Here is a 244,512-nt window from a genome sequence, read left to right as displayed (position 1 = left end):
GCCCTGTGGCGCAAGGGGCCCAAGAATGAGAGCTGCTCTGTCATTGGAGAAGCACATGGCGATTGCACTGTGGAAGCTGGCTACTTCAGACTGCTACCAATTGGCTGCTAATCAGTTTGGAGTGGGAAAGTTGACTGTTGGAGTTGTGTTGATGGAAGTGAGCAGGGCTATTAATCGCATCCTGCTCTGAAAGACCGTGACTCTGGGCAACATGCATGACACTATGGATGGCTTTGCACAAATGTGCTTCCCTAACTGCAGAGGGGTGATAGACAGCATGCATATTCCAATTCTGGCACCATACCACCTAGCCACTCAGTACATAAATCAGAAGGACTATTTCTCAATGGTTCTCCAGCCACTTGTGGATCACAGTAGCTGTTTCATGGACATTAACGTAGGCTGGTCTGGAAAGGTGCATGACGTATGCATCTTTCAGAACACTGGCCTGTTCAGGAAGCTGCAAGCAAGGACTTTCTTCCCGGACCAGAAGATCACCATGGGGAAGTCGAAATGCCCATTGTGATCCTGGGAGACCCTGCCTACCCCTTAATGCTGTGGCTTATGAAGCCATACACAGGGCAACTTGACAGCAGCAAGGAGCGGTTCAACAACAGGCTGAGAAAGTGCAAAATGACTGTTGAGTGTGCTTTTAGCTGTTTAAAGGCCCGCTGGCGCTGCCTCTATAGGAGGCTATACCTGGCCGATGACAATATTCCTATGTTTATAGCCACGTGCTGTTCGCTCCATAATATTTGTGAAGGGAAGGGTGAAAGCTTCACTCAGGGCTGAACCACTGAGGCTCAGTGCTTGGAGGCTGAATTTGAACAGCCAGAGACCAAGGCTCTTAGAGGGGCACAGTGCAGGCCATAAGGATCAGGAATGCCTTGAGGCAGCAATTTGAAGCTGAAATCCACTAATATTTGTTGCTATGCTTGGGAGTGTAGTGCTTGTAATGCTAGGAGGTGATTGCGATTGGTGCAGACGATGCACTATGAAGGTTTAAGAAAATTGCCTGTTGCTTTGCAGGGCTCTGTTTGCTTTCAGTTAATGGAATCAAGATTTGTTTTGTTCTGAAAGCATTTTTATTAAAAAACAGCTGGAGGAGAGAGACAAACAAAAAAACATATCAGCATTGTGGAGGATGGGGAAAGGGTGGGTCCCAGAAGGAAGTGGGATCCCAGGATGGTTAAAGATTTGTGTATGTCCGGGTATCCTATGCAACCTTGTTCTTTGGAATACAGTTCTAGTGAGTACTGTACTTGAGGAGGGCTAAACTGCAGAGGGACGAGTGTTGAGTGCAGTTGGTATTAGGAGTCCGCAGGGCTGGACTGTGACGGGGCAGGAGTGGAATGCAGGGGGTACAGACTGGAGCCAGGAGGTTGATAAGAGTGTGTTGGTGGTGTCTGGAGGCAGCATGGGAAAGAGTTTTGCGACAGCGGCTGCAGGGGAGGGCGGGCGCAGAGCTGCTCGGTTTGTAGTGCTAGTAGCGCCTGGAGCGCGTTTGCTTGGCGCTCCATAACTTTTAAGAGCCACTCCCTGGCTTTGTTTTGGCGTGCCGCATTCTCCTTTCGGTCCCTCTTCTTGCTATCCCGCCACTCCTTCAATTCTTGTTTTTTGGCCGTGGAGTGCATCATGACATCATGCAGAAAATCCTCTTCAGTTCTTCGTGGCTGCTTTCTAATTCTGTGCAGCCATTCAGCTGGTGATAACAGAAGGAGGCTGGGCTCCCAAGGTCATATCTGTGAAGCTAAAATGCAACATTTTACAGAAGCAGTATTGTTTGCAACACACAGACCACTGATTCAGTGATTTAAAACACAGCCACTATTCACATACTTGTCACTAACTGGCTGACCCCAGGCAAGCACACATGAGCCACAAAGCCCCCAAAATGGTGAGTAACCACAAGGGCCGGGGACATCAGTGTTCCAGGACCATAGTGTACAGTGGGCACATGGCTCCTGGGGAGAGCCAGCACTGTAGGGAGGGGCCTTATAATCATTACTGTCCCCATATTTTCTACAGGCTGGGTTCATTATGGAAGATATCTCGCTGCTGAGGGTGAGCAGGGAATCAAGGGAGGGTCTTCTCCAAGACTGCGCCTTCTGCCCTGGCCCTTATGCAGCTCGCCTGTGTGCAGCAATGGTCTCCCACCCGCCCCCCGAAGTGACATCAGGAAAGTTACCCTTAATGGGGCAAGGAACAAAGCAGCTCTGCCAAAGAGCCTGCGGCAGCAGATTAGGCAGTATCTCAAAGAGAGTTTCGTGGTGATTTCTGAGGCAGATTCCAGTGAAGTGAGGGAGTCAATCAACACCCTGTTCTGCCATTCAGACTAGGCATGTGGTGGTACATGCATCATGCAGACACAAGCCTTCTTTCTGCAACCCTCCTGCCCCCAACAACTTGCTTCAGGGATTTCCAAAATCAAAGCCACTTACCAGATTCCTCCTCTCCTCTTTGTGCTTCACCAAGCTCTCACAGCTGTGACTGCCCAGTCTCCTCCCAGGTAGAGAAGAGCTCCTGGCTGCATGCATCTCTGACCTCTGAGTCATCCTCTGCCACTGGATCCCCCTCCAAGAGTTCCTCCTCCTGGCTCGGTCCACTCTGAAGTATCCACAGTGGCCTTCACAGTGAAGGTGGGGTCGCCACTGAGTATCGTGTCCAGCTCTTTGTAGAATTGGCAGCTCATAGGCACAGCACTGGAGTGGCAGTTTGACTCCCGCGCCTTGTGGTAGGTGTTCTGCAGCTCCTTTGCTTTGACCCTGCACTGCAGGGTGTCCCGGTCATGGCCCCTTTTTGTCATGCACTGTGAAATCTGTCCGTAAGTATTTATAATTCCTATGGCTGGAGCGCAGCTGGGACTGGACAGCCTCCTCTCCCCAAAAGCTGATGAGGTCCAGCAGCTCGGCATTGTTCCAAGTGGAGGATCACCTGGTGCGTGGAGCAGGCATCGTCACCTGGAAAGATGCGCTGAGACCACTGCACGCGTCACCGAGCAAACAGGAAGGGGACTTTCAAAATTCCCAAAGAATTTAAGGGGTGGGGCTCACAGTTGGTGACCTGAGGGCAAGGCAGTAGAGTTCAAACCGATGACTAGAGAGGCGAGAACAGGTATTGTGGGACACCTCCCGGAGGCCAACTGCAGCGCTGTAATTGACCAGGATGTCTATACTGGCACCATGGTGCTGTAACGCAGAAAGCTGTATGCCTCTCGTTGGGGTGTTGTTTTTTTTGTTTTTTACAGTGCTGCAACTGCGCAGTTTCTGTGCACTAAGTGGCTTGGCAGTGTGTACCCGGGGGAGTTGCAGCGCAGAAAGCTGCTTTACTGCACAGAAACTTGCCAGTGTAGACAAGACCGAAATATTTTTCAGAATTGGAGCCTAGGGTGAAAGGAAAAGGAGTGCTTGCGGCACCTTAGAGACTAACAAATTTATTAGAGCATAAGCTTTCGTGAGCTACAGCTCACTTCATCGGATGCATCCTAATAAATCTGTTAGTCTCTAAGGTGCCACAAGTACTCCTTTTCTTTCTGGAGTAGTTTTAAAGACTTACCTTATAATTAGAGATGGGCCCAAGCCAACAAACTGGACCGAAGGAATTGCTAATGTTGGGACCAGAGCTGGTCAATGCTTTTTTTTTTTTTTTTTTTTTGAATGAAAATATATATTATTTCAACATTTTTTTTTTCCCCTTCACAAAACTCTGTAATTTTTTTTCCAAATTGTTTTGTGTGATACTTCTCATCACTCTTTTAATCAACATTCATATTGCTAATCTTGTTGCAACTGCTGTAGAAATTTTTTGTTTACCACAAACCTGATTTGGGGGAAATCCAAAAGTTCGGCTAACCATTTAGAACACTTTGTTCATTTTAAAAATATATATGAGCAAAACAAATGGGGGGGGAGGGGGGGTTAGTGTCAAAAATGGGTCTGTTTTGAGCCCTGCAAAATGAAAACGTCAACTTTTCAATGCCTCCCCCGAAATCGTTTCCCCTTCCAGCTCGGTTTAGGCCCCATCTCTGCTTCAACTCAATCCAGTGAGCGAGCCTCTCCTCTGCCGGGCAGCGCTGGGGCGGGCCACCCCGCAGGAGGTGCCTAGGCCGCTCCAGCACAGAAGGTCCCTGGAGGAGAGGGCGAGCTGGGGTTTGTCCCCGCCAGCACAGACACTACCAGGCCGGCAGCCAGGGAGCGGCACGCACCCAGCAGATGCCCCCGCCGTGCAGCTCTTGCTCGCGTGTGACCGGCAGCCCAGGACGGTCCCTGCTGCGCCGGCTTTGCGCTTCGTCCGAGTGGCCCGGGGCGGGCTCCTGTTGCTTTCGGATCGCTCCGTAAGTCCCGGCTTCTCCCCGCCCCCGGCGCAGAGTCACAGGCGCGGGCGGGCGGGAAAAGGAGGCGGCCGCTGCGCCCCGCAGGCGGGAGGGGGTCCCTCTCTCGGGCCCTGTCGCGGCTCCCCCTCCCCGGCCCGGGCAGCCTCCTGCTGCTGGGAAAGAGAGCAGCAGGCGGGCGGTGGCGGGCAGCCGCGGCGGGGCCCTCCGGCGCCTACAGCGACCCCCGCGCAGGCCGGCAGCGGGCTCGGGCACCAGCAGGTACATGCAGCGCGCTGCATGCTGCTCCCGAGGCAACATACAGCCGCCGCTGTCCCCAGCCCGCTCCGCTTTGGGTTCTGCCCTTCCCCGCCCTAAATACCGTGTGGGGGTCGGACTCCTTCTCGCTTCCTCGCGCGCCCGCCCATCCTGCCTCAGGGTGAGTCGTTTGAGCGTCTGCAACCCTCCCTGTAGACCGGCTTGAGACGGGCCGAAGTAGACCCCGAACTTGGGGGGCAGTGCTACCCAGAGGGGGCTGGGGTGCTTGGGGGGCGGGCTTTAACAGGGAGGTGTGGGTATAAATCGTGCAGTGCACACTGTCCATTGTAATACACCTGCCCCCCCCCCCCCCCAGCACGGTAAGTACGAAAGTTTTTAATATTTTAAAATCGGGGGCAATTTTATAGCTTTTGTGAAGTAAAATAATTGAAACGAGTTTAGGGACATGCCAAAATGAAATGATGTTTGGCCGTTCCGATGACATCTGCCTGTTCCGCTTCCTCCTTGCTTGGGTTGATGGTGGTGTGGATTAAATCCTCAGATTAGATCTGCGCTCACTGAGGCTCAAAAGCTCTGCCAAAATGACTTTACAGGGTCTGGTTTAAATTGATGCAAGCAGGGAGATACAGAGATGCCCTCTCTGCTCTGAACACCCTGAACCTGTATGTTGTTTATGACAGGTTTCAGAGTAGCAGCCGTGTTAGTCTGTATTCGCAAAAAGAAAAGGAGGACTTGTGGCACCTTAGAGACTAACAAATTTATTAGAGCATAAGCTTTCGTGAGCTACAGCTCACTTTGAGCTGTAGCTCACGAAAGCTTATGCTCTAATAAATTTGTTAGTCTCTAAGGTGCCACAAGTCCTCCTTTTCTTTATGTTGTTTATGTAAGAGCATCTTATATTTTGAAATCTTTTGGTAGAGGATGATATTATTTACAGCACTGAGGCACAACAGAATGAGTTCAGGGCAGTTTTACATACTACCTTTGTTCTGGGGTTTTTACACACCAAACAGTTTTGTATCCATTTCCTAGAAAGAGTGAAACTGTACGAGAGCTAACAACAGTGTAAGCAGGCATTTGTACCAATGTGCAATTTTCATTGCAGAGTGGTCAAAACACCTGAGCTGGCAGGATATAGCTGCACCAGTGCTGGAAAATGGATATTTCATTGCCTGCTGTGGGTGCACCCAGAATATTCTGGTGGTTGTTAGTATAAACTAAACCAACCATGCCATTTTAAAAAAGTTTGCTTAATTTTTGTGTAGGGTGTATGTTGCATGGAGTCTGAGCACTTCAAGAGTCCACAATTTCCTTCTCTTTACTCTTCCCTGTAAAGGGTCCATATCATTATCTCTACAATCTTTTAGCTCAGGAGCACAAGATGTAATTCCCTCCAGAACCTGTCAACATTGCTCCACATGTCAGAAAGAAAAAGAGTGATCTTTTGAGAGGAACAGAACACGGTGCTCTTCTCATAGGGGTGAAGCCAGCCTCTGGTAGTCCAGGGGTCTCAGAATGCGAATTTAGATCTCTTAAACACAATTAACAGGACTACAATCCCTTTAACATTAACATTCATTTAAAAGAAGAGAGTGTGCAGGAGAGGTATGATGTGCAACTATTTTTAGTGCAGTTCTAAAAGATTGAGACCTTGTGTGTTGCATTTTATTTAGAAAAGAAGCTAATACTGCAGCGCTACAGTAGAAAACTGCTGCAGTACAGATGGAGGGATTTGTGACCCCAGTTAAATCCACAGATTGAGTGGAACATTACTGTACACAGTGAATAAAATGTACTTTTGCCATGTATTAAAGCACAAATGGCTCTGAGCTGTGACAATGATAATAATGGTATAAGAATGCTCATGAGCTACTTTATAAGTAATGAAATATAAAATGGTCAAACTATGGAACTTTTTGTAAGCACTGTACAAAAATACTATTGGCTGAATTACTATGCGAGGAGGAAAAATGACAAGTCAAAAGGGAAATGGATGCATTCCATGATGTGGCTACTTCAAATGGGAATTCACATAATTTAGTCAAATGAAAAATTGGTGCCTCTAGGTGTACATTTTTGTGACATTCTGCACATGTCATTGAATAGATGAAGTGAAATGAAGTTGAGGTTGTAACATGATTGGCAGTTGCATACTTTTTTCATGATTCAACATTATAACTTGTCTAGCAAGCCAGCTTGTGTCTATATCCTTTGCAAACAGCAGGTTTTTTCTGACTTTTAGGGTGCTGATTTGTTAATGGATCTATTAATTCTTTTTAGTTTAGATAATATTGAACTGTTTCAGAAGCTTCAATACCCAAAATGTCAGGCAGCAGAGTATTCATTTCTATTGTCAGCAGTAGCACATAGCAACAGATGTCAAGAGCAGGAACAGTAAACTATTTATAATTTGCTGATGATTTCCAGATTTGTTTATTACACAGTTCATTTTGTAATTCATAGCATAATCAAGAGTCTGTTGCCACTTTCCTGAAAGTAAGCTTAATTGTTTCTTTACACTCTATTTAACTGTTTTTAATTCATCTGAGGCCATAGAGCAAAGTGCTAGTTAAAATAGCTGTGACAGTAATTATTTTAGGTGTGGTTATTATCAAGGCAAAGGACTTACCCAGGTTTTAAAACTGAGCGAAATGTGTGGTCTGATCCAAAGCCCACTGAAGTCAATGGAAAGACTCCTTGAAGAGCCAGGATTTTATGAAAGTACATGATAGCTGAGAAATTACTGGGGAATTTAGTGAGAAGCATTGATTTCCGGAATTGGCCCTGACATTATGCATATATACCAATTAGGGTTGTAGAAGAAGTGAAGGAATAGATAATAAATTGCTGTGAATCTGCCAAGGACTGGTTAGTGCAGCGGCAGGATAGATGGTGTAAAAGCACCCTTAAGATGTTACTTATGTGTTTATTTTTTTTCTTTGTTGTCTAGCTGATCAAATTAAAACTATTTGAAAATTAAAAGCATCCTTTGACATGATATGACACAGTGTGTCCCTGGGACCAACACAGATACAATAGTAGTGCTTACGTGATATGATCTACTCAGTTCTGAGTACTTATTTCAATCCTATAACAATAAAACAGATTGAAAACCTAAAATGAAGCTGAAAACAAAAAGGCAGAAATTATAAATTTATAACCACCTGCCCCAGAGAAAAATATAGTAGGTTTTATGTGATGCGCTACAAGAGAGGGGAGAATTGAGTGTGTAATCTTTACCAAAAGGTTGAAAACTTTTACTTAATAATGGTAACACCTCCTGCACCTGTCATTCACATATCTCAAGCATATTCTTGTCATTTATACTTGTATGTGCTGTAAGGCTGATGTGTTTTAAATGAATCTATCAGCATGGGTGCAGACAACCTGTATCTCGGGGATCAGATTGAGAGGCAAAGTGGTGTTACTTAACTGTTGTCCACATTCCAGAATTCTGCCCACAGGCCAAAACTCTACCCAGAATTCCAGAGTAGTTTGATGTTTCTGCTAAAAAGATCAGCAGTGAAGTATTTTACAATGTTGATGTTTGAATTGTCATTAGGCTTCACAGCCAACATTTTGTAGAGACAAATGAGGTAAATTTTTACCTCTTTTAAGAGCAACTGTGCCTCCTTCAGGGTAGTTCAGAGGATACAGGAAAAAAAAGGAATCCTTTCTCCAACTCAGTAGTCTGGTGTGGAGTGGTTGCATGGCTGTTCTGCAATTAACCTCCATGGGCTGACGTGACAGCTGGGGCCTTTGTTCATCCCCTACCTAGGGAGCTAGGCCTGGGGATTTATGTAGTGGTGGAGTCCTGACCACTTACTTGTACGGCCACCCCACACTGCCAAGTCATGCTAATTCTTCTGTGAGGTCTGTTTTCCTCTGTAGCAAGGAGCTGTTGTGTGTTTGGCACTTATCTGAGCTAAGATCAAGTGTAGTTTCTGTTCTTATCAGTTTAATTACTTGTCTGCAGGTTCAGCCCTGCATATTCAGAATGTTATTTTTGCAGCCATAAGAGTCAAAGATTTTGGCCCCAACTCTGGGTTGAAGCTGGGTTGAACTTGTTGTAGATGCAGCCCAGGAGAGAGAGTGGGAAACTGCTGTTGCCCCTCCTGGACTCTTGGGCTGCTAGGATCCCATTTGACCCCGGGCATAAGCTAGTGCATTGACACTGGCTGCTCTGATATATGCCTTAGCTGCTGTGATTTCCAATGGACTGTCTGGCAGCCCAGAATGGCTGAAGCATAGAGATTTCCTGCTACATCTTTCATCCCTTCACATTTCCTTCTTTGCCCAGGACGTGCTCCTAGCCTGGTCCTGCAGCATTGACTGTGATGAAGTGTGGCATTGGTCTGTTACTTTGGCCATCCATTCTCAGTGAATCCCCTTACAATAAGGGTAATCTGTGGTGCGCAGATCCGTCTGGTTAATTGTGGAATGCCGCTACCAGGCTGGCAAGGTTTGTACTTTCCAGATCTGAGTCTAGACTCAAAGGTTTCAGAGTAGCAGCCGTGTTAGTCTGTATTCGCAAAAAGAAAAGGAGTACTTGGGGCACCTTAGAGACTAACAAATTTATTTGAGCATAAGCTTTTGTGAGCTACAGATCACTTCATTGGATGCATTGAAGTGAGCTGTAGCTCACGAAAGCTTATGCTCTAATAAATTTGTTAGTCTCTAAGGTGCCACAAGTACTCCTTTTCTTTAGACTCAAAGGAGACATTAAAGCCTTAAATGCCACTTGCCTGGTCAGGATGAGGCTGAATGAGTTGCTGGGAGCTGCCCAAGGAGTGTGAGTGAGTGCTGACAGGGTGAAAGGAGATCCAGAAAGCATGCTGCAGCAGGGCAGTCTGCTTGTCTCAACCCAAAGATGGTGGTAAAGTTATAAGCCGTGAGCTCGATTTTCATGGTCTTTGCGCTGTGTGCCTGCTGAGTCCTGAACGAATCAAAACCAAAGCCTTGAAGGAAAGATTAAGATTTAGGTAAGGGAAAACCTGTATAGGCCTTTATTGTTTTATCCTTTTGCGCTGCGTGGTGTGTCCCTTTGGGTAAATCAATAAATAGTGCTTTATGTTGAAGAAACTGTTTTTGGGTCACTTTATTCAGCCACTGTCTCAGACTCCAGAGGAAAAGGGCATACAAATACCATTGAGTCTGGCGAGTTAACACAGTTGGTAAATAGGGGTGCTGCAGCCTAAAGATCCAATCTAGATTCATAGATTCCAAGGCCAGATCATCTATTGTGATCCATTGTGATCATCTAGTCTGGTCTCCTATATAACAAACAAAACTCCCCAAAATAATTCCTAGAGTAGATCTTTTAGAAAAACATTCAATCTTGATTTAAAAATTGTTAATGATGGAGCACCCACCACAACTGTTGAAAGAGGGGTAGATCTGTGTAGTTCCACCTTGCGGGGGTTGAAGATAGCACAACCTGTTCCCTGGGAGGGCACTCAAGAGGGACTGTTAGGGGATGAAAACATAGCTCACTTTGTAACTGTGACACATGCTTAACTTTATGCTTCTGAGTAGTCCCATTCAAGTTAATAGGACTACCCATAGGCATAAAGTTAGGCATGTACATACATGTTCGCAGGATCAGTTCCTAAAGCAGAATTTAGCCCTTAGTTTACATTAAATAGACCCCATTGAATTCAGTGGCATTAAATTGGTGTAATTTAGGGTACAATCTGTCCCTAAGTTAGGAAAAAAACAACAGAAGGAAGTGAAACAGAAAGAATGCATATGAGGAAGAGAAGACAAGGCTGACTACAGGGAGATTCTGAGGCTAGTTAGATTAATGAGATGAATGTTTTAAGGGTTGAAATGAAATTCCTTTGCCTCTTGGACACAACTAAAATTGAACCCTGAGAATCTGATTTTTCTATTACTGTTCATAATTTTAGTTCCAAAAAGTTAGGTTTTGGTGGGTTTTTTTTTTAAAGAAGGTCCATTTGAAAATAGTATAAGTGTGGACATGGAAAGTGATTCAAGTATTTATTTTTTAAAAAAGCAAGTTGATGTCAAGAAACTCTGAGTTTATATTAAATACACTCCAGCGGGTCAGTACTTATTGAAGTATGACAAAACAGCTCACTGTTTAATATAGTTTAATCCTTACACTTAGCATTGAAAATAACATGGTACTCTCTGATGTAACGTTAGATGTCTCTAGTTAGTAACATTTTGTAGTACGGGAATAAAAGAGAACTGGAGGTTATGATTAGAGCTGGGCACAATTTTATGAATACAACCTTTTTATTTTTTTTAATAAAAAATGACCTTTTTTTAAATTGGAAAATTTTCATGAAAATGTTTGATTAAAATTTTTAAAAAATCCTTTTTTGAAGGAAACTGGGAAAAAGAAAACTGGGAAATGTGGTCTAGATGAAATTACTAAAAGGTGGGTGCACAACTGGTTGAAAGAAGAGTTATCAATGTGTCATTGTCAAACTGGTTATCTAGTGGGGGCCCACAGGGGTCAGTCATGGTTCTGGATCTATTCAGTGTTTTCATTAATTACTTGGATAATGGCGTGAAGGGTATGTTTATAAAATTTGCAGATGTTACTAAGCTGGGAGGGGTTGCAACCACTTTAGAGGACAGGATTAGAATTCAAAACAACCTTGACAAATTGTCAAATTGGTCTGAATTCAACAAGATGAAATTCAATAAAGACAAGTGCATAGTACTTGATATAGGAAGGAAATATAAAATACACAACTACAAAATGATAGTCCAGCCCCGACCCAGCGCCTCGGCCGGAGCGGGGCTGAGCCGTATGGTCCGGCCCCCAACCCAGAACCCCAACTGGAGCACTGGAACGTGGGCCGGGCCGGATGCAGCCTGCGGGCCGTAGTTTGCCCACCCCTGAGCTAATGTCATAAATAGAGAAGAAGGATAGTCCAGTGGTTAGGGTGCTAACCTGGGAGTGGGAAGACCTTGATTCAAGTCCCTGCTCTGCCACAGCTTTCTTATATGACCTTGGCCAAGTCACTTTAGGCTTGTCTTCACTAAGGCACTACATCAGTTCCATTGATGCAGCGGCACTGATGTAGCACGTCTGGTGCTATATTGATGGGAGAGTGCTTTCCCATTGATGCATTTACTCCCCCTCCCTCAACGAGAGGCAGAAGATATGTTGGTGGGAGATGGAGGCGGAGCTTAGAGTCGATGTAACTTGTTTACAGTAAGTTATATCGACTTAAGCGGTCGTGTAGACAAGTCCTTAGTCTCTCTTTTTTCCTCAGTTTTCCATCAGTTAAATGGGATAACAATACTTCCCTACCTCATGGGGGTGGTGTGAGAGGGGAAAAATACACTAAAGATGTGAGGTGCTCAGATACTGTGGCAATGGGAGCATATAAGTACCTAAATTAAAGAGATTAGCTGTTGTTCGATATTTTTGATTAGAAGCAGCAGTGCTATTCATTTATATGTGATTTATTGTGTATTTTAGCCTCAGCATAGAGAAAGAGATTATGGATGGAGTGTGGTATCACATACAGAGCCCGGAGTTTGTTTGAGTCACAGATGAAATGAGTTTGCTGGTTTTAGTGCATGACACAAAGATAGTCCCCAACTGGTCATAATCTGTGATCAGTCTATGTTCTTGAGACCCACATTTACAGTTGCAGGTCAGGGTAAAATACTTTTTGTAAAGAAGTTTGCATAGCACCTGCCTATCACTGTGTCTGGTTCTAGGAAGTGGTGTCTGCCTCTCACTTTCCTGGGCAAAAAGGATCACTACATTCACTCAAAAAAATTGAAAATGGAAAGCAAAGTTTTGAATTTCAGTCCTGCTGCATGTTGATTTCATTCAACCATATTGATTTCAACTGAGAACAGACTTTGCTTAGCCTTGTTATACTGAGACTATTATGCTCGCCCTTAAGTAACAACAAAGTTATAAGCAGAGAGCTCGATTTTCATGGTCTTTGCGCTGTGTGCCTGCTGAACCCTGAACGAATTAAAACCACTGGGAGAGTTGCTGAATTGTTTTCCATTTTCACTGTTAACAAAAAAAGTTTCACAATTGCGGCTCAAACAGGGAAGAGAGAGCTTCATTTCCCTATTGGGAGTTTGCATCCCTGACAGAAGCCTTTGCAAGAGCACAGCAGAGCATTTTGTTGGTTAGACAAATATAGAAGTGCTTTGTTAAGCTGAGGTCAACTTCTGTGACAGTGTGTTTATAAACGAAGAGATTTCTGGACTGTTCCCCTTGCTTTCTGTATATGAAATGAGCTGTACCTAGAAGATGTTTAATATCATTGAAATGAGGCCTACAAATATATATTTCATATTTCTTATAGTATTTACATCTGTTGGGGGCCTTCTTAAATACTTCATGCATCTAGATTGTTAGCACATTCAGAGTTCTGGCTCATGGATTGTCTTTGCAGACCTACACTGGAGGATTCTCTTGCTAAGCTCACCAGCCCTGGAATCATTAATAATAAAGCCATAAAAGGCCATTCATCCACAGTTGGATCCAAAAGTTCCAGAAGAGAAGGCTATAAAAAGGCCCAGCATCTGTATCCATCTTTAAATCTTGTTTTTTTTCCTCCCTGCAAAGTAGTTACAGAACCATGTTTTCCTTTTTGGTTATTTTTGTAAAGTGGTCCGTTTTTTTTAAAAATGTTTTTGAAAATGTTATGTTTTATATGCAATGTAACATTTCTAATAATATTATATTCCCACCCCCACCCCCAGCCCCTTGAAAAATGAATCTCATTTTTGCAATACCCACACAGCTGATATAAACTTTTCAAATTTTGAAAATTTTTGATGGGTAAAACAGACTAATTTTTCATGAAAATTTTTGCAAATTTTTTCTCCATTGTTTTGGCCAACTCTATAAATGAAGAAAGACAAACAAATGTACGGTAGCCATAATAAAGAAATAAGTATGTGATTTAGTATAACAGATTTGCTAAAATAAACTTACAATAAAGATGATTGTTTAACGTGTTGTTATAGCTGTCTCTTTAAAAAGAAAATTCATATTAAAGAGTTTTAAAAGAGCTGGTCAAGTTTCTATCTGGATCATTAACATTTCTTTTTAATAAGTCCTGGAATGCTGGGGAAGTTCCAGAAGACTGGAACTAAGCTAATGTTGTGTCAATATTTAAAAACGGGATAATCTGGGTAATTATAGGCCTGTCAGCCTGACATTAACCTTTGGCCAAAAAAAAAAGGAAATAGCTGATACAGGACTAGATAAGTCTTCACTGCAGAGGATGTGAAGGAGAGTCTCAAACCTGAGTCATTCTTTTTGGTTCAGAAATTTGCAGAACTGTCCTAAACTGAGGAGTCAGTAGAGGAGTTTTGGAACAAATTGATAACTTAAATAGTAATAAGTTACCATTTATGGATGGTATTCATCCAAGAGTTCTGAAAGAACTCAGATATGTGAAATTGCAGAAACACTAATGGTAATCAGTAATCAATTTTAATCAAAAATTACTGTGGTATGTAACCTATCGCTGAAATCAACCTCTGTACCAGATGACTGGAAGATCACTAATGAAAGGCTAATTTTTTAAAAAAAGGATCCAGAGACAATACTGGCAATTAGAGGCCAGTTCAAACTTAAGTTGAAACTATGGCAAAGGACAGAATTATTAGAAATGCAGATGAACGTGATGTGTTGGAGAAGAGTCAACATGGCTTTTGTAAAGGGAAATCATGCCTCACCAGCCTACTAGAATTCTTTGAGGGTATCAACAAGAATGTAGACAAGGGTAAATCCAGTCGATATAGCGTACATGGACTTTCAGAAAGCCTTTGACAAGGGCCCACACCAAAGGCTCTGAAGCAAAGTAAGCAGTCATGGGATAAGAGAGAAGGTCCTTTCATAGATCAGTAACTGACAAAAAGATAGGAAGCAAAGGATAGGAATAAGTGGTCATTTTTCACAATGGAGAGAGATAATTGACAGCATCCACTAAGGATCTGTACTGGGACCAGTGCTTTCAACATGTTCATAAATGATCTGGAAAATGGGGTAAATAGTGAGGTAGCAAATTTTGCAAATAATACTAAATTACTAAAAAAAAAAAAAAAAAAAAAAGAGTACTTGTGGCACCTTAGAGACTAACAAATTTATTTGAGCATAAGCTTTCGTGAGCTACAGCTCACTTCATCGGATGCATTCAGTGGAAAATACAGTGGGGAGATTTTATATACACGGAGAACATGAAACAATGGGTGTTACCATACACACTGTAACAAGAGTGATCAGGTAGGGTGAGCTATTACCAGCAGGAGAGAAAAAAACCCTTTTGTAGTGATAATCAAGGTGGGCCATTTCCAGCAGTTGACAAGAACGTGTGAGGAACAGTGGGTGGGGAGGGGGGAATAAACATGGGGAAATAGTTTTACTTTATGTAATGACACATTCACTCCCAGTCTTTATTCAAGCCTAATTTAACGGTGTCCAGTTCGCAAATTAATTCCAATTCAGCAGTCTCTCGTTGGAGTCTGTTTTTGAAGTTTTGTTGTTTTAATATTGTGACTTTTAGGTCTGTAATCGAGTGACCAGAAAGATTGAAGTGTTCTTCGGCTGGTTTTTGAATGTTATAATTCTTGATGTCTGATTTGTGTCCATTTATTCTTTTACGTAGAGACTGTCCAGTTTGGCCAGTGTACAGGGCAGAGGGGCGTTGCTGGCACATGATGGCGTATATCACATTGGTAGATGTGCAGGTGAACGAGCCTCTGATAGTGTGGCTGATGTGATTAGGCCCTATGATGGTGTCCCCTGAATAGATACATGGACACAGTTGGCAATGGGTTTTGTTGCAAGGATAGGTTCCTGGGTTAGTGTTTTTGGTGTGTGGTTGCTGGTGAGTATTTGCTTCAGGTTGGGGGGCTGTCTGTAAGCAAGGACTGGCCTGTCTCCCAAGATCTGTGAGAGTGATGGGTCATCCTTCAGGATAGGTTGTAGATCCTTGATGATGCGTTGGAGAGGTTTTAGTTGGGGACTGAAGGTGATGGCTAGTGGCATTCTTTATTTTCTTTGTTGGGCCTGTCCTGTAGTAGATAACTTCTGGGTACTCTTCTGGCTCTGTCAATCTGTTTCTTCACTTCAGCAGGTGGGTATTGTAGTTGTAAGAACGCTTGATAGAGATCTTGTAGGTGTTTGTCTCTATCTGAGGGGTTGGAGCAAATGCAATTGTATCGTAGAGCTTGGCCGTAGACAATTGATCGTGTCGGTTGGTCTGGATGAAAGCTGGAGGCATGTAGGTAAGTATAGCAGTCAATAGGTTTCCAGTATAGAATGGTGTTTATGTGACCATCGCTTACTAGCACCGTAGTGTCCAGGAAGTGGATCTCTTGTGTGGACTGGTCCAAGCTGAGGTTGATGGTGGGATGGAAATTGTTGAAATCATGTTGGAATTCCTCAAGGGCTTCTTTTTCATGGGTCCAAATGATGAAGCCGTCATCAATGTAGCGCAAGTAGGATAGGGGCATTAGGGGACGAGAGCTGAGGAAGCGTTGTTCTAAGTCAGCCATAAAAACGTTGACATACAAAAAGTGTGGGACTGTTTAGTTTAGAAAATAGATGACTAAGGGTGATATGACAGAGATCTATAAAATGAATGGTATGGAGAAAGTGAATAGGCAGGTGTTATTTACTGTATCATATAACACAAGACCCAGGGATCACCAATGAAATTCATAGGCAGTAAGTTTAAAATACACATAAAGTACTTCTTCACACAACACAATCCATTTGTGGAACTTGTTGCTGGGAGATGATGTGAAGGCCAAAAGTATAACTGTTCAAAAAAGAATTAGATAAGTTAATGGAGGATTGGCCCATCAATGGCTATTAGCCTGATAGTCAGGGACGCAACCTCATGCTCTGGGAGTTCCTAGCCTCTGACTTCCAGAAACTGGGAGTAGACGACAGGGGATGGACCACTCAAAAATTGCCTCTTTCTGTTCATTCCCTTTAAAGTGTCTGGCACTGGCCCTTGACGGAAGACAGGATACTGGGCTAGATGGACTGTTGGTGTGACCCAGTATGGCCGTTCTTATGTTCTCTAGATTAAATAATAATTAAAGGAGGATTGTATAAATAACATGGTTTTATCGAAAATAATTCTTGTCAAACTAACCTGTTATAATTTTTTGATGAGATCGTAAGCTTTATTGAAAAAGGTAATAGTGTTGTTGTTACATAGTTAGTTAGATTTCTGTGAAGTATTTGAGTTGATATCGCACAGCACTTGGATTTGGAAATTAGAAGGATGCATAATTATCACAACACACATTAAATGGGTTAAAAACTGGCTAGCTAATAAGTCTAAAAATGGTAGATTTCAGAGTAGCAGCCATGTTAGTCTGTATCCGCAAAAAGAACAGGAGTACTTGTGGCACCTTAGAGAATAACATATTTATTAGAGCATAAGCTTTCATGGGCTACAGCCCACTTCATCGGATGCATAGAATGGAACATATAGTAAGAAAACACACACACACACACAGAAGGTTGAAGTTGCCATACAAACTGTAAGACGCTAATTAATTAAGATGAGCTATTATCAGCAGGAGAAAAAAACTTTTGTAGTGATAATCAAGATGGCCCATTTAGACAATTGACAAGAAGGTGTGAGGATACTTAACTTAGGGAAATAAATTCAATATGTGTAATGACCCAGCCACTCCCAGTCTCTATTTAAACCCAAGTTAATGATATCTAGTTTGCATATTAATTCAAGCTCAGCAGTTTCTTGTTGGAGTCTGGTTTTGAAGCTTTTCTGTTGCAAAATTGCCATCCTTAAATCTTTTACTGAGTGGCCAGAGAGGTTGAAGTGTTCTCCTACCGGTTTTTGAATGTTATGATTCCTGATGTCAGATTTGTGTCCATTTATTCTTTTGTGTAGAGACTGTGCGGTTTGGCCAATGTATATGGCAGAGGGGCATTGCATGCACATGATGGCATATATCACATTGGTAGATGTGCAGGTGAACGAGCCCCTGATGGTGCAGGTAATGTGATTAGGTCCTATGATGGTGTCACTTGAATAAATATGTGGACAGAGTTGGCATCGGGCTTTGTTGCAAGGATAGATTCCTGGGTTTGTTATTTGTTGAAGCAAATACTCCCCAGCAACCACACAACATGTAGGGCTTGAACACTGGGTCCCAGCTTGACTCAGGCTCAAACCCTTGAGTACCATGGGGTCGAAGCCCTGGGTTAGCGTGATTTGTATGTAGATAGAAGGAGGATTAGGCTTGAACCTGAATTTGAACCCTGGGTTTACATTGCAGTGTAGAAATGGCCTATGAATATTTCCATTATTGGTGATTATTTTTAAATAGAAAATTCTCAATGACTGTTACTCTAACTGTATAAATATTTCTTTCCTTTCAGAATTCCACTACTGTGCAATGAAAGGAATCTTCATTCCTGGGAACTGAAACTGGTGGATTATTCCTGGCTCCTTGATGATTATAAAATGGAGCCCCTATCATTCAAAGTTAAAAAACTTCAAGCACCCACTGATATCTCAGTGGATTTTAGTCTCCAGCTTGTTGGTTCTCTGCCAGTGCATTCTCTAACCACCATGCCAGTGCTGCCTTGGATTGTGGCAGAGATTCGGCGGCTCAGTATGCCGTCTTCCATGGAAGAACCTAGCACCAGCCAAATCCGGCTTTATGTTTCACCAGCAAGCCTGCGATGTGAACTAGACACAGGAAAAAGCCAACAGTGGGATCCTTTGATTTGTTCCAGCCTGTTTGAGTATAAGCCACAACATGTCCACAAACTGATTCACAATAGCCACGATCCAAGCTACTTTGCTTGTCTGATAAAGGATGGAGCAGTAAATCAGCAAAGTATCTGTTATGTATTTAGAGCTGCTGATCAAACAAAAGTAAGTAAAAAAGCAATTCTCAGAGCTTGCTTCGCTCCATGAGATATTAGAAGCTGATTTATAGGGCATGATGTAAATGCACAAGAGAAGTTAATACTGTGTATTTCAAAATGAGGTAGCTTTTCTGATCTTTGAATCTTTTCATTACAGTCTGAGTTCTTTTAGAGTAGCAGCCGTGTTAGTCTGTATTCGCAAAAAGAAAAGGAGTACTTGTGGCACCTTAGAGACTAACAAATTTATTTGAGCATAAGCTTTCGTGAGCTACAGCTCACTTCATCGGATGCATTTGGTGGAAAAAACAGAGGGGAGATTGATATACACACACACAGAGAACATGAAACAATGGGTTTATCATACACACTGTAAGGAGAGTGATCACTTAAGATAAGCCATTACCAGCAGCAGGGGCGGGAAAGGAGGAAAACCTTTCATGGTGACAAGCAAAGTAGGCTATTTCCAGCAGTTAACAAGAATATCTGAGGAACAGTGGGGGGTGGGGTGGGGGGAGAAATAACATGGGGAAATAGTTTTACTTTGTGTAATGACTCATCCATTCCCAGTCTCTATTCAAGCCTAAGTTAATTGTATCCAGTTTGCAAATTAATTCCAATTCAGCAGTCTCTCGTTGGAGTCTGTTTTTGAAGCTTTTTTGCTGAAGGATAGCCACTCTTAGGTCTGTAATCGAGTGACCAGAGAGATTGAAGTGTTCTCCAACTGGTTTTTGAATGTTATAATTCTTGACGTCTGATTTGTGTCCATTCATTCTTTTACGTAGCGACTGTCCAGTTTGACCAATGTACATGGCAGAGGGGCATTGCTAGCACATGATGGCATATATCACATTGGTAGATGTGCAGGTGAACGAGCCTCTGATAGTGTGGCTGATGTGATTAGGCCCTATGATGGTGTCCCCGAATAGATATGTGGACAGAGTTGGCAACGGGCTTTGTTGCAAGGATAGGTTCCTGTGTTAGTGGTTCTGTTGTGTGGTGTGTGGTTGCTGGTGAGTATTTGCTTCAGATTGGGGGGCTGTCTGTAAGCAAGGACTGGCCTGTCTCCCAAGATCTGTGAGAGTGAGTTCTTGAAACTCTTTTTTCCAAGTAAGGCCTCAGTCTTGCAAAGACTTAACACATGGGCTGAACTTTACACTCTCTCAGTTTTACTGTGTGAAGTTAGGCACATGTAAATCTTTGCAGGATCAGGGCTTAGTTTACAGTAAGCTAGTGATACGGGCTGAAATCCTGGCCCCATTGAAGTCAGTGGGAGTTTTTCTATTGAAGTCAGCGGGGCTAGGATTTCACCCATAAACTGCCCTGGACCTTCTCTAATTCTACATTATATGAGTAGCTTGTGTTCCCTCTGAGAAGGCTGTAGTGCTAAAAATAGGCATCCAATTCTGCTCTCCTGATTCAAATGAGTAATCTGCTAAAGCCACATCCTCACATGAGTAAGGTGAGTAAAACTGGACATTAGATTTCTGCAGGGGACCAGTAATGTTTAGTGGGCAAAGCAGCGGCACCATTGAAGTATAAGTTGTAGTTATTAATATTGGAGGCGGAACTCACATTGGGCCAAATCCTTTATGCCTTACTCATGAGAGTAGCCCCACTGAAGCACCTCACAGGGACTGTTTGCATGTGTACAGCTTATCGGATTGATTTATTTACTTACAGCTACCTGCTCTGGAGCAAGTCAGCGTATAACACCAAACTCATGATGCCTGGACACAGCTTTAATTAAATTCCCCCAAGATAAAAAGGCAGCTAAGTAAACTAACAGCCAAATAGGACTTAAATCACAAGCACTTAAGTGAGAAAATACTGTCAAATTAAAAATGGGCCTCTCGATGAGATGAATTTCAGTACAGGATGGGGAGTAGATGTTTTAGGACAGGGGTCTCAAACTCAAATGACCATGAGGGCCACATGAGTACTAATACATTGGCTCAAGAGCTGAACCACTGACCACCCCACCCCGCACTGCCCTGGCCCCGCCCCCACTCCACCCTTCCGTGAAGCCCCGCGCCTGCCCAGCCTCTTCCCACCCCTTCTCTGCCCCCATTCCAACCCCTTCCTTGAAGTCCCCACCCCAACTCTGCCCCCTCCCTGCCCCCAGGAGGTGCAGGGTGCGGCAGGGGGCTCAGGGCAGGAGGTCGGGGTGCAGGGTGGAGCAGGAGGTCAGGGTGTGGCAGGCAGCTCAGGGCAGGGGGTTGGGGTGTAGGAGGGTGCAGGGTGCAGCACGTGGCTCAGAACAGGGGGTTGGGGTGTAGGAGGTGTGTGGGGTGCGGCAGGGGCTCAGGGCAGGGGGTTGGGGTGCAGGGTGGGGCAGGGGGTCAGGGTGTGGCAGGCAGTTCAGGGCAGGGGGTTGGGGTGCAGGGTGCCGCAGGGGGCTTAGGGCAGGGGGTCGGGGTGCAGGAGTGGTGTCGGCTGCAGCAAGGGGCCCAGGGCAGGGGGTTTGGCTGCAGGAGGGGTTTGGGGGGCGGGTCCGGCCTGGTGCGCACTGGGGGCAGGGCAGGCTCCCTGCCTGCCTGCCCTGCCCCACACCACTCCAGGAAGCAGCTGTGACCTGGGGCGGGGCCCAGGGGTCTGTGTGTTGCCCTGACTGCGCCTCCAGGTACTTTCCCTGAAGCTCCCATTGGCCGGGAATGGAGAACCGCGGCCAATGGGAGCTTCGGGTGAGGTACCTGGAGGAGCTTCCAGGGCAACACACAGATCCCTGTAGCTCCCCTCCCCCGGAGCGGCGTGGGGGTGGGGCAAGGAGGGAGCCTGCCCTGCCCCCCCAGTGCGCGCCAGGCCAGAGCCATTCTAGGTAAATGCTGGGGGGGCTGCCGGGAGCTGGAGGGCCGCAGAAAATAACCCCTGCAGGCTGTGTGTTTGAGACCCCTGTTTTAGGACTTGGCACAGAGTAAAAAGAAGCTGTTAAATATGTATGGGTTGCGGTTTTGTTAAGATCATGGTTAATAAGCAACTTTGATCACCTCCAGTACAATTTCTTCTGCAACAACAGAGTGAAAAGCAAAGTACTATTTCCACTTGCTTGATCAGACTCTGGAGCTATTTGAAATAAGAGAGAGGGGGAAATATAAAGATTTGGGTTTACAGTTTCAACTGTGTCCATAAATTTTGGATGCCAGTGTCTATGATCATTGTTGTTTTAATTTGGAATTGCCTTATCTCCGTTTGTTCTCCTTTACAGCATCCATTTATTCTGTCTGTGATGCATGCATGTAACTCCCATTAACATTATTGAAAGTTGTGTATGCTTATCAAGCTGAGAGAGAGATCTATGTATTGAGACAGCAGGGTACCCAGATTGGGAGCACAGCATTGTCTAGGATCATTATTGTTTTAATTTGGAATTGCCTCATCTCGATTTTGTTTTCTTATAGAAGAAACAAATATTAGAAGTCTAACTTCTGTGGACTGAGTGACTCAGCAGTCTCTTGCTCCAGTCCATTAGATATTTTGTCCCAGAGGACTCCTTTCAGTGCCTGCAACATTTGCTCTGAGGAATCAAACAGCAGTTTTCCAGATTTAGATTGTGTTGGCACGGTCAGCTTCCTTTCTGTTGCTCCTAGGATGGACAAAAAATGTTCTGCATATTTTTTTCTATTTGTGCTTGTTATTCAGAAAGACAGACAACAGTCCAAATTAGCTTGGTGACAGAGCTGAGGTATTTAAAACCTTGTTGTATACGAACCCCCCACAGAGCAGGTCTTGAATTCACATTGGATTTAATATACTTATTTACCAGTCCAGTCTTACTGAATAAAAGTTTAGAAGTTATGATCTCACCTTTGTGAAAAACTAAGGCAGACTTTGGCTACGTTGGACAAATTAAATCTCTCTATTGGGTCAAATATAACTTCTTAATACAGTGGTTGCAGCTACCGTAAATTTCATTACTTATTCTTAGTGTTACTTTTCATTACCCACACCCCTCAGACTCTCTCCAAAATGTTGTAATAATTAGATAGAGACATCTGATCTATTTTGATTAAAGTGTTATAAGATACAAGGTCCACAACCACTTTCATCTCTGTGGATGAATCTGGAAAAAACTATGGTTGATGTAGATGGAATTCACATTAAGACAGGGCTCCTGCCCAAATTAGATTGAAAAACCAGTCTTGAATTACAACAAAAATATACGGTTATGAGTTCACAAGTGCGATCAAATAGGGTTGCCAGCTGTCTGGATTTTACCCAGACGGTCCAGTTTTTGGCTTCTGAGTCCAGGTGTTACTTAGGGTTGCCAGGTGCCTGGTTTTCGACTGGAAAGTCCAGTTGAAAAGGGGACCTGGCAATGCTAAATGACATTTGAACCAAAAATCTGGTTACCGCAGGTTGGGGGAGATGCTGGGTCATTTGAAAAAGATAAATATAGTGCCCATCTTTAAAAAAGGAACGAAGGAGAACCCAGGGAACTACAGACTGGTCAGCCTCACCTCAGTCCCTGGAATGTCATGGAGCAGGTCCTCAAGGAAACCATTTTGAAGCACTTGGAGGAGAGGAAGGTGATCAGGAACAGTCAACATGGATTCACCAAGTGCAAGTCATGCCTGACCAACCTGATTGCCTTCTATGATGAGATAACTGGCTCTGTGGATAGGGGAAAGCAGTGGACATGATATAAGTTGACTTTAGCAAAGCTTTTGATACGGTCTCCCACAGTATTCTTGCCAGCAAGTTTAAAAAAGTATGGATTGGATGAATGGACTATAAGGTGGATAGAAAGCTGAGATTGTCAGGCTCAACCAGTAGTGATCAATGGCTCGATGTCTAGTTGGCAGCCAGTATCAAGTGGAGTGCCCCAGGGATCGGTCCAGGGGCTGGTTTTGTTCAACCTCTTTATTAATGATCTGGATGATGGGATAGATTGCACCCTCAGCAAGTTTGCGTATGACACTAAGCTGGGAGAAGAGGTAGATATGCTGGGGGATAGGGATAGAATTCAGAGTGACCTAGACAAACTGGAGGATTGGGCCAAAAGAAATCTGAGGTTCAACAAGGACAAGTGCAGAGTCCTCACTTAGCACAGAAGAATCTTATGCATCGCTAAAGGCTGGGAACTGACTGGCTGGCTAAGCAGCAGTTCTGCAGAAAAGGACCTAGGTATTACAGTGGATGAAAAGCTGGATATGAGTCAGCAGTGTGCACTTGTTGCCAAGAAGGCCAACGGCATATTGGGCTGCATTAGTAGGAGCAAATGGAGGGAAGTGATTATTTCCCTCTGTTCGGCACTGGTGAGGCCACAGCTGGAGGATTGGGTCCAGTTTTGGGCTCCCCACTACAGAAAGGATGTGGACAAATTGGAGAGAGTCCAGCAGAGGGCAATGAAAATTATCAGGGGGATTGGGCACATGACTTACGAGGAGAGGCTGAAGGAACTGGGCTTGTTTAGTCTGCAGAAGAGAAGAGTGAGGGGGGATTTGATAGTGGCATTCAACTACCTGAAGGGGAGTTCCAAAGAGGGTGGAGCTCGGATGTTCTCAGTGGTGGCAGATGACAGAACAAGGAACAATGGTCTCAAGTTGCAATTGGGGAGGTCTAGGTTGGATATCAGGAAAAACTATTTCACTAAGAGGGTGGTGAAGCACTGGAATGGGTTACCTACGGAGGTAGTGGAATCTCCATCCTTAGAGGTTTTTAAGGCCCAGCTTTACAAAGCCCAGGCTGGGATGATTTAGCTGGTGTTGGTCCTGCTTTGAGCAGGGGTTGGACTAGATGACCTCCTGAGGTCTCTTCCAACCCTAATCTTCTATGATTCTGTTAATCTGTGCCAGCCCTTGCTCAGCCAGGGCCACCTCCTACCTACAGGCAGACTCCTTGAGATGATCTAGCGAGTGACGATGTGGGGAGAGGACTGAGCAATGGGGGCAGGGCCTGGAGGGAAGGGATGGGGCTTTGGGTGAAGAGGTGGGGTGGAGGGGCCTGGGGAAGAGGCGGACTAGGGGCGGGGCCTTGGGGGTCCAGTTGCCAGCAATTAGAAAGGTGGCAATCCTACTACCAAACCATTCCTGAAACCACGTCACTCTCTTCTTTATGTAGGATAATTTAAAAAATTGAATGTAAGGCTGTTGCTGGGCAGTAAATTAAGTATTTTTTTTAAAAAAATCACGTAAATGAACAAATACATGTCGACTATATATACCTCACTACCTCTTGCTTTATCCATAATTAATTGGCCAGTTGCTTGTGGACATCAGGGAAGAAGCAAGTCCAAAGGTGGAATTTGAAGGCAGAGAGGGCAGTGGCCTTACAGATAAATTCAGGGAGCATGTCCCACATATTGGGGCAGCCTGGACAGAAGAAGGCAGGAAGATGGCTGTGGGAGAAGCAAATAAGAAAGACTAGTATAATTGACAGGGTGTGTGTGGGGGACAATGTGGTAAGAGACAGGAGCAGAATTGTGAAGGGCCTTGAAAGTGGTGATAGAAAGCTTGAACTTAATGCATGGAAATGAGACAGCCAGCGGAGGGTGTTGAAGGGAGAGGGTAACATAGTCATAACAACAGAGAGTGAGAAAGTATCTCCGCAACAGTGTTCTGAATGGACCAGATTTTATTAGCTGAACACTTTTTTTTTTTTTATATGCATACTGAACCAGAATGTAGGCTTGATCACTTGTGAAAGAATGTTGTTCCTATTCTGGGGTAAAATATTTTGGTAATGGGATGCAGAGCCTTTTGCTTTTGGAGCATTGACTCAAATCCAGACCAATGGGCAAGGGTGCCTTTGTATTTTGCCTGGATTTAAACCAGAGATTTAGAGGGTAAAAGGCTCTGTATCCTACTCTCCCAAGTAATGAACTCTACATAATTCCAAATAATGCCATGATTCTGTGTTAAGATTTTGTAGCCACACTTTCCTTCTTCAGAAATGTCCTACCCAAGATGGAAGCAATGACCCATTGTGGAGTTCCATCACTCCCTAGGCACTTAAAGAATCACTTCTGTTGCAGCACCATGACGGTAGGGCTTAGCTGCTCTGGATGAAGTATGGGGTAAATGGAGGAGAGTATCAGGGAGTAGCTACTGTATGTGGCAAACTCCCTTGGGGACCTGACTCAGAATCATGCAAATGTCTGCACGCACAGTCTTTCTGCCCTGCGCCGTATTATGTTCTGTTTGCATTTAATCATGCCTTAAGAGGGTCTTTTTGCACAGATATGGGCAGCAGAGCCAAGAGCATCTTTACGGAGGGACAGGGTCAAAGGGCCTAGAACTCCCCATTCCATGCAAATCGCTGAACTCTGTAGGATTTGGAGGCTGCACCACGTAATTCGTCTATCACTCTGAGAGGACCATTAGCTGAAAATTCTACAGGGAGGCACTATTGTAGTTTCCTAAACTCTTTGTCCTCAGACGGCAAGTTAACCATGGGAGAGTACAATGTGACTCCCAAGCTGCTAGACTAAAAGTCACCTCTGGTTGATGACGTACATATCGGTCTGATTTCTAATGGGCAGGGTTCTACAACACACAGTTCATCATCACATGTTGTAACCTTGATGGCAGTCTCAGCAGAGTGATTGGGTACTGAGTGGGCTTTGTAATTCCTGGAGATATTCCCTCTAGGACACAATGTAGATTTGTATGTTGGTACAGTGCCCAGATTCCCTCGTTTTGATGGATCATTCGTTTTGGTCCCAAGGTGGCTTATGTTCCACGCAAATGTGATACTTCCTCACCTTTATTGCTGAAAATTATTTACATCAGAAATGCAGAATTTCTATCCCCCCCCCCCTTTTTTTTTAATATGGTTCCCTCCCTTCCCCAGTTGGGATTTTATGGATGGAGAGGTATGGTGGACTGAAGTGAAGGTGGGGAAACCTGTACTGCTGTTCTCCATGGGTAAATGGAGTACTTTAGTGGTTGCTGTTTCTAGTCTGTCACCATTTTTGAACATTTAAATCCACTTTGGATATAACTGAATGAGAGACAGATGATGACATGCTAATAGAGCATTGTTACAGGATATTGGTCTCCTATTGCTACGTAACTGGCAAGATTTTCATAGAAAATAAATGTAGTGGTAAAGCTTCTCATTTATTTTCAGTTTAGGAGACATTGATTTTGTACCCCGTTACAATGATTTTTCTTTGGTGTATCAAAATCATTCATTTTATCTGATGGATGTTATGTGTAGCAAATGGAAATATAGTCACTTTACTGTCATTGATCTAATGATGTATTAAGGATGGCTTAGATGTAGGATAAATTGGGCACAATTATACTTTTACTTAAACAAATTTTAGACTTCTGTAAAGCCATTAAGTTCTATGATGATATTCTTGATTTACATAAGTGTGAGAGAAGCATCAGGCACAATCTGTGCAATACAATACATCAGAGACCAACTTATCCAGAAATGTGTTCTTCAGAGCAGAGTTGTGTTTATTTTAAGTGATCAGTGAACGATATAGTCAGCAAAAAGAAAAGGAGGACTTGTGGGACCTTAGAGACTAACAAATTTATTTGAGCATAAGCTTTTGTGAGCTACAGCTCACTTCGTTGGATGCATTCAGTGGATGCAAGTCCTCCTTTTCTTTTTGCGGATAGTCAGGCATCCAACAATCTGATTGGCAGTCAGAAATTCCACTTGGCAATGCAGTGACGAAAAATCCTTCTCACCACTCTCTGGGGTTAGTGAAACAGAATGTTTGAAGGTTCATTTCTGATAAGAACTGAAGTTTGGCTGTTCATTCAAACTCTCCAAATTTTTTCAGTCTGAAAATCTAGGCTGGACATCTTATGAGAAAAGCATTTCTGTGAGATTTCCAGTGGTTCCTGCAGAACCAGGAAAAGCAGAAGTATGCACAAATGAAAGATGCACAAAAGTTCAGCTTTGGGAAAAGGTTAATTTCAGTTCTTATTTTTCTCCCTAATCAGTTTGCCATTCTTAGAAGGAGCACAAGTTAAGGAAACCCACAAACCATAACAAACTATAATTCTAACACCATAGGCAATAGAAAGGCATGCTTGTGTTTATCAGGGCTGTTAATCCTTTAATGAAAAACATTGGATAGAATCATTCACTTTTATTGTGGAGAGAAATGTTACAACTGATTCAAGCAGGATTCTGATGGGCATCTTTGAATAAGGCAGAGATGTGCACCCTCAGTCTTCATTCTGCAGAGACTGAAAGTGTGCCTGCGAGGTGGTGTCCCAGTTGTTCCTCTGATGTATCTGTCTGGGATAATGTTAGTTTTCTAGCTACTCTACAGGAGCAGCTCTCAACCAGGGATCTGAAGCCTGCCGGGGGGCCGCAAGCAGGTTTCAGGAGGTTTACCAAGCAGGGCTGGCATTAGACTCAGTGGGGCCCAGGGCAGAAAGCTGAAGCCCCACCACCTGGGGCTGAAGCCAAAGCCTGAGCAATTTAGTGTTGCAGGGTTGCCCTGCTTGCTGGTCCTGGCTTTTATGTGCAGAAAAACAGTTGTTGTGGCACAGGTGGGCCGTGGATATTTTATTGGGGGGGAGCGGCTCAGAAAGAAAAAGACTGAGAATTCCTGCTCTACAGCAAGAAGATTTGACTCGTAATGGGTGCAGTTCAGTCTTTGAGAGGACCCCCACACAATGCCTTCCACACAGCAGAATCCCTGCAGTACTTCTATGTGGGGGAGCCACGGTCAGAGCAACTGTACAGGCTGACCTTTGACTGCCTGAGGGTCTGGTTGGTATGCTCCATGTTGGTTGCAGATATGTTGGAGTGGAAGGGAGAACTGAAGGTGGGTCAGGGAAGAAAAAATATCTTGAATGTTTATGAATCTGTGTCCTAACAGACAAAGCATAAGATGGTGTATTAGTTGGTGTCTGCTATAGACCTACCAATCAGAAGGATGACCGCCTTCTTATGCACCTATCTATAATGTATAGGGAAGAAGCACCATGATCATGGATGACTGCAATTGGAGTGACACAAGCTGGAGGTTTCATGCTACGAGTCTTAAAACATCCTTGGAAGTTCTAAATATTATAGATGACCATTTCTTAACTCCAAAAGTGTTGTAGCCAACGAGGGGGAATTCTATATTAGCCCTGGTCTACACTGGTTGGGGAGTGGAGTGTGTTGGCCTAAGATATGCAACTTCAGCTACGCGAATAGCTCTCGCGAGCTGGAGTTCCGGAGTCGACAGGAGCATGTTCGGGGATCGATTTATCGCGTCTAGACGAAACGAGTCTGATTCACCACTCTGTTACACCTGCTTTACACAAGTATAACTCTGGGACCTTCACAGGGTCTTAGAGCTTGGGCTCCAGCCCAAATCTGAACATTTACACTGCAATTTTACAGCCCCACAGCTTGAGCCCTGCGAGCCTGAGTCATCTGACATAAGCCAACCACAGGTGTTTAATTACTGTGTAGACATACTCTAAGGGGCCACTGAATCCATGCTTGTGAAAAGCCAGTGGATGGTAACTCCAGCATAGGGCCTGATTCTACTCATACTGAAGTTAATGGCAAAATTCCTGTTGGTTCACTTCTGCTGGATCTGCCCCATGGTGGATACAGATGGGGAGCAACTAAATTTATTGTGTGTATTTTAAAAATGGAACACTTATTTCTGAGAGACATGGTAGGTGAGGTAATATCTTTTATTGGACCAGGTTCTATTGGTGGAAGGGACAAGCTTTCAAGTAACACAGAGCTCTTCCTCGGGTGAGCTGACCTCGAAAGCTTGTCTCTGCCACCAACAGAACTTGTTCTGATAAAAGATATTACCTCAGCTACCCTGTCTGTCTAAGATCCCAGGACCAACATGGCTATGACAACATTGCAAACACTTATTCCTGTTATTTTAGTCATCTTTGGTGCACAGAAATTTTATCCTTTTTGGCAGGTTTATTGACTTTTTAATCTTAAAGATTGCCTAAGCGGTTACTCTGGCAAATGGCTTTGTAGGAACCCTGTGTTCTAAATGTGCTATGGTACGTGACATTCACACTACACACGTAATGTTGCATCAAATTAAGTACAGCACACTGTGTTGTGAGTTGTAGGTGATCTGATTTGAGTGGGATTATAGGCTGACATACGCTGGTTTCGGGTAATCAACACTTAGCTCTCTGCCAGGCTGCACAGAGAGTCTGGGTGAGAGTTGGTGAGAGCTACATTATTTAGCTATAAAAAGGATAGCAAAGACCCAATAACTTTAAAGTATTTGTTGTAGGTTTAGCCTCATGATTGAAGATTATTATGCAATTTAATTTTGACGTTAGACACCAAGTCAGCAGTATCCCTAAGCATCTCTCTGTTAAAAGAACTTAAGCAAGGTATTTGTTGGAATAATTTTTAAAGCAATTTGTTTTATATACTATTGTTTCTGATAACCCTACGGGGATTTAACCTTTGAGTCTGACTGCACTCTTGGTTACATCAGTGTAAAACCAGCAAAACTCTGTTGGCTTCAGTAGAGTTACTCCATATTCACTTCAGAGTAACCCACAGCTGAATCTGGCCCTATTCCTTTTCTTGCTAAATCATGAGCACATACTGGTTTATTCTTGCAGGATTGCTCATAAATTGCAAGATGTTGATACTGATTTTTGGGTGGGAGGGGCAAAATTCTGAGGCATTTGTTTAAAAAAAAACACAGAAAAGAAAGAAAAACAAACTAAGAACAATGTGGACTTGTAGGTCAATTTTTTAGGCCTACAATTCTTAATGAGTGACCCTGGGTTTTAGAGCATAGACTCCAAACATGGCGCTATGTAATGTGACTGCCAGGGTTCAGTTATCAGTTGCCACAGAATAAACAGGATCCATGCTGGGCCAGCTTTTCCTGAGGCTACTCTGTGCTTGGGAGCTGTTCAAAGGAAAGAGTGGGGGATTCATGCATGAGTCCCCGCTTTTTCTCAGGGAATTCTCTGCACCTTATGACCCTTTCTCTGACATTACTCAGCTTCCATAACCTTTGTAGGGCTCTTGCAGAAGGAGAATAGATTAGAATAGGTTGTTGGGGTTCCTGGGTGAAATCCTGGCAAAGTCTGAAAGTGTGCATGAGAGGTGGTGCGTTTCATGACCCCCTTATGACAACAAAAGTTACTTCACGACCCCCAGAGGGGGAACAGAAGCCTGAGCCCTCCCGAGCCCCACTGCCCTGGATGAAGGGAGGGCCAAAGCCTGAGCCTCACCACTTTGGGTAGGGGGGCCAAAGCAGAAGCTCAAGGGCTTCAGCCCCAAACAGGGGGCCTGCAACCTGAGCCCTGCCACTTGGCTTTGGCTTCTGCCCTGGGCAGTGGGGCTTGGGCTTCAGCCCCAGGGCCCAGCAAGTCTAAGCCAGCCCTGGCGACCCCATTCAAGGGGGGTCGCAACCCATTTTGGGGTTCTGACCCGCAGTTTGAGAACTTCTGCTAGTTTTCTAGCTATTCTATGGCAAGAGGATTTGATGGTGCAGTTCATATGTTGAGAGGACCCCTACACGGTGCCCTGCACATAGCAGTATCCCTGGAGTACTTCTATCTGAGGGGAGATACAGGCAGAGCAGCTGTGCAGGTAGTCAGTGGGAGTTTTGCATGGGCTTCAATGGGGCCAGGATTTAATCGCCTATGATTTTGGGGATGGGGGAAGAAATTGTGTTGTGTAACCTTCCGTCAACAACCCCTGATTGCTACATGGCGGAAATCTTCAGCCCAATTCTGTCTTCATTCCCTGGCTTAGCGCCAAGGAGAATGTGTTAAGCTATGTGGCTCATTCAGCATTCGTAGTTGTCAGCTGCAGAGAAACCTGCTCCCACTAGGACACTGGGGAAGCCCTGCTCCTCCTGAAGTCCTCCGTCCCAGCTCTCTGGCAGATGTATGGTATATGAGGAGGTCATTGTGTTGGGTGGCTATTTAGGCGTTATGCGACTGAGAGAGAAGGGTCAACAACATTCAGAATCAGTGGGTGGCCTGGTGGTGACATGGAGAAATTCTGGGCCTAAGATTTTGACCCTTAAAAATAAGCACTATTCAGATATCTGAAATATCACAGTGTGTTTCCATATTGCTACAATGACCCTCATCTCAGAGCCAAGTTGCCTACATTCATCATAACTTTGGTGTTCTCTTACTCTTATTGTTGAGAATTGAGAAATATAAATGAGAAATGCAGAATAGTGGAACTGAGGTTACAAAAAGTGCTTACAGACTTGCTGCTGATTTAACCACTGACATTTTCCATTGCTGAGTATCAGAGTTTTGATGCTGCTGGCTTATCAAGACCTATACATGTCCTGAGACAGGTTAAACAGGCCTATGATTAATATAGTATCTGAACATCTCACAGTCTATAGTGTAGCTATCCTCATAAATGCTGCTGTTAGAGAGGGAAGAACTGTTCTCCATTTTACAGATGAGGAACTGACGTACAGAGAAATTAGTGGTTTCAGAGTAGCAGCCGTGTTAGTCTGTATTCGCAAAAAGAAAAGGAGTACTTGTGGCACCTTAGAGACTAACAAATTTATTAGAGCATAAGCTTTCGTGAGCTACAGCTCACTTCATCGGATGCATTTGGTGGAAAAAAAAAAAAAAAAAAAGGTTTTTTTTTTCCACCAAATGCATCCGATGAAGTGAGCTGTAGCTCACGAAAGCTTATGCTCTAATAAATTTGTTAGTCTCTAAGGTGCCACAAGTACTCCTTTTTCTTTTTAGAGAAATTAGTGCTTTGCCTAAGGCTATTCAGGAAGCATCTGTCAGAACAGGGGATCGAATTTAGATCTTCCAGATCCAAGGGTAGTGCCTTAACTACTTGAACGTTATTCCTCTCTAGAAGGCAATATTTATCTACCACAACACCAGCCACATTCCCAACAGTTTGTATTTGGTTTCTTTCTCTCACAATGTCAGAAGTTGTCTGAGGGCTCAAGAGCTCCTTCAGACAAGTTTTTCCTCTCTTGGGTGTTGCAAATCTCTATGTGCTTTTGCTTTTTTCATTCCCCTGACCTTTGGGCATGGAAACCTCGGCATCTTGTTCCAAAACTTTCTCTGAGACTTCCCACATACGGGTTGTTACAAGTTCAATATACTTGTGCAGTGGTATTTAGAGCATACTGACTCTAAAACCACCATTGGCTTGTTTCAGGAACTTTGTTGCATAAGAAGTTATTTATAAATTTTTAATGCTGAAAATGATAATTGCGCCACTGTGCAATGAAATGCAGTTTCCCAATCATATATGGTACTGGGGCAGGGGAGGATGGGTGAAGGAAAAATATGAGCACACATTCCACAGCCTTTTTTCCATTGCACTATTATGCACGGCTGTGTTCTAAGATTCCATATGCTTGAAGTTCAATAAGCATCAGTATGTGATTACAAAAAAAAGAAAAGAAGGGGTCTTGTGTTTCTCTGTTTCTATAAATAGGTGATTGATAGGCATTTTACACAACAGAGTCTGTTGAGTTGATAACAGTCTGACCCAGTGTGAGACAGTTTCCAAGTGGTTAAAACCATATAACCAGCTCTGTGCCCCCCATTCACTAGCTCCAGCATTGTGGGGTAGGGGACTGGATACAGAGAGTAAGTCCATAGTGCCTCTGTGGGCCAGTGATCCCCAGTTGGCAGAATGGTGCCTGTGGAGAGCTGGGTGTAATTTAAAGCAGTTCTGTGGTATAAATCCACTTTTGCCTCTCCTGGATCTTGTGCGGAGCACAGCTTGACCAGGCCTGAGAACTGGGCTATAAGTGTCTCCAAGACAGGCTTTCACGCTAAGGCAAACTTGAGGAGAAAAAAAGAGAGTATAGAGTAATTTAATTTGGGACAGATTTTTCCTGCCACCTGTATATAGAGAGGATATGAAAACGGGGGTGGAGGGAGAGAATGCTGTTCTAGGGATGCTCCATCGGGGCTGTGCTCCACAGCTGGGAGCAATTCCTGTCTCCCAAAGGGGTTTGAGAAATAAATTAACAATGACAGGGACAGTATTAACTTGTACTGCAAAAAATACCCTCAGATGGAATAGCACAGGAGGTCCTGCAAAAGTAAATGGCACAGAACCGCATAGATAATGGGAGAGTCACAGGCTTTGGAGTCAGAACCTCCTGCTCTTTGGGTGGGAGGCAAACCTTGGAGACCTGGCAAATAAATACCAAGGAAACCGTGATGTCCACGTAATGGAGTTTCCTTAACTTTGCCTGGGGAGAATCTGACCCCTAGTCATTTTTCACTCTTGTCTCTACTTCTTTTGGAGATTTGAGGATCTAAATAAATCTCTTACTCAAGTTTCATAATCTGTTTGTAAAAGATCACAATCAGTTCGTACTATGCCTTAGAGATGGTGGTGGACCCACATCTAGAGAACTGAATATGTTGCAATAGAATGGGGTGTGGCAATCTCTTCTTTACTTTTGTGGTTTTAACCTTATTCCCAAACTTTTTGGTGCTTATTTAAATGCACTATTCTGTTTTTCCTTATTGCATTGTCTCACCTGCACAGGTGTCAGCCATGTTCTTGCTTTACTGATAATATTCTGATCAAAAGAAGTTATCCCTTTGCGACCTATTTTTAAAACTTTAGTCTCTTAGAAGAAAGTTTTGGTGGAGCTGTAGTTTAAGGGTAACTTAATTCGGAAATAAATTTGAAAATTTGGCAGTCCCTTTAAAGACCAAGTTCCTTCTGTTAATACTAACATTGCATTTAGTCATAAAGTAGACTGTAAGGTCCTCAGGTGAGAGACTGTATTTGTTCATCACCTAGCACAACAGGGCCCCAACCAAGAGTGAGCCTTCTGGGCACTACAGCAATACAAATAACAAAATAGCTGAACAAGGAAATATAAAATTAACATTACAAAGAATGCTGATTTATTCTTTTCAACATCAGATATGGCTTACGTGTACACAGGCAATTTGAGCTGAATGTATGAGACTGCAAAGGGCCAGGTTTGATGAGAAAGGAAGTTTCTTGCATTTCCTGAAGTTTACCTTTGATGTGGTTTATTAAAGCTAATTGAAGACTGAAAGACATTTAGAAGAACAAATGTGTATTTGGAATACAATTATGCATTAAGAAGTCAGAAAATCTGAATTCATCAGCATGTGTTTTGTAATTAAAGTGATCTTAAGAAATCAAAGCATGTAAGGTCCAGATTTTTATTATTTTTTTAAACATACACCTGATCAGTTTTAGAGCCTTCAGATGCTGTACTGTGACATTTTGAGAGAAGAGAAGAAACTGGCCTGATAAAGAGCATAAAATATTCAGTCTTGACTCGTACTGTTCAATGTCAGCTTTTATACATAACAAAACACTATGAAAAATGTGATTTTAGCTAACAGAAAATAGTGTTTAAAAGCAGACATCATAATATTTTTAAAAATAGTTTAAAAGACCAATGTTGGCCAAACACAATAACAAACCACGTGCCCTATCCTATGGGAAGATCTGTGTAGGCAATCCCTTGTTTCTACACAGATTCAAGGGTCTTCTGGCTTGGATCAGATTGCAGGAGTGGGGCCTGGAACAATTATTTTTTCTAGCGTCCGATACGACCCAATACAAATAAAATACTTTTCATTTTCTCTTTGATGCTTTACAAGTTTATCTGGAACTTTGTCATTTTAACTATCTCTGACACAGTTTGATATATGGAGTTAATGTTCATAACTGTGGGATCACAAGACAGTATGAAGCTATTACAGGCATTTTTATTTGTTTTAAAAATGGATTAGTAGGAAAAGCTCTAAGCATGTATTTAAAAAAAAAATAAAAAGAAAAAAATCCTAATAATTTCAAACTGAATGGACTACCTTCCTGAAATTGCTCCAAATCCTCTCTACAATCAGCCCCACTCAAGCAAAAGCCTGAGTGAACAGCCAGACCTTAATCTGTACCCTCAAGGTCAGCAGATTTGGGTTCAACACAAAACCAAAGCTGAAGAGAAATTTTATAAGTGCAGAAATCATTTATTGTGAAAATACTTCAGCAGCACGACTTCTCCTGTTCTACGTCAAAGTGAAAAAGAGTAATAAACCACATCATAAGAATCAATACTTTCCTTTGCCTGGTGAAGGTCTGAGAGTTCTGTGTTGCTGTTTCTTTGCACTCCATTAATTTCACTCTGCAGATGGGTCTTCAGGAAATATTTTCCAAGAGAATTACTTCTGTGGGCTATATTTGTCCAGCCACAGGCCAGCAACTGGATCTGCACAGGTGGAGCTCCAGAGTCCAGCCACGTGGATCTGATATTGGGACCATAATGCCTATTTGGACTTTACTGTCCTGGAGCTCGTCATGTCCCTTTGTCCCACCCATGACCTTCATGCCCACTGGAGGACCCTCACCCCTGCCATACAGTGTATTAAGCTAATCCCTCTATATAGCTGGTTCAATTGGCTATCAGTTTCTAGGGATGTTATGCTATCATTTTTCAAGAGCACTAACTTCACACACAGATAATAAGCAAAACATTATTAAATATTGCAGTTACTCTTAGTAATGCTATCTTGTTTAATCTGTTGAGTTGTGCTGTAAAGCCTGTTATCCAGTACTGTGTGATCATGTAATGAAAGACCTTCCTCTATTGTGCTTTCACAAGGAGGCAGAGTTAAAGGTAAAGTTCATAATTCAGTCAGTCCTGGATTTCTCTGTTGAATGTCCCACTCTTTGTACGGATTGAGCACAAAAATAAGTGTTAAAGTTGGAGGTTAGTATTAGTGGAGCATTCAACACGTGAACCTGGGATTAATTAAATGGTGGTGTTTCTTTGCAGTTTACCTTTTAGGCTACTCTGTAAACCTTAACCCTAAGATTTTGCTTCTGCAAATACTTAACACACATACTTAATGTTATGTGTGTGTGAATAGTTCCATTAAAGTAGACAGAACTACTTGCATGTATAAATGTCTACAGGACTGGAGGTCTCAAAACTCAAACTTAACATTGCAGTCACAGTTTTTGTCTTCTAATTGGCTTTTTCCAATGACAGTTGAGATGCTTTCATATGAGTTGGATCATAGAGAATTATCCTAATGTATGTAATTGATTTTTAATGTAATTTCATTACATAATAGGATTTTTTTAACCAAAGAGGCAGAATTGCTTTAAAGATGGAATGGAAAATTTAAAATAGAATGCAATAGAGTATTCAGGAGAATTTTACTGATTAATTAACATAGTTTAGCTTTACTAGTAGAAAATACAGTCCAGGTTTATGCCTTTAATTAAAAATGCAAATGTCAGTGTAGCATCTGACTCAGAAGTTATAAAACACTAGGGTCTAAAGAAGAGCTTAGCATCATTTGTCATTTTTATCTCTCTGCCGACTACTAAAAACTGCCATAGTGTACCTCTGCCAGTACAAACATCAGCAGCCTTTACAGAGACCTCTAATTGAAATCTAACTCTGAGGCATTTATAAAAGTCGTGTCAAGAACTCAGAGCCTCTTAAATTTGCCCTTCACCAAAATAGCTTCAACCCAATTTTGTATGAGATGACTGTTTGGTGTTCCCAGCTGGGGTGGGGTGTACATCAAAATGACATGACTGTGGATGAAGATTTATTGAAATTAGGCCCTCTGATTTCCTCAGCAGGATTGGAATTTAGAAAAAAAATAGTTTGTTTCATGAGGCACAGCACAAAATCTTTTCCAGAAACATTTTGTCATGTAGTCAAGGTTTAGAGAGCTTCTATAATAGCAGAATGTAAATTTCATTCTTCACATAAGATTAGACATCTAGGGGATGGCTGATTATTTTTCCCGCCTTCACCACAACAGTTTGCAACATCTTATGATTAAGTGTTCAAGTGCCCCTTAGTGGCTATGCAAAGCAAATGTAAGATACTGTGATATTTGCAACACAATTTTCATGAAGGAGGATTGCTTAGTTCACTTTCTTACCACCACCAACTTCTTGCCTTGAAGTTTAGAGCCTCATCCAAAGCTCTTTGAAGTCAGTGGCAAAATGCAGAATTCAGGTAAAGTGTTGCCTCTGGGTTTGAAATACTAGCTTTCTAAGGAACAGCATTTTTTTAGGAGAATTGAGTTTATTTTTATCTGTTGAATAGATAAAACAAGGCATATGCTCAACAGTGATTGGTATCTGGCATCAGTTAATGTTCTGGAATGTCTCTGTTAGTTCCTTCTGCAGGATATCTAGTAGGCGCAAAAATATGTTTAACTGTCAGAAATACTATAGGCTTGATGTAATACGTCCTATCCAGATACTAGGCCCTGAAAAAAAAAAAGGTTTTTGTCTTTTGGTAATCTGCAGGAGTAACTCAGATTTCAGCATGTAAAGGGGTTGATTCTTTCATTGATATTTTTGTGTTACTCCCTCCCAGGAGTGAGAATGAGAGTTACACATACACATCAAGAGGAGAACAGACTTTCAGCTCCATACCGTACTCTCTCTAACATGAATAACTTCAGTTACTACCAATAGGATGCCATCAGTGGGAGTTCTGCATGTGATTTAAGGGCTGAAAAAGTTGGGGGTATTTCAATGACTCTTCTCTTAAGATGGGCCCTTTTTTGGGGGGGGGGTCTGTATAGAAAGAGCTTAGTTCAGTGTGCATTTTAATAGAGTATCCCAATATGATGTAGCTGGGCTAGGTTCTGAGGGCCTGAAGTTCACAGGTAAACAAAACCAATTTTTGTTTACCCTTCAGAACACAAACTGACAAAGTCTCTAGCCACAGTCCCTTCATACAGCTTACCGCTCTCTAAACTCTTTAAAAGAAACAAGCGGTATAAAAAACACAAATAGAGCAACTCTTATGCTTCCAGAGGTCCTTTCTTGCTTCTACCTGTGTAGACAAAACCTAAGTCTTTGTCACACTCAAGTCTCTTTTTAAGGCCTGAAGCATAACTAAAATAAAGCAAGCTCAGCTGCATCTGAGCTCCAGAAGGCAGTCCCACACTGAAGCCCCTGCTGAGAGTTAGCCCAAAACATCTACAGAGGAAGTAGCACTGGGACCGTGTAGGGAGGGAATGGCCCATGTGTTATCCACTTCTTATGTATTACTGTTTGACTGTATATATCCTGATGTAGCTTTTCAAATGCTGAAAACAAAATCAGAAAATGAATTAGAGGTTGTCACGGTTCCTTCCCCACTCTGAACTCTAGGGTACAGATGAGGGGACCTGCATGAAACACCCCCTAAACTTATTCTTACCAGCTTAGGTTAAAAATTTCCCCAAGGTACAAACTTTGCCTTGTCTTTGAATTGTATGCTGCCACCACCAAGTGTGTTAACAAAGAACAGCGAAAGAGCCCACTTGGAGACATCTTCCCCCAAAATATCCCCCCCAAGCCCTACACCCCCTTTCCTGGGGAAGGCTTGATTAAAAATCCTCACCAATTTGTACAGGAGAACACAGACCCAAACCCTTGGATCTTAAGAACAATGAAAAATCAATCAGGTTCTTAAAAGAAGAATTTTAAATAAAGAAAAGGTAAAAGAATCGCCTCTGTAAAATCAGGATGGTAAATACCTTACAGGGTAATCAGATTCAAAACATAGAGAATCCCTGAAGGCAAAGTCTTAAGTTACAAAAAGACACAAAAACAGGAATATACATTCCATTCAGCACAGCGTATTTTACCAGTCATTAAACAAAAGGAAATCTAACACATTTCTAGCTAGTTTACTTACTAACAGAAGTTCTGAGACTGCATTCCTGATCTGTTCCTAGGAAAAGCATCACCCAGACAGACAGACTGAACCTTTGTTCCCCTCCTCCCGATTTGAAAGTATCTTGTCTCCTCATTGGTAATTTTGGTCAGGTGCCAGCCAGGTTATCTTAACTTCTTAACCCTTTACAGGTGAAAGGGTTTTGCCTCTGGTCAGGATGGATTTTATAGCACTGTACACATAAGGTGGTTACCTTCCCTTTATTTTTATGACAAAAGTATTGTATGTTTTGCTCAGGGAAAAAAGGGAAAGTCCTCTGAATTACCAACCTAAACCTAACAAAAAAGCAAGCTCAAAAAAGTTAAAGCTAACATTGTAAGGACTACAAAAACAGCGAAGAGTCCGGTGGCACCTTAAAGACTAACAGATTTGTCTTTACTGTGCCACCAAACTCCTTGTTGTTTTTGTGGATACAGACTAACACGACGACCCCTCTGATAATTGTAAGGACTGAAGGCCATATTGAATAAGTAAGCACCACTGAAGTTTATGGAACCGTGCCTTCTTCCAACAGGGCCAGATTTGTCTCCAGAGCTGTAACAGTGTGTGGTAACATGTCTATAATTAGAGTGGGTTAAAGTTTTTCCACACTTTTTTGTAAAACAAAAACAAACAAAAAAACTAACAGAAAACCTTTGTTCAAACAGGAAGCTTCCAGTGAAATATTATCAGCATCAGAATGTTCTATAAAATTTTCCCTAGTAGTTTTTAATCAAAAGTGTTACCCACAATTTTTTATCAAAATTATTTTCAGAATGTCTGTAGAAATTTTTTGTAAGTAATTTGTGGTTTTTAATTTTTTGTTTGATCAGAAATTCTATTTTAGGTCAGTGAAAATCTTCAAAAACTATTTTGAAAATTATTTCAATAAAAGTTTAAGTGTAAATATCTGGGAAAATTTCAAACGGCAAAATGGAAACACCTTCAGATTTTTTTGTTACATCTTTTACCCATTTTTCATCTAGATCTCTTTGTAACACAGTTTGGTACTATCCAAACAGGCCAAACCAAAAGCACGTTCCCTGACCTCAGCATGGTATTTACTAGGTTAAAATAGTCCGAAGGACCTGTTTACTGTACACTAGAATTCAAAATGTGTTAGCTAGACTATTCTGGCTAACATGGTTTGAACTTTAACGTGGATAGCAAAAAGAAGTATTTCACCAAAGATTAAAAATATTGAATAGAACAAAGGGAGAGAGATGGTTATAATTTGTTTTATCAGAAAGAAATAACTTTTGACTTGAAATATATATATAACTGGTTCCTAAGCTTTGAATGAACTGAACTAAACTAAAGCTAAAATGAAGAAGATAGTCTCTCTGCACCTGCAGAAGAAGCTACCACTGTCAAAAGCAGTTCAACAAACTGAGTCCTGGAGCTTAGCAATGACTTTCACCAGCTTAGTGACTTCTTTAAAACTTGGCAGCATATATACTGCTTAATTTCTTTTTGTAAGTAATTTGTGGTTTTTAATAGATTATAATAAATTTAGGACATGGCATAGGTTATCAATTTCATGTTTATTTCAAAATGGGTTTATTTAAATCAAAACAATTTATATTGTTAAAAATTGCTTTACATTTAAAAAACTTTTATTTAAAAACACAATTTTTATCCATCCTGATAGCTATTGCTTAAATATTGCTGCCAAAATTATCTTTGTTTCTTATTGACCTGAGTGTGTCATTTCCCTCTTTTGATTCCTACACCGGGTCCTCCATAAATGCTATACAAGACATTAAGAAAATACAAAGGAATGCCAGTTCATACTTTTAGAAATGATAAACTATAGAGAGATTAAGAAAATTTTTAGACATTAAATGGGTTTCTGTATTCAGTGGCCTATCACATCATTTAAAATCAGAACTAAACCAATACCCCATCCTGGTGATAAGTGGCACCATGGTACCAAACTTGCATTTTTTGGGGTGAGACATAAAATCGAAGTATTGTCCATAATATGGGTAATTGTATTATGCTTGCAATTACAGTGAGATCTAGCATTTCTCTGTGTTCCAGCCTAAATTGCCATATAGTATTCTGCTTCAGAGGTGGCTGCATTTCCATGGTAGGTTGGCTAGTTCTTATTTTTTAATGCACTTTAGGATTGTTTGAGATGAAAGGCACTGTAATCTCAGCCCTGCAGCTGGCTTTGCACAGGTTGATCCCTGCCCATGCCCTAAGCCCTGAGGAGTCACGGCAGTCTGCATGAACACAGGGGGGCTACTTGCACAAAGCCAGAGGCAGGATCAGTGCTCAAATTATTATTAAGAAAAGGATATAACTATTTGATTTTATTTGTATTTAACTAAACAATCTGCCACATTTGAAATAATATTTTAGGCCCTGATCCTGAAAACACTTACACATGTGCTTAACTGTGGTATCCACACACATACCACTCACATGTTTGAAGTCATACACATGCATCAGTGTTTGCAGAATTGGGGCATTAGTTATTAAGTGTAAGGGATGATCTGTTATGTAAAACAGTTAGAGGACCCATACGGAATGAATCAGTAGAAATGTATGCTTGGATTCATAATTATAGGACAACAGATCAAACTAGTTAAGGAGTCCATTGTTCTAACAGGAAAATGGAAGTACAGTCAGGACATGTGACAGAAGTATGCAGTTGTGTCTTACAGTAAAATATGCTAAGGTCTTTGAAGTGTTTAAGCTTGATCAAAAACATGGAAGATCACTGGGGTCAAATCTCATTGCAACATTTTAAGTCAGTTTTGTGTTTTATATTTAACAATTATTTTGCAATGTACTTTTAAGGAAATGTTTCTTCTAGAAAGAATTTGCTGAGAGTGAGAAGGTAAAGCATAATTGATGAAATTCTGGAATGTGAACTTTTTAATTAATAACATGTATTAGTTGGAATGAAGAAAGGGGATATTGAGGGATGATAGGCATTGCTTGAATCTCATTACTGAGTTTAAACCAAATGTTTGTTGCTCTTGCTCTTAGCCAAAGACAGCATTTTATATACAGCATAAGAGTATAGAGTCCACACTATCTAGGTACATTGCAGGGGTTAATAAACTGGAGAAGGAAAAATAAGAAACAGGAGATGAAACATACACACAAACAAACATTGCTTATTTAATTTCCTATTCCCAGTGTTTTTGAAATAGAATACAATAAGTAGCACCACAGTGCAACATAAAAATCGTGGATAATTCTATCAAAAGACAAAATTATGTCTCATGCAAAATTATTGCACATATTGCAAGTTACCAGTAATGATTTGAATACAACATTACACAGGAAATGGGTATGCTGCAGCTTCTAATATGAGGAAGGCTGGCAGTGAAAAAGAATCACTAAGACTGAGGTTTGATTGGTCAGTATTGCTGAAGGTGCTTTTTAATTGGTTAAAATGCAGTAATTAGTCTATACAAGCTGGTCTGGAAAGAATTAGTTCTATCCTGCTGAAGTTCTAGTGCTTGTTTTGTGAGAGGACAGTAGCAGTGAGGTCTGTGATATGAGGGCAACATTACAGAAATTAAGATTTCTGCAGCTGGATTCTGGAAAACAACAGGAAAACATGGTATTAATTTTTTCTTGCGTTACCTTTGCTTGCTTTGGTGAAGATAGCATTCATAAATGATGCAGTGGGAAATGAGCTATTGATTTTAGTGGGAGCAGGATGGAGCCCTTTCTGGTTTTAAAAAAAAAGTTTTACATCCTTCGGGCCAGTTTCTCAGCAGATATAAATTGCCAGTGCTTCATTGATTTTAGTAACTCCATGGTGATTTACATCCACTGAGCTCTAGCCCTAACTATGAGTTTTTACTGTTAGCTTCTTTTCCAGTGGAACTGCTACTTTAACTAAAACCAAAGAAGTTAATGGCTATGTTTTTATTAGAAAATTAGTGTGTTTTGCTATGCTATGGTTTGGTTTGTTCTGTTTAACAGTCTCATTTTCTTCAATTTATTAGACAATGACTATTGACTTAGAACACACAAAATAAAGAAAAGGAGTACTACCTCAACCAAAATAAAGAGAAATTTCAATAGAACATGTGGACTTTTTTTTAAGATTGTGACTCTTTACTCATCGGCTATAATGAGGAAATTAAGGACCAATTCAAAATCAGACATTTAGAAATACCTGCCAAGACGACATGTCTTGTAATTTATGATTATATTATATGTTTCTGGTACCAAATTAGTTGATTTCAGTTTTATGTGTTTGTAAGTGTTTAAAAGAAGAATCAATGATCTACTGGAAAACAAACATTAAATTGATATTTATTCAATCAATTAGTAAAACATGTTTTTTAATGATAAAAAACTGTGATTATGGCAAATATACCATGCATGCTATCATAAGTAGATTTAAAAAGATGCCACATTGTGCAGTATTGGTAGCATAATCTACTTTTAATAGGTTTCAGAGTAGCAGCTGTGTTAGTCTATATTTGCAAAAAAGAAAAGGAAAGTACTCCTTTTCTTTTCTACTTTTAATAGTCATCTAGAGTATTAAGATGTAGCCTCTTGGGCCCCTGTTTCTGCAATTACTTACTCATGTGCTTAAATCAATGGGACTACTCCCATGCTTAAAATTAATCACATGCATGAGTCTTTAAAGGATCAAGGCCTTTGGCTGTAAAAGTATATGTACCATCTATGATTTATCTAATGTGATGCTCCATTTTATGTAAGTAGCTAGTCGTGGTTATGGATTATCTATAGCACATTGGAAAGGTACCATTGTATAAAGAAAAGGAGTACTTGTGGTACTTTAGAGACTAACAAATTTATTAGAGCATAAGCTTTCGTGAGCTACAGCTCACTTCATCAGATGCATGCAGTGGAAAATATAGTGGGGAGATTTTATATACGGAGAGAACACGAAACAATGGGTGTTACCATACAGACTGTAAGACGAGTGATCAAGAAAGGTGAGCTATTACCAGCAGGAGAGTGGCAGGGGGCGGGGAGGGGAAAAATCAAGGTGGGCCATTTCCAGCACTTTACAAGAACAGTAGGAGGGGAAATAAACAAGGGGAAATAGTTTTACTTTGTGTAATGACCCATCCAATCCCAGTCTTTATTCAAGCCTAAGTTAATTGTATCCAGTTTGCAAATTAATTCCAATTCAGCAGTCTCTTCTTGGAGTCTGTTTTTGAAGCTTTTTTGTTGAAGAATTGCCACTTTTCGCTCTGTAATCAAGTGACCAAAGAGATTGAATTGTTCTCCGACTGGTTTTTGAATGTTATAATTCTTGACGTCTGATTTGTGTCCAATTATTCTTTTACGTAGAAACTGTCCAGTTTGGCCAATGTACATGGCAGAGGGGCATTGCAGGCACATGATGGCATATATCACATTGGTAGATGCACAGGTAAACGAGCCTCTGATAGTGTGGCTGATGTGATTAGGCCCTATGATGGTGTCCCCTGAATAGATACATGGACACAGTTGGCAATGGGTTTTGTTGCAAGGATAGGTTCCTGGGTTAGTGTTTTTGGTGTGTGGTTGCTGGTGAGTATTTGCTTCAGGTTGTTGGGCTGTCTGTAAGCAAGATCTGTGAGAGTGGTGGGTCATCCTTCAGGACAGGTTGTAAATCCTTGATGATGCATTGGAGAGGTTTTAGTTGGGGGCTGAAGGTGATGGCTAGTGGCGTTCTGTTATTTTCTTTGTTGGGCCTGTCCTGTAGTAGGTGACTTCTGGGTACTCTTCTGGCTCTGTCAATCTGTTTCTTCACTTCAGCAGGTGGGTACTGTAGTTGTAAGAATGCTTGATAGAGATCTTGTAGGTGTTTGTCTCTGAGGGGTTGGAGCAAATGCAGTTGTATCATAGAGCTTGGCTGTAGACAATGGATCGTGTGAGGTGGTCTGGATGAAAGCTGGAAGCATGTAGGTAAGCATAGTAGTCAGTAGGTTTCCGGTATAGGGTGGTGTTTATGTGACCATCGCTTATTAGCACCGTAGTGTCCTGGAAGTGGATCTCTTGTGTGGACTGGTCCAGGCTGAGGTTGATGGTGGGATGGAAATTGTTGAAATCATGGTGAAATTCCTCAAGGGCTTCTTTTTCATGGGTCCAGATGATGAAGATGTCCTCAATGTAGCGCAAGTAGAGTAGGGGCATTGGGGACAAGAGCTGAGGAAGCGTTGTTCTAAGTCAGCCATAAAAGTGTGCGGCCATGCGGGTACCCAGAGCAGTGCCGCTGATTTGAAGGTATACATTGTCCCCAAATGTGAAATAGTTATGGGTGAGGACAAAGTCACAAAGTTCAGCCACCAGGTTTGCCGTGACATTATCGGGGATACTGTTCCTGACGGCTTGTAGTCCATCTTTGTGTGGAATGTTGGTGTAGAGGGCTTCCACATCCATAGTGGCTAGGATGGTGTTTTCAGGAAGATCACTGATGGATTGTAGTTTCCTCGGGAAGTCAATGGTGTCTCGAAAATAGCTGGGAGTGCTAATGGTGTAGGGCCTGAGGAGGGAGTCTACATAGCCAGCCAATCCTCCTGTCAGGGTTTCAAAAACCAGTCGGAGAACACTTCAGTCTCTTTCTTCACTCAATTACAGACCTAAAAGTGACAATTCTTCAACAAAAAAACTTCAAAAACAGACTCCAAGAAGAGACTGCTGAATTGGAATTAATTTGCAAACTGGATACAATTAACTTAGGCTTGAATAAAGACTGGGAGTGGATGTGTCATTACACAAAGTAAAACTATTTCCCCATGTTTATTTCCCCTCCTACTGTTCTTGTAAAGTGCTGGAAATGGCCCTCCTTGATATTACTACAAAAGGTTCCCCCCCACCCCAGCTCTTCTGCTGGTAATAGCTCACTTTTCTTGATCACTCTTGTTACAGTTTGTATGGTAACACCCATTGTTTCATGTACTCTGTGTATATAAAATCTCCCCACTATATTTTCCACTGCATGCATCTGATGAAGTGAGCTGTAGCTCACGAAAGCTTATGCTCTAATAAATTTGTTAGTCTCTAAGGTGCCACAAGTACTCCTTTTCTTTTTACGGATACAGACTAACAAGGCTGCTACTCTGAAACCTAGCATAGTATAGTTAGAGTTTTGATTTAATCAATCAAATGGGATCTCATGACCACTCCCTGTGTCCTTTGCCTCAACATTACTGGAAAAAATATTTTCTTATAGTTTTATGACTACACAAGCTGAAATCCTTATTTAGTACTTAAAATACGTACTATTTTATATAAAATATTTAGTTTTCCAGTGTTCAGGAATACCCCTCTATAAAGGAATGAGATGTCTTCCCAAATCAAGCTAAATAATTTTCTTTAACAACATATTTCAAAATGAAGGGAAATTTTATTTTAATCCTTAAGAACTGTGATTCAAAATGAAAGTTGCTCCAATCACATCTGTTGTTTCAGTGGTTTGCAGTCTTTCCTCTTGAGAATTATTTTTGCTCCCTTCCTTAAATGTCTGAAAGCTTTTTTTGCCAAACTGTTCTTTCTTGATGACTAACTAGAGTAATCGCCAGGGAACAGTTGAAGACTCCAAGAGAAAGGAAATATAATACTTGGGAGGAGGAGGGGGAAAGGAAGGGGAGAGAAAAGAACAGGAACTCGGATGATGTGAATGAAGCTCTTTCATTGTAAGTTTAGTGTTAGACAAGGTTAATCTGTATTTAATTGTTTTATTCCTAATATTTTATCATCCAAGGGATTCAACCAATAAACACCATTACATCAATTATATTCCACTGCCACTGATGTGTCTATTTGATTGTTATGCTCTGCTTGAATTAGATGCTGTGAGTGAACATGAACTACAAACATTGAAATTAAATCTTCAGCCTTATTGGAAGTTTCTAAGTTTAAATAATCATGGGAATTCACTGCTCCAGGAGGCTTGGACCTGCTGTGTTCTTTGCTTTTTCCAAGCCTGGAAGGCTGGTTACTGGTTTTGAATCCCAGTACAATTGCTGGTCAGCACCCTTTACGGGCAGGCCTCCAGAACTGCATTGGTGTTGCTCCCAAGGCTTCTAGCTTCTGTACTCAGAGGCAAAAGTTTCCTCAGCAGCTGAGATCTCCTTTCCTCAGGATTTTTTTTGCTGCCTCCTTCTCGGTCTACGGTAGGTATTTTAAGGAAGGCTGGAGATTGCCAGATGACAGCATCTAAGGACTCTTGCTGCATGTTTCGCTCTGCATGCGACCAGCTTCCCCACCCCACTCCACTCCTCAGTTTCTACAGTACTGTTTTGGGGGCTTCTCCTTAGCTGTTTGCCAGTGTCCCTAAGAGTCTTGCAACAAGGACCATAAATCCACCCCTCAAAACGAGCAAAAAGACCCGTTATGAGGATTCCTCGGCACAGAGTATTCACCCTTGTCCTTGGCTGATGGAGGAAGTTTTCCTCCCTCTCTGAGGATACCTGTTCCCTAGCAAAGAGGGGGAGGCTTTTGTTGAATTCATTCACTGTATTTGAACCTGCAACCCCACCTTCCCCTTCACCTAGAACACATTCAGAATGAGGCTGAGGAAAGGCAGATCTGTTCAGTGCGGTGCGGGCAACCCTGACAAAAAAAAGTCCATCTTAGGAAAATTCTTATGACCAGTATGGCTAATCTTCCTTGTTGTTGTTGCTATTGAAACTTTTAATTTTATAGTTTTCTTTTTTTTTCTTGACCCAACCATTGTTTTTCTAACATCTACTGCCTCATTGAGTACTGTATGCTTATCAGCATTGTTCTATTATGCAGCAAATTCTAAGGGAAGCGGACTATTTGAATTCCATCTTACAGAAATTTTATGTTTTGTGTAACTCATTTTAAGGTACAGTAGTAGCCATGGAGGCTACCCTATCCACCATTAGCACTTGACTAATGTATTTTCCCCTTAGACAAAGGGCTAACTGGATGACAGTATTTTTGGTCCTTCACTCTAGTAGGTGAAGGCAAATCTTATGTAGCTGGATCATTTAGGTTAGGAAGCTATCTTTGTCTTTGTGTTTGGTCATTTTCTTTTTCTTGACAACAAGTTAGCCAAAATTAAAAAAAAAAAAAAGAAAAAAAAAAGGTCTTTTCTCATATATTTTTTTGAAGAGCTGGCCCGCAGTTCTAGTTTGACCCAGGTCCTTGGAGGCTGGGCTACAGAGTAGAGGAAAGCCTATCTTTTTCTCTGCTTGCAGAAGATCCATGTGAATGGTTTTGCTAGTCCCAGTTGGTTTTCTCAAATCCATATACACACCTTTTACCTTGCTGGCTTCATACAGGTGAAGTCTCAGATCTGCAAAATACAAGTGGTGATAACAGATCCACTTAGAGCATTCCCTTCCCCTGAGGAAGCAGTCACTTAGGTCTGTGTTGGAGCCAGCATGAGAATTCTGTTAGCTGTGTGTATACAAGAAGGAAGAAGTGCCATGGTTGAAAAGAAGACATTCATACCAGGTCTGTATGTGGGGAAGCCCTCTGCAAGCCAGCATCACAAGTTCACTTTGGCTGTCTTATGCAGTGTGTGTGAATGCTCCTCTACCAGTAAGAGTTCCAAAAAAGTAAAAGGGCCACTTAGGAGACAATGGATGGTGGTAACATTTATTTTTTTCCTTATTGCTGAGACAATCCCAAACTAAGTCTGGTGAGCCAGCCAGTATTTTTTAAAATTAATTTTAATTGATTTTCTTTTTAAAGAAATGAACAATAACAAGTACAAAAATGAAAATGACTTACAGCAGCTTGTGAATGTTCCCAATACCTTCTCCTCATGAGATCTCAGAATTATGCAATTTTGCAGCTTGTCAAATACTATACAGAACACACACATGGGGGGAGGGGGGTTACAGTAATAAAATGGGAGAAGAGAGATGAGGGGGGGAAAGGAGGGTGTAGGTTAGGTGGAATGGAGGTCTGGCATTCTTCAAGCTGTCTCAACATTTTTTTATTCAAACGTGTCAAGAAGTGGGGTGCAATTATCAATCAGTGAATTCAGGTAAGAAATCTCTGTCAGCCAGCCTTCTTAAAGGAAAGTGACACCATAAGAACTTTTCTTCATTTCCTTTCCCCGTCTCTCTCTGCTGGGGAAAAAAAAGTTATACCTGCTTGGGTCAAAGAGGAAACCTATTGAAACTTCAAGAAACCTATTGAACCCATAATAAAGGTGAAAGTGGGGGTGCTCAGAAAAGGAGGCGTGAATAAATGAATGCACCACCGGGGGAAAAATTCCAAAAAGAAATGGATTGAACTAGGCCCTCCTGCTATAAAGGCACCACTGAGCAAACATCTAGTCTTGGCACCATGACAGCAGCTGAGAGTCTACCTCTGTAATGCATTCAGAATTATAATTTGGAAAGTGAGGTGCAAATGCTCAGAGACTAAGTGTTGGAGCTAGTAACCTAGCCAGTGCTCTGCGTGGTCTGAATTCTTATGAGCCCGTCATTGTTAGCCTCCAATGAAGTCTCAAAGATAATTCAGTCTTTAAAATTAGACTATAACAGGGAATGGTCTTTGCATTGGCCAGAAGACAAACTAGATGACTTAAAAGATCTTTGAACTTTAAATTCTTCTTACAAATTTACAAATGCTTTTTTGAAAGTAGACCACAATCATTAAGGAGAAGTAAGTTGTTTGGTTTGTTTTTTGTAAGTTAACGGTGGACTTCTGCAGAACTGAACAAGCCATTTTCTGATTATGTACAGTTAAAAATATGGTTTTAAAGTATTCTTGCATGTAAATTGCTACTACTAGTGACTGAACTTTTTGAAATAGTAGCAATTATCTGCTAATATTTTCCATTATAATATCCAGTATACTGTTTTGGTGTAAAGATCTTTAATTTAGACAAGGTGTTTCAAATGCTCCTTTTTAGTGCTTATATTTAGAAATGTGTTTCTTACTTTCGTAATTTTTCCACTTGCCCAAAATGGATGTACAATACTTTTTGGGAAAGAAGTTATTTGCTTAAACTTTGCAAAGCTAGGCTTTAAAAATAGAAAAATACAGAGGTTCTATTTTTAGAATGTCTGATGTCTTAGAAGATGAATACAATTACTATTCCTATTAAATAGCTGAAACTATTTTTTTGGAGGATGGGGGAAATTTTGAAATTGTTTCCATTTATGTTAAAATATTTCAGATATTATTAAATATTTCTCTATGCAGTCAAACTCTCCATCAATATAGTATCTGCGTATCTCACATTATTAATTAATCCATGCTCCCCTTGCCCTTGCAAGGCTAGGAAGTACAAAGTATAAGCAATTTGCCCAAAATCAAATCTGTGGCACAACTTGGACTTCAATGCCTAATTTTCTGAATCCGAATGCAAAGGATCCTCAAAGCCCTTTACAAAGCCATGTAAACTTTGCTATTACGATTCACAGATTTGAAAGCTGATGTAGAGAGTGAGGTAAAGTGGATGGCCCAGGATCACTCACTGTGTCAGTTTGAGTCAGGTCTCCTGACCTACATTATCATCTAATGGAAACTGGGAGGATATGTGTATTGTTTGTTTAAAACTGTAACTGTAGCAGGAACCCAGCCAGGAAGGGACAGTTGGGAAAGCTTCTGTGTAGATAGAAGATCTACAGTGAAGCAGGGAGAGAAAGAGTAGCTTTAGAGACATATTTATGATCAGTGTTGGAAGAATATGACTTCAACACTCTCACATAACAGATGACAGGTCCCACTATTATGAGCACTAAATAAGGACATCCTCCTTTCCTCATGCCCCCAATTGCTTTATTTAAAAAAAGTGGACTAAGGCCCAGATTTTTAAAGATATTTAGGTATTGCAGCACTCAGCAATTTTTGAAAATGAAATTTAAGCTCCTATATCAGTTACGTCTTGCAATGCTCAGTGCCGCAACACCAAAATACCTTTAGAAATCTGGGCCTAACTAACAAATACACTTAGATTTAAAAGTGCATCTAGTGCTCATGAAATGTGCCAGATTTGAAGCCCTGAAAAGAGATGCTTTTTATTCATCTACGGAATACCTGCATTATGACCAGCGGCAGTCAAAACTTCTCCCTGCTCCCTTGCCAAAATGCCTCTGGAGAGACCACCTTCAGAGAATAAACATAGTGCACGCTGTATGCATAATTTTATTCTCAGGCTCTTTGCTGTGAGAGCCAATTAGTTCAAGTTGGGATAGTGGCATTGAATGTGGATGCCTGAAGAACAGACTGAGGCCATCAACCCATTCAGTGTTATTACCAGAAGCTTAAAATTCCAAATTGTTTTTAAAAATATACCCCTCTTTTCCATTCACCTTTATGAAACTTTGGAATGACTTGCATTTTTATTGTTATAGGGCCAGAACCTGCAACCTAAACTTTGGACCTGATCCAAAGCCCGTTGAAGCCAGTAGAAAGATTCCTATTGATTTCAGTGGGCTTTGGATCAGGCCCTCTGTGAGTAAAGTTGCATGATAGAGCCCTTCCTGCATTTTATTTACTAAAATAAAACACATCTGGGATAAAGAATAATGTAAAAGTCAATTTTGCCTGTCAATGAATCTCTCCTTATTAGCTGAAATTCGACAACTTACTCTGGCTTCATGGACAAACACTGCAGTCTAGTGTTTAGCACAGTGGTTCTCAACCTATTTACCATTGTGGGGCACATCCAATACTACCTGTATTGCGCTGAGGATGTCATATGGGCTGCAGCTCTGCGCTGATTGGGCCTCAAGCAGCCTATGGGCCATAGGTTGAGAACCAGTGGTTTAAAGCAAAGGACTTTGAATCAGGACTCAGCAGTTCTTTATATGGCTCTTTCACTGACTGAATGTATGACCTTGAGCAAGTCACTTAACCTTTCAGTAGCTTAACTTACCCATCTGTAAAATGAATATAATATTTATGTCAAAGGACTTTAAGATCCTCAGATAAAAGGTGCAAAAGGTTTAAGTATATTATATTGGTAAATAGTTTTTTTCCCCCTTGATGAAGTTAAAAACATAAGAATGGCCATACTGGGTGAGACCAAAGGTCCATCCAGCCCAGTATCCTGTCTACCGACAGTGGCCAATGCCAGGTGCCCCAGAGGAGTGAACCTAATGGGTAATGATCTAGTGATCTCTCTCCTGCCATCCACCTCCACCCTCTGACAAACAGAGGCTAGGGACACCATTCCTTATCCATCCTGGCTAATAGCCATTAATGGACATAACCTCCATGAATTTATCCAGTTCTCTCTTAAACTCTGTTATAGTCCTAGCCTTCACAACCACCTCAGGCAAGGAGTTCCACAGGTTGACTGTGTGCTGAGTGAAGAAGAACTTCCTTTTATTTATTTTAAACCTGCTACCCATTAATTTCATTTGGTGGCCCTATGTTCTTCTATTATGGGAACAAGTAAATAACTTTTCCTTATTCACTTTCTCCACACCACTCATGATTTTATATACCTCTATTATATCCCCCCAGTCTCCTCTTTTCCAAGCTGAAAAATCCTAGTCTCTTTAATCTCTCCTCATATGGGACCTGTTCCAAACCCCTAATCATTTTAATTGCCCTTTTCTGAACCTTTTCTAATGCCAGTATATCTTTTTTGAGATGAGGGGACCACATCTGTACACAGTATTCAAGATGTGGGCATACCATGGATTTATATAAGGGCAATAAGATATTCTCCATCTTTATTCTCTATCCCTTTTTTAATGATTCCTAACATCCCATTTGCTTTTTTGACTGCCGCTGCACACTGCATGGACGTCTTCAGAGAGCTATCCATGATGACTCCTTGATGTTAAAGTTGATGACTACTGTCCATGAGAGTGAGAAATCCTGTCTAGACTGAGGCATAGTCCAAGCAGTGCTTTGTAAGCTCCCTCCTGCATTATCACTGACTAGCATTCTGGGCATTCAACATCCATGATTGTTATCTCAGTTATGAGTGGGTCACCAAAAGGTGAAAGGCTAGTGACCACTTCTTATTACAATAATCATAATTGCCTCACTGTTACTTTGTATTTCCTCTTGTTTGTTTGTTGTATCCTTCTGTTGTCTCTAATCGTATACTTGGATTGTAAGTTCTTTGGTTCAGAGATAGTCTTTTCACCCTGTGTGAAGTGACCTGATCCCTGATTATGGCCTCTAGGTGCTGCTGCAATACAAATAATAATAATAATAATAATAATAGTGCAATAATGTACTGTGTTCCGTAGTCTAGATTGGGACAGGTTTCTTACATGAGACATTGTCAAAGAATATCCTAGAAGAATTTAAAACTTAAGTCAGACTTTCTGCCAGAGTTGCTTGCTGTTTAGTGATGTGGAGATTGATTGAAATGTTGTAGGTACTGTACTAAGTGGTGCAGGACCTATGTCTTGCTTGCGGCCCTCTCTTTCCATTGCTGCTCCACAGAACAATACTATGCTTTCTTTTACAAGCAAGGCTTGGATATACAGGATGGAGAGTTGTGACACACTGACACATAGTAAACGAACACATGTATTTTTGCATGTTACAGGCCTTTACACTTTGTTTCTAAAGTTGAGTGCAACCATTCCTTGATGAATTCAAATTCAGCATAGCCTTTTGATGTCAAATAAGAGACTTAATGCCATATTCTATTCCGAGCTGAGTAGTGACTCGAGAGGAGAGTCTGCTTAATGTCAGTTGTTGTAGGTATGTGTATATTGATGTAAACGTGTGTATATGTTTACAGAGACAGGTGGGTGAGGTAATATCTTTTTCATCAACAGAAGTTGGTCCAATAGGAGACAAGCATTCAAGCTGTACTGAGCTCTTCTTCAGGTATGTTTACAGACACTCCTAGCATTTTTAACAGAAGGAGCAGTGGTATGGTAGTTGAAACACATCCGGTTTGGATGGCAAATAACATATCTTGACCTGCCTGAAATTCACTTTACATTGGTTCAAAGGTTATTTTTGTTCTGTTCTCTGTTAATGTCAGTTTATTTTTTAAACTAGAGATACTAGTATTTTGGGTTTAATGTCAATAACTTGCTTAGAAATAACTAAGATTATTTAGGAAACTTGCGTTTTTGCCAGTTTAAAAGAGAAGCTTGGTTTTGCTTTCAATTTGTATATAAAACATTTATTTGACACTGGCATTTTTCTAGAAAGCTACATTAACTGTTTTGGTTTTTTTAAACATCGGCTATGAATACTGTCTTTATGCTGAGTTGAGCTACTTAAAAGTTCAGCGCTGGTTGGCAGTATAGTTTGTATTTTTTTCCCTTTAAATCATTGATATGTTATTACAGTGCTGTTAAGCGCGAGCTACCACATTTCACAACTTCCTGAATAATCCACACAGCAGCACTCTGTTAGTACTTTTCTGTCTCTCTCTTTTCCTCCGAGTAGGTGGAGTCTCTTCTCAAAGCTGCCTGTGGCATATTCCCCTCCTCCCCTTACCCACCCAGCCCTTTCCTTTCTTGAACGGAGTCTCTGAGATAGACTGTGTGGAACTGCGAAGTCTCAAAGACCAGTGACCTCATAGTTACTGTAGAGTCTGGGAAGTGAACATGCTTCTTTGCAGCATGAGATGGGCTGCCTAAAAAATTGTTTCTAAAGACAGCTTTTTCTCTTTTCACAATAAATTAGGCTACTGCTTGATGCAGATGTGAGAGAGTTGTTTATCAGACAAAAGCAGGCAAGAAGTGGAAAAAAGAGGCTGTGAAAGCGGCTAAAGTTACAACAGCGGGTGGTGATCTTGTAGGATGTCACCATTGTTCAGCTGGGTGGCTAAGGTAGGAGGAGTTTTCACTCACTTTCTTATGTATTCTTTTTTTAAAAAGTGTAAGAACTACCAGATTTTTTTTTTACACTGTTAAATCACAGAAATGAGGCATAGGTGAAGAGCCATATTGCACTTTTTAACTGTGTCAGGTAAAATTAGAAGAACTTTTTCTAATATATAGGTATATAAAATTGTGTTGAGAGAAACTGACGTTATGATTGTTGTTGGATGTTGGATCTTACAGCTGATTTTGTGAAATCAGGAAAAGTATCATTAAAACTGTATTGTAAGTCTGGTCTTATAGCTTATTTGAGTGTAGTAGGTTTTGTTTGCTTTGAAAAAGATGAAATGGCACTCGCACTGTTCTTGTTCAGAATTTTAGCCAGAGCTTCACAGTGAATATTAAACCAATTTTGGATGTAGGAAAATAATGGGCAAGTCACCTAATTTCCCTGTGCCTCAGTTTCCCCAAATGCGAAATTGATGCGACGCCTTCCTCATGAAAGTGTTATGAGGATACGTTCATGAATGTCTATATAATACTTGACTGCCTTTGTTAATTTTGTTGAGCTTCTCAGATAAAAGGTTTTGTTTTCTATTCCATATTGCAAAATATCTTGAAAAAAGAGTCTCTTTAAATTTAAACTCTAGTTATTTTGCAGGGCAGTGTTGCTCCTTTATTTGCCAGCCTAGCCTTTATTCTCTGCTTAAGTGGTTATTGCACAAGTGGCATGCTGAAAATTACAGTCCCCTCTACTGTCTCTGGTCCTGTCTCTCCCTCACAGCAATATGTCCCCCCCGCCTCGCCCCCTGCTTACATATTCTCTGTCTGTTGCATGAACACTCATTTGTTGTGGTTGCCCTGGAAATGACATTCTCTGACTTCTATGCGAGCTGTCACAAACATACACAGTCTTATGGATGATTGTTGCCAAAAAATGATGATTCTGTTGTGTAAGTATTTAAAGAATTATCAGACTGGGCTAATTGGGATAACTTGTCAGCTGGACAAAGCAGTAGATCAAAAAGAAGCTAAGGTTGGAACTTTACAGGGCGGGGCTTGTAGTATATAGGCTTGGCTAGTTCTCTGTAGTAGGTAACACTCCTGACAACACTCCTAACTCTGTTTATAAGAATATCTCATGGCTTTAAACAAATCTCTTATATTTTTAAGCTGTTTTGTGTTTAATTTTATTCTACTTTTTATGGAAGTTAATCAATATTACTAATTCGGATAGAAAGTGAAACAAGCCGGGTGTATAGAAATTTCTACTCAGGCTGTTAACACAGAAAAGTGTCCTGGCTGCCAAAACCAGATCAGTAAAGGCCGATTAGGGGGAGTTTACCTACTGGTAAATACTTATTTACTTTTTTAAAACAAACATAAGGTCCTGCCAATCTTTCAGAGTAGCAGCCGTGTTAGTCTGTATTCGCAAAAAGAAAAGGAGTACTTGTGGCACCTTAGAGACTAACAAATTTATTAGAGCATAAGCTTTCGTGAGCTACAGCTCACTTCATCCAGTAGAGCAGGTACTTAGTAGCATCTGTTAAGTACTCAATCCTGTAAACACCTATACATAACAGTAACTTTACTCACAGACCAATTCCTTTGAAGTAACATGTGTTCACAGAATTAGGCCCCAATTGGGCATTGACACTGCCTCTGGGTACATCTTCGCTACAGATTTAACCCAGGCTCTTATTCGGGTGTTGCCCTTAACCTGGCTCCCATCCCTAGGCAGTGCGTGACTCTTGCATTTGGGGAGGCTGTGCGCAAGTGCCAGAAGCTCCCTAGAAGTGTGGGGGCCCACTGGTGCCCAGACTGTGACCCCACCCTCACTCTGCTTCCTCCCCTGAAGCCCTGCCTATGCTCCACCCCCCCACTGTGCCCCAAGGCCCCACTCCTGCTCGGCCTCTTCTCCTGATACCCCCGCCTGCTGCTTGCTCCTTTCTGCCTGCTTCCCTGAGGCTCAACTCACTACTTGCTCCTTTCCATCTCCTCCCCTGAACTCTCTGCTGCTTGCTCCTTTCTACCCTCTCCTGTCTTAAGGGCAAGCGACGGGGGAAAAGGGTGCAGAGAGGGGCAAGTGGCAGGTGGGGAGGACCTAGGGGGAAGATGTGGAGTGAGGTTGGGTAGAGTGAAGCGAGGGCAGGGCCTTGGGGGGAAGAGGCACAGCGCGGGCAGGGTCATGGGGGAAGAGACAGAGTGGGAGTGGGGTCTTGGGTGGAGTGCGGCCAAGGCCATGGTCCGGTTGCTGGTGGCCACCACATTTCTCGGGAGTGTCTGGCAATGGTTTTCCACAGGCAGCAGGCCAGTGTACCTCCAGAGGAAGGTGCACCGCATCTGGAATTTCTTGCCCCGTTCGGAGAGGCTTAGCCTCTCCAAGCTTCTTATATCCACCACTCATGCTCACATCAACACACTATGTTGTGTTGCCCAAGTTTAGTGGTGCTTTGAACCTGAACTAGTTGGCCTGCCCTGGGGTATGGCTAAAGTCTGAGAGAGGCTTTCACTTGGGCTGGTAACTCACCCACTTTGTAATGAGTAGCAGGCTAAAGCACTTGATTGCTGATAGTCCTCTAGTGCCTTTCCACAATTCTGTCTGTGCACAGAACAACAGACAAGTTCTCCCACAATTCACAGGGAAAGAATCATAGATCAGATCAGTTTACTGCAGCACAAAGAACCATGGGATATGCCACCAGTAGCCCATGTGACACAGATCTGAGTGCAGCACCAGTTCTGACACAGTAACTTGGGTGTGGCTTTGCAGTGCTGGCACCTCTGCTCGCATCTGGGATAGGCTAATCCAGGAGTTCAGACCTGCGTGCCAATCACCTAGGCTACCTATGCAGTGAAGGCATATCCTTTGTATGTGTGCTGTGCACCCTTACACTTGCTGTAGCCCACAGTAACTAAATAAAATTCCTGAATTTTTAAGAGTGATCTCTGCCTATGAAATGTTTCTTGTTATTCTAATACAATTCCCCTTGCTAAAGTTCTGCCATGATTTCTATTATAAAACTATATTTGGATGTTTCTTATAATACCTGTCTCTGAGACAAAATATAGTGATCAGGTTCTTGGTCTAGGCATGAAACTACAAATGAAACTGATCTGCCTTAGAGGCAAAGGGTTTATGTTCAGGAAGTCTGGAGGGCAAAGCTGCTATTGTTGTTTGTTTTTAAATATGGGTTTTAAAATAATTTTTCCCCTTTTTTACTATGTCTTTTTAAATACAAATCACTACAGTGTCTATTGCCCACTTTCTTAATGTTTTGTTATACTAGCACTTAATTCACTACAAACACAAACTGCAGTCACCTACGGTTGGCTCCACCTCTCCTTCTCTTGACCCTCAATGAGTGACTTGCATTGCAAATATTTTTACTAGGGCTGTCGATTAATCACAGTTAACTCACGCGATTAACTCAAAAAAATTAATAGTGATTAATCGCACTGTTAAACAATAGAATACAAGTTGAATTTTTTTAATAATTTTGGGATGCTTTTCTACATTTTCAAATATATCGATTTCAATTACAATACAGAATACAAAGTGTAAAGTACTCACTTTATATTATTTTTATTGCAAATATTTGCACTGTAAAATGATAAACAAAAGCAATATTATTTTTCCATTCACCTCATACAAGTACTATAATGCAATCTCTTTATCATAAAAGAGCAACTTACAAATGTAGTTTTTTGTTATGTAACTGCACTCAAAAACAAAACCAATGTAAAACTTTAGAGTCTACAGGTCCACTCAGTCCTACTTCTTGTTCAGCCAATTGCTAAGAGAAACAAGTTTGTTTACATTTAGCGAAGATAATGCTGCCCACTTCTTAATTACAATGTCACCTGAAAGTGAGAACAGGCATTCACATGGCAGTGTTGTAGCTGGCATTGCAAGATATTTACGTGCCAGATGTGCTAAAGATTCATATGCCTCTTCATGCTTCGGCCGTCATTCCAGATGCTTCCATGCTGATGATGCTCGTTAAAAAAAATGTTAATTAAATTTGTGACTGAACTCCTTGCAGGAGAATTGTATGTCTCCTGTTCTGTTTTACCCACATTCTGCCATATATTTCATGTTATTGCAGTCTCGGTTGTTGACCCAGCACATGTTCATTTTAAGAACACTTTCACTGCAAATTTGAGGAGATACCAATGTGAAATTTCTAAAGATAGCTGTCTTTAGAATCTGAAGTGCCTTTCAACATCTCAGAGGGATGAGGTGTGGAGCCTGCTTTCAGAAGTCTTAAAAGAGCAACACTCCAATGTAGAAACTACGGAACCCAAACCACCAAAAAAGAAAATCAACCTTCTGCTGGTGGCATCTGACTAAGATGATGAAAATGAACGTCTGTTGGTCCGTACTGCTTTGGATCGTTATCGAGCATCAGCATGGAATAGTGTTTGAAGCATGAAGGGACATATGAATCTTTAGCACATCTGGCATTTAAATATCTTGCCGACTACAACAGTGCCACGCAAAATCCTGTTCTCAGTTTCGGCGACATTGTAAACAAGAAGCAGGCAGCATTATGTTATACCAATAAAATAAAAACCAGAAGGATCTTATTAGAGGGGAAAAGGCAAAATGCCTCATTTATTGTGAATACAGAAAGAATCATAGTAAGCAGTTAGTTATAGCTATAACATTCCATTCAGTTTCATATTTATTCACACATTCATTCATACACACACACAGGTTCTGCAAGGTTGTTATCATAGTTACCAGCCTTAGAGTTGCCCATGCCAAGCCACTGGCCAGGTGGCCTGGACATGAGGAGGGAGCAGGGCCTTGTCAGATGCTCATCTGATGCTCTTGGAAGTTGGTTTGCAGAATCAGACCCCAAAGTTCTCACTTTCTAGAGACCATTTTTATAGGAATTTCTTCCTATGCCAGTCTATGGGAATTGCTTCATCATGTTGTTGCTGAATCAGTCAGCAGATGGCACATTCCTGATGGCTCTGTGCTGCCAGATGTCATCTTGTTCTTTGGTTCTCCCATTTTTGAGGCTGTTGGGTGGATTCCAGTCTGCCCTCCGGGGATCCTCTGGTTATTTCCACTTGATGCCTTCTTCAGGCAACGGACACTGGATTCTTAGGCTGGCACCTCCCTGATCATTCAGTTATTATCCACACCAAGCATCCATCCACATACATCCTCTATCTCTATTTTAATTACAATTGTTAACAAAGCAAGATGAATACAACAAAAGGGTGGGGAGTCTCTGGGTGCTGTTTCTGTTGTTACAGAGTATTGCTTTGAGTCTCTCTCTGTGTGAGTAGTTGTTTACAAAGAATTGCTTTGAGAACAGATTCTGTCTTAGAATGTACTAACACAATTAGCAGCTTGCAAGTTTCACACATAGAGGGAGAGAAACAGTATCAAAAACCAAGAGACCTTTTAATTAGTAATACCCTGGAATTTAAACTATGGGGAATCAAACTCATTTGTGATTTTAATACAAAACTTCTTTAATATGATCCAACAATTATCTTCTGCAAATGTAAACAAACTTGTTTGTCTGAGCGATTGGCTGAACAAGAGGTAGGATTGATTGGACTTGTAGGCTCTAAAGTTTTACATTGTTTTATTTTTGAATGCAGGCATTTTTTTTGTACATAGTTCTACATTTGTTAGTTGCACTTTCATGATAAAGAGATTGCACTACAGTACTTGTATTTGGTGAATTCAAAATACTATTTCTTTTGTTTTTTACAGTGCAAATATTTCTTGTAAAAATATATGTAAATTGAGCACTGTACACTTTATATTCTGTGTTGTAATTGAAATCAATATATTTGAAAATGTAGAAAACATCAAAAATATTTAAATAAATGATATTCTATTATTGTTTAACAGTGCGATTAATTGTGATTCATTTTTTAATCATTTGACAGCCCTCATTTTTACCCATAGGGATGAGGGATTTAGCCTTTGTTAAGAAGGCTCCATTCAGGATCTTCCTTTTAGATTATAAACTGTGTGGGGCAGGCGTTATGTTGTTTGTCTGTAAAGTACAATGCATGCTCAGGCTGCTGTATTAATTCCAATATAACTTTCACTAAATCTGAACAGTGAACAGTGGGTGACAGAGTAATGTAAAAAGAACGGCAACTATGATATTCTGGATAAGTGTTTGTAAGAGCGGAATTTAGGGAAGGATAGTGGGTAGTTAGGGGAGAAAATACCCCAATTCTCCAACCCTGCTTATGTGCTCGGGCTTGTTTAAGGCTGTGGGACTACTTGTGTAAGACTTGAAGGATTGGGCACCTATTGCTCTTCAAAACAGAATGGCAACAGTATGTGATAGAGCAAAATAACAATGGACTGGTCAGATGAAGAAAAACATAGGACCTGTGTTGAAATCCTGGCCTTGTTGAAGTCAATGGGAATTTTGTCATTGTCTTCAGTGGACCAGATTTCATACCCCTGTACAAACCATCAGTGTCTCAGAATTTACCAAGACATTTTTCAACCATTTATCTGATAATCTAGTCTCATTTGTTTCTTTGGGCAAAAAAAAGTCCATTACCGTTTGCTTGCAAATATTTCAAATGGAAATGTTCAGTTTAATGGGGCTGTTCCCTGGGGTTCTTAAGGTCTGTATATTTCTTTCATGCTGTGAACATTGGGCCTGGTTCATGTCCTCTTTGCTCAGATGTGAATGAATATACAACATGCAAGGCAAGGTAAAATTGGGCTTGTGTTCTTGTGTCTGGCTCTTCGTTTTGGGATTGACCAATTTGTTCTGAAAAATTCCCGGGTTTTGAAGAAGCTGGTATTTGGGTTTTACCAGTTTTTTTCACCCAAATTTCACCCCAAACCAGCAGTTTTTCACAGAGGAAATGGATGTGGCCATGCTGAAGAATGGGGTCAGAAGGGGAGCAGAAGGCTGCACCTTGTGAGTACTGACCCCTCCCTCCCCCGCTGAAGAGAACCTCATCTGCTTCTGCTGCACCTCTACCCTCCTCATCCCTCTGCCTGCTGCTCTTCAATTTTATTGTTTACAATTTTCACACTTTTTAAAATTTTAGAATGAACACTGATAAACTCCTGGGATTTTTTAAAAAAGCTATTACTGAAAATGAAGGGCCTTACCCTTACTGTACAGCCATAATATATCAAAGTATTCATAAAACAGCTAATTGATTTAGTTACCATAGTGCCCACAGGCCCCGTTAGGATTGTAACTTCACTGTGTTGTACTGTGCCAAGCACATATATAGCAATGGTCCCTACAGCTGAATTTGTGTTCTGCAATAAGTTTATGATGTTGTTTATTTCCCCACAGCTTCAGAGAAGTCGTATTAAAAAAAACAAGTGTAATATGTTATTTACAGTAGTCCAGGATATGTCAAATGCTGAACACTTCAGTCACTTCATATCCACTTGTGTTGCCAATTTAACAATAATATAACTACTTCGGTATCTTTTTAAGATTATAAATTCTTCAGTGTAAAACCTATCTGTGTTTGTGAAATACCCCATACATTTATGGTGCTAAATGAATAATAGTTCTTTCTAAAAGTGGCAAAGAGTCCTGTGGCACCTTATAGACTAATAGACATATTGGAGCATGAGCTTTCGTGGGTGAATACCCACTTCGTGGGATGCATGTAGTGGAAATTTCCAGACACAGGTATAAATATGCAAGCAAGAATCAGACTAGGGATAACGAGGTTAGTTCAATCAGGGAGGATGAGGCCCTCTTCTAGCAGTTGAGGTGTGAAACCAAGGGAGGAGAAACTGCTTTTGTAGTTGGCTAGCCATTCACAGTCCTTGTTTTATCCTAAGCCGATAGTGTCAAATTTTCAAATGAACTGAAGCTCAGCAGTTTCTCTTTGAAGTCCGATCCTGAAGTTTTTTTGCTGCAGGATGGCTACCTTTAAATCTGCTATTTCTAAAGTGAAGTTCCTGGCTGTGTAAGTTTCAACTTGCAAAGGCTTTCTGCTGAATCACTGAAGCCTTTTGGAGTGAAGTTCTTATAAACATCTGCTTTCAGATCCCTGTCGACCTCCAAATCTAATAACAAACTGATCTCTAGCCAGACTGAATGACTAGCTGAACTTGCTACTTTATAACTCTTATCAGGGTCCTATTAAAGTCAGTAGTGGGTATACCAAATTCAACTGATTCTATTTTTTAACGGCAATAGTCTCCCCAAGGGGAGGTGCACCGTTCCTGGAGGTACTGCAATACCAGGTTGATGCGTGGAGTGGATGGAGCAAGCTCCTATTCCATCTCCCTGTTCCAAAAATCCATTTAATATATAGTCCTCAGATAGAGGACGTATCAGATATTAAACTGATAAGAACAGATTAATAATTTTATTAAGATAATGTTGAAGTAAAAAGAAAACGGTACAGAGTTTAGGCATAGAAGTTTCTGGTTATCAGGGAATAAGGTACAGATTATCAAGGGGTGCGACGTTCAGTTTAGGAGCGGGTGGCGTAGGGAATATATAATCTGCAATCTCCCCGGTTGGGGGTAAAAGTTTAACGGGTCAAAGTACAGACATTGAGATATGGGGGTATGTTGTCCATATAATGGCTATGTTCAGGTGTGGAGTATAATGAGCGGGTATGATGATGAGGATGGATCTACCCTCATTTGGTGGGATTTAATGTTCAGTGAGTTTATGGTTCCAGTTCATATGGTCCAATGAAGAAAAGTCTCTCAGTCCCTTTCCCATGGTTGATGCACGATGTTGTACCGGCTCACACCTCCTGGTACTGTCGATGGTCAGTGATGTGTTCGATGTAGATGTCCCTGGACCATCGGATTGTGTCCGAGACCATGAGGCGCCGCATGAGCCATGCGTACCATCGACCGATCCCGCAGGTCCGCAGCACACGCTCGTTGCAGGGGTCCCAAGCGCCTAGGGCTCCAACAATCAGGGCATCCATCTGCACCTCGTAGCCCTTCGCTCTCAGGGTATTGGCCACGGGGGCGTATTTTTCCATCTTACGAGCTCAGGATTTGCGGAAGGCCAGGGTCCTGTTCTCAAAGGAGACCGTGATGTCGATGAGGACGATATTTTCTGGTCCTCGTTGGTGACTACCACGTCAGGTCTCAACTGGCTGTCCGTCCCGGGGATGGTGGAGTTCATGGCGACTTCCCCCAGGCATGGTGCGATGGCTTTCACCAGGCGATTCTGGATGGCGTTGTGGCGCAGCTGCCAGGCTCTGGAGTGGGGCTTGCAGCTGCACAGGACGTGGGGCAGGGTCTTGTTGGAGTAGCCGCACTTCCTGCAATGCTTGTCTCAGTTCCCGTGGCAGACGGCTCCGTTGAGCGGGACGCAGTTGAGCCGGGCGCAGTGGATGAACCGCCAGTTGGCGAAACAGGTGAAGCTGCCCCCGGCGAGGAAGTGGTTGCTGGCGTCCCACTTGCTGGTAAGTTTGAAGACTTTACCCTGGTCTGGTTTACGCTTCAGGGTTTCCATGTACAATGAGTGGATGGCCGCCTTCAGGGTCCTCTCCAGCATGCCCCTGGCGCTCGGGGTGACGATGGTGTTGTCGTCGGACCTGATCTGCGGCACCAGAACTCCCAGTTCCTGGCGCTCCTCGCACCACTCCCAGCGGCAGCTGATGCACTTCCCCAGGCGACGCGTGGCATTGCGAGTGCGGGACCACAGCGAAGCGATGTCACCACCATCCCATCCAAATTCGCCATCCAGAGAACCACTCAGGAATCTGGCGGTGTCTTGGTTGGAGGGGACTCTGCTGATCCGCTTCTTTGTTGCGTCATGGAGGGCGTTTGCTGCGATGTTCCTTACCATGGCGTTGGGACATGTCAGCAGGCGGAAGGTGTAGGTGATCACCGCGATGTCACACAGGTCACCCATGCGGGGGACATTGGCACCGCCATGCCTGTGGGCGATATAGACCAAACTATAGCCTGAAGTAAACTTATTTTACCAAGCCAGACGCCCTTAAAACTAGCAAGTTAGAGCTGGAATACTGATGGACCCATACATGGCAGAGGTATATTATCAAGACAAAAAAAGCTGAGTTATTTTGCTTTCTTGGCATACAGAGATATGCAAAACTTGTGAGGGGACATGCCATAAACAGATCTTATCAATTAACTCAGACACACAGGATAGTAATTCAGGGGAGAGAAGCTGTGAAGACTTAGGCTTTGTCTACACTGTACTTTCATCGTTAAAACTTTTATCGCTCGGGTGTGAAAAACACCCCAAGCCTACACCACCTAGAACGACAGGAACCGCTCTCCTGTCGAAGCTACTGCTCCTCATTGGGGGTGGTTTTATTTTGTCGCCAGGAAGAAAGGATTTGCAGCAAGATCTTTCAAAAGCCATGAAGTTGCTTCTCTAAGAAGAGGGAAGAGGTTAATAGGTATCTTTATCTGGTAAGGTTTTTGTAAGACATTCTGCCTCAGTTTCTACCACCTCCTTTTCGGTGTCATGATACTGAAAGGCTGAGCCAATATTCTTGGATCAGTTGGCTAGGTGCTCAGATACTAGGGGAATGAGCATGGCCTAAAACCCTCTATAGACTAGAATAGAACCCACTCAATGGAGTTAGAACAAGATCATACACATACCTAGTAAGCATTGATTAGAGTAAATGGAGTTCCTTCAAGGGAGACTTGCAAAGGAGTTTGTTTAAATTGGGTTTCTGTCCTCTCTGTTATTGGTTTGAAGGTTTTTTAAGGCCTGAAGAGTTTATTTTTAAATTTGGGGTGGGGGGTGGTAGACATTATTTATTTTATAACTATTGGGAATGTGAAGTCTGGTCTTGTGGAGGAAATCTTGGGGATGTTGTAAACTGTGACCAGAATAGAAGGGATAGAGATTTTGAATCTTTAATAGAGACATCCTCCAAGTGTATGTTAGGTATTACAGCTAAATAAATTATATCAAAACCAAACCTGTCTGAATAAGTCTGAATAAAAATTCTTTACCCAGAGTCTATGGTGACTGGAAAACCAAGGTAAGTCTAGGTATACTCTATGCTCCCCTATAGCCTTTAATTTGATGTGCTAACTCATGTAAAAACAACAAACTGTCCTGTCTTCACTGGGATTTTACCTTGTTATAGTTAACTTGAGTTAAGAACATACCTTTTTCCTCGTGAAGACAAGGTCTTTCTCACTTCCCTGGTCCCACTGCCAGGTCCCAAGGAATGCCAGATTTGGCAGGTTTCAACCAAACAGGATTCTAGACTGCAGATGCTCCCCAAAATTCCAGGGGGTAGGTAAAGAAAGTGTACACACACATTCAGTAAATGTACCACAGAATAGGCAACACTGAACTAAGTGAACTACCCGTTTCTATCAAATTGATTTTGACTTCGAGGAGCTTTGGCACTGAGAAGTGTTACATTTTGTTAGATTTTAGGAGCTGCCTCTGCATGTTTGTTGGATCATTGGTTTGCTGTTATAGCACCAATCAGGTAAGCTCACTGAAGCTGTTGTCATGGAAATGTGGATGGTTCCAACTTCTCTTTGTTTCTTTGACAGGTTTCAGAGTAGCAGCCATGTTAGTCTGTATTCGCAAAAAGAAAAGGAGTACTTGTGGCACCTTAGAGACTAACAAATTTATTAGAGCATAAGCTTTCGTGAGCTACAGCTACAGCTCACTTCATCGGATGCATTTGGTGGAAAAAACCAAAGGCATCCGATGAAGTGAGCTGTAGCTCACGAAAGCTTCTGCTCTAATAAATTTGTTAGTCTCTAAGGTGCCACAAGTACTCCTTTTCTTTTTGTTTCTTTGGGCCTTTTTAAAGCCCAAACCTCCTAAAATGCAACCAGAGATACATAGAAGAAAAAATATCCTGCATTTTTAAAAGTACTATGTGTACAAGCTCTCTTTTTAGAGACATATTGGTAGTTACCAGAGTTTTGACTTGAAAAAAAGACAGGAATTGCACATTTCAATTAACATCTCAGTGGGAATGTATCCTATCAGCGTTTCTCAATTGCAGCTACCACGGCTGCATTGTGCAGCCACAGCCTGCCTGGGTGGTGATTGGGAGAGCGGGGCAAAGCATCATCCCCTCCCCCTCTCTTCCTGTTGCTCCTGGTTGCATCACCCTGCACTGCTTGTGGAGACAGGTGGGGCACAACACTGAAGGAGCAAGGTGAGTTCTCAACCTATGGGGGGAGCGCAGTGGGGGTCAGGCTTTAGTCCTGGGGTGGTTGGGCGGCAGGCTCAGGTGGCAGGACTTAGGGAGCCTGGCTGTGCGGACCAGGTCACTAGCTAGAGAGCTTTGGGTGCCAACACCCAGCTCCAGCCATGATGTTTCCGGCACTGACCCCTACCTCTGGCCATGTGGCTCTAGCCTGCAGCCAGGCCCACAGGACTTCAGGCTCCAACCCCGGGCGCACAGCTGCAGGCTCTGATCCCTGGCTCTGGCTGAATGGCGCCAACCCCAGGCTGCATGTTCTGACCCTGAGTCCTGGCCACTGACCCCGGGTGCTAGCCCTGGCTGCCAACCCCTAGCTCCAGTCCTGGATGCCATCCTCTAGCCCTGGCTATGCGGCAGCGGGCACCGACCCTGGGCTCTCGTGGGTGCTGGTCCTGGGTGTCAATCCCCAGCAGTGGTCGCCAACCCCCAGCACCAGCACCAGCCACGGATCCCCAGCCCTGGCTGCTGACCCTTGGTTCTGGCCTTGTGGCAGCGGCCACTAGTCCCAGGTGCCAGCCCCCCAGCTGCCACCGTGAGTGTCTACCCAAGCTCTGGCAGGTGCCCACCTGAGGCGCCAATCTCCAGCCCTGACCACACAGCAGCAGGTGCCGACTCGGGCTCTGGCACATGCTGGCCCTGGATGCTGAGCCACAGCTCCGGGCACATGGCAGCAGGCTCTGATCTCAGTTCCAGCTGTGCAGCTCCTGCCCCTGGGCTCTGGCTGCAGGCACTGACCCCTAGTTGCGTGGCCGCCAACCTCCGGCTCTGGTCACAGGGCTCACCACCCACCCCCATTGCCCTTGGTTCCTGCTGCCTTCCTGGCCCTGCATCCATCACCCCTGGCCCCTGCTGATTCTCCCTCCAACCCATCCATCCAGGGCTTAATTTGTCCTGAGGCTTGCTGTGAAAAGTGATATTAAGAAACATACAAATATCACTTTCACAGCATTATTTTTATTATTGAGTCTGTAAAAAACAAAAAAACCCTACATAAGTACATTGCAATGATTTCAATCTCTATATGTGCATATTTATTTATTTTTCCTAAAGTTAATAAAGTATTTTAGGAAAAAGTGTTGGTGTGGCCACCAGCAAGAGTTGGTGACCACACTCTGAGGCCACCAAAAAATTTGTCGTGAGAACCCTTGCTGTAGGGTATAGCTAGATGGGGAAGTACTTGACTTTTTCATTTGATATGTATTCATAAAACAGAGGTGGTAGAATGCACTGTAACAGAATTCAGAAGTGCATTTTTTTATGAGAGAACCTATTTTTAAAGAGCTATTGCTGTCTTTTATTCATGGAGTATAGTGCAGTATGTGAAGGTATGTATTGTGTTTTTATTTGTATTCTTATAGTACCTAGAACCCTATTGTGCTAAAGGCTATTCAAAGACAGAACAGAAAGGCAGTCCTTTCCCCAAATAGTTTACAATCTAAGACTCTGTTTAAAGATGGCGGAATTACAATAGGATTATCTGTCACAAGTTTGGTATTTTAATAGTGGAGTTACTATCTCCCATGTGCAATTAAAAAAAAATTCACATCCATTGGCTTGATAGTTGTGGCTTCAAAACTTGACACTGCTTACCATTATGACATCATTCTTTGGGGTGGAAGACATGTTCTCTCCTGATCACTCTGGCTGCTGTAGACATTCAGGGAGTCTTTCCACTGGCTTGTTTGGGCATTGGATCAGTCCATTGGTGCATTTTCGGGGGATTCTATTTCAGCATCAAAGGTCCTATACCACTTTATCACTGCCAGATGGGAGCTTTAATACCAGGTCGTCACTTTCAAAAGTGGTTTTTGGATACCTTTCTTTTCTTGCATCCGATGAAGTGAGCTGTAGTTCATGAAAACTTATGCTCAAATAAATTTGTTAGTCTCTAAGGTGCCACAAGTCTTCCTTTTCTTTTTGCAAATACAGACTAACACGGCTGCTACTCTGAAACCTTTCTTTTCTGAGTGCTCGAATTGAGGCACTTGGAACCTGATTTTTGAAGACGCTAAGCATTCAAAACTGCATTTGAATTCCATGGGATATGCACTTTTTAAGTACAGTAGTCTTAGGAAAAACTGGGAAGGTCAGAATTTAGGGTGACATAATTACAGGAAGTTTCCTCACACAATGAAGAATAAAACTAGCAGCTAGATAGTTTTAAGAAGAAGGAGACAAATCTTATTTGTCTATCAATATTTAAATTCCCCTGTGGGTGAGGAAGTGTTTACTTTTTGGTCACTTATGTGGCACATTTGAACTTCCTCAGGTCTATGCAGAGACTCCTAAAAGGACTGGTTAATCATGCAATGACTGAGGAACAGATTATTTCACAAGGGCTAAACCGTTTTGAAAAGTAGGCTTCCCTACTCCTACAAACCCATTTATATATTTTACTTTTTAAAGTCAGTTTGTGTCCTTAGGGCCTTAATTCTATAATATTTGCTTATAATTTTTAGGGAAGTAATGTGACTTAGGGTATGTCTTCACTGCAATGGTTCACTTGAATTACTAGTTAGGTCTGGGCTTATACTACAGAATTACATTGGTATAACTCACTTCTTTTGATAGATTTCCACTCCATACAGTTAAATTCAGTGCCTTGCATATGACAGGTTTCAGAGTAGCAGCCATGTTAGTCTGTATCCGCAAAAAGAAATAGAGTACTTGTGGCACCTTAGAGACTAACACATTTGTTTGAGCATAAGCTTTTGTGAGCATTCAAATTTCATTTTTTGCTACTACTGAATATCAGACTCTGATTTGTTTCTGTCCTCATCCAGAATAAACACTAACAAACGGTTAATGCGCATCATCAGGCCCACACAGAGAGTTCCTGTGTGACAGGCTAGTGCGGGGTCGATTCACACTCAGGCTTGCCACAAACTGAATGTTCACGGAGACAGGCCTGTGGTGGGGTAAAAAGGAGGAATACAATTCTATCTTTTAAGAAACAGGTTTCTGTAACAAGTGTTACAGAAACATCATCTGGAGAGATAAAAATAATTCAGCAATTAACACCTTGTTTAGCTCCTGCAAATGTGCTCAGGGAGATAGAGGACCAAATAAGGCATGGTCCCTGATCCAAGGAATGCATAAAATCCAAGTATGTGATCATGTAAGCTCTCTATATGTGGTCTATTGGGATGTTTCATAAGAAAAGAGTTTGCAGGATGGTCCCCCAGAAAAGCAGATCGGATGCTCAAAGCACTTTGAACCTGATCCAAAACCCACTGAAGTCAAAGGTTTCAGAGTAGCAGCCGTGTTAGTCTGTATTCGCAAAAAGAAAAGGAGTACTTGTGGCACCTTAGAGACTAACAAATTTATTAGAGCATAAGCTTTTTGACATCATAATCAAAAAGGCTGACAAAGGAGGTGCTGTCGTCATCATGAATAGGTCAGAGTATGAACAAGAGGCTACTAGGCAGCTCTCCAACACCACTTTCTACAAGCCATTACCCTCTGATCCCACTGAGAGTTACCAAAAGAAACTACAGCATTTGCTCAAGAAACTCCCTGAAAAAGCACAAGAACAAATCCGCACAGACACACCCCTGGAGCCAGGACCTGGGGTATTCTATCTGCTACCCAAGATCCATAAACCTGGAAATCCTGGACGCCCCATCATCTCAGGCATTGGCACCCTGACAGCAGGATTGTCTGGCTATGTAGACTCCCTCCTCAGGCCCTTCGTTACCAGCACTCCCAGCTATCTTCGAGACACCACCGATTTCCTGAGGAAACTACAGTCCATTGGTGATCTTCCTAAAAACACCATCCTAGCCACTATGGATGTAGAAGCCCTCTACACCAACATTCCACACAAAGATGGACTACAAGCCGTCAGGAACAGTATCCCCGATACTGTCACGGCTAACCTGGTGGCAGAACTTTGTGACTTTGTCCTGACCCATAACTATTTCACATTTGGTGACAATGTATACCTTCAAATCAGCGGCACTGCGATGGGTACCCGCATGGCCCCACAGTATGCCAACATTTTTATGGCTGACTTAGAACAACGCTTCCTCAGCTCTCGTTCCCTAATGCCCCTACTCTACTTGCGCTACATTGATGACATCTTCATCATCTGGACCCATGGAAAAGAAGCTCTTGAGGAATTCCACCATGATTTCAACAATTTCCATCCCACCATCAACCTCAGCCTGGACCAGTCCACACAAGAGATCCACTTCCTGGACACTACGGTGCTAATAAGCGATGGTCACATAAACACCATCCTATATCGGAAACCTACTGACCGCTATTCCTACCTACATGCCTCTAGCTTTCATCCAGATCATACCACTCGATCCATTGTCTACAGCCAAGCGCTACGATATAACCGCATTTGCTCCAACCCCTCAGACAGAGACAAACACCTACAAGATCTCTATCATGCATTCCTACAACTACAGTACCCACCTGCTGAAGTGAAGAAACAGATTGACAGAGCCAGAAGAGTACCCAGAAGTCACCTACTACAGGACAGGCCCAACAAAGAAAACAACAGAACGCCACTAGCCATCACCTTCAGCCCCCAACTAAAACCCCTCCAACGCATCATCAAGGATCTACAACCTATCCTGAAGGACGAGCCATCGCTCTCTCAGATCTTGGGAGACAGACCAGTCCTTGCTTACAGACAGCCCCCCAATCTGAAGCAAATACTCACCAGCAACCACACACCACACAACAGAACCACTAACCCAGGAACCTATCCTTGCAACAAAGCCCGTTGCCAACTCTGTCCACATATCTATTCAGGGGATACCATCATAGGGCCTAATCACATCAGCCACACTCTCAGAGGCTCCTTCACCTGCGCATCTACCAATGTGATATATGCCATCATGTGCCAGCAATGCCCCTCTGCCATGTACATTGGCCAAACTGGACAGTCTCTACGTAAAAGAATGAATGGACACAAATCAGACGTCAAGAATTATAACATTCAAAAACCAGTTGGAGAACACTTCAATCTCTTGGTCACTCGATCACAGACCTAAGAGTGGCTATACTTCAACAAAAAAGCTTCAAAAACAGACTCCAACGAGAGACTGCTGAATTGGAATTAATTTGCAAACTGGATACAATTAACTTAGGCTTGAATAGAGACTGGGAATGGATGAGTCATTACACAAAGTAAAACTATTTCCCCATGGTATTTCTCCCTCCCACCCCACCCCCCACTGTTCCTCTGATATTCTTGTTAACTGCTGGAATTAGCCTACCTGCTTGTCACCATGAAAGGTTTTCCTCCTTCCCCCCCCTGCTGTTGGTGATGGCTTATCTTAAGTGATCACTCTCCTTACAGTGTGTATGATAAAGCCATTGTTTCATGTTCTCTGTGTGTGTGTATATAAATCTCTACTCTGTTTTTTCCACCAAATGCATCCGATGAAGTGAGCTGTAGCTCACGAAAGCTTATGCTCTAATAAATTTGTTAGTCTCTAAGGTGCCACAAGTACTCCTTTTCTTTTTGGGTTTATCATACACAGTGTAAGGAGAGTGATCACTTAAGATAAGCCATCACCAGCAGCAGGGGGTGGAAAGGAGGAAAACCTTTCATGGTGACAAGCAAGGTAGGCTAATTCCAGCAGTTAACAAGAATATCAGAGGAACAGTGGGGGGTGGGGTGGGAGGGAGAAATACCATGGGGAAATAGTTTTACTTTGTGTAATGACTCATCCATTCCCAGTCTCTATTCAAGCCTAAGATAATTGTATCCAGTTTGCAAATTAATTCCAATTCAGCAGTCTCTCGTTGGAGTCTGTTTTTGAAACCTACTGACCGCTATTCCTACTTACATGCCTCTAGCTTTCATCCAGATCATACCACTCGATCCATTGTCTACAGCCAAGCGCTACGATATAACCGCATTTGCTCCAACCCGTCAGACAGAGAAAAAACACCTACAAGATCTCTATCATGCATTCCTACAACTACAATACCCACCTGCTGAAGTGAAGAAACAGATTGACAGAGCCAGAAGAGTACCCAGAAGTCACCTACTACAGGACAGGCCCAACAAAGAAAACAACAGAACGCCACTAGCCATCACCTTCAGCCCCCAACTAAAACCTCTCCAACGCATCATCAAGGATCTACAACCTATCCTGAAGGACGAGCCATCACTCTCACAGATCTTGGGAGACAGACCAGTCCTTGTTTACAGACAGCCCCCCAATCTGAAGCAAATACTCACCAGCAACCACACACCACACAACAGAACCACTAACCCAGGAACCTATCCTTGCAACAAAGCCCGTTGCCAACTCTGTCCACATATCTATTCAGGGGATACCATCATAGGGCCTAATCACATCAGCCACACTATCAGAGGCTCGTTCACCTGCGCATCTACCAATGTGATATATGCCATCATGTGCCAGCAATGCCCCTCTGCCATGTACATTGGCCAAACTGGACAGTCTCTACGTAAAAGAATGAATGGACACAAATCAGACGTCAAGAATTATAACATTCAAAAACCAGTTGGAGAACACTTCAATCTCTCTGGTCACTCGATCACAGACCTAAGAGTGGCTATACTTCAACAAAAAAGCTTCAAAAACAGACTCCAACGAGAGACTGCTGAATTGGAATTAATTTGCAAACTGGATACAATTAACTTAGGCTTGAATAGAGACTGGGAATGGATGAGTCATTACACAAAGTAAAACTATTTCCCCATGGTATTTCTCCCTCCCACCCCACCCCCCACTGTTCCTCTGATATTCTTGTTAACTGCTGGAATTAGCCTACCTTGCTTGTCACCATGAAAGGTTTTCCTCCTTTCCACCCCCTGCTGCTGGTGATGGCTTATCTTAAGTGATCACTCTCCTTACAGTGTGTATGATAAACCCATTGTTTCATGTTCTCTGTGTGTGTGTGTATATAAATCTCTCCTCTGTTTTTTCCACCAAATGCATCCGATGAAGTGAGCTGTAGCTCACGAAAGCTTATGCTCTAATAAATTTGTTAGTCTCTAAGGTGCCACTGGTACTCCTTTTCTTTTTGAAGTCAAAGGGAATCTTTCCATTGACGTCTATAGGTTTTGGATCAGGCTCTATGTGACTAGGAGATGGCCGGAAGTGTGCAGCAATTTTGGGCATGCATTGTATTTATATTTAAAATGTTTAGTAGAGTGGTAGGTCTGGTACTTCAGGCTACATGAAAAAAGTGTATTTTGAGGGGAACCTACAAAGGTGAAAGTTGGATCACATCAGTAATGTTATCTATCAATCAAAACCAACAAAAACCCCACCAGTCTTCCCTATTTTAGTATAACCCAGAGTACAGTTTTGTTCTATTTCTGGTCTTGTTTATAATGACCAGTAAACACTTAAGATTTTTTTTAGAAAGGAAAGGAAACCTTTTGGGTCAGTTTAAGTTTCATGGAGTATTCTCTGCTCACATGACCATGTAAAAAGGGTAGTCTTTGGAATGTAGTTCTCATCAGTTATATGGAAAATTCTCAAGCCCAAGTCACCAGTAGCATTAAAAGGATTGTGATCTGAGAAAGCATGTACTATATCGGTCTAGTTTATTTAGCAATTTTATTAAGCCATCATTTATAACAGACTGAAAATGTACAGTTTCCATTATGACTTTATATGGTAACCAAATAAAACAGGAGTATTTTTTGGGTACACGGTACTTATTGAATAGTGGAGTTTATGCTATTGCTGCCTTAGAGCTATTTACATTGCTATTTGTGCTATGACAGGCTAAAGTATTCCTTGATCTGTGGTGATGTACTGTCTTTGGCCTTGTCCACAGAAAGCTTATTTTTCTAAAATAGTATTTAAATAGATACAAATACAGAGCACTCTCTTTACCATGGGAACTCTAGTGTAGGCAATGCATCAGCAGTTGTTGGCATCTTAATCACATATACCAGTGTAATTAGTTAATTATAAACTTCCCTGCTTTGAAAAGTTCTAGCCACCCACTCCACTTCTCTCTTTCCATCTTGTAAAGACAGTATTACGGATCTATATGTTGGATCTGAGGCTAAGTCAGAATCTTGGAGGGAAGATCAAATTGTGTGAGTAGTTTCCTGAGGACTCATGACAACCACCATCCCTGGAAAACAAAGGATTTCTGCAACAGCAGAGCCCAATGGTAAAAGCCCCTATTTATTGGTTACTGATGAAAATTCAAAAAAAGAAAAGGAGTACTTGTGGCACCTTAGAGACTAACAAATTTATTAGAGCATAAGCTTTCGTGAGCTACAGCTCACTTCATCGGATGCATTTGGTGAAAAAAACAGAGGAGAGATTTATATACACACACAGAGAACATGAAACAATGGGTTTATCATACACACTGTAAGGAGAGTGATCACTTAAGATAAGCCATCACCAGCAGGGGAAAGCTGGGGGGGGGAAAGGAGGAAAACCTTTCATGGTGACAAGCAAGGTAGGCTAATTCCAGCAGTTAACAAGAATATCAGAGGAACAGTGGGGGGTGGGGTGCGGGGGAGAAATACCATGGGGAAATAATCACAGGTTTCAGAGTAGCAGCCGTGTTAGTCTGTATTCGCAAAAAGAAAAGGAGTACTTGTGGCACCTTAGAGACTAACAAATTTATTAGAGCATAAGCTTTCGTGAGCTACAGCTCACTTCATCGGATGCAGTGAGCTGTAGCTCACGAAAGCTTATGCTCTAATACATTTGTTAGTCTCTAAGGTGCCACAAGTACTCCTTTTCTTCATGGGGAATAGTTTTACTTTGTGTAATGACTCATCCATTCCCAGTCTCTATTCAAGCCTAAGTTAATTGTATCCAGTTTGCAAATTAATTCCAATTCAGCAGTCTCTCGTTGGAGTCTGTTTTTGAAGCTTTTTTGTTGAAGGATAGCCACTCTTAGGTCTGTGATCAAGTGACCAGAGAGATTGAAGTGTTCTCCAACTGGTTTTTGAATGTTATAATTCTTGACGTCTGATTTGTGTCCATTCATTCTTTTACGTAGAGACTATCCAGTTTGGCCAATGTACATGGCAGAGGGGCATTGCTGGCACATGATGGCATATATCACATGGACGACCCATCACTCTCACAGATCTTGGGAGACAGGCCAGTCCTTGCTTACAGACAGCCCCCCAATCTGAAGCAAATACTCACCAGCAACCACACACCACACAACAGAACCACTAACCCAGGAACCTATCCTTGCAACAAAGCCCGTTGCCAACTCTGTCCACATATCTGTTCAGGGGATACCATCATAGGGCCTAATCACATCAGCCACACTATCAGAGGCTCGTTCACCTGTGCATCTACCAATGTGATATATGCCATCATGTTTCTTCTCTGTTTCTTCACTTCAGCAGGTGGGTATTGTAGTTGTAGGAATGCATGATAGAGATCTTGTAGGTGTTTGTCTCTGTCTGAGGGGTTGGAGCAAATGCGGTTATATCGTAGCGCTTGGCTGTAGACAATGGATCGAGTGGTATGATCTGGATGAAAGCTAGAGGCATGTAGGTAGGAATAGCGGTCAGTAGGTTTCCGATATAGGGTGGTGTTTATGTGACCATCGCTTATTAGCTCCTTACAGTGTGTATGATAAACCCATGGTTTCATGTTCTCTGTGTGTGTATATAAATCTCTCCTCTGTTTTTTCCACCAAATGCATCCGATGAAGCTGTAGCTCACGAAAGCTTATGCTCTAATAAATTTGTTAGTCTCTAAGGTGCCACAGGTACTCCTTTTCTTTTTGCGAATACAGACTAACACGGCTGCTACTCTGAAACCTGATGAAAATTCAGTTTACATTAGCTTATTCCCATTTTCTTTGTTTTTCCCATACCCCTGCCATCCTTCCTTTGCCCTCTAATGCCTGCTGGACATGTACACCTTAGGCCGAACTACAGAGTTAGGTCAACGTAAGACAGATTACATAAACCTAACTATGGAAGTGTTCACACTTAAGTTTTGCTCCCGCTAATGTAATTGCCCTGCCATGCCAACTTAACTCCACCCCCATGAGTGGCATAGAGTCACGGTCAATGTACTTAGGTCAATGTAGTGCAACTGTAGACATTGTGTTGTGTACGCTGACTGTTACTGGTTTTCTGGAGCTGTCCCACAATACTCCACAGTGACAGTGCAATCAGTACAAGCGTTCCTGGTGAGGATGTGCACCGCCAAAGGAGCAAAGCATAGACATGCACAAACAATATCATTACTGTGACAGCTGTATGCTGATGTAAGTTAGGTCAACTTAATTTTGTAGTGTAGACGTAACCTTTGTCTTGTGTAAAAACGGAATGTAAACTCATTGAGGCATGCACAATGTTTATTTGTTGTGTGATGCTCCTAGTGCACTTCAGGTGCTGTAGAGATAAATGGTTCTGCCAGTAATATTTATTATTAGGAAACTTTAGTGTTTGATGTACATTCCATGAATTTGGAGCTTCAGCTTTGGGGGTGGGAGAACATGCAACCTAAGGCTTAGGGGAGGGAATGATTAGAGAGAGAATCCAAAGCCCAGTCATTGAGAGAGACACCTTGACACTAGGGATGCTGAAAGAGACATGGGTGATAGTTGTCAGTAAATTAGACATGAACTTGCAGTGCGATATGGCAGCAAAAAAAGTTAGTGCAGTTACTGGGCTGTATACACTGTCCTTGGATCATGGAGCAGGGAGGGAACAACCGGTCATCTCTTGCCTACTCCGCTTTTGTTAAGTGCCTTGAAAACCTCTAATAAAATGTTACTGTGGATTTGATTGCACTATTCCAAGTACAGGACATGCACCTGTGTGTAGAAAAATTGGTCAGACTGGAGGGGGCTCATAAAAGAACAAATAAAATCATTCAGGAGATGGACAGATTGATTTATGAAGCAAGACTGAAAGTTGCCTCAAGGATGATTAACAGGGGAGGGGACATGAGTCAGCAATATAGAGAGAGGAGAATAATTCATGGTATTATAAGGGGGAATAATTAGGAGTCAAAGGATGAAATTAACAAAAAGAGATTTTCCTCTAAATGTCAGGAAAATGGCAGAGACACCTTTTAGGCTGAGGAATAAAAAAGAAGTAGTAGAAAGGAAGGAGTTCTGTTGTTAAAGACACTTAAAATTAGGTTGGAATGTAAAATAGTGTCCTGCATTGAAAGTGAAATGGGCTAGGCGAGGTGACCTAGTTATTTTCTTCTACCTTGATTCTCTGCAAATATCAAATTATAGGGAATTTCTACTTTTTGTATTTTTGGCCTTGGTAGGAGACTAAAGTGTTGTGGTTTTGAGTAGAATGTTTGCAGTTCATTCTCCAGTTAATCTTGTAGGCATGTGCACTGCTTATATCTGTGAAAGAAATCTTCATTATCTTCATTTTAGAATTTTACTTTTTCAAAAAGTATGTTTCCTATTAAGCATGAAGGTGACAGTGCAGAGATTTAAACCCAGTCTCTGGATAATACTATTTCACTTTCTTTGGAGAAATTAACAATAAAAAATTAAAAAACTGCCAATATCACAGTTTAAATCAGGCAAGCAGAACAAGGCTGTTCAAAATACAGTTACTATTGAATGCTGATATTGTTCAGGGGAAGTGGGAAATACAGTTTGATTTATCATGCTACATGGTTGTTTGGTATGATTGTATACTGTGAGGGCTATTGTTTGCTTTGATGTGATTTATTGTGTTTTTCAATCATTGTCAGACTTAGAAAGTCTAAGATAAGTGCCTCTTTGTCATTTCCCAAATTTAAATAAATAAAATACAGCACAACATCTTCTAGCAATAAATTCCGTGTGTCTCATAAAAGATCCCATGTCTTGGTAAAGATTTAATAGCTGTGTAGTGAGGGCTCAGTGATAAAATTCATTACTTTTGCAAAATATACTAAAGGATGCTTACTGTATTAGTAACTAAAATATTGCAATACTTGACTTAGGCCATGTCTACACTTACAAGCTTACAGCTTTGCTGCTGTAAGACCACTTATGTAGCCATGTTTTGCTGACGAGAGAGTGCTCTCCCATCGACATCATAAAACCAGCTCAATGAACAGTGATAGCTATGTCGGTGGACGAGCACATGAGTACTTATGCTGGCAAAACTTACGTTGCTCAGGGTTTTTTTTTTTTTTCAGTCCCCTGAGTGACAAGTTTTGCTGACATAAGTGCTACTGTAGACATGGCCTACATCAGAGTATAGCTTCTACAGAGCTCCTAAACTACAAGAGCTCCTCTGCAGCTACACTCTTGTAGAGCTTACATTCAGCCCTATGGAGCTTTGCTGGGAGAAGGGAGAAAGAAAGGAGCTTGCAGCGAATTAGACTTCCTGCTAAATATCAAATGACAAATCCCTTGTATTTTATTTAGCCCTTTGTTAACTGAATAATGAGGAAGTAAACACCCTTTTAAAAGTAAAAAAAATAGTCTGTCATATATAATAGTCAGCTGTTGACTAGTCAAACTGCAATTAATCAAAATGCTTTTTTGTCCAATGGTCTAATAATGTTTCAGCTTCAAGTCTGGTCTACATTACAGAGAGAGGAATGAGCTTACGTGGACCTAACTATGGAAGTTAAATTTTGCTCTTGCTGACATTACAGCCCCGTAATGCCAACTTAATAACTCCACCTCCACAAGCAGTGTAGAATCAAGGCTGATGTAGTTAGTTTGACACAGTGTCAGTGTAGACACTGTGATATTTAGGTTGACTGTTACTGGCTTTCGGGAGCTGTCGCACAATGCCACACACTGACAGTACAATAGATACAAGCGCTCCTGGTGAGGACATGCACTGCCAACACAAGGAGTAAAGTGTAGACTCACACAAGCCATGTCATTACTGCAGTAGCTCTATGCCAACATATATTAGGTCGACTTAATTTTGTAGTGTAGACTAAGGATCTAAAAGATTAACCAGTTAACTGGTAAACATAGTCTTACCGGTTAACTGCCTTAACATTAACCCCCATGTTGGCCGGAGTGGGCATAGCCGCTGCACGCAGCCAGAGCACCTGGCCGGAGCGGTTCCAGCACTGGTGCCTGGCTGGAGCGGGCCCAGCCACGCCGGCCAGATGGGCCCCAGCAGCTTAAACAGTTAACCATTTAAGTGACATATTTTTTAATCGTTTAAACGGTTAACTTTTTAAACAATATTTACATCCCTAGTGTAGACATGGCCTTAGTCTCCAGGAGTTCAGAAGTGCTGCATTACAAGATCTGCACCTTGCGATGCTTTAGTATTCTAAGTGAAGTCTTATAGCCACATAGGCCCTAATTATTTCAGCAAAATAATTAAATCATCTGCTTCACTTTTAACTACAAGTAGCTCCAGGACTACACATGTTCATAAAGTGAAGCACATGCTGAAGTGCTTTTCTGAATTAGTGCCATAAGGAGGGACTGTTACCACTCTACTCAGGCTTGGTCTGCACTAGGAATTTATGTTGGTGTAGCTACGTCACTTAGGGGTATGCAAAATTCATATCCCTGAGTGACGTAATTATGCCGACTTAACCCCCCGGTGTGAACAGCACTATGTTGGTGGGAGGGCTTCTCTTGTCAACATAGCTACTGCCTCTTGGGGAGATGGAGTTACTATGTCGACAGGAGAAGCTCTCCCCTCAGCGTAGGTAGCATCTTCACGAAGCACTACAGTGGTGCTGTAAGTGTAGACAAGTCGTCAATGTTGTGACGCCTGTATCTGCCATTGAAAATCATATTGGCATTTTTGCGGTCGTGTGACATTAAAGATTTTATGTATTACACAGTTCATCTTCAGCGGAATACATTACCTTGCTACCAGGGCTGGCTCTAGGCACCAGCAAACCAAGCAGGTGCTTGGGGCGGCACATTTCTAGGGGTGGCATTCTGACGCCGGCCATGCTGCCCCTAGAAATGTGCCCCCGCTTCCCCAGCTTGCCTTCACTCCGCCTCTGCCTGCTCCCCTGAGCACGCGGCAAGCCTGAGAGGGAGGGAAGAGAAGCCAAGCAGCGGCACGCTCGGGGGAGGCGGCGATGGTGGAGCAGAGGTGAGCGGTTCTTCTAACCCCTCCCACCGTTACTTCCTGCACTCCACCCCCCCCTTGCTCACCTCCGCTCTGCCTGCTCCCCTGAACGTGCTACCTCTCTCTCACCTGAGAGGGATGGGGGAGAAGTGGAGCGGCGGTGTGTTCAAGGGAGCAGGTGGAGCGGAGGTGAGCTGGGGGGCCCCACAGGAAGCAATGCGGTGGGAATGCGGCACGCCCAGAGGAGGAGGCAGGGCAGGGCCGGGGAGGGGAAGGGTTGGGAAGGGGCGGGGTTGGGGCGGGGAGTATGAAAAAAAAGCGGGGGTGGCCAAACATTTTTTTTTGTTTGGGGTGGTAAAAATCCTAGAACCGGCCCTGCCTGCCGCTTATGTCTTGTTATATAAATAATCTTTTTTTTTTAGTCCGGATATGTTTACCAAAAGGCAGCTGTTGCATTCAGCTGTTACGGCTCGTTCTTAATTAAAATAGTTTATTACTCTTTTTCTTGGACCCACTGAAGGCTGAAGATATGGGACTTTTTAATGTGTGTCTTTGCATAGTTACCCCCAGGGGGGTAACTTTTGGTGGGAAAAAATGAAAGTGTTGATTTCTTGTCCCTCGAGGAGAAAGTCAGCTCTGGAAGGAGCAGCTTCTTGCTTTTCAAAATACAATAAATTATGGAATAAAACAAACTTTAACAGCTATAAAATGACTCATTTTTCTCATGATTCAGTTCAGGATGTAGAAATTCTAATTGTGTTAATCTAGTAAACTAATAAAAACAAATATTAAGAAGCTGTAGGTGCTGGTTTGTCTCTCACTAGATTAACCAACAATATAAAGACAAGAGGTTGCTTACAATTTCTTAATTTTATAGTTTGCATGTATATGTCATCTTTCTATATGTGCTTCCATTTGATGTCTATTTAATCATAACAGAAATAATCCAGCCAGCATACTTAAATAAATGTACAGTTTGTCTTGGACTCTTGCGTTAGTGAATTCATGAATCCTCTAAGCATACGATTTTTAGATACCATATTCACAGCATCTGAAATGTAAACATTAGTTCTCCTGCTTTAGTTATATCTTCTGTTTCAGAGGACAGTCCTCCACAGTGTGTGTGTGGGGGGGGGGGGAGAGTCGGAGGAGGGAGGGGAGAGGGAGCTTGCTTGATAAAGCACTGCCCCTATTTGGTGAAGTTACATCTTTATTTGCACCGTTGCTCAATACTTTGTCTTTTGGATTTGGGAACCAGTTTTTTTATCTTCAGTAGCTGTTTATCTGATCTACAAAAAGAATCTGTATCCACTAATTATATATTTAAATAGAGAAAGTGAACCAGAGAAAATTTAAGAATACAAGTATTCCGGGAGCCAAAAATTATGCATGTGAAGTTATATATGTATATAACAGACTTCCCTTATTTGTGTTTACAAATTGTTGTGTGTTTCATTTTGTGGACACAGTGGTTATGTGCACAGATAAAGGATGCTGGCATCTAACTTTCTAATTATACCTGTAAATCAGGTAAGCCTGTGTCCTCATTTGCACCCACGGTTATTTGCAAGCAGCATATTGAGAATGCAAGAAGAGACAGAAGCTCTTTTTAACAATCAGGCCCTTTAAATGTGATTTGATTTAGATAAGATATTGATGAGAAGGGCTGTGGGACTCAAAAGAAACTGTCACTCCATTGCCTTGCATAATGACAGGTTTCAGAGCAGCAGCCTTGTTAGTCTGTATCTGCAAAAAGAAAAGGAGTACTTGTGGCACCTTAGAGACTAACAAATTTATTAGAGCATAAGCTTTCGTGAGCTACAGCTCCTATGAAGTGAGCTGTAGCTCACGAAAGCTTATGCTCTAATAAATTTGTTAGTCTCTAAGGTGCCACAAGTACTCCTTTTCTTGTCACTCCATTGTGAATATTCTAATTTATACAGAACAATATGAGCATGGTATAACGCAGGCAATTAAAAGACATGGTCCAAAGTTATTTACAAACTAGATGACATACACCATGATATAGGTTGAAATGATGACAGGCAAGGCAGGTGGAATAGAGGAAATATTTATGGTGCAAAGTCCATGCAATTACTAGTTCCTGTACAGTATGTGTCATCGTAAACATGACTGTAAAAACAGCACTTTCTTATTTAACATTCATTATCTCATCATCATGATAGCTTTTTGCTCCAAAACTGCAGCAAAGACCTGGTGGTGTCACTGTTGAATAGTTGAATAGTTCCTCAGGGATACAGGATTTTGACATGGGGCACTGCATCAGGCAGTGTTCAAGTCTTTGTCTACTCTAAGCTCTACACATTGACATCTGGAATCATTCCTCAGCTTACACTTAGTCATATTGTCACCCGACATTACCATTCCAGGTCATGCCTGATATTAGTATTTTTGTTTAAGGTCAGTGCCTGGGAGAAGGAGTTCTGAAAGAGCCAGGTTTTCCAGGATCATGGGCATTTCCTGCCATTTCATTCCATACCACTGGGAAAGTCTACAGAGTAAGGGATTTTCACAGTCAAAGATGTCTCTAGACTTAACCTCTTGGATGGTGGAATTCAAGAGTGGATGTCTTTAATCCTGCACTTGTTTTTGTGCCTTCTTTCTACTGAAGGTATCTTGCCTCCCTGGTGGTGGTGCAATCCCTATAAGACAATACAGTGACAGTGTCAAAGTCTGTTTCAAAGTCCCTGTGAATTTTGTGTGCCTGCCTCAAGTGACCATACCGGGGGACAGTACTCTGCAACTGAGAAACACAGAGAGACATTGGTTTTGGGGTTTGCCATTTTGTAATGGCCAATTTCTGGAGTTCACAGTTCCTGGAGTTCACTTGCTTTTTCAGCTTCTTGATGTGCTCTTTGAATGTCTGGATTCAGCCTAGCATGACCCCAAGATGTCTGGATTCAGCCTAACATGACTTCATATGCTTAAGGATTGTACCATCCCACAATATCTGGAGCTTTTCCTTGGCCTTCAGGTGGAAGGTGTCTTGCTAGGGTTGGCAGTCAGAAAGTATGTGTAATAGTTTTCTCCAAGAATGCTCAAGGAGCCAGTTAGAATGTGCTCAGTGTCATCAAATCTTTCCTGTTTGGTGGTAATGTAGTAATCATCTACATAAATGAATCTTTGCATGTTGGGAAATTCCAGCTGGGCATTTGTGTAGATGGTTAAGTAATAAGGGTGCTAGCACTGAGTCTTGGGGCAAGCTAGTCTGATGAGTTCGCCATCAACTTTTCTGACCATTTATCTCAACAAAGAAACGTTGATTAGCAAGCAGGGAAGAGATGACTTGGACCATCTTCCTATTTCTCAAAATTCTTGCCAGTTACAGTAGAAGTGCACAATAGTTCATGGAGTCATAACCAGCTGACAGATCAACAAATGCAATCCCTGTAATTTTGAAGGTTATGAAGCCATCTTTGACGTACTGAGTTAGGTTTGCAACTTGGCCACAGCATGAATGTCCTGGAGGGAAACCAGCTTGGTCATCAGTCAGCTGCCCTTCCACTATTAGCGTTATTTCATCCACTATCATCTGCTCATATAGCTTGTAGGTTCAGCAGAGTAAGGATATTGGATTGTAGGTCTTTGCAGAATTGGGCCACTCCTCTTTGCAGTGAAGCCACTTGGGCCTGTCTTTGCAGCCTGGCTACCTGTCTTGTCTCCAGGAGAGAGCTGAGGAAGTCAAGTAGTCACTTCTATGCTCTTATCCCAAAATGTAGTAATAGTTCATTAGGTATATCATTAAGTCCAGCTGCCTTTCCACAGTTCAGGGTTTCCATAACTATTGTCAGTTTCTCAATATTGACCTGCTGACTGGGGACTTTTACTGTCTCTGAGCAGTGAAAAAAACTTGATTTGTTTTGTTTTGCGCTTTGGTTTGTGGTCTGTTTACCGTTTAAGATGATGGGAGAGATTGCAAGGATGTGCTTTGGTTGTTGTCCATCAGGATTCAGCCTCTGAATAGTGACCCCCTCCCCCCCCCCTTTTTTTTTTTTTTTTGCTCTTGTGGTTGAGGTTTATTGTTTCAATCAGCTCCCTCCAGCAGTCGCACTGCTCCTGTCGGATCTCTCTCATAAACATTTTCACAAGCCCAATGGTTTTTTCACCAAATGGACTGAGTCAAACAGTTCTGAATATTGTTGGTTTGTTTGTTCTGAAAGCCTAGGTATATACAGTGTACATACGGGGTATGTCTACACAACAACAACAAAAACCCCAAACAAAACCATTGCAGCATTTCAGAGCCCTGGGTCTATGGACTCAGACTTGGGCTGTGGTGCTAAAAATAGCATTGTAGACATTCGGGCTTGGCTCTGAAACCCTCTCCCCTCCCTGGGCTTCAGAGGCCACGTGTGCTAGCCTGAACCCAAACATTTACATAGCTATTTTTAGCATTGTAGCACAACCTCTGTCAACCCAAGTCTGTAGACCCGGGCTCTGAGACTCACTGCTGCGGGGTGGGGTTTTGTTTTTGTTGTTTGGCTATGTAGACGTACCCATAGTGTTCATATATATATTATTTGCTCCCTGTCTGTATGTTCAAGTCATCTGTTTATTTTACTAGCAAACAGCTTTAACAATTGTATTCCACTATCATAACTCCAAAAAGATTAAGGAAGGAAAATGTCAAAAGATGGAGTTATTGGGTGAAGATCACTTGAAAAATAACTCAAAAAGCACAGTACTGTTTGAAAATGTCGTACCTATGTGGTGGTGGTGGCTTGTTTATTTTATTTATTATTACAACTACAGAGTTAGAGTGGAGGTCTCCAAAATGTAAAATCAGTTGTGACCAGCGCAGCTACTCTACCTCCCTATTTGTCCCTTTGCTCATGGTGAACTGCATAACAGAGGTGACTGTCAAGGTTGGAAAAGCAACATCACCTGGCTAGTCTCAGTAACATTCAAAATCAGGTGCTTCATCAACAATTAGATCATTGATGGCCAAAATGGTTATTGGCTACTGATCTTGAATTAAGTAGCATGAACTGTAGAATAGAGTCCCTCCTTCTTGCTTTTAAGATAGCATACTACACAATGCCAATGGCTCTGATACTAAATGGTCTATATCTGGGAAATATTCTCCTCCATGGTTTTCTCCCTGCCCACCTCTTCAGGGATTAAGGGACCAGATCCACCAGTACCAGTCTTTTATCCTTAGTCCTCAGAGTCCTCTGACTGTGGCAGTACCACACATCCCTCTTGTCCACCACATTGTATCATTGGCATAGTTGCCAGAGCTGTGTACTTGTCTAGCACAGACTGTGAATGCCATCAATAGAGACAATGAATTCAGATAAATAAAAATGACAAACTAGGATTAAAATAACCTGGAATCCCTGACCCAAAATGGGCTCCCTTCCCATCATACAGCTCCAACTACAGCTAAACTAGGGTGTTGCTTCGCATCTCTAGTTGTGTATTGCAGAGAGGGGGGAGAGCTAGGCAACAATAAGCTACCTTCTGCATGTAGCTAGACCTCTTGTCTCACCACTGCAGAAAGAATGATACACCAGACCCCCAAGAAGGGACACCAAGGAACAAGTCCCCAGGAGAATATCCCACCCCATGTGGAAACTTTTTCAGCAGCATATCATCCCACCAAACATTATTACTTGATTTCCAAATCCTGTCATAACAATTAAACATCAATTCAGTTATCAACAAAGCTTTATTATTCCCACTCCTGCCACCATCATATAGCCCCTACTTAGTCTGTTTCTAAATCCCATAATTACACCAATTTAATTCAGAAGTAATCTCCATCTTGTAATTTGTCACGCTACAAGAGAGCTTTCATCACAGTGCTGAAGAAGCCAGGGAACTTGACACAGAATTTACTTCCACCTTGCTAGAGGTTTGCAGTGGCTCTGTTTACAATTAGCTTGATCATGCAGTTCTTGGACAAAATTCTCATTGTACTTGATGGTAACTTTTCCAGGATAAGGACGGCATGACTGACTTTAATAATTCTTAGCTATTATAACATTTCAACTTCAAAATACTTCACAATTTTTAAACTAGTTAATCTTTACTCCAGTGAGGCAGCTAAGCATTATTTTCATTTGAAACTGAGACATAGAGTGATTTAGTGATTTCCCCTTCCCAAGAGTTAGGGACAGAGCAAACATTAAAACTTATGAATTACTGGTTCCTAGATCTGCATGCAAACCTTTACATGAAGGTCTGGTGTAATACTGAAGTCTGATAGTAAAAATATTTTTAAACAATTTCATTCAACCTCAGAGGACCTTTGGGAATAACGTGTGGGTTTTTCCCTCTCTCTTTTTCTCCCCGTCTCTCACCCCCCTAACAAATTAAGGAGAATGTTTAAATGTACAGCCAAATGTAGATTTATCACTTCTACTCAGTGTCAGTATTAAATATTAGAACCATGCTGCATCAGTTTGCCTGATCAGCTTGGTGGTGTGCACATGTTTTAAAGAAATGGTTGCAGTTATGCCATTGAAGTAATGTTCTGGGTTGACCATTAGAATCTAATGTACATTGCAAGTGGCAGTACTTCTCAGTTTTTGCTCTTTGGATGCCCTTTAGGTGTCCAGCTTAGCTGCACATTTTGTGTTCTTATACAACAAAGGAGGAAATACTCTTAAATAGACATAGGATTGAAGCCCAGATGCTATTTATAATTGATGTAATATCAGGAAATTCAAGCCCAAGGCAAAATAAAAACTATCCCTCCCTTTTAAGGCCCATTGTGTATCTTTGAATATGAAGTTCATTAACTATTTTAAAGTAAACCTAGGATTTTAGGTTTGTCTTTTTGTTTGTTAAATTATGTCTGCATAGAAGGCCCAGTTTGCTATAGAACAGAGTCTCATGAGGGTCCAAAGGGTATCTAAGGGATATAAACACTGAAGAAAACAAATTCAGTAACAATGCATTAGCAATTGGTCACAGGCTTATCTAGACTGGGAATTATCCCCTACTACACCTTTTGGAGTAGCTGCACTGGTGCAAACTCCTAGCGTGGAGGGATAAAACTACTGTTTCACTGATTTGGGCTAAGCTCCATTTAGTGGTTATTTTTGCATTGCAGATGTTATCATTTTCCAGGAAATCTCCCTCTATTTCATCACCACCGCCACAGTCTTGGTAATGGTAGTAATGATGAGAATGGGAATGTGGCTCAGCTGTCAGTGTCTTTAGCCTATTGTGTCATCTAACCTGCTCAGAGCATGTCTGGATAACATGGTCCTAGGAATACTTGTAATTGGTCTACTCTGGCACTCCCACTGGTGGAGCTGTACTGGTGATGGAACAAGGGAAGATTTCCTAGAAAACACTCATGCAGACAAATTGCCTGAAATGTGGCTATATATAACCAAATTATATGTATAATTGACATACTACATAAGTTTATGTGGCTAGATGAAAGGACTTTTTCCTTACAATTCACAAATCTGAATCAGAAATTGCCAAACCTCATCCAGCTCCCAGTTTCTCTTCAGTTCCAGGAATATCACTTTGCACTTAAGTAGCAGCTTTCAGGAGAGTGTCTCAAAGTACTTTACAAACACTGAGTCCTAAAGGTCTGGTATATTGGCTCTGCAGTGGGTAGTGAGGGTGAGAGAGGAAGCTATTATGCTGGAGTAAACAGTCCCTAGATAGTCACCTAAAACTTAGCACACCATAAGGCAACCTTACATCTTCTCTAAATGCGTGCCTCTGGACACGGCCAGAATTAGAGAGGGTGCAAAAATGGCTTAAAGTCTCCCACAGCCATTTTCTTCTTCCATACTAGAAAGGGAAGAACACACAGTCTGGCCTATTAAATAATAAGGCTCACAACACCCTTGGAGGTAACAAAGACTATCATCTCCATTTTACATATGTTAAAACCAAGGCACAGAGCTGTCTAGGCCCAAGGCTGCTCAGTGAATTAGTGTCATAGCTAGGAATAGAATTTTTAAGTCCAGACCCATTGTCTTTTTCCTCTATGTACGATTTAACTGATGATTCATGCATCATGCTCAAGGGTGAAGTAATGTTTCCTGATCGTTGTTTGTCATATTCATTGTTTTAATCCTCTGACTAATGCTTTTTGCCATACTTTCTTATCTATAAAAAGAAACCGTACTGAGGTCTTTCTGAACTCTTGAAGGTAAAACCTTTCAATTGTTTCTGCATAGTCCTGTTGTACTTAAACTGTTAAAAATAAATGGAGATGTTTATTAAAAGCAGAGGTGATCTCCAGAAGGGTTCTCTGGGGTTCAAGCCATCTCAGTACTTGTCTGGGGAGATGGTTCTCCTGGTTTGATGTTTTAGAATGCTGTTCCAGACCTCCTGCTGCAGCATCAGTAATCAAATTTTCATGAACATAATCATTCTGAAAGTGGGTTTAATTTCTTCTTTCACTAGCTGAGATCCATTTCTGTAGAAAATTATGTATTTATTGGTCTTTTGTCAAAATCACTCTGGATTGTTAAATACCTGGGAGTATTCTCTGCTGGATGAATACACTGTGGCACCAGGTTTGTGTTTGTTCTACAGCCTTTGTTGCTGATATGATGATATAATCCTTTACTCCAATCAAAGGCTGAGAAAGAACACAAAGCAGTATGACATAATCAAGTATGGTACACACTATATAAATATGAGCCTAGCAGATCATTGGAAGAAGACTTGCATGTGCTATCAGACAGCAGACGCGATTTCCAAGTATTATTGATTCAGTTCATGTTAATTAATTAAAATATTGGCCTCTGATAGTAGTTGGGCTTTTGTTTATAATTTATAGTTTCTGTGGATCATAACTGAGTATTTCCTAACGTGGATTCCAGGAAAATGGTGGAATGTTTCTTAACTTAATTTAGATAGGACTCCCACTGTGTGGAATTATAGAATTATATGACAAAAGGAATTATTTTTTTCCTTTCTAACAAAATTTACTTTCCGTCAAAAACACTTTGGTCTAATGGTAAAATGTGCTACTATGAAGGTTATAACAAGTGTGCAAGATTTGCCATTAACCTACCAATAACATTAATGCTTGGCATTCCTGATTGTTTTGTGGCTACTATTATATTCTTAAATGTTATTTTTCTTTCCTTTTTGAGTTTGATCTTGATACTAACACTGGGTGTGAGTTGTAGAGGCTAGGGTGGATGAAAACTGAGGATTTTTTAAAAATTAAATTATTAAATTAAATAGAGGTCTAATTTAAAAATATAAACCTATTTAAAATTAAATTTGAAATTGGCAGCCTATGTCAGACCTAAACTGATTATAATCTATTAAAATCATTTACATTAAATACAAAAAATAATAGTAAGAAGTACATATTTGCTGCTAAGTTTTAAAGAAAGTCAAACCACTGAACTGGTGGAAGTTGCTGGCTGAGCATCTGGATCTGGAGTTTTTGAAGGGTTAAACCAACTTTTGACAGCAGTCGCCTCTTTTGCAGGGGCAGAGAGAATAATTTCTTAATTTCATTTTATTCAAGTAGATCATAAAGTCTTAAGTTTAAGGCTAGAAGGAACCACTAGATCATCTAATCTGACTTCCTGTATACCACGGGCACCCACACTGCCCAGCACCTGCACACTAAATCCAACAACTGAAATGAGACTAAAGTATTATACAGTTATTTGCCACCGACAGAAAATAGGAAAGACTGAGATACACCAGAGCTCGAGGTCCTCCTAATGACAGTGAAAGGATTAAGTGAGATATACCCAGATAATCCTGGCAAGCGACCCACACCCACATGCTGCAGAGGAAGGTGAGAAATCCCAAAGGTCACTGTCAATGGGGATATATTTCTTCCTGACTCCACATACGGTGATCAGGTAGACGGTGAGCAAGAACCAGCCAGCCAAGCACCTGAGCAAGAGAAACTCAGAGCCACCTCAGAGCTCTGGCCTTCCCCATCTCCATTGTCCCATCTCCAGTCATGTCCATCCCTGATGCTTTGAGGAAGGAATTGTTTTTTTTAAAGAAAAACCCTCCCAGAATACATTGGGGCAGGCAGGTGGAGGTGAGGGGGGGCAAGCCCTTCCTGACTCCTCCTGAAACCCTGAAGCATGACTTTGGGGAACATATGAAAGCCAGAAGTGAGCCCCTAGAGCCCAGCCCCCTACCATCATAAGCAACACCGTCATACAATTGCACTCATAAATTTCCCCTTCTCTCATAAAACTTATTTAAGTTGTTTGCCCCCACAACTCCTATTGGGAGTCTGTTTCCGAACCTCCCCTTCTGATGGTTAGAAACTTTCTAATTTCTATCCTGAATATGTTCATGGCCAGTTTATATCAATTTGTTCTTGTGCCAACACCATCCTTTAGTTTAAATAGCTTTACACTCTCTCTGGAATTACCTCACTAATATATTTATGGAGAGCAATCATATCCCCTCTCAACCTTTTTTTTGCTAGACTAAACATGACAAGCTCTTCCAGTATCCTCTCATAAGATAGGCCTTCCATTTCCCGATATTCCTGGTAGCTCTTCTCTGCATCTGTTCTAGTTTAAATTAATCTTTCTTGAATATGGGTGGCCAGATTTGTATATTCCAAATGAGGTCTTACCAGTGCCTTGAACAATGGCATTAATACTTCTATATCTCTACTAGATTGTTATATAGATTCTATATCTCTACCCATTGTTTCATGTTCTCTATGAATATAAATCTCCCCACTGTATTTTTCACTGAATGCATTCGATGAAGTGAGCTGTAGCTCACGAAAGCTTATGCTCAAATAAATGTGTTAGTCTCTAAGGTGCCACTGGTACTACTTTTCTTTTTGCAGATACAGACTAACGTGGCTGCTACTCTGAAACCTGTCTACTAGAAATGCCTCACCTAATATATCCTTGGATCACTTTTGCCTTTTTCACAGCCCCATCACATTGGTGGCTCATAGTTATTCTGTAATTGACAACCACACTCAGGTCTCTGTTGCTTCCAACTAAGGAATCCCCAAGTTGCAGCAGAAATTTTTAGTGCATGATCTTGCACTTAGTACTGTTGAATTTCTCCCATTCTGTCACTCCAGTTTTCAAGGTCATCCAGATCTTCCTGTATATTTTTCCGATCCTCCTCTGTATTAATCATGCCTCCCAACTTAGTATTCTCAGCAAATTTCATTTGCACGCTCTGACTTAACACACTAGTTCACCTCAATGACTATTTCATTCAAAGTTTAGAAACCAGTTGGGAGCTGAAAAAGCAGGAAAGCTAGTTTTTTCTCTTCCAATCTATGAATGAAAACTAGCTGTGGGAGGATGAGACCTACTAGTTCTAAAATTTTCAATGACATGGTGACCAGAAACCATCAGTGCAATTCATTAACTATTGTTGATACTTCCTTTTTTAATAAATCAGTTTTAAATGCAAAACATTTTAATAAACTTTTCTTCTTATGTATCCAGCACATTTAAAGTAGTTTTATTTAACGAATAAATACATTTTAAATGCTGGTTTTTGCACATTCTTTATTCATTCAATTTCCAGCCAAACAGAGCTTGACACAAATCAGAAGTATAAAATGAATCATGTAGTACAGTGGTTCCCTCAGTGGAATCCCCGAACTCTTGGGGTCCACCATAGGTTATTCGGTAGTCTGTCCCTTGACCCAGGACTAGAACACACTGGAACGGTGTTCTGACACTTTTACTCATGGAGGACATAATTTTATTCTCTGCACAGCATGGTGAATGATGCATTTCTTAACATATTAAAAATGTAAAAATTGAGGATCTGAATAAACCTAAGTTAAGCTGTATAATTGCTTAAATAAATGTATATAGATATAGTTTATTCTCCTGGTTAGCAAAAAGAAGCACCAAAAGTAGTCTAAAAGCTATACTTAATTGCAAATCAATATGTTTTAATGGTTACCAACCAATGAGAATCAACCTTTCTTCAGGCAAATAACTAAAATGTACAAATGCAGAATACAATTAAAATCGATTATTTAAATCAAGGTTCTCCGTTTGCTGATTTAAATCATCATTAAAATTTGTGATTTAAATTGTTTTGATTTAAATCACTCCAGAGGCTTTTTTGGAAATCCTTAGCATCTTGGCAGGTCAGGTCTCTTGTTAGGGAAGCAAATGAACCAGTTTTCATCCTCCCTCCAAGGTTTTCTATTGAACAGTATCTAACTGCTAATGCACATATTGTTTGAGATAAATTCACGATGTCCCCATCTGATCTCTCAGAAAAGGAGGAACCCAAAATTAGTGGCCACTTGGAAATTGGAAATGGAAATTTTGACATTAGGAGTCTCCTTTTAGCATTCCAATGTCTTAAGCATAAAGAATCATTTGTTGATACTGTATTTTTCTCTTTCTCGTAGGTGCCTGAGATTATTAGCTCCATTCGACAGGCTGGAAAAATGGCTCGCCAAGAAGAGTTTCAGAATAATCTATCTGAAGTTGAAGACCCTTTTTCCAAAAAGTTTGAGGTGTTGTTCTGTGGACGAGTGACAGTAGCACACAAAAATGCACCCCCAGCACTAATAGATGAATGTATCGAAAAATTTAACCATGTTAGTTGTACCAAAAAATTGGAATTTAATTCATTGTCCCAACAATGCAAAACTGCCAATAATTCCGGAGGATTATCATTCAGTGATAAACTGCGATCTGTTTTCCAACCCTTGGTTAGTGAAGAAGAAGAGAAAAGACCAATTAGGAAATCTTATTCTCAGCCTGGGCTGCATTCCTTTTCTTTTAAGAGGGACTTTCAAGATGGGAGTTGCAAGAGTAACAGTTTTGCCAGCTCTTTTGATGAAACGGAGACTTCGCTGAACCTAAAACGTCAACTTAGCTATGGACACAACGTCGTGCAGCCAACAGATATTGCAGGAAACCGGACTATGTTATTCACGGTAAAACAAATTGCAACTATTGCAAGCATTTTATGTCTCTTAACATTGGATAGGAAATGCAAAAGAAATGTCCTGCGAAGATAGGAGTTCCTACTTGAATAACTTCTTGCAGTTATCGGAGCTTAAGTTACACATACAATTGTATATATTTCTTTGTAGAGTTTTATGATTCAGTGTAAAAACCTGTTTTACATTGTCAAAGTATATTAAGTGAAATGGTTTAAAACAGCACCACATAAAACGTTGAGCTTCAAAAATACAAGGTTGAGAAATTATTAGGGAATATTATTGATAGTGGTCTGATGTAAAGGCTGGGACTAACTTTTATTGTTTGAGATATATATATATAGTGTTTGTGTGTGTGTGTGTGTGTGTGTGTGTGTGTATTATGCTTAATAATTACAGCAGAAACAACTTTATAGGTGAGAGATGCTACCTATTTAGAGCACAGGATCTTTGGAACTTGGCTGCGGGCAAGCACTCCCTTTGTCTCCCATAACAAGCAGTTTAGTTAAGGTGCTCCTGCAGTTGCACTGCACCTACTCCCAGTAGTAATCGATGTGTATGTGTAATTGTGGGTTACTACGGTAGTTCTGAGCATACTGAGGTTAAGGTTGGCACCAGGTTGACCTGTCTGTATCCAAAATTCACCTAGCCAGCTACACCCCTACTGTGGTAGGCCACATGGTTTAAGGTCAGGATTTGAAGGGGGTATAGGTTAGTTTTGCTTCGCTTTCCTGCTATATTGCAAATAAATTCATGTTTACTATATTCTGTACAACACTGGTTAATGAGAGGTAGTATAGCAGACAATATTTTGGCTGGTTATCTTGAGCTTATCTCTTGGGTACATTAAGTACTTGTGTATGTTTCTTTTGGCTGACTATCCCTGGAGATGGAGGTGGTGAGAGAAGGGGTGGTAGTTCTGTGCTTTTTAGTACAAAGTTTTTTTAAATACAGTGCAATACTTTTAAAATATAAGCCTGGTCTACACTATAGAGTTAGGTCGATGCCAGGCAGACCTAACTATGTAAGTATCTACACTAAAATTTTGCTCTCTGATGTAACTGCCTCACTACGCTGACTTAACTCCATTTTCACAAGAGGCATAAAGTCAGTGTAGACACTGTGTTTCTTACATCGACTGTTACTGGCTATCAGAAGCCATCCCACAATACTCCACGCTGACAGCGCAATCAGCATAAGCGGTCTTGATGAGGATGCACACTGCAGACACGATGAACAAATTGTAAATGTGCACAAACAATGTAATTACTGCGGCGACTGTATGCGATGTAAGTTAGGTCGACTTAATTTTGTAGTGTAGACATGTCCTTAGATTGGTCAGACTAAATTCATAGGGCTTTCTTATGGCTCTGAGCCAAGACCTTCCCTGTTGTAGTGGAGGAGATGCACTATTTTAACAGGTTTCAGAGTAGCAGCTGTGTTAGTCTGTATTCGCAAAAAGAAAAGGAGTACTTGTGGCACCTTAGAGACTAACAAATTTATTAGAGCATAAGCTTTCGTGAGCTGTAGCTCACGAAAGCTTATGCTCTAATAAATTTGTTAGTCTCTAAGGTGCCACAAGTACTCCTTTTCTTTTTACTATTTTAACAGGGACCCCAGAGGCATTACACCTGCAGAATGGAAGTGTAATCATTATGTCTCGAGGAATTAGCTTAGGGACAACAGTAGCTATGACTATTCTAGAACTTTTGCTCTGCAGCTGTACGCTGGCTTCTTCAGGGAGGTAAATTGGGGGTGTGTGTGGGGGGGAAATGTGCACGCCCCACTAAAGCCATACCTGCATCATCCTTCCTCGGGGCAGGTTCTGTCACCTTGAAAATACAATAGCCTTATTTAAAATAATTAAGTCTTAGTTTTTAAATGAATACTGTTTCAAGCAATTAGACTATGGCAAATATTTGCAGGATGAGGGGAGAATGCAGAGGGGGATATTTAGGTCCAACCCCCCCACCTGGTGAACTTTGGGATTTACTTAGTTCTTTAACTAAATTGCCACAACACTGAAAGAGGTGTGTAATTTAAACCCCGGTTTTACAGATGTGGAAACTGAAAATTTTGACTCAAACCTCAATGTGCTTCAGACTTGAATGTATAGAGTTAGCCACCCAAAAAGTGGCGTGACTTTCAGATATGGCTTCTTTTTCAGCTTTTAACTTTGATTACTTTTGCCTGGTGGCTTTCTAGTCTCCAAATATTTCACAAAGGGTGTTTCTTTAATATGCAAAGTTGGATTTCTTGTATGACACATCTGGTTGGAACACCTCTCAGTAGCAGGAAGTGAAATGACTTGGTCAGGGGCTGCAGTATCCACCATCCCATAGCTGATCACAGTGCTGGAGTTCATTGGTTAGCCAGCTAATATTGATCAATCTTCAATTAACATTGTTCGGAGGTTGAAATACCCTTTATTTGCATGCAGTGGTTATTGTTGTGACTTCATATAAAACATATAGTAGAGGCTGAGTATTTGACACATTAGGTGTTATGAAAAACATTTAGACTAGGATGCTTTCCAATTCCCTTAATCTGGCTGGAACAGTCTCTTGTTTTAATAAACCATCCTGGGAGATTGCTATCCTGGCCCGTGCCCTAGGTACAGTGACGCACTCCTCTGACAAAAAGAAAAGGAGTACTTGTGGCACCTTAGAGACTAACAAATTTATTAGAGCATAAGCTTTCGTGAGCTAGCTGTAGCTCACGAAAGCTTATGCTCTAATAAATTTGTTAGTCTCTAAGGTGCCACAAGTACTCCTTTTCTTTTTGCGAATACAGACTAACACGGCTGCTCCTCTGACTCCTCTGACAGTGGCAACTGCATAAGGTAGAAGTGGGAGCTGGCCTCCTGCCGCAGAAATAGGCAGCCAGCAAAAAACAGAGGAGAGGTCTGCTGAGTGGCAAGGAGATGAATGGCCTCCCACCAAGCAAAAGAGGTCAGCCCTGGGGGACTGCAAAGGAAAACAAGCATGGGGACGAGGAGATGGAAGTTTTATGTAGGCTAAAGTAAGAGAAAGGGTCAAGAATGAAACCATGGGGAAGTGCTTAGAACAGACAAAATAAGGAGGCCCAATTCTCCTCCCTTACACTCTTGGATGATTCTTTCCAATAAGCCAGGTGTCTGGGATGCACTGGATGGTTTAATGTACATTCTGGGAATTGTAGGTGGCTGTAGTTTTTTGGATTGGTTTTGTTTTTTGTGCATGTATGGAGATTCCACCTTTCTAAGAGGAAACAGCCTAAAATTCACCAGGCTGCAGATACAACCTTCTGGCAACTAGGAAGACACCCCAGAGACTTGGCAACAATTTTAACATTATATATTGGCCCATGTCGAGTCTCATAAAAAATGGTGAAAAATGATGAACAGCTGGTTCACCTTAAAATTAGTACCTGTCTGGAAAAAAATTTCCTGTTCAAACCTGGCAGTGCTTCTTGGCAGCTAGAGAGTTACTGCTACAAAACTGGTTTACAGCTAAATGTACTCCAGTAAATCAAAATGTACTCCAGTAACCTCATTTTTATAGCTTGAGATACATTGCCTTTAAATTAAGTACTGTGTACATCTAACAACACTTTAAAAAAAATATAAGTGGGGATTCGGTCAGCTTCCAGGCCTGCCTTTCAATTTCACTGCAGTTTCATCACATAACTGATTAAATTGACATGTGCTAAGGTCATGGGAAAACTGATTTTTTGTAGAATCATAGAACCATAGGGTTAGAAGGGACTGCAAGTGTCATCTAGTTTAACACCTTGCCAAGATTCAGGATTTGCTGTAAGTATAGTTTTGCTACTTTCTAGTTAAATGCAGGTCCTTTAATTTTTCCTTTGCCTCATAAACAGAACGAAATTCCAATTCAGTATTTTACAATGCTATAAATTTAATAGTATGTGCAAGTCCAACCTTGCATCAGTTTTCTCTCTCATGCAAAATGTGGTGCATGTTGTATTATTGTGATTTAAATCTACATTGAGTCAAAGTATAGAGTGGAATAAATTTTGAGATTTCTCATACCCAAGGAACATTTTTTTTAGTTGGAACAAATTTGACATAATGTTTCTTGAAGCTAAATGTATTCCTCTTTTTTTATTTAACTGTTTTTAGATTGGGCAGTCTGAAGTTTACCTCATCAGTCCTGACACGAAAAAAGTAGCACTTGAGAAAAGCTTCAAGGAAATATCCTTTTGCTCTCAGGTAAACTGATAGTGCATTAATTTTTATGGTGGTTGGGCCATTCATGAATACTCATTGATTCTCCCCTCCCAATTCGTTCCAAGTGGATCCCCACATGTCATGGGTGAATAGACCCTTTGGCAGTCTGTAATTTTGTAAGGCCTTCATTTCTTGTTTAATGTTTAGCCTTGTAATGTCTGAGGTCAGGACTCTCTCTTCTCTGTGCAATAAAAAATTAAGTGGACCGAATATCCTGTCAAGTTCTGCTTTCCGATTCCAGAAGACATGATTCTCTGTTGTGCAAGTTCAGGGTTCCCTCGGCTGTATGTGTGTTGTGCAGTGCATTATCAGTCACTGAAATAGAGGGCATAAACAGTACTTCAGAGTTAATTGAACACTCTTCAAAAATAACAGTCAAATTCAGGTTACTTTTACTTTGTAGACCACACAGATATAGACAGTTACTGCACTCAGCTCATAGTAAAGGGGGAACAGAGATACGCTACCCCAGCAGGAGCTGGTGAAGGCAGATGCTATGCCTTCAGGGTTATAGAGGGAAGATGGAGGTTGTTTACTGTATAGTGATCCCCAAACTTTTGAGGGTTGTGCTTCCCCTTATTCCAGTCTGCGCACCTCTGAGGCCAGGAGTGGCTGCGGCTCTGGAGGCATGGAGGCGGGGTGCAGACAGGGGTAGCGGGGCAAGGCTGCGGTCACAGCTGGGGTTGGGGCTGGGCCAAAGCTGGGGGTGGAGGCCAGAGCAGGGCCACAGCCGGGCTGTACTAGGGGCTGGCAGCTGGGCCCATGGCCAAGTGCAGCTCTGCTCCCGGCCCTGCCCCCAGCCTTGGCCCGGGGCCAGGAACAGAGCCGAGGCTGGGGACGGGGCCAGGCATGGGCCTGGGGATGCAGCTGGGGGCAAGACCAAAGCACAGCTGGGGCGTGGAGGGGCTGGGTGGTGCTCCCTCCCCATCCCCTGTAGAGGCTGGCCTGAGCTCCACCACGCCCCATTGATGTTCCCCCATGACCCCTTAGGGGGGTGCGCTCCACAGTTTGGGGGCCTCTACTGTAGGGCAACTGATTCCGCCTATGTATAGAATTAGTTTTACTGGCCATCGCAGAAGAGCACATGACTGTGGCTTGAGGAGACTAGTGTGAATTCAGAGAAGACTTTGCACTCAGGAGAGCATGTTTGATACTATATGTTTGTACTGTGGCAGAGTCTAGGAGCCTAGTCATGGAGCAGGACCCCATTGCACTAGGCGCTGTACATACACAGAACAAAAAGACGGTCTCTGCCCCAAGTAGCTTACAATCTAAATATCAGACGAGAGGACTGGTGGAATAAAAAAACAGACAGGTTCACAAAGAAATAATAAGATAACATGGGTCAGCATGATTGACAGTGGTATCAGCAGTGCTTAATTTGTGCCAGGGCTGAGCCACGGCACCTCTAGGCTTGGTAGTTCATAGTCCCGGCACCTCTTTCATTACAAATTAATTGCTGGATATCAGCACAACAGCTGCTCTACCGTTGTCAAAACTTTTTGCAGGCATCACAGCAAAGGGGTGTTTTATGGAGACACTTGAAGGAGGACAGTGAGGTAGTTTTGTGCATGTTTACAGGGAACTCCCATGTGTGAAGGGCAGCAGGGAAGGAGAAATCCAAAGGTGTTTGTTTTAAAATTTAATAAATAAGTGACACAGGCTGGCATCGGCAGAGGAGAGGCAAGACCTCTCAACGGTGTATGATAGGCCTTGAACGGCTTTGAAAGTGAAGACAAATAGTTAATTCATTCTGATGGAGAAGGAGAGCTAGTGGAGAGATGCAAAAAGAGTGTGAGACGGTTGAAAGTGACAAATGAGGAAAATGGCTACCATCATGTCTGGGCTAGTGTGGGCATGCAAAAGGGGGCTCCTTGCACCCTCTCCTCTACTTTCCTTGCACACCTGTTAGGTGCATGTGCGCTAATTATAAAAATAACCGTGTTAATATAAACTGATACCCTTTGAATCGACATAGTGTCAATTAAAGAAAACTTCCCAGATCACAAGGAGAACCTGAATCCTGACGTCCCCTCAGGCCACTTTTTCAGCCAGAATCCTGAGTCATTAGATAAACTTCAAGATCACTAAACTTTGGCTCTCTCAAACCAGCAGAGGAAGTGAATTCCTGACTTAAGGGTCCCCTCAGGCCTGAAGAATGCTTTACTGGCTAGGTGGTTTGTCAGTTAGGGATACTGGACATATACACAAAAAGAACAGGAGGACTTGTGGCACCTTAGAGACTAACAAATGCATCCGATGAAGTGAGCTGTAGCTCACGAAAGTTTATGCTCAAATCAATTTGTTAGTCTCTAAGGTGCCACAAGTCCTCCTGTTCTTTTTGCGGATACAGACTAACACTGCTGCAACTCTGGACATATACAGCTTCTCTTCATCTCACTAGGAGAGGGGAGGGAGCAGATTACTTCACTCTCACATCCATGTGTGGCCAGCCACAGAGCAGTATCACAGTTTCTTTGGAGTCATAGGCGTAATTTGACTTCTGTATTTGGGGGGTACCTCCAGTCAGACCAATGGGGTGGAGGGGGCAAATTCCACACCTTCCTGAGGCTTGCAGTTTGGGAAGACAATGGCCGTCGTGCCCTCCCCCCCAAACTATGATAATTCTTGGAGCCTGTTGGCACCGACTTCTGACTCTGCTGTTAGTGCTGGGAAATGGCTGCCATTATGATACAAGGCAAGAGGTTAAGGTTGCCTGTCTCAGTTGCTCTGCTCTGCCTGCTGTGTTCTTGTTCTTAGAAGCAATTGGGATATTGAAACAAACACTTGCTCTCAAAGTGGAAATCCCGATTACTTTAATACTCTGCCTTGCTCGCAAGTATTAGTCTTGTGAGTGTGGCAGAGTTTTTAGTGATGCAAGGCTCCTGCTGATCCAGCCCTGATCCAGCCAAGCACATAAGCCTGTGTTTAACTTTGAGGTCCCCTTGAATTCATGGGAATACATCGGTGCTTAAACTAAGCAGATGCTTCGTGCTTTGCTGGTTAGGTGATGAGAGTGTCAGGAGAGACCTGCTCCAACAGTCCATCAATAAATGGAACTGATTCTCTTTTAAAATAAATAAATAAAATGTGTCCTATAACCATAAAATAGGCTTTAAGACCAATCTAGAAATTGAAGAGTACAGTGGCCTCTGAATCCAACAGTCTTTGCTATACACTGTCTACCCAAGCTTGTAGATAATAACACAGAAATATAGAAGTCCCTATATCACTGTTTATTGTAATTCATCAAGTTCAGAAAACTGCTTCCAGGAGCAGAAAAATACTTGATTCTTCTGAGAGACTTGTCTGTGGAGGGGCGGAGAGGGTTATAAAGGATTCCTTCCTGCCTGCTGTAGGTAGTCTACTTATACTTTAACATATTCCAAAGAATACTGACCAATTCCAAAGCAAATCCTATTTAGCAGATTATTCAGAATCAGTATAGAATTTCCATTTTCCCAGATCTAAGTGTTATACCACAAGACCCTGGAAGGGAACTCACTCAGACTCATGAAGAGTTTTTACAGGAATAAAATTTCATGAAGTGCAACATTCTGAGTAACCAACAGAAAATTTTTATGAGTTTCATCTTGATCTTGCTAATGCTGATATACAGTGGGAGTAAACCCTTTTGAAGTCAATGCAAATATATATATAGGGGAGGTCAAAATCAAGGCTTATTATATTTTCTGGAACACATATTTTCTGGAACTGACTGTCGGATATTATAACAACAGGCTCTGCAGTATACACCCTAAGAGAGGTAGCCTGGGCGTTTACAGGAAATTAGAATTTAAGAACCTGAGGCCTCTAGATCATTTAATTGTCTTTCTAATTAATATCTTCTGTTGCAATATTAATGCCAAATGTTTGCGTTTGTCATAATACTTTTTCCAAGTGGTGTGAGTATGCAACTATCATATTATGAGAAGTTGGATATCTACATGTATATTAAATTCTTTTTCTTTGTTCAGTTGGCGCTTGATGAAAGGTTATTAATATTTATAGCAAGGAAATTGTGCTGTTCACATTACTTTAGGATTACTGGCCTTGCTCTACTACATATACATGCTCTTGTTTTTGGTGCTCCTGGCCAATATGTGTCCAAAAATATTCATGTTTTATGATTTTGGTATTCTCATGATACAGTGACAATCTTGAGTATTCAGCAATTCAGTCAACATTGATAGGGAATACCAGAGAAATGTCTTGTTTGCTAATATTCAAATTAGTTATAACTGAGTGAAACTCACTTTTTTCTTGTGAATCTGCTCCTGGTTTTTGGTTTAACAAATCACATGCCTCTTTTCTACTATCCTTAATGGAAGGTTGACTTTAACCCACTTGTGGCAAATTGTACAAAATGTGATTATATTTCTCTCCTGCAGCCTTTGTACACTGTATATTAGAAGCCCTGATCTTGCTAAGACTTTTGTGCATGCTTAATTTTGTACACCGAAAGTAGCTGCACTGATTTCAGCTGAACTATTCAAATCGAGTAAAGTTAAGCACATGAATAAATCTTTGCAGTATTGGGGCCATCATATTGTGGGCACTGCCAGAATAATGTAATATGAGTTTTGTTTCCGATTCTTTGGCCTGATTCTGCAATCTTTCCTCTTCCTGAGATATATGAGTAGTAAGTACTATTGAATTTGAGTCAGAGTCACTGAATTAAGTCCCTAGTGTGGATGCAATGTCTTTGGAGGAGTTTTAACATTTACTGCAGTACATTGGAGATCAAACTTAATTTGGTCTGGTCATGCACTTGTCTGTCCATGCAGGTTCTTCCCCAACAGATCCATTACAGTTTGCTACATTTGTAAATGAGTATTTATGATTTAAATATATTTACAAGATCCTTTAGTAGGCTAGATGGTTTTTATATGGCTGGAATGAGATAGTTGGTTTACCATGATGCTGTTGGACATGTGTCTAATGTGTTGGTGTGATAATTACATGTATGAAATCAACTTGTAAACATGACTGACTCTTTTGTTACTACTTCTTTTGTGCCAGGGTATTAGACATGTGGACCACTTTGGGTTCATCTGTAGAGAGTCGTCAGGAAACAGTGGCTGCTACTTTGTCTGCTACGTGTTTCAGTGCACAGATGAAGCCTTGGTAAGAGATGCAAATTAAAGGCTTGATATCATAAGGTGCTAAGCTTTTTTGTTGTTTGCTCTCAACTCCCATTGCATTTATAAAAACATAATTGTTCTTAAGATTGCAAACTGTTAAGAAACTGAATTTTTGTTGATGGCAGAGGTTAGAATATGTATCCTATTCAAAATAAATATAACCTCCTACGCTGGCATGCCTGCAGTGGTCATAGGCCATGGAACACTTCATACTTCACCAAGCATTAAATCACGTTGTATATCGTGGGTTTTTTTGTTTGTTTGTTTTTAAAAGTAGAACTTCCATTAAAATGAATGGAGATGTCTGATTACATTCAGTAGGTATATCAGTTTTGAAAGTCAAAACCACAATCAGAAGGTAAGTATCTCAGGGGTTCCCTGCTCATTATCCTAACATAATCCCAAAACAAAGAAGGTATCCTTTTTAAAGAGACTGACTTTGTTGGGTTGAAAACAACACCAACTTAAGGTAGCAGAAATCACATTTAATTTCAGGTTTCAGAGTAGCAGCCGTTTTAGTCTGTATTCGCAAAAAGAAAAGGAGTACTTAGAGACTAACAAATTTATTTGCGTATAAGCTTTTGTGAGCTACAGCTCACTTCATTGGATGCATTCAGTGGGGAAAAAAAATGTAATTTGTTAGCCTTGATTTTCTCTCTTGTTCTCGTTAGGTTGATGAAATCATGATGACTTTGAAACAGGCTTTCACTGTAGCTGCTGTGCAACAAAACTCCAAAGCTCAGCTCCAACTTTGCGAGGGATGCCCTATGCAATTCCTGCATAAACTCTGTGAAAAGATTGAAGGTAAGTATTAAGCAATATTGACAATGAAACCTCTTGAAAATGTATTCTACCTAGCTTACTTACCAGAGCAATATTTTTATGTGTGAACATTGATCTAAAGGAATACACATTTTTTTTAAACCGAGGACTGTATTAACTTTGGACACTTGAAGCCTGGTCAGTTAATTAAAAAATAACTTCAATACAGTATAAGATCAGAGTACTATTGTCGAGAATGATCAAATAAAAGCTAAACTGATTCATACTGTGTATTTACTTAATTTTTAAAAATAAATAAAAGTTAAATGTAATTGCATTGAAAATTACTTGGTTCTTGAATTTATAAACAATAAAAAAAATTGGAAATAAGTTTTAAATGAACTTTTAAGGAATATACTGCCCTAGCTGAGAACCACATGTTCTGTTAATGAACTGAGGTAGATAGAGGTGGTGTTCTGTTATCAAACATGATCTCAAACAGTGGATCTCTTTAATGCGTTTGACCTGTACTTCTAGTAGAAAACAAAGTAATTGGAGCTTATATCCATTGTACAGAAAGTGGCCAAGACATGAAGTCAGGAACCTTTTGCATTTCAGCAGGTTTCACAGCTAAGAATTTAGCCATTTAGGGCAGGGCTGGGGTGAATGAGGGACAGCAACAGCTGTCAGATCATTGAAAAGCCACAGTAGCTTGTTGGACCAAGACATATCTGGTATTAATCTGTAGAAACAGGAAAATTTCTAGAACTACACTACCCTGTACTTTGTTTTGGCCTTCAGCTAGCTATGATTCTGAGAGCGCTAAAAAGACAATTGAGTCTGATTAAATATTATTGTTCACCTCTGGCTTGATGGAGAAGTATATAAACCCCACAATCAGATGCTTAACTATTACAGAAACCTGTTAGTGGCTTAAAAAAAAGAAAAGAAAAGGAATTTAATCAAGGATAAGAAAAGGAAGAACTAATGAGAGCCTCAGGATTATCTGCTTTTAAAAATCAGTAAACGAATTCAGCAAAAGAAAAAAGCTGAAGAATACTTCAGTATTTCACGTATTTTGGCAAGAGTGTTTCACGTGAAGAATATTTCACGTATCTTGGCAAAACTCTTGAAGAGGCAAATTATAGACCAAGGCATATAAATGAGAAAGTACTTAATAGCAAATATATTTAAAAAAAAACCAAGTCCCCAAAACTTATACTGCATAAAACCTCAATAAAGAGTCTGTTGATAAGCCGCAGCAGACTCTAGGTTCATTCTGTGTTACATGATCCTGCTATCTTCTAGGTCAGCTAAGAAGCCTAATCCTGCACTTTATCCCAGCAAAACTCCTTGTTGCAAAAGATTGCATTTTCTCATTTTACGTGCATTATAAAGTTCATATTTACAGATTGATATAAGTAATTATATAAAACAAAGTACACTTCTTTTAAATATATATATACACTACAACGCCCATCTGCTAAAGCTAATGCAGATAACTCATTTAAATATTATGATTATACCTCTTATTTAAGCTTCTGTTCATATCATATGAGTAGTGTATTGTATCAGTTTCAAGCTTGCTTATTACAGTATTTGTTCAATTTTTCTTGGTTCATCGCTTATTAGGACTACATCCTTCTAAAGCTAAACTAGAACTCCAGAAGCATCTAACAACACTAAATAACCAGGAGCAAGCCTCTCTTTTTGAGCAGGTTCAGGTAATGTGTGTTTTTTGTTTGCTAGTTTTGTTTCTAAGTTAAAAGTTACATTGCTATGGTTTTTATTTACAATCTATGTCCAGATGAACGCTTTTATTTTCCTGAGAATTGTTCTTCAGCTTCTTACAGTATTCAGTGACAATCTAGAAATCTCCCTTTGTTTTAAATTCTGGGTCATTCACTATTGTTTCTAGGGCTGGTCAAATCTTCAGGCTAAACTGTTTTTCTGATGGAAAACTGGATTTTTGACTAATGACATTTTTACAAAAAGTGTCTGTAGAGAACTTTACTTTTCATCAAAAAGTCAAGTGCCAGAACGTTCAATTTGGAGATGTGAAACATTGTTTTGACACCTGTGATCAAAACAAAAGGTTTTGATGTTCCTGAATTGATACTTCATTTCAGCTTGGTTTGTTGTTCAACCTGAATCTAAATTAGGGCTGTCAAGTGATTAAAAAAATTAATTGCGATTTAATCGCACGATTAATCACTTTGTTAAACAATAATAGAATATCATTTATTTAAATATTTTTGGAAGTTTTCTACATTTTCAAATATATTGATTTAAATTACAACCCAGAATACAAAGTGTACAATGCTCACTTTATATTTATTTTTTATTACAAATATTTGCACTATTAAAAAAAAAAGTATTTTTCAATTCACCTAATGCAAATTGCAATCTCTTTATCATGAAAGTTAAACTTACAAATTTAGAATTATGTAAAAAAAAAAACTGCATTCAAAAATAAAACAAAGTAAAACTTTAGAGCCTACAAGTCCACTCAATCCTACTTCTTGTTCACCTAGTCAGTCAGACAAACAAGTCTGGCTACAATTTGCAGGGGATAATGCTGCCCACTTCTTGTTTACAGTATCACCTGAAAGTGAGCACAGGCGTTTGCATGGTATTGTTGTAGCCAGCATCGCAAGATATTTACGTGCCATATGTGCTAAAGATTCATATGTTCCCTTCATGCTTCAGCCACCATTCCAGAGAACATGCATCCATGCTGATGACAGATTCTGCTCGATAACAATCCAAAGCAGTGTGGATGGACACGTGTTCATTTTCACCATCTGAGTCAGATATCACCAACAGAAAGTTGATTTTCTTTTTTGGTGGTTTGGGTTTTGTAGTTTCTGCATAAGAGTATTGCTCTTTTAAGACTTCTAAAAGCATGCTCCACACCTCATCCCTCTCAGATTTTGGAAGGCACTTCAGATTCTTAAACCTTGGGTCAAGTGCTGTAGCTATCTTTAGAAATCTGATATTGGAACCTTCTTTGTGTTTTGTCAGATCTTCAGTGAAAGTGTTCTTAAATCTAACAACATATGCTGGGTCATCGTCTGAGACTACCATAACACAAAATATATGGCAGAATGTGGGTAAAACCATGGAGCAGGAGACATGCAATTCTCCTCCAAGGAGTTCAGTCACAAATTTAATTAATGCTTTTTTTTTTTTTAAACACACATCATCAGCATGGAGCATGTCCTCTGGAATGGTGGTTGAAGCATGAAGAGGCATACGAATGTTTAGCATATCTGGCACGTAAATACCTTGCAATGCCGGCTACAAAAGTTCCATGCTTTCAGGTGACATTGTAAATAAGAAGCAGGCAGTATTATCTCCCATAAATGTAAACAAACTTGTTTCTCTTAGTGATTGGCTGTACAACAAGTAGGACTGAGTGGACTTGTAGGCGCTAAAGTTTTAAAAAAGTTAAAAAAAAAAAGTTTAAAGTTTTAAAGTTTTACATTGTTTTGTTATGGAATGCAGTTATGTAACAAAAAAAAATCTACATTTGTAAGTTGCACTTTCATGATAAAGAGATTGCTCTGCTCTATAGTGCTAGTATGAGGTGAATTGAAAAATACTATTTCTTTTGTTTGTCATTTTTAGTGCAAATATTTGTAATCAAAAGTAATATTAAGTGAGCACTGTACACTTTGTGTTCTGTGTTGTAATTGAAACCAATATATTTGAAAATGTAGAAAAACATCCAAAATATTTAATACACTTCAATTGGTATTCTATTGTTAAACACTACCATTAAAACCACAATTAATCATGATTAATTTTTTAATTGCGATTAATTTTTTTAGAGTTAATTGCATGAGTTAACTGCGATTGATCGACAGCCCTAATCTAAATATTTCAGTTTGTTGAACCAAATCAAACTGGTTTGTTTTGGGAATAGTTTCACATTAATCTGTGTCCTGCTGAGTTGTGGTGTCTCACAGGAGTAATAGTTTGGGACTGTGATGCATCATGGGAAAAGTAGTCTTATCAGGAAGAGAATGAACATAAGGCACATGGAAGTTCAAGCAGACTCACTTTAATGTGGAACTAATCCAAAACTAAACTTTCTGACAAACTGGAATATTTAGATTTGGGTCAGCCTAACCAAAAATGAAACATTTAGTTTAGTTGAGAAACATAGTAACTCCTGGGTATTTGGGGGCTAACTGGCACTAGTGCCTCAGCTGACTGGGCATTTCTGTAACCTAAGCTTGTCTTATTGCACTGAGGTCCCTAAAACATGTTGAAGATGATTTTTATTTTATTGTAAGGCTGTAGAAGTAATCCACTGGATAAAACATAACAAAAAAACCTGTCATCTCTGCACTTTTTAATACAAATTTTGGTGGTCTGGGATTTAGATGCAGTGAGTCCTTACGGCTCAATATGTTTTCCTGATTTCCATTTTCATTATCTTTCTAAAAATATTTGCCGTAACCAGAGTTGCTTCCAGTCACATTTTATATTTGCTCATAATATATCCCGTACATTATGTGTGTAATTGTGAGATTTCAGAAATTTAAAAAGCTTCACCTTTGTGATATGTACTACAGTAGGTTACCATTTTAAAAATATTTTCTCTTCTAATAATCCTAAAAGCGAGGTGGAAATCTGAATAAGCAGAGATAAATATTTTCATGTGGTCTTTCCTCTGATGTTCCTTAATAATAGATTGCACCTGTTTTAGGACCAATGCGTTAATGCATTCTAAACTCTCTTGTGGTTATAACTGAGTATCTCTATAAGCAAAACAACATTTAGCTAAATTGGCAGGTATACTTGCAATTAATTAATTAAATTAATTGTAATTTTTTTCTAAATGTTTTGAATATTTTTGGGCAAAATATAACAATTGCTTTGGGTATTTATTTTTAATTAAACTACTTCAAAACTTTAGGATTAAAAACCAATAGCAGGATTTAAAATATAAATTTAATCTTGAAATCTGGGTACCTGTTATGTTCTACTGAGGTGCTTGTTACAAAGGTGAAGTTTTATATAATGAAAATTGGATCCATAGTAAAATGGTCATATAACTGAGAGAGAAATATTACATATGCACTAGAGAGGTAAAACTATAATTTTATTTTGGAATCATATTGATAAATGATATTTATACTGAATTATTCTAGCTATGACAATGTTATACTTTCTAAAATATGCTTCAAATGACTTTCAGCAGCTGATATCTGCTGCTGTTAGTCACAGCATTGTGTGGTATTTGTGAAATATCGTTAAAATGTGTTGCTGCATTGCTTGAATCACTGGCGTCCTCTAGTGGAATTATACAGCAGCATCAACTAGAGTAAACTATTCAGTGTGCATTAGCTACCCACTGGCAATCACAAAAGTTAAAATAGAGGGGAATAATTTTAAAATAATTTTAAAACTGCTATATGAATGCAGCTCTTATTTTTCCATGTGATTTGTTTTTTTAAAAAGAAATTAAGACCAAGAAATGATCAGAAAGAGAATGAGTTGATTATCTCTGTTCTAAGAAACATGTATGAAGAAAAACAGAAGGATCATGTTCACATTTGGGAAGCAAAGCAGGTATGTGAGCTTTCATTTAAAAAAAAAAAAGTCTTTTTCCTTTCCTACTAACTTCTCAATGGTGAATTTCCATCTTTGTATTTATGGTTTAAATTAACACTGAAGTGAAAGCCCACTTTGCTTTTTCCTAGTGGGATATTTATTATTTAACATGTTTATTACAGTAGTACCTAGAGCCAACTGAGAGTGGGGTCCCATTGGGCCAGGCACTGTGCAAACACAGTACAAAGACAGGCAGAGAAAGTCCAGTCAGAATATACTTGTATAATCCCAAGTGCTAATAGCAAGGGGGGAAAGATATAAACCCTTATGCTTTGGGGTATAAGAAACCCACTTGTGGCACTATCCATTATGGAGTCTCTTGTACCTTCCTCTGAAACATCTGGTACTGGCTGGTACCAGTCTAGATGGACCACTGGTCTTTGCAGTTAGTCTATTCTTATCTTCTCAATACAGTGGATATAGAAAACATTCAAATGAAAATACTACATTCTGTCACAGTTACTATTTACAGCTGAAGCATATATGTGTAATTTCAAAAAGACTCAGCTCTCATATTCTGATTCCCTGTTAGTCCCAGTAGAGTTCAGTGGTGAATCAAGCCCGCTGGAATTTATCCTGAGGAAGGATTTCTGAGGTTGCCCAGTAATATGGGGGATATTTCTTTGTTTGTGTGGAAATATCATTGAGACTGATGCAAACAGAGGTTGTCGTTAAACACTACTGCAGAACTGACAAAGGAGACAGTGTTCTTCACTTGAGAAAGGAAGGACAAAAATACAGTTCAGTCTTTTCCGTCTTTGTCTACACTAGCGCTTCTGTCAGTAAAACTTTTGTCAGTCAGGGGTGTGAAAACAAAAAAAGTTTCACCAAGAAAAGCACCGTTGTGCACACGGGAGATGCTTTCCTCCTGATGCTCGTTAGGAGTGGTTTAATTATGTTGGCAGAAAACCTCTTTCCTGCCAGCATAGAGCGGCTACACAGGAGATCTTACAGCTGTGCCGCTGTAAGGTCCATAATGTAGACAGAGCCAAAGAATCTGAAGGTGCTGGGAGGTAACCAACATTACATGCAATATGGATAGAAAGGAATGTGGGCAGATTGCCCTTCAAATACAGGTATAGTGGCCAGGTATCTCCTCAGTCTCAGCACTTCCCCCTCTGGCCGTGGCAAGGCCTGGGGTAAATCAGCCCCATCATGGACAGTGTTTGTCTTCCCTCTCTGTGTTTACTTGTCAGTATTTTCAAGGTAGGCCTCGGAGCAGGCCCAAGGAGGGTCTCCTCTACCAAGCAAAAGGAAAAAAAATTACAAACACATTTCCCGGCCCCCACGCTGAGGGGTGTGTGTTGTCATGTTGTTGGCCCCGGGGTGTCAGTCCTTCCCCTAAACAGACACTCAGGTTTAGTTATTTCCCCTATGGGGAGAACAGCAGCCTCTCATCCTGGAGAAGCCTGTCTCCCTACTGCCACTAGCCTTGCAGCAGCTTGTCTCTCCTCCCTCTCTCTCACCAGAGGAGGGGTTTTAAAATATCTGAGGCATGGATGAGTATTTAAAAAGAGACTAATGATTTTGAATTTCTCAGTTTTGGGGTGCCCAAATTGAAATATCTTAAAGGAGCCTGATATTATAGAAAAGGCTGAGCACCCCCTCTGTCTCTGAAAACCAGTCCCCTTTAAGGTGACTCAATCTGGGCACTCCAAAACAGAGGCACCCAAAACTACTAGTCACTTCTGAAAATCTTGGTCAATATTTCTTTCAGTATCTCCCAATAGCAGGAAATGTACTGTAATGCCTGCTCCAGGCAGTCTCCTCCTGCTGACTAGGTACACAGTGAACACATGGGAGGGTCAGATTCATTTGAAGTCCCTACGTGAAGCAGCCTGGAACTCAAACTTAAGAGTATTCAGACTTAAAGCATGAAGTAATTGGAAAGGCATCACCCACTTTTTTATGACTAGCTCTGCATTTATTTATGACCTTCCCCTCTGGTGGAACCCACAGTCCAGGTCAACTCCTCCGGTATTAAGTAGGGAGTTGTGGGGATGGGGGGAACCTGGGCCCATCCTCTACTCTGTGTTCCAGCCCAGGACCCTGTGGATTGCAGCTATCTACAGTGGCTCCTGTAACAGCTGTGTGACAGCTACAACTCCCTGGGCTATTTCCCCATGGCCTCCTCCCAACACCTTTTTTATTCTCACCACAGGACTTTCCTCCTGATGTCTGATAATGCTTGTACTTCTCAGTCTTCCAGTCGTACGCCTTCTCACTCAGCTTTTCATGCCTCTTGCTCCCAGCTCCTTGCACACACACCACAAACTGAAGTGAGCTCCTTTTTAAATCCAGGTGATTAGCCTGGTTAGCTGGCTAATCCTGATTAGCCTGCCTGTCTTAATTGATTCTGGAAGCTTCTTGATTGCCTGCAGGTGTTCTAATCAGCCTGTCTGCCTTAATTGTTTACAGAAAGTTCCTGATTGTTCTGGAACCTTCCCTGTTACCTTACCCAGGGAAAAGGGACCTACTTAACCTGGGGCTAATATATCTGCCTTCTATCACTCTCGTGTAGCCATTAATTATTAGCATTGCTGAGAAATCATGAAGAAAACTTCACATTCTTGTTTTATGATTTACTGTTTTTGTCAATTCTTCAGTCATTTGCGTGTCTGACAGAAATGTGTGGACTTTGAAAGAGCAGTGTGGGCTGAGGTAGGACAGGAGGAAATGGTGTTTGGGTTTTTTTGTTAACAGATGTGAAATATTTTCATTTGGGATTAGTGCCAATTATTTTTATCAAATAGTTTCAGATTCTAAACATTTGGAAAGTGGGTGTTTAAGGAAGAAAATATCTTAATATAAAAACTGTGTGTGATTTTAATGCTGCTGAGACATGCTGTAGTCTGTTTTTTCAGCTCTTGAAACCCAAAAATAATAATCTGACACTTGTAAAGATGCCAGAGTTCTAGCAGCAAATTTGATTTGCCTCTCACCCAACCATTCTTCTTAGTAGAAAATGTCATATCTACTTCGATCTTTTATCTTCAGAGCTGTGGAACAGTAAATACTTTGGACTTCATCTCTCAAGATGAATAACCCAAACACCCTGAATTTTTTTGCCTTCTCTCCTGCCATGCTACTCACACTTGCTTTCTGGGTGAGGAATCCTACTCAGGTTCTCTATGTTAAATTGGAAGAATTTAAATTTAAACAGCTGCAAGAGATTTCATAGAACATTAATATTTTTGAACCAAACATTCTTTTCAAAATAAGTGTTTTTCACCAGAAAACTGCAAGGTCTTTTTAAGTAAATGGCTTGCTATGTGGGATTGAGGAGAGTTGAGTTAGAGGGAAAAGATTGAATTCTCTGTTTGAGGGATTGGAAATAGGATGTAGTATCATTTTGTTTGAACTGTCAACAGCCTGGATTGGTAATGACCAAAACTTAATGCTGTCAGAGAGCTGTTCACTTGTCCATGTGATATCAATTGGTCTAATGCATTCACATCTCTGATACTGTTACCATTGTGTATATTTGGCACTAATGCTGGGAGCCTCCGGAGAAAAGTTCAAGATTTAATGGACACCGAGAATTACTCTTTGGTCCATATAGTTGATAAGACTAGGCTAGGTTTGAGGCAAAGCATTTATCCCTCCATTCCCACTTCTGTGGTGCTACACCCATTCTGTGTTCAGTTTCCAGAGCTGTCCGTCTTTCACAAGCACTAAAATTGGGTTTAAATTTTTAACTGAAAAAAAAAATCAGCTGTGAGTTGACTGTCATCCATAACGTGGAAGTGTTCCTCATGATAATATATATATGCAAGAGTTAAATATTGTATTTCTTCCTGGACCTCAGTGCTCTCTGCATTCGAAGGAATGGAGTTGGGGGAGTGATGTGCATTCTTGCAGCTAACTCACTCAAAGTCCTAGGACACGATTGCCATGAAAAATAAAATAAATAAATTGGTCAAGTCTAATCTGCTGTGTTAAGATAAATAATTCCCCCACGACATCCTGAATCCATTCTTCTTGTGCTTACAGATGATATAATTGTGCTCTGACATTGAGGTAAACATGTGAAGAGACGTATTTTTTGTTATGAAATACAATATTCCTGGTGCTCACTATACTTCACTTAACAAATAAATGTCATTTGGAAAAGAGATTCTCAGATCTAGTAGTAGTTTAACTCAATAAGCTTCAGTGCTGTTATGCCAGTAGAAACACAATGCATGAGAGGATTCAGAGCTTAGTACAGTTTTGGTTTAGAAAAGCTTGGAAATGTGCTACTAAGATGTCAGAAATCTTTCATGGAGTTTTTGTTCTGTACAACCCTGTATTTTACACCTGCTTTCTTAAATATTATAGGCTTCACAACCTTCTGGAGAGACTACTGGAAATGAGATACCAAGCAGTGCTCCCAGGTTCAGACTAGATATATTGAAGAGCAAAGCTAAACGGTCACTAACAGAATCATTAGAAAGTATCTTGTCGCGGGTAGGTATCTTCATTTGAATTGACTTTTTTTGAGTGACAGACACATAATGTACATCTACTTTTGTTTCCTTCCAGGGAAAATTGTTGAACAATTATTAAAGACAGTTCTAGAAATACTTAGGTGAACATGGGCTTTGTAATGAAAATCATACCTTTCTAAGACAGAAGAAGAGAACAAATTAGTGGATAAAGAAGCAGTAAATGTCATTTTAATGTGGGCTTTTCAAAAACATCACAAGAAGCTATAAAGGAAGCTAAGCAGTTATGGCATTAGCAGTAAAATTCTCTCATTGGTTTAGAAACTGGTTAAGAGAAATAGAAAAGGAGATAGCACAAAGTAGAGAAAGTCCAGAAAATGGTGCGACAAGAACGATTAGAGGCTTGCAAAGATTTCTATATGAAGTGAGACTGAACATTCAGGATGCTTTAATTTGGAGAGGTGATGGATAAAAGTTGACAGATAAATTTTACAAAACAATAAATGGGAGAGAAGATTTATCATGGAGTGCCATTTATCCTTTCTCATAATACAAGACAAGGAGACATTCAATTAAATTTTAAGGGTAGGTCTATGCTAGAAGTGTTTTGCTAATTTAGCTATGCCTGTATACTGCACTGGCAAAGTGTTCTTAGCATGAATGCAGTTCATACGAGCAAAAGTGGATTTTGACCAACATAGCTTATTACATCTTCCCACACTGAAGCAAACTAAGCTCTCCCAGCAAAATCACAGTTTTGCCAGGATAACTGTGTCTATTCTGGAAATTTTTGCTGGCATAGATATATTGCTTACAAATCACACTTCATCACTTCCCTGACCAACATAGCTATCCCAGCAAAAGTTTATCATATAGACCGGCCTAGGATGATAAAAGAAATATGTCCTTACACAACATATGATAACTAATGAAGACCTCTGCCATAAAATACAAAGGCCTAATTTACATTAGGAGAGTTTTGCTGGCAAAATCCTCTTGTGGACATTGCTATATCGGTGTAAAAGTGCCTGACTGGCATAAGCTATATTGGTATAAGTACAAGTTGTGGATGGATATGTTGCACCAATAAGATAATGGAGTGGAAAGTGAATTTATAAAATTTGCAGATTACCTCAAGCAGGGAGGGGTTGCAAGCACTTTGGAGGACAGGTTTAGAATTCAAAGTGACCTTGACAGATTGGAGAATTGGTCTGAATTCAGCAAGATGAAATTCAGTAAAGTTAAATGCGAAGTACTACACTGGGGAATAAAAAATTAAATGCGCAACTACAAAATGGAGAATAACTGGCTAAGTGATAGTTATAGTGATAGTGACTGTTCAAAATGATCTGGGGGTTATAGTGGATCACAAATGGAATGTGAGTCAACAATGTGGTGCAGTTGCAAAAAAGACTTATTATTTTGGGGTGTATTAATGGGAAAGTCATATGTAAGACATGGGAGGCAATTGTCCCACCCTACTTGGCACTGGTGAGGCCTCAGCTGGAGTACTGTGTCCAGTTCCAGGTGCTACATGTTCAGAAATGTGTGGACAAATTGGACAGAGTCCAGAGGAGAACGACAAAAATGATAAAAGGTTTAGAAAACCTGACCTATCAGGAAAGGTTAAAAAAAACTGGGCACGTTTAGTCTTGAGAAAAGATGACTGAGGGGGGATCTGATAACCATCTTCAGATATGTTAAGAGCTGTCATAAAGAGGACAGTGATCAATTGTTCTCCATGTCCACTGAAGGTAGGACAAGAAATAATGTGCTTAATCTGCAGCAAAGGAGATTTAAGTTAGATAATAGGAAAAAGTTTCAAACTATCCGGGTAGTTAAGCCCTGTAATAGGCTTCCAAAGGAGACTGTGGAATTCCTTTTGTTGGAGGTTTTTAAGAACAGGTTGGACAGACACCTGTCAGGGATGGTCTAGGTTTTACTTTAGTGCAGGGTACTGGACTTGATGGCCTCTTGAGGTCCCTTCCAGCCCTGCATTTCTATGATTCTATTAGTATAATTGCATCTACATTAGGGCTTTTATTGGCATAGCTATGTCAGTAAAAAAAATCACGCCCCTGATCAATATAACTATAATGATAAACCTTAAGTGTAGGCCATGCCTGAGGCAAAAAGGTTAGTAAGATTCAGAAAAAGAATATTAATTATTCATGGTAATGATGATGTCAACAGTTACTCTATTGCAACTGGAATAAAACTTCATACAGGACTTTAACCTTTGTGCTTCAGAACATAAGCCAACTATTAGCTGCCTGTGGTCAAGAGCAGGTTTGCTCCATAGACATACTGCCGCATAACTATCCATTATCAGCTTGCTATGCATTCCTCTGGGTAATCCAAAAGGGCTTCAGTCCAAGGGATTGTACCAAACTCTATGGATTTTCACTCTGACCTAGAGACATGCAAATCAGTATAACAGAGGTGAAAATTTATTTTATGGTCTGAGGGAGATGCTGTAATAATATTTGTAATTCAAGCACGTGATTATTCAAACCCTTTCCACATATATATTTTGTAGGATATGATGCTACCAACAGCAATCCTGGCTGAAAAAAAGAATAATGTGACCTGCATTAGTGTATTAATTGCTAGGGTCCTTAAAATATCTGTTGCCGTCCTGAAGGAAGCAGCTGTTTCTCATGGAGAGGCAGGTTATTCTTAAGCATTTCAGGAAATTGAATTTGATACTGGCAGAATCAGTGATTTAACAGTTCCAGAAAGGATGTTCTGTTGGAATGCAGTTTTTTGTGTTCTAATTCTGATTGCTTCATATACTTTATTTCTAAAGGGTAGTAAAACCAGAGGTTCACTAGAAAGTTCTGGAAGTGTGGATTTGGACAGCTCCTTATCCAGTACATTAAGCAGCACAAGTAAAGTAAGTAATCACCATAGTGAGTGAATAAATTGAGAATCTTCTGCTAACCTTTTTTGTAACATTCACAGTTACAATCATGTGATATGTTGGTGTAATCAGTCTATTTTAATGTCTTATATTTATTATTTTTTCATGAATTCATGAACAAAAAATCTGACTGATAGTGTGGGAAGAAAAACAAAACACCAGACATGAAAAATGTAGCTATATGAGTAATATGATACAAGTTGATTGTAAGAATGTGCTTTTTTTCTACCCAGGGGAACTCTGTTCTTGCATGCTGGCCCACAAGGCAGATCCTTATTCCCATGCAGAGCCCACAGAAGTCAATGGTGCTTTGCCCGTGATATCAACTTGCAACATCAGGGCCTAAATTCCATCTTCTGTTCACCCCATTGCTGCAAGCAACTTAAAGAAATGTGGGTAACCAACTCAGGTGTGCACTCCACATTAAAATGCATCTGAATCCCCTGAGCAATGATATGATCATAAACCACATCCTTGGACATGAGACTACCACCCCACACTGGAATCCATATGGGCTACCATTAAACAATAACAACCCATACTCAATGGGTTCCACATCCTGAAAGAAATCTTTTCCAAACCCTCTCTTCATGCCTTCAAACAATGCCCCCTCCAAACTTGCCAAGCTAATCGTCAGACACAAGCTCCCCACTGACCAGGACTCACCTACTCAAAGCAGCACCAGACCCTCCTATAACAGCAGATGCAAAACCTGTGGACATATCTCCACTGCTACAATGATCAATACTCCCCACAACACATGTTTTAAGATCATGAGTCCTACAAATTGCTATCACAACTTGTGGTGTACCTCATCCAGTGCATTAAATGCTCCATTAATCACTATATGGGTGAAACCAGATAATCACTCAGGGCAAGTCTACAAGAGCAATGGCAAGAACTTTTCTGCTTGCATAGTTAATCCACCTCCCCGAGAGGCAGTAGTATGTCGATGGGAGAAGCTCTCCCACCAACATAGTGCTGTCTATACTGGGAGGTTAGGTCGGTTGTGGGGGGGTATGAATGTTTAAAACACCTGACCAATATAGTTATACTGATACGGGTCTGTAGTGAAGACCAGACCTAAGCTCTTGAATAAACTCACACAGAAAAATCATAAAAGATAAAAACACCATAGGTGAACACTTTTCACAAAACAAACACTCCATATCTGATCTTTCAGTCCTTGTCCTTAAAGGAAACCTGCACAACACCTTTAAAACATAAGCTGGGAGCTTAAATTCATAACTTTGCTAGACACTAAAAATCATTATCTAAATAAAGACAGTGGATGAATGCATCCGATGAAGTGAGCTACAGCTCACGAAAGCTTATGCTCAAATAAATTTCTTAGTCTCTAAGGTGCCCCAAGTACTCCTTTTTTTTAGTGGATTTATGGTTTATTACAACAATCTGAAACCCTCTAACCCCTCCTTTTTTTGTCCTGTGACTGCAGGGGTGTTAATGTGCCACTTCACGTTGAATGGTCTCTCATAATGTGCTAATTACTTGTGCTAAACAATCCACTCCACCTTGTTTAGCTGTGACACTCAGAGGCTAGGTCTACACCGAACTTTAGTCAGTAAAACTTTTGTCGGTCAGCAGTGTGAAAAAAACACCCCTGTGACTGACAAAAGTTTTACTGACGAAAAGTGCCAGAGTGAACAGTGCTTTGCCCACCAACAGAGCTGCTGCCTCTCATTGGGGGTGGTTTTATTTTGTTGGCAGGAGACCTCTCTCCTGCAGACAAAGAGCAGCTACACCATGACCTTACAGTGGCACAACTGCTTCTGTAAGGCGTGCAGTGTAGACATAGCCTACATACCTTTCCCAGACCTGAAGAAGAGCTCTATGTACCTTGAAATCTTGTCTCTTTCACCAACTGAAGTTGGTCCAATAAAAGATATTACCTCACTCACCTTGTCTCTCTAATAAAGAAACAGCAATTCTGAGTTAATATGTTGAGAGGTCATAATGGAATTTCTTACCTTGGCACCTTCTCCAAGAGGTGGGAACCTATATCTCCATGTCACTTTCTCTTTTTCAGAAATTTTAGGCTGTCTTTAGGCATTTTGATTATAAATTATCTCTTTCCTGGTGCTAAGAAAAGATGGGGTTAGTGGGCCCAATTTGGGCAATTATTCATTTTCTGAGGTTGCAACAATGAACATAAATGATGCGTCAGCTTCAGGACTGCTGTGTCCAATGTGGTAATTAGTTAACCCCACTGAAAGTAAATGCAACTTTTTGGATTTCAGTGGGAGTTGTACATTCAAAAGGACTGTAGAATTAAACTGCTAAATGTAAAGAATTTATATATTGATGGTATGGTTTGAGATTCTAGTAAAATAAGTTAAATATGAAGCAGAAAGGAAGGATGGTCTTGTGGTATGGCCACTGACCAGTCAGGAGGCTTATGGTCAATTGTTGGTTCTGCTATACACTTCCTATGTGACCTTTAATAAGTCCTGACTTGAGTGGGCCACAGTTCCACTCTTAGTGTGCCTGTAACTCAGTTCTCCATTACAGGTTTGTTGTGAAAATAAATGAATTATTTGTGAGGAGCTCAGATACAATGGGTGTAGGGTCAATATGAGTACCTAGATAGACTCATACATATGCATTTGTAATCATGAATGATATTTTTAAAAGAAAAAGATCTAATAAAAAGTGCAGTTTTATGTTAAATGTTTAATGTAAATGGATTCTGTGTAGTCTGAAATGCTTCCTTTTACATTGCAGCTTTTGTGACAATAACATATCATATATTCATTTGTCCCTTTCTTGTCTCAGGTTTTCCTCTTCAAAGTGATGAGGATAACTACTATTCAGCCTTTTTTTCCTCTATAAAGCATAGATATAACAGAATGTGGCTGCCTTGCTGATTAGTAATGAAACATTAAAGGTTAGGTCATTGTGTGAGATACCATGGCCTAAATGTTCAAACTATAGTGTCTAAAGTTAGGTATCTAAATAAGAGTTGCCTGACTTGGAGAGTTGTTGAGCTTCCACCAGCATATTGGGAGATGCAGGTTCTCAGCACCTTTTGAAAAGCTCAGCCACTCTTATATGAGTGCCTAAATTTAGGCAGGAAAGCTTGTAAGTGTTTGCCTGTATTTATTTTCAGGAAATATTCAACTGGGATTAAAAGTAGTCTTCTTTAGAAATAAATGTCTTTGTAGCAGGAAGGAGATTTGTTTATGGTGTCAGGAAATAGACCTGGCATAGAGAACCTCAAATTATTATTTATAAATCATATTTTACATGGATGAATATTTTTATTTTGCTAGGAACCATCTTTGTGTGAAAAAGAAGGATCACTTCCTCCGGAGACTCCTGCCAAGACCAATGGATCTGTGGGAGATCTCTCCAATGACCCAGTTAGTCACCCCATCGAACAGCCTGATAAATTACCTCAGCAAGGATTTCGCCGGCGAGCAAACACATTGAGTCACTTGCCTATCGAATGCCAGGAATCTTTGGAACCAGTTGAAACATCACCATCTATTCCACAAAGGAAACTTATGAGGTATCATTCAGTGAGCACAGAGACTCCTCACAGGCAAAAGTAAGACTCATTTTAAAAGCAGGATATTGTTTGATAGATATTTGGGGCAAATTATGGGATGTTCATTGCATACCAGGTATGTTCATTTAGCAAAGAGAAACATAGTGCTTAGTGTTAGAGCAGTGTGTTGTCCGCTTAAAACATATTATGTTTAAGAGCGCCTTTTCCGCTCATTTGGTATTGTTCAAGGAGGGAGACGAAACATGAAACTTGCAATTCCACAGTAAGTGTCAGAAAGCCATTTTACTACACAAGCATGATATAAGTGGATGATGAGAAGTTAGTTTGCCTGTGCAAATCAATGTGAAATAGTTCTTGCTGGGTGTATCTGAGAGCAGTCTAAATAAATGCTGGCTTTGTGGTACCATTCTATTTCATATTTATGAAGAGGAATCCTTAAAAAAATGATAAAATTCTCTAATTGGTGTCAGAGGACAGACTCCTGCCCAGTTTTAACCAGCCAGTGCAATAAAAACAATTTTTGATTCAGCTGCAAAGTTTCACTAACAAAAATAAATTGTTAATAGTCTTCATGCTAATGCTCTTCAGATGTCCTTCTTTAAAGGCTTGCTTATCATCCATGAAATCTCACTAAGCTTTATGGGATTTCCCCTCCATCACCCCTCTCCCTCCTCCCTCTCTGGCTTTTTCCAGTTACTGTGGAAACATTTTTTTCTGCAGACTTCTGTTTCTCTGCCAAAACTGCTGGTATACACAAGCTAGACAGTAGTAAATCTGTCTCTGTGCTGGCTCACTTTTCCTTGTAGAAGGCCGGGTGATAAAGGTAAATGCTTGAGATAGATGATGACAGTGAAAAAAGAGAATTGTGTTATTTAAAAAGAAACATAACCTGAGTTCCCTTTTTGTCCCTTCTTTGAATCTTTTTGTTCCTTAAAGGCTAAATGGCTTTTGTGGTGCAATTTAGTACTTGTTGGTTTAACTTTACAAGTGCCTCCTTAAAACTTTCTACTTGCTTCTGCTTTCTCAGTTCATTCCTATTTTACTGTGGGACTATAGCTAAAAGTTGAATATATGTTTAATTTCCTTTGCCATTCCTGTTTTGGTCCCATCCTAGGACTTCAGTGGGAGCAACTCAGGGCACTTAATCCTCAAAGGACTGGGCCCTTAGTGATATGCTATGGCAAGCTAGTAAGAGCAATAAGTACATGATGTAGGGAAAATGGAGCTCTCAGAAAAATGTGTAGTAGGATAAAATTTTCAAAAGTGTCCAAGAGACTTAGGACCAAATCCCAATAACTTTAAATGAGATTTAGATTCCTAAATTACTTAGATTCCTTTGAAAAATCTTACCCCTGATTCACAGGTAGTTTCCAAAGTACATGTAGACACTATCCTGCAAGATGCTGAGCATTTTGGCCCTAATGCAGTGAAGCACTTGAACATGTGTATAAATTTATGCATGCAAGTTGTTTCATTGATTTCACTGAGATTACTCAGGTGTTTAAATTTAGGTATGTGCTTAAGTACCCTGCTGAATCAGGTCCTGTAAGCAAACATTTCTGTACTTCGCTGGATTAGGTTATAGTGCTTAGTGCCTTTCAGAGAGAGCTGTAAATCAGAAATTTGTGTAATGGTTATCTGGCAGTAGTAGGACATTTTAAAATGAGGCTAGATAAGCAATCTCATTTCATTTTTCTCTGTTTCTGAGATTTGTTCTCTTTCTCTTTCTTACCTCATCCCCCCCACATGGCTGGAATCTCACTATTCAGTTTGAGCACATCTGTTGGCGAGTCTGAAAGCTGTTCTGGTCAATCTTCAGCTCTCTCTCCTCTAGCTCGTCTTAATCCCTCAGCCTCTTCACCCACTTTTTTAAAATATCTAAAGCATAATTCAAGCAGAGAACAATGTGGGCATGTTGCCCAAAAGAGGTGAGATAGCAGATGTATATAGTTTGGAAAGTGTTTGTTTTATTGTACCATAAACACACAAAACTGCATTATCCTCACTAACTATGTGCACAGTGACTGAATAACAACAACAACAATAATAATAATTAATAATTATTAATAAAAAGCTGCCAGAGGGGATTTGTTTACATGAGGGGAAAATAAACTCCTCTCCTAACGTTTTGTACCATTGCATTTTATCATAGGGCACTTGATCTAATTTTTCATTTTGACTGAATGAAATTATTTCAGGTGCTCTCACACACAGCTGATATGTTGGGGTCAGTTGCTTTTGTGATGCATCAGAAAACAGCGCTGGTTAAACTCTGCCAGAGGCTTAGATGCCAAGGACTCTCGCACCCTCTCTTTTTCTCCAGAATTTTTCAGTTTCCCTCTCTGCCCTGTTCAAAGTAACACTGATACAAGACCATGCTCCTTTGTGATTGAAAAGGAAAGAGGGAAAAAGTGACTCGCTAAGAGGTGGAAATTTGACCAGGTGAAAAGGGTAATAAAAGTCTGACTTGTGGAGAGTCATTCAGCACCATCAAGTGATAGTTTGATATTCTTGCCCTTATAGCAAAAGCATTTGTGGAGAGGGAAGTTACAGACAGGGCTACTTACTCTGCCTTTCCACCTTATGGTGAGAAGACCAGCTGTTCCTTAAAACTAGAGTTGGGTGAAATTTTTTGGATGAATTATTTATTCACCAAAAATGCAATTTTAATCAACCTGAAACTGTTTGTGACTTTGATGTGAATTCACCAAATAGTTTCAGTCAAACAGTTTCAGTTTTTTCTTTTGGGCCTAGGCACCATTCACAAAACAGGAAGAGATGGGGAAGAGGTGTCGCCATAGCCTCCCTTAGAACTTTTATCACAGTGGCTAGCGCCTACACTTGGAATGTGGGAGACCAGGGTTCAATTCCCCACTTTGCCTGTCGTGAAAAAGAGTTTTGTTCTTGTGTCTCCAACATTGCAGAAGAGCATCCTAGCCATTGGGTTATGGAATATTCTGGTGTTGGGGATCTCAATCTCATGCTGAATCTGTTCCACTATGTATAAATAATTCGTCATTGGACTAGGGTCATGAACTTGGGTCTCCAACCTCCTCAGCGAGTATTCTAACCATCAGACTATAGAATAATTATTTCTAGCTCAATGACTATTCAAGTGTTTTATATAAAGTGGAACAGCTTCAACAAGAGAGACTTGCAAAGACCCATACAGAATAACCCACCCCAGTAGTGTATTTTGGTATGATTTCTTAGTTCTTAGCAATGTTGCCTTTTAGTTACCACACACCAGATGACTTTATCAGCTTCCATTCCAGACAGAAATTGTCATTAACTCAGCTGCTCTCGTTAAACCACTACCCATTAACGTTCCTCTGAGTGCTGTAGGAGCTTCATGTAGGTAGTTTAGGAGACAAAGGGTGGGAACAAGAGTTATATTTGCTGAAATGCTTCTAGTGAGATTTGATTGGTGCTTCTACCTATCACACAAGAGTAACAAACCCAAACAATCAGATGCTGAAAATTCTACTGTCATGTGAAAGTTACTCTGTTAGTGTGCAGGCACTTTTGCATAGTCAGCTTATTCAGTGGCTGCCCTCCCTCCCCGCTGCCCGCCCTCCCTCCCCATACCAGTTACAGAGTGTCAACTTTTTTCCACCCCTCCAAAAACGTGGGACACTCGAACATGTGCCTACCAATTTTAACAGTTGTTTGGCTATAGAATAGCCATGAATTCTCATTGGATTAAATAAATGTGGTTGAAACATGGGTGATGAATCCTTGAGCATAGCAGATAATTAATTTATTAAAGTGTATTAATACTGGAACAGTTAGGTGACTCAAATACGATTTCAGAGTAGAACTTGTTACACAATTTTAGTTTTTACTTTATTTTCCTTGGTATTCATGCCTGAAAGTATTTTTGTTTTGAAGCTTGCACTGTGTATTTTTTTTATTTTGCATATTTACACTTGCTCATTCTAAACTGCACTTTTCCCAACTGCACTCTCAGCACTTCCTACCGTACTGCACTACGGAAAAAGCTTCATTCTTCCTCCTCTGTGCCAAATTTCTTAAAATTTCTGGCTCCTGTAGATGAAAATAACACCTCTGACTTTAGGAGAGCAAAAAGGTAGGGTTCTGTCTTTAAGCCTCGAGGTAAAACTGTATCATTCAAAGGATTCTTTATTTTAATTTTGAGAGCACTTTATGCATTTGTAGAAATTAATAATGTATCATTCACTTGCATGTGATAGATGAAGTAAGCTAAATGAGGATGCTATCAAAGGTCGGGAGGTTACCATGTTTTCTACAATGACTGTGGATCTGCTGTCCATTTCTGAACCCAGATGTTGTGATAATACAACTTTAATTCCCACTATCTGACTGCTCCTGCCCAAAGGGGCATATCCATATTACCAGTTCACCATTAAGAAAATACAGCATACATCCCACACTACAGCAATGTTCTCAGGATGGAATGAGCCTACTGAGATGGTTCCTGGCCTAGAAAATCAGTTACTACCAGTGCTCTTTGAAGCTTATTTGTCCCCTTCAGCATTCAACACAAATTCCCACAAGACACCCAATCCGTGGTAGCTGAAAAGAAAAATAAAGAATGGGCTGAGTTCCTAAAATAGGTAACAGTGGGATTTTTAAATGGACAGATATCATTGTTGTTCATTATTTAATTCTGAATTTTAACAAAACGCTCTATGTGAAGCCTATCAATTAGACCAAAGGAATAGAAGCCAGGATTCCTAGGGACTATTCTTAGCTCTGTGACTGATTTTTATAGTGTGACTTTGAGAAAGTCACTTAACTTCCAAGTTCCTCAGTTTATATATATATGAAAAAGGAGAACAATATGCACCTAATTCACAGGGAGTTGAGAGTTTTAACTGATGTTTATAGAGCTCCTTGAGATATACTAATTAAAGGCATTAGAGAAATGAAAAATGCTGTTAACAAATAATGTAAAGGTTTGTTAGTGTGTATACGCACTGTTTTCACCGTTCTGTATGTACACCTGCTACACATTGTGTGTATTTAGGTATTATCACAAAATAAATTGTAAAATGTTGACAATAAGTTCATTAAATCTTGGAAGGCAAACTCATCACAAAGCCAGATGCCCAATCACTAACTTGAGTGATACATATGACCTTGTGCAGGCCTGCAGCAATGGGGTGAATTTCACCCATTTAACACATGGAGGCTGACCCAGCATGTATGGGGGACACATCCTTCCTTCCCTGATAACTTTGGTTTTTATGTCCGTGAAACCTAACACTTCAGTGTCATTAGACGACTTTTGTGTCTGTCATAACTTATTCATAAGCCATTCTGTAATTTTAGTGACTATGAGTCTAAACAAAGCCAGCTGGATGTTGGCAATGACAGCCCTGTAAGGACTCGCCGGCATTCATGGAGACAACAGATATTCCTTCGAGTGGCAACTCCACAGAAAGGATGTGATTCTCCCAGCCGATATGATGGTAAGATCCATATCTGACTGCACGCAAACAGCCCCAAGTGACCGCTGAAGTACTAATATCCTGTACCTATGTTTGCTAAGTAGGGTGGTGACAATTTAAATAGCTTGAGGAGAACTACCTGTATTTAATTTTTGGTTGCAATTAAATCAGCTGCCAGGTGGCTCATTTCTATTGTCAGTTTCCAACCCGCTTTTGTGTCATAGCATGGCTTACCCAGCTATGGAGCTTTTATTTTTCAACTCTAGGTTATAGCTACAATAATATCTGTGACTGCATTATACTGGCTAGCTAAAGAAAAATGGGGACAGAGGATGTGTCATACCTTGTTATACCTATTTCCTTTAATTAATTCTGTGAAAATAATTGTTTTCTCAGTGATGCCTTTTAGTACAGAATGTGGATCACTATGTATCATCAGAAGAAACTACAGTATCACTATGTATTGGCATATTGATCATAGAACTGAGCTCTCAAAAGCAAAATTCACATCTACCTGGTGCAAAGGGTTGTAACATTTCTGATCACAGTGGAGTTGCATCTGCTTAAAACTGGACTGAATTTAGCTCCAACTGTGCTAAATCGGTTGCATCCGATGAAGTGAGCTATAGCTCACGAAAGCTTATGCTCAAATAAATTTGTTAGTCTCTAAGGTGCCACAAGTACTCCTTTTCTTTCAGTCCATAACATTTGCCTTCTTTTAACCTTCATCTTAAATAGTGATTTCTTATCTCTCTCCTCTTAATTTCTTCCTTTAATTCCTTTAAGGAATCTCAATCGATTTTAATGGACTTTTTAAAAAAATAGAATATGGTTGTGGGAAGGGCTGAAAATAAAAAACTCTCCCAGAGAGTAGCTAGTGAATTTTTGCCTACCTCTTATTAGGTGTGGTGTTCATTACTGTGAATTTCTTAAACCATTTTTAGAAATGTTATAAGGAGTTTCCATAAGGCACATCAAGAACATTGAAAAAGGAGTCTTGTCCCACAAGGCTTATATTATTTTGGAACTAAAAGTTGAACAATCAAAAATGAAACTGAAGACCATTGTCCATAGAGTCGGGATTTCTGACTTCCAAATGTTAATGCAACATGCAAGAGCAAGAGGAGCCTACAAATAGCATAAAGGGGTTTATATACCTCCTTTGTAATTTTACAGATTTGCTGTATGTGTTTTCTCTAAAGCATCACCCCAAAGCTCACTACTTTCAGTTCCAAGTGCTAAGCACAATTCTTCAACCTGGCCTTCTGTAATAAAAATCTAGCACTTCATAACAAACAAAGACAAATCCTTACACCTTTTTCCCTGCTGGAAAGAGCAGAGGAATGGGAAAGTCACCATACATGACAGATACCAGTCACACCACTTAATTCATCTCTCACAAGTGCTCAGATACCATGGTGAGGGCACAGTATAAGATCCTGACTAGAATAGAGATATAGAGTGCTGCTTAACTTGAGCTATGCAGTGAATCTGCCAAGTTTTGCAAGTTTGACATCCTTGACAGAAATAGTTTTACACATGATTTCAAAGCTCTCCTTTAAAAAAAAGAAATACCACCTAGATTGCCTATTCTAGCTCTTCCTCTGGAACTTGGCAGTGCACTGCAGCTGCAAGATCCTGTTTTAACAATCTATAGCTGGATAAACAGAGTAGCTGCAGAAATAAGGAAGCTAAGATGTGAGCAGTAGGTATTAATTGGGGAACTATTTACATGGTTTGGTCACTTTTCCCCCTTTTCTGTGTAATATATGTGAATTTCTTTCTCTTCCCATATGTATATATCTATTTATGAATAGGAACCAGTGTTAAACTCATTCATTTTAGCTTACTATTCACTTTTTCTACTTTGAATTTCATACTAATGTAAGATATTTACCTCTTGTGCATCTTCTCACTCCCAAGTGTTTATCATGATGGACAATTTAGACTAGCTTAGTATATGCACTACTGCTCTACTTTATCTTGACTTCTTTTAAAAGAACTTTTTAACTTCAGCAGCAGACAAATTGGTTGACACTATAGTAAAGAACAGAATTATAAGACACAAAGTTAAACATGATATGTTGGGAAAGAGTCGACATGGCTTTGGTAAAGGGAAAAATGCCTCACCAATTTGAATTCTCTGAGGATGTCAACAAGCATATGGACAAGGGTGATTCAGTTGATACAGGGTACTTGGATTTTCAGAAAACCTTTGACAAGGGCAAACATCAAAGGCTCTTACGTAAAGTAAGCAGTACTCCTGGGGAAATTCTGCACCACTATGCAATGCAGAATTTTGCAGAAATTAATGTGTTTTTGCACATAATTTCCTTTCCCCGCACAGAAATGGGCTGCAGTGCTGCTGGTCGCCCCAGGGATCAGCTGGATTCTGGGAAGGAGGGGGCTAGTGTCTGGGCTCAGGGGACCACGGCTGGGTTCTGGGAAGGATGGGGGCTGGTGTTTGGGCTCGGAAGTGGCCCATGGCTAGGCTTGAGGGGAGGGGAGGGGATTTGGGTGTATTGGCTGTGGGGGGCCCTGTGGGTGGACTCGGAGGGAGGGGTTGTGGGTGGCTGGCCCCCCGGCTGGGCTCTGGGGTAGAGGAAGGTGCAGAGAAACAGGAACTGGGTTGGTCATAGGTGTTTCTTTAACACTCCTGGGGGAATTCTTGTGTGTGTCTGTGTTGTTAGACACACACATGCTGACAGGTATTTTGAAATAAATTACCAAAATGAAACTTGCATGATTATGTAGTATCATTTTGACAAATAAAATTTGCAGAATTTTGCAGAATTTTACAATATTGTGTGCAAAAATTTTAATTTTTTGGTGCAGAATTTTTAATTTTTGGTGCAGAATTTTTAATTTTTGGTGCAGAATTCCCCAGGAGTAAAGCAGTCATCGGATAAGAGGGAAGATCCCCTCATGGATCAGTAATTGGGTAAAAGATAGGGAATAAAGGTTAGGAATAAATGGACAATTTTAACAGTGGAGAGAGGTAAATAGTGGTGTACCCAAAGGATCTGTACTGGGTCCAATGCTGTTCAACATATTCGTAAATCATCTGGAAAAAGGGGTAAACAGCAGGGTGGCAAAGTTTGCAGACAATAACAAATTACTCAAAATAGTCAAGTCAAACACTGACTGCGAAGAGTTACAAAGGGATCTCACAAAACTGGATGACAGAGCAATGAAATGACAGATGAAATTCAGTGTTGATAAATGCAGAGTAATGCACATTGGAAAACATAATCCCAACTCTACATACAAAATGAGGGGTCTAAATTAACTGTTACCACTCAAGAAAGAGATCTTGGAGTCCTTGTGGATAGTTCTCTGAACACATCTGCTCGCTGTGCAGCTGCAGTCAAAAAACTTAACAGAATGTTAGGAACCATTGGGAAAGGGATAGCTAATAAGACAGAAAATATCATAATGCCACTATGTAAATGTGTAGCACGCCCCCATCTTGAATGCTATGTGCAGTTCTGGTCACCCCATCTCTAAAAAAAAAAATAATAGAATTGGAAAAAGTACAGGGAAGGGCAATAAAAATGATGAGGGGCATGGAACTGCTTTCAAATGAGGAGAGATTAAAAAAGACTGGGACTCTTCCGTTTGGAAAAGAGACTACTAAGGGGGGATCTGATCAAGGTCTATAAAATCATGATGGGTGTGGAAAAAGTGAACAGGGAAGTGTTATTTACCCCTTCATATAACAAAAGAACCAGGGATCACCCAATGAAATGAATAGGCAGCTGATTTAAAACAAAGAAACGGAAGTATTTCTTCACACAGCACACAATGCACTGTGGAACTTGTTGCCAGGGGATGTTGTGAAGGCCAAAAGTATAACTGAGTTCAAAGAAGAATTAGATAAGTTCATTTGAGGATAGGTCCATCAATGGCTATAGCCAAGATGGTCAGGGATGCAACCATATGCTCTGGGAGTCCTTAAACCTCTGACTGTCAGATGCTGGGATTGGATGACAGAGGAAGGATCACTTGATAATTGCACTCTTCTTTCATTCCCTCTGAAGATTTATCAGTGGGCACTGTCAGAAGACAGGGTACTGGGCTAGATGGACCATTGGTCTCACCGAGTCTGGCCCTTCTTATGTTCCCCTGAATCCAGCTGAATCCAAGGCAGCTGAGCAAGTGTACTGCCTTCATATGGTGCCCCTGTCAGTAGCTAAAGTAGATGACACACAAAATTGGAGCTCAAGTTCTCATTGTAAAATGTGAAAGACAAATCTGGCCACTCACAACTAAGCAACATGGTTTGAATCATAAACTGTAGAAGACATTTAATTGGATTTGGTCAGATAATGAATAGATTTGTGAAAATCATCATAGGTTTATGAACATTCTACTAAAGAGCAAAATGTATCAAGCAGATGATTTGTTACAGTTTATTTATTCAGCTCTATCTAGCACATATGTATATTTATGTAGCTATAAATAGACACCCTAACACAGTGGTTCACAAACTGGGGTTCTTGAACCCCTGGGGGTTTGCAAAATGTTACAGGGGATTCCGGGGAAAAAATTCCCTAATGGCGGCCAGAGCTGTCCCTAGGGACCCCGGGCAGCATGGGGCCAGCAGCCTGGAGCCCCTGGACTTCCAAAAGCTAAGCAGATCAAAGCAAGCATATCTATCACACTGAGCAGCTTTAAACTTTAAGACTCCTTATAAGAAATGGAAAGGGAGATGGATATTTTTTGCTGTTTTTAAAATTAAATAGGCAGCTAGTATCGTTTTTAAAAATTATTATGAAGAACAAGTTTAAGCTTTGTTGTAACCTGCGTTGTTTGCCTGGACTGCTCAAAACCTGAATGCTTGTGTAGGAGGAACTCTTTGAGTTGGCTTCTTAAATACCTTCATACTATTTCACATCTGATACTCCTTGATGAAACATAGGAGCCTTGTCTTATAACGGGCTTATAATGGGCAAAGTGGTACAAGCTATGAAAGTGAGATCTTGGAAGAGTGTTGCCATTTTCATAATGTAATAAAAATACTGTAATGATAAATAATTAGTAATAAATAGTATGTAATAAGCATGATTATAATAAGCAAAAACAAATTTTATATTTCCAAGATCACTGCTTTTATAATGTATACTCAAGTAAAAGAGAAAAGCCCTGGAAACATTCATTTTTAGGAGGGGTTTCGTGAGACTGACATTTTAGTGAAAGGGGTTCACAGGTTGTTAAAGTTTGGGAACCACTGCCCTAACATAAGGAAGTACTTCTTCATACAATGCACAGTCTACCTGTGGAATTCATTGCCTTGGGATATTGTGAAGGCCAAAAGTATAACTGGGTTAAAAAAAAGAATTAGATAAGTTCATTTGAGGATAGGTCCATAAATGGCTATTAGCCAAGATGGTCAGGGATGCAACCCCATGGTCTGGGTGTCCCTAAACCTCTGACTGCCAGAAGCTGGGACTGGATGATCACTCGAAAATTGCCCTGTTCTTTTCTTTCCTCTGAAGCGTCTGGTACCAGCCACTCTTGGAAGACAGGATACTGGGCTAGATGGACCATTGGTCCAACCCTCTATTGCCATTCTTACATTCTTATAATATTTTGCACAATTCCTCCCTGGATAGTTTTCATGCAATAATAGGGTAATAAATTTTCATGCTTCATGCTGTAAATTGATTGCAGCAGTTCTGTGACAATGCACTGCATACGGGATGTGGCCAATGGAAAGGTAGTGTAGCCAGAATGCTTCTGCACTCTAGGAATAGCTAGCTGCCTGAACGGCCTCAGAATCTGGGGTAGTGGAAGACAAGCTTGCTCAGATCTGAGAATCAGGTCAGTAGAATTTCAAAAGGATGAAACCAACCATCTTCTATAGAAATTACTCTTAAATCTATAGTGTGTAAAAGGTGATTGTCCTTCCTATAGAAGTTTTAAATCAGTCTGAAGAACTGAATAGAGCACTTTATACTTGCTGTGTACCAGCTATATGTTGTTTTTAAAAAATATTATGGAAAAGTGTGAGTTCTCTATTAAACTTCATAGGATAACTTGGGTGTGGGTGTAAATGTCACAAACCGTGGACCCTTTCAAGCTTTACATCTCTAGATCAAAAAATAAAAATAGGCAGATCTAGATAGGAGTGACACTTATTTGAGTAGTCTTGTACAAGCAAATGACCCAGTGAAAGACTTGTTAAAATGTTCTGTTGGCTGCTGCTAGATATACTGCCTTGTTAAGTACCTAATAAAACTATAGTAAATAATAATTAACATAAAGTAGGAAGAACTTATATCTACATCCAGACTTTGGGTGTGATCTTCTAAGATGCTGAGTAGAGTGAGATAAAGTTTTTTTTGACAAATAGAATTTTTTGGTTGAAAAATGCATTTGCCTGTGCTCTGAAAATGGATACAGCCACTAATTAAGAAAATGAAAATATATTAGATACTTTCCTACCATATAGCTTGTCTCAAGTAACAAATCAAAGGCATGTTACTGGGAAGTTTCTGTACAATGAGCATTGGTTTTGTTGGGAGACACAACTAGGCTATGAAAACTACGAAGAATAGTTCTTCGAGTGATTGCTCATGTGTATTCCACAGTAGGTATGTGTGCTCGCCGCGTGCACCGGTGCTGGAAACTTTTCCCCTAGCAGTACCCGTAGGGGGAGCACCGCTGCACCCCCTGGAGTGGCGCCTCCATGGCGCGGTGTAGGGGGAGCACTGCTGCACCCCCTGGAGTGGCACCTCCATGGCGTGGTATAAGGGGAGCTGCACGCTCCCTCCACCCTCAGTTTCTTCTTGCTGCCAGTGAAGGTGAGTCGGAACTACTCTGCTCCAGCTTAGCTGTAGCTCATCCCCAGAACTTTTCCGTTCGCTTAGTGCTAGTACCCGTTAGTTAGTTAGTTCTTTCAGTCAGTTCAGTTAGCTAGAGTACCCGGGCCGGGGCATGCCCCGGGCTTCAAGTCGTGCGACACTTTCAGGCGTTCTATGACAAGAAGTGACCCTCACACGGATTGCCTATGCTGTTTGGGTGAGACTCACATCAGCAACCGCTGTAAGATTTGTAGATCTTTTAAACCCCGAACAAAAAGGGAAAGAGATATTAGACTCCAGGCCATTCTCATGGAGTCAGCACTGACCCCGGCTCTGGCGCACTGCGCCGATTCGGCTCCCGGCACCGCAACTTCGGTATGTGGTGACCCTTCGGTGCCTTCCACTAGCCAGCACCGCTCCCCATCTACGGCACACAAGAAGCCGAGGAAAGGCCCGTCATCACAAGAAAGTAAGGGCAGAGGCTAGACCCATGTCGGGCAGCCCTCGTTCCCCTCCGGCCCCTAGGCCTCCGACTCACATTGAGCGGAGTAGCCTGGCCATGTTGGGTCAGGCCTCTCCGGATGTCGAGAGGCCTTGCAAGTGGCTTGAGATGTCATGACCATGCCGGTACCGGGGGTGCCGCAGGTGTCGGGCCCACGATCCAGAGGCAAACCGCCGCTGGGCTCCCCGCAATCGCCCCCAGCTCAGCGCAGGTCTTGGTCAGGAGACTGCTCCCAACCCCATTCGCCGACCAGCGATCGTTTGGGCGATCGCCGTCGACCGCCCGCTAGACTGTCTGGTTGGGTGCTGTCCAAACGGAGCTCCTGGCACCGCTCCACACTACGGAGCAATTACCAACATGACTGAGAAAGGAGTTGCAGACGGTCACCAAGTCGTCGGGGCTACCACAGTCGCTCACGGCACAGGCACCATTGCCGCTCCCAGTCAGACTCCTGCTCTCACTCCCCGCCAAGACACCGCCCCGCAGCTCGAGGCATAGATCGACGGCACCGTGCCGTCGAAGGTCCGCGCATCGGAGCAGATTGTGGAGCAGCAGCTATGAGTGGTACCACTCCTCTGCGTCGGGGTTGCGGTTACATGGACAGCCCACCTAGAGACTTGTACCACTTTGCCAGGTAGGCTCAGAGTGTGGACGGCCACCAACTTTCCAGAGCAGGTTCGAGACCCTGAAAGGGCTAATCGCCTCAGTCTCGAAATTCCCTGTGACAATGGCCAGGGCATGCCTACAGCTCCTGGGTCACATGTCGGCCCTGTGATTGCCTCCCTTCGGTGATGGTCCTCCCCGAGCAACATGACTCGGCCCCGTCACTGGAGCTAGTGTTCGATGTGTCAGACCTGGGTTGGGGGGCCCATATGGGGACAGTTCAGACCCAAGGGCTGTAGTCGACCATGGAGTTATCCCTCCACATAAACGTCAGGGAGCTCAGGGCTGTACGCCTGGCGTGCGTGGCTTTCTGTTCACACTTACAAGGCAAAATAATCAGGGTCCTCACGGACAACACAGCCTTGATGTGTTACATCAACAGGCAAGGGGGGACCTGGTCCTCGGCCCTCTGCCAAGAAGCCCTCAGGCTGTGGGACTTCTGTATAGCCCATGACATCTCCCTGAGGGCCTTCCACCTGCTGGGAGCCCACAACATGCGGGCCGATCGTTTGAGCAGGGATTTCTTCTCTCAGCACAAGTGGTCTCTCCACTCAGAGGTGGCTCACCAGACCTTCCGAGCGTGGGGAATTCCCCAGATGGACCTGTTCATGATGAAGCAGAACAGGCGTTGCCCCCGGTTCTGCTCCGGGGGGGGTTGGGACGGGGTGCTATCTCAGATGCCTTCCTCCTGCTGTGGTCAGGCCAGCTTCTCTGTGCCTTCCCCCCATTCCTCCTCATCAGCAAGGTCCTAGAGAAAGTAAAGTGAGACAAGGCATGGGTCATTTTAATCGCCCCGGCTTGGCCCCAGCAGCATTGGTACGGGACCCTCATGAGCTTAGTGGTGGCCCTGCCGCGGCCATTGCCTCTCCACCTGGACTTGGTCTCAGAGAACCAAGGCCGTCTCCTCCACTCCAACTTACAGGCTCTCCACCTCATGGCGTGGCTGCTCAATGGCTAGGCGGGGAGGAGCAGGCGTGTTCGGAAGGGGTCCGAGTCCTCCTGGAAAGTCAGCGGCCATCCACACGCCGAGCCTACTTGGCAAAGTGGTCCAGGTTCTCCAGATGGGCTGTCGAGCGGGGTGTTTCCCTGACGGCTGCCGCGATTCATCTTATCCTGGATTACCTCCTCCACCTTAGGACCCAGGGCCTGGCCCCCTCCTTGGTCAGGGTGCACCTGGCGGCCACATCAACCTTCCATCCGCCGGTGCAAGGTTGTATGGTGTTCTCCCATACTTTGACTGGACAGTTCCTTAAGGGATTGGACCGTCTTTTCCCATATCCTAAGTCCCCTGTCCCACAGTGGGATCTAAACTTGGTGGTGTTCTGTATTATGGGACCCCCCTTCACACCTCTGGCCATGTGCTCCTGGTCTCATCTTTCATGGAAGGTGACCTTCCTGGTTGCCATCATGTTGGCCAGGCGGGTATCGGAGCTCAGGGCTCAGACCTCTGGACCCCCGTACACAGTTTTTCACAAGGATACGGTTCAGCTCCGCCCACACCCCACGTTCCTCCCTAAGGTGGTCTCCGCCTTTCACATGGGGCAGGACATTTTCCTGCCTGTCCTCTGCCCCAAGCCTCACACGTCCAATGAGGAATGCCTCCTCCACATGCTCAGTTTGCGTAGGGCACTGACTTTCTACCTGAAACGGACTAAGCCATTCAGGAAGTCTTTGCAACTGTTTATTGCTTCGGCTTAGTGCATGAAGGGGCGGTTGATCTCCACTCAGCGCCTCTCTCGCTGGATCGCCTCATGCATCCGCACCTGTTACGATCTGGCAGGAGATCCCCTGCCACCAATCGTGAAGGCACACTCGACGTGGGCACAGGCCTCTTCAGCTGCCTTCTTGGCCCACGTCCCAATTCAGGACATCTGTAGGGCCCTGCCTGGTCCTCTGTTCACACATTCACCTCGCACTATGTGATTGTCTCCCAAACCAGGGACAACGCTGGGTTCAGTAGGGCTGTCCTCCGTCCCAGGAATCTGAATTCCTACCCACCTCCAACAGATATAGTTTGGAATCACCTACTGTGGAATACACATGAACAATCACTCGAAGAAAAGACAGTCACCTTTTTCCGTAACTGGTGTTTTTCGAGATGTGTTGCTCATATCTATTCCACATCCCGCCCTCCTTCCCCTCTGTGGGAGTTGTCCAGCAAGAAGGAACCAAGGGTTGGGGGAGTACTGCTAGGGGAAAAACTTCTGGCACTGGTGCACATGGCAAGCACGCACACCTGCGGTCTGGAGATTTTTCCATGTTGCAGAATTGGCTTATGGTTCTGTGGGTTTTATCACCATCAACCCAGCGTCCAGGAGGTCTGGTTTTGGGATTTAAATTACAATTGTTGAAATGTTGGCAGGTTCCAGTGCAGTTGGTGGGTTACAAAGTGTCAGATTTGAGGTCCCTATAACCCAGTGGGCCAGCATGGCGAGGCATGGTGAGAGGGTTTGCCTCTGACTGTCATACAAATTGTGACCCCCCCCCCATCACTCTCGTGTTGAGGAAGGGAACGTGATGGGGTTTTAGCTTCCATTCAGGATCCTAGGGCAGGTGTGAGAGTGTAGATGGGACAGGGCCTTCACACTCACCCTCAGGTTGGGCTATTGGTGCCCATTGAGAATTGCACTGAACCAATCCAGTTCAGCTTGGCTACCCCAATTACTTAAAGGTTTTCCAGTAAAGTTGCAGCTTCTGCATTGAAATATGCTATGGGGTCTGTGTCCCACTGTTTGTTTGTTTCTGTCATAGAATCATAGAAACATAGACTATCAGGGTTGGAAGGGACCTCAGGAGGTCATCTAGTCCAACCCCCTGCTCAAAGCAGGACCAATCCCCAACTAAATCATCTCATCCAGGGCTTTGTCAAGCCTGACCTTAAAAACTTCTCAGGAAGGAGATTCCACCACCTCCCCTTTTCCAGTCGTCTGGAACTTCCCCCAATTGCCATGAGTTTTCAAAGATAATGGCCAATGGCTCTGCAATCACATCCGCCAACTCCTTTAGCACTCTCGGATGCAGCACATCCGGCCCCATGGACTTGTGCTCGTCCAGCTTTTCTAAATAGTCTCGAACCACTTCTTTTTCCACAGAGGGCTGGTCACCTCCTCCCCATGCTATGCTGCCCAGTGCAGTTGTCTGGGAGCTGACCTTGTTCGTGAAGACAGAGGCAAAAAAAGCATTGAGTACATTAGCTTTTTCCACATCCTCTGTCACTAGGTTGCCTTCCTTATTCAGTAAGGGGCCCACACTTGCCTTGACTTTCTTCTTGTTGCTAACATACCTGAAGAAACCCTTTTTGTTACTTTTAACATCTCTTGCTAGCTGCAACTCCAGATGTGATTTAGCCTTCCTGATTTCACTCCTGCATGCCTGAGCAATATTTTTATACTCTTCCCTGGTCATTTGTCCAGTCTTCCACTTCTTGTAAGCTTTTTTGTATTTAAGATCAGCAAGGATTTCACTGTTAAGCCAAACTGGTCGTCTGCTATATTTGCTATTCTTTCTACACATCGGGATGGTTTGTCCCTGTAACCTCAATAAGGATTCTTTAAAATACAGCCAACTCTCCTGGACTCCTTTCCCCCTCATGTTATTCTCCCAGGGGATCCTGCCTATCAGTTCCCTGAGGGAGTCAAAGTCTGCTTTTCTGAAGTCCAGGGTCCGTATTCTGCTGCTCTCCTTTGTGGACATTAATGTCTTTTGCTATTGTTCACAATCACAAGAACAATCCTGGTGAGTTAGTCTTGTGAAAAATGTGTCCATGAAGCCCTCTTTAATTTCCTTTCTTTTTCTGGTCATCCCGTCTGAGCAGGAACATTGCCATGTGACTATTCCCCAGTCATACATCAAAAGCAGTCTAAGACATAGTTTGTGGACACAGTGTTGTAAAGTGTTAGAACAGTTTCAAAAAACAAATTAATACAAAAATACTTGTTTATGGATAAGAGAGCAAAAAATGTTGAATAAATTTACTGTGACTAGTTGTAGCCTTATGAACACTAGATGGTGGTATTTCTCATGCTAGAACAGTTGAGAATTAATATTAAATTTGTATGCTACTGTTTTGTTTTCTCTGTCTTTCTGGTGTTGTGTTCCTAGTGGAAAATGTAGCTTTTGATCTTAGTCCTTTTGTGCATTATGACTTGCTACAGTATTTCTTCTGAGAGCAGAATAATCTGGTTCTTCATTAAATTCTAATCTTTTGTTTGTTTCTAGGGAATGACTAAATCCTCAAAAGAAACATCACAAACAATCCTTTGCAAATATCCAAAAACTTTTAGAATTCCTGGATTTGTAAGTTATGCTTATCTGAGCCCCAGCTTGCAGTCAGATTCACACAGACTGTCTTTGCACCTGTATGGAGCCTCATTGATCATGCTCAGAAACTGTATGTGCAAGGGTCTGCTCCTCTGGATCTGATTTCAGGTGTGGGGGCCTTACTTTGCTAGTTAGCCCTCTTTCTTAAATGGCTGAAAAGATTAAATTCTGGTGCAGCGGTATATTTTCATAGTTTTATTTCCAGTTTCAATTCTTGATTTAGTACATAATTTTTCAGAATTTATCATAATGGCTACATATTCACAAAATACATCAAAAATTCTTAGTAGAGATTAACATAAAAATAAAATATCAGGTTTAAATAGACGTGTATATAATCTCCTGGAATAAATGGTGGGGAAACAATCCATTTTTTGTACTGAAAGTATCTTGCTGGCAGCTGAGAGGGGTGTTTTGGGCCTGGTCTACACTAGGCAGGGGGATCGATCTAAGATATGCAACTTCAGCTACGAGAACAGCGTAGCTGAAGTCGACACATCTTAGATTGACTTAGAATCACTTACTTTGCGTCCTCGTGGCACAGGATCGACGGCCACCGCTCCCCCGTCAACTCCGCTTCCGCCTCTTGCCATGGTGGAGTTCCGGAGTCGATGGCAGAGTGATCAGGGATCGATTTATCACGTCTACACTAGACGTGACAAATCGATCCCCGATAGATCAATCACTACCCGCCGATCTGGCGGGTGGTGTAGACGTGACCTTTGTAATAAGAGGGCTAATAAGATTTTTAATACAGCTCTGTCAATTTCAGATTTGAGAATGAGTGATGATCTCTTTTGGGATGGGCATTATAGTGAGGTATAATATAAGAATAAAAGAGTAATTTCGGAGAATGAGAAATTCAGTATTGCTTAACAGTACTCAGAATTTCAGAGAAGGCTTTCAGATGGAACCAAGAGACTACTTTTCCAAAGTAATTCTACAGCACTTGGAAATCTGACTCCTCACGTGTAAGAATTACTTCAATTTTTTTCAAAAAATACAAAAAAAGCATATCAGAAATGAAATCTTATCATCGGGTTTCCAACTCTGGCAAACTGTAATGGTGCATAAGATAGACTATATTATAGCATTAATATTACAGCATATTGGTGAATAGCAGGTCCTAAAAATTACTTCAGCTCTATAGGGGTTAGAAAAGTCTTGGGGGAATCCTGTTCTTCAGGCTTGCCAGTTTATTTGGTAAGTGGATAAACAAAGCCTATTTCAATTTTTTCATTGATGCAAAAAACCAAAACATTAGCAACTATTTGTAAAAATACTCATAAATGCATTTAGCAACAGTGCATAATGGCAAATATTGTAAGGATTGTATTTTATTTCTCTATTTTTTGCACATAACTCAAAAAATGTATACAATTTGAGTCAGCGAATTATTTAGTTGAAAATTTTTTCCACCACTGTTTTAACAACCCTTGTTGTCCTGCAGAGAGAACTATTATAATTTGTTTCTTGGGTTACAATATTTAGAAATCCTAGTATAAATATGTAGTATGAGGTTTTACTGTTACCTAACTATAAGAAGTCTTATCTTCTTATGTTTTGTAGCTTTATTTACCACAAAACCTTCCTCAAAGAAAATTTCTTCTCTACCTTAGTCTTACTCAAAATCTGTTTTGGGGTATATCTATGCTTAAAATGCTACAACAGCACATCTGCGCAACTGCAGCACTTCAGTGTAGATGCTAACTACACTGACAGGAGGGATTATCCTATCGGCATAGGTAGTCCACCTCCCCAAGTGACGGCAGCTAGGTCAATGGAAGAATTCTTCCATCCACATAACACTGTCTATATGGGGACCTAGGTCGGCTTAACTAGGCTGCTCAAGGGTATGGATTTTTCATAGCTCTGAGCAACATAGTTATGTTGACCTAATTTTCTAGCGTAGTTCAGGTGTTAGAGTACTGCACACAGCTGGGCCCATGGGGAAGAAACTTCTAAGGCCCATTTCATCCTACATTTCCTAATTATAATACATATACTTCATGTTCTCTAAATAAAGTAACTGTTTTGTTCAGCTGTGAACTCCGTGAAAAATATTTCAACTCTGCAGAAGGCTAGTAGTCAGAGAGGCTTATTTTCTAGATCCCACTCTTTTATGATAATTTGTTGCTCCAAGGGTAAGTCACACACTCTGCCGGGTGCCTTAAACTTGATGGGTCCTACTCATTAACATACTTTGGAATGTACCTCCTTTTTTGGAGCCCATGTAGTGTATTGTCTTTTCAAAGGAAACAGATCTTTTTGAAATAGCTTTAGTCTCAAAACTCAGGGTATTTCTACAGTTACATTTTATAGCACTCCAACTTGCTGGCTCAGGGGTATGAAAAATCACCCCCCTGAGTGCAGCAAGTCTGAGCGCTTTAAAGCGCTACTGTGGACAGGCTCCAAGCGCTGGAAGCCGCGCTCCCAGTGCTCTGAGCTAATCTGCTTGTGGAGGTGGATTACCAGGAGCGCTGGGAGAGCTCTCTCCCAGCGCTCGCGCGCGACTACACTCACACTTCAAAGCACTGCCACGGGAGTGTTCCGGCGGCAGTGCTTTGAAGTTTCCAGTGTAGCCATATCCTTAGAATAGTTAAGCTGAGAGCTGACATTGGAACAAAAGAGTTTAGAGTTTGAAATATTTGAGAGATAAGTTGGGTGAGTTAATATCTTTTTTTGGGCCAACTTCTGTTGCTGAGAGAGACAAGATTTTGAACTTGTAGAGGGCTCTTCTTCAGTTTTCTTCCCTTCAGACACATACTTGTTGATAGCTTTCATGTGCCCACATTGACCCACTGGGCAGGATTATGGGTATAGACTTTGCCACTTGTAATCCACTGGGATCTGACAGCTGGTGTGCCCGTTGAAATGCCTGGGTTTTAATTTGTGAAGTTTTAATAACATAAGCAAATGAGGTGATTTTGTAAGCAGAATATAGTATTGCTTTGACAGAATATAGCAAGTTCTTGGCTAAAAAACAAGCAAAAAAAACCAAAACATTTTCCCAATGCTGATATTTAAACAGCTATCTTAACGTATTCAGAGACTTAAGGAGCTTGGCTTGTTTAGCCTAACTAAAAGAAGATTGAGGGGAGATATGATTGCTCTCTATAAATATATCAGAGGGATAAATACAGGAGAGGGAGAGGAATTATTTAAGCTCAGCACCAATGTGGACACAAGAACAAATGGGTATAAACTGGCCACCAGGAAGTTTAGACTTGAAATCAGACGAAGGTTTTTAACCATCAGAGTAGTGAAGTTTTGGAATAGCCTTCCAAGGGAAGCAGTGGGGGCAAAAGATCTATCTGGCTTTAAGATTCTACTCGATAAGTTTATGGAGGAGATGGTATGATGGGATAATGGGATTTTGGTAAGTAATTGATCTTTAAATATTCAGGGTAAATAGGCCAAATCCCCTGAGATGGGATATTAGATGGATGGGATTTGAGTTACTATAGAAAATTCTTTCCTGGGTATCTGGCTGGTGGATCTTGCCCATATGCTCAGGGTTTAGCTGATTGCCATATTTGGGGTCGGGAAGGAATTTTCCTCCAGGGCAGATTGGAGAGGCCCTGGAGGTTTTTCGCCTTCCTCTGTAGCATGGGGCATGGTTGACTTGAGGGAGGCTTCTCTGCTCCTTGAAGTCTTTGAACCATGATTTAAGGACTTCAATAGCTCAGACATGGGTGAGGTTTTTCATAGGAGTGGGTGGGTGAGATTCTGTGGCCTGCGCTGTGCAGGAGGTCGGACTAGATGATCAGAATGGTCCCTTCTGACCTTAGTATCTATGAATCTAAGTCTTGCTGACTTGAAGACGTCTAACTTGCCTAAGTAATTTTTAACTTGTTTTTCCTTATTTAGCCTCTGAGCCTACCTCGTTTTCACTGGCATTCCCTATGTTAGCCATCCAATTGCTACTAACCTTTTTGGTGAAAATTGAAACAAAAAAGTCATTTAATACTTCTGCCATTTCCACATTTTCTGTTATTGTTTTCCCCTCTTCATTGAGTAATGGGCCTACCCTATCCTTGGTCTTCCTCTTGCTTCTGCTGTATTCGTTGAATGTTTTCTTGTTACCCTTTATGTCTCTAGCTAGTTTAATCTAGTTTTGTGGCTTGGCCTTTCTAATTTTGTCCCTACCTACTTGTGTTATTTGTTTATATTGATCCTTTGTAATTTGACTTATTTTCCACTTTTTGTAGGACTCTTTTTTTGAGTTTCAGCTCACTGAAGACTTCCTGATTAAGCCAGAGTGGTCTCTTGTCATACTTCATATCTTTCTTATGCAGTGGGATAGTTTGCTTTTGTGCCCTTAAAAAAACGGCCATCTCTCTTGAACTGTTTCCCCTTAGACTTGCTTCCCATGGGATCTTACCTACCAACTCCCTGAAGTCTGCTGCTGAAGTCTGCCTTCTTGAAATCCATTATCTTTATTGTACTGTTTTCCCTCCTACCATTCCTTAATATCATGAACTCTACCATTTCATGATCACTTTCCCCCAAGCTGCCTTCCACTTTCAAATTCTCAACCAGTTCCTCCCAATTTGTCAAAATCAAATCTAGAACAGTCTCTCCCCTAGTAGCTTTCTCCACCGTCTGAACTAAAAAAAATGTCTCCACCCAGGAAAGCATTTTATGAATTTAAATTAGAGTTTTATACCTAATTTTCCTAGGGAAGGCTATTTTTCATTCACAGTGCATTAACGTTATATGGGTTAGATGCAAAGCAGGGTCAACAAAATCCTATAAGGTTGGCAAGTGAACAGGGAAGCTGGTTCCTTCAATTCCTACTAATAGTATACTTAGATATTCAGGTTGTGCCTCAGTGCATTTGCTATCCTTTTATAGGTCTTGAAAGCTGCACGTTTAACTTTTTGCACTTGACAGTTGAATTCACTGGAATGTGCACTTCTAATTACTTTCAAATGAATTATTCTGCCTTTTATCTCTCCTTTCTTTGCCTTCCTTCAAAACGTTTGCATGAAAGATTGAAATGTTCAATTTTTTTAAATGGTCCTTTGACTCCTGTTCTGATTCTGGAAGCCATACTGCATGACCATCATTGACACCGTTGTATGTTCATGAACACTGATAAGGGCTGAATTGACAAGTGTCTGTTTCCTTTTTGATACAGCTTCCAAGGGTTGCATGCACATTCTGTCCAGTAAACTAAATGAGTGATGCCACTGTGCAAACTCTAAACAAGTCATTTGGGCAGTTAGACATGTTCATTTTGGCTTCTCAGTTTCTTGCCACAATGCAGCATAATCATGGGAGAGAAGGTAAATTAGTGTATTAAACTCTGTCTGAGAAGACTAAGATGTCTGTTTAATGTCTGATAACAATAATAAGAAAAAAAACACAAGAGGAGCTGACAATCGTAAGGGGGAAACTGAGCCTAGGATACATTCTTGGTGGGATTAGAGGTACGGTTGGTCACCATGATAATTTATTTTATAATTTCCAAAATCTCCATATTATGCGTCCCTCTTTTATAGCCTTAAGTGCCATGGCTTTAAGTTTTTCTGTCTGAAGATAACCAGGATCAGTTTAGGCAAAAATGGACATGAAATTTTCTCCCTTCCTGCAATTTAAAATTATTGGCTAAACTGGAAGCAAAAACTGTCCTGTTGACTAGTTAATATTCCACACTGATGCATATTGATATGATGAAGTTTTTTATTGGAGAATTCACAAGAGCTAAAATTGTTTACCTAACATGTGCAGCGAATTAGAAGATGATCTGTTATAGGTTTTCCCGTGCTACTGAAGAAGATCAATATGCTAATGTTTTCACTGAGAGGGGAGGATGTACAGATTAAAAACAGGAAGATTAGAATTCTGATCACATTCTCTGGGTGTATTTACTTCTAACATTATGGAAGAGTTAGAAAGGCTCATGTACGTGTGTTCAATCAGTTTTGCCTTGTGTTTGACAACCTGTGTTCTGGAACCAGGCAACCTCAAACTGCCTTTGCAAATAATATGATGCTTCCTTATCAGAAGACAGATTTCTTCCTGAATAAAATGTTTGATAGAATATCTAACGCTAGAAGAAATGTGTAAACTATTAAGGATATCTATCCTCCCCAAAAGACACGTTTATCTTAATGCAAAAACATAAAGAGGAAAATTATCACAGCAGATATACATCGTGTAAAGATTTTGCTAGTTCCACCATTGTTGCTTATTTCATTAAAATTTTGTGACAGTTTGGTATGAATGCAAACAATCCGTTATATTTGTGTGTGTGTTTGCATATGTGTAACGCAACCTGAAAAATCTGAAATGCGTTATTAAAAATGTTTTCTGTTTAAAGAGCCCTAAATCAGTTACAGAATATGGGCCTATTTCTACAAATTGATTTTCCTGCTCCAGCTCAGAACTTCCCATATAAAGCAGTGTTATAATGGAAGGGAAAAACTTGAACTTGAGTCTTGGCACGGAGATGCCTTTTTACCCCACATTTTAAAGTTTTTGCAAGAGGTGACATTATACATCTTTTTTTCCCAAAATTTTTACTTGTAGCAGACATTTGTATTTTCAAATGTATATTTGTCAACATTTTCTAGTTCCTTTTGGGACTATCAGTAATTGCTACCTAAAGTGTCACAGATTTGCCTTTTGCCAAATTTACTTTACCGTGAAATTCACTATATTCTCCTAGAATAGGGAATATTGTAAGTACTTTGGTAATTTACATTAAGTGCTGAGAGCAAGAATAAGGATTTAAATTGTGCTCACTGAAGGTGTCTTTAGTTCCAATCCTCTACTTTCTGTTGTTACTACATACATCTCTGTTTAGATCTTGAACTTCAGGTAACACTCCATAAGCACTGTGTGGTGGAATAGGTGGTGTTTGCACAAGCCCTTTTGTCTCTGACTCTTTGGGAGGAGAGACTGACAGTGATACAGAAGTCAGAAGTTGAACAAGTCAGTTATGAGTGAATTTCCAAGTTCAGAGGGAGTGCCTGTGGGCAAGTGAGAGAAGACTGGCTACTTAGAGGCTGAGAGGTCAAGGTAGTGGCTTTCCAAACGGAATTTAAAATGCTGAAAACCTTTCTATTTAATTAACTTCTAGAAGGAGAGAATCGCTGTGGTCTACACTGCAATTAGACATGCATGTCTGGCCTGTGCCAGATGATTCGGGCTCGCTCCGAGCTCTGGGACACTCCCACCTCACAGGGCCCTAGAGTCCAGGCTCTAACCTGAGCCCGAATGTCTGCAGCGCAATTAAACAGTTCCTTAGCCCGAGCCCCCTGAGTCCAAGTCAGCTGGCACAGGCCACCTGTGGGTTTTAACTGCAGTGTAGACATAACCTTTGTGTTTTTAATTTCAAATGTATGTTGCAGTGGTAGCCAATTTTATTTAAAAAAAAAAAAGTGGCCCTCTGAACTATCATTGAGAATATCTGCTTTCATGAATGTCCCCTCCCTAGGAGCTAGTTTGAAATAATATGCACAGAGGTACTTGGCCTTGACTGGATAGAGTAGGGTTTGGGTCAACTTTACTACTTTTAGAGCAAAGCATTTCCTTGAATATGTGGCCACAGAGTCACCTGGCTCTTCCTTTGGGACAGGGTGTTCAGCCATTCTGTTTGGCTGAAGGGAGAAGTCCCATGGAGATGGCCTTATAGTGGGAACTTGGGATAAAGAGATGTATATTTTCAACCACAACTATGCATGGGAGACATGACACACTGAGGGGGGGAAATGAGTTATTTTCCCTCTAGATACTGTATACATCTAAGGCTAATGAGTCCATCAGTAGCAATATAAGATGGCTACAGATCAGTGGATGGGTGAAATTAAGTCTATATATAGAGAGGGTTGACAAATTAAATTAATTACTGATGTTGTTGTAGCAGGAGTTACAAAACAAAAACAAAAAAGCTAAGTACTTATTTTGGTAAGGAACAATATTGTTCAATGTTTCACTAAAAATAAAGAATAATTCCTCTTATATGCTCATGATGCTTTTTTTTTCTGTGACTGATTTAAGAGTTCTACTGTGATGAATTTTTTAAGTGGGCTATTTGCATGCTTGACTTACTGCAAAAGGTATTTAAGTACACAATCATAAGTGAAAAATTTGGTGAAAAGTAAAGTTGACGTGACAGAAAAGCTAGAAGCTAGAACAAACACTTCTTGAATGTTGTTCTGTTTGCATTAGTTGTAGGGGTTCATGACTACATTACTGAATATTTACATTGGAAACTGGTATTCATCCCACTGTATTATGAATTGTATTGGTGCTAAAAGGAAAGGAGGACTTGTGGCACCTTAGAGACTAACAAATTTATTTGAGCATAAGCTTTGTAGCTCATGAAAGCTTATGCTCTAATAAATTTGTTAGTCTCTAAGGTGCCACAAGTATTCCTTTTCTTTTTGCGAATACAGACTAACACGGCTGCTACTCTGAAACCTGTATTGATGCTGTGTTTATGCAGTTAAGGTTTGTGTGTTTTCTGTGTCAAACCTAGTTTAACTATTTTTTTATATACTAATTTTGATTATTTTAAAATCTCCGAGACACACCAGCTTTCAATAGCTAGTGTATGCTTCTGTAATTTTTGAAGTGTCCTGTTATAAAGCTTTACTTAGCAGGCCATTGAATAAGTATGTGGTTTTAATGTCTTTATAGTTTTGAGAAATAATGGGCCAGTCTCTGGCCTCTGCTACAGATCCTTTGAGTCACTCCAGTGGTGCAAAGGAGCTGCAAGCTGCCCTAAATTGGCAGCTGGTGAAATTTTGCCTGGCAAAGCCATTTCTCTGCCAACTCCGCTCCCTCTGGCATAGGGAGTGTGTTGGTAAGGGAGGTGCTACAGCACTCCTTGGCTGGCATAAGTGCTGCTGTAGGGTGGATACAACCCAGTATAAATTAGAGAATAGCCCTGAGGTACCCAGATAAAGGTGCTGTAAAAGCGGTATACCTTTGGGCCTCCTTTTTCTCCGCCAGATAGTACTAACTTGAGCAGCATGCAACTAGAGTTGAGGATAAAGCTAATGATTATGCTCGGATTCCTCTCCTTGACCTGGTTTATGTCTTCACTCCACCAACAGGTCCCTCATGAAAACATAATTCTTCTATGAGGCCTATGTTATTGTCAGGTTCCTAAGGGACAATTCTGCACATCATCAAAAATCTCTACCATTATCACCCTTAGTTCCCTTCTTGGAGGTCTCAGCCAAGTGGTCAAGGACTGACTGCATGTGCCTGAAGTACAGTTTCAAACCTCTAAATTGAATTCCTCTAGGGAGGTACACCGGACCCTCGCTATAACGCAGGGTTCGGGATCCATGCGCGGTATGCGGGGAACACGTTACCATGGATCCCAATTTAAATATTTAAATTAGGGATTCATTGTCGCGACCACGCTATATGCGGATCCGCGCTCTAGCGAGGGTCTACAGTATTAGAGAATCTGGCCCATCTACTGCTTGTGCTAAGTCTATTCTTTGGTAAATTACCGGTAATTTATTTCAGTCTGGAGTATTAGCTGGGAGGAACAGAAGGAAAGACAAAAATGTACAATGCACAGTGAGTCTGTGGAACTCCTTGTCAGAGGATGTTGTGAAGGCCAAGACTAGAACAGGGTTCAAAAAAGAACTAGATAAGTTCATGGAGGATAGGTCCATCAATGGCTATTAGCCAGGATGGACAGGAATGGTGTCCCTAGCCTCTGTTTGCCAGAAGCTGGGAAAGGATGATAGGGGATGGATCACTTGATGATTACCTGTCCTGTTCATTCCCTCTGGGGCACCTGGCAGTGGCCACTGTCAGAAGACAGGATACTGGGCTGGATGGACCTTTTGGTCTGATTCAGTATGGCCGTTCTTACGTTTTTATGTTACCAAGCCTATTTTTAAAAGGAGAGGGAGGGAGGGAGGGAGGGAGGAGGAAGAAGTGTGTTTTGTATCCGTGGTGTCTATGGAATTGATACTGGGCTGTTTATAATTTTTCCTGGATGGAGTCCCATATTTTATTTGCACAAATGTAAAATATGTCGAGTAATAATAAACAAACAGCTAGCATCCTGAACTGTCTGGCCTATTAATTAGTGCATCTGATCTCCTGAAAATGGATGGTTTATTGATTAGAATTTTTAATAGATAAGTAAGATGAGCTGTGTATAGCTGGAACCCTGCACTTACACAGAGTCAATGGGGCTACGTGTGGTTTGCTCGCATAGAGCTCATTGAAGAAACAGGATTATATGGTATAAGTACAATACTCAAACTGTGAGATAAAATAGTTCTTAACCACTGCAGAATGGTATTCAGCACTATTTCCAACATACAGGAAATACTGGGAACAGAAAGATATTATCAGTAATAAAATGCTGGAACTGAAATTTCATAAGGTGGAAATCGGGCCCATGTTTCTCCGGTTTTGCTTCCCCTGAAGTCAGTGTCTGAAAACTCCCATTGATACAAATGGCCAATATCAGCACCTGGATTAAACATGTTTAGATTGGATGGTGTTCAAACTGGATGAGAGAGAGACATCTGAAGAAAGAATAAAGATGGGTTAAGAGTGTGGAGACTTTAAATTTACGTTTGATAACAACCATGCCTAACACATGGATTTCCCTCCCCTCTCCCCCAAGAGACAGTAACTTAAAGGAGTGGAGAGAAGTCAGAGCTTTAATGACAGATCTCAGTGAAACCTAAGGCAATAATTTTTGTTGTCAAGAAAGTGAAAATGTACCTGCCAGGATTTCTTTTTAATTGTTCTGAAGTTAAGGAAAGAGAGCCTGAATCTGACTGAGTAGATAGAAGATACAGATATGGGCACAATGCAAGTTCATGTCCAATTAAGCATGAAATTTCCAGTTTTAGGTTTCCAATACAAATGCATTGTTTAAATAATTTAGCCCTATCCTGGGAACAAAAGATAGATTTACAAAAGGGCTATGCTAGGCACTCTCTTGACATGAGTGTCCAAAATTCTGTACACCTAGAGTGCAAATATGTCTCTGTGTGCGCTTCAGAAATTTGAATACCTACACCAGTACTTCAATAGTTAAGCACCTACACATACAAATATTAACACTTGCATCTGCAAAATCTGTTGGTTCCACTTGCACTTCAATAGGTGTTTAGACTATTGAGACTGCTTATGCGTGGGTTACAGTGCACGCAGTTTAGATGCATACATAATACATTTTTTACATGTGCAAAGTGGCTGCTGGCCTTTGAAAATGTGCCCTTTTATTTGACTATGAAACCTAAGTGGGTAATGCTCATTTCTGTCTCTTGAAGATTACTCTGAATTGGGAGATCTTCCACCCAGGTCCCCGTTAGAACCAGTTTGTGAAGATGGCCCCTTTGGGCCAGTGAAAGAAGACAGGAAACGGACAACTCGGGAGCTTCGAGAACTGTGGCAGAAAGCCATTCTTCAACAGATACTGCTCCTCAGAATGGAAAAGGAAAATCAAAAGTTGCAAGGTTAGTAAAAATTTTGAATAGATCCTAGGGAGAACAAGTTCTGCGTTCTTGGTTTGTATTGAAGATTTTACAGTGAATAGGATCAGGTCTTAAAATGTTTTAGAAGCAATTTAGTTAAAATCAATCTAGCACTGTCTCTCCCAACCCTCTTTATTATGTATGGTGTCTCCTTCTTTCCTTCATTTACTCTAAATCTTTTACCTATGGCTTATTTACTTTATCTTAATTGCCACTTTATTGTTGACATTTCATTGGATGTTTTTAGACGGGTGCCTGGAAGTGCTGATAAGGAGCCTCAGTGTTGTCCTTCTGAACTGCTTCTTTAGTACCATCCCATGCACAGGTGATTGTTTAAATATTGGTCACTCACTAAACCCTGTTTAGCCATCCTGAGAGTTAAACGGAGTCCTCAAGAAGTTGGCCTTGTACTTTAATCTGTGGGTGAAATACTGATTACCCCGGTGCTGACAGTTGTACACACATTATGCAGACACTTAGGGTATGTCTATGCTACAAAATTAGGTCAAATTGGTAGAAGTCGACTTTTTAGGAAACGATTTTATACAGTCGATTTTGTGTGTCCCCACTAAGTGCATTAAGTCGGCGGAGTGCGTCCACAGTACCAAGGCTAGTGTCAACTTTCAGACCGTAGCACTACGGGTAGCTATCCCGCAGTCTCTGCTGCCCATTAGAATTCTGGGTTGAGCTCCCAATGCCTGATGGGGCAAAAACACTGTCGTGGGTGGTTTTCGGTACATGTCATCAGTCGCCCCTCCCTCCGTGAAAGCAATGGCAGACAATCATTTTGTGCTTTTTTTCCGTACGGGCACCATACTGCTTTCAGCAGACAGTGCAGTAGGACTGCTAACTGTTGTCATCATCCACCGCTTCCGCTGCCACTCTGCTCTCCTGCTCTGGCAGCAGACGGTGCAATAGGTTGGAAAAACTGGTCTTCCAACCACCGCTTCCACTGCCACTCTGCTCTCCTGATGATCTCGCAGGTCCTCTATATGACCGTCGTCATCCGCCGCTTCCACTCTGCTCTCCTGCTCTTGTCTCGCCAGTCCACGGCAAGTGTGTAGCCCACAAAGCAGTTGAGCCCTGGCAGCAGATGGTGCAGTAGGTCTGCAAAACTGGTCATCCAACCACTGCTTCCCCTGCAACTCTGCTCTCCTGCAGATGCCATACCGCGGCAAGCATGGAGCCCGCTCAGATCACTGCGGCAGTTATGAGCATTGTAAACACCCACGCATTATCATGAAGTATATGCAGAACCAGAACCTGCAAAAGGAGGCGATGGCAGCGCGGCGATGAGAGTGATGACGACATGGACAGAGACTTCTCTCAAAGCAGAGGCCCCAGAAATTTGGCCATCCTGGTGGCAATGGGGCAGATTCATGCCGTGGAACGCCAATTCTGGGCCTGGGAAACAAGCACAGATTGGTGGGATCGCATAGTGTTGCAGGTCTGGGATGATTCCCAGTGGCTGGGAAACTTGCATGGGTAAGGGCACTTTCATGAAACTTTGTGACTTGCTTTCCCTGCCCTGAAGCGCAAGAATACCAAGATGAGAGCAGCCATCACAGTTCAGAAGCGTGTGGCGATAGCCTTTTGGAAGCTTGCAACGCCAGACAGCTACCGGTCAGTTGGGAATCAATTTGGAGTGGGCAAATCTACTGTGGGGGCTGCTGTGATCCAAGTAGTCAACGCAATCACTGAGCTGCTGCTATCAAAGGTAGTGACTCTGGGAAATGTGCAGGTCATAGTGGATGGTTTTGCTGCAATGGGATTCCCTAACTGTGTTGGGGCGATAGATGGAATGCATATCCCTGTCTTGGGACCAGAGCACCAAGGCAGCCAGTACATAAACCACAAGGGGTACTTTTCAATAGTGCTGCAAGCACTGGTGGATCACAAGGGACGATTCACCAACATCAATGTGGGTGGCTCGGAAAGGTACATGACGCTCACATCTTCAGGAACTCTGGTCTGTCTGAAGAGCTGCAGCAAGGGTCTTACTGTCAAGACCAGAAAATAACCGTTGGGGATGTGAAATGCTTATAGTTATCCTTGGGGACCCAGCTTATCCCTTAATGCCATGGCTCATGAAGCCATACACAGGCACCCTGGACAGTAGTCAGGAGCTGTTCAACTATAGGCTGAGCAAGTGCAGAATGGTGGTAGAATGTGCATTTGGACATTTAAAAGCATGCTGGCGCAGTTTACTGACTCGGTTAGACCTCAGCCAAACCAATATTCCCATTGTTATTACTGCTTGCTGTGTACACCACAATATCTGTGAGAGTAAGGGGGAGACATTTATGGTGGGGTGGGATATTGAGGCAAATCGCCTGGCTTCTGATTATGCGCAGCCAGACACCAGGGCAGTTAAAAGAGCACAGCAGGGCATGCTGCGCATCAGAGAAGCTTTGAAAACCAGTTTCATGGCTGGCCAGGCTACAGTGTGACAGTTCTGTTTGTTTCTCCTTGATGAAAACCCGCCCCCTTGGTTCACTCTATTTCCCTCTAAGCCAATCACCTTCCCGTCCCCCCTTCGACCACCACTTGCAGAGGCAATAAAGTCGTTGTTGTTTCAAATTCATGCATTCTTTATTAATTCGTCACACAAATAGGGGGATAACTGCCAAAGTAGCCCAGGTGGAGTGGGGGAGGAGGGAAGGACAAGGCCACACTGCACTTCAAAACTTATTGAATGCCAGCCTTCTGTTGCTTGGGAAGTTCTCTGGTGCCTGGAGTGCCCCCCACTTCTCCAGGAGAGCTTCATCGAGATCATCCCTGGAGGATTTCCACTCCATCTCCAGACACGTTAACAGACTTTTCCAGTAGCTGTACTGGCCACAAATGCATCCCAAGTCTTCAGGGCAAATTAATCATTAAACACGCTTGCTTTTAAATCATGTATTATATTTACAAAGTTATTTACAATAACTCACCAAAGGTGTCATCTCCGCCTTCAAGGTCTGGGAGCCTGGGTTTGGAGAGTACTCTCTCCAGGGTGATCTACAGTTCCTGGCTGTCAGGGAAAACAGTTTCTCCGCTTGCCTGGTGTGCTCTATCTTCAACCTCCTCCTCCTCCTCCTCATCTTTCTCATCGCCAAAATCCTCATCCCTGTTGCGTGAGACTCCCATTCAGGAGTTGTAAGGGCATCCCTAAAATTTCATGCAGCTCATCATAGAAGCGGCATGTCTGGGGGTCTGACACTGACTGGGCGTTTGCCTCTTTGGTTTTTTGGTAGGCTTGCCTGAGCTCCTTAAGTTTCACACGGCACTGCTGCAGGTCCCTGTTACAGCCTCTGTCCTTCATGCCCTTGGAGATTTTTTCAAATATTTTGGCATTTCATCTTTTGGAACAGAGTTCTGATAGCACGGATTCTTCTCCCCATACAGCGATCAAATCCCATACCTCCCGTTCGGTCCATGCTGGAGCTCTTTTGCGATTCTGAGACTCCATGATCACCTCTGCTGATGAGATCTGCACGGTCACCTATGCTGATCAGCTTGCCGCGCTGGCCAAACAGGAAATTAAATCCAAAAGTTTGTGGGGCTTTTCATGTCTACCTGGCCAGTGCATCTGAGTTGAGAGTGCTGTCCAGAGCGGTCACAATGGAGCACTCTGGGATAGCTCCTGGAGGCCAATACCGTCCAATTGCATCCACACTATCCCAAATTCGACCCGGCGATGTGGCTTTAAGTGCTAATCCCCTCATCGGGGAGGAGTACAGAAATCAATTTAAGAATCCATTAAGTCGACAAAAATGGCATCGTTGTGTGGATGGGTGCATGGTTAAATCAATCCTGCTAAATTCGACCTAAACTCATAGTGTAAACCAGGGCTTAGTAACATAATAGGAACTGTGTAATATAATGTTAACTGTGTGTTTTGTGTAGAAAGGTCAGAAAAGAGTTATAAGATATTAGAAATAAAGATAGGATAGTAATAATTAAGTGCTTTTCATCCTAGTAGTTTCTCCCTTCTGCTTAATTGTTTTTTAATCTTTTTATTTTGTCATTTTTAATGTACATGAAATTTCCATACAAATATTCACAAATCTTATGCATAACCTGGTTTTGTTACCGTTTTCAAAGACCTATATGTATATCGTCAACCTCTTATACAAATTCCAAAAGACGGCAACATCTACTTGTGTAGATCCTGATGTAAGGGGGTCTGTCATTTTTCCCATTAAAAGGGTTCCCTATACTTTTCTCCCTGATGCTAATGTTGGGGGGACCTGTCCTTTTCCAAATGTGAGCTATGTTATATCTGGCTGGTAGCAGTGTAATTGTGTTATCAGTGGGTCTTTCCCTGAGTCAGTAACCTCCTTTGGACTGTAATCTAAAAGAATCATTATGGGTTCTGTGGGTAACCTAACTTTAGTTATTTCAAAAATTTTATTTGTTGTTTATCCTTTAAAACACTGTTAGCTTAGGGCAAAGGTTCTCAAACTGAGGGTCGGGACCTCTCAGGGGGTTGTGAGGTTATTACATGGGGGGAGTCATGAGCGGCAGCCTCGACTCCCAAATCCCGCTTTACCTCCAGCATTTATAATGGTGTTAAATATATAAACAAGTGTTTGTAATTTATAAGGGGGGTCTCACTCAGAGGCTTGCTGTGTGAAAGGGGTCACAACAGTACAATAGTTTGAGAACCACTGGCTTAGGGCATTCCCACAATATATGCAGAAAGGTCACTATTCCCTCATATCACCTCCATTATGACTCCCTTTATGTATATTTTCTTTAATTTAAATAGACTGAGGTACTGCTAATAAAGTATTTTGTAAAAAAATGTAATGGTTACTTAAATAGATGAGGTTCTGGCCTTCCTATTAATTTCTTTCCCTATTCTCCATGTCCTCCATTTTACAGAAAGCCCAAGATTAAATTTTATTTGTTGGGTTGGCCACAAAATAGAGAAAATAGACACTAATTACTAAACAACCACAAATGCACTAAAAATCGTTATGTCTGAAACTTGTCAATAAATGGAAGAAACGTGTCTTTAAAAGAAACAGGAGCATGTGTATCTTGGAATTGCTTTTTTTTCTTTGTTACAGGCAGATAAATTTCAAGAAGTGCTCTGAGTTGCTGTTGTACAAAAGAACCAACCCATGACACATGTTTTGAAAAGCAGATGAGAACGTGCTTTAGCAGGCTTGCTTTTTTATCAGCCACATATTCAGGGGTTTTCATCTTTGGGAACTAACAGTAAATATTTTAATATGCAATAATGTTTCAATAAGCACAGAATACGTTCATTTTGACTACAGTAAAAGTGCTAACATTAAATGTGCAGTATAATATTCACTATTTACCATCTTTATCTCCTGATACATTATTGCACATTTAAATATTTACTGTTGCTGTCCAGGTGTTCTCACTTACTAAGGGTATATCATACCCTCAATCTTTGCATACCACTACCATTGACTTCCATGGGCATTCTGTACGTTGAACATTTGAAAGCATAATTTTACCTGGCAGTTCAAGTACCAGATAATACTGTTAATTGCAAAAGACAAACAAAAAGTGACTAACAGTTTGCCCATCAGCTCTAATGCAAGCTGCCACTGCAATGCTTATTTCAAAATTATCTTCATGTAGGAAAACCAGGGGCCTTATGTGTGTTTTTTTTTATATGATATTCTTTTTGACTTGAAGAATATGTGAACAAGTTGGTCCTCTGTTGAGTGGAGTTGCATTTATTTAGAGACATAGAGTCACTTTCTAAGCTGACACATAACTATAACACCCATTGGTGCTGTAATTCTTTTAGTTCAATGTTTAAGCATAGAGCAATTTGTAGTAAAAAAAGATGTTGGAACATCAGGGTATAATTTATGACATGTCCTACCAAGAATGTGTAGATAAATCACACTTCAATAGAAGTGTAACCATAATGCATCTGAATTTGTTTAGCCCGAGAGTGCCTAATTCTCGTCCTACAGAAAGGTCAACATGTATAGTACCCAATTCTAATTTTGCTATAGTAGTTTGGCTCACCTTTAATTACATATTGCATATTTGTTGAACATACCAGTACGGTGAGTCTAAATACTGATCTGAAAGGAATAGTCCTGGCTAACATAGCAACAGACCATTTTTTTCCCTTCAGTCTGGATAGGTGCACAGACCTAGAGGAGAATAAATCACATTATTTGTATGTTATTCTCTGCACAAACCTCCGTTGTCACTAGCACGACTTGCGTTCACTGCAAAGTCTCATCATTTGAAGGAGGGACATCTCCAGACTGCAGAAATTGAAGAGTGAGGTCACAGGAGGTTAGATTCTTTGAAGCCTTGCTTTCAGCAGTACTGAAGGTAAACAGCCATGATGGCAGTGTGAAGAGGAGGAAAGAGAAGAAGAGCAGTTCAGGAGTAAGACTTTTTTTTTTTTTTTAATTTGCAGCCAAGCATTACAAAAACAAAGATGCATTGCTTTCTTTTAATCTTTAGGGTTTCTTTTAGTATCCTAGTTTCACTCACTCCTCTCATGGCTTCTCACCAAAAGTCCCCATATAGATGTGTCCTTTGTTTTGAGGTTGTAATTCCATTCCTAAGCCAACTTTATATGAACCTGGGCAGGCCCTCTCAGAGATCCAGAGATGCCCAGGCCACTTCCAGCTTTTGAGGCCCCCAGCCATAATAAAAAATAAAAAATGACGACAAATGAAAACAAAATAAGGCACCAAAAAAGTGAGACATAGTTGGAATAATTTTTTATTTAACAAATGCTTTTCTGGTTCGATAGGGATGCGCATAAAAACAAGTTGTGAAACTTATCAAATGCCAAAACATTAATGAGTGTCTAAATTTGAGTCCCCCTTTGAGTTTGAGGCCCAGGCCAAATGGCCCTCCTGGCCAGCCCTCTCCCCCCCAATTGGCCCTGACCCTGGGCATGAAATACTGGATACCAGTAACAGTTGACTTTAAAGTCAGAGGTAGTACCAAAAGCAGAATTCCAGCACTGAGCCAGCCAGAAAAGGTAGATTAATAAACATGACCCTTGTCATTGTGTTTAAAATGCCTTGTAGAGTGTAAAGTGAAAGTCTGTTTCACTTTATTTAAAAAGTAATAAATAATTATTCCTTTACTCGGAATCAAATCTCTGGTACATTAAAAGAAAATTCTGGATAAAATTTATGTTTGGGTTTTTTAACCATACCTTTGGCACAGCAGGATGGATATGTGGAACAGACATGCCAAACCCACAAAAAAACCTGCAGAAATGTGGCTTGCTTTTGACTTAATTGGCTTGTAAATTGCTTGTTGACAAGTTTTTGGCTTCTAGCTTGTTTGGCTTGTAGCTTGTTGTAGCTTGTTGCTTCTGTTTTTTGATTGGCTCCCAGCAAGCAGGGGAAAGCAGGGGTAAGGGGGGAAGAGAGACGGGATGCACAGTGGGGCTACCACAATCCCAGACTGCACGCTGAGTGGATCTAGTCACATAGAGTGTTGGGATTCTTAGGGATTGGCTTGTTTTGGCCTTGTTTTGAAATGGGATTAGTTTGATTTTTGGCTTATTGTGAAAGTTGGGGTGTTTATTTACCATGTGAAAGTTGGCAATTGTGATTTGGAAACAGACAAACATGGAAAAAGTGACCTCTTACAAACATTTTAAATAATAATTTCTAGTTAGAATTTCTTTTCCCTCTAGTATTAGAGGGATACAACCACAAATACAAATTAGTGAAACCAATAAGAATGCATCATCATGTCAAATCCTAAAACAAATCAATCTTAAGGACTTTTGAGTATGGTAACGTAGAGGTTCCTTATCAGTAAGTTTAGGGTAACAGAGATTAGAAGCGTATAGTAAACTATACTACTAATCCTCATGTATGTTCTCATCATAATTGCAGTCAGTTATCTTGAAGATTAATGTTAAGCAATTTCATATTTGACATCATCAAAGGTTTGGGCAGGTCACTTGGAGCTATCTTTATAAAGGTATTTAAGCGCTTAAAGATGCAGTCAGGTACCCAGTGGGATTTACAGATGTACATAAACAGGCTAGGCACCTAACTCAATGGGAGTTAAGTGCCTAACCCGTTTAGGTGTTTTTGTAAGGTGTCTATCGGCATCTTTAGGCACATGCCTTTGTAAATCTAGTCTGTGATGTCCCTGTGACTCGGTTTATCCATCTAGAAAATGGTGGTCATTATAATGATATCCAGTAAGGATGAAGCATTTTAGTTTTTAATTTTGTAAATTCATATGTAGTTAACTTGGGAGGAGGAAAAACCACATAGTTGAAACAGAAGTGGGAATTCAGTCTTGTGCATTGGATTGCCATGAGTATAACTGTTTAGTTTGCTTAATCTTTCTACACAGTCTGAATTCAATATTTAGTGCTGCAATCTGTGCTTCAAAGGCCAGATAGCATTCTAGAAGAGTATATCATACAAGTGTGGGATGTGAAACAAAACAGCTGGATTCACTGGTTACTTTTGCTTGCCTAAGCCCCAGTAAACTGTGTCATAAGGTGAGCTTGCTTGCCTTGGAAAACACTGCAGTGATTAAAGTCTCTGCTGATACCTTTAACTTACTTTCCAGGAAACCTATTACCTCAAAATGGATTTAGGAACAAAAAAAATTTTAAATAAATTTCAAGGATTTAGGTTATTTAGATTAATGAAATGTCAAAAAAGGCCTACAAATTGACTCATTGGGAAACTAAAAGGCCCTGGTCCTGCAAAAACTCATAATTTAACTTGCACCAGTAATTCCACTTAGTTGTTCACGTGATAAATGCTGGCAGGATTGGGGCCTGAATCATTATATAATTTAAAGGTGAAAATTTTCTAACTATATCTAGTTTACCATTCCTTTCTGACAAATTGAAAAATAGCCCTTGCTTCATGTGACCCACAAAAATCAGTGCTTTAAAAACTTCGTGGCAGAAGTTGTATAGCAAACTATACCCAGAGCTGTAATGACACAGTCAATAATGCTGTTACACAAAGTATCTTGGCATGATCAGAGATTCTCTAAATTAATTTTTTTAAAGTATTGTTCTCAATATACTAACTACAGCTCTACCGTAAATGGGAGAGAGGAAAAACCAGCAAAATAAGACTTAAATTTGTATAAACAGCTTTAACAATGGAGAGTTAAACTATTAAAAAATAACTTTGTTCTTTTAACTTAGTCTCAACACAGTAATAAATAGGAGTGTTGTTTTGGTGAAGTATTATGGTATTAAATCATCAAAGTGACAGTAGTCTTCTGATGTATGGTAATAATATGTCCTCGAATGACAGTACACTGTAATGCATTACAGTAATGCATCGTCACAGCAACGAGGTATTGTGCATATATCACATGAACATCATTAAAGTAATGGAAACTTTATGACACATAACTTTTTAAACTTGGTTTCAACTCGGGAGAGCTGCTTGGGATTTAATATGAGTTAATTTTTTTAACGCTTTAAATCCTCATTTCTCTTTGGGTATTCCTGCACAGCAATTAAAAACCTGAGGCTGGCCTGTGCCAGCTGACTCAGGCTAAGGGACTGTTTAATTGTGATGTAGATATTCAGGCTTGTGCTGTAGCCCAAGCACTAGGATCCTGCTGACACCGCAATTAGCCCGAGCCCCACAAACCAGAGTGGATGTCTGCAGTATAGACATACTCTTAATCTCCTCTTGCCTCTCTCGCATTTCTAGGGTCTCCCCAAGCCTTCACATGGTCAAAATAGTGCTTCTGCTCACTTTCTTACATGTGCAAAGACTGTGACCATATCACCACCATTCTCCAACAAAATCAGCTGACTCCCTGATCCCCCTTTAAAAATTGCTATCCCTAAAATTCTCAGTAGACTTGCCACAGACTTTTATTATGGCATGTGCTCAGTGTTGTAACTGTGTTCTACTCCTAATAAATAGCAGTACTCCTCGATAATTCTGAGTCAAAAGGGAGGGTAGCTTACAAAGGGGCAGACTACATTACTTTTATATCTCGTGTTCAGTTTTGGTCTTGTTTACACTAAATCCTTTTTGTGAAGAGGAAAAATCAAAATTGTCTTTAACAATCTTGCCTATTTCATTAACCATCTTCAGTATCTCTTTCAGTTTTAAAGATTTGACTAGTTGTAAGGCTCTTCATCTGAGCTGCCATGCAGAATGGATTTTAACAGAATGGCTTCCAACAGAACTGCACAAAAATTTAAAATAAAAAAGCTTCCTGAAATTCTTACGGTGCTTGTCAAAAGTCCTACATCTTCAGGGATGTAGACAGGCATCAGCGTGGACGTTTGCATGATAAGGCCCTGTGTAAATGAATCTATTTGATAGTATTGTACGGTCTTAACTGGTACACTGTTAATATCATTTCCTAGCTTCTGAAAACAATTTACTGAACAGGCGTCTGAAACTTGATTATGAAGAAATCACTCCGTGCTTGAAAGATGTAACTTTGGTTTGGGAAAAAATGCTGAGTACACCAGGAAGGTCAAAGACAAAAATTGACATGGAAACAATACATTCTGCTGTTGGGCAAGGTAAGCATAGCCTATATTTTTGAAATGGTGGAATTCATGTTCAACTTAATGTTAGAAGTCACTCTAATTGCTTTTTTCTACCAATATCAGTTCTCTTATCACCTTATTAAGTGGGGTGTTCACAGTGGTCTAAATAAACAATTGACACTGATTCAAATTGATACATTTGAGGCCCGCTGCCCCTTAGCTACACATGTGCCACTCCCATTGATTTTAAACCATAGTTGCAACCATGGAGCTGAGGGTAAACTATGTGACATTTACTTTTAATGAACTTCATCCTAAGGGGAAAAGAGATTTGGATAGCAAAGTTGTAGCGAAGGCAGCTTAATTGTAATAGACGCTGTTATAACTTGAGTTGAAAATAAACACAGATAACCCCTCAAAGATTTTTTCATGTAAAGAACAAAGTAAACTCTCTAAACTGTTACCTGGAAATCCTGTCCCAGCTCTTACTGCACATTGTCAGAAAGAGGTTCAATACGGTATCTGCACAAGGGAACAAAGTGGTCTCAAGTGAGACAATGATATCTACTACAGCTGAGGTTAAATTTGTAATTTCGGTCCTGCAGGGAAGTCCCATGTTAGTTTTCATTCTGCAATTATATGAAAAGTTGAAATTTCAAAATTTTTCACAGAACAAATTCTGAATAAAATTTTTTTAAATGTCAGAGCTTTTCATTTCAATATTTTTGATCAAAACATTTTGAGATTCCTAAAATCAAAATGTTTTCTTATGTCAAAATGATTCAGAAGGCTTTCTTTGAGTCAGATTAGCATTAAATTGCATTTTCCTAGAATATTGCCTATGGGAGTTATAGTTCAGGCTCTCCTAGGAGCCTGCTTCCCAGGAGGACCATATCTTCCACAGTGCAGTGCAGATTTAGCTGACTGAGTTGTATAGGTTGCTGAGTATACCATAGGCTTCTTGAAAAAGGAGGTGGAAAAAATGCTTTTGAATGTCTTGAATTTTCAGTCATCATGAAGCCTAGAAGGTTCAAAGTAGCAGTAAATAGCCTTCATGGGTGACAGCTTGCTGAAGATGCATGAGCTCCACACATGCTAATGAGAAAATGACTATTTTCCCCTCTGATGTTTCCTATGCAATACCGGAACAAACATTCTTTGCCGTTGCCCATTTTGTCAGCTGAGTCCCCTCTACCACACTGCCTATGTATCTCCAAATATCTGGCAGACATGGCATAGCTCTCTTCCTAAGTATTTCAGAAATGGTTGAACTGTTGTGTCTTAATAGCAGTAAAGTGGACACAGCTTAAGGTTTTTTTGAAAAAAGGTGTTTGACAAAATTGGCCATTGTTCATCTATTACTGTCTGTATTGTAGTAGTGTTTGGAGGCTTCAGCCCTGCTGAGCCAGGCACTGTACATTCCCAGTCTGTGTAGCATACTAGGTCTTTGGGTAGGTAACTAACTATCATCCACTGTTGGCAGATGTTTAATAAAATAGGTTGTTGAGCCTGTCTATCTATCCACTGTTAGGGTACATCTACACTACCCGCCGCATTGGCGGGTAGTGATCGATCTAGTAGGGATCAATTTATTGCATCCAGTGTAGATGTGATAAATCGATCCCTGATCGCTCTGCCGTCGACTCCTGTTCTCCAACGCGGCGAGAGGCGGAAGCGGAGTCGACGGGGGAGCGGCGGCAGTTGACCCCGCACCGTGAGGACACGAGGTAAGTCGACCTAAGATACTTTGGCTTCAGCTACGCTATTCTCATAGCTGAAGTTGCGTATCTTAGGTCGATCCCCACCCCCCAGTGTAGACCAGGCCTTAGATAGGCAAATAACACCAGATCAGTTGATTTATAACTCCGAAATACCGACATGAGGCTCCAAGTTTCTAACTTAATTCCTGACAATGAAAAAAATGTCCTTAAACTGATTTTAGAAAGAAACTCCACCAAAAAAGAAAAGAACCAGAAGGAGAACATGAGATGGATGGCAAAAAAAAAAGGGGGGGGGGAGCAGAATTCAGCAAACATACTGTACACCAAATCCTAATTCAGAATGAGTTTTTTCTTGTAACTTTTTACTGTTATACTGGTTGAAGCAAGCAGATAAATATATTTAGTATGAGTCTTAATCAATAATAGCATCTAAATACAAAATATCTTCAATTGGGGAAATGCTGGACTAAATACCTTGTTTATGTGGATGTTGCAGTATGCACAGATATAATTGATATGGGAATAATTTATCAACCATTTGACCTGAAGGGGATTTAATTGATCTATAATGGTGTATACAGTAGCAATAGATTTATACTGTTGGCCAAGGTCTACTGCCAGTTACCTGTTCACCCAGTTGAAGCTAACGGAATTGCAGGAGCGTAACTGAGAACAGAATCTGGTTCCTTCAGTGAACCCAAAAGCCTGTTTACACCATTTGATGTATTTTTATTCAGTAACCAAGTTCAAAACACTGAAAGTAGTTGTGAAAATACTCCCTATTTACATTGTGCTGTGGTTTTGCTTCAAATATCAGTTTTGCTCTTAGCATGTTCTTACAGGAGTTTCACTGTAAAGTAATGATCTGGAGATAATGATGGTGTATTAAAATACATATCAGAAAAATACTTATTCATTTTAGTTTTTATGTAAGGAAGTGCTGTAAAATTGTGCTCGTATATATTTCTTCTAAAGCCAGGCCAATAACAGATATTTTCAGTTTATGGGCAATTCTGAAAAGTCAAGGAAAATTTTGTTTTGATTAACAACACATTTTTGATTTCAAGCTTTTAATGTTGTTTTTTAAATTTAAAATAAAATTAAAGGAAATTTAAAAATGCAAAACTATACAGATTTAACAAGGAGATCAGTTTTTCTCAAATTGGGGGCACTGACCTAAAAGGGAGTTGCAGGGGGGGGATTGCAAGATTATTTTGGGAGGGATCGCAGTTTTGCTTCCTTTATTTCTACGCTGCCTTCAGAGCTGGGTGGCCGTAGAGCAGTGGCTGTTGGCCAAGTGCCCAGCACTGAAGGCAGCACCCCGCTAGCAGCAGCACTGAAGTAAAGGTGGCAATATCATACCGTGCCATCCTTACTTCTGTGCTGCTGTTGGCGGCAACTCTGCCTTCAGAGCTGGGATCCTGGCCAGCAGCCACTGTTCTCCAGCTGTCCAGCTCTGAAAGCAGCTCCGCCACCAACAGCAGCGTAGAAGTAAGGATAGTGGTTCCACAACCCCCCTACAATAACCGTGTGCCCCCCCAACTCCTTTTTGGGTCAGGACCCATACAAATACAACACCGTGAAATTTCAGATTTAAAGAGCTGAAATCATGAAATTTATGATTTTTAAAATCCTATGACCGTGAAATTGACCAAAATGGACTATGAATTTGGTAGGGCCTTAGTTATGATAATACTTTGCACTTCTCTATCTACAGATTTCAGCACATTGCAAGTAATTATAAATTAAGCCTCCCATCACCTGTGTGATATGGGAAAGGAGCATTATCTTCTCTTTCAGATGGGGAAAGTGAGGCTTTAAAATATGGTTATTTGCCCAAGGTCACACAGCAAGCCTATAGCAGAAGTGAGAATAGGACATATACCTCCTAACTGTCAGGCCTGTGTTTTAATCACTAGATGATGTCTGAATTGCACATGCTGGGTGCTTATGGTGTGCATGAATCCTAGTGCACAGTACCTTGTAAGAACATAAGAAAGGCCATACTGGGTCAGACCAAAGGTCCATCAAGCCCCGTATCCTGTCCTCTGACAGTGGCCAATGGCAGGTGCCCCAAAAGGAATGAACAGACTGGTTATCATCAAGTGATCCATGCCCTGTCACCCAATCCCAGCTTCTGGCAAACAGAGGCTAGGGACACCATTCCTGCCAATTCTGGCTAATAGCCATTGATGGACCTATCTTCCATTAATCTATCTAGCTCCCTTTTGAACCCCATTATAGTCTTGACCTTCACAACACCCTCCGGCAAGGCGTTCCTGAGGTTGACAGTGCATTGTGTGGAAAAAATATTTCCTTGTGTTTGTTTTAAACCTGCTACCTATTAATTTCATTTGGTGGCTCCTTGTTCTTGTATTATGAGAAGGAGTAAATAACACTTCCTTATTTACTTTCTCTATGCCACTTATGATTTTATAGACCTCTATCATATCCCCCCTTAGTTGCCTCTTTTCCAAGCTTAAAAGTCCCAGTCTTCTCCTCATATGGAATCTGTTCTATACCCCTAATCATTTTTGTTGCCCTTTTCTTTACCTTTTTGAACTCCAGTACACTGGACCCTCGCTAGAACGCGTGTCTACATAGCGCGAATTTGCATATAATGAGGTCGCGGCCATGGATCCCAAATTTAATTACTTCAATTGCAATTCATTTTAACGTGGTCCCCGCTATAACGCGGTCCCTGCGTTAACGCAGTACCACGTATGGATCCCAAATCCCGTGTTCTAACGAGGGTCCAGTGTATATCTTTTTTGAGATGGGGCGACCACATCTGCATGCAGTATTCAAGGTGTGGGCGTACCGTGGAGTTATACAGAGGCAATATGATGTTTTCTGTCTTATTATCTATCCCTTTCTTGATGATTCCCAAATTTCTGATTGTGCCAACCAGAAGGACAATAGTTTGCAGTATTAGAAAGTAATCTATATCAATTCCATCTAAAAGTTTTAAATTATGTTCTTCAGCTTGGAAAGCTGTGGAGAAGACTTGTAACTTCACAGTTTGGCAGTTTTAGGTTGCTTAGAGGCCTATGTGGCTGGTACTTGCCCAAAGAAGCTGGTACAGTAGCTGTTTGTTTGTGGTGCTTTTCTCTCAAAATGGTTGCATAATACTAATTTCAGCCTTATGCAGCTGCCATTCCAACCCCATGACCAGTGTGCACACCTCATCCCCCCACCCCCATTAAGATTTTTATGCTTTGGCCATTGGGGGGAAGAGGGTACATTTTGCAAACCAGATCAACCTGAATTCTAACTAGGTAGGCCTGCTGCATAGCCAGCTTCTATAGTCTTCCACAGGGTGTATAACTTGGAAGGTCACAGATAGTTTCTGTTAGATAGATTTCCCAAGCCTCACTCCGGCTAATACAGTAGAACCTTAGAGTTATGAACACCTCAGGAATGGAGGTTGTTCGTAACTCTGGGGTTCAGAACTCTGAGGTTCTACTGGACTGTTTACTTGAGACATATTTTAACTCTTGTGATTAGAAGAGTAAAGTATTTCCCACTCACCCTTATTTTTTTCCCTTTCTTGCAAGGAGTACCACGTCATCACCGGGGTGAGATCTGGAAGTTTTTAGCAGAACAATACCATCTTAAACATCAGTTTCCAAGTAAGCAGCAGCCAAAGGACACTCCCTACAAAGAACTCTTAAAACAATTAACTTCCCAGCAACATGCAATACTTATTGACCTTGGTAAGTCTACAGCAGCATTGTGAAATGAGAACTAAAGTTTCACAACCTTTGGAGCGGGAGAATTCTAACAAAGAAAATAACTAGTAAAAATGTTTATTGGATTAATAATAGGTTGTGGGTGAGAAGTGATTTTTATCTGATATAATTGAAAATAATTACTTCACATTATTAGCAATCACTAAGTCCATATTTCAAATGCAGAAATGTTCTACAGTCTCCTCATTAGATAGGGCATTAATAAGCACTTTGGTATATGTGATTAATGCAGCTATACTTCAGACTTTGACAGGGAACTTCTAAAGTCAACGGGATAGAAACTGCCAGGGAAGCAAATCTGTTTGTAAGAGTTGAGAGTTGTTTTAAAATAGGTGTGACTCATTTCTAATCCTCAGTGCTGCCTTCTATTTAAAACAACTTTACTTGGAAAAGTGTAGGAGTTTGGTTCTAATGGGTATTATTTTGGTTTTATTTTATTTTGGTAAAACAATTCTCTCAGACAGAAGTTCAGATATCTTGCAAGATATTTATTGAGTCTCACTCTGTTTCTCCTTTAAATACTGAGTGTCATGCTGTCTGGAATGGCTCACGACCAGAGTGACAACCTCAGGGCAGACTGTCAAAAAGCAAGGCAGACACCCCAGCCATGGTATGTTCTATCATTAGATTTCACCAACCCAGGACCAAATGTGAATTCCCAAAGTAATACAATAGTCTTATAGTGGAATCACAGACAGCTTCCTTGGACACACCAGGCTATCTTGCTACCCAGGCAAGCTGGACTATGTGATAAATGGTTACTTACACCAAAAATTACAAAATATTCAGGTTACACTGACTCCCAAGAGACCAGTCACTCACCCAGGTCAATTCGCATCATAGATCTCACACCAATGACAACATTACAGAAGTTACTTCCATAGTAAACTAATCAAAGGTTTATTAGCTAAGAAAAAGGAATGAGAGTTATTGAGAGGTTAAAGCAGGTAAAAATATATGTACATATGAGTCAGTTTGTAATTTTAAAAGGCAGCAGAGATGTAGTACTCTGCTTCTTTCCCAAAAGTCTTTAAGGGCTACCCAGAGTAACTTTGGGGATCTCAGACTTCTTGTTCAGTTATTCTGCCCTGTTAGAATCCAGACCAGTGGTTCTCAACTTATTTATCGTGGCCCGCAGTGTGTTTCCTGGGCCACAGGGACCGGGTGGCAGGGCATTGGCAGCCCTGTCCCCAATCCCCGCCGTGTGGGGCCGGCCAGCTGCCCGCATGACTGCCCCCCTGGGCCCCGGATCCCTTGGCACGCCTGCCCCAGAGCTCGCAGGGCTGGGCAGCTGCGCTGGACCCCCAACCCCACGGGACTGGCCAGAAGCCCCAGACACCCGCTGTGTGGCTGCCCCAGCGCTCACAGAACCAGGCTGCAGCCCCGACTCCGCCGCACTGGGTAACCAGGATCCTGGACCCTGCCATGCGGACTGGCCGTTAGCACACAACTGAGCTGGGCCGCAGCTGTGTGCTAATTGGGCCATTGGTTGAGAATCACTGATCCAGACACTCCAGATATGAAGAATTTTTCCTTGTGTCCATATTTCTAACTTCTCACAGAAATCAAACTGAAAGCAACAGTCTCCACGCAGGTCCCTTCTTCCTGGGGAGGGGGAATGCACTTAAAATCTTTGATCTTTGATCCCATATAATGGCTCATTTGCATTTAATGAACAGAATTTAATACTTTCTTGTCAGACACCATCATTTTCATTACACAATGTTTTTTCCGTGTTTTATGAGTTACATAGTCACAGAGGTTTACAATGCAAATGCTTGCTTTCACTTTACAACATAGGATATAGCTGAGTGAGAACAATACCATGTAGCATCCGACAAGCATTTTAGAAAACACTAAACACATTCTTATCAACATAACAGCTAACATTTATTTTGATAATGCTAACACACAGGTAAGCCGGACTGGTTTCCAGCTAATAATTTGTCAGTGTTCAGTGAGGCCTTGGCATGAGCTAGCATCTGGTCTGCCAGCATCACACTATGGTCAAGGTTTTTAAAAAGAGGAGCCTAGATTAGGTTCTTAAAATCATATCTAGACACCTGAACAAACAACCTGACTTTCAAAGGTGCTGAGCATAGGGCCTAATCACATCAGCCACACTATCAGAGGCTCGTTCACCTGCTCATCTACCAATGTGATATATGCCATCATGTGCCAGCAATGCCCCTCTGCCATGTACATTGGTCAAACTGGACAGTCTCTATGTAAAATAATAAATGGACACAAATCAGACTTCAAGAATTATAACATTCAAAAAGCAGTCGGAGAACACTTCAATCTCTCCAGTCACTCGATTACAGACCTGAGGGTGGCTATCCTTCAACAAAAGAACTTCAAAAACAGACTCCAACGAGAGACTGCTGAATTGGAATTAATTTGCAAATTGGATACAATTAACTTAGGCTTGAATAGAGACCGGGAATGGATGAGTCATTACACAAAGTAAAACTATTTCCCCATGTTATTTCTCCCCCCCCCACCTCACCCCCCACTGTTCCTCAGATGTTCTTGTTAACTGCTGGAAATAGCCTATCTTGCTTGTCACCATGAAAGGTTTTCCTCCTTTCCCCCCCCTGCTGCTGGTGATGGCTCATCTTAAGTGATCACTCTCCTTACAGTGTGTATGATAAAATCCATTGTTTCATGTTTTCTGTGTGTGTATATAAATCTCCCCACTGTATTTTCCACCAAATGCATCCAATGAAGTGAGCTGTTGCTCATGAAAGCTTATGCTCAAATAAATTTGTTAGTCTCTAAGGTGCCACTAAGTACTCCTTTTCTTTTTGCGAGCACTCAGCAGTTGCCCTTGGCTTCATAGGGAGCTATTGAATGTTCAGCACCTATGTTCGTCAAGCCACTTACTATGGATTTAGGAGGCTTAACCTTAGGCCAACATTTTAGAAAATCTTTGCCTGTACCCGTCTTCCATTTCATTCTTGTATTTCATTTAAAGCTTGTCAGGGTGTTTATAATATGAGATTGACATACTAAGACTAAATTGTGTGAAACTGTTGTTTTAGGGTGGTGTCAAAGAGGAGTGATTTGAGCTAATTTTATTGAGAGTGAGAGGGAGTTAAAGGTGACAGTCTTTGGCCACCTAAAAGACGACATTTCAAGAATGTATGTTCATTTTCCTTTTCTCTGCCCTTGTCAGCATTACTTCTCTCTCTCAAATTGCCAAAATATAACCCTTCTTCCCAAAACACAAAAGAGGACTTAGTTCAAAAGACTTTGACTCCTAAAAGCATGTTTACTTTAAGATGCGGATCCCTATTGAATACTATTATGTTGGCACATTGCCAAGAATGACCTCTTAAGAACTGTGACCAGCAGCGATGCTCTTCCCCAACCAGCATACCAGCCATGTTCACTCATTAGTCAACCATTTAGTTTCACAAATTTTGTTTGGCTGCTTTCTTGTCCCCTCCTGGTATTTTCTATTGCAGTCTTTCTCCTCTTTCAATGGTAGTTCCCTACCAACTCCAGCCTCTCCTCCCCAATGGCAATATATAGTTTCCACCCAAAAGTGATTTGTTTTTCTCATTCCGAGATAGGTTTCCCTTGACTGTCCTTTACCCTCCATGATTCCAGCCACAGGCTTATCTTTACCGTTAGCTGTCTTTCCTCATTGGAACCCAGATATTGGAACCCAGATATTACTCTTGGAGGAATTCTGTGCCACTGTGCATGCACAGAATTCATGTCCCCTGCAGATATTTCCCCCCCATCCCCACCCCTCAGAAAATACATTCTGCCAGGAAGGTGCTGCAATTACACCTTTAGCCCACCAGGGACTGCTACACCAGAAGAGAGGGCAGCCAGCTCAGCCAGCCGTGGAAAGGGAGCGGGAGAGTCTGCCTTACTCACAGCACCGTGCTCATGGGTCCAAGTGAGGAGGCACAGGATATAAGGGGAATGGATAGAGCGGGACATGTGGAGCTGCTGGGGAGGATCACATAGACTAGTGGAGGGACTAGTGGTGGGGACAGACTGGGGCGGGGGCACAGGAGCTAGTGGGATGACAGCACTGAGCTAGGGGCTAAATAGGAGTGGGGATGTAGGGCCACATGGGGGTCGAGGGACCAGGGGGTGCAGGGACATATGGGGACAGGGGAGGAGGGCTGGCTGAGTAGGGGTGCAGGATACATGGGGATGGGGGAGGACAGGTAGCTGAGTGGGGGTGCCTGGATAATTGGGGCTGGAAGGAGGTGATGCAGGGACACATGGGGGGTGCAGGGACAGATGTGCTTGACTAAATGCGAGAGGCTAGGGGGCAGCCAGGTGGAGGCTCCCCCAGGCTCCCAATTCTGATGGGGGAGGCTCTCCAACTCTCTAACAATCACTCCCCCACAAAGAAACCTCTGTTCCATACTTTTCCCACGTGCACTCAACAACCTTCCAAGATCACACCCAGGCTTCTTCTCAGCAATTACTTCCCTCAGTTCCTCTGTTATCCCTGACCCCCCCCCCCAAGCCTTTGCACTGTTTTTGAGGGGTGCAAGAAATACCTTTCTGTATTGTAGTTTAAATTAATTTTTATTCACAGTTTGGTATTACTATGCCTAGTAAGGAAACCATTTGTCAAAAAACATTTCCTGAATCTTTTTTGTTGTCTGTATTGTTGCAGGAATACTTGCCCACAGATATTCTAAAATAAATTACCAAAATAATGGAAATTGGCCTGATTATATTGTTATTTTAATAAATAAAATATGCAGAATTTTGAAATATTGTGCACAGAATTTTGAATTTTTTGGCACGGGATTCCCCCAGGAGTAATCTGCTACAGGCTGAAAGGCAATTAAAATTTTGCTTACATAGCCATAAATACTTGGTATGATGTGGCCTGTAGCCCTATTGAAAACATATTAGAAGTCAAATAAATATTCTCCTTTTTCCTCCTAGATATTGTTTTAATTCAGTGTACAGTCTCAAACACAAACATTTAATCTATTTTTCCAAGACTCCAACTATTCCTCGATTGTAATCCCTGATTAACTCTTAAGACTAAAGAACATGCATTGAATTCTACCATAATAAATGGATAAACTGGTCCTATATTTCAGAGTACTACGGAAGGAGAATGTGGTTTATGATTTGTTTTTTTTCACATGTCCATGAAAGAATAATCATTATGATTAATTACTAAAAATTGTAATGAAACTGTTGTCATTTATGGAAGGCATGAATTGTAAATAGCTAACCAACTGTCATGTGGTAAATTGGTTAAAACTTGAGGGAAAATTGGTACAACTTTTTGCTTTAATCTGCATGACTCATACATGTTGTGCATTTTAGATGCCATTTGGTAATCCTAAAGAGGTAGCACATAGATTATTAATTATTATTATTATTATTATTATTACAGTAAATATTTTTTGTAGAATAGTAATTTAGCTGAGAACAATAGGGGCTAAACTGCTGCATTAAACCTCAGCCCCACGTTAGGGAGATGCACTTACCACTCCAGCAAGAGCACCTGCAAGGCACTGCGCCTCACACAAGGTTGATGCTTTCAGGAGTGGCAAGAAAGCATGGCTGCTGTGTCACCCTTGAAGAGTGTGTAACGTCTTCTCCCTCTGGACCTAGCTAATACCACTGGCTGGTGTGGAATAGGTTGGCCATCGCCTTATTCTTCATATAGAAGTTGTCATCGATAGAGTAAACAGTCTTTGCCCTCTCTGAGAGGTTGGACGCGACTGAGCCTTCAGATTCTGATCCTGCAATTCTGATCCTTTTTATTTTTATTTTTTTGCATCAGCACAGAGCCATATTCAACCCCTTGCAGGATTTGGGCCCTAGGTTGGTTTTCCCCAGTAACCAAGTATTATGGTAAAATTGCATTTGAGACTAATAAAATCAGTAAACTTTGGCAATAATATGCATTTGGAAAGACAAACTACAATTTGTATAGAGAGGATAACTGAATGAATTATTCTTTAAACCTAGAATCAGGCAGCTTTAAATGTACTACCGACTTTCACCAGAAATAGTTGGGTATGATGAGGTTTTACATCCTTTCCTGAAATATAGTAGAACCTCAGAGTTATGAACACCTCGGGAATGGAGATTGTTTGTAACTCTGAACAAAATGTTATGGTTGTTCTTTCAAAAGTTTGCATTGACTTAATAGAGCTTTGAACTTTACTATGTAGAAGAAAAATTTTGTTTTACCTTTATTTTTTAGTAGTTTAGGTTTAACACAGCACTGTATTGTTGTTGTTGTTTTTTGTTTTTGTTTTTTTTATCTCTGCTGCTGCCTGATTGTATATTTCTGGTTCCAAATGAGGTGTATGGTTACTGGTCAGTTTGTAACTCTGGTGTTCATAACTCTGAGGTTCTACTGTAGGGGATTGGCTTAGGGTTGTACCTGAACAACTCCATGTGTAGACAAGCTCTTACTTGTGAGGAACAGAGGTAAATTCCTTCAGCAGAGGCAGCTGTGAGGGAATTGGTTAGGATTAGTTAAAGTGACCCAGATGTTATACGGTAGGGAAGAATGTTTCCTCCCCCCCCTCTAATTAGTAGATCACCACACTTGCATCTACTACAAAGAGTTCAGAATTCTTCAGAACTGTGGAGAGAGATGGTTAATTACTAACAAAAGAGAGGGACTCTGAGTAAATAATTTTTGTTATATTACAAAGCTGTTTGTTTTATGGCTGATAGTAAAAGATCAAAAGCACATTTAAAATGAGGACTTTTTTGTGCAGGGGTTTTGGCTGATGTAGATTTGACCATGGTATTACTTCTACGGCTGCCAACCAACTGCTTACAATTCACATTATGAGTATTTAAATACTTGTGTTACGCAGTGCCACTGCTCTGTCACAGCCAGTGCTGACTATTATTAGCCTATCACATTCCAACATTTAGCAGCACAAAAAATAAGAAAAAAGAATATAGAGCACTTCTGGTTGCACAGCTTGTTGGCTGAGCAGTGGCCATTGATCTGCCTGTAATAACTTTCAAGAGTGGTCCCAATATGTGACGCTTCCAAGCGGTACCTAGTCTTGTGAGGTACCACCCATCCTTAGCATCAGGAAGTCTTGGCTGTGCCTGCCCTGGGTCAGCTCCCCATCTTCACTGGCCACGGGCAACACACAAGCGCTCTTCTCTAGACCTCGCAGGCTCCACTGTCCCTCTGCAGGTCAGCCGTTGGCATACTACAACCCTCAAGCCCTCTGAGAGGCTCTCTGGAGTGCAACTGCTTCCAAAGGAACAGTCCACCCCAGCTTACCAGTTCCACCTCAGATCCACTTAACACAGAGCACTTACACTTGATTTCACTGTAAACTTATCTAAGTTCATTGAACAAAGTATAGAGTTTCAAGCGGTAGCAAGTAGAAGTATTGGAAATAAACAAACCTAACAGGTGGTCTAAAGCCTAAAATTAATTAACAAGATATTCTCATGTGTAACCAAGTATTGCTGATCCAAAATCCTTGCAGTGCTTTATAGCAGGTAGGCTGTGACCCTTCTTCCATGAGGCAGGCGTGCTGTCAGTTGCCTCCTAGGTGAAGGTGTTTCTTTGAACTTCAAGATTACCACACCAATCCTTTGGGTTCATTAACAGGGCACATTCCTACTGTTTGTTTGGTCCTGTAGTTCAGTCGTTCTCAACTGGGGTACTGGCAGAGGTCTTCCGGGGATACATCATCTTATGTACATATTTGCCTAATTTTATAAGTTATATAAAAAGCACTAGTGAAGTCAGTACAAACTAAAATTTCATACAATGACTTGTTTATACTGCTCTATATACTATACGCTGTAATGTAAGTACAATATTTATATTCCAATTTTATTTTATAATTACATGGTAAAAATGAGAGAGTAAGCAATTTTTCAGTGAGTGTGTGCTGTGACACTTCTGTGTTTTTCTGTCTGATTTTGTAAGCAAGTAATTTTAAGTGAGGTGAAACTTGGGGTACGCAAGACACATCAGACTCCTGAAAGGGATACCGTAGCCTGGAAAGGTTGAGACCCTCTGTTTTAGATTTCCTCTCCTGTACATTTTGTAATCTCTGAATTTGCACCTGGATCAGTTTGCAAATTAGCATACACTGTGAGACATACAATACACAAATGTCCAGAAAGGGAATGTTGTAGTCATGTCAGCCCCAGGATATTAGAGAAACAAGGTGGTTGTGGTAATATATTTTATTGGACTAACTATAAGTGTCAGTTACTTCCTGCCTGACAGGAACATTTCCAAGGTATGTCACCTCTCGATGACCTGCCTTAACTCTAAGATCTTAAGAGCATAATTTTCAGTATAGATACCCAACTCTTTAAGGATTATCTATATGTACATCTCACAATGATTGTGTCGACCACTGAGCAACTGATTCTTGGTAGAGACCTCACAGGCCACCTTTGATGAACTATTATTCAGATATCCAACCCAGGGATACCTCTAAAACCCTGTGTAACCCCTGTTTCCTCTGCCAGTTGGCCCCAAGAGGGACCTGGGTCATGCCTCAGTATGACACAGATAGGCTAAGAATAGAGAAGGGAATATAGGCTTCAGTGATCTTATTTGAAATCGCCTCTGTCTAGTCAGCTCCACAGTATGAAGTTTGGGGAAGGGGGCTTGGCTAGCCTTTCCTGCAGTTAGTCAGTAGTGCACAGGATGGCTCACCAGCAGGCTTTTGGGGCTTGATGGTACAGTAGTCTACAGGTATTTTCTCTTTTGCCCCATACTAATAGAAGTGTGTACACACACACACTTCGTTTATTTCATGGTCTCCGTTATGTGCTCAGATATATAAAACAAATGCATATCCTGGTAAAAGTAGTAATTGTGCGCTTTTGCATAAATTCAGTCGTTAACGTTTTCAAACTGTATGGGAAAGCCGTATCTGAAGGACAGACCAAGCCCTAAAACTTTAATAAGATGAACAAAGAAAATGAAATACTCCTAAGGAGGGAAGTAAAAAAAAATGTTGTGAACAGGCAAGCAGCAAAGAGCTGGACAGGTAGTTACAAAGAATTTGCATGTTCCAACTAGCATTTCTCTAGGCGATCAGATATGTTTATCTGAAATAGATCTTCAAGAATTCTTGTGTGAGAATGCATAGCTGTGTGGTGGAACCTGTGTGTTCTGAGGACAGGAGGGTATTTTCTCATAATATGTAGCTTAAAGATTTTATTAAAGCTAATGTAAAAAAAATTATATCATACATAGGTTGAAAAAAGAGTGTCTGTACATCTGGTGATAGTGCTTAGATTAAAAACAAACTTCGTATTTGTTGATAAAGTCATATGATACATAGAGTACATAATCTGCAAAAACCAAATTTAGGGGAATAGATTTTGTTATACCAATAAAACAAAAACCAGAAGGATTCATAGTAAGCAGTTAGTTATAGCTATAACATTCCATTCAGTTTCATATTTATTCACACACACCCACACACACACGGAGGTTCTGCAAGGTTGTTATCATAGTTACCAGCCTTAGAGTTGCTCATGCCAAGCCACTGGCCAGGTGGCCTGGACATGAAGAGGGAGCAGTGCCTTGTCAGATGCTCATCTGATGCTCCTGGAAGTTGGTTTGCAGAATCAGACCCCAAAGTTCTCACTTTCTAGAGTCCATTTTTATAGGAATTTCTTCCTATACCAGTCTATGGGAATGGCTTCATCATGCTGTTGCTGAATCAGTCAGCAGATGGCACATTCCTGATGGCTCTGTGCTGCCAGATGTCATCTTGTTCTTTGGTTCTCCCATTTTTGAGGCTGTTGGGTGGATTCCAGTCTGCCCTCCGGGGATCCTCTGGTTATTTCCACTTGATGCCTTCTTCAGGCAACGGACATTGGATTCTTAGGCTGGCACCTCCCTGATCATTCAGTTATTATCCACACCAAGCATCCATCCACATACATCCTCTATCTCTATTTTAATCACAATTATTAACAAAGCAAGATGAATACAACAAAAGGGTGGGGAGTCTCTGGGTGCTGTTTCTGTTGTTACAGAGTATTGCTTTGAGTCTCTTTCTGTGTGAGTAGTTGTTGTTGCAAAGCATTGCTTTGAGAACAGACTCTGTCTTAGAATGTACTAACACAATTAGCAGCTTGCAAGTTTCACACATAGAGGGAGAGAAACAGTACCAAAACCCAAGAGACCTCTTAATTAGTAATACCCTGGAAATTAAACTATGGGGAATCAAACTCATTTGTGATTTTATACAGAACTTCTTTAATATAATAAATATATATTTATAATTTATAATATATATAAATATATATATATATAATTCTTTAATACAGAATTCTTCTTTAATCCAACAATTTAACAATACAGTTTAGATATTAGAATCCGAATACTCGGGTACATCACTCATGATTGGAAGAGGCCCTGGAGGTTTTTCGCCTTCCTCTGTAGCATGGGGCACGGGTCACTTGCTAGAGGATTCTCTGCTCATTGAAGTCTTTAAACCACGATTTGAGGACTTCAATAGCTCAGACATAGGCGAGAGGTTTTTCGCAGAAGTGGGTGGGTGAGATTCTGTGGCCTGCGTTGTGCAGGAGGTCAGACTAGATGATCATAATGGTCCCTTCTGACCTTAATATCTATGAATCTATGAAAAGTTGTACAGAGATTTGGTTGTGGAAAGCAAAATATAACAATGAGTGGAGATGATCCCTCAGTAATTGAGAAGTAGGTAGGTTGTCCATTTTGAAAATACAATTCATAAGGAAAGTATCAGTTACTTTCCTGACTGCGCTTCTCATTGGTTCTCCAGCTCATCCCTCCTGGTATTTTCCGTTTTCAGGGATGTGTTCTATAATACTTTCAGAGCTTTCCCAAGTTAAGTTAAGGAGATCTTGGCCAAATCATAATACTGTTACTCACACAGGGCTGAATTGGTATCTTGCAGTCCAGCCTGAGGAAGGGGCAGCACATACCACCACTGCCCAAGCAGCAGGGTGGGCACTGAGAGTCACAATTTGGTTCCTGCTTCCCCCTTGCTCCATGAGAAGTAAGGTATGCCCATCCCTTTCCTGTCACAGCTTACTCCCTTTGTGCTGGCTTGCTCCTGGCTGATGCATTGGAAGAACTGGGCCAAGGCTTTTGCCATTCTCTGCCCACATGCAGTAGCATCCCACTAGAAGATGCCTGCCTTTTTTCCCTCCCTGTGTTGCAGCTGGCAATGTGAGTAGCTCATGACCCCACTCCTGAGCAGGTGTACAGCCAGGCTCATAGTTAAGACTAATGAGCAGCACAAGTAGTGCCAATGAATTCACGGAATTTGAAAAGTATAGCTAACTATGAGTAAGGGTGTCGGTATCTGACCTTGTCAGAGCTAGAATAGCGAAGAAAGACAAATCTTTGTTGATGTCAACCTTGCCTAAGAAAACAAGGTTCAAAAGGACGTGAATTGTATTAAACAATGCCCAGTGTGCTACTAGGCACTGAAGACTCTACAATGACAGCACAGCTGCCATGAATCAATATAATGCAGTTCAGCTGGAGCTCCTGTTGTGATTATGCATTAGTATAAATATTAAAATATTTGTCACTCATTCTGAAGTTGGGGACATACTGAATTGTACAAGGGTACAGCCGTTACCAGAACCATCAGATGATCACTGTCTACTTGAAATTTATTTGTATTATTCGTATTGCGGTAGTGACTAGGACGACATTGTGGTAGGCACTGTATAAACATGGAACAGAAAATCAGTCCCTGCCCCAAGGAGCTTACATTCTGCTCAATTAAAAAAATGGAGAATTATGTACTGCACCTGCCTCAGTTTCTCTGCCAGTTTTTAATTTAAAAAAAAATTAATCACATTTTCCTGTTTGGATTTTTTAAAAAACTTCTTTTCCCTCTTGTTCTGTGAAGTGTCTATAGAAATTGAGGGGCCAATCCTACGAAGACTTACAAGAATCTCTGCTCACCTTAGAGCCACGAGGTTCACTTGATGTAGGTCCTGATCCTCCAAAGTCTTAACTGGCTAGTCAAGAGAGATAATCTGAGATTGTCTCTCATATAGATTTGACAGCACCTCGTGTATGGACAAAATAAACTAAAAAGTAGCGGATTTTTTTTCTCTCATCTTTCAGTTACAGAACTCTTAGGAGTTTGTTGTAACTTCAGTACTTTTTTTAAAAAATCAGTCTATGTAACTTTAAGATGATTTTTATATTTTTCCTTTCGTGGGACCTGATCCAAAGCCTATTGAAGTCAATGGGAGATTTCAGACCCAAAATGCAGGAGTGAATGTGGAACAAATAACTGGATTTACGTTCACTTTTTTCTCCTGCTGAGCTTGTTGGCTTCTGGCTTTTTGGCGCTACAGGGTAGGGATGTGCCATGTTCAGAGGTAAATGCCTGCAGTATTCTCACTCTTCCCAAACTTACCAACTTCAAGCATTCAAAAATCACAAGATTACAAAGAGTCCTTTTTTCAGAGTAGCAGCCGTGTTAGTCTGTATTCGCAAAAAGAAAAGGAGTCCTTGTGGCACCTTAGAGACTAACAAATTTATTTGAGCATAAGCTTTCATCTCTAAGGTGTCACAAGGACTCCTCACTATTTTTGCTGATACAGACTAACATGGCTACCCCTCTGAAAAAAAAATCACTCTTAAAAATCAGTATTTTTAAAAAATAAATGGAAGGTTTTTTTATTTACCTTTTAGTATCTGAGCCTTTAAAGGTGCATTTAGGTCACATTTTAAAGCTTTTTCTCTGCCATTATGGAGGCCACAAACTTTTTTAAGAAAAAGCTGATTCTCCTCTAATTACAGGACTCCAGCAGCAGCTAGGGCTTTAAGAAATACCCCAAATAGTGAGATTAGCAACATTGCTTCCACCCCACCCACTCCTTTTTCAGGACCCTTCTGTATTGGATTTTTTCCAGACCCCAGTTTATACCTTCTCCCTGAATGACTTGTGCCGGGGGGCCTTGCTGCTGGCAGACAGAGGCTAAGTGGGTCTCTCATCAGAATGTATTAGAATAACTTCTAGCTTAGGCAAAGAAGTCCCTGCAGAAAAATGAAAGCTGCTCTTTCACTTGGGAAGCTAATCACACTGCCTCTGCATCTGGAGCGCTTAATTCCTTAACAGTCTTGGCAGCTATGAGACCAGACTCAGGAATAATCAAATGCAGGTTTTCCACTTGGTAGCTCGGAGCACTAACCAGAATGCAGGAAGAACCAGCCCCAGGCTTTGTCTTTTTGAAACAAGAGCTCTGATGGTATCTGCCAGCACACCTCTAGCCAGAGCCATACAGCAACATTCCAGAAGCTGAAGGGTGGGGTAATATTTAACAAGTGGGCAACTACAAAAGACATATCACTTGCCCTGGAACAAAAAAGAAGTGTTAAAACTTCCTCTGAATTTAGATAGCTTGTTGGGGGGAAATCTCATGGTTGTTTTTCATTCTTCCAAAAATCTGTTTCTGAAACACCTGCTAATATTTTTGGGAACGACAGACCTTCAATGTGGTTATTTACATACTGATAGGAATCTTTAGGGAAAGTTCAATAAAATGGCCCTGTTCGATAAAAAAGCAGATTAGTTCTATCTCACTGTGCAGGTAGCACAGATCAATCAGAAATGTAAATTTATGTTTGAATTAGCTAATTATAAATAAATGAATAGAATTACTATTGTCCAATAGGCATCACAGTGGTTTCTATTATAGACCAGCCCAAATCAATATTGAAGAGTTTATGGATAATTGAGTAGAGGGGGGAAGTGGTGGTCCTGTTTGCTTTTGGTTTAGAAGATCAGATTCTTATTATTGCATCACTGTAAATCTGAAGTTTACACCACTGACTTCAATTTATGTTTGAGAAACTGAGATCAGAATCTGGTCCAGATAGCTGAACATTGGTCTAAGACTTCTTTATTTGGACCCCAGCAGTTGTCCAAGCCATGTCTTTTTTAAATTACAAAAATATATATATTTCTAAGGTACAAAAGCTCTCCTTGCCTTATAGAATAAACTCAATAATGTCAGCACTGAAAGTTGAATTAAAAAGATTGTTTGTTTAACTTGGTAACCTAGCAAGCTTGTTTTGTTTTATTTATCTAACCTCAGTTGTTTTCACAGGACGCACCTTTCCAACACATCCTTATTTCTCAGCACAACTGGGAGCTGGACAGCTGTCACTCTACAATATTCTGAAGGCCTATTCTCTTCTGGACCCGGAAGTAGGGTATTGCCAGGGCCTTAGTTTTGTAGCAGGTGTTCTGCTGCTTCATATGACTGAAGAAGATGCTTTTAAGATGTTGAAGTTTCTTATGTTTGACATGGGCCTAAGGAAACAGTATCGTCCCGACATGACTATTTTACAGGTATTTGGTTTTATGCCTCTGTAAAAAGGATGCTGCTAATAATAGCAATATAATTTGTCAGTGATGTGATTGTCAGATTCTGCTTTTTGATTCCACTGCAGAATCACTAAAGAGGAGAAGGGGCGCTATAAAGAGGATTAGATCTTAAAGAGATTTATGTTTCAGTTTAAGAGAGGCCATTGGGAAATTATGAAAAACACACACAACTCTGTGTTTAAGACTAATTTACATTCAAGTAGCCCGTGTATGAAAGTGTGTCTTCAGATAGCCCTGCATAGTTGGCTATTGTAGGGAGAAAATACAGGGAACCCTGAAACAGGGAGCCTCACCTCTGCCAGCTTAGAGGTGAGAGGGATGGTTAATGTGGCCAGTCATGAAGTGCTACCCATTGAGTCACTGAAAAGACTCCAGATTAATTTCTTATAAGTGTGTTTGAACATGAATTGGTCGATATGTTTCACTCCTTCTTTCTCATGAGAAAGAGTAGCATGGGCTTTGTTCTTATAACTTCCAGTTACTGTTATTCTTAGTCAGTTCTTCATTTCTTTTTCTCTTCTTTGCAGATCCAGATGTATCAGCTTTCTAGACTTCTTCATGATTACCATAGAGATCTCTACAATCACTTGGAGGAGCATGAGATTGGTCCTAGTCTCTATGCTGCCCCCTGGTTTCTGACCATGTTTGCCTCTCAGTTTCCCCTTGGATTTGTTGCCAGAGTATTCGGTAACTCTTCATAAAAATACCTTTCTGGTCTTCTTGAAACTGTGTTTGTATTGCTACAGGGTTCAGCCTGTTTCATACACCTAAGACAATATTTATCGTATTTTTGATGAATAGTCACTTCCACAGATGTATTGTGTAGTGACAAAAGTCAGCTTATAGGAAGTGAAGGTGTGGAGTTTATAGCAAAATGCTGTTCAGAGACGGTAGAAGGATGGAACTGACAGTCTTGTCTCTTCACCTCTATTGTTAACTTTTTTCTCTTTGGATTTCCTCATTCTTCTAATTTCAGCTGAGTCCTATAATCCTTCCCAATTACTGAGCCTTCCTGTGTTCATTAAGTTGGAAATCCCACTTCTGCAATGTCCTAGGCTTCCCCTTCACAAAGGAATGCTGGCATTGCTGCAGTGAGGCTATATCAATATTGTTCTATGCTGTATAATACTGCTAACTTTAGCCTATTTTGCTTCTGAAGTATTCAGTATGGATCTACTCTTTTCCTTTAACATCTGGTCGGACACTTTCTGAGATTTTACACTGTTCCACTTGCCTGACTCCAGACCCATCATTGCCCATTCTCTTGCAGGCATTACATCTGTTGTTGATGTAACTATTCCTTACATATTGTCAAGGTTCACCAGTATTCCATATGCACTAATCCTCTCATATCTTATTTCTGGTGTCCCTTTGTTATAATAGTAGCTGTTAGATTTTTGTCCATCTCTTCAATTTCTACAATATAGCTTCCATAAATTAACTCATAGAGCCTGTTCCCTCTCATCCCCTCTTGCTGACATCAGAGTACTGCATACAAGTGGTGGGTAGGTCTCTCTGTCTTTCTTTTTATACCTTGCAAGCCTACACTACCATGCTACATCGGTCCTGCAGCATGTCTGGTGAAGATGCACTATGCTGACGGGAGAGTGCTTTCCCATCGTCATAATTACTCCACCTCCGCAAGAGGCGGAAGTTATGTCCCAACAATATAGCGTGGTGTGGACACTGCTTTAAGTCCATGTAACTTATGTCGTTCGGGGGGGTGTTGTTTTCACACTCCTGAATGACGCAAGTTGCATCGAATTAAGCGATAGTGTAGATCAGCCCTCAGCTGTTGACCTTCTATATGTTGCTTCCACCCTGACTTCAACAGGTAGATCATTCGGAATTCTGGATCAATCTCTTTGATCCTTTGTATTAGAACTTGTGGTCCATCTCTTTCATCAGCATTTTCTCTGTCCAATATCTCAGAATGAATATAGGGCTAGATATTCTAGGGGCTATATGCCTAAAATTTTATAATTATGTGAACAAGACCAGTGTTGTCACACAGAGGTCTAGGAATACAATACAATACACACTCAAGACGGGCACAAAGCCAGGCAATTGATGTCCCATGACTAAATCAGTACACTCATAAATGGGTGACTCAACTAACGATACATACATATTGAAATAAAAAGTGTGTGTTTGCCTGGATCATTGTAGTGGAGTCACGCTTAGATGAATGACTTCATAGAATCATAGAATATCAGGATTGGAAGGGCAATCTCAAAGCAGGACCAATCCCCAACTAAATCATCTCAGTTTCCCTGAATCATTTCCCCCAAAGGGTTGCCTACTCTCCCCCTCCTGCCCCTTCCAGAAAGAGGTTTTAATTCTCCACCACCTGTGGAAACTCCAAAAAGGAAGTTGGAATTGGTACATCCACAACTCCTCTGACCAGTCCCCTCCCCAGGGAATGCCACCCACTTTTGGAGCTTTGTTGGCATGCTCTATGCTCTACACAGAGAGATTGTGGACACCTGCCTCACTAAGAATAAATACACTGGCCAAAAGTTAATAAGACACAACAAGAATGACTTATTTCAACCAGACTAGTTGCTTGCTTAGGGTAGTGGTTCTCAACCAAGGTACGCGTACCCCTGGCGTGCATCAACTCATCTAGATATTTGTCTAGTTTTACAGCAGGCTACATAAAAAGCACTAGCGAAGTCAGTGCAAACTAAAATTTCATATGATTTGTTTATACTGCTATATATACTGTACACTGAAATGGAAGTACAATATTTATTTTCAAGTTGACTTATTTTATAATTATATGGTAAAAATGAGAAAGTAAGCAATTTTTCAGTAAGAGTGTGCTATGACACTTCTGTATTTTTCTGTCTGATTTTGTAAGCAAGTAGTTTTTAAGTGAGGTGAAACTTGGTGTATGCAAGACAGATCAGACTCCTGAAAGGGGTATAGTAGTCTGGAAAAGTTGAGAGCCACTGGCTTAGGCAATAGGCAGGAGCTGATGCATGTAAGAGCCAAGGAGACAGGCTAGTACAGTGGTGCTATATATCCTAGAAATACGTTAGTTTCACAGTACAGAGAAACACATCGAGAGAAACATATAATCAAGCATTGTTTTCATAGCATAGGAATTGTCATAAAACCAGTGGTCCACATACTCCAGTATGCTTGCATCCAAAATTGTCTGGGCCTGCTGCTTCTGAAAGTGGTGCAAAAAACCTTTCAGTCACAGTTCTGGAACAACTTCTCCACAGGGAAAGGTTCTTCCTAAATAACATTTAGTTAGTTAGAGATTGGGTGATGTCCCGAAGAATAACTCTTGCTATTCTAACTCTGGCTATTAAGTAAAATTTTCAAAAGCACCTAAATCCCAACGTGATTTAGGTGGTTGTGTCACTTTTTTGAAAATTGTTACTCATTGTCTGCATCCATGTAAATGTCCAGTTCTTCACAAAAAAAATCCTATTAAGAACTTGGCCTCAATAATATCAATAATATCATGTGGCAATGAGTTCCACAGGCTAACTGTGTGTTACATGAAAATGTATTTATTTCCCTTTATCAGTTTTAAATTTTCTGCTTTTCTATTTCATTGAATGTCCCTGTGATCTCTTCTTATGAGGATGAGCACATTTGCCAGTCTTCCTTCTTTATGCCCTTCATTATTTCATATATCTTTAGCAAGTCCTCTCATTTGTCTCCTCTCTAAGATAAACATTCCCAATCTTTTAAAGCTTTCTTTATATGGACGTTGTTTCTGTGCCTCTAATCATTCTCATTTCCTATCTTGGAAAATAGATTTGAGTGATCAAGCACACAAGGTGCAATGATTTACTCATGCATTAAAATGACCACTCTCCTAATCTTTTTAATCAGTCTTTTTTTTTCAATACAAAAGCAAATAATAAATATTTATTTCAAAGAGAATAGTCCTGTTCCTATTTAAGTCAATGCAAAATATGGCATTGGAAGATACCATGGTGATAAGGATGGAATAGATTATATAGATAAAATCTATATTTACTGCCTTTTTTGATACACAGCTAGTTATGGTGAGCACAGCACCCAATCAAGGAACAAGGTTGTGTTCTAAACAGGTTAGCCTCACAATAATCAATGTCTAACTGACAATAATTCTGTTCAGGAATGGAATGCAAATGAAAGTGTCATGCACTGAGCTTATAATTAACATTCCTCTTTCAATCATCCGTGATTAATTGTATTATCAATTATCATGTGTCAGTATGATTGTTTTGTGAACTGCTTCACTGCAGATACACAAAAGACGCATGCTTTTAGTTTATGCCCAACCTAATACATTTGCGACTCCTCAATATATAGATTTGCATATCATGTGTTTTGCTTTTAATTTGCCACTGAAAGATTATAGAGCTTTAAAAAGCAAAGAATTTATAATGGAATAAAAGATTGAGATAAGTAAATGACTTCTGTGGAACAAGGGCCTTGTCACAGGAGAGGAGCATGCAAGACTAAAACCACCTCCTAAAAATCATTATTGTTTCCCAGAAGCACAAGTCCAGTGTTGAAAGTCTCACAATATTTGGTGGCTTTCTTAAAGCAGCAACTCTTGGAAGCATATGATTAGGTGAGAATCTTGAACTGACTCCTTTTTAAAATGAAAGTTTCTCATCCTCAGTTGTGCCAAAGGCTCAGAAACCTGAAGAAAGATAGAAACCTCGATCTTCTTTTTTAATTGTCATGATTTTAAGCCAATCTTATCATTTCTGAATGGTTGTAGTTGCCAATACTGCACATAGTGCTGGGAACTAGGTAATTCCTACACAACTGGTCACTCAGTTTTGCACAACCTGACAGGTTTTGGTTTTATCACTCATTTATTAAATTCCTAGGGAGGAAGAAAAAAAAAGTTGAATTCTAGTGTCTCAAATGCAGATTAACCAGGCAAACTGATTTACCTGCCAACTTTTGACTGTGCAGCCCATTCAATGGAAAGCTACTTACTCTACAGGAACTGGAGTTCTTTGAGAGATGTTGTCCATATGCACTTTCCATTATTGGTGCATTCGCTTGAGTCTGGAATCTTTCGCCAGCAGTACCCAGACTGTGTGCGTGCACCCTGAGTTCTCATGCTCTGCATCGAGGACATATAAGAGCAGAGTGCACCAGTGCTCCTCAGTTTCCTCTCAACTGCAGCATCTCATGGAGAAGGACTCCAGGGGTGAGGGGTGGTGGGTAAGTTGTGGAATGTGCATGTAGACAACACATCTCAGAGAACTCCTGTTACTGTACAGGTAAGTAACTTCCCATTCTCCTTCGTGTGGTTGTCCGTATGCACATTCCACTATTGCTTATTCCCAGGCAGTAACCTCAGAGTCTCCACTTTGACCACTTCATACTAAAAACTGTTAAAAATATCAAAACCATTAACTACTCAGTAGAAATTAGCTGGCAGTCGCACAGACTGCAAGCTCCCTCTCAAAGCCAGAGGCACTGAGAAGCACTGATGCACTCTGCCCTTATATGCCCTTGATGCAGAGCATGAGGATTCTCAGGGTGCACACACAGTGCCTGGTCCTGCTGGGTAAAGACCAGGGTGCATGCCAGGATACTGCTGGCTAAAGACTCTGGACTGAAGTGCATGAGGCACATGTGCACCAATAGTAGATAGGACAATCTTTCGTTCCTTGACTCCTGCAACCCAATTGCTATGTAACAATGTAGTATTTAAAGGTACAGTGCATTTAGACTACCTTAGATCCCACTGTCTTCTGAAGGCTATACTCCAGTGTATTAAAGCCATAGGTTATAAAGAAGTTCTGGAGTTACAAGGCTGTGTTATGCTAGAAAGTAGAAAACTGCCTTTTTCCTTTTTTCTCCATCTGTCCAAACTTTCAACACTTCAGAATAGAAGGTCATGTGAGGGTACTGCAAAACAAAGGTTCTCTAAAACCACCTATTTACTTAGTGATGGAGGAGACTTGGAAGAACAACATTTATTCTGTTCCAAGATTGTAGATAACTTGATTTTAAATCCTGATGTCTGCCAGTCATGCTGACGTTAATTTGGATGCCTACATTGCATTGTTGCTGGCTTGCAGCCCTCTTACAGCAAGCCTTAGGGATGGATAAGTTCCTAAAATAAATGGGCCTTTGTTCACCATTCACCGCTATTTTATATATGAATGAGGGATTTCAGAAGTATATAATCAATCCACCTTATACCTTAATACTGTATAGGTCACTTTGAGTTAATCTTCATGTTTTCTAGGGGCAGGTGTTGGGTCATGTAGATGTATTATTTTTTGCATAATTAGGTTCTGCTTTGTACTTGATATTTCTTGATTCTTGCTTGGAGTTCTCTGTGTTAATATTAAATACTGTAGATTCCCTTACAGAGCAATGTCCTGTATCTTTCAAGTTTCTCTAGACACATGAAGACCGTTGCTCACTTTCCATTACGTCTTTCAAAGCAGCCCTACCTCTTATAGAATGTACTGAATTGGAACTGGAGCTGTTTGCACTGTTTTTAGATGAATGGGATAGAAATATAAGATTTATTATCAGTTATTACATGTGCTTCATGCTCTGTCTGTCCCTCTGTGAGAGAGAGAGATGAACACAGGAAAGGAGTGAAATGACTTCAGGGTAAAGTCAAGGAACTGTAGTGGGAAACTTTCATTCTGATGCAGGCTTCAAAAGGGAGAATATTTGTATAGAGAAATGTAGTCAGTCAGTGTTTTCCTATGTTCTTTGCTGCACTGGAGAGACTTGTGGTTTTGACATCAGCATTTTCCCTCATTGCTCAATTTCTCTTTCTCTTTGATCATGAAGTCCTAATGTGTTTGGCATCAGCCTATTACCATGTAAATTATTGTGATGCTACCAGTTCAGCTGCATAACCTCACTTGCAGGGTCTAGTAGAAGGAAGAGAGATAGGAAGCCTTTGTATAAACACAGATATATTTGGTAATTAGCAAACCTGAACTGAAAACAAAAATCCACCTACCCTCCATATGGTTTCCCCCTTCCCTTAATAACTTTTCATAATATACTGAATACTTCCTCCTGTATGAAAGTCCCTCTTTGAAATCCAGAGCAGATTTTGAGATCTAGTAGCAAGAGAGTCTATGGAGGAAAAGAGGTTTTTGTATCTCCCCTGGCCAGATAGATTGTGAGTGGTATCATTGGCTGCTGCAGGGTAGCTCTCATGTATTTCCTGTCTCCATAAAGATCTGTGCTAGATTGTAGGTTGTTTGTAAAGGAAAAAGGAAGAGATGAAAAGGAAGTTATGCTGAAAGGTAGCTAGATACTGTGGCTGCACTGTGCTGAATGTGTACCAGGATGCTGTCTTTATGAGGCCACCTGCAGCATTAATACACAGCCTACATTAGTAAGATTTCAAGATACACTACAAATGTGATTAGTAGTGTGGCTTGTTAGGATATTAATATGTTATTCAGATACTTATATTAAAAACAAATAAACCCAGATGCTGCTAGAAAACTGATTTAACTCAAGTCCCATACGCAGTGTGGTATGTTTTCCTAATGCAGTTTAACACTTCCCTTCAGTAGGTAAGAAATAGGGCTGAAGAAAGATTACACTCCGTTCTTATAATTAAAGTGTAGGTACTTACTGTTTTTATTAAGGTTCTTTAATTTATAATTCTGTTCAAGCTCAGAACTGACAGATGAAAATTAATACATTCTGCTGCTTCCATTTACTTCCTCTTAGAGTTCTCATGACCCCCCCCCCCAAAAAACATAACACATACAAGAAGAGGTAACACTGTCCAATTTCACTGCATAGCCTAGTTCAGGGATCGGCAGCCTTTCAGAAGTGGTGTGCTGAATCTTCATTTATTCACTCTAATTTAAGGTTTCACGTGCCAGTAATACATTTTAACATTTTTAGAAGGTCTCTTTCTATAAGTCTTTAATATATAACTAAACTATTGTTGTATGTAAAGTAAATAAGGTTTTTAAAATATTTAAGAAGCTTCATTTAAAATTAAATTAAAATGCAGAGCCCCCCAGACCAGTGGCCAGGACCTGGGCAGTGTGAGTGCGATTGAAAATCAGCTCACATGCCGCCTTTGGCATGTGTGACATAGGTTGCCTACCCCGGCCTAGCTTATAAATAACTTAAATATGTACTGGATGTCTCGGGTGATAACTCACCAACCAGGGCAATTGATCTAGCTAGTGAAACACACGATTGTCACTTAAATAATTGAATAATAATGGGTCCTGATGTATTGTGACAGGTTCTCCCCGGGATGCCACCTGGAACTACCACTGAGCCTGCCTGACACACCAGCCTGGGCTCCCTTTACACTGTATTGTTGTGACAGGCCCTCAAGCCCCCTCCAGCATATGTATAGGTAGTGACACACCCAGCTGCAGCTACATACAGATGCTGAGATCAACTCTTTATGGGAAGGCTCAGCTAAGGCACCTCCCAGTTCCTAAGGCATGCACTCAACTCTGGAGTGTAAACCCAAAATTATACCGTCTTGCGCTGCACAGGGAACTGTACAGTGTAAGCTCATGAAATTCACCCCCTCCCTCAATGTGGAAAGGAATATATACAGCTTTCTGCTCCAAGTAATAACTCACACACACACTGGTTTTAGACAAAACAAAAACAAGTTTAACAACTACAAAAGATAGATTCTAAGTGATTATAAGGATAGCAAACAAATCAAAGCAGATTACTTAGCAAATAAAACAAAAAAGCAAACTAAGCTTAATATACTAAAGAAATTAGATATGAGTAGCAAATTCTCACCCTAAATGATGATTTAAGCTGGCTGGAGGCTCTTAAGGCTCTTCACTTGCTTGCAGCTTAAAACCCAGGTATTCCTTCCACAGGCTAGAATTCCCTCTAGCCTGTGTTCAGCCCTTCTCCCCCAGTTCAGTCCTTGTTTCTCAGGTGTTTCCAAGCATCTCCTTTGGGCAGGGAGTCAGTGAAGAACCACATGATGTCACTCCCCTTCCTTAAATAGCTTTTGCATGTGGCAGGAACCCTTTAACTCCAACTTTAGTTCCCATGGCTTTCAGTGAAAAAACACTGGTATTCCAAGATGGAGTCCAATACCAGCTGACTTGGTCACATGTCCCTGTAGGGTCATAGCAGCAATGAGTCAGAGGCTGTTTATAGTGTCCTCAGGAAGGCTCCCCTGTGGGAGATTAGCATCTTCTAAGACCTATCCTTTTCCTAATGGCCCTGCCCAGCCAGCCATCTAGACTGATTGCCTTCTGCCTAGTGGGCATTCCGCAGGTGTAAACACATTTGTAATAGGTGCATAGACAATATTCCTAACTTCAGATACCAAAATGATACATGCATACAAATAGGATAATCATATTCAGTGAATCATAATCTTTTCAGTGATATCTTACATGACCTCTCTTGCATAAAATAATCATAGTTATGCCATAATCATATCATAATAATATTGCTATGAAGAATATGGGGCATAATGCCACATGTATATCTAATGCTTTAGAAAAAATCACAGCCCACTACACAACACATGCATGTGTGCACATGTGCACATTCGCTCTCTCTTACATGTGGCTATTTATACACTATTTTGGCAGAACAGGAGAAGGAACTCCTTTACATAGCATTGCTCAGTTCATGCCCTTGAAGTATATGACTTAGCTAGCATAGCTGAAAATACAGTTCCTACATAAAATATATGAATATCTGATCCTTTCAAAAATCTCACACACTGTGTGTCTTATTGACTTCCTCTGATGCAGATTCCATGTATTAAAGAAATGTTTCTTTTTCAGTGTAAAACTTTTACAAAAGTTCTGTTTCCCCTTTCAGTGTAAGGTACTGTTAAAAAAAGTGTTTAACTATAAAACACAATTACAAAAATGTCTGATTGGTGAATATTTCTAGCCTCTTGATCTCTACAGTGTATGAAGTTGTTATCCTTTTGAAATTTTACTGTTGTATTATTCTTATCAAAAGATGTGCTTGTTTTATGTACTTTTGGTTTTTCTTTGTTTTCACAGATATGCTCTTTCTTCAGGGATCAGAGGTTATATTTAAAGTGGCTTTAAGTCTGTTGGGAAGTCACAAACCCTTGATTCTGCAACATGAGAACTTAGAAACCATAGTGGATTTTATTAAAAGCATTCTCCCAAACCTGGGCTTGGTACAGATGGAAAAGACCATTAATCAAGTATGAGACAATCTGAACATTTACCTATTATCAAGAGAAATGATGTTCTTATTAACAGAAGTTAGGAGTAGTAGTATTCTTTTGTAAAATCACAATGAAGAAAAGTGCTTGTGCTATTCCTAGTTGAGAATAGGTTATTAATTGTAGTTTGGAATACGTTAAAGAAACTTTCGAACCATATTACTTATACAGTACCTGGGCATCCTTACATATTAGTTAGTCATCATTAATTACATTTACAGTTCTGATTTTCAGTAAGTGTATTTAATTGATTTTCATTTTGTTGGCAATAATACTGTATCCCATGTACAGTGCATTCTACAGGATAGGGAATAAGATAGACTGAATGTATACTAGACTTATCCATTTCCAGAGTCTGATTCTCCACATCTAATTTCAGAAGAAAAAAATAGCTTTACAAGAGCCTCATGCATGTTAACTTTTCTTACCCATGCCATAGACTTCTCTTTGTTGATTATATCTGCTCTGCCAAGTTTGTTAATACATAGCAAAATGCTGTGGAACAGCAAACTTGTCTTCCAGACAGAGGAGATGGGATGGTGCAGTCTCCTGCATTCAGTCATAGTACTGGGAAGCATTGAGTGATCCCTTAAGATGGCAGTTATTCTACTGGGGCAGAAATGATGAAACACTACTGTGATAAAAGGTAGTTCTAACACATGCACGGTGTAATCTCATTTATCCAAATCTCTTCACTGTCCCTCAGATGCTCTCTGTTATCCAAATCTCTTCCCTGTCCCTCAGATGCTCTCTGTAGCAAGTACCTCACACTATCTCATGCTGGGGGACGAGGAAGGGATTGGGATAATGTGGCGGTCTGGATAATAGAGAAGAGACCCGCAGTCAGCATTGCAAAGAGGCGGACGAGACTCCGGGGGCAGAGGAGGCCACCTTGCTGCTGAATGACTCCTGTGGCAGCCAGGGAAATCTGTAGCCTCGCTGTCACAGGAGTGAGGGAGCAGGGTCATAAAAGCAGAGGTCTTCCTGCGCTTCTTCAGGGCCAGTGACACCTGTTCCCAGAAGGTGCCGGGGGACCTATGCCGGTGGGGTGGCTATGGTTCTGGTGGGATAGAGCAGAGACAACTCCCCCCAGCCTGGACTGCAAGGAGGAGGAGGTGGCTCCTGCCCCATCAATTAGCCGAAGTCCTGATTAGCTGAATAAAATCCATGTCACCCATGCTGTTTGGATAATCAGGAGTATACTGTATTTGTGGGTCTGTAAAGAACATGGATAACCCGTGTTTGCAGTGGTCTGCATAGAGACCCTATTATCCTGAAAATGACCTGGCTGTGGCAACTGATTCACAGTGAGGGGAAATACAGATGGCAAGTATTGCTATTTTATTATCTGTATTGCTGTAGCGCCTAGGAGCTTAATCATGGACCAGGACCTCCTTGTGCTAGGTGCTGTACAAACACAGAACAGAAATGTGGTGACTTGTTCCCCAAAACATGGTGAAGTTCACTCTGCGGTTGGAGCTGCATTTGCCTGTCCATAGGTAGCCCTGGGGGGTGAGAAGTGAGAGTAGCCTTCAAACCAGAAGGATCCATGGTGAAAGCACTACAATCCTGCAGAATGGCTTTCCATTTGCTGGCAGCAATGCTCCTTTAAAACAAATAGGCTTATTAAACTAGCTAAGGATTTTTCCCAACACTTATTATCAGAGAAAGGTGGGCAAAATTGGAGGGGATTGGGGTCTATGGGGGAAGGACATTAAAAGTGTTGGTACTCTATGGAGGGGTAGATTATGTACAGTGCACAAAGGCCAGAGTACAGGGCTGTACACAGAGACCTATGTTTAGGTGATGTGAGGGAAACTTCTAGGTCTGAGCAGAAGCGACGGGGTATTTTGCCCTGCGTTCAAACTGCTCTAGTTTCAGAGCAGGCAGGTAAAATGACCTGAGGACTGAACAGCTGCTCTCCTTTGATAAGGACTGCTGCTAGAGAGAGCAGCTGATTGATAGCAGCTTCTACAAGGCTACTAGGCAAATCCGTATCCTCCCACCTCCCCCAGTTGTAGCCTGTGGCTTTCATGCCATAACTTGCTCTAAGTTGGTTAGCTTTTAGGTGAAATTTTTGATTTGCCTAACGTTCTGTCCTTTTGGAGTTGATGCTTTGGTTATGATAACAGGGACTTTCCTCCCCTCTCTGAGTGCAAAGGAGTTTGGAAGACAGCGGTCATGACAAAATTAACAGTTTGGCTTGCAGAATTGCATAGGCTGATTCTGAAACAACTGTGTGTTATCTGCAGAATCTTTCATTTTCATAGAAAATGGAAATCCCATACATGTAAATGAAAAATAGGAAGAATAGTAAGAAGCCAATGAGGCTGCCTCAGGAGCTCTTTAATGACATGAAAATCAAAACAGAATCCTACAAAAAGTGGAAATGTGAACAGATTGCTACACATGAGTACAAAGATAGCAAAGCATATAAGGACAAAATCAGAAAGGGTAAGGCACAACATGAGTTATACCTTGCAAGGAACATAAAAAGCAATAAGAAGAGGTTCCATAAATACATTGGGAGCAAGGGAAAGCTGAAGGAAAGTGTAGATCCTCTACTTAGTGGGGAAGGAGAGCTAATGGTGCCATCAAAAAGCTGAGGTGTTGAATTCCTATTTTGCTTCAGTCTTTATAATAAAGTAAAATGTGACCAGATTCTTAACACAGTTAATGTTAACAGCAAGGGGGAAGGAACACAAGCCAAAATAGGGAAAGAAAAGGTTAAAGAATATTTAGATAAGTTAGATTTATACATCTAACAGCAGAGGCTTATGAAATTCACCCTAGAGTACTTGACGAACTAGCTGATTCAATCTCAGAACTGTTAGTGATTATCTTCAAGATCTCATGGAGGATGGTCCCAGAGGACTGGAGAAGGGCAAACACTGTATCTGTTCTTTTTAAAAGGGAACAAAGAAGTGCCAGGGAATTATAGACCAGTCAACCAAACTTGGATACATGGGAAGATACTGGAACAAGTTATTAAACAATCAGTTTGTAAACACCTAGAGGATAATAGGATAATACGTAATAGCCAACGTGTATTTGTCAAGAAAAATTTATGCCAAACCAACCTCACATCCTTCTTTGACAGGGTTACTAGCCTAGTGGATCGGGGGGGAAACTGTAGGTATACCTTGATTTTAGTAAGGCTTTGACACAGTCCCACATGACAGTCTCATAAGCAAACTAGGGGAAGTTGTCTAGATGAAATTACTGTAAGATGGGTTGAAAGACCATACTCAAATAGTAGATATCAATGATTTGCTGTCAAACGGGGAGGCTATATCTAGTGGGTCCGGCATAGATCTGGCCTTGGTCCGATACTATTCAATATTTTCATTAATTACTTGAATAATGGAGTGGAGAGTATGCTTATAAAATTTGCAGATAACACCAAGCTGGGAGAGGTTGCAAGCACTTTGGAGGACAAGATTAGAATTCAAAATGACCTTGATAAATTGGAGAATTGGTTTGAAATCAACAAGATGAAATTCAATAAAGTACTACATTTAGGGAGGAAAAATCAAATGCACAACTACAAAATGGGGAATAACTGCCTAGGCAGCAGTACTGACCAAAAGGATCTGGGGGTTATAGTGGGTCACAAATTGAATATGAGTCAACAGTGTGATGCAGCTTCTAAAAAGGCTAATATAATTCTGAAGTATGTTAACAGGAGTGTCATATGTAAGACATGGGAGGTACTTGTCCTGCTCCACTCAGCACTGGTGAGGCCTCAGCTGGAGCATGGTGTCCAGTCTGGGTGCCAAACTTTAGGAAATATGTGGACAAATTGGAGAGAGGTCCAGAGGAGAGCAGCAAAACATTAAAAGTTTTAGAAAATCTGACCTGTAAATTTAAAAAAAACCCTGGGTTTGTTTAGTCTTGGGAAAAGAACACTAAGGGGGGGACTTATAACAATCTTCAAATATGTTAAGGGCTGCTGTAAAGAAGATGGTGTCGGGGATAATCTATGTATTCTTGGTCCTGTTTCTTGAGGTTCCCTCTAATCCTATGTTTCTATGATTCTGTGATTTACTTGTACCTAAACTATGTTTGAGATCCAGTCTTTAATGTTCAGAAGCCCAAATATTTACACTCATGCTGCAATAAAACTATTAGGGATCATTTTAATAGTGTGAGTAATAAACAGGTAATACGAATTCTAAGGTTGTTACAGGCGTTTTATTCAGCTGATACCTTCTTAAATTATGTTCCTCCTGTAGCAATGAAAACTTTACCCTTGTATCCCAAAGAAAAGGAGGGAAACAGGCAATATTTCTCATTACTTCAATGAGTATCTCAAATGGGAATTGACTTTTGACTCCTTTCCAAGAGAAATATGACATACGAAGTTAAAATAAGGAACAACTGATTAACTTCAGTACTTGGGGTATTTTCCTGGTGTAACTTTATGGAGTGACTCAATTTTAGTTTTCCATTTGTTTCTATGATTTGACATTTGTGTCATTCTCATTTCATCTTTTCATTGCATTCAGTAAGGTAGTTCAGGGACCTTAGAGTAATATGATCTACCACTTAGCTTTCCTGGAAAATTGGAAAGCAGATATACTAAGACCACAAGCAGAGGGGAGAGCATTATAGTATTTCTTTCCTCTGGCTCTCTCTCAATGTACTTCACGTTATTTGTCTGCCTTTAAAGTATAAGGTCTCTTTAGCAGGGTGTGGCTCAATATTTGTCTTGATAAGGACTGAGGATACTGTCAATGATTAACAGCTAGTGATTAAAAATAGAATTCTGCTCCAACATGGTTTAATGTTTCCTCTATGAAATCCTTTGAAGTAATGATAGAACTTTAATATTTCTTCAGACACTAAAAATGTTGTTATATAACAAGGTCAGAAATAGGTGAAGTAGTTTGCACACACAGTACTTTTCATGTGAAGCTTTTGCTGTGCTATACAAAGGTAGATAGGTATTATCTACATTTTACATGTGTGGTGGCTGAGACATAAAGGGGTTTGAGCTACAGTTTTCAAAAGTGACACCCAAATTTGGATACCTCCATTTTTGGATGCCCAACCTGACTTAAGTTTGGTACCTAAAAATGGAAATACCAAAAATGGTGGCCACTTTTTGAAAACTTTGATAAAAGTGACCTCTCAAAGTCATACAACAAGTTAATGTCTGAATTTGAAATGAACTCATGTCTGACTCCTGTGCGTGTCCTCTACCTATTGGACATCACTGCCTCAAGACTATGGGACATAAGCTATAAAAATCTACACCATAAAAATAAACCAACAGAATTTTATATGATTCTCTTGATCTTCATAGCATCTAATACCATCATGTATATAACAGGTATTTGAAATGGATATCTCCAAGCAGTTGCAAGCTTACGAAGTTGAATACCATGTGCTTCAGGATGAGTTGATAGATTCGTCTCTCAGTGACAATCAGAGAATGGATAAGTTGGAGAAGGCAAACACTAGTTTGAGAAAACAGAACTTTGATCTACTGGAGGAGTTGCAGGTACAGTTTATATTTCCATCTAATGAGCCATTGACACCGTTGTTTGTTCATACTTTCAGAAGAGACCATTGTATAGAGGAGACACGGGCCAGATTTGATCCAGGTTAAGGCATAACTGAAATCACTGTCTTCAGTATTTACTATTTACAGTTGGTACCAGATGGACTTACCAGTATTTAAAACCTTTTAAGTTTGTCTGGGGCAGAGGTTCCCAAATGTAGGGCTTTCTGGTGGCCTGTGGAAAGCTGGCTGGAGTCACATGATGCTGGCTCACTTCAGTTAATGAAGTTTAGCAGCTGGAGAAGACAGTTAAAGATACATTCATGCAGTCTTAACATTATTTTCGCATTTAAGCAATTGCTGTAGTCAGACAGTCACAAATGGGAGAGATGTCTATGAGACATATTCTCTATTAAGAGATGATCCTTGTTATGAGAGAGTTTGAGAACCCATGTTCCAGGATGATTAGAAACACATGAAATAGTACATCTTGATATCCAGTGTCTGACCTCAGTCCATTCAATTTGCAGTTGTCGATGGCTGCTTCAAAACTTGCCCTCTGTGGGATGAGAGAGACAAGGCAGCTCTTCAGAGATGGTATGCTTGGTCTCTGAAGGAGCTGATCCACTCCGAACTTCACAGGGCTCCTTCTTTCTGTCTGATCTGCAAAGAAACATTTTAATACAACTTCTGAGTACATGGGTAGTTGGAAGGGAATTGGGGGTAAGAGATGGGCTATATATTTAGATTTTCAAGCCTCTTGGATCAAAAACAAAAACTTGGAAGCTAGATGACACAGTACGTAAGATAGAATACGGGCCTTTGGATGCTTATTCAAATTCAACTCAGCTTGGTAAAATGTAACCTCTAGGCACAGGAAAATAGTGGAAGGTTTTTTCCTCAGTCATTGGCAGACACATTTTTTCCTTCTGAGTCATGATGTTTCTGCCCCTTGATACCTATGGAGTGTAATTTTGTAGTGAGTAGAGCCCTTAATAGTGATGCTATTCTTAATTAAATAGATCTATTAGCTAATTATTTGTAGATTTAACTTTTAATCTTCTCTGCTCTATATTATATTCTAGGTTTAATCACACTAGTGCCTAAACAATAAATATTAGAAAGAGAGAGAGAGAGAGAAAATATATTGTTGTCTGTAGACAATACTATTTATAAGTAATACTAAGTTTGTGGAAGTAGCAGTACTTACACTTTAATTCAGTGTGTGTTTTCTACATAATTGGAAAATCTATTGTAAACATGACCTATCTCAGTAGGACCTTTTAAAAGCCTCAAGGACTGAGGAGAACTGTCTGTAAGCTCCACTGGTTTCACAGTTTTTAGGAAATTCTTGTTTTCTTTTCCCACTTCAGGTGGCAAATGGAAAGATCCAAAACCTAGAAGCTACAGTAGAAATTTTACTGAACAACGAGTGCAAATTGAAGCAATCCATTCTTACTCTAGAGCTGGAGAGGAAAGCTTTGCTGCAGACAGTGGAAGATCTACGCATGCAGACAGGCAGCCCAGGTGGAAAACATCTATTTACCAGGCAAGAGTGCATGGATGCCAACTGACAGCTACAATTGTAATGGAGCAGACAAGTTCCACAAAGGGAAGAACTGTTTTTTTACTGTCATCACTGGGATTTGACACCATCTTCTTAGCATTGTCCATGCCTTACTGTAGCCGACTGAGGGAATGGGAGTGTCTGCAAAAATATGAGAAGCACGTTTCTCAGGGAGGAGACTCTTGCTTGGTAACTTACAGAATTATTATGAACTATAAAATATGCAATATAACGATGGGCAGGAAAAATTTATCTTTCATTAAATAACATATGTACACTCCAGATACAATGTACTGTAAATATTTGGACTCATGGACTCTTCCATAAGTGCTTCTAAACCTAAGTGCTTCATATTGATTATGTGTGTTCCTCTTTCTATTTAGAAAACTCCACATTAAATAGCATGTCCTGTAAAAGGCTGGAGAATTACAGCAGTGAAAAGCTTCTGAACTGACTGCCTTTTTGGGGTTACACAGTATTAGCATTCACAGATAGGTTTGTGATCATACTAGATAGATTTCTGAGGGTGTAATTCCCCTGCGGCTTGGCTGGGTTCCACTAGTCATCTTATTAAGGCCTCTGATAACTGCTTTGTGTGCTTAAAGGTGTTAACTTAGTGGACCCTGGAGAGCTGGACTTGGTTGTACGTAACAATAATTGTGGGGCATTTTTCCATCAGTTTTTATAAAACATACTGTTTTAATACGTTTTGGTTTGACATCCATTGTTTTAGTACTGTTGATTGACATGATCTGATAAATGTATCATTGAAGGTAACTGAATTTTACTTTCTCAACAGAATACACTGACATTATCATGGTAGAGTCTGTCACTGTCACAGCATTGTAGTGGATTTATCATCATACCTAAAGGGGTCATTTTATTTATTTCTGATCTGCTGTGTGATGTCAGACAGCCTCTTTCAGGGAACCGAATGCCTGCTGATTTCATTTGATACTCAGTGCCTGTCCACCCTTTGGAGAAGAACAATGTTTAAGACTTTTTCTCCAAAATGGTGGAGGCACTTCAAAGCTTGATTTTGTGCCAGACATACTTAAATTGCTTTATAAAGGATATTGGGCTAAAGTATGAATTAGGACCGTGGCCTATTTACAATGCCTCTTTTGAGGAAGATTACACATTTTAAAAAGTTCACTTTTCTGTAAAATACAATGAAAGTAGTTTTTTGGCCAGTTAAAGCACCACTTTTTCAACTACAGATGCAATAATATCTAAGGAGATCCAGTTAACTTGTTGCTGTTTAATTAGACCAAAGAGTATCACAAATTTGTTCTTCCCCAAACTCAGTGTTACAGATATCAACTTGCTGCTATAGTGGAGATTACTATTTCAGATGTGAGTTTCCTAAGTTGTCAATTTCTTATTCTTAAAGTATTAGGGCACATTTATTTCTCTAATCCACAATGTGGTGGAAGATCTTTTATCTTCATGCATGTTTCTCTATGGCACATTCTGCTTGCAGCTATAATGTGCATCTCTGATGCGAATCAAGTCCCACCATGTGGATTAAAGTGGAGAATTTACTCTTTAGTTTCTAAACTACAGATTGACTCCTGTAATTTCTTAGATGTGGCTAGTTCTCCAAATCCACGCTGTTTGCTTAGAGTCTAAATTCCATACAAGCCAGACATTACAAATCTCTTCACCTCTTGTGTTTTGTTTTTGAATTGAGAAACCATACAGAAGCTCACACTTCACATTTTAAAATCTCTTTACATCGTACTCTTTTACAGTTTGAGGGCGAAGTTATGTTGCATTTGGACATCTTGGAGCCATTACTCATACATTGGCTTTTTACATTAAACAAAAGAGCAACAGAGAAAAGTTAATGATCCATGCCAAAATTTATGTTTGCACGTTTTGTTACATCTAAGAACAAAAACAAAGTTCTCTGTGTGATAGTTCAGAAGCTAATATGTTAAGAGTTTCCCTGAGATCACAGTAGGATTTTTAAATAGTTATTAATGAAAACTGATGGACATTAAACTTTTTTAGACACACTAAGAACCCCAGTTCTGAACTTGGGACCTGCGTCTGTATCTCTTGGCTCGGGTTGTATATTTTTGGTATGACTCAAGGAGTGTAGTAATTTGGCTCGTGTTCTCCTTCTTTCCCAGTGTCAGTGGAGGAAAGCCTCTGGCCCAAAGACTTTTTCAATAATATATTTTCCTTCAGACAATATGATGCTGAGTTGAAATGGGGGCTAGAATAACTCTTCCCATAGGAAAGTGTGGGTCAGTAGGTAGGAATCAGTTTTCAGTCTCAAGTGTCCACATGTTTGTGACAGTTTGATTTTGCCAAGAAGTAGAGCTTTCCGGGGTGAAACCTGTCCCTGTACAAATGCACCCGATTTTGCTAAACTTGCAAGTACCCCACCTGACTGACACACTGAGGCCCAGGCCATCCCCAGTACAGGATCTGAGCATTAATGGGACAACTGCATTAGGATCTTCCCTTGCTTACATGGAATCAGATGGGTGTACCGTTTCTATGGAATCATTTTCCTGCCTTTTCTGCCCTGTGCCACTAGATCTCAAGGGGGGGCAGGATGGAAAAGTGTGGAGTAACGGAGGTGCCCTGCTCCAAGTCTCCAACCCTTGCAAAGCCCAGGCGTTTCCATGCATAAATGAGAGAGAAGTAATACAGCTTGTATGACACCCCTGACACACACCTTCAGGTCCCCTCTGCTCCTGGTGACTCTATCAATAGCAGTATAGTTCTGTGTTGCCAGGGGGAGAGGATCCTGAACTATCCCTACAGGCTGGCTGCTGTATCAGAACAGAAGGCAGCTCCCTTACCTGTAGTTTACAGATACTAGCGAGTTGGGAACCCATAAATCCATGTCCTAGCCTGCAAAAGGGAAAAATCCTCCCTCCCTTCCTCCCTCCCAAGGGAATGGTCTATGGAAAGCTGCAAGTTGAAGCTCACTGAATTTTCTCCCCCTTGCTCGTCCCACAGATGGTTAGTCTCTGTCCCTTCCCCCATCCCCGTAATGGTGCGCAGAAGAGGGGGAGAAAAAAAAAAGAAAGGGGGAAAAGGAGAGCAACTTCCTAGGATTCCCCAGGATATGGTCCCAAGAGTTCATTCCCATGCACAACTTGTGCCTTAAGAGGTGCTTTGCTGTCCTCGTTCTGTGAGTAATGTAAGGGTGCTGATGATGAACACTAGCATACCGGCTTCGAGATGCACTGGGAACAGGAGAGGGGGTCAGCTACGGCAGAAGAGAGACTTGGCCTGTAATGTGGCAAGAGCGAATCCTGCCCTCTGCGACAAGAAAGAGTCTGCTCCCCATGTGCTTTGCAGTCACCAGTGCCCGATGGTCTGGCGTGTGGAATGCCACCCTGCAATAGCAGGCTTTCTTTTCCTTGTCACACATATGAGGACATGCCGCTGCCCTCATTGCTGGCTTGTTGGCATGTCTATATCTTGGCCCATTTATTTTTAAGAGATCATCATATAGAACCTGAAAATAATGATGACACAGCGCCCATCATCTGAGGAAGTCGATGCACTTTACAAAAGTGGGTAAGCATTATGATTCCCCTTTAAGATAGAGTGAGGAAGTAAATCACAAAGGAGTTGAGAGACTTATCACAGGTTGCACAGTGTTTTAGTGGTAGCTCAGACTAAAGTCCAGATCTTCTGAGTGCCAGACCTGCACTCTCAAACACTAAATAATTCTGCCCCTCATTGGTTACTGCAAAATCTCTGCCTTTCTGTGATGTTACTGTGGTCTTCAGAACTGTGGTATTTTCTTTTCACTTTCAATTCCCCTTTTTCCTCCCCTCCCCCTCCAAAATGTACAGTCCACAATGAGAGTGCTTCTTCACGCTTTCAAAGGAGGTGGATAAATCTTAGGCCAGATTCTGTGCTGCAACTCTCAAGAGAGACAACATGGGAGGACAGAGGGGATCAACAGTGGCTTGAGCCTACCTGTGTGGCTCTCAGATTCTAGCACTAAATTAGAGCAGTGTCTTGGGGCTGGTCTGACTACTAGCAGCTTCCTCAGACATCCTAATGCGCTATTCTGCAGCCCAAAATGTCCTGGAGCAGTATGAAAAGGGGCAGAGCACAGGTTTGAATCTGGCCCAATGACTGTAATTACACTCTTTTCCCATTGATCTCACACTCCACACATCATCAGAGCCTGATGGGCAGGCGTAGTTCAGCTGGGAAGCTTGGCTCATGGAGAAGAATGGGAACCTGAGGCACCATGACTGTATTTTCATACTGGAGGTTTTGGGTCTTTGGTTTTTCAAAACAAAGTTGAAATTTTCCATAGAAACCAATCACTTCACATTAAGAATTTCATTTAGTCAAAACCCAATTTTCTGTCCAAAACCAGGTTTGATGGAAAATTTCTGACCCGCCTGACTTAATACGCTACATTAATGTATGTGCCCCCATCTCTGAGACACATAGATATTACAGAACTGCTGGAGCAATCTTTAAAAAAAATTCTGCCCTATTACAATTGCAGAATCTGAATATTCACTACACTACTACTACTAAAGTGTTGTTTGTTTACTGTAGTGGAAATTAAGCTCCGTTTGTTTCATTAGTGCTTGCTGTATGGGGGCGTCTTGTGTTGGGCTGTGGGACTCATTTGAAAATGGGTGTATTGGCAAAAAGGGTACACCTTTATTTGGATGGTTGGGCCACTTTCCCTTTCTTGGAACAGATTAATATTTGTTAAATTGGTTCCGTTTCCCAAGCTATTAAGAGGTGATGTAAAGAAACCATTGGCAATGCATATCAACAAGAGTCTTGGACCTAAAAGACCTGGGAAGTGGCTGTGTATTCCTGAGTGCTATCTACTGGTACTTTAACAATTAACTCTTTACAGATGTACAGACATCTCTTTTATAGAGCACTCCTGTAACACAGGCAAGGTGGTCTGGTGTCAGGGGGCAGAGTTGTGATGGGCAGCAAATTCTTTTGGCCTGAGGGTGAGAGATTCTCTCTGTTTTTGCTAAGCATTAGGAATGAATTGCTTGGTCTGGGCTAGAGAGCAGGGATGAGAGCATGTTCCACAAAAGGAGATAGAATTTTGTAGAATCCTACTTCTCTCATTGGTCAGAGGAAAGAATGGGGTAGAAGTGTGAGTTCCTTTGGGCAGGGGAGAGCCACTGGGAGGTTGGGGTTCTACAATGATTTGTATATTGTATTTGAATATTAATGGCAAGAGTCCTGAGAACCCAGCATGGGCGTTCTTTTATGTTGCATTCAAATAGACATCCGTTAATTAATGGAAGTTCTGTAGCTGGCTCGCAGGAGAAGAATAAACAACATTTTTACTTTATATGCATATACCTTTCCCATTCTTTTCAGTGCACGTGTCATGTCTGTTTGAAGACAATTTCACCCTTACTGGAATAAGAATAACACATCTGTCACGTTTTAAGGCTACCCAGTAATGGTCTCCATATTCAACTGTTAACAATTACACATTTCTCCCCTTGAATTTAAGAGACTTAAGACCATTCCTGCGAGCCTTACATATGTGAGCAGTCCCGGGGCAGTACCATTGTGAGTGACGGGAGTGAAGCTTTGCATGATCATATCCTGAACTTCTAGCTTCTTCTGTATAAATGATTTCCATATATATTTTATGTGTATACAACATATAAATGACTTGTATTTTTGTATCAATGAACTTAAGTTTGCACATTGCAGTTTTTACCCAGTAAATTTAATTTTTAAATGTTAACCTCTTCTGGTTTTGTTTTATCAAATTACTTTAGTGACAGTGTGTGTGAATATCAGTGTTTGCATTACACGCATTTCCACCTGTATATTTTTTGCTATAGTGAGCACATTCTGCATGGAGGATAGTGCGCTATAACTGAATATACAGCTGATTAACAAAATGAAAATAAAGCACTGGAATATTTTATATAACTTAAAATTGAAATCTATTTGATGGGCTTCTGTTGCATAGGGCAAAAACAATTGCTAAGATTTGAAAGACCCAAGCTCCATCCAAGTCAATGACATATTGCACTGTCTTCCACAATGGTCAGTATGATGCATTCACACCCAGATTGGATACGTGTATTACTAACTTTTTACATTCCTCTTCTGTCAGTACAGACGAGCATGTATTACATGATAATGTGACCATTAAACTGCATGCTTTAATTTGAAAAGAAAAAGAAATGCTCAGTGGCTGAAATCCTGGCCTCATTGCAGTCAATGGGAGTTTTGCCACTGACTGCAACAGGACCAGGATTTCACTCAGCGTATATATGAAAACAGAAGATCTTTATATCCCACTTCTCCTCTGCACTCCCCTTACTGAATACAGATGGTATGGAAGACCAGAGAAGAGAAAAATATTTTCCTAAATCTGATGGATTTAACATTTTAAATCACGTCATTACCAGCTGAAGGAATTCCTGTTTTTTCTAGACATGTCTGATCTTTGTTGCTGATTCCTTCCAGCTGCTGTTTCCCTCCATCCTGTACAGAAGCCCATCCCATTGCACTCCCAGATCCCATTTCCTTTCTCTCCAAAACTCACATTTCCCTGCCAATATGTCTGGAGTTTAAACACTTTATAATTAGGTTGCATCTGCACTAAAAGGGTGTGGGTATGAGGGAACGGATCATACCAGCATCATAACCTCCATTTGCCCATTGAATGTCTCCAAGTTGCCAGCTAATTGGAGTGTTGATTGGGTGAATGGGGATTTTGAGGGCTGAGCATCTGGGTGAATGTTTCTCCTTCTTTGCTAATATAGTTCCATAGGTTTTGGTTTTATAGTTGGAAGGTACTTCCAGGAATCTGAAGGCAATAGCTCGATAGTAGGAGGGCAACATCCGATGAAGTGAGCTGTAGCTCACAAAAGCTTATGCTCTAATAAATTTGTTAGTCTCTAAGGTGCCACAAGTACTCCTTTTCTTTTTGTAGTATTCTACGTTTCCATTTAAGACTCTTCTAATGGAACAAATGTGGGGAGCTGGTGGCTGTAAGACACTTAAAAAGGAATTTAGAAAATCTAACACATATATGAGCCAGGCTTTAACAGTATCAATAGTATTTTCTGTTTCCTGTTTAGCAACAGACTTTAAAACATACCAAAACAAAAAACAAATACCCCACAGTTCTTTTAGTGGGACAGTTCCCTGGCCTCTACAGATAGATTTGAGCTGCATTATATATTATTATACTGTGTGCTAGAAGTGGGGGAGGGGAGCAAAGAATCATATGCTAAACATTATGCTTGCTCAATCTTTTGGCCTCACTGTAGGCAGACAGTGCCTTCCTTTTCATTGAAGTGATTTTGACTATTTTCTCTCTCAAATCCAAAAATCTTTTCCGGATGTAATGATCTGATTACAATTACGATTACAAGACTATAATTAATCTTGATATTTTAGTAGGTTTTTTCCCCCTCTTGCAAATGACCTATTTTTAGAAAAGTGTTTTTACTTGTGTTCACATAACTTTCATTTAAAGCATAATGCATCCGAGGGAGACACTATGTGGCCTATAACAGCTGAGCACTTTTTTATGAGTATTTTGCTATATAATCACAAGAGGCTGTGATGGAGGTATCTCGGATACCATTGTGTGGCACCTGTACCTAAACGATGACTTCCTAAGGCTGACCAGAACTGATTGAATACTATTTGTTTCATGGTATTTGGCTAACATCCCTGTTTCTTAATGGAAAAATCATTTTACCCTGTTTGATAAGTTCTAGTAGTGACTACTTTAGGGCTGTTTCATTGCTGTGTGGACTTCCAGACTTGGGGGCTACCAAGAACCAATTACAGTAGCTGAGCCTTGTGATCATGAAGATTTGTGAGTGCTGCAAGAGAGAGAGGAGAAAGTGGTCTGTGTAATAGAAAAACCTCTTTAAACTGCATCTGAGACATCAGTGGTGGTGCAATACTTCAGACAACCAGACCATTCATTATTTTTGGTTTCTAAATAGTAACAAGCAGCAGTTCAGTGCCTTGGGTCAGACAGAAATAATATAGTTAGTCCATTGCACTGCTCTTCAACTCTAAGGTCCTCACCAAAATTGTATCACTTAGCTATCCTCAGTTAACCTCAAACCTTGTCCCGGTCTCATCTTTCAATGCCTGAAAAAAGGTGGAGATACCTAAATATGGATTTAATTCTTAGGCACCTGAGTTCAACAGTGTGGCCATAAAATCTTTGTAATCATCAGGTTGCAAAACTAGATCAATAGGATCAGATCACTGCTTTAATACACTGACTCTGTTGAGGGTAGGGCTAGGCTGGGAAAGGGAGGTGGGATATTGAAGTGGGAGCCCCGGCAGAAATTGCAGCTGGGTTCCTGTCGGAGCTTAAGGGGAGCCCATGGTGGTGCCACATATCCCCTCTCCTTTGAAAAGCTGAACCATGCATATCTCACATCAGTTCTGCTGGCAAGTGTAGAAGGTAAGAGGGTAAGGCATACTTGCATCTGCATTCCAACTGTGGTCAATGTTGCATGGGGGAAGAAGAAAGTTCCATAAAACTTCTTTCTCCCCAAATCTGTCCCATGGTGAACAAAATTGTTGGCATGTCTTATCCTGAGAATATCTTTAGGTAGCTTGTTTAATTACTGTTCATTATTTCTATTCTACCAATGCAATTATAGATCCTTTCCTTTAGAAGTTGCATTGTGAAATGGATGCCTCTTTCAAACCATGTACATTAGTTTCAGAAAGAAGAGAACGTTTATTTTCCCTGAACCAGATGCTTACAAGATATTATTAAACTGCTTCAGAATGGGGCAGTCCTGACTGCAGATTCTGAGCTAAGAACTTAGTGTTGATGGATCCATATAAACTATTAATCACCAGGCATTTGCTTATGCCTTCAAGGGCAGTAAATCTTGTTTCCCCTTTTTTCTGGCTTCATGCCTCACCCAAAAGGGAAAAAAAATTCCATTGTCAGCCTTTACTTAAAAAAGAAGTAGGAAGTTCAATGGTTATAGGACATTTTAGAATAAAAGCATGCATGAAAGAAGGAGGAAATGAGAGTTTAAGAAGTAAAGAGCTGACAATGGATTTATCCAAAACCTCTGTGTGACTTGTAGGTTTTAGCAATCCCAGCCAGAGCCCAGCAAGTGCCATGAAATGTCTTTGCACTATGGACTATATGGGTGACTTTGGAAAAAAAGATGAAGCCATAGTGTTGTGATTCCATAAGGAAGGTTGTTGTAGACTTTCCATTAAAAGCCCATTCTCCATTCATCTCCCATCATCCACCATATCTCATAACCCAAAGATGAGACACAAAGACCAAAGATGAGTCTTCTGTGAGCTGTTTTGCCTACCACTTAGCCTAATGGTATTAAGATGTAACAGCCAAAGTAGTTGAATACTGAGGTACTTGCTGGAGTATTCATAGAGTTTAAGGCTAGAAGGGACCATTAGATCATCTAGTTTGGCCTTGTGTATATTCAAGGATATTAAATTTCACCCTGTTTCCCCTGTATTGTGCCCAGTAACTTGTGATTGGCTAGAGCATATCATCCAGAAAGGCACAGAGTCTTGGCTGGAAGAGATGGAGAACCCACCACTTCCCTTGGGAATCACCCTCACTCTTAAAAGTTATGCCTTGTTTGTCATTTGAGTTTGTCTGGCTTCGGCTTCCAGTCATTGGGTTCTTGTTATGTCATTCTCTGGTAGATTAAAGAGCCCTTCAGTGCCAAGTATTTTCTCCCCAGTTAAGGTACTTATACATCTTAATCAAGTCACCGCTGAGTTGTCTTTTTGATCCCCCTGGATAGATTGAGCTCTGTAAGTCTTACTGTAAGGCATTTTCTCCAGCCATCAAGTAATTTGTCACTTTTCTGCACCTCTATTCTTTTTCCTGTTTATCAAGAAGGGAAGAAGTTGCTTTGAAAAAAAAACAGACCCCTGTTGGCAGAACCCCTTCTTGTTTCATTTTATCTCCTCTTTATTGCTTAATATTAGGGACCCAGACTTGTTTCCAGAGGAAGTTTTATCATTAATTTCAACAGGGGCAGGATCTGGCCCTTACTTTTTCCATATTAGATGGGCAGTCTGCCTGGGGTAGAAGAGAGCAGGTTTTTTTTCCCCTCGTGCATTTATTCTCCCTAAAGTTTAGACCTAGGCATATGATTTACCAAAGCAGATAAGCCTGACAGAAGTAGGTATGAGAAGCACTTAGTTCTACTCAGTGTGGTGCAGGTTAAATGTAATTTACACTTTGTGCCACTCAGGCAGAGCAGAGACACAAATGGCCAGCAGAGAATTCCCCTCTGAGATTAGAGCTTCCTACTGGTGTAACTTGCCACTACTTGGTCCTGTACTATCACCCTGCTCCCACTCTGCACCCTCCCAGCATAGAGGTGCATTAGTGGAAGAAAAGAGTGGAGAGAAGAGATGTGTCAGCCCAGAGCTCTTCTATCCCTACCCTCCACTGGCATAGGAAGTACACCTTTAATGGAACTACCCCCATGGCTTAATTTAGAGCAGTCCCGCAACTGCTCTATCAATGGAGCTAATGCACACTGGCCCTAAGAATCAGGGAGCCGTAACTGCCTGACATGCCCTCCCACAATCCACACTCTCTCCTGCACCAAGTACCAAATCTGTCACGGACATCTGAATGCCTCACAAAATTGTTCACAGGGAGAGGTATTTCTCTCTGTTTAATACTTTTTCTTTAAATTCATAAGTTTTAAGTCCATAAGAACCATTATGACATAGTCTGACTTCCTACATAACACAGGCAATAAAACCCCAACCAGTAATTCTTTCATCAAGTCCATAATTTCTGGTTGAACTAGAGCAAATCTATCCAATCTGTAGGAATGCATTCTGAACCCATACACTGCTCCAAAGAGCTTACAATCTCATTTGAGAAAAGATGCAACAAGAGTATGACAGACAAAAGGAGGGATGGGAGAACACGGGTAACAAAAATAAGATCACTGTTAGATAGGTAACTTGTGTGCAATTTGAAGGTTCCTGATTGTTTTGAATTTCCCAACTGACCCCAAACAAACCATAGCTTCCCATGCCAGTACCAAGAAAGCAACTGGTACTGAAAACGTGTATTAAAGAGAACTGGTAAACAAGACAAATGTTGATGAGGAAAATATAGATAGGGTGGGGTGTAGGAAAAGGAACTGAAACTCCTGTAGCCAGCACTAGTGTGTTAATGGACCAATCAACCATAACAGATGTTAATCAGTCTGAAACCATTAGTGTCTTCATCCTCACTGGTACCAATCTTCCTATAAATGGAAAAATCTTTTTTTTTCCTTTAGAAAAAGAAAATGTGGTAAACATTTAAATGCTTTCCTTTTGAAAAGGTTATAAATATGGAGTTACAAATGATATTTATAGGCTCTTGTTCACTGTTAAAGAGTTTTCTACAAAGACCTGAACTACAGGACAAATCAAAGACCCTTATGTTCTTAAAGTGGTGAATAGGCCTTGAGTTTCAAAATGGGTATCTAAAGTTAGGCTCTTAAGTCCACATATAGGCAACTAAATAAGAAGGCCTGATTTTCAAAAGTGCTGAGCTCCCAGCAGCTTCTACTAACTCCTTTAATTAGTTCAATATGGAATTAGAAGTGTACGCATGGATTTCTGAAAATCTTGGCCCTTGGATTCATGTTTTGGACTGGAATATCTCTGTGACTTTGGGCAAGTCACTTAACTTTTCTGTGCTTTAGTTTTCCCATTGCAAAGTAAGGATATACTTACTGTAAATCTTTGAGAGATTTGGATGGAGGAAACTAACATCCCTGTTTCTTAACTGAAAAATCATTTTACCCTGTTTGATAAGTTCTAATAGTGACTGCTTCAGGGCTGTTTCATTGCTGTGTGGACTTCCGGATGTGGGCTAGCAAGAACCAATTGCAGTAGCTGAGCCTTGTGATCATGAAGGTTTGTGACTGCTGCAAGAGAAGAGGGGAAGGTGGTCTGCGTAATAGGAAAACCTCTTTAAACTGTTAGATGGGCAAAGTATCTCTTTGTTTATTTAATACTTTTTAACAGTGAATCTAGTTCTCCACTAGATGGCAATGTTGTTTCAGACAATTTGTGTTTAAAGATGTTTTCCCTGGCAGAGAAACAAACTCCTAAAGGTGGTGGTAATTATGAGAAGAGCTGATCAGGAAGTCATATGTGACCATTTCCATTTAATAAACATTTTTTATTGAAAAGATTTTTTTTATGGAAAATTTGACCAGATCTGATAAGGTTCAAGAGAATCCTAACTCATGAGCAAGTACTGGGATGGGAAGAACCTTTGGGAAAGATTAGTATAATACCGTATACAATTATACTACTTATCTCAGGTATTACTGTAGTATGTGAGAACCTCAAAATCTTTAGTGCCTTGATCCCTATCTCACAGGGGTGTTGTAAGAAGGTACTATTATCCTCATTTTACAGAGGAGGAAATGAAATACAGAGAGACTAAAAATCACTTACTGATGGTCATACAGGTAGTTCAAGACAGAACCGGGACTTGAACTCAGGTCTCCTGTGTCCCACGCTAGCACCCTAACCACTGACTTCACTTCATATACTGGGCTTGGAATGCTTCAATACATATATAGTAGGAAAGGTCAAAACTAAGTACCTTGACATTTCTACCTGTACTAGCTCCATACAGATATACTCTTAATATTTATGTTACCTGTGTGCCAGGAACAAAAGGGGGAATGGACTGATTGGAATAGGGCCAGATTAACTCTCCTGTGGGCCCGGGGCTATTGGATTTTGTGGGGCCCCGTATACAAGTCTTTTTCCTAATTTAAAACAAAATGATCACAATTATGGCATCAAGGCTATTAATGCTATACTAAACTTGCCTTTTAATTAACAAAAAGCTGTTCTGTGGTTACATTTCAATCTTAAAACATGTAGAATATAGTTAAGTTAATTCAAAATAGCCTACTTCTTTCTTAGAACAGCTGTTATATTAGTTTCTTTCTGGGAGGGAGATTGGGTGCAAGAGGGGGCTCCAGGCTGGGGCAGAGTGTTGGGGTGCAGGGGAGGGTGAGAGGTGTGGGTTCTGGGAGGGAGTTTGGCAGGAAGGGATTCTGACCTGGGGAAGGGGATTGGGGTGCTTGAGGAGGTGCGGGGTCTGGGAGGGAGTTTGGGTGCAGGAGGGGATTCTGACCTGGGGCAGGGAGTTGGGGTGCAGAAGGGGGTGCAAGGGGTGTAGGCTCTAGCCGGGAGGCGCTTACCACAGGCTGCTCCCGGCCGGTGGCACAGCAGGGCTCAGGCAGGTTGCCTGCCTGTCTGCCATAGCCCCACGCCACTCCCAGAAGCAGACGGTTGCTGGCACGTCTCTGCACGCCCCTCAGGGGAAGGGGGACAGCGTGTCTCCATGTGCTGCCCACGTCCACCGCCCATGCACCTACCGTTGGTTGGTTCCCATCGCCCACAGAGACGGGCCAGCAGCCGGCTGCTTCCAGGAGTGGCATGAGGCCACGGCATGCAGGCAGCCTGCCTGAGCCCTGCTGCGCTGCTGGACTTTTAGCAGCCCAGAGACTGCAATCGACTGGCAGAGGCTCCAGGATTGACCAGTCGATCGTGATTGACAGGTTGGTGACTACTGAATTGTATATAATTATGGTTTTATTTTTGCTGGGGCCCTCGTAGCTCAAGGCCCTGGGCTGCAGCCCCTAATGCCCCTGTGTTAATCTGGCCCTGGATTGGAGTGCTGTGTTGCAATCTCCCCATTACTGCTAATGCAACCTATAGACTGGAATAGCAGCAGCTTCCCCTCTATACCCCTCTATCTTATCGCTCCTACCATTGGAAGCACTTCCTGTGTTATGCGAGCTTTGATATGCAGCCTGATCGTGGCATGGATAACAAAGCCAACCCTTTCTTTAAATCAGAGTGATGAGTGATTTTCTCACAATAGACGGTGCTGCATTAACCACTGGCAACCACTAGTCTATAGGTCAGAGCCACAGTTCAGAAAGAATGAGTGGTACTTGTGACATCCCAGAATGAGACAATGTGGTGAGTTAACAAATGCCTATTGATGGGAAACCTGGACTTTTTGGTAAAGATAATAAATATCTAATTATAAACTAAGCTATTTATTGGTTCCTTGGGGCTGTTTTGAAGCCTTCATCGCACTCATAACCCTGCTGTTAGTTCATATTTTCTGAAATCTTTGCAGGTCCTCTGTAAGTACCATGTACAGGTCTGTATCATGCAACTGTGGCGCTATCTTTAGTTATGTAGTACAGAACAATCCTGTATCCTCTCTTACTCTCTGTTCTACAGTGTCATAGTTACAAAGACCTGAAATAGATGGATGTATCTCAAACAAGACATGCTGGACCTCAATTATAATGTGTAAGCATGTTTTAAATTATAATTATGCTAAACCCTGCAGTCTTTGCACAAGCAAAACCACCACTATAGGGGTATTGCTTCAGTAAGGAAGGAGCAAATGCAAATAGCAGGATTGGGTGGAGATTAAAGAGCAAGTTAATCTGAGGAGAAACTTGTGTTCACCATGATGTTGGTCTTATTTTAAAAGAGCAGAGTTGCATGACTCTTAGAGACCTTGGCTTCATAGTCTGATTTCAATCTCACTGGTGTAACTGAGATCAGAATCTAGCCCTCTGTCAAACAGCTGCTTTAATATGAGCAGTTAAAAATTAACTGTTTCACTATCATCAGTAATAAGTCCATCACTAGCCTCCACTGGTGTAAGAATTCATCTCTTCAGATTGTGGCCTAACTGCACCGAGACTGAGACTAGCTCTTGAGAACAAGGTGTTCCTGTTCAGGGAAAACATTGAGCAGCCAACCTCGAAAAACAAAAACAAGGCAGGTGTGTCACCCACACCCAGAGCCTCTCCCTTGGCTTTATTAAACCACACAAAATTGAAAGCATGCTGAATGATAAGTCATATGTGGTGTTACAGTCATTTCTTTCTCTAGCATGCTTGACTGCAGAGCCAGTACAGTCATTTTGATGGATTTGATATACGAAGTATGGGAAGTGTGGGAAACCACCACCATTATCTCAGTTTGCATCTATTTCCACGTGCCAACTCTATCAGTATAGATCCAAAAATCAAAGGAGTTACTCTGGATGTACATTGACATACATGCGAGTAGAATTTGACTCCAACCATTTCACTTGTTCTGCTGTTTATGGGGGAAAGAGGGACAAGATATACGGCCTGCCTTATATCACTTTTGCCTTGCACATGACTATTTTGGACACAAATGGGCTCACTGGTAGCACATCAGTGCATATGATTCATGTCACATTGATTTTATCCCCTAGATTTGTGTTAAAAAAAAAAAAAAAAGTTTGCTCTAGTTAGCCCCAAGATTCTTGATGGAGCACTTTTCTGTCAGAAAGTCCAGTTTTGTCTAAGATTAACTTTTTGCATGCATGTGTCTATTTAAGACATTTTCAAAAGGAGAGTCAATATTATCATTTCAATTTGACTTTTATATTGTATTCTAATGTTAATATATAATATCCATTAATATTATGTTTTGACATTACCAAAATGTAATGTTTTACTGTTTCTGAATTAAGATGTTTTGGAATTTCCTGTCTATAAGGAATTTTGAAATTTCAGCTTTTTGTTCTAGTTCAGAACAAAAACAAATTTTAAGTAGTGGGCATTTTGTGTAGAAAGAAATTCCACTTTACAACCAGCTCTACTTAGCTCTTACATAGCACTTTTTCTCTGTAAATCTCAAAGTACTTTACAAAGATGGTAGATATTATTATCCCCACTTACAGGCAGAGAAATGGAAGCACAGTGAGATGAATTGATTTGCTCAGGGTCACCCTGTAGGCTAGAGACAAAGCTAGGAATGGTAGTTGGATGTCCTCAGTCCTGATCCAATGATCTAGCCACTGGACCACACTGCCTTTCGTAAAAATAAATACAGAATATCAGCTAAGATGCAGAACATTACTAATCAGTAGCATTGAGCAAAGGAACAGGAGTGTTATCTTGTGTGAAAGAGACATTTTCAGCAACAGGCAATGAATGCAATTAGATATTAGGGTTCTTCCCCAACACCCCCCCCCCCCAAGAGAAGGTACACTGGATTTATGCCTGCATGCAATCTAGATCCTTATATACTCTCATATGAACCTTTTACAATTAAATATTGGAATTCCATGTTAGTCTCACTCAAGTGATGCATAGCAAATGCCAGACAGCATCCTTTGTTCTCAGAAACTTAAATTATTGCCTAGTCCAGACCACTGACCGCATTTTAGCCATATACCTTTTGAACAGAGGACTGTAAAAATCTACTGCCCAGATAAATACAGAATTTAGCTGTGTACGTGATCGATAGTACAAGAAGAGGGAATGTAATGAAACAGGAGGGTAAATGAAAAAGTGCATAATGCAAGAGCATGGTTAATCATTTACTTGAAATCCTTAGATAGCAGAAATATTTACACGTTCTTCAGACAGAGTGCCATAAAAATAAAATGACCCACGTTGAGATTATTGACAGTTTTGAATGGGAGAAAAGTGCAGTGGGTGGTTTACTTTAGCAAAAGGCTACTAACTTCCATTGCCCCGAATGAACGTGTTTCGATAGACAGAGACCCTGAAACAGGTATTTGCCCAAAACACACAAAAGTGAAACACATACAATATGTGCTGACTATTTGTAACACAAAAATAGAAGTGAGATAACTGCTGCAAGGTGCTACAGGCAACATTATGCGAACTAGAGATTATACTGCCTAAATCTGAACATTCAGAGTCCAAATTAGCAAACTGATCCTCTGATTTAATTGTCTGAAATACCTGATTGGCTGAAGATTCTAAAAGATAAGATTTCCCTGTGAAGTAATTCACACCCAACCCCATGTCTCCAGACAAACACCAGAGCAACCATATTTTCTTCAGTCCTTAGAGTGTTTCAGGATTAAGAACTGCAAACAAAAATTGTTGTGGCCTTCCCAACAACACCTCCTCCCACCCCACACCTTTTTATTGTCGCTAACAGACTATTTTGGGAGCATAACAATCTAACAAACACACAGAGAGAACTTCAGCATTTAAGGAATCAAGTGATAAGACAGCAAAAGTCTATGTAAAGTTTCCTTAACAGGGGCCTGCTCTGAATACAAGGGCACTAGTGATTAGTAATGATCCCATCCAGCCCAGCATAAATGCAGCCTGGGGGATTCCAATGCAGGGCTGAATATTGTAATAGTTTCTGTTCTGGCTGGGTCTGTATGTGGTGTATCCACACCCAACCCTAAGGGTGTGGCTTCTCTCAGTGAGAAAGGACCCCGTCTCAGTAAGTAGCTCTGAGAGGAAGTTGAAGGGGGTATGCACTTCCTGCCCTGGGAAGGAAGGGAAGCTGTTTTTTACCAGCAGCACGAGGAACGCTGCCTTTGCACCCTTGCCTAGTAACAAATACATGTTGTTCTGTGAAACTGAAATCACACCAGCAGCGTTATTGCAGGGATTCAGCCAGCCTGTGCTAACCCAACAATAAGGAGACTTGCAAGGTCACATAGCAGTATGAGCCTAGCTCTGAGATTGTGCTGAATTACTCAGCAAAAGGGAGTGTTGCAGCCCAAAAGCGGCAGACTTTTGTAAGACTAGACATGTTGATAGCAAGAGGCTGATAAGGATTTGATTAGATGATGTGGTTGCCTGAAATAGCACGGGACTGGACTTGATGACCCAGGAGGTCTCATCCAGTCCTTTGTACTTATGGGAAGTCATAAAGGAACATATCGTCCATCTCTGCTGCACAGTGAGGAGGGAAGCAGAGCCAATGGGGGACCTGCCTAGAAGGAAACAGTATCTCTGTAGAAGTATCCCCCTCCTAGCATAGCTGCTGCTAGCCCCACAGAAGCTATGCAATGCCATGGAGCGGGGTGAAAGGGACATGGTAAAGGAAGAGAGAGTAGTGTGTGGAGGATATCCTGACTGTGCAGCATGTTCCCTTTTCAGGAGCAAATACATTAAAAATGTAAAATGCACTACTGCATGCAGGGTCAGCTCCAGCTTTTTTGCTGCCCCAAGCAGCGAAGAAAAGAAAAAGAAAAAAAGAAAAACCCGATTGAGCTGCCGCCGAAGAGGAGGAGAGGGAATGAACGACCTGCTGCTGAATTGCCACCAAAGACCCGGACGTGCCACCCCAATAACATATGGAGTGCTACCCCTTTCTATTGGCCGCCCCAGGCACCTGCTTCCTTCACTGGTGCCTGGAGCCTGCATGAGCAACAGTGCCTCGCCTTCTGCAGCATTTGAGAGGACATCAGGGAGTGTGAGGAAAAGGGGGAGAGCTGCTATGAATGGCTGGATTCCAGCAGATCTTTGCCTTCCACTAGAATAGCCAGTTCTCCCTCTCTGCCACCAACCACACCTTCCTCAGGACACAACACAGTGGGGTGACAGCACTGAACTCACAGCCTAGGGAGAGGGTGGGGCTATCTTTGCACCCTCCCAATCCTGGGCTGCTCCTGGTGTATCTGAGACAGACCCTCCTGGGACCTGTTACACCGGTACCATTCTAGCACTCTCTTTCATGACCAGAAGTTGTGTTGCAGCAGCTCCATTCCAGTTTCCCCAGTGTCTTCTCTAGCCAGGCTACTTTATAGAGTCCAGCTCCTTCCAGAGCCTTTGCTTAGCGTCCAACAGAAAATAATAAAACAGCTAAATCTTCAGCCCACATAGTCTCAGTGATTAGCCCCGTTCTTTTCAGGAAAACACCAGCTGCAATAAACTGTACCAATGCCAACCATGCTATTCCTGAGCTTCAAACTCACCACCCAGAGACTAGCACACTCTCTCCCTACCCAGAGCCTCAAGCAGGCTGTAGCACTTGTTTGGCTTCTGACATAAGCCAGACACCACAATGCAGCCTGTCTGCTCTGCTGGGCTTCCCCCTTTTAAATTTCCTTCTCAAGCTTAACAAGATGCAGCAGGGTGAGACTCCTTAAGCCTCAGGCTGCTGATTAACCCTTTCCAGACAGGGACCTGGCCTATTTAGGGATATGGCTACACTTCAAAGTGAGGGTGTAATTCCCAGCTTGAAAGGACATACTCTGGCTAGCTCTGAGCGAGCTACTGTGCTAAATGTAGAGTTTCTTGGACGGGTATGTACTCGGGGCAGTTAACCCCCTAGCCACTGCAGCAACGTGCTATTTTTAGAGTGCTAGTGCAGGTGTGTCTCCTTGAACTTGCATTTACACCTTGTAGCACTGGTGTAGAGGTACCCTACGTTACAACAGCCTCCAAGGGCTGCCACCTGGACTGTATTGCTGCCCAGAATCTCCACAGCACAGCACGCTGCAGTACTGCCCCTGGCAAAGCCTCTGGCTCTGGCAAAGCCCAGAAGGAAGTCTTAAGTCTGTTTCCCTCTGTTTCTGGACCAAGGAAATCCCCCCCACAAGTTTGTAGGCCACTTTGGCACCTTTAGCTGGACACAGTATTCCAGCAGTGGTCGCCCCAGTGCCAAATACAGAGGTAAAATAACCTCCCTACTCCTATTTGAGATTCCCCCACCAATCTGCCATGTCAGTCAGTTTACAGCTATTGTCCTATAGATACCTGTAATGTAAAGACTACCTTTCCTGAGCCAAGCAGAGTCATGCGAGAACTCCATGACAGGTAGGGATGAGTGAAGCTCAGAAGATTCAGTAGCTGTGTTTGGATAAAGTCGTTCAAAAGTTTGTGCTCTTATCCAAAGCAGTTGAGGATGTTAGCTCAATTTTTGATGCACAGTTTGGGCTGGAAACATTAGAACAGCTGCCTTTTTTGTGGTATTTTGGTACTTCCAGTCTCAGCCAAACCCAGGAAATGCAGGCTTATATAGAAGTGTTTTCTTTTTTAAATTTAACTTATTTTGATGTCCATACTTTGGTTTGACTTTAGTGAAGGATGGGCGTGGCTCTTACTTTGACCCAAATCAGTTTACAAATCCCTAATTACTACACGGTAAAAGTTTGGTTATGGCACCAGCAGTCAAGACTTGCGTTGTTCATTTTGTACATTATGTCAGTACTTTTGAACATGGATGTCATATACATGTTGGTAGTGATTCTTGACTCTGGAAGTCAGAATTTCATTAATGGCAAGAAGAAAGTTCCTGACCTGTCCAGTGCCAGTGAATTGTGTTACACTACTTGTGTATTTATTTGCTGGATTATTAGTTCTTCAAGGAGCCAGACTCTGACATTTAGCCTCTGGCCTGCATTCTAACCCACATGCCTAATAGGGATCTCTTAAAGAGATCTAGAGAGAAGGAGGGGAGAGGAGTGAGTTGTGTCTACCCTAGATCACTATTGCTAGGCTGATGCACAATTAGCATTCCATACCCAGAAATTTCTGGAATTAGGTGTGGTGATTTTAGCATCTTCAATAGATTTCCTATAGCTGGACTAATAGATTCCACTGAAAGCAAGTAGTCAGGGCAGCTGCTTTAGAATAAGACATGTGTCCTGCATGGGTAGGGAGAAGCTCAGCCATAGGATCAGAAAGCAGTCTCATTTCCCCTAACTCTGTAGCATTTTGCAGCAGGGTTTTTCATTTATATAGGTAATATTGATTGGCTGGTTAATTAGTTAGTTGACTGGCTAATTGAGTAATTTCATAGTCCACCAGAGGAGGAGAAAGAATCTGCATGGATTCCAACTGGAGATTTCCATTAGCAAGAGGAGGGAAGATATTATTGCAGTGCTTTTGACTCAGCAGACTGTATAGAGTTGATGAACAAAGACTCTAACTGACACAGATGAACCCAATTTCAGCTTTTAGAACTCTGAGCTACTTCTTGAGGTGTTTCTGTGGGTTCTGATTGGTTTAGATTTAATTTTTCTTTTATTTATATTTATGTATCACTGAAGATTATGTGGATTATGATGTAGCCTTGTTAGTAGAAATTATGATTTTTTTTTAGCATTATAAGATTATATAAAGTTGGTACTCAAGAATTAAGTTAATTCCTTTTGTTCTTTTTGGACTTGAGTGTGAGGAGATTGACTCTATGCAATCCTTGCTGAAAATCCTCAATGACTGAATTCTAGGTCTTGTGCTTTCCTATATGAGTTGTGTTGGAGCATTAGGAGTGGGGTTGTGAAGTAAACGCTAGCCAAAGGTTACACAATTACTCCAGGAGCTCCTCCACACAAAGCGCAAGTGTGGACTCTGCATTATGCCTTTGGATGGTGCAGACTGCTCACCCTGCCATGTCTAGCCAGACCTGTGAACTGGTGTGGAAGGTGCGAGAACTGATGGGAGCCTTGTTTGTACCGTGAGGTGCTAGGAAGGAACAGTACTGGTACTCCAATAAGCACAGAATGTGCTATTTGCTGTATCCCATTCATAGCAAGTGCACAGAATGGGGTAAGGCTCCTTGTACCTTCCCCCCACAAGCAGCATCTGTACCATGGAGAGGGAGATTACAGCCCATAATTTAAAATCAATCTTGCTGTTACCACTTCTTCTGTCCCACCAGAATTGTATAAGGAAAGGAAGCAGAAGGTGACTTATTGGGCATGTCTCTGGGGCAGATTCAGGTGAAGAGGGAAGGAAGGGGTGGCTGAGCTGGGCACCTGGTCCCAGATAAGGTCTGGGAGAAGTAGGAGGTTCAGTAGTGTATGAGAAAAGAGTGAGAGGAAAAAGATAGCAGAGGCAGGCTCTGTACAAAGGGAAGAGAGTTTTGTTCTGGGGGCAACGTAAGAAACATCTGCAGTGTCTTTTCCCGACAAATAGCTTGGGGCATCAGCAGCCCCCGAACGTTTCTTTGGTGAAGAGAGAATGCTTGTGTTTATTATATTTGTGCTTGGGTTGCTGTTCTCTCCAATCTGCTGGCTCCTGGTCACCTAGCTAATATCTAGTTTACACTAAAAGAGAATGCATACAAGGCTTGCGTTTAGTTGAAGTACATTTTTCAATACACTGAGTGCAGTTTTTTCTATGTAAAGTGCACTGCAGTGGGTTAACAAATCTCAAATTAGTGGAGACACATTTGGGCTTGGATTAGGATGACCAGATAGCAAGGGTGAAAAATGGTAATAGGTGCCTATATAAGAAAAAGCCCCAAATATCAGGACTTGCCCTATAAAATCAGGATATCAAGCATAGGTGCTGACTCCGTCAGTGCTCCAGCCCCAGAGCACCCATGGGAAAAAATTGGTGGGTGATCTGCACCCACTGGCAGCTCCCCGCCCCACCTCCCATGACCCAGCTCACCTCCTCCCCTGAGCACACAGCCACCTCCTGCTTCTCCCCCATCCCTCCCAGTGCTTGCGCTGCGAAACAGCTGTTTTGTGCAGCAAGCACTGGGAGGGAGTGGGGAGGAGAAGGAACGCGGCACACTGGGGGAAGAGGTGGGGCCAGGGTGCAGATTTGGGGAGGGGTCCAATAGGGGCAGGGAGGGGGTGGAGTTGGGGCGGGGCCAGTGCGGGGGGTGCGAGCATCCACCGGCGCCAACAAAAGTTGGCGCCTGTGACATCTGGTCACCCTAGCTTGGATGCACAAAGTGATCTAGGTGTTGCTGCACTCAGTGTCACAGTGCCTAGAACAACACTGCAATCCAAAAAGGCAGAGTTAAGCACCATGGCTCCCTATACAATGAATGGGGAGAGACAGGGGCCTTTGACTGTGACCCATAAATGCCAGCATGCTAGGCAAGGGGTTTCACAGGAGAGGAGTTTCAACAGAAGAAAATGAGGGAGCCTCAGATCAGCATATCCCAATAGCTCGGTGGTCACAGCACATGCCTGAGATGTGGGAGTCCTGTGTTCCAATCCTTTCTCTCCTCTTCCTGAGTGGGGAGTTGAAGCTGGGTGTCTCACATCCCTGGTGACTGCTCTAACCACTGGGATAAAAATTATACTGTGGGTGGCAGCACCACCACCTCCTCCTTCTCCTGTGGTGGCCAGATTCTGAATGGAACCTGCTCTGGTAGGCAGTCTCTGAGCATGCCTACCAGCTCAGGACCCGCATGTGAGGTAGGCAGGCAAATGCCTTTCTTTCCCTAGTTATGGGACTTAGGAGATAGGCATCTGGATGTGCAGTAGTGCACATGCAGGAGGGAGAAAGTTAGACACCTAGGGAACTTTTACCCTGAAAACATAGGCGCTGAGTGAGTTTAGGTGCCTGCAGAGTTCAGTGGGAGTCTTGTGGATTGCAGGGGAGCCTAAACATGGGACTTCAGCGCGTTAACTCAAGAAATTAGCATATTAAAACATAGCACCACTCAGTTTTTGCTATTTATTTCATTTTTAAAAATCCAAATATTTAACATGATCCAAAAAGAACATTTTGGCATTACTGAGGGGCCCGGTGCTACAAGGTGCTCATTGGCATCCTGCCAAATAGGGGATGGCCATCCTCCTCACCAGCTGAAGATAATAGGAGTTGAGGATGCTTAATTGATAGGAAAACTACTTCACTGAATACCACACATACCTGCTTGCCAGACAGTCAATACAGGCATTGAGAGATAATGACAACTCCTTGGCTGTCACTGGCTGAAGTGCCTCACACATTCCTTTGTGGAAGTTCCTTTGTGACAGGGTATATAGGATGTCTTCTCATATTCTGGCTTCATACAGTATTGTTCACTTGTTTAGACTCCAGTCTCCACCCATATGCCAGGATGTCTTTCTAAAATGGTAGATGCAATATATACTGTGACTCTTTAATATTGAGACAACCTAACCAATAAACCTACAAAATTACTTCCAGATAGTTTATGTTAACAATATAATAGTTTCCAGGGACAGCTAGTCATTCGCGGCTAGTTGAGCTAAGCCCTGCCAATACTTTGTACAAAGATTTAAAGAGGTTTGTTTATATTTTATCTATTGTCTGCTCATCTTAATTCCTTTGGAGAGACACCAGTCTGACGAGGGTTGACATTGCATTAACCCACCAAAATCCTTTCTCTGGGAGTACAACAGCAATCAGTCACCTGCCATGACAAGCACACATTTAACAAACCCGCTTCTCCCATTTCACTAGAGGTACAGCTGGTTAGGGGGTTTGTGTTGTGGAGCAGAGTCAAGTGGGGAGGGACACGTGGATTCAAGTCAGTTATGGGAGCGAAGGAGGCAGTGGAAGTACGTTCTGCAGGGCATGACAAAGGAAAGAGAAGGTGGTAGTAGAAAAGACCTTTCTGCACTGGAAGAAGGATAGGGAAGAGCCAGAGTATGTCTTTTCTTCACTGCATATTTCAGTTATGAGAAGTTACGAATAGTTTCTTTAGTGAAGAGAAAACAGTTGTTTATATTTCTGCTTAAACTCCAAACTATTTGCTCCTGGCCATCTAATTGCTAGTGTATAGTTCAGCTAGGTCTGGCACTAAGAGGAAATACATTCAAGATCTCTGTTCCGGGCTGATCCAAGTCCCACTTCAGTCATTTGACTTCCGTGGGAGCTAGATTAGCTCTTTTGGGGGCAAATGTAGCAGGATGTTGTGTGGAGATTTATCTATAGGAAAAATGCCCTCCAACATGTTTACACCCCCTCTAAATAGAGACTGGCCCTTGGTGCAAATAGATTTGAATCTTAATGCGCTAGCCTAGTTGAGTTTTCAGTATTTATTTTATTTTTTTAAACAATGAGGGCCAGAAGCTCAGGGACTGGGGATCTTGAGGGAAGTAGGCCTTTAGCCTTTTCCCTCTAGCTACCACATGGACAGGAGATGCCCCCTCCCCCAAACCTCCCAGGGTGAAAGGCCCCTTCTTCCCCAGGCAGAAGAGCATCAGCAGTAGGAGCACTAAGAGAGACCCCTTCACTAGTCTTGGAGCTCAGGAGTCCCCCAGACACGATTAGTAATAGACTCCAGGTGTGATTGTGTCTGCAGCAAAGGATTGTTTACTGTCCTGAGGGAAATGAGAGGAAGAGATTAGGAAATGTGGTTGGGGGGCTGTAATATGGAGGGACCGGAAGGAGAAATCAAGGGGGCAGTTGGAAGAGTGTTTAACTGAGCAGGGGTAAAAGAAAACACTACAAACAGTGGAATAGCCAGGATATGCATATGCCATAACTGTGTGACTACATCATTGTGTCATTAACAGTTTTCAAAGTGCCGGGGGGTGCTCGAGCCCAGCTCCACCCCAGGCTCTGCCCCCGCTCCACCTCTTCTCCCTGCCTCTTCCTGTCCCACCCTTCCTGCCCTGTTCCACACCTCCCCCAAGTGTGCCATGTCCTCACACTTCTGCCCTCCCCCCCAGCCTCTTGGATGGCACGAAACAGCTGTTCGTGGCAGTGGGAAGCGCTGATCTGCGGCGGGGGGAGGGGGAGCTGATAGGGGGGCTGTCGGTGGGTGCTCAGCACCCACCATTTTCCCCCAGTGGGTGCTCCAGTCCTGGAGTACCCACGGAGTCAGCGCCTATGCTTGTCCTGCCTCAGCCCATCCCATTTCTGGTTTATTATTCTCGTGTGTCATTCAAAAGCTTTTTGAAAAACTTTTCATAAAGAGACTCTGGCCCAGAGCCTCAAAGGCATCCACAGTGGGAGTTAGGCACCTAAAAAACTTTAAGGGTCTGGGTCTCTGGCTTTTTCTTTGTATTCTGAAGTATCAAGCACAGTTCTGGGTGCTGTAAAAATAAATGAATCCAACTGGAAGAGCAGATTCACTGGTTAAATTACTGGATGGATGAGTGAATGGGATTTTCAGAAGCACTCATGACTGACCTAACTCTGCTCCCATTGAAGTGAATGGGAGTTTTACTATCAACTTCAAAGGGATGAGAGTTAGGAAAGTGCCTCTGAAAACTTGAGAAGGTTTAACAGGAATGAAGAGATTTCTGTGGGGGGTTTTTTTTTTTTTTGGCTCCTCACACTAGATTCTCAGTTCAGCACATACTTTTGAAAAGGTGGATCATTGTACTGTACATTTGTAATGGAGCCTTGCCAGTTTAGATTGAGAGAAAACAGTGAGTGAGGTAATATCTTTTATTGGACCAGCTTCTGTTGGTGAAAGTGACAAGCTTTTGAGCTTACACAGAACTCTTCTTGATATTATTCTGCAGTCACTACTAATTTAAAAGTGTACCTGCTTAGTGTTTAGGGGATATTGGGTGCGTTTAGAACTGGAAGCAAAGATTATTTTGACCTGATGAACCAGATCATCTGGATATGTTTCAGTAGGGTGTATCCATGCAGGTTGCTACACAATCCTAAGGTAAATGCCTGAAGTCATACGCTTTGTCATTCAGATCCTGACCTGAGGGCAGATTCCTTCCAGTGAACTAATGCATTTCAAACACACCATTTATGATTTGTTTGAACATCAGACTGGCAAAGGAAACTGGATAAGTATATTACCAGGTCATGCCAATCTGATCAGTTTTGTCTATTTTGCTTTAAAGTTATTGGCCAGATTCGGATCTCAGTTCCCCCTAGGTAAATTTAGATATCCCTTAGGGTCATTGCAATTATTCTCTTGTTTTGTATCTTTTTCAATATAAGAATACATTTGTCCAGAAAATGACAGGGTTTATTCTTTTGAGGGGTAAATGAACTCAGCGATATTATACTGGTGTAAAATGAGTTTTAGTGAGAAGAGAATCAGGCCTATTCTAAATGTTAATGTTAAAAAGGCTAAATCCTGTTTCAACTGAAGTCCATGGTTAAGCTTCCATGGACTTGAAAAGGACCAAGATTTAAACCAAAGTGAGTCTACATGGATAAATTTAAATATATGCAATTTGACATTAAAACATCTTAACAGTTCAGATGATTCATCTGGTGAAGTTTCTCCAGGGGTTTGAGGGAAGTGAGCTGTAGCTCACGAAAGCTTATGCTCAAATAAATTTGTTAGTCTCTAAGGTACGACAAGTACTCCTTTTCTTTTTGCGAATACAGACTAACACGGCTGCTACTCTGAAATCCATTCAGTCTGTCTGTTTTAACATCTGGTTAGCCAAGAGTTCAAGGCATCAGTAACATCCATTTCTACTCTCATCTCAGCAGTATTCCTATGGAGCAGGGGCTGGATGCTTGAAAGGATTTAGGCATTGTGACGCTGAGTGTAATACGGCCTAACTGTTAGGCTGCTAAAAATATCACAGGAACAGCACAGAGCTGCTCAAAGCCTGAGTTAGCCTCTTAGGCTCCAGTGGTATGAATAGGGAGAGTTAGCCACTTTACACAGCGGTGCTCAGAAGGAAACAAAGATGGATGTCAATGGAAGTGAGGACTGAATACCTGTAAGGATGTGTTCACTCCAGCCCAGAGACTTGGCAAGACCCACACATGTCAGCCTTGACTGACATGCATATGACAGCCTCTCCAACTCTGATGGTCAAACAGAGGAACAGACCCACTGAAAGTCAGCTCTAATGAGCTTCACATGTTGTAATCAGAAGGACATGTACAGAACCTCCTAAAAACAGCTATCTTAAAACATGAAATTGCAAGGACACTAAGGACACAGATCCTCTCAAAAAACACCATTTCGCTTGACTGTCAAGCGGCTCCTCTGCTCCAGGACTCTAGATACACAGGCAACCGACTCTACACGTGGTGAGTTTAAAAATCCTTCCAAATCACTGGAGAAACATGTAGTCCCAAACACAAGGAGGAGGGCAAAACAACCAAGGTGTGAGCAAGGGAAACACCCTACACACATACCCACTGCCTTATCCCTTTTCCACACGCTCAGCAACCTGGCAGACCCAGCCAAGACACTTTCCCCCCCCTGCTGCTGGTGATGGCAAAATGCATCCGATGAAGTGAGCTGTGCTCACGAAAGCTTATGCTCTAATAAATTTGTTAGTCTCTAAGGTGCCACAAGTACTCCTTTTCTTTTTGCGAATACAGACTAACACGGCTGCTACTCTGAAACTCTAGCAGCAGTCACACTCAGTCACATTCCAGGGAACATCAGAGAAGCCCTGCACTTTCTGGCAGCAGGGGACACATGGGCCTATGCATTAGAGCAGTTCAAGAGAACGGTCTTCCCTGATCTGATCCTCATGGGGAGGGGTGCTGTCTCCTATCATGGCAGCTGTAATAAGGCTGTTCTCCCTCTAAGGCTAATTGCTGCCCTAGAGGACCTGGAGATCCAAATGTCTGTCTCAGTGGCAGCTGGCCACTGCAAAAATCCACCATCAACTCATTCCTATGCTGAAACACACACTCTAGGATCACATGGCAGCCTCAGGCTGGCAGGGAAGACAGCACAGACGGCCCCTGCCCACTCTCCACAACAACGCCCCACCAGGCACCCCTGCCACCCTCGCCCATGCTCCCCAAACACTGCCCCCCCACAATTCATAGCTCCCACAGAACATTACAATAGGACGCCCAGCACTCTAATACCCACCAGTGCTGTGGACAGAGTGAGCAGGGGAAGAACAGGAGTCATACAGCTGGACACAGCACCAACAGCCACCCCAGAAGAGGCACAGCCCACCCCCTTCCACCGGACCCAGCTGGGGAACCCCACCACTCCAACGGGGCCATACACAGCCAGAGGAAGAGATAAGTAAGAATGTGGGGAGACACACATCTGTGTCCCCCACATCCTGACCCTCAATAGAGAGCAATCCTTTGCTTCAAAACTCCCTGGCATGGGTAATCCTCCCTCTCCCGTGCTGCCAGAGCGCCCTGCATTACTCTACAGCTGGGCTCAGTGCCAGCTGCTGGTTGCTGTGCAACCCAGCACCCAGCTCCAGGTCAGGCTGGTGTGCCGCCAGTCTGTAGAGAGAGAGAGAGGCAGCCAAACAAGGTAGGAGTTCAGCAACTACTTAACGGCCTATGGCAGAGAGAGATGCTTAGTAGCACCCAAGTGGCTGGACTTGGACATTACACAGTTGCTCTGTGCTGAGAAAGGATCAGGTTTCAGCAGCACACACAAGCGTGGGCTCATGAAGTCACTGTACAGTGCCACTTTTGACCACTCAATAAAAGCTAAAGCCTAACTGGCCTGCACCTCAGCACCAGCATGAAAAGTCCCAGGTCCCAGAGCAAGGGAGCAGCCACTGGGCACTGAGGGTAGAGGTGGTGGCATGCTCAGTGTAGTCCTAATGTCACCAAGCTTGAAACTGAAACCATTAATAACTTTATGGAAGCCCACACTGAGGAACTCACCCATGCTTGGCCTCAGAAATGGAGCTCTGCTGATAGTGACAGGTGTTGGATGCAGCTCCTAGGTCAATGCCCTGGGAGGTCACAGGGACCGGAGGACATTAAGAAGAAGGGGAGACTTATTTGGAAGCAGGCTAAAGTTGGCTTGCAGGTGATTGCTAGGTGAAGGGGAGGTCCAGTGTGGGGAAAGCCTGGGTGCCCTAGCTCCCCAAACATCTGAGGGTGGCAACTCTCACCCTCTCAGCCCTGGCAGTGCTGGAGACTGGGGAGCTGGACACCAAGTGGATCAGTCACTGGCGATGTCATAAGTAATAGCAGTTGGAAGGCACTTTATGGGTCATCAATCACAGAAGGCAGCTGGCTGGGTAGAGTACTTGCACCACTGCACAGGCACGAGCCACAATGACAAGGCAGGAAGGTTCTGTTTCCCTTCATCCTCTGCTCTAGCCCCCTTCAATCCACCTCCCCCTTCCATGTTCCAGGAGAGCAGGTCAATGAAAGTATCTGTTTTATGCATTGCACACTGGGATTCCAGAGGAGGTCCTCAAGGTTGACACTCTCGGGTGTCTGGTGATGGTGCTCATCTCTGAAAGGCAAGTGGCTTTTTAGAAGTGCATTGCTGATGACCATCAAGTTCATGGAATCCATTCAATGCCTGGAGATGTAGACATGCGCCTTGTGCTGGGGTTTTCTGATAGTAACATACGTGCCATCCACCAGCCATAACATGTGTGGGAAGGCTGCAGTCAGGTAAAAATCTAGCATATTTCAACTTTGGGTGGCTGGGTCGGAAAGGAGCTGACTGTATTCTCCCCATGGTTTATGGTGGTCCCAAGAAACTGTCATAGTACCTTGAAGGCCAGGGATGAGGTGATGTTGAAGGTCTGGGCAGTGACTTGTTGAAAGGATCCCGAGGACAGTACAGCCAGGGCTATGCTGATCCTCATGGTGATGAAGGTTGCATGGCTCCTGCGTGTGACGATGGTGAGACTGTTGTGCAGCATGTAGCATTGGTGCAGTAGTGTGTCTGGGTCCAGATGGTAGCACTGCATACATGTCCCCCATAAAAGGCCCAGGAAGTTGCAGGTAGGTTTGGGATGGCCTCATAGCCAGCTGCCATCAGGCTTGGACTGGGGATCCGGATGGGGCATCTCTGCCCTCTGCCTCTGCTTCCCGTCTTGGTGCTGCTGATGGGGACAGTGCTGCAGCGTGAATGTGCTGTTGCTCATCATTGGTGTATGTCTGGTTGCCCCTTCTCTGCCAAGTAGCCCTCCCTCACCCTCTTCCACCCACAGTTGTCCTTCCCCCCTCCCTAGCTGAATCCCAGCCATCCCTCTCCCTCCTTAGGATACCCTCTCTGCTTCCCTGCTCTGACTATTGGTGGTTCCCCTTCCCCGCCTTAGCTGTCTACCTCAGCTGTCCTTAACCTCTGCTATGTCCACCTACATACTAACCCAATCCCCATTCCCATCTGCACCCCACATCTAGCTCTATCTAGTCTACTGGGTCCCTGAATTGCTGTCTCTCGCTCTCTGTCTCTCTGGCTCATGCTAGACACCTCTCTCTCACTCACTTGATACTTCTCTGTTGCCCCCATGTGGCTTCTATGCATAGACTGGGGGACGGTGTACCCATTGGTGCCCTTCATTCTGTGCCGTGGTGGTGGGGAGAAGTCAGGTGTTAGGCGTAGGCTGAGCACACCTGCTAGATCAGGCCCTGCAGACATGATAGGTGTGTGGATGTCTATTCCCAGGTGTTCTGAGCATTACTCTGGGGCTGAGGGATGACATAGGCACCCAGACTCCTGGAGTAAGGTAGCAGTGCATGTGTCCATGTGTGGAAGCTGAGACACCAAGGGCACTTTACAATTTATGTGCTTAGGGAACTTTAACCATGAACGCCTAAGCACTGACTGTGTTCAGTCACCTACAGTGTTCGGGGGGAGGTTTTGGGCATCACTGTGGAGCCAAAAGTGGCACTTGGGTTCCTAAACTGAGCACCTAATTCCTTCAGAGCATCCAGCCCCAGATGTTAATCTTCAGCCATTAAGCGACTTACTGACAGCAGTGGCAGGACTGGTCTTTCTGATGTTGGCTTTTGTGAGTAAAGCGATATGTTTCTTGCTGGGTTCAGTTAATCATCTTTTATCATACCATCTGGCCTCTGGTGCAATGGTTTTGTCCGCTTCATATTACCGACTTGTACACCTCAGGGAAAATGACTGACTGATTTTTACATGGGTTTTAATGTTAAAAAAGACCACTATGATCATTTAGTCTGATCTCCTGCATAATACAGGCCATAGAATTTCACCCAGTAACTTCTGTACGAGTCCTTATCATTTCTAGATAAATCTTATAGAAAGACATTCAGTCTGGATTTAAAATGTCGAGTGATGGAGAGTGCACTACAAGCCTTAGTAAGTTGTCACAGTTGTTAATTGCCCTTACCGTTAAACCTTTCTTCCTTATTTCCAGTTTGAATATGTCTGCAGTTTGGCGGCTACTGGATCTTTGTCTGCTTGAGTAAATATCTCTCTCCTATCAAAAATCTTTGCCCTAATTAGCTTCTTATAGATCATGATCAAGTCACATCTTACCCTTTGATCATCTTAATTGCCTGAACTTCTTAAGTCTCTCACCATAGGGCATTTTTTCAGACTTCAAATAATTTGTATGGCTCTTATTTCTTTTTTGGACCTGTTCAAATTGTCAGTATCCTTTTTTCACTGAACTTTACTGGAATCTGTTACCTGTTGACCAAACAAATAAGATTGTTGAGGCCCTTGAGGATTCCCCTCTTCAGGGTATTTTCAAACAGAAGAAACTTATTAGGACATATAAAGACATGTTTGGATGTTTAAATGAGAACTTTAACTTACATTTATGTAGGTTTCCCATTAGGGTTGCCAACTTTCTAATCACTCAAAACTGAACACCCCTGCCCCGCCCCTTCTCCAAGGCCCCGCTCATGCCCCACCCCTTCTCCCCTGCCTACTCGCTCCATCCTCCTCCCTCCATCACTCACTCTTCCCCACCCTCACTCACTTTCACTGGGCTGGGGCATTGAGTTGGGGTGCAGGAGGGGATTCCGGGCTGGGACAGGGGTTGGAGTGCGGGGGGGCAGGGGTGAAGGCTCCAGCTGGGGGTAGGGCCAAGGATGAGGGGTTTGGGGCACAGAAGGGGACTTCGGGCGGGGGCAGGGGGTTGTGGTGCAGGAGGGGGTTCAGGGTCCCATCGGCGCTTACTGCGGCTCTGAAGAAGCAGCCGCCAGGTGCCTGTGGCCTCTAGGCACGTGTGCGGCCAGGGACTCTCTGCACACTGTCTTCGTGCCTGCAGGCGGTGCCCCCTTGCAGCTCCCATTGGTTACATTTTCCGGCCAATGGTAGCTGTGGAGCTGGCACTCAGGGCAGGGGCAACATGTGGAGCCTCCCAGTCCCTGGCTGCCCCAGAACCTAGGGGCTGCAGGGACCTGGCAGCCACTTCCAGGAGCCACATGGAGCTAGGGCAGGTAGTCAGACTTTTAACAGCCCAGTCGGTGGTGTCGACTGGAGCTACCAGGGTCCCTTTTCAATCAGGCATTGGTCAAAAACCGGATGCCTGACAACTTTATTTCCCACTGGTTTCCACTTTGGTCCTGTGTATAAGTCTGTGACAGAGTACTGAGAGCTAGTTGCTAACCCCACACTCTGATCACTTAAGCAATAATTAGCTCCATCAGGAAAGACCCGGTGGAGCAGGAGAGTACTTAATTGCCTAAGAAGACTGGGGATTAATGAGTTCATGAGCTAATTATCTCACCAGCTGGGGAGGCTAATTAAAAGCACAGGAAGGAAGTGTTGGGGTTGGCTAAGAGAACCCATAGGAGGCTGAGTCTCTGGTTGGAGAGACTTTTCCTGGAGAAATGGTTGAAGGACACTGTAGTTAGAAGTGCTGCACAGTGACTGTGATGGGGACTTGGTGGTGCTAATATTAATAAAACCCTGAGTCTCTGTATGGTCCCTGATTTCTAACAAGACTGAGTGAACACACTGAGATTTGATGTGATTTGGCACTGATGGGAGCAAATCAGTTGTACACTTCCCCCCCCCCACGCCCCGAATTAGATGTGCACAGAGAAGAACATTTACTGCTGTCACTTCATTAATTGCTACTTTTACTTCTGATCAATTTCTATCTGATTGAGGAAGTTTCTGTTGCTATATCTGAAGCCTTTAGGCGATGTACATTTTAGAAACAACTTTGCCCCGAGTTCATATATTTGAAGCATCTTTACCATAAAGCGTGAAGTCACTGTTCACTATGACCTTCATAAATATAGTGCCAAATACTGTTATGAGTTCTCAGTTGAGCCTATAGTCACTCTGAATTTACCCAGGGGTAAGTGAGAGCAGAATTTAGCCAACGGTGTTACAGGTGATTGTATGATGCAGTCTATGGTCATAATGAACTATAGTTGTACAAGCTAAAATGGTAGTATTTTAATCACAGCAAGACTGTATTACTTGAAGCACATTGCAGGAATAAGATAATTTTTAATCTAACTCCAGTAGATTGCAACTGGGCAAAATACCTCCTGTTGAGTTTTCAAAAATATTTGCAAATGTGGAAATATTTTATAAAATTTCTATTACATTTTGGGCAATATTTTTTGCTCTGTTTGCAAAAAAAACCAAAACAAAACAATTGAAAAAGCCATTTCTGCTTAAAGTCATACTTGAGAACTTTAAGAGAAAGAAATTATGATGGTGAGAGTTATTGCCTGACAAATGTCATATGGAGTAGAAGTGAGCCCCGGGCTGGGAGCTAGGAGATCTTGAGTTTTGTCCCATCACTGGTGTTGATTTGCTTTAATAATACTTTCTACTCGTATTGAATTTTACAGACATTTAACTATGTCTTCCAATACTTCTGTGAATTAATCAAATATTATTGCCCCACTTTTAATGACAAGTAGATTAGCTTTTAATTTAACATTCAGAGCAAGTCAGAAGCAGGATTCGAATATAGGTTTTCTGACTCCCTGAATCCACTAGATTATAGTCACCATCATGCAAATCAAACTTTCAGTGTCTCAGTTTTCAGATCTGTAAAGTGGAAGCTTGAGTATCTTAAACATCAGTTTTCAATAATCCATACTAAAAGCATTAACAAGACAAGTAATAGTTAAGAAGAAAACATACAAGCTAAAAAGCCGATGCTTCCACTAAACAATGATATAGCTCTCAGCCACCTGATGTTGATCTTTACCAAAAAATGAATTAACCCTAAATTGATTTAAAAAATAATTACCGCTGTGATGCAACCACAGTTATGTGACAAATTACAACTAGAAATAAGCCTTTGATAAAATTCCTTGCTATAGTGACAGGATTTGCTCACTAAAAGGGATAAGATAATAAAAGAAAACAGACTTGAAATATGAAGTGTTTAAATGCTGTCCTTCCTGTTCTCTTACTTTGCAAGTTGTTCAGTTTCACAAAATATTAACTGTCATTGGGATTATTTTCCACTGTTTGATGAAGAAGCACCATTCTTTAACAACTTGACTCATCCCCATGCAGTGGTAGATAAAATCTCTGTCGCTCTTTTTTATAGTATGTATGATTTATGAAGATAATTTACAAACTATTTCCTATCACCAGTGATCTGATTTGTGCAACTAGCTACAGCAAAGCTGCCTTATAGGTAGGATTACAGCTAGAAAATACATCGACAATGCCTCCACATTCAACATTTGGTGGCAGATGAGATTCATATATTAATATAGTACAAAATGTGATGAATGTTTTTTTTTTCTTTTTGCAAGGATGGAAAAAGAAGTGGAAGAAAGAGGAGCTTAGGCAGAGTCATTGAGGTGCAAGACATTCAAAAGGGCCTGTGACAGGGGGTACTTGGCCCTTCGTGGCTGCCTGATGGAGGTCCTGTGGTCCTACCAAATCCCTGCCCCAGGAAGGAGCAGTGAATGAGGGTCCTCCAGGCCTGCCTAGGAAAAGCAGCCAATCACAGCCCAACAGGCTAAAATAAAAGGTGCTGCAGGGCCCTACCAGGTCAGTTCTTGGTTGGGACCAGAGGGTGAGGAAGGGTCCTCCTCATTGACCAAAGGTGCTCATCTGGTTGTATTTACAGAACCTGGGAGAGAGAGGACCTGAGAACTCTAATCCTAAGGTAATGGGTGAAGGTAAAGGGACCAGGTAGGAAGAGGCACAGGGAATGCGGCAGCAACTAATTAAAGGGGGTAGTAGGTAGCTGCTGTGCATAGGGCCCCTGGGTTGGAACTTGGAGTAAAGGGCGGGCCTCGGTTCCCCCACTGGAAAAGTGGCATAAGCCCCAAAAAGGGGACAAGGCTTGTTTAGAAGCCTAAGCAAAGGGCTAGATTTAAAGGGTCCAGAGACAGGGTTGAAGTCCCTGGTGAGGGCAGACAGTTTGGCCAATTCTTTGCTATCCTGGAAGTGGATCCATTTTTGACTGTGCAACTTGGCTGAAGGGTTGAGCTACTGAAGACTCCCTCCCCTAGCAAGGTTGGCATCCTACAGGGGTGCCAGGAAGATTGTACTACCACACCTAGCAACTAGGAGACACTCAGGAGGTGAGTGCCCTGTCACTGGGCCATTCAGCAAACATAAGTTTAGATGTGATATTAAGTAATTTGATCAGTAAGTGGCACTGTATAATACATATGATGAGCTGGTTGGTATGAATGTGATGTGTAAAAGGCACAAGTCTGAGTGTATTATGGGGTTTTGGCCAAGACATAGAGTGAGAAGTGCACCAGGTATGGACATATGAGGAATGTGGTATTCTGTGGGCCAAATTCTCATCTGCTACACAGGTGCAACCCCAGTGGAGTATATGGGACTGCATTGGCGTCCCTCAGAAGAGTACTTAGCTCTGTATATGTGCACGTCTGACATCACTTGTGGCCTGGGATGAATGGGGAATGCTCAGTTTTACATTACATTCTCTTCTATTTATTAATTTAGTTAGTTACTGTAGGCTAGGATACTGAATGCCATAGGATGTGTAATATTTAGTCAGGGTATCTTGGGATCTTTGTTTCTAAATAAACAACTCATATAAAACAAAGAGAAAGGAAAAACTTCTTTTTGTAAGGGGGAATAGGAAAAATAGGTAAGGCGCATTAGGAAAAATACTCCTTTGATTGTGAGATCCTTTCAGTGTTTGGGAGAGTTTTACATAATCCATTAGGAACTTGGAAGAGAAGAAAAGGGGAAATGAAAGGGAAATGGGCTGTTGCTCTGTTAACCATGTGCTCATGCTTCCTATTTCAGCCACTCTATAGCCTCTGGTTGTGGTTACTATTGTTGGGCAGAGACTGAGCTGTGCTGGCAGCCACTTCAAAAAAATGAAACCTGAAGTTGACCTAGCTGCTGACCTTGGCATTTAGGAAGATTAATTCTACTTCTAAACAAACAGGTATAGTCTAGTGGACTTCGCAAACCCTGTGGTGCCTTCATACCTGAGTTCTAATCCTGGCTCTAGCACCAATTAACTTGTGGTCTTGAACCTTCACTTCTCCTACCCCAAAGGGGAGCATAAGGGTTAATTTGTGAATGCTTTGGATGTAAGTAATACATATTAATAATGGAGCTCATGTGGAGTCGGAAAACAAGTGGAGGCAGTTTGCTAAAGATTTAAGGCCTGCCTCTGGAAGTGATGTCCGTGGTCTGGTTGGACTGACAAAGTGTGTGGTGTTCTAGCAGCTACTGTACATTAAGGCAACATGGGAGTAGACATCCAGAGCATCTGAGACACCTGAAAGAGCCATCCCATACCATAGGCTTGTTTTTGGCTGCACCATCAGCCCTTGGAAGGGGTGGGACTGGGAAACCCCGTCCTCGGAGTAGCAATAGATAAGGCTGTTCTTTAGGGAGCTCAGGCAGGTAAAGAAGAGAGAGAGAGAGTTCAGCCTCTTTCCAGAGGCTTTCTTTCAGGGAGGAAGGGTGCTGCAGTGCTTAAACCTTTGTTTGGGATTCAGGAAACCCCCAGTCAGTTCCCTGCTCCATGACATATTATTTGTGTAAACCTTGGGCAAGTCAGTGATTTCAATGGGAGATACATACTAAGGCCCAGAGCCTCAAAGGTTTTTAGGAACCTATCTCTATGCCTCAATTCCCCATCTGTAAAATACTGACATTACCTATTTGGCAGGGATATGGTGAGGATCAATACAGTAAAGATTACAAGGTGCTCAGAGACCCCAGTAATATGGGGCCATATAAGTACCCAGGGTAGATAGCCTATTTGCATGTGACTTGATTTTTTTTTCTTTTTTAATATGCAAGTCAAAAAGTGTAGCACACCACTCCAAAGTGATAAATGAGAGACCTGCATGAACATGTGCAGAAACAGTGGTAGGGATTAAGCAGGGGAAACCCACATTCGTATTACAAAACAAGAGATTATCTGAGCTTTGCTAGCGAGGATATAGGTGGGAGATATTTACATAAACTGAGTTGTCTATTGCTACACTCATACTGTAGTAAAGAGATGGTGGAGGAGACCAGCAACTCATCTCTATTAGGCTATCTCTTCCTAATCATATCCTTTGGCATCCCCAAATAAACACACACCGCAAATGCACCCATGCTCTTAACAATTGACTCCATTCCCTCCTCCATGCAACCCAACAGGAGAGGCAGAAGCTTCCTGAGAATGTGGGGGTAGAGGGACAGAATGCGGAGTGAGCGGAGATACTAAGACTTGGAAGAGGGTAGCTGGATCCATGCTGGAAAGGAGGTCCTGGGTGTTCTCACCTGCTCCTGGTCCCTGTGGAGGCTGCTCTAGCTCCTATTTGTCCTGCTCTCGCCTTCGCAGCCCCTTTCCTGGGCATATGTGAATTGCAGGTGCAGAACCCCCCCACAGTATTTCCACTGTGGAAGAGCTAGCCCTCCCTGGCTGCCCATGCAAACCAGCCCATACCATTCACAACTCAATCTCCGCACACCCTCATAGCTCACCTCAACTCAACCTTCACCTGTTCAACTCATATCCGTTGGGCAATAGGCCTGACTGCCATGATATTAATGTAACGCTCATGGGCAAGCAGGGCTGAGGTGATACACAGGTCGTATACTTACTAAGTATCTGAGGAATATGTGAAGAGATCCTGGACAGTGCAAGATGATACTATGAAGTTTATGAAGGAAGTGTAACCAGCTGGAGAAATTGAGAGATTTTGGGTGTGGAAAATGGAAGTTAATTCTAGTAAAATTTCAAAAACCATGAAAGAAGTCAGTTGATGATTGCAGGATCCAACATGAGGGCCATCTTCCTGGTCAATCCTCTGATCATTGGTGGAGGCTAAGTATCTTCAACTGAAGACAAAGTAGCACATACATGGAGCTTTGAACAATGTGCAATAATACTTTGCCTATCATCCTCTTGGTTATACAGGCAGGCATATCATTTCTACATTGTTTCATTTAAAGGTATAGCAAAGCAAATTTCATTAAGATGAAGAACTGCTTCAGTTGATGTTTGCAGTATTGCCACCTTGCCACAAATCAGTCAGTCAGGACTAGTTCTACACACGTACTTGGTTTAAAAGGAGGCTCTATATGACACTAATAGCTAACGCATATATTCATTACTGATTGTCTTAGAGGAACTCCAAAATAAGCAAATTTAAGACAGTAATAAAATACAGTTCACATGAAGGGCTAATATTATATTCAAAATAGGAACAGTGGATTGGAGACTTTTCACTTCTTGGGAAACTGAAATGAGTAGTTCAGCAGTCAGCATTATTGATTACAAGCATTTATTTTAATAAAATATCTGAGCCAATAAATGTCAAATAATTCTCAAACTAAGATACATAGTACCTAAATAATATCATTAGGTGCTTTGGAGATCATCACTCATGTTCTGTTCTATAGAGGTTCCTTACATTCCTTACAAATCTACATTGCCAGTAGATTTTAGAGGAACTACTGGATTCAAGAATTACTGTGGCAACTATACTCGGAAAAAATACTGTAAAGGAAGCACTTCCTAGAGAATCCCAGTCTTCTCCTGGTTTTAACTTTTGACCTTTGTCTTGTTTGAAAAAGCTGGAAACAATTTTGAGCCAAATCAATTGGGAGGAAGAACTTAATCAGAAAATTGTGAATAGCTGGGAAGTGTGCCAGAAAAGCCACAATCAAGTAAGAAGACCATATTAATTTCAAAAAATTGACCTGGTTCAGAGGGAAAGTGAAGGCATCTTAAAAAGAAAAAAATTGAAGAAAGGAGAATTTGATAGTAATTAGTAAGGAGAAATCTTTAGCCAGCAGAGTAAAGGACTGGAAGGGACCTCAAGAGGTCTTCGAATCTAGTCCCCTGTATTTGTATTATTTAGACCATCCCTGACAGGTGTTTGTCTAACCTTCTTTTAAAAATCTCCAGTGATGGAGGTTCCACAACCTCTCTAGGCAATTTATTCCAGAATGATGTTTGCTTGCTTTTTTTTTTTTTTTTTTTTGCAACAGTGATACACTATTGACTCATATTTAGCTTGTGGTCCACTATGACCCCTAAATCCCTTTCTGCAGTACTCCTTCCTAGGCAGACATTTCCCATTTTGTATGTGTGGAACTGATTGTTTTGTCCTAAGTGGAGTACTTTGCATTTGTCTTTATTAATTTCATCCTATTTACTTCAGACCATTTCTCCAGTTTGTCCAGATCATTTTGAATTTTAATCCTATCCTCCAAAGCACTTGCAACACCTCCCAGCTTGGTATCATCCGCAGATTTTATAAGTGTACTCTCTATGCCATTATCTAAATCCCAGATGAAGATATTGAACAGAACTGGACCCAGAACTGATCCTTGTGGGACCCCACTTGCGATGCCCTTCCAGCTTGATGTGAACCATTAATAACTACTCTCTGTGAATGGTTTTCCAACCAGTTGTGCACTCACCTTATAGGAGCTCCATCTAGGTTGTATTTCACTAGTTTGTTCATGAGAAAGCCATGTGAGACAGTATCAAAAGACTTATTAAAGTCAAAATATACCACATCTACTGCTTCTCTCCCATCCACAAAGCTTGTCAAAGAAAGCAATGAGGTTGGTTTGACAGGATTTGTTCTTTACAAATTCAAGGTGATTTTTACTTATCACTTTATTATCTTCTAGGTCAGAGATTCTCAAACTTCATTGCACCGTGACCCTCTTCTGACAACAAAAACTACTACACAACCACAGGAGGGGTGATTGATGCCTGAGTCCACCTGAGCCCACTGCCCCAGGTCAGGGGGACAACAAACAAGCCCCACTGCCCCTGACCAGGGGGCCAAATTCGAAGCCCAAAGGCTTCAGCCCCATGCAGTGGGCCTGTAACATGAGCCCCGCCACCCAGGCAGCGGGACTTGGGTTTCAGCCCCAGGCCCCATTAAGTCTATGCCAGCCCTGGTGACCCCATTAAAATGTGTAGTGACCCACAGTTTGAGAACCCCTGTTCTAAGATGTTTGCAAATTGATTGCTTAATTATTTGCTCCACTATCTTTCCAGTACTGAAGTAAAGCTGAGTAGTCTGTAATTCCCTGGGTTGCCCTTATTTCCATTTTTACAGATTGGCACTACATTGCCCTTTTCTAGTCCTCTGGAATCTCACCCATCTGCCATGACTTTTCAAAGATAATTGCTAATGGTTCAGATATCTCCTCAGTCAGTTCCCTGAGTATTCTAGGATGTATTTCATGAGGCCTTGGTGACCTGAAGACATATAACTCGTCTAAGTAATTTTTCACTTTGTCCTTTCCCAGTTTAACCTCTGATCCTACCTCATTTTCACTGGTATTCATTAAGCTAGACAACCAATTGCTACTAAATTTCTTTGGTGAAAACTGAAACAAAAATGTCATTTAGCACTTCTGGAGTACTTGTAGCACCTTAGAGACTAACAAATTTGTTAGTCTCTAAGGTGCCACAAGTACTCCTTTTCTTTTTGCGAATACAGACTAACATGGCTGCTACTCTGAAATTTAGCACTTCTGCCATTTCCACATTTTGGGTTATCGTTTTTCTCCCCTCATTTAGTAACGGGCCAACCCTGTCTTTGGTCTTCCTTTTGCTTCTAATGTACCTGCACAATGTTTTCTTGTTACCCTTTATGTCTCTAGCTAGTTTAATTTCATTTTGTGCTGTGGCCTTTCTAATTTTGTCCCTACATACATGTGTTATTTATTTATATTCATCCTTTGTAATTTGACCCAGTTTCCACTTTTTTCCACTTTTTTTGTTTTGAGTTTCAGATCATTGAAGATGTCCTGGTATTCAGCTTATTAATGATAAGGAAGGTTCAGACAGGAAATGAGGAGTAAACTTTTAACAGTGAGAGTAACTAACCATTGGAACAACTGTTCAAGGGTTGTGGTGGATTCTCCATCTCTGGATGTCTTAAAATCAAGATGGAATGTTTTTCTAAAAGCTATGTTTTAGGAATTATTTTGGGGACATTCTATGGCCTCTGTTATACAGGAGGTCAGACCACATAATTACAATAGTCCCTTCTGGCCTTGGAATCTATTATCTTTTATATTCCTCAACTGGATAAGAATTGTGATAACATTATTGTGTGCAGGTAGAGGTAAGTTTTTTGTTTGTTTGTTTGTTTTTTATACTATTTCAGCACGTTCTCACATGACATCTCAGGAAACTAGTGAGTAGCTGAGAGTTCGGTGGAGAATGGCTTTAAATAATTTATCTTCATGGGATAAGCAATGTACTTTGGCCATGAAGCCTGGAATAGTTTAATCAAACCAAATATAATTGAAAGGACTTGCTTGTGTATTTGTTTATGACCTCTGGTTCTATACATGGCTATAACGTAATTTGTTTAATATTAATAGGCACATTCTTATCAGAGAGGCCAAAGAATAGGGATGAGATTAGAACTACATTTTCACCCTTAGAGGTGGTGCATTCAGGTCAGGACTGAGGTTTATTGGTGAGATTACATGGGGAAACTTGTTCTGCTATTGCCTGTGCTTTGGAGAGGGAGAAAATGCCAGTTTCTAAAGTTGCCAGTTAGAGATTGGTGAACTAGCTTAGGTACAGTAAGCGTAAAATCTTTGTACATCTTTAGAACTAGTCTGATCTTTACTGCAGTCAGCGAAAGTTTTTAGTTTAATTTTTCCTCTATCCCTCTTTTGTTGTTATACTTTTGGCCATCCCTTTATACTGAGTGTGTACAGCATTTCAAAGAAGCCAAAGTCTTGTGTGCTCTGGGAACTTCCTAGGTGCACTGTTCACTCTGGATGTTCTAGCTAGCAGACAAAATTCCATAGTTCAACCATCACACCCATTACCTCTAACACGATTGGCTTCTGCTGGGAAGGGGGCTGAGCACCTTCCACTTAAAAGTTTTGTGGATGAATTGGAGCTATGAGGATTGAATCACACAAATTAGAATTAGAAAAGGATTATTAAATTGTCTAATCCATCCCCCTTCAGGACAGTCCCATCTATATCTTCCCTCCCCCTCATGAAAAGTGGTATCTATGAAAGGAGAGCTATCCATAAAATGTAGGGCTAGAAGGGACCTCAAGATGTCCTGTGCAGAGGAAGGACCAAATAAACCTAGACCATCCCTGATAGGTGTTTGTCTAACCTTTTTCTTACAGCTCCAATGATGGGGATTCCACATCCTTTCTTCGAAGCCTATTCCAGTGGCTCAACTATCCACATAGATTTTAGGAAAGACTTTCTAATTAACCTAAATGTCCCTTGCTGCAGATTAAGCCCATTACTTTTTGTCCCATCTTCAGCAGACATGGAGAACAACTGATTATCCTCTTTATAACAGCTCTTCATGTATTTGAAGACTATCATGTCCCTTCATCCCCAGTCTTCTTTTCTCAAGACAGAACATGCCCAGTTTTCTTTTTGTTTTTAAAATTTTCCTCAGAGGTCAGGTTTTCTAAACCTTTTATCATTTTTGTTGCTCTCCTTGGACTCTCTCCAGTTTGTCCACATCTTTCCTACAGTGTGGCACCCAGAATTGGACACAGTACTCCAGCTGAGGTCTCACCAGTTCCAAGTAAGGTGGGACAACTACTTCCTGTGTCTTACATACAACAATCCTGTTAACACACCCGGGAATATTAGTGTTTTTTTGCAATTTCATCACATGTTGACTCATTCAATTTGCCATCACGATAACCCCTGGATCCTTTTCAGTAGTAATGCCACCAGTTTTGTGATGGTAGTACAGCTGAAAAAGATCTGGAGGTTACAGTGGATCACAAATTTGAATATGAGCCAACAATGTGGTGATATCCAATTACACACAAGTGACTCATGGGGAAGTTTGGCACAGGACCTGCACCTCATAAAAGAACTCCTGGGGCAGTAAGGAGGCAAGGAGATACCTGGTGGTTCCCAAACTTCCCATCAATGCTGCAGTTGCCAGGTGGAGAAGGAAGCCTGTCTACAGCAATGGCAGAGTGCCAGTGGGGAGGGCATTGAGGGGAGTGTTGTCTTAAGTTCACATGACTTGGATAAACATTCCATTGCTTGGATGCTTATGTAAACCAGAACCCTCAAGAGGTTCAGAGTTTATCCCTCTCTGTGGTTTATCTGGACTCATTTCCGAGCACCAAATTTCCTTTGTACAACTGACTTTTTTTTTAAGGATTTAAAATGAAGGAACACGGTAAGACTGCTCCAGATGTAAGCCATGGAAAAGTTGGATGTTGGAGATAGAACAGAGATCCAAAACATGGCGCCACAGAAGCTGCTTTCCTATTTTAGGTATTTTTCCTTTCTGAAATACCTATGGTAAGTGACTTTTAAGCAGCAGGAGTCCAATGGCTTGAGGTTCTAAAGCACACCTCAATTTGTTTTAACTTGTTCTTTTGGATGTCTATGGAGATTAGTCTGTGTACAAATGTGTGTGTTTTAATACAAAGGGTCTTGTCATCTTAATTGATTGGCAGTTGTGCTCTATGACTATGAATGGGGGCAGGGGGAGTGGAGAGGCCTGCAGTAACTGTCCTTGTCTATTACTTCTACATCTTTTTGTATCAGAGGATCATAAAATTGAAATCTGTCTCTCTGCTCATTTCATATGAGAGTGGTGCTCAGTGAGGTAAACTGTAGAAAGCATTTGATTTTTTTTAACAAACTGAAGGATTCATCAATGAAATCATTGATATTCCCTTCAATAGAAGAATCCATTTGTGTTGGTAATCTTTGTGGACAGGCTAAAAATTAGAAGCTTTGGGGAGAGGAGGGGCGCGAGAGGGTTTTTTTTCCTTTACAGTTTCTAAGAGAAATTAATTTGTCAACTGTCTTTGGAGCCCATTGACACCATGTTTTTGATTTATTCAGGGAAATCTGTTAACAGCCACTAAAGAAATTAATATTTTTCAGGCCATTACAACAGGTGGCTGCATAATGCAGTGTCATTAATATTCTCCCAGCTTCTGAGCATTATAGACTTAAAGTGTGGGTTGATCCATCATTTGGCTTTCAACAGGGTTGAAATTCACCCCTGTGCAAAGCATCAGCCCTAGGCCTAGAAGTCACTTAAGGCGTCAATCTCGTGAGATTTTAAGTAGTTTGTGATAGGCATTGTACTTACTCGCTCTGCACAGGTGGCAAATTTCACCCTGGGAAGTAAGAACACACAGATCCAGGAAACTGTATTCTTGGTCTAGTTTACTGACAAGTATGTTATAATATTTTATTGACCCCCTGCCTCATTCAGTACACAGGTTGATTTTTTTTCCAGAGTGAATCCTTGTTGGATGCATTGCAGAAAGAAGTAGGGGGTGGGGATTCAAGAAGGGTTTGAAAGAGGACATAGTGTCGGGAGGCTATTCCAGGTCTAAGGGGCAGCATAGGGAGGCTTTGCAACCCAAAGACCCCAAGAAAGAACATGAGACCCTTCTTCCATGTTCCACATCAATACAGAAAATTAAGATCAAAGGGGCTCTTTACCCTTAAACTCAACAGGATGTTTCTCTGGTGCATTTAAAGACAGCAATTTACTTTACTTTTCAATTAAATTTAATTAGCTATTGTTGAAACTTAAGCATTCTGACTATAAGCAAGCAAATGAGTCTAAACCTCTTCTTGCCTTGTCTGATGACTACTGGTGTGGCTTCGGTTTAGCAAACTGAAGAGCCTACACACATCAAATTGCCACTTGTTTTCAAGCCAGACTCAAATGTAGTTAGATAAAAGAAACACCAAGAGGAACTAATTCCTTAGGTGACTGCAGACAAATCCAGGCAGGCCTCTGATTCAAACTGTGTAGTGCCTGCTTCTCCACCCCAATCAGAAACTTCAGGTTTCTGTAACCAGTGCATGGTTCACCATTGAGAGAGGTGTATTTTGCGGCACTTCATATAATGTTGTAATAAACAAAGAAGTACTTCATTAGATGCCACAAGTGGTTGCTGTAGGTGTTTTGCTTTCAGGATTTTTGCACTAGACAGCAGAAACAAACAAATGATTGTGCAGTCTCTTTACAGGCCCTAACTTGAAAAAACAGACTACATGAAAGCAATTACCTGTGGCTTCATTCACTAGTAGAGGAAAAGTGTCTGATATTTAGGAATTAAAAATATATTGCCTGGTTCTCACCACACTTTTGCTTTTTATTTTTTCAGCTTCCTTGGCTAAAACGTGACAAAATTGGGTTGACCCATAAATATTTGTGTGCAGAGCAAATAAGTTTGGTTAGCTGCAGTTTTCCCAAGGATTCCTGTATGTTGTCTGTTTGACTTGTGACACCCAGTAATACTGTATGCCATGAGCAGAGCTGAGTAAATAATCCACAAAAAATGCAGCTAGCTGGAAAATTTCTTTCATGATACCTTCTAAGCAAAAATGAAACTCAAATTTTGTGAGTACCTCAACCCATTTTGTTACCAGCGCTAGCAAAAAAAAATTCTGCAATTTTTGTCTCACTTTGTGTTTCTAGAAAAACTGTGGATAGAAGACAGTCATTCCAAGTTTATTCCTAATTTGGAATTATCCAGCAGTAATTACTTTGAATTTTTTTTAATTAAAGGCCAGCTATTTGAAATTTGAGATGTGGCATTTTGTTGGGATTGGGAAAACAAATCACATGATGCTGTTTTCTGTTCACTAATTGAATTCTTCCAGGGAAGTATCTGGTGTAAATGCAGAAAGCATGTATGGAAAGCAAACTTAAAATTCGCTTTCAGCACGTATTCAAGTGTATAAGCTTAAATTCACTTTCCACAAACATTAATACCCGATTGTACCGACTTAAATAGAAAGTAAATACAAAAGGGCCACAAATACCAGTCGAGCAAATTCAGACAAATATTGATGTACATCTATTTTTGAACTATTTAGCTAGTTCTCATCACAAATGTGGGACACTGTAAATGAGAATAGGGAAGAACTAAATTTTCTCCTTTGCTCTGTTGGCTGTTGCCAATACTCAATCTGTCTTCCAAAGTCTTTAAACCATGATCTGAGGACTTCAGTAACTCAACCAGAGAGTAGGGGTCTATTACAGGAGCGGGTGGGTAAGCTTCTGTGGCCTGCAATGTGCAGGAGGTCAGACTAGATCAGGGGTGGCCAACCTGAGCCTGAGAAGGAGCCAGAATTACCAATGTACATTGCCAAAGAGCCATAGTAAGACATCAGCAGCCCCCCATCAACTCCCCCACCCCCATTCCCAGCGTCTCCCACCCACTGTCAGCATCACCCACCAGCACCTTTCCCTCCCTCCCCAAACCTCGCGATCAGCTGTTTTGTGGCATGCAGGAGGCTCGGTGGGGAGGGAGAGGACTGAGGGCACTGCAGGCTCAGGGGAGAGGGTGGAAAGGGGTGGAGTGGGGGCAGGGCCTGTGGCAGAGCCAGGGGTTGAGCAATGAGCACCCCCCTGCACACTGGAAAGTTGGCACCTGTAGCACCAACCCCAGAGTCGGTGCCTATACAAGGAGCCACATATTAACTTCTGAAGAGCCACATGTGGCTCTGGAGCCACAGGTTGGCTATTCCTGGACTAGATAATCATGATGGTCCCATCTGACCTTAAAGTTTGAGTCAAAGTACTATGCAGAGAGAGTTGTGGGGTTTTTAGTTTAGTTTTGTTTTGTTTGGCGATGCAACAATTGAACAGCCAAGGAATATTTTTTCTGAATCCTTGAATTTCTCTCCAAATGTTTATATAATCTAGCAAGAGTAGGATGAATACTCATTCATCTTAAAACTATAGACCTACCAATGACTGGAGGGATTGATGAGC

At 41.5% G+C, this 244,512-nt stretch overlaps 1 protein-coding gene, 1 long non-coding RNA gene and 1 pseudogene across 5 annotated transcripts in view; 2 read left to right on the top strand and 1 right to left on the bottom strand.

Moving 5' to 3' along the window:
* Positions 1-4,205: 4,205 nt before the first annotated feature.
* Positions 4,206-197,927, top strand: TBC1D1 (TBC1 domain family member 1). Of its 4 annotated transcripts, none has more exons than XM_038398839.2 (22): positions 4,206-4,333; positions 17,976-18,477; positions 93,251-93,784; positions 97,914-98,003; positions 103,044-103,148; positions 103,837-103,969; positions 105,560-105,651; positions 109,400-109,510; positions 113,873-114,001; positions 116,789-116,875; positions 120,193-120,470; positions 122,201-122,359; positions 124,402-124,521; positions 125,748-125,887; positions 149,431-149,616; positions 159,977-160,138; positions 165,384-165,542; positions 179,673-179,917; positions 180,481-180,640; positions 189,946-190,115; positions 195,472-195,642; positions 197,016-197,927. In XM_038398839.2, the coding sequence occupies exons 1-22, from the start codon at positions 4,212-4,214 to the stop codon at positions 197,214-197,216; spliced, it is 4,056 nt and encodes a 1,351-aa protein (XP_038254767.1). In that variant the 5' UTR covers positions 4,206-4,211; the 3' UTR covers positions 197,217-197,927. The 4 variants fall into 4 exon arrangements, with proteins under 4 accessions (XP_038254767.1, XP_043369906.1, XP_043369905.1 ...); XM_038398833.2 differs by lacking the exon at positions 4,206-4,333 and adding an exon at positions 4,636-4,748 and having other exon boundaries at positions 120,193-120,431; XM_043513971.1 differs by lacking the exons at positions 4,206-4,333; positions 122,201-122,359; positions 124,402-124,521 and adding an exon at positions 4,596-4,743 and having other exon boundaries at positions 17,972-18,477; positions 120,193-120,431.
* On the bottom strand, positions 62,943-63,116 carry LOC119855325 (annotated as a pseudogene).
* Positions 197,928-240,210: 42,283 nt separating the features above from the next.
* LOC122460069 overlaps positions 240,211-244,512 on the top strand; it is a 16,820-nt gene continuing 12,518 nt past the window's right edge. The window contains exons 1-2 of the long non-coding RNA XR_006281129.1: positions 240,211-241,058; positions 242,897-243,132. This is a non-coding gene — a long non-coding RNA (uncharacterized LOC122460069). The remainder of the gene's footprint in view (positions 241,059-242,896; positions 243,133-244,512) is intronic.

This window comes from Dermochelys coriacea, chromosome 4 (assembly GCF_009764565.3).
Source record: "Dermochelys coriacea isolate rDerCor1 chromosome 4, rDerCor1.pri.v4, whole genome shotgun sequence".
NCBI lineage: Eukaryota > Metazoa > Chordata > Testudines > Dermochelyidae > Dermochelys > Dermochelys coriacea.
Note: the sequence above shows the minus strand (reverse complement) of the source record. Positions and strands in the feature narration are given on the sequence as shown.

Bases quoted from the DNA above. Each gene is read 5' to 3' on its own strand.
- TBC1D1 (XM_038398839.2), top strand. From the start codon at position 4,212: ATGCCCCCGCCGTGCAGCTCTTGCTCGCGTGTGACCGGCAGCCCAGGA. The intron at 105,652-109,399 runs GTAATGTGTGTT...TTTTTTAAAAAG, and splicing joins CTCTTTTTGAGCAGGTTCAG to AAATTAAGACCAAGAAATGA. The intron at 160,139-165,383 runs GTAAGCATAGCC...CTTTCTTGCAAG, and splicing joins ACATTCTGCTGTTGGGCAAG to GAGTACCACGTCATCACCGG.